Raw genomic sequence first — 252,504 nt, 5'->3', positions numbered from 1 at the left:
TGTCTATTTAAGTCCTTTGCCCATTTTTAAATTGGGTGGTTTGTCATTTTGTTGTTGAGTTGTAGGAGTTCTTTATATATTCTGGATATTAAACCTTTAACAGATACATGATTTGATATATGATTTGCAAATATTTTTTCAAATTTCTATAGGTTGTCTTTTCACTTTCTTGATAATGTCTTTTGATGCTCAAGAGTTTTTAATTTTGATGGAGTCCAATCGAGTGAAGGGTGTAGAAGACTTTCTGTACCATTCTTGCAACTTTCTTACAGATCTGAAATTAATTCAAAATAAAAATTATCCCCGCAAAAAAGTAATGATATCTCCTGTCTACAAAACAGAGTTCTGGAAAAGAAAACAATTTTTGTTTAAAATGTTTTTATACACATAGAAAAAAGTCTGAAAAGACACCAAACTACTTACGAGTCACTACTTCTAAAGAGTAGAACTGGGTTGAGAAAACGAGGATTTAAATTTTTACTTTATACATCCCTGTATTGTTCAAATATTTTACCGAGAGCATGTATTTATATTGCAATTAAAAATAAAACCACAGAAGACATTTAAAAAAAAACCCTGGGGGTGATAATTAATGAGTGAGGAAACCTTTTCTATTGTATGATAATAGGGAGGGAGGGGGTGGTAAGAAAAGATGTTTTTTAAACAAACAAAAATACATATTTTACAAAAATACATAAAGATGAACAAATAGATGTGAACATATAAACAATTGTTGGTACTTAATAAGAATGGCTTTTATGTCCCTGAGAAGCTTTTCTTGAGAAACTGAGAACTCAAATATCTTACCATGTTGTTCTCCCAGCCCAACGCTCCACTGGTGAGGAAAATCAAGGAAACTCTCTTAATAATTGAAGCAAAAAGTCCACATCTTCACTTTAATTACTGCCTACATTTTGCCAAAGCCAAGGTTGTCTTTGTTCAGAATGACTTCTGTGGGCTGACCAAAAAAAAAAAAAAATTATAGTTTATCGTGTTTTCCCAAGCTCACTTGCGAAATCAAACTGAATTAAGCACTTGTTAAAATAATGTGCCTAAAAAAGGAGAGAAAAGTAGTTCCATTTAGTGTATGTATGTGTGTAAAAGGGAAATATAAAAATGACACCAATCAACCAGTACCCAATTTCCTGCCTCTGGCCCCAGAATGGATAGACCACCAAGTCATGCTTTCCCCAGGGCTGTGTGACTTAAAACAAGTGACGGTGATGAAGCTTCCTAAACCAACGCTTGGATTCGCCCCATCTTTCCAGGTCGAGAGAGGGCGAGAGGAGTCAGGTAAAGTCCTAGGGCATCATCCTATGAGGAATTATCGAATGCCAACCTCAGAAGTCTCAGATGGTCAGGGCTCAGATCTTTTATACTATTTTTTACTGTTGTCTCCCAACTCATTCCTCCCACTACCGTACACCATTGTCATGTAGGTGCAGGAAGCTGAGCCTTATCTGTTAATGCCCTGGGTTGTGAACTCTCAGAGACTCGGCAGAGGAGAGGGCGGCTTGACTAATCTATCTTACTTGTGATTCTTTCAATAAATGAAAACATTCTTCTGGCTGGGTTCTTTTATATCCAAGTACAATATTATCTCTTGACTTGATATATTTTGAACTAAAATATGCTGGTATATAAACCCTGGACATGAATATGACCTAGATTTCCTCTTTTTCTTTAATAAAGGAAAAAAATTATAGAAGAAAATTCCTAATCATAGGTTGAAAACTACCTGACTTAAAAAAATTCTGAATCTCACATTTAATGATCACAAATACACCTTTTAAGATATATACTCTACAGCTTGACAGTCATCTATGTATTCAAAAATTATTCATTTATTATCACTACAATGCTGACTAAAACACATTCCCTGCCTTTAAGAATCATACATTCTAATAAGCAATTTTTTCATTTTTAAAAAAGAGCAATAAAAAAAATCACAAAAATATATCACATCATCCTACCAGTTAGATAATAGATTATTTGAGCAAGTTTGCTGAGTGACACACACACACAAATAATAGAAACTTGTTTCCAAACAACTGTATTGGTGACAATAAATTCAAAATTATATTGCACTACACTGTATGTATTTAGCTATTTTGTATTTCGTTCTCCCCTGATATCACTTTAACAGCATTTCGTTTGTGTTAATAAATATTGGGGAATATTGGGGAAAAGAGTGTCTTCATTGCAAATATTGCAAAGCAACAGAAACTAGTTTTGAGTAATGACACAAAAGGAAGCTTATGTGTTTATTCTTCTTAAGTTAGGTCTTGATAGAATTTCAGAAGTAACACTTCAAAAATTGTAACCATTTGGGATTACCAGCTAACAATTCTTTTAAAAAGCTAGATCTCTGTATTCTTTCTTTCCAAAAATATATATCCCAGGTGGATCAGAAATTTAAACACAAATGTATGACACTATAAATGTAGCAGGAAAAAAAAAGGATAAAAGTTTTTTATAATCTTGCATTATGGAAGCATTTTCTAAATATTACAGTTATTCCAGAAACCATAAAAATGATAAAGCAGTTCAGATAAAAATTAATATTTGTAAACATAAAAATTAAATAGTTAAAAAAGAACTAGGAAAAACATTTGAAACAAACGTGACATAAAAAAGGACTGATTTATGTAATAAACAAAGAGCTCTTATAAGAATAAAAGCAGTGATGAAATCAAGGAGGCACTGGGAGATGGGGAGGCTATTTATGTTACCTGTCTTCTATTCTTTGATAAGGACAATTTGATTTTTTCTCAATCTTAGGTAAAGTTCTGTGCAATCACAATTGTAAGGCAAGGTCCGTAGCTCTAACCTTTCCAACAAGGTTGCTTAATTAAGCTCTTCCTGTATAGAAATTCTGATGTTGCTACTAGTAAGCAGACATCAATTCAATAGAATAATGGTCAAAGAACATCAATAGCCAATATAAAATAACCACATGAGGTCTTCAACCCCAACCATCATTAGAGAAAATTACAATAAAATAATCATGCAATACCATTTTCCATCTATCAAATGAGCAAAGAATAAAAAGACTGATGATACCCTGTGCTAGAGAAGATGAAGAAATGAGCACTCTTACCTACGATTGGTAGGAGTGTAAATTGGTACAACTTTTGGCAATGCATTATAGATTATAAAGGATAAACCCATCTATATAGACCTACATTGATATAGACCTAGCAATCCCACTTCTAGGAATTTATCCTACACTTGCCCAAGTGCACAAAGATTATATATTTATGTTCAGCAATGTTCACTGTAGCTTTTGATAATAGTGGAAAACTAAAAATAACCTAACTGTCACCAAAAGGGCTTTGCTAAAAAAAATCCTTGGAGAACTATTAAAACTACAGCTATTAAAAAGCACTAAGTTCTGAGGGACTCTGTTTGCCATACTAAGTAATCTGGAATTTGTCCTAATGGTTATGAGTTTTAAGCAAGAGGAGGACACGATCAGGGTTGGGTTTCAGAAAGATCTCTTGGGTAGCAATGTGAAGAAATAAAACCAAGTGAGACATGTGAAAGGGCAGGACAATAGTTACAGTAGGAAAATTAGTGAAGAAGTGGTCACAGTAACATAGGAAAGAGACGATGAGTGCTTTTGGCTATTAAAGAACATAAAGAACACACCAAATGACAGGTGAGGACACCGCTAAAGCCATCTCTGATGCCATCTCCAAGTCCTGCAGCTATCTGACCCCTCAACTCCGCAAAGGGACAGTATTCACCAAACTTATCTCTCAGGGATGTACGATCATCAAGGCCCAAGTAACAGTGCAAAGAACTCATAGAATCCTTCTGTGGCTACGATGCTCAATTCTTACAGTACAAGCAAAAGTAAAGAGAATAAGAGAGAAAGATGAAGGTCTGAGCTAACATAGCAGCAGCAGCACTAGTAGCAGTGGTAGTAGTAGTGGTAGTAAGAATGCAGGGGAGGTAACAGACTGAGATACACGAGGAGGAGAAATCATAGTACCTCATGACTGGTTGAATGTGGGAAGTAAGAAGGAGGAGTTGAGAGTGACCACTTTGGGTTTCCAGTTTTGGCTCTTAGAAGGAGTCTGAGATTTTTACTCCTTCCCCAGGAAATCCCTCATGGGCCTAAAGACCTAGTCGATTCTGAAATAGATACAGGGCAAAGACCCAGGCAGCTATGTCCTTTAGGGAGGACTAAACATTCTGTGACGCTACTGTATGGCTGAACTATTGTTTAAATTCTTACCAGTTCTCCTGGCCCAACTGCTATCTTTTGTCACTACATGTTCACATTCTTCCAATGATTAACCCTTGAGGCCACCTTTTATGACTCAGGTGAGGCCTGGGAAACTAAAGCTTTTCTACAAACAAGAGGCAGGCAGAGGACATGGCCAGGGGGTGGGGGAGGTGGTCTGTCCCAGGAGGGTCCCATGGGGTCTTGCTCAGTTACATCACCATAATCCAGTTGTATAATATTTCCATCACTCTAATAAAAGCCCTAATGACCATTTTCAGTTAATCCCTGTTCCTACCCTGGCCCTAGGCAACTACTAATCTATTTTTTATCTCTATAGATTTGCCTTTTCTGGACATTTCATATAAATCATACAACATGTGGTTTTTTTGGCTGGCTGCTTCACCTCAGCACAATGACTTTTAGGCTTATTCAATTCATGCTGTAGCAGGTATCAGCATTTCACTCCTTTTTATTGCTGGTAGTATTGTGCCGTATGGCTGTACCACATTTTGTCTGTTCACCAACGGATGGACATTTGCTGCTTTGCTTTTGCTTCCTTCTTTGCCCTGTGTGACAGAGCACAGACTGACAGTTTTCTCTTCATTCTTTCCACATGCCTACTCACAATTTTAGACAGCGTGGCATATCATTTTCTGTAAGGGTGTGAAGTTAGGCTTTGCCAATTTTTTGGTGAAGGACCAAGTGATTATTTTGGTGACTGGTGAGGATAAAGACATTGTGGTGTCACTAGACCAGTGCCTCACCAGTATTTCCAAACCACAGATGACCATGACAGGATGTACACCTGCCACAATCCACAAGAGTATAGCTCACACACTCCCAAACTGTGGCCACTTCAAAGCAACAGCACCGCAAAACAGCAACAATGGCAGTGATGGCCATCACAATAAAACCTCATTGGGAAGAACGATGCTGTTGGGAGGAACTCAACGAGAAAAATTACATCAAAAAGTGTTATGCCAAAATAGGAATAAATATGTTGTCCTGACATAAACATTGTCCTACAAGCACTGATGCCCATGGACAATAAGCAAGCCTCTCAGAACATACTTTGAGAACTGTGTATGCGGCCTAAATAGTGCCCTTGAAGGTAAGAATTATCCTGAAGTGAAACTATGCTCCAAGAAGTGATTCAACCTTCTTGTGTTTTTTAGGTTTTTTTTTTTTTTAGCTTTTACTTTTTAATATACAAAAGTATACAAACCAATATTAAAAATATCCCAAGAAGCCATCACCAGGCCCAAAAACCATCAAACTATAGACAATCTGCCTCATCCACAAATTAAATCTGCCCCCTCATATCATTTTGAAGCAAATCTCAGGCATCATATAATTTTATCCATAAATATTCCATCATGCAACTCTACAAGAGAATTTTTTTATAATAACCGCAATTCCATGATCACAGCTAAAATATGATAACAATAATTACTTAACACAAATTTTCCAGTCATTGCACCTATAATTTGAATTTATAACTTAAAGCAATAAGCCCAGATGGCAAAACAACCTCTGTCAGATGAGGACGTGGAGAAGACAGGCTCCATGCATGTCTTGATAGAATACACATGGTAACATTTCTTCACATTGCCAAGTGATCTTGTAGGGCTGGGTTTTAAAGGACGGAAGGGATTGCAAAAATAAGCTCGAAGAACATATGCCATATGGACATTAAAGGATTACTCTCCCCTTTTGGGTATGAAATGACTAATATTTGCAGCTAAAACGTGTGGGGTCTTTTTCAGAAAATGGAAAAGCTATCCCTCACCAAGCATATTGATTAGAGACATAATCTAGACTGTCTGGGAATAGTTTCTCTGTAGCAGAACAAATCACACCCTTCAATGCACTATTTAATTTTAGATCTATCTTGTCACATTTATTTAAATGTTTTGGCTCTAGATTTTCTTCTCCTTTAGGCATGCCTGATGTCCACATTTATAATTTAGCTGTCATTTTTCTCCAAGGTAGTGTGGGGCAATAGGAAAAGCACATGCGCGGTATGAACTTATATAAGTTACTTAACCTGTCTGAGTAAGGATTTTTTTTCACTTGTTGACCAAAAAGGACACGTGAGGATTAAGTGAGATCACAGATTTTGCATTGTACCTGCATGTACTAGATAATCAGAGTTATTGTTAATAAAAGAGAAGTTTTCAACAGTAAAAATGTATAGTTTACCAAAAGTTTCCCAATATTAGCTTTTTCTTTAGCAGTATTATTTCTTACTGATGCCTCAAAAAACCATGACATTACTATGCATGGATCAGATATCTAAGAAATAACGTTCCCTCTGTCATTTCCATGAATGTAAACAAGAGCTTAGAGTAATAGAACTGTAACTGATGGACACAAATCATTCTATTCTGATCTGTTTTTTAAATCAGGTCAAGCCAACCATTTTTATCTATTCTATCCTATCAGAATAAAATATCAAACTTTTCTGTTTGAAGCTAACAGTAAGAAAGTAATAGGAAATAACAACAAAAAAGCCTAATTTTCTCATCTTAGTAATAATACCCCAAAAATCCGAATCCTTATGTTCTATTCCAAACCTGACCCTGGCCTGAGGTGTAAACTTCCATTTTTGTCCATTCATTTATAGGCACAGCATGAAAATCATTTATACCAGAATATTAAAGAAATAGGTTGCTAGTTCAGCAAAAAAACTTTAATGCTCAATGTATGCTTTATTAAAATCTGTATTAAATATTTAAGTCAATTTTCTCTGCCTTTACAAGTTTAACTATGCTGTTGGTAACTAATTCTGTGACTGATGGTATAGAATCTTGCCACACCTCATAGTTAGCAATAAATTTTCATTATGTAGTTCCTCAGAAAGGAAGAGTGTGATAAATCAGCCCAAATGTGTCCTGACCTTAACAGATTTCCTGGTACTATTCTCTAGTGAATTACTTCCCTTTAGTGAAAGGGGACACATCACCATGATTCCAGCTCATTGTGAGCTCTGGTTCATTATTTGAAGTTTTATTATGATGTGTCATGAGCATTCATGAAATGTGGCATGAAATACTCTTTGAGAGGTCAGCTTCAAAAGCACTACTGTGGTCAATCATGTAGATGAATAGCTACATACTAAGACTACAGCAGTTTCCTATTGTCCTGTGCTAACTGGCTACAAGGTAAGCTGGGAGCAGTTCAGCTGGTCACCTTTCTATGCCACTGTCACCATTCAAAAAATGAGCGAGTGCCTACTCCATAGTCAGTCTTATACCCGGTGTTCATCTACAAAGTCCCTGCCCTCAGGATGAAGGCACAGTAAATAAGAGATTACTTTACAGTAATAGTACAGTAATAAGTGTTAATCACTTATCAAATATTTATCCAGAACCTACTATATGCCAGGTGCTCTGTTAGGCCACCAGGGATATAAAGAGTAAACCAAGCAGACAAAAATATTTTAATGTGCCGTAATGTCACAGGATGCCATGGAGGTCCAGATAAAGTGGATCTAAATAGACTAAAAAATAGACCAGGGGTCAGGGAAAGCTTTTCAGAGGAGGTGATACTTCAGCAAAGTTTAGAAAGATGAAGAAGAAAAGATGCTAGATAATGAAGACATTCTAGGCGCATTACAGGAGGTGTGAAGCAGCAGGATACATCTGGCAAAGCACTGGCAGGTTGATAAAGCTGCTTCTTTATCTGAACGCTGCAGAATGTCACTGTAAGACTTTAAGCAAAGAGTGTCATAATTGTATTTGCATGTTAGAGTGCTCACTCTGCCTGAAATACAAATAATGGATCGTGGAGAGGACAGAGAGGCCAATTAAGCAGCTGGTGTCATAATCCTGATTGCTGAGTAGGAGTGGAGAATATATGGTTTATATTAAACACACTACAGGACTTTGCAACTGATTAGGTTAGGACAGATTGAATGAGGGGGGCCTAGGAGACTTCTAGATTTCTGGCTATAAAGGCAACTACTTGAGTCATTGGTGCTGATGAAAACTCCTCTTCATCAACTAAAAACTGGAGAGCGTTTATAATGCATTCAAGAAGCCTAGGATTAGGTCACCTTCTCAACCACCCTGAACCCAAAGTTAGTCTCCAAGTTAAAGACGGTGAGTTATTCCTGGATACAGTAGGTAATTGTTAGCTTTGAGGAGGGTTTTGATGACTAAGAATGAACACTTTATTAACATGGGCTCAAGATCTAGTTTCATTTTGGGGACATAACTGCAGGAGTAGTTGAAAAAGAAAGCTACATTATGAGAGCTGCAATGACTAAATCTCGTACTTTAGAAAGGATTAATTAGGATACACTAATAAAATTGGAACTATAAAGCCTCTCTGACCATGGTTGATTGATTAAATCAGAATATCATTTTTCTACTACAGTGCTTGAGAAAACAGCTCTAAACTGTGTTCAAAGCCTTATTGCAATTTTGTTGTTATTAAGAATAAAATTACTCTTCTCCCATATATTACCTTGTAATGGTAATTTGTCACATATCATCATTATTGACTAATTAAGGATCACCATTTCTCTCATGGACTCTTGCAATAGCTTGCAGATTGGTTTCTCACCACCAGTCTCAGTCCCCTGCATTTCATCCTGGTCTATCCCACTTCAGAATAAGTGAACACAAATTGATTAAACAGAATGCAAACATGACATTATCTTCTCTTAACATATTTTGAATGGTGACTAATAGCACAAAGTTCAAATTTTTCAGCATATCAGTAAAGGGCTTAATGATTTGGATCCATCACTTCTTGCCAACTGACAGCACATTACTATCCCTCCAGCCTTAGCAACTTTCTTAGTATCTTGCCACATGTAGTTTTCTCAACCTGGAATGCCCTCCCTGTAGCTCTAGATTGGAAAACTGCCACTGAACTTCTAGAGAGAGTTCATGTATTCTGCTCTCCATTATTTATTGCTGTTCCCACCTCTCCTGAAAAAATTTCAAGTTGCTCCCTGGTGTCTGCCTCTAAATTTCCATGTTCATCCAAGCGTTAGCTTTTATCAATAATTTTAAAAGTTTGTTGATTTGTCTATAAATGTGACTATAAGATCTTGAGGCTAGTAACTTTGTTTTTTGTGGAGGTTTTTTTTTGTAACTTTGTTTTATATTTGTACTTCCGGTGCCTAGCAGAGCATCTGCTTGAATTCAAGAATGGATAAAAGAACATCTCCTCCCTGAAGCTGCTCTGCACCATTTCTGAAGCAGTTGGTTGGTCCTTTCCTCTGTCTTCCCTTTAATATTTTCCATGTATTTCCAGTATGGTACTTCTCACTTTATATATTTATCTCCCCAGAATAGTCTGTGAGCTGAGACCATTTTTTCTTATTTTTGTAGTCTCTGAATCCAGCATGTAATAGGCCCTCAAACACTATCTATTAAAAGAAGGAAACCTTGAAAACATGCTTCTCGGACTTGTGGGTTATGCTATTTTTTTTAATACATTTAATGCCAAACACTTGATTCAAAAAGACTTGAACTAGGCAAAGATGGCTGCCATGTCCTGCCCACTGCTATCTTCTGCAGACAGTGGGGTGTCACTTCAGGACCTTGCTTCAGACATGTAAGATTCCCCCCTAACCATTAAACCCACTGATGTCTCTGTCACTGACTCCGGGCTCTTTCTTCAGCCTTGAGGCTGAGCAAGCACGGGGCTTGCAGGCTGTGGGGTGCAGCCCAGCAACAGAGAACTCAGGTAATGTGTCAGCCTTGTAGCCATCAATCCCATATGTGGAAAGTGAAAGTAAGAGTATGTGTGAAGGACACCATAAATCTCCTCAAAGAGAACATAGGCAAAACATTCTCTGACATAAATCATAGCAAAGTTTTCCTAGGTCAGTCTACCAAGGGAATAGAAATAAAAGTGAAAATAAACAGACGGGACCTAATGAAATTTGTAAGCTTCTGCACAGCAAAGGAAACCATTATTAGATAAATAAGTACCAGGGATATAATGTACAACATGATGACTGCAGTCAACCCTGCTATGTGATATATAGAAAAGTTGTTAAAAGAGTAAATCCTAAGAGTTCTCACCACAAAGAGAATTTTTTCCTCTTCTTTTTACTGTATCTATATGAAGGGATGTACGTTAACTAAACTTATTTGGTAGTCATTTCACAATGTATGTAAATCAAACCAACATGCTGTATACCTTAAATTTATACAGTGATTTATGTCAATTATTTCTCAGCAAAACTGAGAGAGAGAAAAAAAGAAAAAAAAGATTCAGATTTTCTAAGGAAACAGAACACATCTGGATACTAGTTACACAGGCTGACTGACTGCTGAGGAAGTCATCATTCTACCCAAAGGAGAGTCAGAAACCACTAGGCAACAAAAACAAACAGAAAACAAAGGAGAAAACTGAAGCCCAGAGAGTTTAATGGAGTTGCCTGAGGTCAGTCAGCTAACAAATAGACTTAGGACTTGAACTCGGGTTCGTATGTCAAACTGTTGGAAGTTGGGTTTCTTTAAAGTGATTCTTATCCTTTCAGCATTTTCCATTTTTTTTTAATGGCTAAGTGTATTAGCAAATGCATTTTCAGTATCTTGCAGATCCCAACTAGTTATTAGTCTTCTGTTCATCATTGGAACCATCTGGGGAGACAATTCTCATCAGAGATGGACAGGAAAGTCTTATATTAGGTTGGAGTTTAGACTTAAATGACTCTCAGATCACTTCATATACTAAGATTGCAAAATTCTAGGATAAAATACAATTAATTGAATTAATATATAACTACTTTATAATTACACTGTGAAGTTTTGGCCCTGGAGTCAAATTGGGTTTGAATTCCTGCTCTGTCACTTAACCACTGAGATGACTTGGGCACATGATTTAATTTCTTTCAGCTTTAGTCTCCTCATTTGTAAGACAGACATACTAACACTTAGTTCATTGTGAGGAATGAATGGGATTATAGACAGCAAACAGAGCTAGCAAATAGAACTCAATAAATATTAGCTCTACCGATATGTAGGGAGGTGGTGAAAGAAACTGTCGAAGGAGAGAGTATACAGTAAGAGAAGAGGTCTGAGGGCAGAGCTATGGAGAACATTTTGCTGGTGTGCTGGGTTGCACAGTATTCCCCAAAATTCTTGTCCACTGGAAATTTTAAAATGTGATCTTACTTGGAATTAGAGTCTTTGTGGACATAATCAAGTTAAAATGAGATCATACTGGGTTAGGATTAGGGCCCTAATGTAATGACTTGTATTCTTCTAAGAGAGAAACTTTGACACAGAGATACACAAAAGGAAAATGTGAAAACACAGGGAAGAGAACATCATGCGAAGACACAGAGACAGGGAAGAAGACGAGGTGATGTAAGAGACAGAGATTGGAATGATGCACCTACAAACCAAGGAAGACCAAGGATTGCCAGCAACCAGCAGAAGCTAGAAAGAGGCAAGGAAGTATCCTTCCCTAGAGCCTTCACAGAGAGCATGACCTTGCTGACAGCTTAATCTCAAACTTCTAGCCTCCACAACTATGAGAGGATACATTTCCCTTGCTTTAAGCTACTTAGTTTGTGGTACTTCGGTGTGGCATCCCTAGGAAACTAATCCAGCTGGTGAGCAGTCACAGAAAACACAGGATGGATAATAATAACACTTTATAGTTTCAAAATATAATGTCGATTGATCCTCATAAATACCTTGAGAAGGAGCAGTTTACAGATAAGAAAATGGATGATCAAAAGTATTAGAGACTTGACAGAAGGTGGCAGAAACAGAATTTGAATCCCAGAGTAAGATCCTGTTTAAACACTCCCACCCTATTAAGCAAAATGCTTCATCCTTTCCCACTCTTTTTGAAGTTTCCTTCCCCATCACAACCTCAACTTCATATTCTTACCTCCAGCAACTCACTTTCAGGAAGACTACTGATCAGTGAATTCTACTAGTATCACATTGTCCAAGCTTATGCATTATACAGCCTTAAGTCTTATTATAGAAAGAATTTATCTTTCGTAGGGATGTTTAGACATCTACAGTAGGTAAGCAAGACCCACTGGGGAAAAACAGGTCACTCCTCTACCTATAGTCCTAGAGACAAGGCAGCAACCTACCCCACTGACGCCAGTCTTCACAGCCAATTTCAGCAGAAAGAAAAAAAGGTGTGAAATGACAAAGTTGTAAACACTCCATATTATAGAATTCTTATTGTGTATTCACACTGGCACAGAAAGATAGCTTACTAACTTTTCCTGGGTTTCACAGCTACTCCGTTTTAGAATAAACAAGAACCCGTGGTTCAACGTTCCTTCCATTAAACCACCTTGATTTTTCCTCCATAGATTTGCAGATGCTACTTTAACTGCTTTTTTAAGATTAAAATTAACTTTCAGCACAATGACTATCATATAAAGATGTGTATGTATTATTCTCTAAGCCATCAGTAGTACAGGCTTTGAAATCTTAGAGTCTTGGGATCCAATCCTGGCTTTGCTGTGGGGACACTGGGAACATTACTTCAGTTCGAACAGGTAAGAGACTAATACCTACTCTTGGTGTGAAGGAAAAGCTGGGTTGGTCTAACAAGATAACTCACAAGTCTAGGAATGTGGAGAGGCTGGGCTGGGCTGGCAGGATAACTCACAAATCTAAGTATTGGAATACTGATCTGAGTTCTGCTGGACTAACTTGTAAATCTAAGTTAATTAGTGTTGGTTTGCTGTTTATGTTTTTTTGCTAGCCAGCTGGATTTTCAAAGATACATATCTGGCTTTGGAATGTTGGTTTGCTGCCTCCCCACCTCCACTTTTGTGATGATATTGCTGCTAAAGCTGTTCCATGCCTATTGGCCGAATACCCCAAGCTTGTACTTTACCCTATAAAACCTCATGTGCATGTCTTGGAGGTGCTCAGAGCTTTGGAGCAGAAGCCCCTCTGAGCCCGCCGGCGTAATACATCTGAGTACTCCAACCCTCCGAGTGGTGCTTGTTTCTTGACTGGCCTGTCGTTTCCGTAACATTGGTATTTCTTGAGAAGAATTAATGATAGGCAAAACACCTGGCACAGAGAATTGTGCCCCGAGACCGCACAGATCAAAGCTTTTTGGGTTGTCCTTTCTCTCAGCAGCCATAGCGTGGAGCACTCTCGGAAAACCTGACCACAGAAGTAAGCCGAAGGACCTCCGCCCCGAGAGCCACTTGAGGGCGTGTCCAGGGGAAGGTCCCCAGCGTTGGCTCCGCCCCAACACGGGGTGCCCTGCGCGCCTAATCGCCTCAGCTCTCTGCGTTCCCGCATTCTGATCAGCAGCCGCCCGCGCCTCTTCCTCCCTAATCCCCCTTCCTCCCTAGTCCCCCAGACAGGGGTGCCTGCCAGGATTCGAGACCCACACGGAATGAGGCACAGCCTGGGACAGCCCGAGCCTGGCGCGCCGCGACCACACAAGGCCCCCGCCGTCGCCGCGGCTCGAGCGCCGTCGCTCTGGCCCCACCCCCCGAGAGCCGAGATCTTTTGGCCGCCGAGTCCGCGCCCTCCTTCTTACCGGCGTATTTACTACCATGCCGCTGTACGAAGGCCTGGGGAGCGGCGGGGAGAAAACGGCGGTCGTGATAGACCTGGGAGAGGCTTTTACCAAGTGAGTGGCCGCAGCGCTGGCTGCGGTCGTCCCGTGGGGGAGGGCGGGTAGCTGAGCCCCAGGCCCAGCCCGGGCCCTCATCGCAGGCTCTAGGAGCGGCTTTTTACGTCTCCTTTTCTTCCCTCGGGATCGCCGCAAATAACGACCCTTGTTACTTCCACGGTGGGCGATGCGAATCCCGAGGATCCGGTGGGCGGTCTGGTTCTGATTCCTGGAGAGGCCCAGGAGGCTTCAGGAGAATTGCCTTTGTTGCCGCCCCGGGTCATCACCCGAAACTGAACGGACCCTTCGGGGTCATCCATGCAGGGGATGACAGCGAACCGAGACCCCGCTTACCCTAGGCTTGTCTGCTGAGGAAGGGGCGGCCGAACTGTAATACTTGATGACAACCTTCATTATTAAATTTTAGTGAACAGAGCTTCTGTTGGTGCTGGAAGTTCAAATATGTGTAAGACAGGTCTATTGCTTTCAAAGAGTAGGAAATCGATTGAGGGAGACTGAACGCATAAAGAAGTGAAACCCTATAAATAAAAGACTCCAGAGGTCTTTTGCTGCACCACCCTCCCCCCACCTCCAACTCTTCGATTAGGAAATTTAACATGTTTTAAAAGGCAACTTGTAAACACTGGAGTAGTGGCTCTCAACTTTTCAGATGGCAAAAATCCCTTTGACGACCGAATGAAAGCCACAAATGAAATGAAAGCCACACAAACCTTAAAATACCTGCACACGATTTCGAAGGCTGGTGAATCAGCACAGTGGTTTTTGGACTCCAGGTTGAGAGCCCTTGTACTGAGTTCAAGAAGGAGAGTGACGGAATTGCATCTTACATGTCTGAAATGGAAACATTTGAAAATTTGCTATGTATTTCTGAACAGTGCTGAACACATAGTATGTATTTAATAACTATTTGTTGAGTAAGTAGTCAGAAGAGCCTGTTTAAGAATTGGACTTCAGGTGATCGAGAATTGGATAAAACAGTCCTTGGTTCCTGACATCCTCTTACTGTTCTATGCAAGATCCTCCCATATTTATATTTTCCTATTTATTTTTAAAGGTTTATTTTAATAGCATCGTAGAATTACCTTGAAGCTGACACCCAAAGGTAATTACTTGAATATGCTGAGGAAATGAGAAGTGGAAGGTTACTATATAGGAGAATGAGTATTGACAAAGACAACAGGAGGGTGATAAGGTGAATTTATGCAGCCAACCGGTGGGTTGCATCCTGGGGATTTTAAGGAGCACTGGTACAAGTAAACATGGAGATGTGACTAATAGAAGATGGAGAGAGCTATTTGGGAATAGGAGGAGATCAGTACTGAAAACCAGGAAGACAAGAAGAGAGAATGTTAAGAATAAACTTGTGGAATCTATTTGCTAAATGTGAAATCTATTTCCTCAACCAACCTTTTTCATATTATATTGTGATAATGCTCTGCTTTTGCAAATTGTGTTTGCATGTCATTAGTTATACCAAACTGTTTTTGAGGCACAAGGTAATGGGCTTCCCCTCCCATATAGGTATCATATCAGTGAGGCCTCAGAAAGTATTTAAGGCAATCCGTCATGGAATGTTTTGATTAAAACAATGAAATTAAGTCTCCCAGTGTGGGGGGAAAAAAGAATAAACTTACATTGTAGTCCTTTTTAGCAACTCTTCAGCAAAGTTTTATTTTACATGAAACGGAATTGGAAATGCTTAAATACTCAACAGAGGAGAATAGTTTTAAAAAACGGTGAAATATTATGCAATTTAAAAAATGATAGAATGAAGACTTAATAATATGGGCAGAAGCTTATTGTATGAGTTCATGATGTATGAAAAGTGTGATTATAATTATGTCAAATATGCATAGTTTAAAAAATAGACCAAAAGAAACACAACAATGTGAAACTAATAATATTAGAATGATGGAATTATGAGTAACATGAATTATAGGAATGAAGTCACATAATGGAATATAGATCCAGGGTTGTAGAGATGTGCTACCTAAAATTTAAGTAAAATTAAAAACTGAAGAAAAAAAAAAAGTAAAGGCTACCCTAAAATAATTCATTGATTTTACTGTCATTAATTTGAAACTAGTTTATTTTTTACCTTTCTACACAATTATGAATAGACGGTATTAACTTTTCCTAAGGTTTTTTTGTCCCTTTGAACGCATCAGGGATGTTTCTAGATGTTTTTGTGACCACTGCTTAGAAACAAATACAGAAAAAGTTGTTCTATGAAAAATATACAGAAAGAATGTTATAGTAAGTTGAATGTTTCAATTTTCTATTTATTTGCAGGTGTGGATTTGCAGGAGAAACTGGTCCAAGGTGCATAATTCCTAGTGTGATAAAAAAAGCTGGCATGCCTAAGGTATTTTTTTTTTAACAAATTAGCAAAATAAATGCCATAATGTAAAATATTTTAAAATGTGACTTTAAGTAAGATTGATTAGAACAGAACTAAATGTATAGCTTACGATCATAGTCCAAGAAAACTTTTTTGAATCTTTGTTCAGGTTTAATTTTGCATACCAGAAAATTTACCTGTTTTAGGTGTACAATTCAGTGATTTTTAGTAAATATATCTAGTTGTGCAACCATCACCATAGTCCAGTTTTATAACTTTTTTTATCACAGTAAGATCTCTAATGCCTGTTTGTTAATCCCATGTCCCACCCTCAGCCCACCACTGATGTTCTTTCTGTCTCTGTAAATTTGCCTTTTCTATACAATTTATATAAATGGAATTATGTAATTTTAAGAAAAAGCTTTTAACCTTAGTATAGTAATTGCATAAGCCTTGTAATGTAATTATAGAATCACTTTATTCTTACCCTGTTTAAAGTATAAGCCAGGTCATCATTTCTTTATCTGTAATTCAGAAGACCTGTGAAAAACAAATTTTTTTAAAGAAAAGTTTCTTGCCAGAGCTCATTTGGCAGATTAGGAATTGTAGAACAATAGAAAGAATATTTTTGCATGCCACAAAATTCACCTGTTAAAATCAAATATAGATTTTTCTATCATAACTTACTATTTGCATTCCTGAAAAACCTCTTTTAGATCACAAACAAAAAAAGATTTTTGGGAAAAATAGGGTTGGAGCAGACCATATAAAACCATTTGAACTTTGTAATCCGAGCAGTAGCAAAAACAAAAATTAATACCTTAGGGAAAAAAAAATTGAAATAGTTTTGAGGTGTGACTAACTGGCTGGAGGCTCTCTTGGGGACATTTAAAATCAAATGAAATAATTGAAACCATTGCTTAGTGGTTACTGCGACAGTGCAGAGAAAAGTGAGCTCTGAGTCCCTTGGGCTATTGTTAAGGTGGGACCAGGAGGATATGCAGCCTGATAAAGAGTCTTGTATGGGTCCACTCTGGTACTGGAGCCCCTGGTACACAAGATCATTTAAACTTTTTAAAAATAGGTCTGAGAGAATGCCTATTTTGGCCACTGAGTTGATAATGGTTATAACTCACTATCATAATTTCAGCTCCTTTCGCCTAATATGAACTCTACAACCTTCGTATAATAAGGACGTCATTCCCTTATTTAACAAATATGAGCATACTTCGTTTCATAAAAGCACATGTTGGAGCAGAGTACAGTGAATGAAACTCTTTTGATGTATTAGTGTTGACGTGGCACCCATAGTTCATTAGCGTTTGCATATACTGTTTCAGTGCTAATGCTGCATGTTTTCATTTTTGCTACACATACTTACGAGCTATGTACTTGGTGCCTGACACTGTATCAATTGAAGGAGGATATATTATAAGCAAGCCAGAAATAGTTCTTGCCCTGTGGAGCTTGCAGTCTAATGGGAAAGTAGACATTTTACGAGTAATTAAGTGGGGTGATACTACAAAAGGGAAGGTGTCAGTGCTTTGGGAGTGAGTAACACGGACTGAACCAAGTCTGCTTCTTGAGGAAGCCTTTGATGCTTTTTAATCGATGCTGATTTTTATCAGTGCTGCCAAATAATGTCAGATGGAAGAAAAATGTGATGAGCACAGCTCTTTACTTACTATGGATACACCTTTATCCCCATAAACCAAAACATTTCATCATCTTGGACATACCAGTTCTTGAAGATTTCTAATTTAAGTGATTAATTTATTTTTAATGTTTGCATCTACTCTCAATTCAAATTGCTTTTGATTGACTACCAGAAAATCCATTAGTAATTAAAGCATGTTTTAATTTGAGATTATTTTATTATTGTAAATTAATAAATCATTTTAATTTTTTATAGCCTATCAAAGTTGTACAATATAATATCAATACAGAAGAATTATATTCCTACCTCAAGGAATTCATCCACATCCTGTATTTCAGGTAAAATGCAATTGTGTTTTTCTCGCCAGCTTTTCCTAATGCCCATCATTAGGTTGTATTTGGTTGTATTATTTCTAATGACAAAAAAAAAAGGTTAACGGCCATTGCCATTTTAACTTTCTTATTTTCAGTCTTTTCAAAAATATATTTGAAGACTAGAAAACTGGCAAGCATAAGAAAATACTGAAAACAAATCAAATGTCCATTAATAAAGGGAATTGGATAATTTAATTATTGTACATCCATATAAGAAAACAATACATTGTCATTTAAGAAGATTTCTTTATCTGTATGTACTGATACAGAAAGATGTCTTAGATATTATGATTATTTATTTAGTTAGTTATTTTGATATTTTGATAATTTAAAAAACACAAGTTGTAGAACAACATCCATGGAATGAGTATTTCTGTTAAAATGTATGCGTATATATACACAATAACGAAGATATACAAACTACTCTAAGTGGTAGTTTCTGGATAGCAGAAATGTAAGATATTTTTATATTTTCCAAGTTATAAACTTCTATAATTGGAGTCTTGTGAGCGTACACTACTTTTGTAGCCTAAAAAAAGAAAATATCTTTTTAATGGCTCAAGTTAGTATTCATGATAGGCTGTAGTTTTTGTTTTCTGAGATAATTGAGTTAATAGATATAAATTTCCTGACACAGTGCATGGCACATGGTAAGAGGTCAAAAACATTGTCTCTCTGTGGTATATGCATACACAGCAGAATACTACTCAGCCATAAAAACAAAATTTTGCCCCTTGCAGCAACGTGGATGGACTTAGAGTGGGTTATGCTAACTGAAGTAAGCCAGACAGAGAAAGACAAATACTGTATGATATGGCTTATAATTGGAATCTAAAAAATGCAACAAACTACCAAATATGAAAAAAGAAGCAGACTCAGATACAGAGAACAAACTAGAGGTTACCAGTGGGTGAGGGGAGGCAATATAGGGGTTGGGGCATGAGAGGCACAAATGGTTGGGTGTAAAATAGGCTCAAGGATGTACAACATGGGGAATATAGCCAGTATTTTATAATAACTGTAAATGGGAAGTAGCCTTTTAAAATTGTGTAAAAACTTTAAAAACATTAAAAAATTTTGTTTTAACTATCTTTTCTGAATAAAGATGTCATTTTGTCATAAAATTTCTTAAGCGAAGGTGGTATGATTTCTCTAATCTTATTAACAAGTTGCATTATGTACCAATATAAGTACAAACTTTTATTTACTTTTAAAAACAAAACCATCACTTTTCAGGCATCTGTTGGTGAATCCCAGAGACCGCAGAGTTGTGGTTATTGAGTCGGTATTGTGTCCTTCCCATTTCAGAGAGACACTTGCTCGTGTTCTTTTCAAGTATTTTGAGGTACCTGTTTTGTTGATTTTTGTGGTTCTTCAGTTTAATTTAACTACTATATTGTAATGTTTTAAAAATGTAGTTCATAATATAAACTGCATGAATAAAGTCAAGAATCTCTCCAAAAGAGAGAGAACTGAATTAATAAAAGTGCTTCATAATGTCATTTCAGAGTGAAACAACTTAGAGAATTTAAAGAGTGTTTTTATTTATTGTAGTATATTTCGATTATTGTGTATATTCAAATAAATCAACAAACTAGTTCTTAATTAAGTGCCATAAAATGGTTGAATAGGTACTGTAATATAACTATGAATTTTTTCAAATATATTTGAAATGTAAGAGAATACCTTCAACTACTAACATTCATTCTGGTTTTATTGTTGCTATTGTTGTTTTGGATTTGTTATTTTCTAGGTTCCATCTGTCCTGCTTGCTCCAAGTCATCTAATGGCTCTTCTTACACTTGGGATAAACTCTGCCATGGTCCTGGATTGTGGATATAGGGAAAGCCTGGTGTTACCTGTATCTTTTCTGTGAACCAGCTAATTTGGCAGTTTTTACTCTACTTTAAAATAATTAGGCTTATTACAGATTGTTTTTATTGCATCAAACTATTTTGGGTTATCATGTACAAATGTGAAATATGTGGAAAAAATTCATAGGATTGTGAGACTTAAATTTATTTTTTGTAGAAATTGTTATATGACTTGGTCCCAGTGTATACTCCAGAGATCAGACCTTGTGACTATTATGTTCAGTTTTTAAGAGGAACATCAGCTAATTAGGATGTGTTAAAGAAGTTGACTAGGATAGTCAAGTTCTAAGAAGAGATCATGTGAAGAATAATTAGGAGAAACTGAAAGGAGAAAGTTAAACCAAGAAAAATTAAAACTTATTTGGGACATGAAATCTGCCTTCAGATAGCTGAAGGGCTCATTATGGAAAAGTAAATACATATTTTTTCTATCTCCTAAGGCTGTCATGGATACAGAATGACATAGGGTTTATGAGTTTGGGTTTTGGAATCAAATACACACATACATGTAAATCTCAGCTATGCTTCTCGCTAGTTGTATGATATTGGTCAAATAGCTTAATCTCTTTTGGCCTCATTTCCTCATTTATAAAATGGGATTAAATTCCACTTCATAGGGACATTGTGTGACTTGAGTGAGTCATGTAATGTATGTAAAGTATGGCACATAGCAACTTGCTCAGTTTTTATATTTGCTATTGGGAAGAACTCTCTAGTAATTTAAACTGTCCCCAAATGAAATTACTGACCATAAACTGGTACATTCCTTGTCATTAGAAGAGTTTAAGCAGAGTATAGGTCAGTGTCTCTTAGAAATGTTATAGTGGACATTTGCTGCATTTGAAAAGGAGGTTAAAGTACATAAATGCATGACTTGCAGTTTTTGAGATCTGCATGTGACTTTATTAGAAATACTCATGGGAAGAAAATCAAGAATCATTAGCTCCTAAGGAACTAAGTTAGGCAATAATTTTTTAAATATAAAGTATTTTGTGTATAAGTCTCATAACAACCCTGCAACATAGGTATTATTCTCCTCATTATGTAAATAAGATTGTTGAAAGTTGAGATAGGTAGTTGACCCAAGATCATAGAAGCATACGCCTATATATAAACCTGTCTTTGTCTCCAAAGCCAATGCTCTTACCAATATACTTTTTTCCTTTTCATAAATATTGTACTTAAAAAACATCAGCAAAAAATATGTGAAGTAACGTAGCAAACTCACAGTACAATATTGTCCACTATCCTGTTATCTCTAATAAAAACATAGTATGAGACATACACGTAATTTAAAATTTTTCTAGGCACTACAGTTTTGAAAGTACAAATGAAAGAGTTGAAATTAGTAGTATATTTTATTTAGCCCAATATATTTAAGATATTATCATTTCAATATATAATCAACAAACAATTAGGGATGTTTTACAGGGTTTTTTATATTATCTAAATTTGCTATATAGTTTATTCTTACAGTGCATCTCAATTCAGATCAGCCACATTTCAAGTGCACAGTAGCCACATGTGGACAGTGGCTACTTTATTGGACAGCCTAGCTCTAACTAATGAATTCTCTGTGTGTGTATGTTTAACTGTTTTCGTTGGAGAAGAATATCAAAAAAGACTGATTTTTCTGTAACTCTTTTAAAAATGAGAAATAAAACTTTGGCATCCAAGCTGATTTAGAACAGTAGTGCAGAGGTGAGGAAAATATTGAGGAAAACACATTTTATCTCCTAAAATAGTAATATCCTTGACTACCTTGTAGATATATGAAGGAATCCCAGTACTAAATTGTTGGGGAGCACTCCCCCTTGGAGGAAAAGCCCTTCACAAGTAAGTTTCTTGGCATTTAGCACATTTGCCTCACTTATGCCCCAAAAACAGATGCTAATTTTTTGACAGTGATCAATAGAGGGTTGTAATATGGAAATTCAATGTTATTTACTGCATTCCTCATTAGCCTTGAGTTATATTCATCTTTTGAGGGTAAAACTACTTTTATTTAAAGTATCATGATCTGTTATGAAGCAAAAGTATTAAATAAGAAAAGCGTATCAGTTGTAAGATTTTAATTCCAGTAACTTTCTTTCTATCTTCAGAGAGTTGGAAACTCAACTGTTGGAACAATGTACTGTTGACACCAGTGCTGCTAAAGAACAGAGCCTTCCCTCTGTGATGGGTAAACTCATTTTAAACTTTTTAACAGTGGTTTTGCATTCCTTTTTCATTCTTCAGCTCATTTTTTTTTTGTGCTCTGTTGCATAGTTATTCTCTTCCCCACATCACTCTAATGTCATGGCTTCAATTATAAAGTCATCATTGAGCTATTAATCACCAAATCCAATAGGTGAATTTTAATTGTTGTTTTTAGAACTTCTGACATTGTGGATTATCATATACTCTTGATATTGTCTCTTTCCTTGGCTTTCAGGACTCACCTTTATGGTGTTCTCTGGTATCCTCTAATTTCTCCAAGTATTCCTTCTTAGTTTCCTCTGCTCTTACTTTCTTTGCTGTTACTCTTCTAGGAATTTGTTTTTTGTTCCTTTTTCTTCCTACTGGCTTTCTAAACGTGATCTCTTCTGTTCCCATAACTTCAGCTATATATCTATGCTGTTGATGCTCAAGTGTATCACTGGGCCTGACCGTTTTTCTAAACTTCTTATATCCAGCTGATTATTAGATATAAACTAGGCATGCCTCTAGGCACCTCAAACTTAAGACTTCCAAAAGTAAACATTATCTCCTCCCCTAGATTTGTTTCAACAAATCATTAGAGAGGGGAGGGTATAGCTCAGTGGTAGAGCGCATGCTTAGCATGCATAATGTCCTGGGTTCAATCACCAGTACCTCCTCTAAAAATAAACAAACCTAATTACCTCCCCACCACCACCAAAATAAAATAATTAAAAAAAAATCATTGTTAGATAAAGATAACATCTTCCTTACATTCTATTTTAGAAAATGGGAGTTGTCAATCTTTCAGTTCTCCCTCAGAAATCTCTTTTTCATCTCTTTTTTTCTGTCATCCACAACATCTGTTTTTTTCTATCATCTGAAAAAAAAAGACATTTGAAACTAGTCCCTCATTGCTTCTTGCTTGCGTTATTATAGGAGCCTACTCTTTGGACTGATCCAGTCTAATTCACACTGTTGCCAAGAATAACTTTCAGAAAACAAATCTGATTACATTGCTCTTTTGCTTGAGAATTTTTGCTGACCCCCACAGGTTAAAATTCAAATTATCTGTTTGATATGCATGTTTCTTCACAATCCGGCTTTACTCTACCTCTTAGCTTTGACTACTAAACTCAGCCCTTTGCACCTTACTTCAGCTACAGTAAGTTTCATACGGTGTTCTAGGCCGTAGTCCTTGCACTGTAGTTCTTCCACAGTCCTCTGCCTTCATTTATACTATTTCTTTACCTGGGATGTTTTTCTTTACCTGTTTAGGCTTTTGATCCCTCTATATGACTGAGCCGGAATGTCATCTTAATTGTGAAGCCTTCCTCATTTTCCCTAAGCAGAATAAATTGCTTCCTTCTCTGTTACACCCTCAGCAGTATTTATTATAGCACATATGACATAGTCTCATTTGTCTGTTAACTTACTTGTTTCCTTCGTTAGCCTTTGGAAATCCCTGTCTTATTTATTTCTCAATCTGTAGCGCCTAGTATAGCACCTAGTATAGTCTGAATAAATGTTGCAAAGAGAAAGGCGGGTTTTTTAGGACATTTATCCTTGCATATAGTGTTTTTCTGTGGTTCTTTAAGTAGTTAAGATAATAGCATTCTTCATTGTAGATGAGATTGCTATTTTTCTATTCCAGATAAACTTTGTTACCTTTTTAGGTATCATGATGACAGTTTATAAAAGATATCCAAAGATAATTAGTTTAGTGTAGCATCCCAACATTTTTTTTTTCTTTCTTCTTTTTGAGGGAGAGGGAGAGAGAGAGGAGAGATTAGGTTAGAATATAGAAAAGTAAACTAAGAGGGAGAATGGGGAAATCCAAGGTTGCTGTGGCCACCACGCAAAGTACTAACCACAGTCCGAGTCATGGACCAAAAAATGTTACCCCAAAAGGTAAAGACCTCAGTTCTTGTCATACATGAAAGATAAGTCTACAGTTGGAAGACAGTGCATTGTGTAGTGAAGAATTTTAAAAGATTTATTTAGAAAAGGAAAAATACACCTCCAAGAACAGGAGGTGGGCCAATCCAAGGGAGGAAAAGCCCAAGGCAGTTTTAATAAAGGTCTTCTTTAAAACTGACCCTGACATTTCCTTAAAATTCTGAACTGTATGTTCTTGAACACCCTTTCTTTAACCAACCATTTTGCACTCTGATTCTAGTCTTTCCCTCTCATATGCCCCCAGATCTGAGTCTGCGATAGTTAGCGTTGCAGTCCTACTAGTTGAGGAATTAAATCATACCACTGTTAGCTGAAGGATCTGTTTAGGAGAATCAGAAATGCAGATACACGTAAAGTATCTCTTGTCAAGGTTCCTTAGCAAAGATTAGATACAGGTCTTACATATACTTAGGTGTCCTGAAGTGAACTCTGAATGAGCCTCTTTCAATTAGTATTTAGAACCTAAGTTCAAAAAGGAATGAGTATACCAACTTATGAAGACTACCCTAAGTACATTGATTTGAAAAGTGCACAATTTAAATGTAAATTATATACAAAATATTATACTTCTTGTTCTCCTAAATTAACTGAAATTTAAATATGATTTTTCAAAGTCAGAGCCATTGGCATTCCTCTTGTTTCTTCTCCTTGTTTGCAGAGTTTAAATGGGCTGTGATCATTCACTAAGATTGAGAAGCCCTTTCCCAAAACAGCATCTACTCCTAGCTAAAATAAGCCCTTTATTTTCAAGCTTGCTTTCCATGTTGCCTAAAGAAAACTGCTTTCAGATTACCAAATGTCTTTGGCACATGTAGGAATTTATTTGAATATTCCTAGAGAGTATAGCAGATGTGAAATGTTATGGTTTTTAGCACTTATTCTTAAACTGTAGGTTCTTATAATCTAGTTACATTTCTCTCATCTGTTTGTAGCCAGACTTAAAGCCAGTTTTGGAAATCTTTATCCTCCTGTGAGATAAAGTTTAATATTTAACGACAGGAGTCTTCAAACTTTTTGATTACAGACTGGCCCTATCAGTAAAAAAAATGTTGAGTATGTATCTTCACTACATATTTATATTTATATTTATTTATGAACTATATATGTATCATTATTACTGTGTTATGAAACACCGTAGGAAGAATTTGAAAAAGGCAGTATAGTAAATGTAAAATAATAATTCTAAAGTCGTATTTACTAATGGTATAATTTTTTGCTCCCTCACAAAAAAGCAATGTGACTAAATACTGTTTATTATTTTGTAAAGGTTATAGCCTTAGATTTTGAAGGTGTAGTTTTTACGTTTATTTTAATTCTTAGTTTCAGTGGCTGTCATAACTTAAAGATATAGCTGACAAGATGTGTAGATCCAGATGGAAGAAGTACCTGATTACCCTTATTATATCATGATTCCTTTAGTAGCTATAAATTTCTGTCTTCCTTGATGTAAATAATCTGTTCTTGTAATATTTTTACATACTTAACAGTGGGTTAAAAATTCCAAGTTTAGAAGATTTTAAATTTGGATTAAATTTAAAATTTTGTTTCTGAGTCTGACTCAGAAAACTAGATTTGTTGACAACAAAATCACGTAACAATGGTAAAATATCCAAACATCCATTTTCCAAAGTCTTCCTGTAGTGTATAGGTTTCTTTGAATAGATAAATGTCACCTTCACCGTGAAGGAAAAAATTAAGTCTGTGTGTGATCCTTTTTACAAATATGTATTATGTTGGCGTGTCACTGACGGTCATTTATTATCACAGGAAAGATAAGCAAACTTGAAACTTCACTTTTTGTAAAAGAAAAGTAGATAGCTCATGTTTGAGCCCTACATTTCTTCCAAGTACTTGAGCATAAGATAACCAACAAATCTTTTTACAGTAGAAAAGATTTTCTTGGTCAATTTCTATCCAATGCTAGTTATTCTACTATATTTTTAAGGTCTTGTTTTTATCAAATTTATGAGTATGTGACATTCTGTAGCACTTTGTACACATCTGGCTTCAGCGTCTGTACTTTGGCTTGGCTTTGAATGATGAAGTTTTTTCCCTAAAAGGAAAGTTGATTTTTCTGTTTGGCTCCTAAAAAATCATAGTTTTTTTTTTAACTTTGCTGAAATGAAAAATGGAAATGTGGATGCAATTTAACAGACTGTTTCTGCTTATTATTAAAGTTCTGTAAGTTCTAAATAAAACTTGTTTTAGGTTCAATTCCAGAAGGTGTCTTAGAGGACATTAAAGGTAAGCTAAGTTCCCATTTTTGCTCCCTTCATCATTAAGTATTCATATGGAGGGCATGTGTTTCTAAGTATTTACACAGATATAAAATATATTAAATCCATAATGTAATACCCTAAAAATATTTAACACATAAGCTGTGGAATAATGAAAGTAAATATTTTTGTTTTTCTTCAGATTTATGGAAGCTTTTGGCATTATTTATGATGTATTATTGAGGAAACTACTCAAATGATAGAATATACAGTGTTAGCAGGGAATTAGCAGTTTTCACAGTGTGAATTAGCAGTTAAATTGCTTATGAAAGCCACTGATTTTAAGTTGTTAAGCATTTTTTTAACTCTAGTTTTTAAAATACCTTTTATAAATACATTTTTATAAAGTCATTTTCCTGACTTGAGAAATCCTACTGTTGAGGAAAGAATATTAGATGCACTTTAATAAGATATGTTACTTCTCTGTTAGAGTGTATTTTTATGATAATGTTTAAATTGAGTTTTCTGGTATTTTGCTGCACTAAAAGGAAAAGCAGTTAAAATGTAATATTCTTCAGTACTCAGAGTGCCAAGTAAAATTAATATTCTAGAATATTTAATAGAGAATTAGACAATAATGGATTTTAGAGTTAAATGGGACCTGGAGATAATCTGGTACACTGGGTCCCTGAAATATTAAATTATTTGTTCAGTGTCACACAATAGGTAGGGTTAGAGCGAAGGCTGCAAAATGGATCTTGTTCATTATATTGCTTAGTTATGTGGTATAATTGCCTAAAATTTCTTTGGTTATTATAAAATTTCAGTCATTTGCACATGCTTATTGCAGTAGCTCAAATAATACAGAAATATCTCAAATGAAATGAACAGTTGCCCTTCCCTTCTTCCACTCCTATCCCCTATGATATAATAGTTGTTAACTCTTTGGAATGTGTCTTCCCATATAGCTTTCAGCTTGTGAAAAGATGTTTAACTTTCCTATTGGTCAGGGAAACATCTCAGATTGACAAAATTGTAAAGATAGACATTCAGTATTCCTGAGATTATGGGAAACTTAATATATTGCTATTAATAAGAATTTAAAACTAACCTTTTTGGAAAGCATTCTGGCATATTTGTAAAAACTGAAAGTGCATCACATCTAAGAGGGGATGTTGGGTAAAATTTGGTGACTTCATAATTAGGAATACCATATAGGTATTAAAAAGGAGGAGCTAGATGTATTGATTTGGGAGGATGTCCATAGTATATTACGGGGAAAAAACTTGTGCTGAATAATATGTACAATGGGAACCCACTTCTATTAAAAGCGAGTATGCAATACATACACACACTCTCACACACTCATATCAGTTAATCATGTAGTTTAATTACCTAAATTTTTTCAATTATTTAAAAATCCTTAAGTGTAATTTATCTGTTTTTGGATGTTTAATTCAGTGAATTTGGTTTCTTTTAAGAAGGGCACCTCCCTATGCTAAGTATATAAGTCTTAAGTGTTTACCTTGCTTAGATAGTTATGAGGACTTAAAGTATAAAATACATAAGTAACTTGAGCACCTACGTTATTGTCTAGCGTATTAATATATTGTAGATCTTTTTTATTGAAGTATAGTTGATTTACAATGTTTCAGGTATACAGCAGAGTGATCTGTTTTATATGTATATATACACATGTATATTCTTTTTCAGATTCTTTTCCATTATAGGTTAAGATATTGAATATAGTTTCCTGTGCTATATTGTAGATTCTCAACAAATATATAAGTTTATGTTAACATGTTTTGCAAGTAAGCAACCAAAGCATTAGATCTCTTGTGTTCAACATCAGTTTTGTCTCTGCTTGAAAAAATGTTTAATTCCTGCCTATTTCTGAAAATAATTTGAAGGTGCTTATTGTAAAAGGTGCTTTGCAACAGAAATAATCTTTAAAAGGATAAATATTCAAAGTAAAAAATAAAAAGTGATAACGTGTGCCAAGAGGGAGAAAATAATCATGCCAAAAAACCCTAAACAGAGGAGTGTTATTGCAACTAAGACCAAAATGTGGTTTTATGTTCTAACCAATCAAGATTTTTTAAAAAGAATCAGATAGATATATAATGTCAATCTGGTTCAAAAAAACGTGCTGTTCAGTTAGAAGAGGTACATTTTCATGATGCTAAAATTCATGTTTATTGTGGTACTCTTTACACAAGGAATACCAAAAAACATACTCATTTTCTCAAAGGTTTTTTTTTTAATGTGGCTTTATGGAAGACAAACAGTGCAGCATATCTTATGATTCCTCAGTGAATGAAAAGGTATTTTATTTGTGAATAAATTATCATAAGCTAACTAAAGACAGTTTATAAAATCTGAGGGAACAGATGATTAACATGTCCACTTGAATAGAATTGTTTTAACTCAAACAACTCAATTACAAACCATAACAATGTCTCTTTTTCTTTAAGCGCGCACTTGCTTTGTTAGTGATCTGAAGCGTGGACTAAAAATTCAAGGAGCGAAATTTAATATTGATGGGAATACTGAGGTAAGTTAAAAATAAATATATAATTTTTTTTCGGAGTTTATGACTACATACTTATGCTTATGATTGTTATATTTCAGCGCCCCTCACCACCCCCAAATGTTGACTACCCATTAGATGGAGAGAAGATTTTACATGTCCTTGGATCAATCAGGTTAGACTTTAATTTTTATGAGCAAAATAATGTACTGAAATAAATTTTTGGCCTTTAAAAATATTTGTATAAAACTTTAATATTGCTGATTTAATAATTATGTGTTTTCCATTAAGCCTCATCATTCATGATTAGTTTTATTATTCAACTTTTTAATATTTTAAAACTTTAAAATAATGCATTTTTCTGTCCTTCAATGTAATTCAAATTAATTTAAGTAATGAAACTAACCATTCTTTGAGGCAGAGAATAAAGTGTGATACCTTAAAACAGGATTCATCAAACTTTTGTAAAGGACCAAATGGTAAAATACCTTAGCCTTTGGGGCCATATGGTCTCTGTTGCAGCTACTCAGCTCTACAGTTGGAATGCAAAGTCAGCCATGGGCAATATGTAAATACGTGAGCATGGCTGTGTTCCAATAAAACTTTATTTGCAAAAAACAGATAGTAGGCTAGATTTGGCTTGTAGGCCATAGTTTACTGACTCCTGCAAAAAATTGTCTTGTTAAAAAGAATACATTCTTCCAAATATACTAAATTTTTAGGACAAGTTAACTACTAAAGTTCACCTTTTTATTATTCATTATTTGGTCTGATGATACAATATAAGTTTCAAGGACTAATGTTATATCAGTAACAATGTAATTTTTATTTATACCCAAGCTATATAAAATTTATACTATAAAAATTTCATTGTAAAATACTAGATCGGAAATACACAGAAAAGAAATATAATGTAAATGTAGAAGATCCTGTTAGATTTTGAGATAATGAATATAAAGGTTGAGATACTAAAAGGATAAATATAAATATACAGATGTTAAAGTAGATTGGGAAAACAGAAAAGTGAGAATGTAACACTTTCTGGTAGTAACTTTTTATCATTTTACCTCTTAAGTTGTATTCATTAATTTACTATTTAAAATTTTCTTCTGATTGTTTAGTGGAGCCCAGAATACAAGAAGAAAATCTGTTTAAGAAAATTCAACTGATATGGAGCTTTTTGCCTACATAACAGTAGGAAAATACACTGGAAATAAAAAACCACTGTGTCTCACATTCCATACCAATTTAATATACAATTGTTTGCTAACATGTTTTTCCTACCAAAAAATCCAGTTCCATTGAAATTTTCTAACTAGATACAGTCCAGACCAGTAATTTATTTGCTAGACTTTTTTCCAAGACCTTTTCTTTGATAAGTCTGCTTCTAGATTTCCATTAAATTTACATAAAACAGTAATTATTTATAATTTCTAGGTTTTTTTTTTTTTTAAGTATGGTGAGAACTTAAAGTTATTTGTGAAAAAGTCTTGGTACAGAATCCTCCTAGACTTTTACAGTTGTATTACCTATATTAAAAAGATTTTTAAAATTATTTTTCTTTCTAAATCATTCAACATAGTTCACATAGAAAAAAACAACTTATTTTCCACCCTTTTATTTCTTTGGTTAAGTAATAATTGTAAAATTATGTTATTTCAATATCAAATCAACTGACAAAGATTTGGAAAAAGAAAACATGCTTTGTAAGCATTCATGTCAACTGGTAGAAGCAAAAGTGTGCAGGCATAGCAGCAAGTTACTGACTAGCTGTGTGTTCACATACTGTAGGCCTCAGTACACTGTACTAATGAAATGGACAGTTAGCAAATAGGTTGAGTCTCAGGAAGAGAATTTTGTTTTGAAAAAGATTCAAAAAAAACTTTAAAGTAGTATGCATAGTTTGATCCCAATTAAAAAAATAATGTATGTATATGTATAGTTTTGTATTGCATTGATTAGGATTTAGTTTGGTTTCCTTTTAAACAAACCTGAAAATAGTGACATCAACAAGATAGAATTTGTCTATCATTCAATAGAAGTTCAGAGGTAGATAGTCTAAGGATGGTATGGCAGCTGCCATCAAAGACCAAAACTTCTTTCTGTCTGTAATCTTTGGGGTGTAGTCCTTGTCCTTGGGGTCCAGGGTGGTTGCTGGATTAGCTACTACATCTATGTTTCAAGCAAGTAGTCCAGGGAGGGAAAGAAAAAAAGACTTCCTCTCCTTTTAAAGAAGACTTTCTAGAAGTCCCACATACTACTTTTTGCCTCCCGTCTCACTGTCTGGTACTTAGCTACATCTAGCTTCAAGGGACGCTGGTAAATAGTGTTTCAACTGGTGAGGGGCATTGTATCTAGATTAAAAATAGAGTTTTATCTTTTTTTATTTTCAAATAGTTATAGATTCACAGGAAGTTGCAAAGATAATGTAGAGATGCCCCATGTACTCTCTATTTCTCTCAATGGATATATCTTACATATAGTACAATATCAAAGCCAGTAAATTGGCATTGGTGTAATATGTATGTATTGCTCTGTGTAATTTTATCATATGTAGATTTTCTTAATTACCACCACCACAATCAAGATACAGAATTATTTCATCACGACAGAGATTTTCTTTGTGCTATCAAAAATAGGGTTCTTTTAATTTGAGAACGAATAGGAAAATGAATACTTTATTAGGCAACTAACAGTCTTTGCCATGTACTTTTAAAAACAAAGAAATACTTTGAACTGGGTAGGGGAGGGTCTTGTTTGTTTTTAAATCTCTTGTACCACTGCTGATCTGCCTGTTGAATCCTACTGACTTACAGAATTCCGCTCCTTTTCTGTTATTAGGTTTAAGGTGGTATAACTGGAAAAAATATATGTAAATCTATACATAATAATAGTTATAGCTAATACTTAGGGAGTACCTTCTGTGTGCCAGGCGCTGTTCTATTAACTCATTGAGTCTTCATTGCCACACCTGTGAGGCAAGTGCTGCTATTCTCGTCGTTTACAAATGTGAACACTTTGGGTTTTAATCATTATTCTGTATTAACATAGTACTGGGACTTAAAAATATGTTGGTAGGACTAATGATGTATACTGTATTATATTATGTGATATTAACAAAGCACTCTGTTTTTAATCTCATTAGAGACTCAGTTGTGGAAATTCTTTTTGAACAAGATAATGAAGAGAAATCAGTTGCCACTTTAATATTGGATTCCCTTATGCAGGTATTTTTATTTTGTGAAAGGTTTCAATTTATGACTATAGCCCTTTAGAGAAAATTTACAAATCATCTATATTTTTAATTTTAGCCATTGGTTACATTTTTTTTTAGCTTTTATGTTACGTTTTATAATTATTGAGTTTTGGCACTGAGATATGGTATCCACAACATTTCAAACCCAGGAGTAATACATTCAGTGGACATAACCATGCATTCTTTTTCCATAACAATGATACCAGATTTTTATTTTATACCTAGTATGGCTTATAGTTTCTTCAAATACAGGTTTGCATAGTATTGAATTTTAAATTCCACAGAATTCCAAAATATGTCTCTTTTGTTTAATGACTATGGAATTACAGAACTCTGTGTAAAGTACTATCACTTTGGAAGATATTATCTACCTCTACAGCTCTACTGGGGGACTTTTATGAAAAACATAACATCAGTAAAGGACTTTAACATTCCTGATTCTTAGAACTGACATGGAAACATATTTTTTCTAAGAATGTTATCTTCCCACTCAACAACTGGCTCTGGATATAATACTGTAAAGATAGTACCTTAGAAAAATTAGGTTTCCAAGTATTTTTCTTACTAAAAAAGAAATGAAAAGTTATTTATTCTCATATTCTTGGCTCAATTCAGTCATTCTACCCTGAAAATGAGAATACTCCCATATTACTACTATATGCCCTGTGGGATTTAAAATTCTACACTATCAGATTTTAAAATCTTTAAAGTTCCATATAAGTGTATGGTAATATTATTATTACAGTGATTTATTTGCCACATGAAAAATTCCCTTGTTAAAGAAACCTTGCTGTGGCCCTTCTTGTAATAAAATCATCACCTATTTAATTTGTAATATATAATCTGTATATTTTCTTAAATTCAGTCAAGCATTATTTATACAGTTGAGGTTAATTTTTTTTTTATTTGTCTTTAATAGTGCCCAATAGACACCAGGAAGCAACTAGCAGAGAATTTGGTAGTCATAGGTGGTACATCTATGTTACCAGGATTTCTCCACAGACTACTTGCAGAGATAAGGTATTTGGTAGAAAAACCAAAATATAAAAAAATACTTGGTACCAAGACATTCCGAATTCATACTCCACCTGCAAAGGCTAATTGTGTAGCCTGGTTGGGAGGTAAGTATTTAGTTTTTTAAAAAATAATGATTATATAGTAATTGGTTCCTGAATGACATTACTAATAAATGTATTAGAATAGATGATTCATTGTTCAAAATTGCCTACTTAATAAACTAATAGAATTATTAAATAATTTTCTTTGAACATTGACTTTCCCTTAAATTATTAAGTTTTGAAATTATATAACTATTTCTCTTGACTTTTGTACTTTGATTTTTTTTTAAACTTCTGTATCCAATTAGTCATCCTAAATAGCAATAGTGATAGCTGTGCATTTATTCCAGTTTTTCTACCATTGCTCAAAACATTCGTTTTAATTCCTTCCAAAGCTACTTTGTGAGCCTTATATGAAAATTGATCTCTTATTTTATAAGTACACTTTATTTTGTGACTGAGTTCATTGAATGTTTTAGGAAATGATAGTTTTATTGAAATAGGGAAATAACCTAATAAAGAGACTACTTTGAAGAGAAAACAATCATGGATGTGTATATTTGTGTAAGTTCTGATACATGTTTTATGATGCAGTTACAGTTAATGGGTATCAGGATCATTCAGAGAGAAAAATCAAGTCTTTCCTGAAAAGTAGCATTTGCTCAAAATGGTATTTTCATCTAGGACAGGTGGATTTAGTTACAAAGTTATTTTTTTGAGACTGCCTTGTGGGTCTTCATTAGGTCTTCAGCATAGACTCTAGGATAGTATGATTGGCGTGTTGGGTTTTGCACTTCTGTTTTGTTTATTGGCATATAATCTTAGAGTTGTGGCAAGAAAACTAAGGGTGTTATTTATTGCATTTACACAGAGTTGAAAATACTTTCTACCCTACTCTACCTCACCTGCATCTAAACACAGTAATACTTATTTTCACTGTAATCTAGCCCATTTAAGTTATTTTCAACCCAAGAGTTATGGCTTACTCTATTATTCAAAATGGAGAATATAGAACAACTTTATTTTGAAGAGTGAATATGCATTACAGAATTTTACCTGTTCTCTCTTTTTGTATAATGCAGTGGATGTATGTGTACATAAAATTTTCCAGTAAGTTTTCATCTCGGCTGAAAAAATATTTTTACCACACAGGTGCTATTTTTGGAGCACTGCAAGACATACTTGGGAGCCGTTCAGTCTCAAAGGAATGTTATAACCAGGCAGGCCGTATACCTGATTGGTGTTCTCTTAATAACCCACCTTTGGAAATAATGTTTGATGTCGGGAAAGCTCAGCCACCTCTGATGAAGAGAGCATTTTCCACTGAGAAATGAAAGTTTGATTGGAATTCAGCTTTGCTTCATTTCAAATATCTAATCAGTTACAAGCAAACTGTACAAAGTATGTGCGATGCTGTTAGAGATGACTAGTAGAAGTGAAAGCTTTTCTGTAATTATTCTTCACATTAATATTTAATTATTTTGACTCTGATTTCTCTTGTGTAGTAGTAGAATGGTAGCTGATGCTTATGAAATTAGTTGTATTTATGTCAATAAAATATAGTAAAGCTGTTTAATTTTGAAAGTTTTTTACATAGTTCATTTTTCAAAAAGAATAAAAACGTTGTCCCTCCACAATTCACATAATCTGTCCTGAGCTTTGGAGACTTCATTAATTTCATTATTTTCAGCAATTATTTCATTTAAATAATAATGTTACTATTTCCAGTTATTTCAAATATTAACATGAGTCTATTTCTTAAAACCCTTTTGCTTTGATATTTATGTGTCCATGTTATAATAATGCCATTTTTCCAGAAATATATTTGACTTTTTGGACTGAGAATATTGGGTAACATAGTTAAGCATTTGGTAAGCAAAATATGGAAATGTTCACTTTTAAACTTTATTTTATTAATTTCTAAGAGAAAAAGATACTTCATTTTTATGCAAAGATACTTCATTTTATGCATTTTTATGCAACTACTTTATAAATGTATTCATAACGTCTTTAATCTCTTTTGTGCTTTTTATCTTCTTAAGACAGGGGATCTTTGAAATATGTGATTAGTCATTACTTAATTTTTATTTTTGTTTGTTTTTCTTCATTTGTTTTTAATGAACTACCTCTTACTAGAATTCTACTGGTTTCATTTTTTCTAAGTACCTGTGAAGATGGAAAATACATACATATGTGTGCTCAGTCCTGAAGACTGAGTAGGAATTTATACATTTTCTAGACTATGTATCCTAAGTCCGTTCTTACTCATAATTTAATCATTCTGCCTTTTTCTGTATCCTTCCTAGTTTTGCCATATGCTTTATGTATGAAGATAGCACAAACCAACACCTGAAAGAGCCAGTTCCTAGCATTAAGAATAGGAAAGGGTTCATTTTCATATTTATGTGTGTGTTACTTTTTAAAATACTTCTAGGTCTACTTTGTCACCATGTACTACTATTTTAATAGCCCCAAACTAAGATTCATTCAGTATTTATTGATTCTCTGCTGTGTACCTAGTATAGTTTTAGACACTGTAAGTGCTGCAAAAGTAGGACATGGACCTTTGCCCTTAGAGGGTTGACAGGTTAGTAGAAGTGGATGTGTACACAATTGATGATACAAAGCAGAATGTGGTGTGTGCCATAATGGGCATTAATTGCTTTTTTACTGATGTAGTTAGTTCTGACCAGGGAGTACAGGAGGCTTTTGACTTTGTTCCTAAAGGATGAGGAGAATTTCAGTAATTGGGGGTTATTCCAGGCTACAGGCTGTGTGAACTGAATTCTCTACACAAAATCTTAAAAGCATTTGGCACTGAGATGTGACACTGCTAATTATAATTTAGGATTAGATCACAAAGAACTTGAAAACCATATTAAACCAGCGAATAAAACTGAAAACCCAATTTTGCCATCCAGTTTCCTAATATATTCATTCCTGAAGTGAGATGACTCCATCCTCTGGGGCTTACCACTTTTCTGCAGCACCCTTTCTCCCAAGTAAGACTTTTCCCATAAGCATATTATCTGTAATTGAAGCACTTACCAATTTTCAACTTGCATTTGTTTTTCTGCAGGTTTTATCTTCCTTTCTGGAGTGTAAGCTCCATAAGAACAAAGTCTTCCTTTCTTAACTTTGAAATCTCGGTGGGATGGCCATGAATAGATGTACTACTAATTATCAATTGTATGGATTCACTATTTTATTATTATCTTTTGTAGTAAACATAAAATTTTTTGTAGAATTTGGATTACTTATGGGAAGTTTTTCATCATTGAATAATACAAAAATAAGATCTCAGGCGGAATATAACTTTATAGATAGTTGTAAAGTGGCAGACACCCAGTGGCTAAGGTTAAGGAATGGGGTCCTCTGTTGGAGACTGAACTGTGTGCCTCAGAGGGATATGTTGAAGTACTGACTCCAAATACCTGTGAATGTGACCATATAAAGTCTTTGCTGATGAAATCAAATTAAGATGAGGTATTTGGGTGGGCCCTCATTCACTATGACTGGTGTCCTTATATGAAAAGGAAAATGCCATGTGAGACAGAGAAACACAAGGAGAAAACGTGTGAAAAACAGAGGCGGAGATTAGAGTTCGGCACCTGCAAACCAAAGAACACCAAGGGTTGCTGATGACACCAGAAAGGTAAAGAAGCAAAGAATAAACTCTTCAAGAGAGCCTTTGAGAGCATGACTCTGCCTACACCTTGTTTCAAGCTTCTAGCCTCGAGAATTGTGAGACTACTTTTCTGTTCTTTGAAGCTACCTAGATTGGGGTAGTTTGTTATGGCAGTCCTGGGAATACACCTTTTTCAATTCACTAGTTCAACACATAGTTACTGAACATCTGCCAGATACTGATTTAGGTGCTTCAGGTACCTTAGTGAGCAAAGAGAAAAATCTCACCTTTGTGGACCTACATTCCAAGGGTGTGGGAGAAAGTGAAGAGAGAGAAGTTAAAAGGTGATACCCTCTGTGGAAGAAATAGTGTGGGATAAAGTGGATGGTGGGGTAGTTGCGAGTTAGAATAGGGTGACTGGGATTGGGCTCATTTCTAGTTACTCAAAGACAAATTAGGCAAGCATAACAATACATATATATTTGGTCACTGCCCTCAGTTCCTGTCACAAAGCTCCTTAAAACCCTTGTAAATTCCTTAGTGATGGAGGTGTTAGGAGCATTTTATGTCTTTCTAAATCCCTTGGAATTTTTTGGGTAATACAAGTGTCTTTTATTCTAATGAGGCAACTCTTGGGCTCCTGAATGGCTTCAGGATGGGGGTTGGTCACCAGAAAGTCTTAAGCCATGATTAGAAATAGAACTTTCAGCCCCATCCTCAAGAGGAGAGGGGTTGGAAATTGAGTCAATAATCATGCCTGTGTGATGAAGCCTACTTAAAAATCCCTAAACTACAGAATTCACAGAGCTTCCAGGATGGTGACCATACTCAGTGCTGGGAGAGTGGCATGCCAAAGAGGACATGGAAGTTCCATGCTCCTTTCCCATACCTTGCCTTGTGTACCTCCTATTTGGCTATTCCAGATTTGTATCCTTTTTAATAAACCAAGAATAAGTAGTTTTCCTGAGTTCTATGAGCTATTCTAGGAAATTATCAAACCTGAGGAGAGGATTGTGAGAACCCCTGATCTACAGTGGGTTGGTCAGAAGTGGAGAGGCCTGGACTTGACATTGGCATTCTGACAACATTTAGACAAGTCGGTCAGTGTCTAGCTCAAAACACCAAATATCATCCTCTCTTAGCTAAATGAGTGACTTTTGCCAGTTTCAAGTTTATCCCTCCTTTAGTCTGCTTTCCCTATAGATAAGATTTATTAAGATCATAGGATTGCTCTCGCTTTCTGAGAACACCTAACCCAGAAGGAACCCCTACTTCTTTAGACCCTTCCCAAAATTACTCAACTAACGCCCAAATCCTAAAATAGTTTCTAACACTCTTCCTGAGACACTCCAGGTCTCCCTTGCTGCAAGTAGTAAGCCAAACTTGTTCAACCACAGGTGTTTTTTGGTCTTTGGCTGCAGGGCATTGTCAGGATCAAGAGATGGGAGGAGAGGAATCCTGAACGTAGGCGACTGTGAGGTAATTTGCTCCAAAGAGGAAAAAGAAATACAATGGTAGCCTGCAGGGAAACTAGGTCAAAGGTTTTGTTTTGTTTTAAAATAGAGAAATAACATACTTGTACGTTGAAGGCAAAAACCGAGAGAAAATTGGTCGTTTATTTAGTAGGAGGGAAGGTAGTGGGTAACACTCTGAGTACACAACTAGTACTTCAGGTAAGAGCTAGCTAGCATTGCTCACCTACACGGTCCCGGAAGTGAGAGTCTGGAACGTGCCTGGCTGTGGTTTGGCCGTTCTTTTTCAGATTACTCCAAAGTTGTCAGTGAAGAAGGGAGAAAGGCGGAAGTCCTGTCTCCTACAATATCTAATTGACCATCCCAAATTTCACATCTCGGTTCTTTCGTGCTTCTGTTTCAAAGCGCCTCACCTTTACCAGAATATTGACTTCCTAATATCTATTCAGTTGGATGGATAGCTGCCAAATATAGTCCCAGGAACAATGGAAGAAAACCTGATTCCACCCTGGTTGTCTACATCTGACCACAGAAAGAAACATTTCTCACTATTTCTCCGGAGGTCATTCCCTCCACCCCTACCCCAGGACAAGCCTTATATCGAGAAGAAGAAAAAGTAAAATAAACAAGAAAGGAAGGCACATTCTCTTCGAAGTCCTCCTCCTCTCTGTTTTTACATCGGATCGCGGAAGTTTTATAAAAGCTGCCAAACCGAGGCTTATGATAAAATAAAAAGCCTCCCTCTATCAGCAGTTTTGCAAGTATACAGTAACACACAAAAATCAGTTTCAACTTTAAACAGTGGCCTTTCAGTTTCCTCTGTGCTTTAGGAGGCGGTGGGGAGGGAAGGAGGGATCGCGGAAAGGAAGAGGAACGAGTGATTCTTAAGCGCGCAAGCGCAGTTTGAGACCTGTTTAGTTTGCAAAATGGCCTTTTTTCCAGAGATCTGGTTAATATTGAAAGTATCTAAATTAATCTGGTTTAAAAAACTCTTCGTAGTTATAATGTTGCAGAGAAACCTCAAAACGTTTAGGGGAAGTAGAATCCTTCAATAAAAGAACTACGCACGCCCAACGTGGGGCTCGAACCCACGACCCTGGGATTAAGAGTCCCATGCTCTACCGACTGAGCTAGCCGGGCACCTGAGAACTTGCTTTGTTTTTTCTTCTCTTGATGACTGTTGAACGACATATACTTTTGTTTTCCAATTCCTTGTTTGTGTTAAAAAATTGTTTCATACTATTCGATATTAACTTCCAAATTAGTTATAAGAATTCTTTTAAAATATTTTATACTTAATCTAATTGTACTTAGATTTAATAATTTTTGTTTCTTGTGTATCCCAAGATAACTGAAAACTTACACAAGTCCTTATCACAGAATAACTGAATCTTTTTTTCCAAATATTTGCTGCCGAATATGGTATCTTCTTTACATAAATTCGTATCACGGCTATTCACCTTCTATCAAATGGCATAATGGTTTCCTACAATTTTGGGCGCAGCATTTAAAAAGTCCAACCTCTAAGAGTTAGCTACGCGGAAAAAGAGTGGAGCCTAGCTATTTTCCTTTAATATGATCCAGTCAAGGAAAGTTAAATTACGGAAGGGGATGCTGGTTCAATTAAAATACGGCCTAACAATTGAGAGATAGGACCCACAGCGATTGTTATTACTATCTAACTCAAAAGACAAGCTGGGAGGAAAGTATTATAGAGTCACTGCGTCTTATGGTAAAGAATGTTAATTATAAGAGAAAAGGAAAACTGATTCTGAACAAATTATGACAACCTGGGACAATGTAATAATCTCCTGTGTAAATATATATATATATTCTGTGATGCTAGTGAAATTCTCTAGATAAGGAATTCTGCAAATTTCTGTGATGGGGTTGGTGTCCATCCTACTGCTCAGAACAGCCAACTGAAGCCTAGTTGTAAACCTGGGAGTTACAAAGAACTCTTAGGATACTACCCCTAAAACACAGTATTTAGAAGTTAAACATGTTGCGCATCACATTTCCTGAGCTACTTAATTAAAACATAATAATAAAAAAGTATGGCATTACATAATATATGTTTAGATTCCTCAAAGTGCACCTAGGATTTAAGTAGAGTATTTAAAATTTTCCAACTTCAAATATTAACACAATTATTCACTAATACTTTTTTCTTGAAATTGCAGTCTATGGTTTATTTAGACTCTTTTATAACTTGGCAAAATGTAACTGGGAAGTGAATTTGTATTTATATGCATTTTCAACACATTTATTAAGTACTTACCATGCGCAAAGCACTGTTACATATTCTAATAGATGGATGTAATAAAACAGACTCTGACAACCTCAAAAAACTTACCACCCTATAAGAAAGATATGTGTAAATTACATACCAATTTTATATGCACTACTTCCTAAAGTAATTTGGAGTAATTAAAACAAACAAATACATCCATACCCATACCTTTTAAGTTTTCTAATGAATCAGGTAAATAATCAAGAACTTCAGACAAATATAATTCATTCTATTCTTCCAAGATACAAGATAAATCAACAATCCAGCCCCCAAATAGGCAGTTCATCTGACAATGAGTTCAGAAAGAACTCCAAATTCTTGATTATTAATGGATATACAGTAGGCACTAGGCACTCAGTTTTTATCACATAAAAGCAGGAAAGTTAATTAAGAGTTTAACTGGGCCCCTAAACAAGTTAGGAGTACTTGTAATTTACCTTCAAAGTAAACCCTCCTAGGACTATACTCTTTAGCTTTCTTCAGCACTTTCTTGGCTTACCCTGGTTTGAATCAAGACCTCTTATGAAAAAATTGCAACTAGAATATTTCAGTGAGAATTAGGCAAATTAAATGACTAGTCTTCCAAGTGTATCTAAATACATTTATTCAAGAATAAAAACTAACATTTAATTATAATGCTTCATTATCAAGGAGAAGCAATTGAATTTCCTCTTTCCCCCTTACTGTCTACATCCAATTTTTCAGCAGGCCCTGCGTATCTAAAATCCATCTCCATGTTTTCACCTCCACTGCTACCACTCTAGTCCAATCACCCTCCACTACTGCTTGCCTACCGGACTGCAATAGCTTAACTAATCTCTACTGGTATTCTTCTCTGTAGCTATCATTCTTCACACAAAAGCAAGAGAGATCATTTAATAACTAAATTAGATCATGTAATACTGCTTGAAAAACTGCTGATGACCTCATAGTAGAAAGCCCATAATAACTATGGAAGGAATGATAGAATTAAAAAATCATGATTTGGCAATCATCATAATAATTTATTCTAATAAGAATCTGCGATACTATAGTGAGTGAAAGGTTGAGTAGCAGGATATTTACATAGTCTCAAGGTATTTCTTTATAAGATATTAACCACAGAGGGCAAAACAGAAACAAACTGACATCATGTGCTCCTAACATAAGGTTCTAATATGATTACAAGGTTACTTTTGTGTCATTCCTGCCAAAAAAGCTTCACTTTAATCTATCATGAAAAAAGTCATACAAACCTAAACGGTGGAATATCCTACAAAGCAAATGGTTTGTACTCTTCAAAAGTGTTAATGTCATGAAACCTAAAGAAATATTATAAAACTATTGTCCTTATTAAAGGAGACTAGAGACATGACAACTGAATGCAAAGTGTGATCCCGGATTTTCTTTTGCTATGAAAAGCATTACTGAGAGATTTGCTAAAATCAAAATAACATCTGTAGACTAGAAAAAAAAGTGTTAATTTTCTGATTTTCATACTTGCACTGTGGATATGTAAAACAATGTTTTCGTTTTTGGGGAAAGACACACTTAAGTATTTAGCAGTTAAAAACATGCTGCTGGCTTTCCATTTAAAATCAGATTAAAATCCAAACCACAAGAACTGATCCCATGTCTACTTCTCTGATTTCACTTCTTGTCACTCTCCCCTACTTAGTCACTATGACAGGCCACACTGACCTGCTAGTTCCTACAACAAGCCAAGCTTATATTCCTGTAAGAACCCCAAGTTTCAGTTTAAATACCACCCATTTTGAAAGTCACTCCATAAGTAACAGGTCTAAGTTCAAACTTCCATTGTTTTTTTCTCTTTCACCACAAGGTGCAACTACTTTGCTTGTTTACTTTTTGTTGCCTATTTTTTTCCTATTGAAAATAAACTCATTAAGGGATGAGAAAGTCTCGTTCACCGTTTTATCAGCAGTGTTTAACTGAGTACTTGGGACATATTAGATCTTATCAATCTTTAGTCTTATCTTCTACTATTCAGAATTATACTCACAAAATGAATGCTAATGCTTTTGTAAAGTTCCGAGCTGAGTTCAAAGGTGATACCCTTAGTGGACAACTACCTTCCTGTGAGGTTAGGTGAATGGTGGGGATACCGTCAAGATACTCGGTTAGAACCAGGACGCCAAGGGTGGGGGGAGACCTCTCCCCTATCGTTTTCTCTGGTCTTTGTAAGAGTATGAGAATCTCTCTCCGCTTTGCTTTAGAAAGAATAAGGCAGCGAAAAAGATGGGAAGAAGATAAATAATAATTTCTAGGAAATGGAACGGAGCAGCTTCTCAGGCAACACAAAGATTCAGTCTCCCCAAGATACTCAACACCAAAATTGGAAAGGACGGAACGGCCTGCCTATCTCCACCTCATTACTTCTGCACATGCGCGTCGTCTGCCACGCGCCTCACCTCCTTTTCCCACAATCCTCTGTTCCGGAACGAGCCAAAGAGAAGAAGGCTATTGGTTGAAAGAAGAGCCAATGAGAGGGCCTGTTACTAGTCTGCGTGCTGCGGTGTAGGGGGAGCGCTTTAGGCCGTGAAGCCCCAGGCGACCCACTGGTTTGAGTACGATGAGCTCCATCGGCACCGGGGTGAGTTCGTTGTTTCTCGGTGTAGTAGTCTAGACTAAGGATTCGCGTGGAAGGGAGCGCGGACAGTCTGCTTGGGCTGTGCGACTCGGGGTGAGCTGGGACTGCCTGCGGGCAAGTGGGCCGCTTCCAGGATGCGGTGCCCGGCGGTCTTATCTACGCTGATTGCTAGGCCTGCGTCTGCGGTGACCGTGACCTGAAGCTTCTCAGCTCAGGTGTAGCGGGCTCGGGGAGGCAGCAGGGAGGTTTGGAGCGGTCTTGGATTGCTGAGTCACTTTCTTTAGCCGCTTAGGGAAACCGAAAGTGGAAACTCGGGGGACCTGAAATAATGTGTTTGAAGGGTATAGGCGACGGTTAGCCTCTTGAGAATCACTGAGGCAGGGCGGCTTGAGATTCTAAGGTCTGGACGGCCTTTGCAGTTCCTAAGGTGCTGCTGACTCACGGGAATCCTCTCTCCTCCCTTCGAGTGTACTGATGGGTCACTCAGTATGAGTCCCTTCCTGGAACCCTGTCAGAACTAATAAGAAAAATTGTCTAAAAAGCGGAATCTGAAGTATCCTCTCTATTTTTCCTTTGTCCCAGCTTTTCCTGCTCAAATTACTTAGCAGTACTTTTGAGGTATCAGTACCGGAAGCATTTAAATGATTACTTTCACTAGACTGTTCAGGATTTTCGTGTTGGATTTGTTAACTTGTTCGGGTTACTGCTTTCCTTTGTTAAGCGTACTGCATATATGAACTCTTTTGCTCACTCCTTTTATGTATTTCTCCATATTGAAAATACAGCTTTTGTTTAGAAATATTTATTGGCTGATTGCACTAGAGGCATTGAATAATGGGTTTCTCACTTTTTCTATTCCCATTGTTCACAAGATTTTGATACTCACCGTTAGGCCCAAATACTGGTTTTCTGAATTTGAAAATAGGCAACTTATGGTTTAATTCATTCAGGAATGAGATGCTAGGGTTGTCATACTGTTTTTGGATTAGTAGATGCTCAGTACTACCTGTTGTAGCAAATTGACTTTGCAACCACATTCATACACTGTAAATTCATAGTATTTAGTTCTACAGTATTTATAAATACAATATTTATAATACAGTATTTATTTTGATACTCCAGCGGTAGAGTTAAGAATCTTGGTATAACAGGTTCACATACTGAGAGTCAGAAAGCACCACTGTTGAAGGCTTATATCCTGTCTTCACTTCAAGAACTCCAGATATGAAGACCTGTCTTCTTGATATTTCTCTCCACCTGATTGCTTAATAGACGTTTCAAGCTACATGTCCAAAGTAGATCTATGGGTTTTCTTCTTCCCTTCCCATTTTGCATCTCCTGCAATTTTCATTTCAGTGACTGGTCCAATACTAGTTGCTCAAATGAAAAAAATTTATGATGCACTTTTAATTTCATTTTTGCTTTGGTCCAATCCATTGGCAAGGTTTGTTTGACTGTACCCTCAAAAGATAACGCCTTCCATCTCTTTTTCTCTAGTCTAAGCCACTACCTTTGGAATACCTGATCTCTGCATCTACTCTTACTCCCTCTAGAATTCATTTTCCAGATGAATGGTGTTTTTAAGAAATTAGGTATAACCCCTCCAACCCACTCCCCCAAACTCCAATGACTTCCTGCTGCATTTAGAATAAGAAGTTAGCTTCCTGCTCTAGCCTAGAAGACCTATGGTTTGGCCTTTACATACCTCTGATACAGTTTACTCTTCTGTCTACCACTTACAGTGCTCAAGACACAGTGGCTTTACTTCTTATTCTTGATTGTGCTAAGCTTATTTCTACCCTAATGTCTTTTATAAACTAGCTGTTTAGGATAGGGAAGAGGAGCTGTCCAAATGCCAGGACAGTTCCTCCTACCTATCTTGAATGGCTGGTTACTTGTTACTTAGGTCTGGCTCAGCCTCAATAAATATTAACTGCCCCAGCAACACCTTCCCTGATGAGGTGGTCTGTGGTAGTCCCCTTCACCCTGTCTTATTTTCATCTTAGTACCTTTTCTGGTTTACTGCTGTATCTCCAGCACCTGGATTTGTTCATGATCTGATTTGAAAATGAAGGACATGTAGAATATGTATTCTTTGCATTTCCTTATAGTGACTAACATATAATAGATGCTAATTAAATGTTTGAGTGCTCAATGATGTGTCCAAGGTCCTTAAGTTTATTAGTGCCACAGCTATGAATTAAAATTTTCTGACTCCCGTGCTATTTCTACCATAGTAATTTTGTAAAAAAAGGAGCAGTGTTCTGTGTGGGAAGAGTTCTGACTTTACCCAGGACTTACATCCATTGCTTTTCAATAGCAGAAATCTAAAGTGTGTAACTTTCTCTTAGTCACTGTTGTTGCTCTGACTTGTTTCCCCTTTTCAAAGCAAATCTTTCTTGAGATTTAACATGTTTGTAATGTGTAAGTCATTTAGGGAGAAAAGTTGTAAGGTATTTACTACCAAAGATACACCATTATAAGCTTACTGTTGTCTTTTTCCTCCTAGTATGACCTGTCAGCCTCTACATTCTCTCCTGATGGAAGAGTTTTTCAAGTTGAATATGCTATGAAGGCCGTGGAAAACAGTAGGTAAGAAACATTGTTTTACTTGAAATTAGCATGTTTTAAGCGGGTATTAAATGTCTCTTTATCTGTGTTTTTGGTAATTAGGCTTTGTTATTGTTACTTTGGCACAAAATGATATATGCCCTAAAATAATTCCAATTTATTTGTAATTTCCAGATCTCTGTTTAGGTCATATCTTTCCGTGACCCTCAGTTCTAAAATTCTAGTTGATTCCAGGATTATGAAATGAAATGAATTGGACTTCTTTAAAAATTTTCTTTTATAACATCTCATTCAGATATCTTAAAAAAAATTTTTTAGGCCTACTAAACAAATGGTATTGGGTGTTTGAACTCAGATTTTGTCATCATAATGAAAAGTTGTACATAGGGAAATGTTTCAGAATTTTTGAAAAGTTCACATGTAAATTTTTTTTTAATATCTACTAGTACCTTCAATATTTGATGGATGTTTCATGAGGGTAGAGACTGAAACTGATCTTTGCATATGCTAGCACACAGACCTCAGTAGTTACTGAATAAATAAATGTTCATTTTTTTGTGCCATCTTTTGACTGGTAGAAAGATATATGGATTTCTACTGGTTTATGAAATAGTATTTAAAATTTTTCGAGCAAAAATACATTTTAAGTCTTCTTACAGGATTTGTTAATGAAGCTAACTTATTTTGTGTTTAAATGTATTATTAGAGATAGTGGTACTTAGAAACTGTCAGTGTCTGATAATATAATAGAAATAAGGCTGATAAGAATTTTAGGCTGAATTGTATTTTATTACTGTATACAAAGCTTGATAGAATTCAGAAGAGAATCAAATTTAAGAAAAAGTTGACACATTTTTTCCCCTATTGATAAAGGAAGATAGACTGTAGACCAAGGAGCTGGAGAAAGACTTGAGGAAGTTACTGTTTTTCTCTTCCTCCTTTGCATTCTCGAATTTTCATTGGTGTAAAAAACTGGTAAGAGATGTCTCGACTAAGAAAAACTGGAGATATATTTTGAAACCATCTGTAATCCAGATAATTGAGACTAGGCTATGAGGATCTGTGTATCTTAGCAATTTGTTTTCCATAAAATATTTCTAAATATAGTTTAAAACAGTTACATTTAAGCAAACTTGAGGAAATATAATTTTCAAAAAATGAAACATTAAAAGTCAATGTATTTTTTTCTGTATAAAGAAAAGATACCAGCAAAATCCCTCTTTTAAAGGGTTCTATGTAACCTGGTATGGTAGAATATTGGATGAGGGTCAGAAGCTGTGAATTTTCCTCCTAGCTGCTGCTTAGTGGTAATGTTATACAGGGTTCCACTGTTCAGTTCTCTGAATGTTACTTTTTTGTCTGTAAAATTGGGATGTGGACATTTAACTTAATTACTTCACATACCTTATTACCATACAGATAGAATACATGGAAAAACATTTGAAAATTTTTGTTTTGTGGGCACAGAGAGTGGAAAATAGAAAAATTAGATTGCATATGAATTTTCTTAAGAGTGTGGCATATAAATTGATAGAAAACATTTACTCAAATAATTTGATATAAGATTATATTCTTGCATCAAAAGGAGGTAAATTCTTTTAGAGAAAGAAGTTTAATCTTGGGGTTTTAAAAGTCAAATATTTTTGAGTACCTGTTCTGTTAAGCATAGGAACTACCAAAGCAAATAATTAATGACATATATGTGAATACTTAAAAGCATTTTATTAAAAATATATAACATGATCGTAACTATTTTATAAAAGTATGCCCTTAGAAGGTAATATGCAAAAGAAAAAAAAGGGGAAGATTGAATTGTAATCTTCCCCTTCAGCCTCAATGAGGAGCCAAGATACAAAAGGAAGATTGTGCAACATGACAGTAAGGCTAGATTGTTTAGAACAAAATTGCTTGGAAAAAAAAATCACTGAGAACCTCAAAGAGCATTTATTTATGTATGCTATAGGTTCTGTCAATATTTATCATTACCCAAAAGAGCATTTATTTATGGAGGTTTTGGTTCTATCAGTATTTACCATATTAGAAGTTAAAACTGAAAAACTGAAAAATATTTATAAATTCATTAAAAAATAATAAATACAACTACATGTTAGTAAGTAAATTAAATTAACATTTATTAAAATATTTGAGTAACATTAATAACACTTTTAATGAAAATTACTTTTCCAAAACATTAAAAAAATTTAATGAGAAGAGTGGCATTGTTTTACATTTTTGTAAATGTATAATTAATTGAAGCTTGATAGAAGACAGATTCTCATTTCTGCTTCAATATGTTGTTACTTTTGTTGAAGCATGTGAAGCCAGTCAGGTTTCATATAGATATGTGGTTGGAAAAGTCAGGAGTATTTTAATGGCCTTTCATGTAATTACGCATGTTGTTCTTCGATACACTAAAACTGGACAAAGGTTAGTTTCTTAAAGGTTCTTGTAGTGTGGAGTCTGAAAACATAAAAATGTACTTTTTGTACTTTTACATTAAAATCTATTGGGCTGTCTTGCACTTTGCATGTTTTACTCTTGCATGATTTGTAACACTGTGAGTTGGTCATTTGGAAAGTATTAGTTCACTGAGTTATAACAGACCTTCCAAATTTGACATGTTATAAACTATCAGAAACATTACACTTGTTAATATCACCACTAATCTGATCATGAAAGTTTGGGAAGCATACAAGCTCACAGTAGTGAATATGTTTCCTAAAATTCCAATTTATGCTTGAAAACTCAAATTTTATCACTGGCAACAAAATACTGTCAGTTATTTTCCTTGAAGTGACAGGCTCACTTTGTTCATTTTAGAAAAAAAGGCTGCCACAGATGTAAATGGAAAATAACCATAGTTGTCTGACCTTCTTTGTGGTAAAAACAGATGTTCCATGAAGAAATTCATAACTCAGTACAGTTTTATCAGTGCTTTTTCCTTTAGGTAACCATTGTATTTTGATGCACAGCAGAAGTACTTTGGCTAACTTCCATTTTATTATAATAATAAAAAGGGTGGTACTCAAGGGTTGACATCTAATAAAATTCATTATTACTGCTTTATCAAGGACATTGTTAACTAAGAATGGCTTAAAAAAGACCTGTGACAGCATAGCAATGGAGAATACAATTCTTAGCTTACTACTAACCATTTGTTGTCACTGCTTTATTTGTGTTCAAGTGCCAGCAGCTTTACCCACCAATGCTTCTGTATCATCAGTGCAAATGACCACACAGTGGCTAAGGAAGATGATGTCTCTGTATTTTTATGAAAATAATTTTGACCTCATAGACTACACTTTGAGAACTTTTAATTTGGAAAAAAGAATGTTTTAAGTGCTGAAAAGTGAGGAAGATGATGAGCTGGAATAATTGGGAAAGGCTACCTGAGGTTGTAGAGCTTGAGTTCAGGTGAACTTGCAAAACTTTGTGGAAATGTATTTAAATATGCAGTGGTGAGAAGGAAGTGTATTCTAGTACCCAGGATAACCTCAATAAAGACATAAAATAAAAATGAACAGTAAGGTATTTGAGAGATGACAATGAGGTTGAATTTCGTAGAGCACAGGATTTATAATAGGAATCTGAGTAAGCTAGATGGGCTTTGCAGATTTTCAGGGCTTTTGAAAGCTAGGACAAGGAGTTTAAACCTGAAAGGGGAGCCCCTGGAGATACCTGAAGTATGGGAGAAGGAGTGTCTGAAATTCTTTACAAAATTTGTATGTATGTGGCTTGGTTCATTTTTCTGGTTGTTTCCGATCAGAATTTTCTTTATTAAAGTGATTAGAAGATGAGAGTAATGAATATATTTTCATCTTGAAATGGCAATATATAATTTCTCTGTATTTTACTTAAGAGATTATTTTAAGATCTATTTTGTTTTAAATAGTTGTACAAAATATATATTTTATTTTTGTATACTTATTATGAGCCACTAATGGTTGTTACAGAAAAAGTGAAAGAAAAAGAATTATAATCTTTCCAGCCAGACTAGTCACTGTTAACTTTTTAGTTTGTATGTATGTAGCCTGTCCTTTTAATGCATATTATGTACCATTTTCAATGGACATGACTTTAGTCAACATTTACTAGCATATGGCTAACAATATGGTAGACACTGTGCCATTTGGTACATATTTTATTGGCATCTTTTTTCACTTATATATTAGTACCTTTCTATGTCATAATGTAGATTTTTGTTGTTGTTCACATGATCATTTATATGGCTCTAATTCATCACACTAGGTTGTTTGCCCTTTCTAGTTTTCAGATCTATTTATTTTAAAGAATTGGTATGCTTTGAGAAATGAATTTGCCTATTTTTTTTTTTAAACTTGGTTTTACAAAGTTTCTTTTATTTTCATTAAAAAAAATTGATTTTCTTCTACTTGTTTCAGTACAGCTATTGGAATCAGATGTAAAGATGGCGTTGTCTTTGGGGTAGAAAAATTAGTCCTTTCTAAACTTTATGAAGAAGGTTCCAACAAACGACTTTTTAATGTTGATCGGCATGTTGGAATGGTAAGGTCACATTTTAAATTGTTCCTTTTTTCCTTGTCCAATTTCTTGTGAAGTAACTAACTGGAATATATTAAAACTGTGATTATAAGAAACCATTGATTACTTTAGCATTGAGGCAGGAACAGAGCAGCCACAGAAGTAATCACAGAGTTACTGGTTTGTGAATAGGTCACTGTCCAAAAGAAGAGTAGCATTCTTAGAACCTGATTGGAGATAGAAATGCCAAGCTGCCTTAAGAAAAAGGAGGGGAGGATGGTGAGAAGTATGTGTAGAAAAGAAATCTTGGCAGCATAGATCACCAATGAAGGCATATGCTTGAGAGACAAAGAATCTAGGTTTTTGTATCCCTAGTGAGGATCACTGTTACTGTTATCAGAAAGATAATACCTTTATAGTGAGGTGAAACATCCAGAAAGGATGTCTGATGAAAGGAAAAGTGAACACATCCTTTTTAGTAGCTTCATAGGCATCACTATATTTCAGTTATTTTATGCAGCTGATAGATTAAGTGAATGCTTTTGCACAATTGCAGGCCAAGACATAAATATATTACTGGTATATACTGAAATCTTCCTGTATAGATGCCAGACTTTCTTCAGTAAGAACGACAACCAAAAAAAGGAAAGAAATGATTTTTAAACCCTGCTTATTGAAAAGGCAAGGAAGAAAAGAGAACACCTGTGTGCTAGGCAGTATGAATGAGACTCTTTACATAAATTATCTCATTTAATCCTGACAACTCAGTGAAAATAATATTAATCAATATTAATCTCATTTTTTACAGAAAACACACAGCTAGTAAAGAAATATGCTGGGGCTCATACTTGGGTCTGCATGGTCTATGTCCAAAGCCCATTCTGCGGAGTGAGGTCCTATAGCTCTGTCTACTCACTCTGCTGAAATACCAGTAGCTTTAGTTTTTCTAAATGAGATGTGTTATGCACAAACACAAAAAGGACTAGCAAAATATAACCAGTAAACTATAAAGCTGTAAGTAAATTTTTTTGCTTCAATTATTATTTTTTGAAACGGTTTTCTCTCCTGAACAAACTTACTATTGCCAGTGAAACTGGTATGTTTTCATGAAACTTGTCATATTGTAACATAGTTGAATTAGTGACTCCTGCATTCTTTCACTTAATAAACAAAACTTTAGGTTAGGTGTATTTTGAAAAAAATCATACACGCTTATAGGCACTTTGGTGATGAAAAAGATTTTATTGTTTTAGAATTTTCAAATTTGTCTCATTTGTTATTTAAAGCCAGGAAATTGATGGTATTCCTTGTAGCTGGAAATTGGCAAAACATTAGACATTTAAGAAAGCTGGAGAAAATGAACAATTAATGTTCTGTCTCCACCACTGTCATCTTCAAGTGATAAATTATTAGACTTCACAGTAACTTTTCTCCAAATCAATGGAAGATTCTTTAAATGGTGAAACTTACTAGCTGGGTATCCTTAGGAAGTTATTCTAAACACCAGTCTCACCTGCAAAACTATGGTGGTAAGAGTACCTACCTTCATGCATAATTATATAAAATGCTTAGCATGTAATAAGTGCTCAACGTTAGGGATTTTCATCATTATTACTATCACTAGGTAGCAGTAGACAAAAAGGCAGTTAAAAATCCTGATAGCACTTACTTTAAAATTCTATACATCTTCTATGCCAGTGGTTCCTGGACTTTGTTGATTCCCAGTACCCCTAAGTGTTTTCAATAATTTCTTTTTTGTTTTCATGGCTTCCCTAGATCAAAAGAAATACCTAGTGGTTCTGTTTATTATATATGTAGATCCAAACAACTGTTTATGTCCTAAAAACTTAGTAGCTGTAAAAAAAATACACAAAGAAAAATATTTTTAAAGAACCACAATTACAAATGTGTGCTGCACAATTTCTTAAACTTTAGAATTAGATTAGATTCTGCCTCCTGCCCCATTTCCCGTTCCGTATTAATTTTTGTGCAGCACTTATTTATCAGAAGAACCCAGCTTCTCAACAATACGATCACATTGAAAGGAATGTACAATGATCTAATGTTGAAACTGAACTACTTCAACAATTTCCCCCATTTTAAAACATCCCCCAGTTCTTGAATTCACTATAGTGCCCTTGGGATATCTCAGCACATGGTTTGGTAACTGCAGTTCTAAACCACCAGTCTTGGAAGATTCGTGGTTTGTCATGTTTTGGTTTGACATTGTAATTTATTAGTCAGGCTGAAAAAGGAGATTTGAGGTTGTACCTTTTAGGTCAAATCTTTTTAATAACTTTTTAACACAGAAGTGCTTTAAATGAAGGAAAGTCCTGATCAGAGCCAATGGTTTTATTTTTCTTTGTTGTTGTTTATTCTTTATAATGAAGTGGTAAGTGGGGAGACATGGAGTATTTATAGAAATACTCCTTCTGAATGTGATCATTGGACAAAACAATGAAGTCACACTTGGTAAATTTCCAAACTGTAATCCTGTGCTCAGTCATCAAAATGCCAGAATGCCTTGTAAAGACCTTTAAGCCAAAAAAATTTATTCTAATGGTGATCTTTAAAAAAATAATAAGCCTACAATAATTATACTTACCAGATTTGTGATAGGAATGTGATCTATTGAACTAGTACTTTTTGTTTTTTTTTTTCAGGCAGTTGCAGGCTTGTTGGCAGATGCTCGTTCTTTAGCAGACATTGCAAGAGAAGAGGCTTCCAACTTTAGATCTAACTTTGGATATAACATTCCACTAAAAGTAAGTTGATAAATGTTGAGAAGCTTTTTGAACAGAAAGAGAAGTTTATTAATAAGCTCTTCTGTTTTCTCGCCCACAGCATCTTGCAGACAGAGTAGCCATGTATGTACATGCCTATACACTCTACAGTGCTGTTAGACCTTTTGGTTGCAGGTATGAAATTTTGTGAGATATTCAGTCATATTTGTACTATAGTTATGTTTTCCCAGCATCTTTTATTCAACTTTTATACCCTTAAAAAATGAACTATTATCAGGAAGTATTCACTGACTAAATAAAATGGTGTGCATAAGAATACTTCGAAAAGTGAAAGACTATGCAGATTTGATAAACACAACTCAGTGATGTTTTAATCTGATTATAATAAATTCTCTGAAGGAAGGTGGTCAAAAGGTGTAAACTTTTAAGGTTTAAGATAAATACGTACTTGGGATGTAATATACACATGATGACTAGTTAACACTGCTGTGTGATTAAAAAGGAGAGTTTTTAATAGAGTAGATCCTTAGAGTTCTCATCACAAGGAAGAATTTTTTTCTTTTCATTGTTTCTATATAAGATGATGGATGTTAACTAAACCTAGTGTGGTAATCATATTACAATACATGTAAGTCAAACCATCATGCTGTGTACCTTAAACTTATACAGTGATGTATGTAAATTATTTCTCAGTAAAACTGGGGAGCAATTTTCTCTGGAATTAGACCTAGACATTTTCAGGAAATTGTAAGCTGGTTTTAAATATATTCCATCTTGTCATTATTAGGTAGCCAACTATACTGACACTTGAGTTTTCTCATTAATTCCCATCATATATATTTTAAGCAATAGGTAAAATCTTCTTAAATGGAAGTTGGCTATTACAGTATTCCGCACATAAATGATAACATAAGATGAGGCTGGTTTCTTTTCTACTTACAATTTCAAAAAATCATTCATGATTATTTAATATCCTAATTTTAATTTGTTGAGCATAAAAAAAAGTGTTGAACCATTTTGGATTATTGCAGAAAATAAATGGAGGAGTACTGGGGAATAACCAAAAAAGAATGAAGGGTGTCTGAGGTGGATTCAGTGTACTCCCTTCAGGATTTGTCCTCTTAGCTTTTTCATGTTTATGCCTTTACCTGTTGGGCCCTGTTATTAATTGTCCTTCTATCTACTGATGTCCATCTTTCTCCCTTGTGTGCACTGCTGTCCTCTCAGGGAAGTTTCATCAGAAAGTTTAATACAATAAAGCCACATGAATTTTGAAGTTTCAAGTATATACCAGTTTTTATCCAAACTACCTTATCAAAGTGCTTACTATGAGTGATATGGGTATTAGTAGTTTATCTTAGAAAGTGTAATTGCATTTTTATCACTGTATATTTTTAATACTATTAAATTAAGAACCATAGTTTAAATTATTAATTTACTTGTATGCAGTTTCATGTTAGGGTCTTACAGCGTGAATGATGGTGCACAACTCTACATGATTGACCCTTCAGGTGTTTCATACGTGAGTAGTTTTGAATCATCTGAAATTGTATTTCTATTTTGCTGGTATCTCATTAGCACTTAAATGATATTTGGATTACATGATGTTTCTTTAAAATTCAAAGAAGGCAACATTTTCTTGTTTAATATTAGTAACAACAGCCTGTGGATATGAAGCAGAGCAGACATTTGTGGCTTTCAATATGCTATTATAGAAACTGCATAGTGAACATAAAATTTGAATGTTATTTCCTTTATAACTACAAATATTAGCAATGTCAAAACAATACAATACCTTCCTTTCTAAAAAAGGATTTTAAATGAGATTTCTTGGACGTTTCTCTAATTACCTTTTCTTAACTGTCTTAATACTTTAATGGTTTTTATACTTGCGAAAAAACTAAGGCTATGTTTTGTCATACACCAATATAGTTGTTACACAAGTAACAAGTATAAAAACCTTTACAATATAAAAAAATGAAGGCTTAAGAGTATTGGACTCTTAGGAATTATTTATTTCAACTTCATTTTGTTACAATGCTAAAATTTTTTTATTCCTACAGACAAAAATGTCTCTAGTTCATGAAGAATATATAATGACATAATTTTTCTTTGGATATACCTCTTGAAAATAATCCAGATTATCCTAGAATTAAGTTTTTTAATCTTTTGAGTCCCTTCATATTCATGTTTTCTGACTATATTTCTCCATACGTGCTTCTGAATGTCATTTAACATCTTTTCATTAACCTTTAAATAGAAACAGTAGTCATTACTTATGAAAGTATATTAATTTAATAATACATGTGTATTTTTGGTGTGTGTTCTTTTTAAATAGGGTTATTGGGGCTGTGCCATTGGCAAAGCCAAGCAAGCTGCAAAGACAGAAATAGAAAAGCTTCAGGTAACATGTATTTATTGCTTAAATTTCTGCTATAACATTATCCTTATGTAGTGATGTTTTTATCACCACAAACTAAACCTTTTACTCCAAGTGTGGTTGGCTGTTTTCAGTAGTTTTCTGAAGGTGGATAAATAGGAATGCTGGCAACATATTTACCTGTAGAGTTGTATCATGGATCCCTTTATAACTTTGATGGCTGCTTATTATAAGCTCTTAATCCAGAAAAATATAAGCAGAAATTTTCATATACTTTCACAAAATCCCTGAAGGTCATTCATGGAGCCCTCTGAACCTTAGGTTAAGAACTTTGGTGTTTTACTGTATCATTTTTTCTTCTCTAGAGCACAGCTTTTGTCTATGGAGCACATTAATACTCTGCTCCTTTGCTTCCCTTTCCTTTGTTCCTATCTAAATGAGGCATGGAACCCTGCCATCTATTAGTGTGAAAATTTTCTTAAAAGCCTACTGGTTTTTGTTTTAGCCATAAATTGATCAACTTAATGGTGAAACAGTATCCACCTGCTTATCAGAAACTTCCCAAAAGACAACTATGTAACTTAGAGTATTTTGGTAAATTACAGTCAGAAAAAATTTCACATACGTTTAATATTAGTGCTGTATTGGAACCTTGCTCAACTAATACTCATTCAACTTATTTAAAGCCAGGTTGTAGAAAACATTTTTTCAGTGCCTGCAACTAATGTCAAGTTCTAGACATTTAAAAGCCTAATTCATGTTTGGTATTTTAGTAAAATTGACAAAAGAACCTTAGAGATCACTTAGCTCAAATCCAATCCAGGGTTAAACACACTGGCTAGAGTCATAAAATACTGCTTATGAACAATTCACAGACCTCACAGTTGTTAAACCAGTGTCCTTTTCCATCATACAATTCCTGGTGTTGTACTAAGTTCCTGTCTTCTATTCTTTTTCCTTTTGCTTTCATCTCTCAGTATTATGTGGAAATCTGAAAATAGAGTATTTAGAACAGTCAACTATCTTTTTGTGCTCTGTGATTAAATCCTAGCAGGGAAAAGGAATACCAACCAATCATAGCTAAGAACTGAGGAAGAGCATTTCAACTGAGGAACATGTACACTTAATGATGAAAAATATGCTCTAAATCAGAGGTTAGCAAACTGTGGCCTGCTGCCTTCTTTTTAAAGTTTTATTGGAGCAAAGCCACATTCAGTCTAGCTGCTTTTGCACTAGTACAACAGTTGAGTTTAATAGTTGGAACAAAGACTGAAGACCCTATCCCATTGACTTCAGTATTACTCTGGTCTGGTTTTTTGCTTATGTTCTGTTTAATAGGAATATCATTTTATGAAATAAAAACTTCAACATATGTAAAAATGTATTTGCTGTTTAAGACATACCTTTTTCAAGTTTGCCTTTGTACATTACAATTAATTTACTAAATACAGAGCTTAACTTGTAAGGGCAAAAGTATGAAGATTGGTATTTTCCTTTTCTTCACCCCCAATTTAACATGAAAATTCTAATCATCAGAAAAGATCAGTACAACAAATATCTCCATCCAGACTGAAGTTATTATTTTCCAATATTTTACCTTCCTGAACTATTTGAAACAAAAATTGCAGACATTGTGACATTGCATCTCTAACTGCTTCAGCATTCATCTCCTTAGAATATCATTATCACACATCATCTGATGTTCAGTCCATAATCAAATTGCCTTAATAATCTTGTGTCATTTGTAACTGTTTTTCAAACCATGATATAATTAAGGTTCACATACTGAATTTGTTTTTCTTATCTAAGAGTCTTCCTCTCACCCCCATATTCATTTTTTGAAGAACCTATGCTGGTTGCTTTTGTAGTTGGTCCCACAGATTTGTCTATTCCCTAATAAGACTGTTAAATTCTTGGGGGGAGTGTATAGCTCAAGTGGAAGAGTGAATGCTTAGCATGCATGAGGTCCTGGGTTCAATCCCAGTTCCTCCTCTAAGAATAAATAAATAAGTAAACCTAATTACCTCCCCCCACCAAAACCAAAATGAAAAAAGTATGGTTTAAAAAAAATTGTTCTTCTTAAACTCAGTATTACGATTTTTTTGTCATTGTTTGTCATGCAGCTGTACCAGCAGAAGGCAGAGCTAGAGCATCGAGATTTCTACATACAAAAAAATAGGAAAAATATTAATAAACCTAGTTTAGAGATACAGTAATTGAATCACCTCAAGTCTAAACTGCTGTATGTAACTTTTATTTTTCACCATTTCCCATCCTCCTTAGCATATCTAGAATATGAATACCAGTTTGCTCAAACTTCTTTTAATTTTGTCATGTGTATTCAGAAATGTATATACCTTAAAAAAATCCTGTATCGTTTACTTCCAATATCTATAGTACATAGACTTCTTTGCTGGGCACCTAAGGACTGTTTTTCTGCCTGATTTCCAAATGTTCACTTCTGCTTTGTGCAGTTTATTTATCTTCAAAATCCAACTATGTTCTAAGAATCCACTCAAGTCTTGGTTCTTCAAAGCCTTCCTTGACATTTTTGCATTTTTGTCTTGAATAATTTCATGATGGACAATTTATCTCATTCCTTCATCCCTCTGTATTTTGTATATAGAAGGTATCATAGTATATTTGCATTTTATTATCCTAAATTGGCTATAAAGAAAAAACACATTTCTTTGCCAGTCTTTTAAACATCAGGGTCTGCCTATGGATAGGTGCATAGAAGAGTCTGGGTTTTTATAAATTTTAATACTTATCACAAAATTTAGTGGTGTCCACGGGTTAAGACTATGTTTTGGTATAATCATTAAAAAACATTAAACTGTAAATAAAAAGCATATTAAATTCTGGTCATTTTGGAAATTTGGTTATTTTCCTTGGTTTTATTTCTGAGAATCTATCTCAAGAGCATGGGTTACTAATGAAAGTTGTGGGAAGAATCTGAAAAGTTACACAAGTGGAAAGTCTTCCTTTGACTCATAACTTAATGAATATATATTTTTTCTGCAGATGAAAGAAATGACCTGCCGTGATGTTGTTAAAGAAGTTGCGAAAATGTAAGTTGAAATTTTCTTTAGCATTGACAAAAATATTTCACTTGACCTTACCTTATACATCAATTCTAAGAGGCTGTTTTGTTTGGAAATAACTCAGTGCATGATTTTTAGAAAGTGAATCCAACATTCTAAGAAGCGTCATTAAGGAGAAATGTCCATATTTCAAGTGACGAGTGAGATGGTAAAAAATAGCTTTTGACAAAATATATTCCTCTTAAGGTGACAACAGAAGAACGAAAGACATGGTGAACTTCTAGGGACTTCACCTGATGGCTCCCAACGTCTTAAATCTCAGAAATCCCAATAGCCATAATCTTAGCTTGTAACTTTATTTTAGGCCTACTGCTAATTCTTTCTATATACATGATCCATGAAGCTGGCTTATTTATAGCCTCTATTTCTTTAGGCAAGATATGTTAATTATAAAAATTCTTATAACAAGATGAGCAGTATTTCAAAACATTTAGAAATAGCTTAAGAAAGCCTAAAGTGGTTCACAGCGAATGCTATACAACAGTAATAGTAAGCAAAGCCAGTAAACCTGAGTGGCAGTGCTTCAAAATTCGTGATTCCTTTTAACAGACTCACAGATAAACACACTTGTGGTTTCTGAAAGGGAAGAGGGGATAAACTAGGAGGATGCTATTAACAGATACACACTACTATATATAAAATGGATAGACAGTGGGGATTTACTGTATAGCACAGGGAACTATACTTAATGTCTTATAATGACCTATAATGGAAAAGAGTTTGAAAAAATATATATATGTATGTATAACTGAAATCACTTTACTACACCTGAAAGTAATGCAACATTGTAAATCAGCTATACTTCAATATTAAAAAAATCATGATTCTTCTAGATCAAAGAATGCAGGCATTTGGTATTCCAAAAAAGATGTAGTAAAATGCTGGTTTTGCAGCCAGCTTTTCAGATTTTTAAAAGTAATAAATATAATATTCCAGGGAATTCACAGCACCTCTAACTATCACGTGTTAGAACTATATGAACGGGCCTAGTCAGTATTTTGTGCAAGTGTCTCAGGTTTTACATTTAATACATGGAAGGAAAAAAAGTCCTAGAGGGCTCTGTTATATAATAATAAATATACTATTTGAACGGTACTCTTTATCTCTAAACTGATAGCTTAACATGTAGAATATTAAAATCAAGTGTTTTATTATTTTGTACCAACTGTCCAGCACTCCTGCTACTGTCATCTCCCCCCACCCTCCCACCATGAGACCCCTCTCCTTTCCAGTTTGTGAAAAAAACAGAATCCATTCTATGATTGTCAATTAATAACAACCTAAGGAACCTAGAAAGTAAATATTCCTCACTGAATTGTGCAACATGATAAACTCATGAGTTTATCAGTTTCCTTCACTGGAAAGTCTTTGGGAAATCAGCCCTTACCACACCTTTTGTTTAGATGTAACAGTAGTATAACAGTAGACACTAATTTGTTCTACATAAGAAAGCCATCTGTTCATCATTTAATAAAATGGAGCACTGTGCATCTCCTACTTAGTTCTGGAAAATTAAGATGCTTTCTCATATTATAGCAAGGCTTTAGGAATACCCTCCAAAGGTGTGTAAGATGGTGAAAAGTATAAAATAACAAAGCTTTGCTCTGATACTATTTTTTTTAACTTCCCTTTTACTGTAATATGTTGTGTGATAGTGCCTCCTTGTTTATTGCAATTTGTCACGTACTATTTGAGGGCCAGGTTAAGGGACATGTAGAATGGTCAAGAGGTTTAAAAATATTCCTGTCAAGAAGGTGCAGACTGAAGAGACCACTAATTGTAAATTAATACATATGTTCGTTTTTTAAAAAATATCAGTTAATGGAAAAAAAACAGATATTCTGTAAAGGAACAGGTAATAATGCTTTTTCCCATTTGAAAATCTTCCTTATGAGGCATCTTTAAGTTATATCTCTCAAAGAATGTATCAAAATAACTTGGGCTGTAAAGGTATACAAGGTATGTTGAATCCTTTGTAATGAGTATTTAATTTTTTACCAGTCCTTGTGTAATTTTCATAATATAGACTATATATAATATGGCTGTATAATTTTATAAATACATTAGGGATGAGTGTTCTAATTTGCTGAGTGCATGAACAAATAGTAGATGACCAAATGAATATAAATTTTTCCTTTTCTGTTCTAGAATTTACATAGTACACGATGAAGTTAAGGATAAAGCTTTTGAACTAGAGCTCAGCTGGGTTGGTGAAAGTAAGTTATTTTTTTCCACATTTATTTGCTCTAGGAGTCACCTGTAGCAAACCTAGTTTACTACTGATTGCCTTTTTCCCTCTCCTTTTAAATTTTTAATGGCGTACACACACACACACACACACACACACACAAATAATGAATTGATGAAGTATCACAGCATGGATAGATACACTCATGTAACCACTGCTCTGGTCAACAAGTAGACCAGCCCAGTACAAACCACTGGGTGTAACAGGCTACAAGGATAGACTGTACAACATGGGGAATATAGCCAATCTTTTGTAATAATTGTAAATGGAATGTAACCTTTAAAAACTGTAAAGAAAATAAGTAAGAATTAAAAAACCAGAAATTAAAAAAAAAAAAAAAAAAAGCCTCCCAGATCACCCCTTAGGCCTCCTTGAAATCACAGCCTTTACCTTCTCCCCAAAGGTAACCACTGTCTTGAATTCTCACACTGTAGATGGTTTTTGCCTGTTGTTGAATTTTATTTAAATGGACTTATACATATTGTATATGTATTCTTTTGTTCCTGATTTCTTCAACATTGTATTTGTGTAAATTAATTTTGTTGTTAGGATAGTAGTATTTGTTCATTTGACTTGCTGTATAGTGTTGTTTTCTGAATACACCACACTGTTTTCATCTCTCTGTTGCTAGAGAGTTGGGCTCCTTCCAGTGTTTGTGTATGAATAATGCAGTTGTGGACATCTTGTACATTTATTTTAATAGACACATGTAGCATCTCTGTTGGAAATAAACTTAAGAGTGGAATTGCTGGGTCATGAAATACGCGTATGTTCAGCTGCAGTAGGTATTGGCCAAAAGGTGTTCCAGCCACTGGGTGCCTTTCCAATACAAATAAAGCCAGAACAAATTTAGCTGGTACTCTTGTTTTGAAGGAAAAGTTCTGCTTAATAATTGACTAGCAGGGAGGGTATAGCTTAGTTGGTAGAATGCATGCCTAGCATGCAAACATGGGTTCAGTCCCCAGTAACTCCATTAAAATAAATAAAACAAACCTAATTACCTTACCCCCTCCAAAAAATTGAAGTCGTATTTGCTTTTTCCACACATCCATTGCTTATTTTTTAAAAACTGTTACTGGGAGCCACCCTCCTCCCTGCTCTTTTCTTTCTGGTATGGCAACCATAGGGCTTCAAGGACAGCTTTTTAATTCTAATCATGCTATGAATGAATGCTAAGGATTTATTACAGAATCAGGATAAATCATGACATAATTTATTCTTTGTTTCTGTAAGAGCTAAATTTGGGCAAATTTAATCTTACATAGAGAAAACACAAAGATGAGTTTGAAGAATCTAGTATTAACCTGTGGACTGGCTAGACTGTATGGTATTGCAAATCACAACATTGTCTTTTGTTTTTAATTCATATATTCAAAAATATATGGCTTATTTTACAGTAACTAAAGGAAGACATGAAATTGTTCCAAAAGATATAAGGGAAGAGGCAGAGAAATATGCTAAGGTAAGCCACAGCATGAAAACTACTTTAGCTGAAAGTATCATGGGAAAATGTTGATTTCTGTTAATTAACACTTAAGAGTTGAGCTGAACTAAGGATAGAAATTTTCTAGGTTATACTCAATGGGAATAAAGTTGCCCTTGTTCCAAAAAAATTTTTTTGTGTTTGTGAAAATGGTAAGGTGTTTTCAGGACATTTAATGCTTTCATATTGTATGTGTATTCTATCAAGAATATCATCACTGATTTGTTAGAGCAAGATATACTTAGTTATCCTTTACTTGGATGTCTTATTCTAAACCATTGTTCATTTTCACTTAATAAAGAATTTTTAATGACAGGTGCTTAAGTAGATTCAGGTTGTTACAGCAATGATAAAAACTGATTTTAAACACCATTTATCTCTTATAACAGGAGTCCCTGAAGGAAGAAGATGAATCAGATGATGATAACATGTAACATTAACTTCAGCATCTATTTTAAATTTCTAATACAGTCCCGTGTAACTATTTAGCCCTGTGGATTATTACATACTCACTGACCAATTTTCATTAAATTTTTGTCTTGTAACAACTGAAGTTTGGTTAATATCTGCTTGACAAAATTGTGGGCGTAATTGGGCACATACTTATTCAGCACTACAATGTAGATTTATGTCTACTTTAAAATTCCTTAATTAAAATACTGCAGAAAGAGGCTTTGGAATCAAATTAAGTTAAAGCTCCATTTCATCACTCGTCTAGAATCTGAATATCCTGCTGGGCCGTTGTATAAAAACTACCAAGCAACCTAGTAGGCAATTAATTGATACCACTGCCCAGTTTTGTATATAGTGAGATGATTGCTGGTCATCAGCTACTGGTAACCTTTAGGTGTGATGCACAAGAAAGAAGTTTCAGGTTGGAGAGTCAAGAATTTTATTTTTCTTTTGAGTGGATTTCAATAAGGATCCACAAAGTCCTTATTCTGTCACTTAAAATTTTTCTTAATCTGTAAAGTTCAAATAAAAATACCCATAAATTTTATGCTAAAAAATAAATCAGAAATATGTGGAAGTGCTCTGTAACCAGAACTGTTACCAAGTGGAATACTCAGTATCACAGCCTTCAAGGAACAGTAGCACTCACAGCAGGAAGAAACAATCTGAACTCAGGCCAAGTATGCCAGTTACACACACACACCCTTTACTGGGCTCATGCCAGTGTCACTCCACTCAACTGTTATGCTTTCCTAAGAAGGTAATCTAGTCATTGAATTTAGCAGCAGGGTGTTGCTGGACTTTGAGCATCTGTATAGTTGAAATAGCAAATCATTATACGTAAATAATTAATTACTATACAAACAACTCAAAACCAGTATCTCATTATCATGGCTGCTTTTACGTAAAATTACCTGCTATATTTTACAACTGATACATTTAACTAAGAATGACACCAGTGGCCTTGGACAAAACACCTAAACATTAAGTTAGATTTACCTACAGACAGATAACTAACTATCCTAAGCCAGTATCTATCCATTCTTTACTTTTCCAACTTCCAAAGTATAAAAGGCACATGAATCGATGCTGTTTTACAGTGCTGTAACTCTGTTCTTAAATTCACGTCAGTATATTTAACACTCTTTAAAAGAATAGACGATGGTTCTAGAGAAACCTAAATTTGAGCAGCTAAGCCCCCTCAAAACATACATCAGGTAAATCTAAAACTACTTAAGCAGATATACCTAGCTTTTCAGCTATTATAAGAGGAAAGCAATTTATTTTCAGACATGCTACACACAGGATTAAAAATAATCTAGGTTCATCTGTAGGAGCACTTTGTAACTACACCATTAGGATATGATTAGTCTGTGAGGGGAAAAAAAAAAAAGCTGGTACATTTTACTTTGACAAGATTACAAATTTATTTTCAGAAAAGATTGAATACCTTATTACCATGAACGTTCTTGATACTGGTACCTAAAAAAAATAGTAAAAAAAATTTTAATAAAGTTTTGGCTTAGAGATTATAAATAATAGAATATATTTAGACTATAAAAGCACTTATCTGATAAAACTATCCATTTGCTTTCATTTCTGTTATTTATAAAGGAACCTGAAAAATAAATGAGAAAAATCATGTTGTAGGCCATCAGTATGTTCAACTGATTGAAATATTTAAAATACTCTTCCAATTAAGGTTTGAAGAGCAAATTAAGATTACTAATTAGTACTCATTTAAAAAAAAATCCCCTTACCAAAGTGCTGTTAAGAAATCAGAAGAAATCCACAAATGAAAAAATCAAGTCTTAATGTAAAACACTCAATTCTAATATGGTTTCTCTAACTTTGGAATCTCTCACCTTTGGAAATGAAACCTAGACTGGACCTCTTACTTTCTCGCACTCTACCATATTCATATTGTATTTGCCAAGCCTAGGCTATTTCTTAACTGGTCTTTCCTAAGGACTCCCACCACCTGCGGAAGAAGGGAATGCATATGGTAGATAATTGTTTCTCCATCTGGTTCAGAGACCACCTGCATAAGAATTCTCCATAGACTTGAATTCACTAGATCTGAAGCGAGGCCCAGGAATCTGTATGTTGAACAACAAACTGATGTAATGCTTATGAATACAGTGAAATTTAAGACTTGCTGATTTTGACACTGCTTGTTAAAAGGAGAATATAGCAACAGAAATAGTTACTTTATTACAGTGTTTCAAGAGAATGAAGGATGAAGCTGTAGGGCATGATGGGTATTTGGGAAAATTTTTTTTTTCTCCATTAGATTTTTAAAGAAATACATGTCTCAGAAATAGGAGCACATACCTACATGATAAAAAGGGAAGTATCTGGTAAAACCTTTATAGATGGTTTCTAATATCTGATGATTCAGCATCAGCTCTCTAAATGTTTCCAACATGAGGGACAAAGAGCCAGGGTGCTAAGGAAGAAATTTTGCAAGTGTTCAGAGATTAAAAAGCATCTTTCATATTTTACTGACACGACAAAAAAAAAAAAGAAACAGCTCTGATTAAGACAGGTCAGGACAATATGGTCAAAGAAAACATCTAAGGGCTTGGTTCCAGCACTGCAAAAATCCCTTAACACAAGATGGATTCCCTTACCAGCAATATGAGGTGATTTAGGTTTACACTGAAAGTATGTTCTACTAACATCTTCTATTAACACCTAATTAGAAGTTCATTTCATAGGATAAAAAATGTGACAGATAATTATTAATTGTTTATATCTAAATGTTACTAACAAAAGATTAACATCATTTTACTGCAATCTTTCCCCGGAAAATATTCACCATTCACTCCATTTCTATTCTAACCACCATTTGACCTTTCACCTGTCCTACTGAAAATAAGAGTAAATGTGGCTGAATGCAGTTCTTACATATTTCTAAAGGAAAAGTCTACTAGAAATGAACAGATACACTTCCTTCACAGGCGATGTAATGAATGACTCATTAAAAAACTAAAATACATTTGACACAGAAAGCCTAAAAGGCATGCCACCAATGCTGGCAAGTCATACACTAATTATTTCTGACAACAAAGTTTTTCTTCCTTCTCCATAACTCTTTCATGATACGAAGCCAAATGAAGCTTTCTGACGAATGACTTAATGTGTAGACATGACATGTCACCCCTCCAATCTAGATTTTTGGACAGCTTCCAAAATGAATTTCAGAAGAGATGCTTTGAACGTGAAACTCAGGCTTGTCTACTCTAAATCCATTCTTTCCCCTAAATGGAAATCTGACAAAACAGGAAGTACTTAGCAGCGTAGAGAAGCAAGTTTTGTGGCTTAAGTATTTACTGGTAACAGTAGTTCTTCGTAACTGTAATAAAATGCAGAACTACAAATTTGAGAAGAAAACAGCAAAAATTTCCCTTGGTTACCAAGGTTCCCTTGACAATTTAAAGGCCTTAAAAAGACAGTATCGTATGATGCATGGAGGAATAAAAAACAGGAAGATGACTTTTCTTTTTGTTACGTTCCTTCACATAAGAACATCCCCCCAAATTAAACAAACACTGAAAGGAGTTTTGTGACTGCATGTGAAGACACAAAGATTCAAAACAAAACCAGAATTCTGGTTTAGTCTGAAGGAACCTACTTTGTGAAAATTTTTTGTTTATGCTTGCTGTAGAATTTGAATATAAATACAATATCCTATCTACAAAAAAATATAAATATACACCTCTAAGTGGGCCATTAGGATTAGCAGTCAGTAACACACTACCAAACATATCATAAACTTACAAAAGGAAAAAAGAATGCCTCCTCCCCCATGACTTCTTCCAGCTGCTTTCCCCACTCTCAATTCCACTGCTGTTGAAACAACTAGAAGCATTTTCAGGTAACAATTACTTTGTATCTTCACTTTAAAACTATCACACCTAAGGGTACAGCAGTATATCAAAGTGCCTAGTAAATGTTAAAACCACCAAATAAATAAAAAGCATTATGATTATCTAGTGCATTTGCCTACTCTGCAAAAGCAGGTTCAGACCCAGAGTAAATCATGAAATCAACTTTGTGGGTCACGACAGATTAAAAAAAAAAAAAAAAAAAAGACTACAGGAGAAAATACTTGAGTGCACTGTACTTGCATTTATTCTTTGTACGAGCAGTACGTAAACACACAAAATAGAAACTTCACTATAATGAAACTGATCCAATGATCTTGCTTAGCTATTATGAAATACCTGTTTTACCAGAACACTAATATAAAACAGTGAGGTAGGTAGGACATTAAAGTTTCTGTCAATTTGATCCTATGTGTTAAGAATATCAGGAACTTCTTTAAGTGCTAAAATTACCAAGTCAATGTCTGATACTTTTGATTTTCAGGGGTTGTTAAGTATTAATTAACCTTTCTGATACTTAAATACCAGAAGTATGCTTAGGAATTCTTTGAAAAAGATGGTGAAGGGGACTGTTAAGTATTAAGAGTTGTAAATACCTAGCTGTGAATGTTTGTCCCTTATACTCTAAAAGCAAACACTCATATAGAGTAATGTATCCCAACCAATGAGAACAGGCTTATGATCAGAAGACAGAGCACTTGGTCTTCAAATCCAGTGTTCTGTATTAGGACACTAACTCAATCCAATATCCCACTGAACTACTGTAAAATTTCTGAGAATTTTTGAGCTAAGGGAACACAGCTGCTGCTCTACCTCTATGAATGCCCACTATGAGCCTGATATTTTCACTTATGTTCCTATTTCCCACATTGCCATTTCTTCTAAACCTAGAGGCACTCCATTACTATTACAGTAACCAAAGATCAAGTAAGTGTCCTCATGAAATATCCCACCCTGTTCCTATTCTGACTATTCCCACTTTTATGCCTAGAAGCATTATGGTATTGTGGTAAGAAAAAGGTGCTTGTAGAGTGAGATTATGGCTTCAATAACTGAACCAGGTGGTTTGTATATTCTGTTATTGGCAACAAATGTACCCTTAGTCCTGGCCAAACTTTTCACAAATTTGGACCACTGTGGGTGAGGAAGATCAGTGGGTGGGCAGATCTAAGAAAAATCAGCTACGGTCAGAAAAACAATCCCTCCTCTAGTGGTTAATTAGACATATCATCCTTTAAAAAACAGTAAGAAATCATTCTAATGAAAATTCTTAACCTATGGATAGTCCCCAGAGTTATCTACTCTCTATACGTTATGGAATCTGACCCAATTCCTAAACCGCAAGTGATCTCATTTGAAGTAACTGATCAGGCAAGGAGTTCCTGGTATACAAAAACTGACAAAGCACATTTTACTGGCAAGCACTTGTCCACTAAATGTCACCTTTTAGCTTGCTGTACCTTTTATAAACCGTGAGTCCACAAATGAGTGCCTACTAAAGCCAAGGCCTATGACAGATTCTAAACTTACAAAGGTGAATAGGTAACAGTTCTGTCTGTAAGATGTCATAATTTAGTGAATATAAATGGACAAAAAGCTAAAATATACAAAGTGGTAGGAATCATGTAAAAGGAAATACAAAAATTCATATGGGCAGATTACCTATAGTTGCAGAGGTATTAAGGAAAGCTTTACTTAAAAAGCAGCTTTTGAACATGTGGTAATAGGGCAACAATACAGATGGCTGGAAAAGTATGAATGAAAACAAAGAGGTGAGAAAACATGGAGCTTGTACAAGAGAGCCATGATAGTTTTAGTGTGACTGCAGCAAATAATACCTGAAAGGAAGAAGTAGAAAATAAGTTTGGGGAGACGTTGACAATGACCTTCTGGAAGTTCTTGAATAGGAGGCAAGATTCTAGATGCTTTACTTTCAGTATATAGGGAGGTATGGGCGCAGAGGGTGGGACAGGAAGCTCTGCTTCTAGTGGCAGGGTCTGGGGAAGGGGTGGCAAGTGCCATGCCTAGCTGCGAAGGTGTCAAGGAGTCCCTGAAGCAGCCCAAAGAGATGAACGACAGAACCAGTTCTGCCTCTCCCCAAGAAGATAAGGCATTCAAGCAGAAACAGAGCAAAGAAACCGGAGGAGCTACAAGCTGTGGGGAAAGGCCCCTGGCCACAGGTGGAATTAAGCAATCTGGCAAAAAGTAAGCTGTTCCTCATGCCTGAGGCAATGATGATCCTTAATTCCAGTCTTGTTTAAACATTTGGAGTCCCTGCTATAACATCTATTGGCCACCTATAGCTAGGATGAAGTCTTGTCTTGGAACCTATTATATACCTATGAATGAACTTTTTGTTAAAAAAAAAAAATGAACTTTTTGTTAAAACTCTCCTGGAATGAGAGACATTATGTAGCAACACTATACACACTACCACCACCACCTAATACCTGGCATCATTCTAAGCACTGTACATGTACTGAACTCATTTACTACTAATCCCAACCAGGTCCGTTCTATTACTATCCCTATTTTACAGATGAGGCAGAGGTTAAGAAATTTTTCCTAAACCACCCATCTCCACAAAAAACCCTGGCCACACCCACACATTCTAAAACTAAGTATCTTTTTTTGCTATCTCTGAACAATTTTAAAAGTTATCATTCTAATGGGGGTTTGGGGAAGACCTAAATCCTGTAATTCAAATGACTTAATCTTCGAAAAATAAAAGATATCAAGGTAAGAGATTAATAAAAGAGAAGCAATGAAAACATACACACAACCACATATTCACTAAAAACTAAAAATGCTGAAAAATGCACAAACGTTATTTCTGAATGTAGTAATTATTTTTCCCTCAATCTGTAAATCTCAACCTGTAAACAGATTACAGCTTTGTAACTCAAAGCTAGTGTTAACGATAAACTTTTTAATACCTATTTAAATGATATCAATGGTGGTCTTAATATATGTAACAAAGTAGCTCAAATTTCATAAGCTCATATATTACCCCAAAAGGGTTATTTAGGTTTTATAAAAACAGATTAAAAAGCCAAATCAAAAAGAGAAAAAGGAAAAAAATAAAGTATTACCTAACATTAGTAACAAAATCATAAACTCTCCCTTGCTAAAAAGCAGAGAAGAAAACATTTTTAAAGCCCTAGGAAAAAAAGAGCGGATGGGACTACAGAAGGTTAACTGGTTAAACTTAGCTCTTCCTTGCAAGAAACACTTGCAAGTTAGCCTATTCCATGTTTTGATATTCCTAACTGTTAAAGGCCTTTCTTACACTGAACATGTCAATTTCATCTGCTGAAATAAAAGTGGTTTCCAAAAACAAGACAATTAACATCTTTACTTAGATGTTTGAAGAATCTTAGATAAACATCTGTGTTCCACAAACATACATCTCTTGTTACTTTCCTATATTTTGTTAAAATCAGACTAAAACAGAACATACAAAACTCAGTTCACTGAGGAAGAGGGAAAGATATTTCACCCTATAAACAGTTTAAAAGCACACATATATTTTGTAAGATACTCTCTTAAAACTACATATTTTTTTCAAGAATGAAAAACTATGGGAACTAGACTTATTAATTATCAAGATGCTGGCTTTGAACTGTACAGAAATATCAAATGCTATGTCATATACCAGAAACTAACACTGTTGAAAGTCAATTATACTTCAAACACACACACACACACAAACACACACACAGAAAAAGATCAGATTTGTGGTTCCCAGAGGTGGGGAGTGAGGGAAGGGGGAATCAAATGACAATACAAACTTCCAGGTATAAGTACTACGGATGTAATGTGCAACATATTAAAATATAATTAACACTGCTGTACATTGTATGTGAAAGTTGGTAAGAGTAAATCCTAAGAATTCTCATTGCAAGGAAAAAAAATTTTTTCCTATTTCTTTAATTTTCCATCCGTATGAGATGATGGATATTCACTAAACTTAGTGCGATAATCATTTCAAGATGTAAGTCAAATCATTATGCTGTACACAAATTTACACAGTGCTATATGTAAATTATCTCAATAAAACTGGAAGGAAAAAAAGAATGAGAAACTAACCTCTTTAACTTCGTTCGAGACTCATCTAGTTTTCCTGCACCTATTTTACTTACTAATCCACTTTAACTATTTTTTTTCAAGTTGTACTTTAAAAATCAGAAATAAGAAAGCTCTAATAAAAGCACAAAAAGTCTACTGGAAGAATGGAATTAAAAATCAGAATAAAGAAAACAATGTAAGGTCCGGCATATGCCTTATCCCCAGGTAGGGACCCCATAGGCAGTATGACGAAAGAACAGATGCTTACTGGACATTTCAAGCTCTAATTAGAACGTTTAAAACTGTTTTCAACTTCTTTACCAATCAAGGGCCTCTCCTAACTTTCCAAATTAATTAACGGCACAATCTACTTCCCATTTTAAAAAATCTTGAATATCTTGTTTTCTTCTTTACCTCTATAATCAATTAAAGATCAAATGCTATTAACTTTTTTCCCCTCACCATCTCTTGCTCACCTGTTCCTTCCTCTCCAGGTCCTACTCTAGTTTCATCTCATGCTGACACCACTTCATTATCTCCCAAACTCCAATTCTTGTGTCATTTCTTCAGTCACACTAAACACTGCTTCCAAGTAATTTCCTACTAATACATTTTGTGTCTATTTAAAAGCCTTCAAAAAAAAAAATTAAAAGGAAAGTCTTTATGGAAAAATATCTGCAGCAATTACTACTAAATATTATACAATAAAGTCAAAGAATTAGGGAATAAAATATCAAAGCTACTACATAAATGAACCTAAGTCTTGAATAGACAACTTGTCAATTACTAAGAATCATTCAGTGAAATTATGGAAAGAGGTCCCATTTCACTAGTTAACAAAAATATTACAAAAGAAAAAGAACATATTTTGCACTATTAACTTAACAAAGATGATTATAATTATAGACCAACTAATGCTGGTAGCTAAACTCCCATGGAAGGTGACAGAGTAAACAATAATCCTTTTGGAAAATAATATGGCAACGTTTCAAGAGTCATAAAAATTTTCATACAATGACCTTTTAAATCAATCCTAAAAGAACAGTAAATACTGTATGTGCATAAATGATAATTACAGCACAATATTTAAGAACTAGAAACCTGAACAGTCAAGCAAAAGAAAAATGAAGTTAAAAACAGCTTGATGGAATATTTTCAGACATTAAAATTACTGCAGAGACTGCAGGTATTCTAAATGCCAATGACAATGTTAAGGAACAAAGAAAAATAAAAATCTCTCTAAGTCTAAAAGAAAGAAGATGCGTACAGACAAGGAAAAGGGAAATTTAAAAAATTTAATGTTGACAGGATTAGAAATGATTTTTTGTTTGTTTAGTTCCATTTTAACTTGTAAAATCTGAAAACAAAACAAAACAAAAATCTTTATTTTCTGCTCACATCCCGGCTTTCAGGATCCTCTAGAAGCTCCCTAACCTATAAAGGACAAGCATCCCCAATAATTCGGATGCACAGCTAACTCTAGAAACCTTGACAAGTTGGCTTCACACAATTTTCTCAGTGTTATCTTTAATCAGCCATTTTTTCCAAACTTGTTTACTCACTGTCCCAAACATAGCTTTCTTATAACTGCATCCTTGCTCACAACCTTCCATCCACTTATAATGACTTCCTTTCTTCTACTTTTACATGTTACATATCACTAACCTTGAAAAGCCTTCAACTATGGCTAAATTTCTTTTTGTTCTGTATTATAAAATTTGTCCTTCTCAAAACAATTAGATCCAACTGTTTTTTTTTCTAAATCCAAATGTATACTAAACTTACTAATCAGTTTTTCTTGTGAGCCATGATTTAAAACTTTAAAAAGTTAAATCAATCTAAGCTGACTGAATCTTTTGAAGTAACTATTTACGTTAACTTTCCACATGTTTAATTATGCTCTTCCTTTATTGACAATAAGCTCCTTAGCACAGGCCCTTGCCATGTAAAAATGCCACTAGTAACCTATTATCGGCTTGAATCTAATCCTAAAATACGCTCTTATTTGCGTTATGTATGGAAGAATATCAGTATTTATGACTTCATGTGACCATTAAGAAGGTAATGACATTTAATAAGGCATTAGACTACACAGAAATTGCAAAGGTTGATTTGGTTGCAAATAAGCAAATTATGTAACTTTCCAAAAAATAACAAAATCACTAGAAAAGCAGCTACATTCAACGTAACAATCTGTTCTACTTCTCCAACACAGACATTTACAGAAATAAACTATACAATGGAACAAATTCTATCATTTTTCAAAAGAGATACATATAATAGTAACATGGCCAATCTTGATTACTAAAGAATAGTTAAGTAAAACTGCATCCCTGAAACAGAATTTTCAACAGATAGCAGATCCAGGTCTTTTTAAGACTGGGACACCGTTTCATTTTTTCACAAAATGAGGCTTACGCTAGAAAACAAAGACTTTTTTTTGTTTTGAGTATGCTATATAGTCCACACACTCAGAACAGACTGGTCTGCCTCACTTCTAAACATTTTTCCTGATGAGATCTCTGTATGTCAAGTATTTTACCATGGATTAAAATTTTAAAAATCATGAAAATGTTCAGTGTTCTGTAATTAAAAATCCAGAAATGGCAACCACATGAATGGGTAAAAAAAATCCATAGGTATGTTCTAATTTTGAGGCTTGTCCAAAATATCATGTTGGGATGCTAAATATATAGCCTCACTTGACCCTTTACCAAATAAAACATTCTGCTCTCAAAACAGTTTTTCTTCATAAAAAATTACTAAAAATTTAACAACTTTGATTTTGTAGGAAACATTATTCTACCAGTTTGGGCTCACTGAAATAGGTTACAAAATTCTATGAAAATTTTCCTTCATTTATTCCTAAGAGATGATTTAGTGACTGTTCAATTAATATTCATCTATGGTTGCCTTCCATTATGGTATCATAAAATCCTTAAAAAAATTGAGAAAACAATCATCAATAACTTCTTAATGAGTTTCATAAATCTACGTTATATTAGCGATTACAAGTCAATTCAGTATTAAATCAAGTTCTGGAACACCAAAAAATTTTTGAAAGTTAAGACAGCATCTGCAGAACATCATGAATTTTCAGGAGAGAACTAGTATGAAGGAAAACATAAGTTAGCTTATTTCACATATCTTGTATACTAAAGGTGCATAAAGATTGATAAGAAATATTGACAGAGCATCTATCATGCATCTGTTGTAGGGAAACATACAGTGATTAAAACTGCAATTGTTACCCTCTGGGAGTAGAGTCTCAAGACCGGGAAGAGCCAAATACAAAACATTGTGAAGAGAGGGACGTAAAGGGTCCTGTGAAGGTACAAGAGCGCCAAGAGAATGCAGGTAAGAATGGAAAACTTTAACGCAGGCTATGAGGAAACACAGTTAAACTCAACTAACTCTACCATAAAAAACAACTTGTTTTTAGTATCCTCTAAGTGCACTTCTGTAGCAAAATACTTCACCGTATAAATGCCTAACTATTCTAGAACAAAAAATAAGTTTTAAGAAATTACTCCTAAGGTCTAAATAAATTCTCAAGTTTATTTCACTCTATGTGTGATTTAAAAGACTGTAACAATTTTACTTGGATAAACTGAGACCCAGGAGAGAAAGTTCAAAAATAAAACTAAATTAAAAAGAAAGTTGGGGGCAGGGAAGTAATAAAAAGAAAAATGAAAACAAATGCAAGTGCAGTAAGAGCAAAAACTTTCTGATGGACAACAGTATAATCCCTTTGGCCTTGTATTTCTGACTTCTGGGAATTTATTCTAAAGAAATAATCAGGGATATGAGGAAAGATCTAAATGCCTAGAAATGTTAGCCATAGATGTCAGTTCTTAGATAAAATATTTTGTAAGACATGAGCAAGGATATTCAGACATATTACTGCTATTATAGAAATATTAAAAGGTCAGGTTACATAAATTATGGTACATCTATGCAGAACACAATGAGGCCATGAAAAATACTTAGCATGCTCCCAATATTTTCCATAAAGAAAAAACCAGAATGACAAAATGAATACAATGACAGAATGATCTCTATTTTGTAAAACAAAACCAGAGAAAATGAGAAACCCCTCTATATAATGTACAACTACATTATAAATGGTAATCACCTTTTGCAGGAGGCAATACAAGAGATTCTGTTTTCTTCTTTTGGCTTTTTGGTAATTTCCAAATGCCCACTGACATGCATTATTTGGATCAGATAACAAAAGTTTTAAGTTGGGTTGTAGAATTACAGGTGATTACCCTTGCCCTAGCTGGGACGTTCAGCAGTATCGTTTTATAATTTTCTTAAGAGAAAAAAAAATCGCTTCACTTCTAAATTCTTACTTAAATATTTTTCCTACATGCCAAATTTTTAAATAGGGAGGAAAAAAAAATCACTAAAATGTTCGTATTATTCCTTGATGAAAATATTAAGTACTTAAAACCCCAGAAATGGGAATGGCATGAATGGATAAACAAATTCATTAAGTATGTCCTAATTCTGAGACTTCATTCTAAAGTATCACATCAGGAAGCTAATTATACACTCATTTGAACCCCTGACCAAACACTTTTCAACTACTTCTCTTCCATTTTGCTATTTATGGTTTTACTTACTGATCCATACAAAAAACTTGATCAGGCAGTCTCACGAATTCTAAAGATTTTTTTTTTTTTACAGATATCAAAACTCACCTCAGTAACACTTTCGGATATTCGTCTCTGAAACTTTCCAGTTTTCTTCAGACCAACTGCCAAAAAAAAAAAAAAAAAAAACCAAAACAAAACCAAAAAAACCTCAACCCAATAAATTCTTAAATCACTCAATCATTTTCTAGTGTGGAGCCCCACCAATACAGCAATAGGTTCAAAACAGAAATATGAGGATAATTTTAAGCAGCCATTCAGATCCGTATGACTAGGTCATTTAACAGAAATACCAACATGCATTCCATTTTCTTAGTTAGTAACTAAGAAAATTCATCGCTGAAATGAAAAATTGACTCAATTAGTTAAGAGGTTTTCTTAACGAGTAAATTTGGTCAACGTGGATAATGGTCCATGGATTTATTTCACTCTTTAAAACAACTTGTCAACTATTACTCTATTTTCGCCATTTCAAATGCATTTTTGCTTTATTTAACAGAGGACAAGACTCTGCTAGTAGAACAAGATTAATGGCTGCCCTGAACAAAGTCCTATGGGGGAGGTCCTTTTATCTAAGGTGTTTTCAGTCCTCGCAAAACCACTGCCATTTCCTTTCAAATAGCAGCATAAGCCTCATGCAGTGTGGCAGTCTCCTAAGGTCAGAGGAGCGGCATCTGTGCGAGCAAGCGAATTCCTCAGCACCCCAAAACCCAGCGTTTTCTTTCGTTTCCTCATCGCTTAACCGCGTGAGGAGCACGCGGAAATACCTCTCCCCATGCACGATGGGTCTAAGAACCTCGCCTTCCTCTTCTTAATCAAGGACGAGCCCACAGCCGGTGGCACTTGGTTGCAGAATATGGCAAGCTCCCGAAACCCACTTCCAAAGGGAGAAAGCACTGCTCTGAGATGGGCAGAATCCAGAAAAATCTCTCACAGTCCCGAGAGGAGCCAAAAGGATCAGCCCTGGGAAAAAGACGCGCTCGTCCCCTCCGCCCCTTTCTCTGGGGCAGCGGGAGAGGAAGCCTCGCCCCCTTTCAGCCCGCCCCCTGCTCCCCACCCAGCCGCAGACAGAACTCCCTCCGCCATGGCTGCCGCGGGGCCCCCTCACTTCCGGTGCCGGTGCCGCTAGAGCTGCGCCATCCCCCAGTCCACCGGACAATCATAGCTTCCAACTGACCTTTTTGACAGACCCACGACTCTTCCAACCTTCACTAGGTGCTGTCCTGGCAGGAACGGTGGATGGGTGCTGCAGTAAAATGAATCTACAGGATGAAGACTCCGCTCTCGCCTAGCCAGAAACATAAAATGCGATAGTGCTGCGGCCACCGCTGCCCAGACAAAATGGCGCCGAGAAGCTGGTTCGGCGCAGGCGCCTTGGAAAGACCCTGCCCCGCCCCCGTGCAAGTCCTGGCCGCAGCTCCGGGTTCGGTTTCCATGGGACATTCCATCTCCAATCCTAGTGCGGAACTGCTCTTCCTGACCCCTCAATTGACCAATCAGTGCTCAGTCAAGCACATCCGGAGTCGTCTTTACCAATCATTTCTCAGGAATTGCTTACTCAATACCTGATTCTCCAGTAACGTTAGTCTTCGGAGACAGCCAATCACAAGTGGAAGATGTCCTACCTGCTGTTTTTCGCACCAATCCATGAAGTTTCAGAGCTACATCCAATGAGGACGGCAGGTAGCGAGCTCCAATCCGAAACTCTTCGGCGTCATGAGCAGCCAATAGGAGTTCGTGTAGAAGCGAGTCTGCTCAACAGCTTGTTATTTGGTGGATTGTGGCAGTAAATCGGGCGAGTGGGGAACCGGGCGCAGGAACTGCCGCCGCGGCCGGGAGTGGTACTGCCCGGACGGGGGCTCACGGGGGTCAGTGGGGCGGAGGACACGGGAGCTGACAGCGCGCACTTCACCCGCAGGTAATAGGTAGGAAGAAGGGAAGCGGGGGATACTGAATGGACGAAGCTGCACTAGCATCTGGTGCTACTGCCCGGGGTCCCGGTGCAGTTGGAAGCTTTGGAGGTGGGGAGTGGGATGCTAGGCAAGCGGGGCGGCGAGCGCAGGGGAAGCGGCAGGTCGTGGGGCAGCGGCAGCAACTGCAGGAACCGCCGCCGCAGCTGCCTCCTTGGCCGCTGCCCCGGGTTCCCCGGGAAAATGGCTGTGGGGCTGGCCGCGCCGCTAAGTTTGCTTTCGCGCGGCGAGGAGCGGGCTACTTGGGGAAGCCGGTCCCCAACTCGGCGGCGCGTCCTCCCCTGTGGAGTCCGTGGCAGGACCCGGGAGACTGGGGGCTGGTATCGCTCGGGGCTGTACAAAAAGTTGAGGCGGGCGCGGGGAGGAGGCGGTGGCTGCCGCTGTGCGGCTCCCCTCCCCTCCCACACCCTGTCCGGGCCACCTCCCCTCCTCCTCTCCGCCCGCCCCCCCCCCCCCCGCCTGCTCCCCCTTGCGGGTCTTTCCTCCCTTGCGCGCCTCCGGGCTGAAGGCCGCGGCCCCTGCCCCTTCGGGTGAAGAAGCGCTTCTCCTTCCTGACATGGTGCAGAGCCGAGGAAGGAGAGCAATGGCGCCGTGACACTCCGCTGCCGCCACCGCGGGCCCGGGGCGGGCCGAGGGGGCCGAGCAGTGGAGGCGGGGCGCGGGCCGAAGTCGGGGTATCCGGGGGGCGGCGAACCTGAAGCCCGGAGGCCGCGCCTGCGGGGGGCCCGGGGAAGCCCAAAAGGTGCCCTGCCCTTCTCCAGGGCGAACCGTCCTGGGGCTCTGAGTTGAGCATTCCGGGTCAAAGTGGCGAGCGAGGCAGGGGCGCGGTGGGCCGCTGGAGAACTCCGCGGCGGAACCCGCTGCCCTTTGGCGCCCGTGGGGTTCTCGCCGCCCCCTCCGCTCCTGCGTCCTGGCTGCCCTCCGGGGGATCTTAGCCCTTCACTGGTGAGGGTTCTGCCCCTCCCCGCTGGCGTTTGTTTACTTTCTTTCTCCGGGTCGCTCCCCTCTGTTGATTGATTCTGTGCCTGTCTTTCCCCGTGTTTCTAGCGACGGAGAAGATAGCTCGTTGAGCTGGAACCCCACAGATCACCAATAAAAATGAAGGTAAGTGGAGTCAACGCTGCTCTGAAGCTCGCGCCCTGGACACTGCCTGGCGTGAGGCTGGTGCTGTGGAATGTCATTTCCTTTTTTCTTTCTTTCTTTTTTTTTTTGCTACTCAGAAATGATCTCTCTCCTAAGCAGCGCTTTCTGAAAATGAGGACGTGTTGAATGGGTGAGAAATGATCATTGTGTCTAAATGCGGTCAGTTCAGCCCCTCTTCGAAGCAGTTAGCACTTTGGAAGGGCTGGTGCAGGCTTTCCATTGTTGTCCATTGGGCTAGTATTTTTAAACACTTCCTGTGTTGGCAGCAACCTTTGCAGAAGTAAATCTTTTGTCCTGCTTTGGTTCTTTGGGGGATTTTTTGAAAATTTTTTTTGTCCCCAGTGCCAGTGCGATTTTCTAAGGAAGGAATGTGTGGATTGTATAAGGGAGATACCATTTCTTCTGGGGATAAAGTGAAATTCTGTGGCTAAAATATTTAAAGGTGAACTAAAATTAAGTTTTTATATATTATAACTATAATTAGTAATGCTTAACTTTAGTTCAGTCGTTATAGTAAATATTTTAAACATATATCCGATCTGAAAATACTCTTCAGAAGACAACTAATACTGCAAACATATCGTATGTGATGTTTAAAGGGAAAGGAAGGTATAGCATCCTACATTTCTCTGGCATTGAATGTTTCAGGTCAGATATTTATTTGCCAAAAGTATTTCTCTTCTATTTGCATTATTTGTAAATGCATCAACTTTAAAAGATGCTTGATTCCTTACTGTTTCAATGTATTAAGCTCTGAAATGCAGTATTTTTCAAATTTTCTCTTCCGTTCCTGTTTCTTTGGAGTGACACATGTAACCTTCTTTAACGTTAGTTGGGAAAACTTAGAAACTGAGAAATAATTTTCTACTTGAAAGTATTTCTCTGAAGTGTACACTGTCACCTTTGCACTTAGCGATGTTGATTTGAGCTTCTATGAATACACTTAAATTTAAAAAACGTTGGTAAAATGATGGATGGCAATCGTTCTGTTACTGTCAAGATTAAAATGAATGGTGGAGTGAAATGTCTCACATCTTTCAATGTATCCTTCTTGATCGTGGCCATTTGTTAAAAGTAGATGTTTCTTTGTGAAGCTTTTTTTTTTTTTTTTGTATACTGAGATTAGTGTGGTAAATGAGGTATGGATGCAATTTCTGAGCCATCGGGTCATATCTCTGTGATCATCAGCTAATTTAGACAAAAACCTTTAAAATGCAGCTTTTGGCCAACGATTTTTCTCAATAATGCTTCTTTATCAAAGGATCGGCTTCATTTCCTTTCTGTACAGTTAGTGTATCTAAAAAGATGTCTTTATGTAGCTGTATTAATAAACATTTACTTATGTAATATTACTGTTAATTTTAATAGCAATATTTCTTTTAGTTTGAAAACAAAAATTTCAGGAGGCCATCATTAAATAATTTAGCTTTATGAGACACTTAGTATGAACGTACCTTTTCTGATTTTTCTTATTTTTTCATTTCATAAATAAATTGTAAAATTGTTGAATTATTTTGTAGCTGGAAGAAAAACATTATGTTTCCCTACTGATACTTTCAAGTTACAATTTAAAATGTTTTATTTTAGCAAGATACAGTTTATAAAATAAAGAATTGTTAATAAAGTGTTTGCTTTAGGGGTATTTTTCAAATTATGTAATGATATTAATAAGCAAATACTATTAATTTTCCTATTACTTTAAATACAGAACCTTTTGATGAGACTTGGGGTTGGAGCAGGGGAAATAGTAGTGACATTGACGTTTTGTGTTCCTTTCATCAGGCGGCGGATGAGCCTGCCTACCTGACAGTGGGAACTGATGTCAGTGCCAAGTACCGAGGTGCCTTCTGTGAGGCAAAAATTAAGACTGTGAAAAGGCTGGTAAAAGTTAAGGTAATTTTTCTTTTTTAATGCAACAGCTTTATTAACTCGATTGAAGAGAGTTGGGGGTGGGGAGACTGCAAATCAACATTTTATTTATTGAATCATTAATTACTTCACTTACTAAATCATTACTGTATGAAAGCACTGTTATATATAAAACTATAGGAATAGCACATTAAGAATTGAGAAATAACTCAAAATGAGAGAATATTCCAAAGTGCTTCTATGAAAATATTGTACTCATGATACTTCCCATCATTTGGATCTTTCCTGTTTGTGGTAGCATGCTTACTTAGGCTATAATTTATCTTCTCACCTTTCACATTATGCAGGTAGAGACGATTTCAAGTGATTAGGAAAAACAATACAGTGTGAATGATAATTTCAAAATGGCATTAAAAATGATTTAAGAATTTTATTTTTAAGATGATTTTATGGCTAGAAAAAAGTTAATGCATTATTCCTGTACACTGTTTGGAAACTGAGGAAAGTACTGAGGGGTTAAAAGCCCTTGTTTACAACGTTAGAGAGCTGTAGAATAAAGTTCATGCATGTCCTCTTTGATACTACTCCATAGAGATTTGATAACGTTCTACCAGATTTTGTGTGGTGCTTTCTGTAACAGTGTTGTTGTTGTTATTGTTTTTGGATCATGCTGTACTTTCAGTTTGCTTTTCACTTACATATGAAAGGAGGAAGTGTTTGCCTTGTTCCATCCCCAATACCTGGAGTAGTGCCTGATACACACTTGGCATTCAGAATATGTTGAATGAATGAATGAACAGTGATTGTCAAAGCGTGGCCCAGGACCAGCAGCATCAGCCTCAACCTGAGAACGTGTTTAAAATTAAGCAAATTCTGATAGGGCCCAATGATTGTGTTCTAACAAGCCACCCAAGTGTTTCTGATGCATGTTGAAGTTGGAGAACCACTGAACCAGAGGAGTGTGATTTGTGTTGTAGACAAGTAGACAAAATCTATGACTACTTTAAACTTTCTGTTTAAATTTTCATCTACTGGTGAAACTTTTCAAGTATTACTAAGACATCATTTGACATTCATTTCTTGTTTTATGTAGCCCTTTTACTATGTCAGCCATCCAGGATTTGATTACTACATACTTATGTGGAATTAACTTTTTGTTAGTATTGTGGCTCTTTATAGATTTACTCATTTAATTTAAAGCCAATACAGTGATTGGGGAGGTCTTATCATACATAAATTACCTAGAATTTGATGTTTCTCCTTATTTGGGTATTTGCTCCTCCACCGTATGTGGGGGAATCTGTAGTAGAAAGGAGCACCTACATGTGATTGAATTGCATATCAGATTATTATTCAGGTATATTTAATAAAGGACCAGAAGAGCGCTAGTTTTAATTTATTTACCTTGCATGTAGACAATAAAGTTTGATACTTTTTGGTTTGTTTTATATATACTTGGTGACAACTTTTTATAGGTTGTTAATAAAAAGCAGTGAAGGCAGTTTTAAGGTGTTACAATAAACACTACAGATTATAAATCTTCTGTAGTTAATTCAGCAAACATTTATTAAGTGCCCTTAATACGCATAGACACTTGCTAACTGCTGGGGATATAGTGATGAAGGAGGACTCTAGCCCTCAAGGGGCTCACAGTTAATGAGACAGTAAACATAAATACAAGACAATGTAAAAAGTATAATACCAAAGGTAACCATAGAATGCTAAGAAAACAGACATTTTTGTTACAGTGTTACCATAAATGTATTCTTTTAAAAGTAACATGCGAACTATTGTGCAAAAATGTTTTTTAGGTACTCCTGAAACAGGATAATACTACACAATTGGTGCAAGATGACCAAGTAAAGGGTCCTTTAAGAGTACGTATGTTGTACAGTTCAAAATCTGAAATGATGAATCATAAATTCATACAGTGATTTATTGAATTTTACATTTGTAGACACACTTTAAAAATGTTGTAAGAATGTTAATCAGAAAACAAAAATATAAGTGAGGTTTTGAACAGTTACTATAAGTTATGATATTGCAATGGCTGTATCCTTAGTGTAAGAATGTTAAATGAGTTTCAGCTACCTTTTTTGGAATTCTTGGATTGGAATACTTCATTTTGTTTTTCATACTGTTGCCACAGATGTTTAGCTTACTAAGTAATATATGAGTTTCATAAATCTGAATCTTCTGTTGTTCTAACTTACCAAGTAAACTATGTTGACTTAATAATTCAATTTAATGAATACCTATATTATGTTTTCCATCCATTTCTGGCCATTTGTTTATGTAATAAATCTTTGTTATGTCAGAGTACCACTTCAGTTAATATCTGATATACAAAGGTCTGGAAGCTGAAAGAAGGTCAACTGGTCCATCCCTCTGTTTCCAGGTGAACCTTTATCTAAAAGGTCCCTTAAATACAAATGCTGAATCCAGTATTCAGTATTTCTGTGAAAGAAAATTGAAGCTATTTTTTCTATCTTGTGGTTTTTCGGTTCTTACGTTCTACAGTTTTCTTGAAGTCAATATAATGTAATAAAAAAAATTATTAAATAAGACTTAAAAGACTGGGTTCTCATCCTGGACTTTTTTGCAAATTATTTTCTCTTACTGGGCCACAATTTTCAATGTGTAAAATGGGGGTAATAGTAACTATTTTATCGATGCCTAAGTGTGTGGGGCTTGGATTGCATGATAAATGTATAAACACTATAAAAGATAGAGATTTAAGCCATTAAAAGGTAGAATTATCATAAATAGATTTTTTTGTACTCAGGTCATATAGTTGGTAGGAGTGATTTGGTTTGTTTATTGGTGATGAAATTTCGATTTTGTGTTTTAGGTTGGAGCTATTGTTGAAACAAGGACATCTGATGGATCCTTTCAGGAAGCTGTTATCAGCAAGTTGACAGATGCTAGTTGGTATACTGTGGGTAAGTAGTTAAGAAATTTAATTTGGGTGTTTCATAGCCCTCTTTTTTGTAAATACATTGAATTGTTATGTTAGCAGAGAAATATGTATTTTTTTCCTGTCATTTTACTTGACGTAAATGGCTAAAATTTTAATGACACCCTGGTGATAAAAACATACTTACCTTTTAATGATTGCCATAGCCACTTATGGCTGTTTCATCCAAGAATATACTTCTTTTTTAGGTTATCATGATAGTTCTCTTAAAGAAAGTAAATTATATGGTTTTCTTCCATTAGAAAATGCAATATAACTTAGTATTTTAAATAATCAGACTTTTAAACTTTTCCTGTAATTACAATTAAAATTGCATAGTTGCATTCTTTTGTTTTATTGCTGCCTATTTTATATATGGGTAATGTAGATGTTACCACAAAATTTATAGAGTAAAAAAATTCTGACTAGAATAGATTCAGGCCTATTGCACTGGCTTTAAAAAACTTTACTGTGGTGAGTAGCAACAAGTGTCATAATACATGTAGATTGAAACCTAAATGTAGTACCTATATAGTTGCTATCATTATGTTGATGAGAATAGCAATGATTAACATTTCCAAATCTCCTCAGTCTTTTCAGACCACACAATCCTGTGAATAACATCCAGTCCTTTGCTTTACACTGAACACCTATAGCATTGTTTGATTTTTACATCTATGTCTTGGTATAAGAGATGTAATTATAGTGTTGTGGTTTCCTTGTAGAAGGAAAAGAAATGACCCTTTAGATTTATTTTTAGTGTACTTGATTTTTTGCTTTGGGTAAAAATCATTCATCTCTAGTTGATGCTCAAAACTGTGAAGAACATGCTTTGGTTGAAAATTGTACTTCCTGTGTCTTACTCTGTGCCTTCTATTTATAGTAGCAGTTTTCTGTATGTAACTACTATTTTCTAACCTTTTTTATTCTTCTTGGACCTCCTAGAAGTTGATGTTGGTTCACAATGGTGCTATTATTCTGAACGATACATTTTTAGGAGGCTTAGTTGTCGCTCTTGACAGTTGTTAGAGATTTAAAAACTAAGCCTAATGTTAACTTTTAAAGATTAAGTAAATACAATTTTGCTATATTAAATAAGGCAGTGATAAAAATGACAGGAGTGGATGTGTGCAGAGTCATGGGAAGTTGTATGATGCATGTTCAAATAATACTATTAATGCTATTTGGTGCTCAGTATCAAGGCTGCATTCATGATACTTGTGAAATTTTACTGATACAATGCTTATGCTTCTGCAGAAGCAATACTTTTCAGGTCTTCACATTTTAGATTTACAAATAGCAATCTGTATCCTTTACATAAATGACATTTTAAAATTTCTAAGAGCTAGTTGCTACTGAGCCTTCTCTATGATGATTTTCTGTGGTAGGTAATTACAGAAGAAATAATAATACAATTTTTGTTCTCAAAGAGCTTAGAACCTTAATTGCCCATGATTCATACATTAAGCATTAGTTCACATAAGAATCACTTGGTGCTTGTTTAAAAAAATGAGGATTTGAGGACCCCAAATCTTTCCAATTTAGGAGGTGTGGAATGGCAACCCAAGAATCTTTTTATAAGCACACTGAGTGAATCTAATGCAGGTAGTACACACTTAGAAAAAACAGACCATACTTTGTAGAAAGAGACTAATACAGGAGAAAAATTCAAAATACTTAGGATTTTTTTCTGTGTAATGAGAGAGTGATTACAATTTTTTAAGATGTTAAGAGGCACTGTTCTTTCAAGTATATTCAGTATTACACTAGTACAGCACTCTGCTGTAAAGAACATTTAAGTATTGAAAGATGTAGACCACATAAAGAATGATCAGTTTTAAAGGTACAAAATAAAATGTGTGATCTCTCACAGGTCATGAACTTTCTGTATTTTTCTTTAATTGAGCACCTACTACCTACTGGGTTTAATCGCTCTTTTCTGGAGTTTTTCTTGATTTCTGCTTCTTAGAGAAGTGTTATGTAGGTAGTATCAGAAAATTATCTCGAGTACTATTAATGGTCTCACCGACATTTTTTGATTTTAAGGGATCTTGAAATTATGTCAGATTACTAAAAATGAAACACAAAGGGATACCACTGCTGGTTTAGATCAAATATGAGTTATGATCATTGTTGATTAAAAGTTATTGGAGTTAGTGATATTAACTCCTCATATAATGTATGTATGTATTTTTCCTATAATAGTTCAATAAACAACTTTGAAAGACATTATGTATCTAATGTAACTCAATTTTAAAAAAATCTGATAATACCTTGCCCTGTAATGCTGAACAATAAATAGCACCAGTTCTTGGATATTTCTTGGTTTTTTTTTTTTTTTTTTTTTTTTTTTTTGAGACTTGGAACTATTTCCTCTTCCTATCATAAAACAGTTCCTCCAGCATAGTTTATTCATTTGATAGTTCTTATCCTTGCATTGAAGATAAGGAATCTGTAATGTATGGAAGTGTGTTGTTATCTGTCCAGTCATTTAGAAGATATCAAAATTGAGATTAGAATTCCTATCTCCACTTGTATGTTGCCTTTAATTCCTGGCAAATATGACTGTCAGTAAGACATTCTGAAACTGTTCTTCTTTTGCTTTTTTGGAATATAAAAATAACACATTGTATTTGAAAAATAAGGAAAATGTAAAGGAAAAAGTTGCCATTAATTTAAATAATTTTATATTTAAATGTACATAAACCCATACTTCACATATCAAGTTTAACAATAAAATCTTTTCCATCATATTTTTGCGACAAATGCTTTTTAAGATTCGGGATTTTTCATGCCTTATAGTTAGTATTTTGCACATCAGTTATGTCAACTCTCATGGAAGTTAAAGGAGTAGAGCAGGGTTAAACTGGTGAAGGATTGACTTTTGTAGAATGTGCTGCAGGCTTCCAAGGTTTTTTAATTTGGTTAGAACCTCTTACGACAAATGTTGTTATAACCAAAATCAACCACAAAATCTTTTCAAAACCAGATGTTTATTCTGCTGATTAGAAAATCATTCATTAAGAAAAAAGTACTAAGTAACAAAAAAATCTGTTCAGTCCTGTGATAGACTCTAACCCATTGTTTAAATGGTTTTCCATAAGACTAAGCATTCCCATATTTTAAACATATAATTATACATTTGAATGTTAATTTCTTAAGTTCACAGATTCCTCAAGTTTTTCATCTTAGCTGCTGAGGGACTTATACAGGTATCACAGGTGATTTTATGAGTAACAGAACTAATGGTTTTACCTAGGGTACGCATATATTTTTAATTTTAAAGGTTTTACTCCATTATGGGAAAAAATCATAAATGCTATAAACAGATAAAACAGTAAGACTTATTTTTACAGAGTCAGAATTCTTAACTTCCTCCCCAGTGTTCATTTTATGCCTCTGCTTCTTACCTATTTATTATGTATTTTGATTTCCCCCCTTTACTAAATTGTAGCTCACAGATTAACCTTCTAATTGTCAATTTCTTTATCTATAAAAGGAAGATAGTGATTCCTACCTTGTAGAGGCTGCTGTGAGGATTAGGGACATGGTAGAAACTTAAAGTATGTCTTTGGATAGATAAAGTTGATGTACTATTTTTATTATCTTACTGTTCTCCAGCATCTAATAGGCCATGATAACAGGAAGATTTTCTGTATTTAGTAGTTAGAGAACAGATCCCTGTGGCTTTTGTTTCTTTGAATTCTAACAATTTAGGGGTACGCTTTGTATAGGCTTTGTTTGAATTAGCATTATTTTGTCTAGTATAACTAATGTTATGGAGAGAGTCTTAACTTTGTCATTTTCCTCAAACTAGGTTTTAGTATTTATATGTAATATACTAACAGATAGTATCTGTTCTTTTGCACTCAGTGAATAATCTATTCAAATGCCATTTTTGGCAAATATAAGACATTTCATGCCTCATAATTACTAAATCCGTATAGGCTGACTTTTTTTCTCTTGGCATGCTGTAGTATATGTCTTGAACCAAAAATAAGCTACATTTATTATATACACCAGGTAAATATTTAACTCTTATCAAAAAGCCAGAATCACTCTTCAGTACCTACAAATTTTGTGTTCTTTTAGATGATACTTCTAACATGGAAGTTACAGAGGAAACTTCTTGTAAATGGAACTTCTTCATGATTTTTTTTTTTAATTTTTTATTGATTTATAATCATTTTACAATGTGTCAAATTCCATTCATGATTTTGATAATCAAGGATGTCATGATTAAATAGGTCCCCTGTGTTACTGGGCTTTGTCTATGTTTGTGGAAAAGATTTTGTTGCATAAATTTGATATTAGTGATTGGTCTTACATTCTCGTTTTTCTTCCTCCCACCTCCATCACGTAATGATGTGGTGTATATGAGTGTATGTGTGCGTGTCCAGTGTCACCATCTTTGGTACTGTAGGCATTAAGGAAAATTAGAACTTTTAAGGTGTTATTCTTTAGTATACTTGTGACATTAATAATAAGATGAAGAATTATTTAAAGTATGGTATGATAATTTCATGATTTTGAATTTTTAAAAGAACAGTGGCTTATTTAACAGACATGATAATATTATATGAATCATAATTTTGATACAGAGGTTTACAGTACTGTTAATTCAGTGTAGATTAGTGATGTCACTGTTGGAGGATGTTGTGTTTTATCCTGTCATTGTATCTGCAGGTGGTCCTTAATTTCTGTATCATTGACAGTGTGTAACACAGCTGCTTTTGTGGAATCATTATGGGACTTTAAGTTTGTGCTTCAAGAGCTTTTAATTTTTTCTGGACTGTTTCCTACATGTAAGAGGATCTAAACTAGGTGTCTTTAGTCTAAGAGAAAGAACTGACTGCGGTAGATAAATATTGAAGAAGTTGAGCACTCTTATGTAATTAAGTTTCTAACGTGAAAAAAATTAAGTTTATGATTTGAAGGCAAGGTGTTTACTTATGAAACAACCCTTTTTTTCAAAAAAAGTGAGGATTCTAATTATATAGATAGATGACAAGGTAAAGTTTCTAAGATACTAAATCAAGATAATGTAGAATTTTCCATTCTTAACATTAACCTATTCTGTTAGAATGGGAAAACGTCTGTAATTGTAAAAATTAGGATTAAATCTTAAAGTAATAATCATTTTCTTGTATGCATTCCTGTGTATATGTTTTTTCCATGATTTATACAAACATTTGTTGATGTGTATATGCATTTTAAGTGTCTGAGGTGAGGCGTCTGTCTTCTTTTATTTTTTCATAATGCTTGGTGTCAAGTGTCTTCTGAGAGCATTATCTTTGTACATCTTAGGTATCAAAACCAGAGTACATTTCTGAAAAATTAAACCTATAAAAAAGTTATCAAAATAATATATATAGCTAGATATATGGAGAGCACTGGTGATAAATTGTTAAATTCCTTATCCCCATTTCCTTGAAATATTTACATATAGTTTCCAAGTAGTACGATTTTTTTTTTGAAATGTACAAGTAAAAACTTGAGAAAGCTTCTGTGCAATTATGACTTATGTTTTAGAATTAAAAAAAAATCATCCTTCTGATGTTTCCTTTCTTTACCTTTTGTACTTAAAACTTCTTGCACCGTCTTCTATAAAAAGAAACAAGTTCAATTTTATGACTTTAGAATTTGGCTGCCAGTACTTCTGTTCCAGCAGGTTATCATGCACATAAGTAGAAGCATTAGAGTAAACCAGCAGCGTTACCAGAAATTAAGCAGTTTCTGGACATTAGAGATACTCCATTGATAACTGTTGTGAAGAAACCTGTAATACGTCTTTTTTTAAACCAGGTTTTTGTTCATTTTTCTAGGATTAAAGATTATTTAATATCTGTGCGTTGACTAAGTTGCTGATGGTTTAAGAAGGTGGTTCTGTAGTGATATAAACAGAAAAAGTGAATAGAGACACTTACACAGTTGGGGCAGCCATTAACCTGTTTGGTATCTACAGAATGAAAAATGTGTGTATATTTTAAAAGGTTTGGGGGCATAACTAACAAATAGTGGATCTTATAAATATTAAGCCCCAGATAAACAGCAATGATAGCATTATGTGCAGTTAAATTTTATTAATATGCATAAATTCTCTGATCTCTTTTGCTTATTGCAGTATTTGATGATGGTGATGAGAGAACATTGAGACGCACCTCACTTTGCCTGAAAGGAGAGAGACATTTTGCCGAGAGTGAGGTAGGGTGACATGGATGGGCTTTCTGAGTTTGAACAGCAGCTACTGATGTAGAGGCGAAAAGTGACTTAATCTGTTTGTTTCTTATCCAGACACTTGACCAGCTTCCGTTAACAAATCCAGAGCATTTTGGAACTCCAGTAATTGCAAAGAAGACAAACAGAGGAAGGAGGTCCTCTCTGCCTGTGTGAGTGTTTTCATATACAGTGACATTACAATTATTACAACGTTCTACAAATGGTTTTTCTAGGGTGGCTAAACTTGTTTGGGTAACCTTTCCATAGTCTCATATCTGTGTTTTAGGCACTGTGTTTTAGCAGAACTTGTTCTTAATTCTTAGACAAAGTAATAGGAATAATGATCACAATCCCTTTTTCAAAAAGGCTGTTTTTGTTTTGAGTTACTTTGCCAAATTCCTTAATTGATATGATGATTTTCCTGTTTTAAATGAGTGTATGTGTTTTTTAACCTTTTTATTTCAAAAACATTTCAAATTTAAAAATTATAAGAATAATACAGTAAATTTCATATACTCATCATCTAGATTCACAAATTGTTAAAATTTTAGGCACATTTGCTTTATCATTTCCTCTCAATATATATAATTATTTCTAATTTAATAATAATAATTTTAATTGGCTGAACCATTTGAGAGGAAATTATAAGCATCATGACCTTTTACCCCTAAATAATTTATTTAAGAACAGGGACATTCATCGTATATAACCAAAGTATGGTTATCAAATTTAGAACAGTTAATATTGATAGAATGCTATTATTTAATAATAGATAGTTCATATTTCAAATTTTGCCAGTTGTTCCAATAATAGCCTTTATACTATCCCCTTATTCCAGGATTCAATCCAAGATCATGCATTGCATTTAGTTTATGTGATTCTTAAGAAGTCTCCTTTAATCTAGAAAAGTTCCTCAGCCCCTTTTTTTTTTTTTGCTTCTTCATGGCATTGACGTTTTTGAAGAGTACAGGCCAGTTGTTTTGTAGACTTTTCCTCACTGTGGGATTGTCTGACTGTTCAGTTATGCAGCTAGGTTATCTAAATAAACCTTCTGATGTGTTTTATGAGATCTTTTTCATTACCTGTTAGAAAATTAGAGTTATATTATCTGGCATTCGGCATACATAAAAAGTAGAAGGACAGTCTCTTGAAATGTATTTGGCACAGTAAGTACTTTATGGTGGTACAGCTTTTCTGTCCAAGCCGATGGTTGGCATGAGTCCAAGTCCAGATCCTCAGTGATGTAGTGAAGTGAACTCATAGTTCCGTGGACAGCTCAGGACTGCTTCTGTGGGGCTAGGGAAGTATCCACTTCTTCAGTTCCAGTATAGATGAAGAGGCTACTACTCTGGGGTAATGCAGATTAGAAATTGAATTGTACACACTAAAATTCACACCACTCTGACTAAATAAAAAATGCTTTATGTTCAGATCATGATAAAGTTATTCTTTTAGTAATGAAGATGAAAAAGAAGAAGAAAGTAGTGAGGAGGAAGATGAAGATAAGAGACGTCTCAATGATGAATTATTAGGAAAAGTTGTAAGTGTGGTATCTACATCTGAGAAGACTGAATGGTATCCTGCTTTGGTAAGTAAGGTTTCTTTGCACAGCTAATTCACCATTTAAAATAGTTGTGTAGCAGGGATTTTTAAAAAGCATTTAAAATATTTTGAAAGTGTTACACAAATTTAATATGGACTTTATTGCAAAACTGAGCAGTCCTACTCAGGCCCCACCTACTTCACTGTCTTCTTTTGTTATTTCCTTTGTTTAATTCTCTGTAACCAAGTATTTATTGGGATCTTTCAGTTTGTCTTTCAAAACATGTCCAGTGGTATATTTTTATGCTGTTTATATTATCATTTTACATATGATATACAGGAACTACCTCCAGCTTCCCTTAACTTGATTCCTGAATGCCTTCTTTATTAAATCCAGACTAATTTTCTAGAAGTCACTTTTATAGAGAAATCTTTAAACATTGAATTAATCATGATAGTCCCATTCTCAAAAAAAACCTGCATTGACTCTGCCTAATGGATCAGTTCTGCATTCTTTGGATGGATATCTGAGGTCATCCCTAGCTCTCTACTTAGGCTCTTTCTTAACTGTTCCTTGTGTAAGAAACTTCTCTTCTCCAAGCTTTTACACCTTAAATCAATTCGTATTTTCTGAGGATCTGAAGTGAGTTCAGCTTTTCTCTAAGCCCGTTAGAAGAGAGAAAAGTATAAGACTTGTAACACATTGCCCTCAAGAAGTTTACTATACATACCTAACAGATTATGCCATAATTAAATACCATATAGTAATTTAAAAAAATTTTGGTGTAGACACTGGAGCAGGACAAGTATTAGGGAAAAGAAGGGTATACCTAGGCTTTAGAAATGGCAAATATTGGATAGGTTGGTAGAGAAAACTAATCTTTGCTTACTTGGGGAAGTGATGAGAAGGGATGGGCAAGAGAATTACTTCATGAGAGAAATCAGTAGTACTTGGTAATAACCTGTCTCCCTTTTCTCCTCTTCCTATGCCTCTCCTTTTAAACATCTCTTAAGGTTCAGCTCAAGTCCTACCTTTTCTGCGGAGTCTCCCTTAACCACTTTAACATACGTGTGCTCTTTCTTCTCTGAGTTTTGATATCACTTATTATCTCCTATGATAATTTTGGCACAAAATGTGTCCCACAATAGATTAGACTCCTATAAAGAACTGACGCCATTTTTTAGGTTTCTATGTGCATGTAAATACATTACTCAATTCCTACTTAACAGACTTACTTTACATAGGAGAAGTCTGAAAATCCTTTGAACCTTTCAGCTATACAGGCAAACAAATAAATGGGTTTAGATTCAGAATACTCAGGTCGTAATTTGCCAAGAGATTTAAAAATAATAATAAATCCCTTTATTGATTCAACAGGTTTATCATTTCACAGGTGATACAGAAAGTAAAAGATGAGTAAGAATCAGTTTTACACTTGATGATTTTATAGTGTAATGCAGAGAATAACCCAAGTAACTGTAATATAAAATAGTATACATTCAATATTAGGACTTCTTGTCCTGAGACACGGCATTTATTTGAAGGAAATCCAAAAAAAAAAAGACTTAACCTTTCCTCCTGAAAAAAAGCCTTCATGAAGCCAGTGCTTTTGAGCTGAGCCTTGAAGGATTTAAAATTAGTAAGCAGAGCTTCACTAGAGGACCTTCTTAGAGGAAATAAAATAAGTAATAGCAAAAAAGCAAAGGGTTTGTTCATGGAACTAAGTGCTCTGGGAATCCATTTTGGCTAAATACTAGATGTGAGTAGGGACATGATAGGAAATAAGACTGGGAAGATAATTTGGATCTATGGCAGAAGTGTCTTTAAAATTCTGTCTAAAGGATTTGGACATGATTCTGCATAGTATTTTGCAAAAAAGTGACATTATTTGAGCTGCATGTTTAGGAATGTTAATGAGCAGTGGTACAGTGGATGGATTGTTTTTGGAAGGAGTGGAGGTGGCAGGAATCAATTTGGAGGCCATAAGCATAAGAGTGGTTCGCATGTGAGGTGACTTAAGTCTTGGGTTGTGCCTACTCATCCTATAAGACTTAACCTTGATCCTTTACTGCCACACATTATCCTTCCCCAGTTTGGGTTAAATCTTCCTCGTATGTGCTTTTATTTTATCTTACGCCTCGTTGTATCACTGTACTTCCCCTCCATTATGTTCTTTCTGTGTATCTTTTTGTATTTACCCCTCCATTACAGTCTTAGCTCCTTGAGGGCAGACACAACTACATTATTAGCCTAGTAATTACCAGCATCTAAGAAACAAACATTTACGACCATCTGATGTGAAGACAGTTGATAGGGCTGCCAAGAATTTTTAATTGTCTGGACATATGCTGTTTAATACTTTAGCCATTAGCACATTTAATATTAAATAGAAATAAGATTGAGTCTCTCAGTTGCACTGGGCACATTTCAAGGTGATCAGCCCCATGTTATTCATTGCTACTGTATTGATCAGTGCAGACAGAGAACATTTCCATCATTGCAGAAAGTTCTGTGGATGGTGCTAGATTATCGCAGGGGGACTAATGTTTAGCAGGTACATTTCAGCAATTTATTAGTAGACTTTAATTTTTTAATATATTCAGTTCTATAAAGAATATACAGAGATTGGTTAGTTACTAATGTTAAGATATTTTATCTTTAAAAGTTAAGAAATTTAAAAGTTCTTTACTCAGATTTTCTCTGATTATTTTTATTTAAGTACTAAAAATTCTGCATGCCTTGGTAAGTATGGGAACTATAGGTGCATATTTTAAACAAACAGATTTCAGAATAGATCTGTTTCAAGTATATTTAAAAAAATTATAATATGCCATATTTTCATCATATCATATATTTTATTTTTTGTACAGTAAATGAGTTATTATTTATTGTAGTATGAATCCTAACATTTAAGTTGCCACGTTCTAATTTATATTTCATTAATTATTCATTTTATAATCTAATGACTGGATAAATTAAATATCTAGAAAATCAGTATGCTAAAGAAAAATTATAAGGTGATCTTTTATAAGTAATTCATTAGTAATGGAAGCTATTGACAATGAACCTATTTCTTGTCAAATATAATCCTTTCAAGAAGTTAGGAATCCAGAATTGTTATTTTAAAAAAATATATTCTTTTTTTGAGCAGAGGAAATAGATATCACTCTGTTCTTATTTTATATTTCAGGTAGTATCTCCCAGCTGTAATGATGATATTACCGTGAAAAAAGACCAATGTTTAGTTCGGTCATTTACTGATTCTAAATTGTGAGTAATGAATCTCTTTATAGTGTTAAATTGGGAGGAAAAAAAATGGAATCACAGTCATAGACTCTTCCTCACTCCAAGACTTTGTTTTTAAAAGTTTAATCATTTCACGAACTGAGAAGTTGTTACCTAATAAGTTTTGAGTTTCTGTAACTGTAGGTGGTTTTTCACTGAAAATTTTTATATAAAAACTGAACAATATGTGAGAATAATATTTTACTTATTTACTTATTTTTTGTTTAGAGGGAAGGTAATTAGGTTTATTTAATGGAGGTACTGGGGATTGAACCCAGGACCTCGTGCACTCTACCACTGAGCTATACCCTCCCCAAAAAAGTTTTTAAATAAAGCAAAGTATTGATTTTCTCCTTAATTGTAAGAATTCTGTATTTTTATCGTGTGTATTATTTTTTATGAAATGAAACATGAAATTTACTTTTAATAGAATTTACATTACTAAAATAACTATTTTGACTTTTTTCCTGATTAAAAGTCAGATTTTTACACTTCTTTAACCTTAACTTTCGTTTCAAAAAAAAGACGTAAGATTATATTTTTATTGAGTTGTAATTCTTTGTAAAAAATTGGATATATCTTACAATGATAAAAATGTTTTAATATTATTTCTATTAATTTTTTTTACTAAACTGAATAGTAAATTTGAGAAATATGAACGATCAAAATAGACACTATAAAGAAAACATCATGCTGATACAAACTACCCCATACTGTGTATAAAGAGCTTTGTATAAATTGAAATATTATGAATGTGAGGCTCTTATATTAGTGTACTTTGAGTATGTGACTCTTTATAATTATTAGCTTTGTGTATAATACTTCTTGCCATTTATTAAGGATTATGATATACATGGTCTTTTTAAAATAATTTATAGGCAAAATAATTTTGAGTTTTTGAGATTTACATTTTCTGTGTATTAACATGGACTGTTTAAGTGATCATTTTTATTTAATAATGGTTTCCCTCCCCTTTATTCTTCTCTAAAATTAGTTATTCTATAGCAAGAAAGGATATCAAGGAAGTAGACATTCTCAGTCTACCTGAATCTGAGCTCTCTGCCAAACCAGGTAAAAATAAGGATGAATCAATCCATTATTTCATGATGTGGCTCTTAATGTCAAATTTAGTGACTCAGACAAGACTGAATATTCTCTGGTGCTGTTTTACCTGTTTAGAATCGTTTTTAATGCCTTTTAAAAATATCTAGATAAAGTATTTGATTTGTAATTTTTAGATAATTTTAACTTTCTATGTTTTACCATTAACATTTCTGACAGTATTCCCTAAAGAAAAATAAACATTAATATGTTATAACTTATGAAATATGTCCAAATTTACTGTATCATCTTAGAACTGACAGCTGAATTTGAATCCAGATCTTTTGACTCTGAATGTCATGCCTTCCTATTCTGTGCTGCTAATTCCATAATAACTGCTGAAGTACCTTTTACCCGTAGGGCTGCAGAAAGCAAGCATCTTCTTAAAAACAAGAGTTGTTCCTGATAATTGGAAAATGGATATAAGTGAAATCCTTGAGTCATCCAGTAGTGATGATGAAGATGGCCCAGCTGAAGAAAATGATGAAGAGAAGGAAAAGGAGGCCAAAAAGGAAGAAGAAGAGATGGTAGGTGAAATTTCATGTTTGTAACATATAAAAACATTTTAATACTCTAAAAATAATACCTTTGTATATTTTCCCTGTGTTAAGATTCTTTATATTATTTGTTTCTGTCTTTCCTAGCTCAACTTTATTGGGGAAGGGGGTGTTTTTTTGGCTTCTAGCTTAGTGAGCAAATCAGAACTAATTTAAGGACTTCTCAGGTTAAATGAGCAACAAATGCAAACTTTTTTTTTTCTTTTTATGTGTTTTCCAAACAACTAAGTAGGAAGGGAATGTAACTTTTAGGTATATTACATGTGTTCATTTAAATTATTGCCAGATGGAGTAACTTATTATTCTACTTTAAACAGGAAAGTCAGGGTCAGAAAGGTTAAATAACTTTACCAAGGTGGCACAGCTCAAATGTGGAGAACTGGGATTTGAACCCAGGTTTGGTCTGACTTCAAAGTCTCACCTTTCAGATATTTGACTTGTTTCAGACATTTCACAGTATCTCAAGGATAATGGGGATTCAAAAAATCCTATCTAAACAGAAAGAATATTTCATTTGGCAGTTTGATAAAAGATTTAAATTGCATTTTATAAGTGCTAATAGTTTTCTTTGTAATGTCACTGTGTCATTGAGAATATATATGTAATTGTAGGAAATCATTCATGAGGTACCACATAATTGCTTACATGAATATTGCTGTCTATTTATTCAGCAGTGTTTTGTCAAATGGGATAAATTGTCGAGTATATTTTTGGTTGTTATGTGGTAAAGGAGCTTAGGGCCAGACAAAGAGAATGAGTTTACTGAAAAAGAAGACCTATTTGAGCATGAAAAATATTTGCTTGGAAAATGTGGAATGCTTGTTTCTTTTTTACACACACAAATATAAATTTATGAAACAAAATGAGTATACTTGTATGTGATGAAGGGCATATGATATTTCTTTCCTTTTACTTCCCCTGCGGTATTTGGTTTTTTGCACTCTGAAATCAGAATGGCGGTTCATACTTACAGGCTGCCTACAGAGTTGCCATAGTAACGTGCTGTTGGTTTTAAGTGAGCATGCTCGGAAAGACAGGAAGGTTTTGCAGAGGCTTGGCAGGTTGCCAATGGAGGTTTGCCAGATGCTTTGAAATGGGCTGTCTTTCTTTTCCTTTCATGTAATGTCTGATTTTTATGTGGAAGAGAATGTAAGTAGTGCTGTATAACCCTGCGGATGCTATGCCCTAAGAGGGAAAGCAAATATTTGCAAGTCAGACTGAAAAATGTTCAGACACTGTACTGATTAAGTAGAAGGGGAAATCTAACCATTTTGCATGTGAAAGAAAATGCAGCATATAGGTAAGATTTTTTTTTCATATTACCATTTTGACTGCCAAAAGTGAGGTTAAATAAGAATTTTAGGTGTTGATGATGTGGCTGATAGGGTAGGACTCGGAACCAAGCGTAATTGTTTCTTGTGAAAGAGACAGTAGGAGTCTATTTTTAGAATATCAGAGGATAAAGGCTATTTTTCTGAAATAGAAGATAGATTTTGAAATGAAAATGATAATGACAGTTTGGCAACATTCAGGATTTAAAGCCTAAATATTAAATGTGATTTTTGTATTTTATTTGTATTTATTTATAGACATGTTTTCAAGGTAAATAGGCCACATTTTCAGGGTGTGAACTGTTGCAATTTGGTTTTGCTTTTTTTTTTTTTAATTAACATTAAAGTTGGGATCTTACATTGCCAAATATTGAAAAAGATTAGTCTCTTCATTTTTGCTTATACTTTTAATTGGTATCCCTTTCAGACTGCATTTTCCCTACTCCCCAACCCCCCCAGAAACCTGAAATTTTAAACAAAGAGGGTAAAAAAAGCTTTGGAGTAGGTTAGAGAGGATGGCTATAAAATAGTAAGTAGTAAATAGTGCTCTTATTATGGGTATTAATTTCATAAAAATCACAGTGTTTTATTCAAGCTGTGAGTAAACGTTGGTAAAAAAATAAGAGCAGAGGGAAGCTCTGTTACCTATTGTTTGAAGGTAATAACTAAAGGAATTAAAAAGGTAAGGACCATTGTAAGGATAGTGTCTTCTTAAAATGTATTACTTAATTTATGAACCTGTTAAAATTAGGTGAACCAAGATGCTTTTCATCTACCGAAAAATAAAAGCAAAATCACAAAATGTAGGTATTCGTTTATATTATGATGATTTGAGATTATTTTTCAGATACTCATTTTCATAGCATATACTTTGTTGAATAACTTGATAGAAACCAATTCCTCTTTTTCTCTGGCCATACAGTAGATTCCCTTGGGTGAGATTTTGGTTGCTTTAGAAAAAAAAAAATCAGCTGCATTTCTTGCTCTTGGATTTAAGATTTAGATGCTGAATCATTCTAACCTGCCTTGAATAGTAATTTTAAAAAATTTAATATATTGTAAAGCTGAAAAACAATTTAATCTATATATAGCAAAGAAAAAAATGATTATAGTATAAAATGAATTAAAATCTGACAAGCCAGGGCCTACCTGGCTTAGTCATTATAGGCCTTTACTACATCAGTGAGGCTAAGCTGTTGTATTACATTATAGATCATATTCTTAACAAAATGTAATGATGTTATGCTTTTCATAAAGATTTAATGTTGCTTGACAATGATCAAAAAGAGCTTTTATAACATTCTGTAAACCACTATACCCAGTACTTTAGCCTGTCATTTGGTGTTTGTAAATTTTATGCAGTAGAATCGTACAAGTGTTAGATACTTCTGCAGTGTTAATGGGCAGTGAACATTGTTTTTGTATTTGATGCTTTGAGTACCCTAACATAGCCTTAAGAGATTTGAGATTCCATGGCTTTACCATGGAGGAGCTTTACCATCCTTTTTATTTCATATTGTTTTTAATTTCTAAGCATTGGAGTTTAGGATTTGAGTACCAGAAATATATTTTATACTATTACTGGGTTGGAAAAGCCTTGAGAGTCTGCCGTGAAGTAGGTCCTATCTATTTTGGTGGCTTTAAATTTTAACTCATTGACAATTATATTGAAAAAGATCCTGGAGAATATTTTTGTGGGTATTACTTAAATGTCTTTTGTTAAGACATTTTTATGTTAGAAAAGATATGTTAATTTCCCTTTGAGCTTTGAAATTGAGAAGTCCATGTAAACATAAATAGTAATGTGAATTATTCATTTACTCCTGACTTATATTTAATTAGGATGAATGTAGGAGTTTTGTCTAAGGATAAAATAAATACGGGATTGTTAGAAGACTGAATATCAGGTAGGAATTTGACTAGTCTTAGCTCTTTTATCCTTTTGATTTACTATAGGTAGGCTTATATATTGGGCCCTTTCAAAAATCTCTAATTTCATATTTTGCTATGAAAATTAGAACTTAGTGAATTTTTATAAGAAATACTATTTTTTGTTTAGAAGTATTGACACCCATTTCTCCAATCATTGAAGTTCTAGGGATCACTGTTACATGCAATTCCTAGGATTATATTCCACTATTATAAAAATAATAAGTGCTTGAACTTTTTAATTCATGGAAATGCAAAATTTAAAAAATGCTTAAATCAAGTGTTATTTGTGCATATCTATGCCTTTTTGTAGATGAACCATAAAGGCATTTGTTAGTGATCATTCCAGATCAGTGTGGGTATAAACCTATAGTAAATGTTTGATAACTCTGGAAATTATGTTAAGTCAATAAAATTTACAGGAAAATTTAAAGGTTATGTTAGTATTTTAGGTGTATCTAGTAACTTCAGCTGCCAATCAAGTGTTTCTAAGTAGGCCCTATAAAGCCAACCTTTAATGAATAATTGAGACTAGCTTGCAATTCAAATATAATAACTTACTTGCTAAAATCTTAAAGTGTAGCCTGTTAAATAAGCAAACAAAAGTCCTAATGTGTTTTAGCAAAACCTTTCTTCAAAGTGGTAGCATAAGGCTCTATCCAAATTAGGATCATCTAATCAGATTAATGAGGATTGCACATTTGTACACACAAATACAGCCACATTTTTATGGTTTATAGGAATACACTTCTCATATCAAAGTATTTTATAGTTGTGGTAGGATGACTGATTTTAAAGCCTTAGATTTGATAGCATCTGAACCACAGCTTGATTAAAAATGGGGTGCGTGTGCCTTTTCAAATAGGGGGAAAATTACTTACTTGTTTTAGGCATGTTGTTAAGTTTTTTCGTGAAATTTCTGAAATTGTCTTACCACATGATGACTGTGTCATTCATGGCATCTTATGTGATTTCTGAAATTTTCTGTTTTAATTGTACACAAAAGAAAAGAATGGTACCACTCTAAATTTTATAATTAACAAATTTCATTGGGCCTTCAACACTGCTGGTCAATTCTTGGGTTTCTATAATCTAATCATTATCTCCATTAAACCAGCAGCCCTACCCCAGCTCCAGTTCCAACTTCAGAAAAAAACTATGAGCTTCAGATTGGGAGCATGCTCTAAACCCCACCTGCCGGTTCTCCTTCCCTTAATGTACAATTGATGATATGCTGTCTTCTATAAGATGAGTCCCTTCTTTTATGCTCCGGACCTCATTCCCTTATTTCATGTTTTAGACTCTGAACTGTCTCTTTTCTTTCCAGCATCTTTCACCTATTCTTTTCTGTTGTATCCTTCTTAACAGCTTTTAAAAAAATACTTGTCTCTCTCCAGCCTTCCAGCAGTCTGTCCAGATTCCTTCCACCAACTCCTCCCCTTATAGCCAGATTGCTCAGAGTTATATACACTGTTCTATTTCCTGACCTCCCATTCACCCCTAATTCACTGTCGTGTGTCCTGTACTCCCACTACAGTGCAAGCAACTTTACTAAGATCACTAGTGACATCCAACAAATTTTTGTGCTAACTCCAACAAATTTTTGTGGTAAATCCAACAAATTTTTGTTATGATCTCATTTGACTCCTTAGTAGTACTCAGCATCTTTGACATGCTTACCTTCTTAAATCACCTGACATCTGTGACATTACTCTTTTTTTTCTGGTTTACTTCCTAACTAAATGATGTAATGACTCCAAATCTATATGTGCATCAAAGATGTCTCTTAGGTCTCTTCTTAACTCCAGACATTTATATTAAACTTCCAATAATGATTTTTTCTTATTTTGTAAGTCCTCAAACTTAATATGTGCAAGATTGCACTCATCCTTCCCCCAAAACCTATCCTTTCCTTGTTTGTTCCTAATTCATTTGAATAGATGCCCCATCCTCCCAATTACTCAAGCCAGATAGATGGAAGTCGCCTTAATTCTCCCACTCGTGCCCTGCTGTCTAATGAGATACCAGATCCTGTCTCTTCTATCTACTTTATGGCTCTCAAATTTGCCCAGTTCCTCAGTTTCTACTCTCTGTCACCCTGGTTACCAAGCCATTATTCTCTCCCTGGCCAGCCTAGCACAGTAGCAGCCTGCTCTTCCCACGTAACTGCTTATCCTCCTCCAATCTATTCTCCGTTCTGCAGCTAAGTAGGATTTTTAAAACTAGAAATATAAAAATGTGATTCCTCTTGGAATAAATTAATTTTAGAGCACAAAATGAAAGTAAAACTAAATGCCAATCATTGATGATAAAATTATGACCAAAATAGGCACATCTCTAACCTCATGGAACTTATTGAGCACTTATATTGTAACATGTTGGAACTTTGAAGACTACAAACATGACTGACTTGACTTAAACTTAAACTAAAAAATAAAAATCTCAGCATTGACGCCTCTCTCTCACTCTTGCATGCTCTCTCGCTCTCGCTCTCTGGGGGAGGGGTCATCTTTTCCTCACCAGGTGGCAGGGCTAATTCAGGCACTGACCCTCCTTGTTGTGAACTGTGACAGTAATTCCCCTTTCACTTCCAATCCATCAGACTCATTCTTGGCAGAGAACTTTTAAAAACACAAATCTGATCTAATTCCTCTCTAGCTCTCTCAAGCCTCACATCTACCCACAGTATCCCATTCTGATTCTCTAACATATCATTACAAAATCCTTTGCCAATCACAGCCTGCCTTTGCCAGCCTCATGTTTATGCTCTTTGCTCTAGGTCCCGGGCAGTCTGTTCTTTACATTCTGAGGCTTTCCCTGATGTTACCACCATTACCCCATCCCCAGCAGAACCATTCATCCCCTCTCCTTGCTCCTATATTCTTTCATATATTTTACAACACTTATTATTACATTGTGTCAAATTGGCTTGTTTTACATTTCTGCACCTCCTGCTAGACTTGAGGGCCAAAAGTAGAAGGTACCATGTCTTCTCATTTTAACTGCAGTACTTAAGCAAAAATCTGTGATTTGTGGTTACTACAAAAACTGTTTGAACAGAATTTGAAGACATAGTGTGCATAGTCAGAAAATTCGATCTAGTAGTGTAAACAGATACACAACTACCTATAAAACTGGGTAGTGTGTTAGTGTATTTAGTCCTGCTAACTAAAATGATAAATTTCTTGAAACTATGATCATATTCATGTCTCTTCTATATCATTAACCCACTTCCCTGCACTGGCATTTTACTGGGTGCATAGTTTACTCATCACATGCTTGCTTAAATGAAGGGAAGAAGGCTCATCAGCAGTCTAGTGGACTCTACCTCCCATTATTAAAACCCTCTCCCACTCTAAAATCCTTGAGGGATGCAACACCCTCTGGCTCCCAACCAGGAAATGCTACAGGTACGAAAATACCATGAACAGAGAAAGCACACTGTGATAGCCAATACAAGCCCCAGTACAAGTCATAAAGGTAGAGTCTTTTTGTTGGCATTTTCTACCATATGCAATTTTACTCTAAGGTGACTAATAACACAGCTATTTTTTTAAAAGATGATGGTAAAGAATTACTTATTGTAAGAGATTAAACAGTTTTGATTTTTGCAAAGACTATCAGCTAAATTTAAAGCTTTGTTTATAGCCTCATTTCTTCCTTTTTTGTCAAAAATAAACTTCCTCTCAAGCAGGCAGTTGTTTTTATGTAGAATTCTTTACCCATTTGATTCTTGTTTTTCACCTGCTAACTGCATCTGAACTTAAAGTTTTATGGCTATGGTTTCTCATGACACTCAAAACAATCTTGGATCCTCTAACTTTTAATTCCAATGAATTTAAACTACCAATTTTTATCTATAAAACTATATTCTTAATCATTAAGAATTTATCAGATGTTTGGTACACCTTAATAACTACCTAATTTGCAGTTGATGGATTCATTTTGTTTACTTGTTTTTGGGAGAAACTGATTTCAACTCTTTTAAAAGAAATTGTTTTTACATACACTGGATACAACAGTCTTCTTTGAGCTTGGTAAGATGATAAATACTAGAAATGAGGGGTTAGTGTGAGGAGAGGCTACGATTAAGAGGGTCAGGCACAGCATAGAGTCAGTCTGGCATAAACTGTTTTTGTTCTTTCCTCATTCCAGAATTCCTTAAAATTAATATCTGAAATGATTCTTAGGCTACCAGATTCCTTTTTTCTTGCATTTACTCATTGGCAGTTGTTTTAATAGCCTTACAAAAGCAAGATTTTTTAAATTCACTTGGGGAAAAGACTGCCATCTCCTGATTTAAGCATTTGGTAAAGACCTCTGTTAACTCTGCAGTGGTTATTAAGTCTGTATATTGCTAAGTTTTGAAGCTTACTAGAACTGAAACTTAAGTTTCTTTGTATTTGGTTAAACTGCAATGTTATAAATCATTCTTACTGAATGTACTAAAAGGAAAAAAAAAGACTGTTACTTAAAGATCTTACTCACTTTCCCTTGATTGCCTCATGCTTTTATTATATATTTTAATCGATCTTGATTGCCTCATTTTTTATTATATATTTTAATCAACTACATGTTTATTGATCATGGCTATAGTATTACCTATTAAAATTCTTTAAAAATACATAATTTTAATGGGACTACTGCCCTCTGGACTGTGAACACTCAGTATTTTTTGCTTGACAGTTACCTTTGCTTTGAATATGGTTTAGAAAGACAAAAGTCTGAATTCTTCTTTTAGAATATAGAAAAATAGTAGTACTCTGAAATTAAATTATGATACTTTATATGGAAGAAATATATCAGTGTTTTCTTTGTTTCTCCATAGTATTGTTAAACTTAAAGGATTTTCCCAAATATTAGTTTATAAGTAGTCTATCAGAAAAGGAAATATTTTATTAAAACCCATAATCCATTGGTTTGACTAGAGCCAAGACCTTGGCAGAATAAGAAGAAATCATTAGGTTTATATAATTAGTAAAATGTAACACATAAATAGGTGTTCATGGGGATAGTTTTTCTACATGAATATTTCTATTAGTTTTTTTTTTCCCCCATAGAACTAACTTAGTAGTTATGTATCTAGTTTACTTCCCTAAGAAATAATTTTCATTGTCTTCTTTTTAGGGGTTGCAAAGTCAACTGCAGAGGCCATGCAAGAAAGGCAAATGAGAAAAGTAGGCTAGTGTGATACAAGAGGGGCTAGTGGAGTCTGGACAAAATAAAATTTATTGACTCATTTAAATGCATTTAAATTTCTTTAAAACATTGTGCTAAACAAACAAAAACCCTTTGCCACATGACTTTGCAACCTCTGGTTTATAGTCATTCAACAGTAACCAAATTTTAAGTGGATTATTTTAAAATAATAAGTACATTTGTAATTATTATACTTATCTATAAATATATTTTTATGGGGCCACATAATATGTTGAGTGTTTTTTAAAAAAAATACCAAATGAGGTCGGGGGAGGATATAGCTCAGTGGTAGAGTGTATGCTTAGCATGCATGAGATCCTGGGTTCAATCCTTAGTACCTCAATCAATCAATCAATCAAATTACCCACTCCCCCAAAACAAAACAAAACAAAACAAACAAACAAAAATTAGAAAAACAAACAAAAATACCAGATGAGGTGAAAACACTCACCCCATTCCTGATCGTTTTCCTCATGGCTAATCTTAGTCCCAGTGGTGTTACTCAAGGGGAAGTTTCAATAGATAAGTGGGGTGAAGAGTAGAGATTATATATCTTCACAGTTGTTTCAAATCAGCTCTATGAAAATATGAATTAAAACCTGACATTGGAGGATTTTGAGAAAATTCATATTTTATGGCTTCATTAAAATTTTACCCCTTACCTTGTGTTCACAAAACAAAAAAACAAAACAAAAAAGAAGACAGTGTATCTCCTGTTCATTGTTCTATATGTTCGTATATCTTACCTTTACAGCCTGAGGAAGAACTTGATCCTGAAGAGAGGGACAACTTCCTCCAACAGCTTTATAAGTTTATGGAAGACAGAGGTATTTTCATGCTCATTATTAAAAGTAGTCATTCCTTTTAGAGTTTTATATTCTAGGTTTATGCATTATTTTTGTTAGAATTATGGGTATATGGATTTGGAGTTCAAGCCTAAGAATCAGTTACAGCTGATAATAATAACTATTTGGACTAAAAACAACTACTAATATTTATTTTGAGTAGAAATATAGAGGAAAGTAGTTCTGGTATAATTAAATTTTATCTCCTTGGGAAAATATTTTAATAATATTCCACTAATAAGAAGTGAACAATCATGGTGTTAATCTGCATACCCCTAATGCTCTTTTTGTGGCAAGTAAACTAGTCTGATTCTTGGTCTTAACAAATCAAACATAATCAGCCTCTATGTAAATAGAGTAGGATCTCTAACAGAGTTAGAAGAAATAGAACCTTTATAAGTCATCATACTTCTTGACATTATATTAGTCCTAGAAATCCTCAGATGAATTGGTTTAGGCATTCTGTCGCCTTCAGAAATGATCCTTCAGATTACTGTCAACAGTCTTAACGTTTGTGTTAAAGCAGTGAAAACGGAACTGTGGCCTAAAATGTGCCCTTTCCGTTAAATGTGTTCTTGCTCAGGCTTCTTGAACCAGAAATATTGTTGGCTACACTTTGCAGGCCCAAGGTTTGATTTAGTTTTACCTAGTTCAGTGGCAGTTATAGAGGTGATTTTGTTAGTTGTGGAAATAAATCTAAAGACCATAATGCTGCATAAAGAATATAGAGAATATTTTGTGTTGTCTTATATAATTTGAGGTTGTTTAAATATACGCCTCTGATTAACAAAATTTGGGAAATTAGAAATTGATAAGCTTTGTTTTCAACTTAATATTTTCCATTTGAATTAACATTGTATTTCTGCTCTCTGATACTAAAAAGGTACTCCAATCAACAAACCACCTGTTTTGGGCTATAAAGATCTCAATCTCTTCAAACTGTTTAGACTAGTTTATCATCAAGGTGGATGTGACAATGTAAGTAAGACTGTAATGAAAAGTTAAATTGTCTAATGTTGCACTGTTAAATGCACTTCGGGTAATAAACACATTTTCTTAATGAACATAGAATATTAGTGTAAGGATTATTTCCCTTTGCAAATGTTAACAAATAAAAACTTAATTTTCCAGATTGATAGTGGTGCTGTATGGAAGCAAATTTATATGGACCTTGGCATTCCTATTTTGAATTCAGCTGCTTCCTACAATGTAAAAACTGCTTATAGAAAGTAAGTAGTATAGTTTATTCATCAAAGAATATATATTTACAAGGAGTATTTTCCATTTAATTTGTTAACAATTAAACAAGAACATACCAATCAAAAGAACATTAAAGTTAGAGAAAGTATAAAAAGGTTTAGGTTAATAGTTACTTGTGACTAAAATTCATTTCAGTGCACTAAGTCTGCTTTACTTCATTTTTCATGTTGTTACGATTTTCTTTTCAAAATCAAAGATGCACGCAGTATTTACAGTATGAAATTACAATACATGTTTTATCTGTGGTAAACAGCCTTCATATCAAAACTGTAATATCTATGGTTAGTTATCACAAGCACAGATTTTTCAGGAAAGAAATTTTTTTATGATCAATATTCTGCCTATAATCCTATATAAAACACCAAGAAATTAGTAACAGAAAAAGTACTTTTTTAAAAAAAAGGCTTGACTTTCACTTTTCAAAAATATATGTGTGTTTAATAATGTAGTATTTAGGTTAAATGTAAAGACTAAGATTTCTTAAAATGACATATTGTTTGTTTAGGTATCTCTATGGTTTTGAGGAATACTGCCGTTCTGCAAATATTCAGTTCAGAACTATTCACCACCATGAACCAAAAGTAAAAGAAGAAAAAAAAGACTTAGAAGAATCCATGGAAGAGGCTCTCAAAGTAGATCAAGAAATGCCTTTAGTCGAAGTGAAGAGTGAACCTGAGGAAAACATTGATTCAAACAGTGAAAGTGAAACAGAAGAGATAGAATTAAAATCTCCAAGAGTAAGTAGTTAATACTAGTTTTATCTGGTTTGTTTTAAGCATTATTTTAATACGGACATTTTCAGATATACACAAAAATACCCCATGAACCTAGTTTAATTTGCAGTATTTAGTTATTTCAGCCAGGCTAACTAACCTAGCTGCCTTTCTTCTCCCTGAAAAGCCATTCCTCCTCTTCTTCTGTATATATGTCTGTCCCAGTCATTCTCATCTGGGGTCCATCTCAAATATTCACCACCTTCAAGTCTTTTGCTAAAATGTCACCTCACTGAAGCGTATCCTGGTCACCTTATCTAAAATTGTGATCTACCTCCTCTCTTTGGCACTTGCCATCCCTCTAATGTTGTCCTTTCTATCTGTAGTTTACTTCCTTATTCTCTTTATTATTTATTGTTTCTTTTCCCCATTCTGCACTACAATCTCACTCCACAGGGCAGGGATTAATGATGATTCCATTTGTTGACAGATCCCAAGCATCTAGAATAGATAGTGCCTGGCACATAGTAAGGATATTATTAAATAGTTGTTGAGTGAATGAATCTGCTCTTCATAATACTTCTGACCTCAACCAAGTGGGATGTTTTATTTCTCTTTACTCCACAGCACACTGAACAGCTCTGTGGCAGCTTTTCATGTCTGCCTTGTTTCCTAGTCATGTGTACAGTGACTGGTTTTAGCTTCTAACTCTACTCTTCTCCCTATTAGTATATAATTCAAAGCAGGAGTTCTCGGCCACTATTTTGTTCATTGTCTGATCATGTCTACATAATAGGATTTATCAAATTTTGGAAGTGGAAAGAAATTTTATCACACTATCAAAGTTCAGTTACTGTAATGCATCTTATTTTTTAGTGAAATCAAATGAAAGAGAAGATGAAACTACCGTCTCTTTTATTTGCTCAGAAAACAGTTTTTAAAACTGTCCATTCTATCATCTAGTAAATGGACTCTTCTGGTGAATTTCATGAAACATCCAAATTGGTTTATTTTATTTCTTTTTTGAGTTTTAAAAATTATGGTAAATACATATAAAATTTATCATCTTAACCATTTTTACGTGTACAGTTCAGTGACATTAACTACATTCATATTGTTGTACAACCATCAGCACCATCCTGCTCCAGAACTTTTTCATCTTGCAAAGCTGAAACTATACCCGTTAAACAGTAACTCCTCATTCCTTTCTTCCCCAGCCTCTGGCAACCACCATTCTACTTTCTGTCACTATGAATTTGACTACTCTAGGTACTTCATATAAGTGGAATTATACAGTATTTGCCCTTTTGTGACTGGTTTATTTCACTTAGCATATAAGGTCTTCAAGGTTCATCCACGTATGCATCAGAATATCCGTCCTTTTTAAGAATGAAAAATATCCCCATTATGTGTATTGTGGACATACTTCCTTGTCATTACATAAAAACCTTCCTCATCTTTATGTAAAACATCTGCAAAGTAGTGCATAGTATTGATGTACCATAAATTTCACTTCCTCAAGATTTTCTCCAATTTTTTATGATTACAAAAAGTGCTGCAATAAATATGCTTGTAAAAATGTCGTCCCCATTTATCTAAATACAGAGGCTTGTAAAAATGTCCTCCCCATTTTTCTGAATACAGAGGCCAGACTTCTAAAAATGGGATTTCTGGGACAAAGGTGTAAGTTATACAGACCTAAATTTGGTGGATAACAGATGCTTTCATCCATTTATGTACAGATACTAAAGAGCACCTACTACATGCTGGGCACTGTCTGGATTTGAGGACACAGGAGTGAATAATACACAGCTCCTGTCCTTGTGGAACTTACATTTAAGTTCTTTTTTTCTACTTCCGATGTTTAAATAGCACATAGTCATGAACTAGGGAAAACGTCTGTTATACTGAGATACTAACTGTAAAGCATTCTAGTGCTCCCAAAGTTGTTGGCTCCTTTTTATCCTAACTTTATCCCAAGCAGAGAGGAATTCTGTCAGTGCGTAGAGGCTGACTGGGAGGAGAATTTAGCAGGTAGTGAAATGGCTCACCAGTTTCATGGTCAGTTGAGCATGCAACAAGAGGCTGGATTTTAAAAGCTGCTGGGGATATAACAAGTTACTGCTGGCCTGGTGAGCTCTTCAGATACTCATTCAAAGAAATCAGCTCACTTTTTAGCCACTGAGACAATTCAGTTCTTTTAAATGTAATCACACAGAATTACAGTGATACATAAATTTTATCTTCAACAGTGGAATTAGAGATGACAGAGCTTTTAAAGAGTCCATAACTTAAGGGATTTATTTATTATTGTTATTTATTTATACCATGGACACTTAGATAATTCTTTTAAAACCTTTATTGTTTTCGAGAAATAGTAAAAATGAGATAAAATAATATAGTGGACAAAGGGGAAAATTTTTGTGTTATGTAGGATGTAGTCCAGGATCATAGTAGACCTGGATATAATTAAGTAATTTACATTTTCTTTCGAGAGGAAGAGACATAATTAAGTAGTTTACGTTTTATTTTCGAGAGGAAGAGAAAATTACACAAGAGTTAAATGGTTGTCAGCGTCTCAAGCCAGAGAGAAGACTAGTCATTGCTGTAAAGGTTTAAGGAAAAGATAACATTTTTCTCCTTTGTGGTGATAGTTATTTTAAAGCTCCTATCCCCTCTACTAGGGACGACGGAGAATTGCTCGAGATGCAAATTCAATTAAAAAGGAAATTGAAGAGGAGAAAACAGAAGACAAATTAAAAGATAATGATATAGAAAATAAGGATGTAGATGACGACTATGAAACTGCAGAGAAAAAAGAAAATGAGCTACTACTGGGGAGAAAAAGTACACCAAAGCAAAAAGAGAAGAAAATTAAAAAGCAGGAGGATTCTGACAAAGACTCAGAGGAAGAGGAAGAGAAAAGCCAAGAGAGGTACATTATCTTATATTTGCTCTCCAGAAGTACCTGTCTGGGGTACAGCAGCGCTCTGTTCCTGCTTAGAGATTCAGGTCTGAGGGAATGTTTTCTTATTGGGACTTCCGTTCCTCTTGTCTAATGAAGGTGAGACACATTGTGAAGATGATGTGTATCGCCTTTCGGAATTGGAGAATATACTGGTCGCACCATTTTAATAGCACTTGTGCCCTAAACAGTGGCCTCAAAGAAGGCTGCGCCACCCAGTCAAAAGAAAGGTCCTGCACTTGACAGCAGGGAAGGGAGCTGGAGAAAAATGGAGGAAGTGGACAAGAGGAAACAGCGACAGCAAAAATTCCATTTTAAAAAAGGTACAATGTGGGAAAGCTAACAAACACATGGGTGCACAGTACTAGCAGACGTTTCTGTGTGTTAGCTTTATCTAAGACATTTTTCATTTTCAAGTTACTGTATTAGAGTAAGTGGCATGCACCCCTGATTCTAGCCGGGAAAATACATTCTTGCCCCACATCACAACAATTAAATTTCAGCTTTTTAATGTTCATCCTGTTTGCTGTTGAGTGAAAACTGTTTCTGTTTTGGGTTTTTTTTTTTTTAATGTATTATACATGTATGGGCCTAATTGACTTAAAAATAACCAAAGATTAGGCAGTGCAGCTAGATCAAGGTAATATCCAGCTGTGTTCAGTTGGCCATTTCTGTGTTGTCAAATGGATTTACTAATTTTTAGACATTACTAAAAATATGAATTTTAATTCAGCAACAACAGCATAACACACTTACTTGTAATACAGGCTCTCCTCCACAGTTAGTTTTCAATTATTATCTGGTGCTACATTTTCTACAAATGTGAGTTAAGCAAAATGAGCAGAAGTGACCTGCTGCATCCAACTAGTGGCTGACGCCCATCTGAAAATTAACCATTGAGAAAATATTTGAAAAAATAGGAATGATCAGTGAGTAGGAGAGAGATAACTTTATGATTTAATACAAATAGGTATAGGAGCTGTCACAATTACATGTGAATTAGATTAGTGAATAAAGTTCTCTAGTGAAATATGATTAAAATTAGGGAAAGTGGGTGGAAATAATTGGAGTTGAGTATAATGATATGAGTGCAGTATTTCAAATATTTGGAGAATAAATTTAGGCAAATGTAAACCACTTAAAAAGTACAACCTAATTATAGTTAGAAGAATCGTTAAAAATAAGCATCAAAATATGTATATTTTATAATACCTATAATACATAAAACATGTAATACATATATATACATACATTATGTGGTTTTAAAAGCCTTTATAATTGATATGTAAATAGAACAAATGTTTATTTTAGAGAGATAAAATTTCACAGACTTGATTACGAAGAACAAAATTTCCTTTTGTTAAATAAAAATTGAATATACAAACGAAGTCTGTATTCTCATTCAATTGCACGAATCATGGAAATGGGAAACTTTTATCTGTAGAGATGTCTATTTTAAGTAGTTTCTTATAGTGTTTTGAAATTACTTTATCAGGATATAATTGGAAGTTCCCTTGGAAAGAAAACATTCCCACTGCTAAGAGGGTTGTCAGAGCTTCTTCATGTTGGGTCCCCAGTTGGTCCCTAAAATAATAATAGAGCACAGTACCTCTTCTTAATCTTTTGAAACTCTTGTGACACAAGAATGATCTTTGATGCAAATCTCCTCTGAATCCTTACAGGGCTAATGAAGAATGTTTTATTTGTAAAAATACTAAAAAATATTGTTGGACATCCCTATGTGAATCTCCCTCATACCTGATAATCAAAACAAAGAAAAACTGATGGTAGATGTGTAAAATCCAGTAGAAATCAACACAAGATATGCAAAGCTTTGTTCTCCTGATGTTATCCCACAGTTATAACAAGAGATGTAATTCTCAAATATCTATTGTTTCTTTTTAGGGTGGGGAAACCTTTGAAGTATAAACTAGTTTAAAAGATATAGTTACTCAGGTATTTAGCCCTTGCCCATCAATTTGCCCACCAAAAAACTAGTCTTGGTTAAGAACCATTCTGAACTGAGCAGAAAGCAGTAGTCAAGAAGATTTAAGACAGCCGTGGGAAGTTACAAACTATCTTTAGATCATTTTCATGTATAAGGTGGCACTTGAGTATGAATCCTAAACACTTTTTCAAAGCATGTTGTTCTTACTTTGTTTTATCAAAAGTGACTCCACATCCTGATTAACTGATTATTGACCTTTAAGAAGTACGGATTTACTTTTGGTACAGTGCACCTTTACATAATAAATAAGTTCCTTAGTAAGTAGTCTATAAATATCTTCTCCTTCTCCTCCTTCTTCTCCTCCTCCACTGACATGTTATTAAGGTAATACTCATCTACATGTTGGACTCTTTTAGCATATGTTATTTTCCATTAAGTTATAAGTAGCATTATCAATGTTATAACTTACCACAGGGAAGAAACTGAAAGCAAATGTGACTCTGAAGGGGAGGAAGATGAGGAAGACGCAGAACCCTGCCTAACAGGAACCAAAGTGAAAGTAAAATATGGACGAGGGAAAACGCAGAAAATCTATGAAGCCAGTATTAAAAGCACTGAAATTGATGATGGCGAAGTTTTATACTTGGTACATTACTATGGATGGAATGTCAGGTAAGCAAGAAATGTATTTTCTCTTTTGAGATTTCTTTCATTGGTTCAAAAAGATCGATTTAATGTTTTGAAGAACTAAAGCAAATAGTATATATGTGTATATGTGTTTACTATTTGTATCTGAATTTTCCAAGATTTCTAACATTCCCACTGTTCTGTTAGCTACGTCAACACTTCCAGCCAAAGGTCACTAGAATCATACATACCTATAGTTGAACAAATTGGGTTTATTACTCATTTGCAGTGAGGAAGAATGCACGGCTTGGGGAACCACATGGCACCTCAGTAAGAGGGTGAATAAGTGAAAGCTTAGGGTACCGCCTTTGGGAACAGCAGTAGTCAAGGATTCCACGCAAACATCCTTCAGGGAGCCAGGCCTGTAGCTCCCAACAGTACAAGTCAGGTTTGTTTTTTGTTTGTTTCTTTATCACATTTATCAGAAATCTGGCCTATATCAAACACTGTAATAATTTTAAATTGGCTAATTAATAAAGAAAGAATGTTAGGTAGGACTTAGATCTAAGCTTCTATTAGGTAATTTTGGGGAGCACTTAAGGAAATGGGGCTTTGCTCTGCATTGGATCCTGTCAAGATGTGGTGGGGTAATTCTGTGATTGGTTATCTTAATTTTACCTATAAGGAGAGAAGACTAGACCAAGGTTAATTCTGTCAATGGTAAATCAGCAGAGAAAAGGGATGCTTGGTCATTTTTGTGGCTTGGGCAGTGTTCCTGTTTTTTCTGTGTTGAGACATGATTAGGAAGTGATCTTGTTTTTATCTTGATCCATCATGGTCATTGGACAGACCTATCTGGTGTTGACGTTCTGTGAAATTTTTCGTGTTCACCAGGAGAACAACATGCCTCAGCTGTGAGGGGCAGGACAGCTCTGTAGCATCAGCACGGTCCAGCAGATAGTACCAGGCCAGTTCCTGAGTGTCAGGGACTACTTTTCTTTCTCCTTTAGAAAGTCTTGTGTGTTCAGTATCTGCTTGCCCCGTAGGTGACTGGCACCAGAACGCTTCACAGTTTCCCTACATACCCAATGTATGCTTTGTTACACCTCAATTCCCTCATCACCAAATTGGGGAAGATAAAGTACCTACTTTACAGAGATGTGAGAAGTAGTGCTAATGCCTATTTTAACATGCAGAGTTAACATAGTGCCTGGGACTTAATAAGTGCTCAATAAACATTAACTTTTTTTTTTTTTTTAGTGAGAGTGAGTTTGGTTTCTGTTGTCTCACATCATTTTAAAAGAGCGTGGGTTTAATGGATAGCATATAAAACTTTAATATTTTTCTCTTTTTTCATACCAGCCCCTGTGCCCTTCACATTTATGCCAACACTAAAAACAAGCTTTTTCATCCATCTGACAGTTGTTTTGTATGTATGTATGTATTGACCTGAGGGGGAAGGACTACACTTACCAACCTTGAGTCCCTGACTTCGCAGCTGCAGCCCGTTGTAGCCTTCTTTCTCCTTAGATTCTGTTTAGTTCACAACCGTCCACTCTCACCTACCGTCAGTGTGCCTGTTGTACTTTCCAGAATTTCCCCTTCCTGTCACCCGTCTCTCATCTTTTTAATGTTTCATCATATGACTCTTCTTTCAGTGATTTTAGTGTATGCTCATGTTCTTCCTAACTGGTTATTCGCATGGTTAATGGTTTTTCATTGGCCTTCTGTACTTCTAGATACTGGGTAAATCCAGGAGGAGATTGTTTTTAAACCTCAGTATAGGTGCTCTCGGTACTGTGTCAGCTGAACTTGTGCATATTGGAACTGTGCCCTTCTTTTGTGTGGCCTCATGGTAATTGGGTTACAAAGAAAGGGTATGGTTTCCATCATTGTGGTGCAGTTCAAGGCAAGGCCTGCCTGTAGTTTTTTTGTTTAAATGTTCAGATTAAGGTTTTTTTGAGCTCTGTAAATACCTATATATTTACATATGGTAAGAACTATTATTTAGTTCTCGAAAGTTTAATTTCTTATTTGCCCCAGATTAGTAACTTTGACTGTATTGAAATTCAGAGTGATGTCAGTAGTTTTGGAAAGGAGAAGTTTTCAAGTTGAACTAAACAGAATAAACTTAGATAAAGGAAATATCTCTTAGATAAAGGAAATACTTTTTTAATTTCAGTCTTAGAGGTGACATACTTTAGAATAAGATTTTATTAGAAATACTGGAGGCTAGAGATAGCTCTGGGAGGAAGAGAGTTGAAAAGAACTTCATAAAACAATCTGGAACTGATCATATTACAGATTTGAATTTACCTGACTTATTTTTGTATTATTTGGTCAACAGAATTTAATTCCAGTGCAGAATCAGCTTATTTCATCAAGTTCAGATGTGTGGGAGTTGTGGAAAACAAGGTGGTTCAAACAATCTTGAATCTATTTAGAGTTTGCATACCCTGCTCTCCCTCTAAGCCTGTTTACCCTGAGAAATTCTCCTGCCTTGCCCTTTGGTGGCAGGTACACAAAACACTTAGTATGGCACCTGCCTGGTACATGCTACCAGCAAACTAGCACCTGTGCCTTTCACATTTCTGCCAACACTATAACCAGACTCTTTAGTCTGTCTCACTGTTGTTTTTCTTTGGTGAATACATTTCAAATAAGGTATTCTTGTGAATTTGTAATATATTCTTTATTTTAAGGTATGATGAATGGGTGAAGGCTGACAGGATAATCTGGCCGTTGGACAAAGGTGGACCAAAGAAAAAACAGAAGAAAAAAGCTAAAGTATGTACATAGATTGATATCCTTTATGATAGGTACAGGAAATTATCCATATTGTGTTTTTTAATAAACCTTATTTTGTCATTGATTCTTTCAAAGTAATTGTGATTTTCTCTCTTATAATCCAGAAGCTTAAAAAGTGAAAAATTTAAACACATTACCACACTGTTTCACGCAGGAAAGGTGTTAACCAGTGACCCCCAGGGCATAGGTTTTAAACGCAAAGGCCTATAGAGTCTCTAGAAAAGGGGTAAAGTAGGACTGAGAGCAGCACAAAAGAGGTCACCTTCCCTATCTAGAGAGAGTAGAACTAACCACTCTGCTGTGGGATGCAGGTGCAGGGTTGCCAGATTTTAGGACTTTTCAAGACAACTGTATTTTTTAAAATGTGAAATCTGATCTTTAAATGCTGGAAGCTAATACTAAAGTTTAAAACATATCGCCTGGCCAACTGTACCCTCATCCACACCCTCAATTCTCAGTCTTTGCTTTAGAGATGAAGGCAGGTATCTTTCTTTTCCTCAGGGAATAATAAGAAACATGGGGGTATGCTGAGTAGTTATGTATCTCTCTAGTATATATCCTTGGTTGGAGAAGTAGAATGCTGATTTTTCATAAGGTGTTCCTTCTCATACATCTTGTTCTTGTTACCCAGAATAAAGAAGACAGTGAAAAGGATGAAAAGAGGGATGAAGAGAGGCAGAAGTCAAAACGGGGACGACCTCCTTTAAAATCTACTCTTTCATCGAACATGCCATATGGTTTGTCTAAGACTCCAAACAGTGAAGGAAAATCAGGTACCAGAAGTGCTCGCAGCAATATGCCAGACAGCTCACCTCTGTCAAATGGAATGGAAGGTGCTCAATTTTGAGGATCATTGATTTTTTTAAAAATCAATAATATAAATAATAAAACTTCAGTTATGTGAGAGATTCACAGAAAGTCATCTAGGTTTTTAATCTTTCTTGATTTAAACTACAGAATTTGACTTGAAGAAAGTGTTTTTTTAGCTATATCATGTTCATTTAAAATTTAGTGGTGTTTTACTTTAATTAGGAAATACCTTTTTTTGTCAATACCATAGGAATATTCTACTTTAATAGAGGGTAGGTTGACAAGCCATGCATTCTCTGTGTGCTGCCATGCCCTACAAAGCATGCACCAGTGTCTCCTGTAACCCAGTGCTGTTCCCCTAGGATTGCTCAGTAAAGCTGAAACTCTGTTGTTCAAAGAAAGCACAATCTAATGTGGTAAAGGCATGTTTTGTGATGAATATAGGTGAACAGATTTTATTCTGCTTTTACCTTTTCCCCCACTTTCCCACTTTTCTACCTTTATATGTAGAAATTTTGTGATTTAAGAAATGTTAAATAGTCATCTTATATAAGAATTTCCCTCTCTTCAAGAAAAATGCTTTTCTGAACCACAGGATTATCGTTGAATCCATGTGGAGCTTCTGTGCAAATTAGAAAAGGGCACCTCCCTTCTTTACTGCCATCTACTGGAAGCTTGTCATAGTACATAATTGCGACATTTCCACAAGTGGAAGATACTCTTTTAGATGCACGCCCTTGTGCAGTGTACAACTTACGAAACTATACGTAGTCTTGCTAAACTACCTTATTAAAGCAGTTCTTTTTTTATTACGAGAAAAAATTAATTGTAAATTCTGTATATAATAAAACCACAAAACTGCATACCTCTTTATTTAAAAAGTACATTGAAGCTTGCCTTTTTGCACCTCTTTAGAATATGAGCACCATGTGGGCAGAATTTTTATATTTTACAACTTCTATACAGTATTAGAACCCAACTTTATTATTTTAAAAATTCTCTGACTTAAAGAAAATGATTTCTTTTGCAAGAAGGTAACTGGCCTATACTTTTATGTCTGTTAATCAGAGGAATATTTAAAGTTTTGAGAATTCAGACTTCTTATTTTCTACATATCTTTTCAGAATTATTTTAAGTAGAAGTAAATGTCATGTTCTTTTCTAAGGACACAAAATGGGCATTACTTTTATTAATCAGTATCTACTAGATTTCAGATCAAACCTCTTAATATATTAACGTCATATTTCAATACTAGTCTTTTGATTTTTCTAAGTGTTATAGCCTAAATGTGATGCTAGTAAAAATTGCAAAATAGCTCTTTTACAGAATTGAGATAGTAATAGTTTCTACGTAATGTATTTTCACATGAAATTTGAGATCATCCCCCTCCACTTTTGGCACAAATGTATTTCATAAATGTCTACAAGGAGGTATTCAGAGGTACATGATTAAGAATTTTGTCTTTGGTAGAATTTTTTTTTTTTTTACAAAATTACATTAGTAATTAAGATAGAAACCTTTGTAACACAATAATTTCCCCTTGCAGACTCCTGTTCATCTGATAGTGAAGCAGAAGACCTTTTAGAAAAGAATTTGATGAATGAAGAACTTTCTCCTGATATTAAAGAAGAATTAGAAAAGAGTGAAAATTTAAATGATGATAAACTAGATGAAGAAAATCCAAAGATTGCTGCACATACATTAAAAGAAAATGATAGGACTCAAATGCAACCTTTAGAAACCTTGAAGTTGGAAGTTGGAGAGAATGAAATAGTACAGATTTTTGGAAATAAAGTGGAACAAATAGAAGAAGTTAAGAAAGAGGCAGAAAAATCTCCCAAAGGAAAGGGAAGACGAAGCAAGACAAAAGATCTTTCTTTAGAAATTATGAAGGTTTCATCGTTTAGCCAGGATGAAGCAGGAAGTGAACCCCATACAGATGCTCAGAGTCTAGAATTTTCTTCGTTAGATAGTAAAAACGTTTCTTCTGCTACTGAAGATGAAACCGATCAATGTGCAAAAGAAAAAAAGTTGAAACGGAAAATACTGGGACAATCATCACCAGAAAAAAAAATAAGAATTGAAAATGGAATGGAAATGACAAATAGCATGTCTCAAGAAAGGACCAGTGATTGTGTTACATCTGAGGGAATGAAAAACTTAAATTTTGAACATCACTTTGAAATAGAAAATGAAGGAATGCCATCATTAATAGCAGAGCCAAACCAGTGCATTCAAGAACTGACTAATGAAAAATTTGATAGTCCAGCTGAAGACACTGTAAATACTCCATTAAAAGATGAAGAGGATGCAATGCCTCTGATTGGACCTGAAACTCTGGTTTGCCATGAAGTAGATTTGGATGATCTGGATGAGAAGGATAAGACCAGCATTGAGGATGTAGTCGCTGAAAGCTCTGAGTCTAACTCTCTCGTTTCTGTCCCACCAGCCCTACCTCCTGTAGCACAGCATAACTTTTCAGTAGCTTCACCACTTACTCTCAGCCAAGATGAGTCTCGAAGTGTAAAAAGTGAGAGTGACATAACCATTGAAGTTGACAGTATTGCTGAAGAATCTCAGGAAGGTCTCTGTGAGAGGGAATCAGCAAATGGATTTGAAGCCAGTGTTGCCTCTGGTCCCTGTAGTATAATTGTTCAAGAAAGAGAGAACAGAGAGAAGGGTAAGGACTTTCTAGAGAGAAAATGAGCCTTTATATTAAAACGAAAAATTAGTAAGCTGAAGAGTTTTAGGAACTGTTGATCTGTTGAGTACTCTTCCTCCCTCCCCTCCACCCCCTCCCTTTTTATAAACATAGACATAGAAATTCATGTGGAGTAGACAGGTGAATACATATACTTGCTCTCAGTTTTTTTTCTAATTCTCTCTTTCCCTTTATTTCAGGTCAGAAAAGGCCAAGTGATGGAACTAGTGGATTATTGGCAAAAAAGCAAAAGCGAACCCCAAAGCGAACAAGTGCTGTAGCCAAAAATGAAAAGAATGGAGCAGCAGGTTGGTGCTTTTCGATGCTGGCTTTGGTATGGTGTTAGGATTTTCGGCAGTTTGCTGGCTTAGTTATTTGCGTCAGTGTAAAAATAAGTTTGGTTTATTATGTTCTAAAAATAGCAGTTTTTCCATTTATAATCTGAAGGTGTTTGTAAATTTTATTTAGAGCTGGGATAGCTGTGATTTTTTTGTGCTTATTTCACTTGTATTTCTTATGTGAAGTGATTTAATATTAGAGGAACATAACTGGGAATTTTGAACAAAAGAAAAACAACATTTGCTGTGGTAGTAAAAGCAGATTATGTTTACATTTCTGAATGGAATGTTTTCCTTTAATCTAGAAAAACTTTTTTCTAAATAGCATCATGGTAACTTTAAAACATGGGGAAATAAAATTCTTATTGAAATAAACAAGAAAATTAATAAATCAATAATAATAGAATAGATTACATGAAAAACAGACTTCTGTACAATCAAGAATAAAATTAAGTTATAGAATTTAATAGAAATAAACATGGTTGATTCTGAGGAATTAAAATGTTACCTCCAAAACATGCCTTTGTACAAGTGTGAAAGGGAAATTCCACATTACAGTAGCTAGATATTCCAAGGAAGGAGTATGTAATTTATTTAAGATAAAAGGCGTTTCAAAGAAGCTTTTGAGTCATAATTCAGGTTCTAAGTAGCCAGATATAGCTAGTGACAGGACAGTACAGGTCTAGAGTACAGAGAAAGAGTGATGGGAGATGAGACTACGAAGATAGCAGGAATTACAAAGGGAAAATGGGTAACTTTACAGTGGATAAACCCACCGCACACCACCTTAATCAGATGATCAAAGTGAACACCATCAGTAATGGGACACCACCTGCCAGGATACAAGAACACAGCTGCACATCTGTAATATTCCTGTCAAAGATGCATAACCTGAATGTAATCATGAGGAACCATCAACAAATTCAAACTAAAGGACATTCTATAAAATAACTAGTCTGTAATTTAAAAAACTGTCAAAGATGATGCAGAATAGGTAAACAAGATTATACTGTATAGCACAGGGAAATAAATATAAGATCTTGTGGTAGCTCATAGCAGAAAAAAAATGTGACAATGAATATATATATGTTCGTGTATAACTGAAAAATTGTGCTCTACACTGAAATTTGACACAACATTGTAAAATGACTATCACTCAATAAAAAAAGTAAAAAATAAATAAATTAATTAATTAAATAAAATAAAAATAAAAAATTGTCAAAGATGAAAGTCAAGGAAAGAACTATTCTAGATTGAAGGAGACTTACGAGGCATGACAACTAAATGCAGTATATAATTCTCAACTGGATCCTTTTGCTATAAAGGACATTATTGGGTCAGGTAGAGAAATTTGTATGGGATCTGAGGATTAGATGATAGTAATCTGTGTTAACCTCCTGACTTTGATGGTTGTGTTATGGTTCTTTAGGAGTGTGGTTGTTTTAAAAACATATCCACAAATATGTTGAAACTCTTCCCTTCAACAGACAAAACCTAGTTTCTTCCTCTTGAGTGTGGGTTGAATTTAGTGACTCAATTCTAACTGATAAAATAAAATGGACATGATGGAATATGACTTCAGAGAATAGGTCATAGACGGCACTGCGAATCCTCCCTGCTCTTCCTTGGATCACTTGCTCTGGGAGAAATTAGCTGCCATGTTGTGAGGACACTCTAGCAGTCTCAGGAGAGGCCCACATGATAAGGAACTGAGTATATCTTGCAATGAGCCATCAAGGAACTGAGGCCTCCTGCTAACAGCCGTGTGAGTGAGCCATCTTGGAAGCATATCCTCCAGTTCCAGCCAAGTCTTCAGAGACCAGAGTCTTGGCTAAAAGCTTGACTGTAGCCTTACAAGATTCCCTGAGCCAGACCACACAGCCAAACTGCTCCCTGATTCTGACCCTCAGAAACTGTATGAGGTATTAAACATTAGGTTTAAACTGCTAAGTTTTGGGCTAATTTGCAGGTAACTAACACAAGGAGAATGTTCTTATTTATAAGAAATAAAGTACTCAAATATGGCAGGGGAACTTACCTTCAAATATTAGAAAAATATTCTTTGGTAACTTTTCTTATAACTTTTTTGTAAGTTTGAAGATTATGTCTAAATAAAAAGTTAAAAAGATTAAGAAGGAAAAAAGATGATCAGTTTTACTTTTTGGAGAGAATCTTTGGTTTAATTAAGGCAGTGAAAGAAGGAATGAATTAAAGAGATTTGGGACAAAAATCACTGGGACTCAATTATTATTAGTTAGATATGAGGAACTGGTTAACTGACAAATGGCATACAGGAGTAGCAGTAGGTTTTGAGAGAGTAATTTAGGGAATGTGTAGTTAGCGGCACCCAGTATTAGAAAATAAGGGTCTGGAGATTAGAAGAAAGTCTGTTTTTTAGAAGATAGTTGTCGAAGGATTGTAAGATAGATGATAAAGCTGCTATTGGAGAGTCATAAAATGAGAAGACAAAGGACCAGAAGTACAATTAGGTGGCAGATCCCTTTACGTGGGCCAAAAAGAGTAGAGTAGAAACTGATCAGAGATAAATGAAAATGAGTAAACACTATTTGGTTTGAATAAAAAAGTTTCAAATGCCACAGAATATTCAAGTAGGATTAAAATATTTTCATTGAACAAAGAATTTCTCTTTCAGGAAACTTGACCCTAAAGAGAAGGAGAGAGTTGTCAGCTAAAAGGGGAAGTTTTCCTTTCCTTCCTTCCCTCTCTTTCTAAGGGTGGAAAAGTTTTAAGCATGTTAGTAGACTGGGAAGAGAAGATAAAGTGATGTTGGGATATTCCAGAGGAGCTGGGAATAAATGCTTTCAAGAGTATAGTTGAAGAGATTAATTTATCCAGAATAGTCTCTTCTTTTTGAGGCCAAAAAAGGGTGATAGAGACAGATACAGTAGGGGAGGGGCTGGGAAATTGTATAACCCTCAACTTTGCCTCTTCAGTAGAAGGCAAAGTTGGCTGGTGAGAGCGAATCAGGTGGAAGTAGGGTTTTCAGCTTGGAAAAAAGGAAATTAAATTGAGAGAGAATACTCATTTGTTATTAAGTAAAAACCAAAAGCATTTCTAAATACAGATTTGGTGAGGAGGGATGTAGAGTTGCAAACAAATATCTGCTCTCATTTTCTTATACATATGTTTAATGTATATTTTATATGTTATGTATATGTTATATTTTATATATTATATAATATAATTTATTATATATATATGTTTAACAAAAGTTGAATGTGTATATATCAAGGTTTTTTTAATTATATATTTTGGGTTTTTTTTTTTTCTTTCAGTAAAGGTACTGGGGTTTGAATCAAGGACCTTGTGCATGCTAAGCATACTCTCTACCACTGAGCTATACCCTCAGCCCCCTATCAGCATCTTTTGTGGATTTTCATACATATAATTTGGGCTGGTCCCATTTTGGGTTGTTTTTATGTTTTGTTTTAATCATAGATGGGGCAATACTATGCTTATTGTTTTATTAACTTTGCTTTTTCATTTCACAATATATTTTGGATGTTTTGCCTTTTTTTCCTAAGGAATGCTGGCTCATTCTTTTTAACAACTTTAGCACAGTATTCAGTAGCATATAATTTTTAGCCACTTCTCTCTTGGTAGGCATTTAGTTTATTTCCATTTTCTTTTTTTTTTTCTATTTTTTTTTCTTTTTTCTTTTTTTTTATTCTTTTTTGGCAGGGGAGGTAATTAGGTTTATTTATTTATTTTAGTGGAGGTACTGGGGACTGAACCCAGGACGTTGTGCTTGTGCATATTAGGCATGCACTCTACCACTGAGCAATACCTTCCCCCCTCATTTTCTTATTGTTATAAACTTAGCACATTTGTGCATGTATTTCTTTAGGATACAAAAAAAGGATAATTGCTGGGTCTGTTACATTTTAACATTTGAGACTTTTATCATTTATAATCTGAGTCATTTTTTTTTATTATAGGACAAAGCAGTGATAGTGAAGATCTTCCCGTCCTAGACAATTCAAGTAAATGTACCCCAGTAAAGCATCTTAGTGTATCTAAGCCACAGAAGCTTGCACGATCTCCTGCAAGAATATCCCCTCACATCAAAGATGGAGAAAAAGATAAACACAGAGAGAAACATCCGAATTCATCCCCTCGGACATATAAGTGGAGCTTTCAACTCAGTAAGAAGCTTATAGAAAACTTGAGCATATATTATAAAGTGGTATATATTTTAAAATGTCAAAGTAAGGAATAATGATTAGCCATTTTATTTATTTAGATATTCCAAATACTGTCTTTATCAATAATCAGTACTTATTATCTTAAATACAGATCTGTGTCTTTTCATGGTACTGACTTGATAAATATTGACTGACAAAAGATCTCCAGTTATGGAATAAGACATATATAATTTATATAAATTGATAAAACTTAGACACGCTTTCTTGCATTGACAATTGGAAATAACTAATAAATGAGGAAAACAACAATACAAAGGAACTATTTGGATAACTACAATTATAGATCAGGGTGGCCTGTGTGTTGATTTTTATTGTATTTTTCTGATCATTTAAGTAATACAAGTTTAGTATAGAAAACTGGGATATATATAGAAATCTTATTCATGAATTAATATCTTCCCTTTTTATAGAGCCTTATTTAGTTTACTGTTAAGTTGTAATAAACTTAAGCTTTTGTTGATTTCTGAATTGGACTTTTGATAGAACTGCCATCTTTTTTTCTCATAGAATTATTTTATAATCCAAGTTATCCTTTTTTCTCTTTTAGATGAATTAGACAATATGAACAGTACAGAGAGAATCTCTTTTCTCCAAGAAAAACTACAGGAAATCAGAAAATATTACATGTCTTTGAAGTCTGAAGTTGCAACCATAGATAGGAGGAGAAAAAGATTAAAAAAGAAAGACAGAGAAGGTAATTTGCTTATAAATTTTCTTACCTTATTTTTCAAATATATATTCTATCACTTTAGAAGGTTTAGTTTTGTCACTCTTTGAGTACAGTACCTATTTATTATTGTTTTTAGATTCCTAGTGTTCTCTTCTTTGTTGTTGTTGAAGTGGGTCAACAACTGAATTAATCAGAATGAAACTATTGAAAGGAACTATGGACTGTTTTACAAAATGTGTGATTTTACTAAATGTGGGTTCTCAAGAAGAGCCTGCTTCCTCTGAATTTCACTTAAGGCTCAACAGACATTTATTGGCTGCCTGTTAACAGGCACTGTATTTTTTATTATGGGATTCATGAGTAAGCATATGGCTTATACTCAAGGAGATTATCTTGTGGGATAATAAGTCAATTCCTAAGCAACTGCTATACAAGATAGTTCAGCTCTACAACATTAATGCACACGTACCAGATGCCAGGCCCTCTTTCAGGTGGTGGAAGTACAAAGATGAATGAGATATATACCTTGATCTCAAAGTCTTAACGTCTAGTGGAGCTGTGTGATGAGGGCCCTGAGAGAGGGATGAACGAGTCTAGGAGTTGGTGGAGGGAGAGATGACTGGAGTAATCATGGAGAGAGAGTAGTGTCTGACCTAAACCTTTAAAAGGTATAGGACTGATTTCTTGTGAAACTTTGACATGCTCATGTCTACCCCAAGCCACACTAAAATAATAGTAAATTAAAATTAAAAGCCCTGTACCCACAAGGAGAAGATAATGGGACAGCAAACTATGACAGACAAGAAATGTCAGCAGCATATCTTTTGGAAGCTGAGAAGCACATGGACTGGAACTGTCCCAGCAGATGAGAGAATGCTAAAAAACCTAAGCTTGTTTTATCCTTGCAGTTGGACAAAACAACGAGGAACAAACTAATTCATACTACATCACCCCAGAAAAGCACTGAAGGCAGGGATACAGTGTGAGGCTGAAAAATGAAGATTGGTTGAAAATGGAAAGAGAAATTGGATCCTTTCATCCCACCCTGTGAAGCAAACTGCCGTTTCCCCTAACTCCAGCAGAAAATAGAGATTAAGTTATTGGAGGGGGAGAGGGATCAATAGGCTTGTAGGTAGACTCAGGGACACCAGCCATAACTGAAGGTGAGGGTCAAGTGATAAACCGAAAACAATGAGCTTGAGTGAAAGCTTGTAGTACTGAATGATGAGACTCCTATTCCTTTTCCAACCAAAGATCTTATCCTCTTGGCTCTCTGAAAGCTGGTAATCAAGCTTATGTTCATTCCTGGGAGGAAATTGAAAGATTCCTCTGGAGAAACTGGTCAACTCAAGAGAAATGATCTAACATAGATATCAGCATTTGGAGGTTCCTGAAGCAAAAAAAAAAAAACGATTTTTCAAATCACTACATGTGCACTGCCTAACATTTAAAAGCCCTGCATACTCATGTACAGCTTCCAGTTAGCTTTTTAATGTTCCCCTCTGAAATATGGAAGCCACAAGACGAGATGTTTGAGGAAAGCCTCTGCATAAAGACAGAAACCAAAATAGAAAGTGAGAATAAAAAGGAACTTGGAAAAAACAGTGTATCATATAAAAACAACAAACTGTAATTAATATCCAGAGTTATAGGAAAGATACTGCAGTCTTGAAACAAGAATATGATTCTATTAATAAAATTCAGAAAACATGAAGAAGCTCTTAAAAATGATAGTGGGAATAAAAAATTTAATAGAAGTATTAGACAGCACAGCTAAAGAAATCCCAGCAGAAGGTCAAGAAGACAATAGGAGAGAAGAGAACTAAGAGAAGTATAAGATCTGGCCAGGAGATCCAACTTCTGAATCGTAGAGTTACTGGAAAGAGCACTGAATAAACAGGAGGAAATTGTCATCAAAGAAACATATAAGAGAAATTTCCAAAACTGAAGGATATGAGTCAGAAGATTGAAAAGACCTCTATTAAAAACGGGGAGATAAATCACACTAAAGCACATTATGAAATTTCAGAACCCGGTGGTAAAGGTAAGATTCTAAAAGCTTACCATATAAAGGTACATATCGCAAACTGGGTCTCAGAACAGTGTTGGATTTCTCACGTCAGATTTCTCAGTGGTGACACTAAAACTAGAAGCCAAGCTACAAAGGTAACATGAGATCGCAAACAAAGAATCCCACACAGGAAAACAGTAAGGAAGACCTCAAGGTGATCGTGAGTGGAAGCCCTAGGAAGACCATTGCAAAGCTGGCCTACAAAGCATCTATTTCAGGAATAGGATGGAACAGGAGAGGGGGGCTCTAGGAGGGATGTCTCTTTAAGGAGAAAAAAAAAAAGATATATTAACTGATTGGCTTGCCCATATTGAGAAGAGTGTTCTGCCTATGGCAGAGAGTTAAGAGGATGAATAACTGATAAGAATGGCTTGTTATACATGGTCTTAAATCATCCTACTCCAAGTCTAGCAGTTTTTAATTCCTGGAAGTATGATGAGCAAGTGGAAAGAGATCAGACTTTCCATGTTTGTCCTTTTCTATAAAAACTGTAATTTTTTAATACGGAATTTTTAAATACAAAAAGAAAAAAAGAACAAATTAACAAATTGAAATTTCTTCAGAGAAAGTTCAACTGCTTTAAGGTTTCCTTAGGTTTCCTAAGTTTCAGACAACCAAAAAGATTCTTTTCTTACAGTCTTCTTTTTTGTTTTCTTAGTTTTCTGTGTGTGAAGTGAGTTACTAAAGTGAGACATCTGACTTCTAGACATTACATAATAGAATTTGTAATAATGAGTTACATGTCATATTGGCAGTACAAACACACTGAGGGAGATATACTTAAATAAACAAAAATTAAAGCTTTAAGTAAGATAGGATTAATTGGGCAAAGATTGACAGGAGAGCCCTGCAAAGAAAAGAAGTTAAAAGTAAAAACTGAAAAATGGCAAAGCACTTGATGCTGAGTGGTGATCCTTAATCCACGTTATGTGCTCCTGCAGAGTTATGTTAAAGTCGTTTGACGGCTATTTTCTAATCTCACACCCACATTTCCATCCTGATCCCAAGATTCTGTACCTGACCTAGATTACTGCCCTTTGCTTATGAGGATGTTGTGTCCATTGAGTGTACTGGGGCAGGATAAAGATAGGAAGCCAATGATTAGCTGGTTACGAGAAATTCTCTAGGATAAGTGAATTCTTTTATGGTCCTATAAGCCAGAGATAAAGCAGGAATTTGCTATAGTGAGCATTTATCTCAGGTTGACCTTGTTTCTGATTTGGGGCAAGGTGACTTTTTTCAAGGATCTTTGAAGTCTTTAGTCTTTACATTTTATGCTACTTTTGTTTTTTTTTTAATGGAGTTAGTTTACCAGAGACTGATCCCATTCAATTGAGCCAAACAAAATTTTTGCTGACAAAGTTTTGTTATTCCTTCATGCACCATTTAAGAGGACTATAATTGAAGTAAATAATGTCAAGAAATGTATTTCTAATTTGCTGGGGGCTGGGTATCTGTATGTGATAGTTTAAGTCTGATGTAGTTCTTTTGATTCCACAGTGTCTCATGCAGGAACCTCCATGTCATCGGCTTCGTCAGACACTGGCATGAGTCCCTCCTCGTCGTCTCCCCCACAAAATGTGCTTGCTGTAGAATGCAGGTGATAAACGTTTTCTCTGCCTCCCTAGCAGTTTGCTGCCATGGACATAAATCCCCAAACCCTAAAATACAACCACAGAAAGCACTCAACTGGTTTGACATTGCTAAGTATATCCTGTACACTTTTCCAGGCTGGATTGTATCTATTCCCTTCTCTTTTCTTTTTTTCTGTTGCCAAAAAAAAAAAAAAAAAAAGCTGATTAATAATTGAAGTTTAGGCAGCTTGCCATATTTGTCATAATTTTTCCTTTTTAATTTTTTTTTTCATTTTTTGTGAAGATAGAAAAAGGGCACTTAGCAAATTTGAATTTGTATAATAAAGCTTTCAGGAGTTAGAGAAATCATAGACAAGCAAGTGCACACGATAAACATCAAAATATTATCCAGCTGAATAGTTACTGCTGCACTTTCACTAAGATGTATATGAACACTTGGTGAGTTAGGGGGTTTATGTTGTGGTTTTTTTTTGTTGTTGTTGTTTTTTTATTTTTGTGGAAGCACTTGCTATTTAGAACTGCCAAAGTATATGTTCAGCAGTGTGCCCAGGTTTAAGGTGTAAATCGGACAAAATAAATTGTGAAAGGAAGTGTAGTTGACTGAAAACTACAGTTGTAATAAGTCTTCCACTTTTTATAGGATTTTTGAGCACACAATTATGCAAATATTTTAATGTTTATTAATGTTTACAGTGGAATTGTGAATAAGTTTTCAGTGGACTATCTTATCCCTTGACAAAAATATTTTGTCTTTTTTCTATGTAATTTCAGAGTTTTTATTTTGTTACAAAAAGACAAAAATGAAATATATAACAACAATGAAGTTATTTAACAAGATTTCTAAAGCTGAAAATTTTGTGTAAAATAAGGTATTATCTTGCAACTTGTTAAATATATTTATTCAGACATTGGATGTTGTATTTTTATGTATTTTTTAAAATATTAATAAAATTGAAAAAAAGAAAATTCTAGGTTAATTCACTCTTCGAATGACAATAGCTCTCAGCTGTCCCTTTTACAGGAGGCTGCATCCAGCAGCTTTCCCTGTAGTGAAGGGAGTTTGTTTCAGTCCTTCAACAGTGTAGAACTATAAATGGGCATCTGGATCATTAAAGTATGTCCTCATTTAGAAACTTTGGCAGTCCTAGTATTTAAACTGTTTTGAGGATCAAATTTTTGGTTGCCCTTAAGATATTCTGTCACAGTTTTTATGTTTGCTATACTGCCGAATAAATTTATATCTCCCAAAGTTGAGATGCAACAACTAAGTAAAGCAACTATGTATGCTTTGTTTGTGAATTGTTTCACAGACTGATACATTTTGTAAATAATTCTTCCAAAATCATGTATTTAAAGCAGTTTTGCCATATACATTATGTAAAAAGGTGATTTTTTAAAATCAGTTTTTAAAGTCATGTTTGTACATTGAAAGGGGTTTTTTTTAAACCTCCTTTTCTGTGTTTAATATGCTGTAGAGTAATAACCTAGATGCTCTAGACTGTATATCAGGATCTGATTTGCAAGAACAGAGTCAGAGCCAAACACTAGTGATGGCATAGCATTACTGAAATCATTGTTTCTTAATTTCATTTTACCACATTGTGAACTTGTGATTCAGATTCCTTCCATTTTCGCAGAGAATTAAAAACAAAAAAGTACTCTTGTAAAATGCACTTTTCTGTCTTTTCTTTGCAAAGCAGAGTATTTCACTGTAAAATAAAATGGCGCTCAGTGGGCAGTATTAATAAAGGCCATGTTTTAAACATAGGCTTTATATTTTTAGTTTTCATTTAAGTGATTGTTTTTTTCCTAAGTGCCAGTAACTTACAGTTGGAAAACTAGGTTTCATAAAAACAAAGCATATTCAATATATTCTTTAGTCTTTACAAGAAAATATTTCTAGTACTTAATTGTAAAAATTTAAAAAGTGTGTCATTCAAATACAGTTGGAACTTGCAGGCAACCTTAGATTCACACATTAGATATCTTAATGGTTTATCAGCTTGAATATTGTCCCTTGTAATCAATATAAATCTGGTAATCGAAGTATTGGGATCTCGCTATAGGGAACAAAGTTATACATTCATTGAATGGGTATATGGATACTGTTAAAATACTTTTTTGCTTGAGCTGGAAAAGATTATGAAAGTAACTGAATTCTGAAAGAATACTGACTAGGTATTAAATTCAAATATTGGGCATATTTTGAGTTTAGCTAAACTTTGAGTAGATAGCTCTTACATGTGATTTAAAAAAGTAAAATATAAAGATAATCTTTAATATCTAAAATGGAAGATGCTATCTATACAATCAAGTTATTTGAAGATTATGGAGATTTCTGTTTTAGTATTCCATTGTGTGCTTTTATTGTTATTTATGTTAAATTTCTAGCTTTCTTGTCCTTCACTAAGAAGGATGTTTGTACTTAGCACATAGATGCTATGTCTTCTGTGAAATTGCTTTAAATTATGGAAATCTATATGCATCATGCTATTCATTTGCTTATATACCTTTCTTAAAAGCCCTGTAATTTACCTATCAACACTGAAAGCATTTGAAGCTTATTTAACCACACATAAAAACTATTACCAGAAATCATTCATCAACAATTTATTGAGTATTTTCTATGTGCCAGGCATTGTGTTAAAGCCCAGGAGACACGACAGTGAACAAGACAGAAAAAGGTCCCTGTCTTCATAGCGTGTATAATCTAACGAGCTAGATGTTAAACAGTTAACCTGTGTAATTCTTAACTGCAGGTGTGATTTAGCACATCAAGAGAAGAGAAAAGGATACAGAACCCAACTAGTTTGAAGGCCAAAGTGGTTTGGGAAGGCTTTGCAGAGAAAGTAACAATAAAACTGAATCCTCCTCCCCGGTGAGGATTGTAAATTGGCTAGACAAATGGGAGGAGAAATACGGAGAGTCGAATGCTCAGGTACACGGGGAGGAGAGATTGGTGGTAATAGAACAGAGCTGAGGCAGAAGAGACAGGAGCCAGGTCAAGCAAAGCAATTCAGGCTGCCCATCTCTGCCTCTTGCTCCTCTTCCCCTCAGCACTCTCATCCCTACTTGTCCAGAGCTATTTCAAGAGCCATTTTTCCATGAAGCTTTTGCTGACTTCTCACCTCAGAATGTCACCCTCTTTTATAAATGCTCTGACAGCAATCTCAATCTGTATTATTCTACCTGACGGCTTACCTTGTATTATGTTTACTTATGCATGTGTCTCTCTACCCTGCTAGGTGTTTAGTTCCTAAGTACTCCTCAGTCACAGGTGTATCCCACAAAGTGCCTGGTCCAGCATCTAACAGAGTAAGACAGTCAAAAACTATGTTTACTTAAATTGATAAAAATTACTTTTGAATTGTTTTTGTTTCTGTTTTTTACTAGTGACCCTAGTGCACAAAGTCAGACATTTAAAAGTTGTCTTTGGTGTTCTTTTCACAAAGTGATGATAAAAAATCATTTGAAAAGTATAGATTTGTTTAACAGTCTAATCCTCAACTTAAAATATTCTTAAACTTTTTCTCCTTGTTTTGTCTTCCCTCTTCCATTGCTGGGAACAGAGATTTTTATCCTATTACAGGAAGACTACAGTATGTGATGGCATTTATCACTAATGAAGGCTGAATGATTCTTACAATGGAGTTTGCACTAATGGGGAATTTCTAACAAATATATGCTTAGCATTTTCAGAGTAGAAATTTTTTTTTTAGTCTTTTCCATTTTATTAACAAAATCAACTGAGGTTTTTCCTTGTTGAGAAGCACAGTAAAACCTTGCTTATTCATATAGATCCATTATAACTTTTTAAACAATAAGAAGGGCAGTGTTTATAATTTTGGAATTTGTAGTTAACATCATTATGAGGACAGTTTCATTTTGTAATCTGTACCATGCAAAATTCATCTTGAAAAGTTCTGTGAAAAGCTTAAATAACTTCCATGTAAGTATAATAAATGGTTATTGTGCACAAGTGATTGGATTTCTTCTCAAGGTTAAGTTACTTTAAACTAAGACAATCTGATTTTCAAGAGTCTCACCAGTTTAGGATTGTCAGGTTTAGCAAATAAAAATACAGGATACCCAGTTAAATTTGAATTTCAGATGAACAATAGATTCTTTTCAGATAATTTTTTTAGTATACATATGTCCCATGTAAAAATTATTTATCTGAAATTCAAATTTAACTGGGCATCCTATATTTTAACTGCAAATCCTACAACCAGTTTCTTTCTTGTTATATTCCAAGACATATTTATTATCCTCTAGAGAATCTTGGTCCCTGGTGGAGGATTACAGACAGCTGAAGTTTCCCTTGGTTACCAAGGATGAATGAGCCTAGGAAGTCCATAAGAGATTTCTTAGAATTAACCATTTCCTCTATGCAGTCATTGTCTCCTACAATAGCTAAGCTTTGACAAGATAGTTGCGAACACAGATACTGGTAGTATTCCTTTGATAGGGTACCTTTGTCACCAAGTGCTGACTGTTCTCCAAAATTCCCTTTGATCCCTATCCAGTCCTGCTCTCAAATAAAAATCTAAACTAATTCTGACTGTCAAAATGAAAAACTTCTCTATGACAGACATTTAATAATTATGAATAAAGCCACTATAAATAGTTACAAACAGATTTTTGTGTGGATATAACGTTTTCATTTCCCTTGGGTAAACATGTAGGAGTAAGGTATATGTGACTGTACCATTTTGCATTCCCACCAGCAATACATAAGAGTTCCCAGGGGCACTATAAATCCTTGCCAGGACTGGATATTATCAGATTTTTTGTTTCTTTGTTTTTAGCAATTCTAACAATATTGTCTCACTTAGAAAGACAGAGTGATTTGCCCATGTTCAGTTAGCTAAGTTATAAATGACTGCTTATAAATTCTACTAAGGAGAATCCTAGACCCCATAACGTTCTCCTTAACCATACCAAGTGTTGGGGCGGATGTGGAACTAGAACTCTTAATAGTCTGCTGGTGAGACTACAAAATGATACAACAACTTGGGAAAATTTTTGGCGATTTATTAAAAATTTAAACATGACCCAACCATTCCACTCCTAGGTCCTCACCCAAGAAAAATGAAAGCATGTCCACACATAGCAACTTTATTAATAACAAAAACTTGAAACAACCCAAATGCCCATCAGCTGGTGAATGGATAAACTGTTGCATAACCATCGAATGGAATACAACCCAGCAATAAAAAGGAACTCATGATGTAGGCAACAAATTAAATGAATCTCAGTTATGCTGGGTGAAAGCAGCCAGTCAAGAAAGAGTATACACTTTATAATTTTATTTATATAAAGTTCTAGAAAATACATACTAATCTATAGTGACAGAAAGCAAATCATTGGTTTCCTGGAAACTTGGTGGTTGGTGTGAAGTGGGGAGTGGGGTGGGAGGGAGACATTACAAAGTGGCCAAGAAAACTTCCGGGGGTGATGGTTGTGTTCATTATCTTGGTTGGTTTTGATGGTTTTAGGGGTGTGCATATATGTGATAATTAATAAAATGTATACTCTCAATGTGTGCAGGATTAACATAAAACAGTCTTCTAAAAGAAAAAAAGCTTAGGAAGCATGCAAACCCAAGTTCACTGTGGTTGGCTAGTGTGGAACTCAAGTTTAATCAAGTGAGTGATTTTTTTTTTTTTTTAGCCTGGTAAAAGCAAGGAGAGATTTGTGCTTTTTCCTACCTACATATGTTATGACCCTTTTGAGGTTCCTTTGACCCAGAAATCTTAAGATCTTCCTGCTAAAATAGGTATATGCCCAGTGTATTATTTTTCAGTGTTGAGTATAAATAGAAATACTATGTTTCTTAATTTAGCTAAGCTAATTTATGTACTCTTTTTCTTTTTCCTCCAAATATATGAACACTTCTTAAATATCCTTTGAAAAAGTGATGCTCTTGAATTGAAAATTTTACTGTAATGACTTCGGGTAGTCTGTCTTGAATTAGATTTTATGTGACCTTCGTTTCTTGTCATTAGAGTTTAAACTCTTTCATCCTGTCTAAATTGCTAGTTTAATATCCCAGGATTCCTGCCTTATAGTTTTATCACACTTTCTGATTCTGTGTCTTTAGTCTCTGTTTTCTTTATTGCCTCAAGGTTCCTTCCCTCCTCAGTGCCTCACCTCCCTTTATTTAGCCTTCTCTTGGGACACGTCCGCAAGCATTTAACCGGGCCTCTGGAGATTCTTCTTAGTTATATCTTCTTAGTACTAAATAACTGACATAAGTAAGAGATGAGGAAATGGCTAATGTCTAAAAGAGAGTAATAATGTTAAAAGGACTTTATATGCAGAAATCAGTGGTTCCTTTTTTTTTTTCATTCATTGGTTCATTTGGCAAGTATCAGTAGGTTGTTTTCTGTATACCATGTACTGCTCTGGTAGAGTAGGATTTTAGGACAATAGATTCAACTTGCCAAGAATAGACTTAAAAATAAATAACTGTCTTTAAAATTGATAAACCTCTAGTCAGGCTGATTAGGAAATAAAGAAGACACATATTACCAACATTGGGAATGAGAGAGGTGGCATTGCTGCAGATTGTATCTATAGCTGTTACAGGGATAATAAAAGAATATCCTGAATATCTCTATGCTAATAAATTCAACAGCTCAGATGAAATGGAAAAATTCATCAAAAGACACAAATTACCAAAATTCACTCAAGAAGAAATATATACCCTGAATAGCCCTATATCTATTATCAAATGGAATTAATATTAAAAAACCTTCCCACAAAGTAAACTCAAGGTCCAGCTTCACTGTGAATTCTACCACCAAACATTTGAGGAAGACAAAATATGAATTCTACTCAAACTCTTCCAAAAAGTCAAAGACAAAGGAATGCTGCCAATTCACTCTTTGAGGCCAGCAAGACACTTCAGAAAAGGCAAAACTATGGAGACACTAAAAAAAATTAGTGGTTGCCAGGGGGTTGGGGAGAGAGGGGTATGAATAGGTGGAGTGCAGAGGATTTTAGAGCAGTGAAACTATTCTGCATTGTGCTACAAGGATGGAGACACGTTATTATATCCTTGTCAAAATCATTATACATTTATACACCACCAAGAGTGAACTCTAACATAAACTATAGACTTTGAGTGATAATGATGTGTGAATGTAGGTTCATCAGTTACAACAAATGTGCCACTCTTGTGTAGGATGTTGATAGTAGGGGAGATTGTGTTTATATGGATTCAGGGGGTATGTGGGAACCTTCTGTACTTTCCACACAATTTTTCTGTGAATCTAAAACTTCTCTAAAAAAGATAGTCACTTAAAAAACATGTTCAATATCATTAGGCATGACGGAAATGCAAGATAAAAGCACAGTGAGAATCCACTACCTGCCTATTAGACTGTTAAAAAAGGTTGACAATACCAAGTGTTGGCAACAATATGGAGGACCTGGAACTCTCATATACTGGTATAGCCATTTTGGAAAATGTTTGGCAGTTTCTTAAAAAATTAAACATATTCCTCTATCATATGATCCAGCCATTTCACCTTTAGCAATTTACTTAAAAGAATAAGAAAGATGTGTCCATATAAAGACCAGTATACAAATGTTTATAGCAGCTTTATTTGTAACAGCCCCAAACTAGAAATAATCCAAATGTTCATCAACAGATGAATGGTTAAGCAAAATGTAGTATATCAATAAAAATGAACTACTGATAAAACAATATGGATGAATCTAAAGTTATGCTGAGTGAAAGAATCCAAACAATAAAAGAGTACATATATGATTCCGTTTACAGTTGACCCTTGAGAAACATGGATTTGAACTGCATAAGCCACTTAAGAAGATTTTTTTAAACAGTAAATGCTCTAGTACTACATGATCCAAGGTTGGCTGAATCTGATGATGTGGAACTATGGGCACAGAGGGCCAACTATAAGTTATATGATTTTCCACTGCATGGAGGGTTGGCACCCTAACCCCCACATTGTTCAAGGTTCAACTATATATAATAATATAGAAAATGCAAACTAATGTATAGTGACAGAAAGCAGAGGATGATGGGGGAGGCAGGGATGGATGAGTGGAGAATGGACTAAAAAAGGGGCTGAGGAAACTGGGGGTGATGGATATGACTATTTTGATTTTGGTTATGGTTTTATGGATGTATACATACATCAGAATGTATCAAATTTACACTTTAAATATATGGAACTTATTGTATAACAAGTATAACCTCCATAAAGCTGTTTAAAAGCAAGAAAGCTATCAGGTAGGAGGGTATAGCTCAAGTGGTGGAGCACATGCTTAGCATGTAGGAGGTCCTGGATTCAATCCCCAGTACTTCCTCTAAAAGTAAATAAATAAACTTAATTACCGCCACCCCCAATAAGAATTAAAAAAAAATCAAGAGAGCTATTATCCATCATAGAACCATGCTTGTGGGACAATTATTAATGTTACCTCAATTTGGAAAATGACCAAAGCATTGCAGGAATTCTTATCACCAAATTAGCAAGAGTGGTGTCTTTATTTGAGAAGAAAAATCTACCCTTACCATAGAAACTTGCTTGATAATTTTTCATTTACTTTACAGTATGGTCTCTGTGACAATTTCAACTTCAGTAAGTTGTTTTTGCTATAATAATTCTCCTACCTTTACATGTCACTGTTTATTTTGTCCCTGAACACTCAGCTAGTCTCCACAGTTTCCGTGGCGCCCACCCCTCCCCATGCACTACGCGGATTAACTATGAGCTCACTGTAAGTGAAGGATGGGAAGAGGCGGGGCGGTAGAGTGGTTTTATTAGAAGACAAGAGCAACCAGCCTAGAAAAAGACGGTCTGGAGCCAGACTAAACCCATCTCCAAGATTCTGAACTAAAAAGCACTCCCAGGTCACCAGTAACAGTGGATGCTGATACCGTCCTCTCGTCTGTTAGTGTTTACAATCAGGTTTTGACAATAGCCCAGACTCCTAAATAGAAGAGTAACTTATCATAGGAAGAAACATAACAGTACTCTAGAAAACAATTCTGTAATTGTGACTTACATCTGCTAACTTTTAAATACCACGGGTGGCTTCTCAGCCCCAGGGGTGGTCGCAGCAGAGATGATCATCTTGCTAGGTAGTACACACTAGTAATATCAGTAAACCGTAAGAAGCGGTTGAATAACCATCCAAACAAAAAAGATGAAGTTAGGTCTTAAGCTTAAGCCCTCTCTTTGGCTTAAAAATGAAAACTCTGGTGTTTGGGGCGGGGGTGGAAACTCTTCTTTCTGTTGTGCCTGCTGAATAAGGCAAATACTTAAAAAGCATCTAGGTCTGCAAGTATCCTGGGTCTCTCAGAGTTGATTCTGCTCTGGGACCCTGGGCTTTCAGGCCAGCCCAGCAAATTTACGTTTTTTCTAGGCTAAATAATAGTAATAATTTAAATAATCGTTTCTAATTAATAATAAATAATTACTTCAACACGCCTCCTTCCTCCTGCTATTGGGCTAAGGTGGCTGGGGACTTTGGACTGCTGGGTTTGTTCAGGTGACAAAGCAGACCGGGCTGGGGAGTACGGACTAGTGTTCGAGTGCTCGGCGGGCAGTACTGTGAACTAGGAGATGACCAAAGTTATGGCTCAACTTAAATCTGCCACTGAGGGAACAGAGGCCAAAGGAGGATCAGTTCCCCAGCTAACCGAATTCTGACATACCGCGATTTGCTGGAATGGGTGCCGTGGGCAGGGGGACAGGGGCGCGTTTGGGTAAGGGGTTCAGAACTTGCAGTGTGACCTACCTGGGTTCGAACGGAGCTCTGCTACTCGGTGGCTGCGATATTCCCACACACGTCCCTTCGGACCCTCGGTTTCCTTCTCTGTCCGCCCGCGGCGGTGCGAGGCGTCGAAGCGCCGCTCTTCACACCTGCGGCGCGGCGCACAGGAAGCTCCGAGGCCGGAATGGGCGCCGCGTCGGCGCCCCGTCGGCGCCCCCTGCCGGCGGGCCGGGCTCTCCGCGCTCGCGGGCCCGCGCCCAACGCTCGGCTCGTGGGACGCCCGCGGCCGGATGCCCTGCGTCCGCAACCTCCTGGGTGTCCTGGCGGCCCTGGCGGCCTGTGGCGCCGTCGCCTTCCTCGGCTACTGTCTTTACTTCGACCAGAGGCGGCGTGGCGACCCCGCGTTCAAGCGCCGCCTGCGGGAAAGTGAGTGTACGACGGCGCCGGGGAGGGCCGGGCCGGGCCGAGTCGGGCCAGGCGGGCGGCGGCGGGGCTGACCCGGCCCACGGGGTGAGACGGGGCGGCGGGGCGGCCTCAGCCGAGGGGCCCGCGGGGCGCACGCCGGCGTCGGGACGGCTCCCGACCAGCACGTGGCACGTTGTGTTTGCAGAAAGAAGAGCCCAGCAGCAAAAGGCTGAGGGACGGGGCGCCCAGGTGAAGTGCTTTAGAGACGCCGAGGTGGCGTTACAGTGAGTAACCTCTCGCCGCCGATGCAGAGGCAGGCTCGGCCTCAGGGTCCCCGCTGCTCCCGGAGCAGCCATTGCCTGGCGCCTCTCTGCCTGCGCTCACCCCGCTCCGTTCAGCCTCGGCTTAGTTTCTGGGGTCCGCTTACGAAAGCAAGGGAAAGAAGGAAGGACCTTTTGGGGCCATGAAAAGGCAGCTAAGCAGTAAAAGGAGTGGGGAAAAGCCTTCTTTCAGTATTAAAAAGAAGAAAGAGGACCCTTTGCCCTTCCTGAGCCGCACCAGACTCTTAGAAAGCCAGGCCCGGCGAAGGCCAGGTGGCGTTGCTGCACCCCCGACTTCAGTCCCACAGGGCGTTTGTTCTAGCGCAGAAGCCTAACGAATCCTCATTTTCTCCAAAACGGAATTTGATTCGTTGTTTTTAAAGATAATCACAATCATCTTGGCGACCGATCCAACTTAACGAATGCACATCAACTCTAAAGCAGAGAGTTCTTAGGTTCTTCCGTGAGTTTTCATTCATTGTCAGTCAGCCAGTCATCGCGACGACTCTGCTTGAGGCCTTGTTCTAGGTCAGCAGTGGGGACCGAATATCCCCCATGTAACAGGAGCACAGAGGGCTAGGGTGTCATTTTCAGGGCAGGATTATTATGGAGGTGTTCTACTTACCTATTGCTGCTTTAACCTTAGTGGCTTTAAACAGTATCTATTTTGCTTCTGAATCTCCAATTTGAGCAGAGCTGGGTGGGGATAGCACCTTTCCACTCCACTCAGCTTTAGCCAGGTTGACCCCAGGGCTAGGTGCTGGATCACCTGAAGACTCACTCCCTCATATGCTGGGCAGTTAAATGCTGGCTGTCCACTTAGCTGGGACTGTTGGACAGAACACCTACACTTGTCCTTTCCGTGTGGCATGATTTTCCTCACAGCATGTTGGCTGGGTTCCCAGGGGGACCAGGCAAGTGGCAGGCAAGTGGATAATACATTTGTGTGTGTGTGTGTGTACACACAGTTGACCCTTGAACAACACGGAGGTTGAGGCAACAACTTTTCCTCAGTCCAGAATCTGAGTATAACTTTATAGATGGCCCTCTATATCTATGGTCCCAAATCTGACGATTCAACCATCCACAGATTATGTAGCAATTATGTAGTGCCTATTTATTGAAAAAAAAGAATCTGCATATAAGTGGACCCAGGTAGCTCAAACCCATGTTGTTCAAAGATCAATTGTGTGTATGTATTTTTATATATATATATATGAGAGAGAAAAAGTGGGAGAGTGTGCCAGGGGGTGCCACTTCTGCCCTGTTGAGGCCCACTCAGTTTCAAGGGGAGAAGAAATAGACTCCAGCTCTTAAAAGGGGAGGCAGGGCTCTGGGAGTGCATGTGGGCCTGCTGTGGCTGTTTTTGTAACATACAGTTATTCACAGAAGACTTTGGAAGAGAAGTGGCATTGAGCTGAGCTTGAAAAGATGTGTTAAATGTGGTTCCTAGTTTCGGGGAGATGAAATTCAGGATGAAGGGAACTGAATATACATAAACATGCAAAATGGGGGATCTGCCAGGCCTATTCAGTAAGTCAGTCTGACAAAGGAGTCACCGTGAGGGATGGTGGGAGGTAAGGTTGGAGGGCTAAGTAGGGGCGTGTGAGGGAAGGCTTTGAAGGCCAGGTTAAGGAATTCAAACTCAGTAGGGGAATTACTAAAGATTTCTGAGAGTTTTTTTAAAAAGAAGGACAAAAAAACTTTTTAGATTAGATCAGGCAGGAGTTTGCTGGATGGATTGGAGGAAAAGAAGTTTTTGTAGTCATACAGGTGAGAGGTAATCAGTCCTGAACAGTGGTGTCGGTGGCAACTGGTGGTGGGAGATGTGAGCCAAACTGTCCAGAAAGAATAGACACTTCCTGATGACCGATTGAAGGGTCATAGAGAGCAGGAGTCAGAGATTTTCGGAGTTTCATAATGGAGTCTCTTGGGAGAAAAAAGTTAAACTGACATAGGAAAGCAGGACGGAGCGTATCCACGGCTGGGCAGGAGAGGGTGATGCTTACCCTGGGGCAGAGCCTGGCTTAGCACACATCGCTTCCTTCGTTGCCCTCATTCGTGGTTACAGTTCCACTGTTTGTTTATGTGATTATTTGATTGATGCTTTCTACTTAATAGAATCTGCTCCGTGAGGGCAGACCTCATCTGTGTTTTTACTTTCCATTATCTCTCCAGTACCTGGAACAGTGTCTAGTACATTATAGGTGCCTAGCAAATATTTTTGAATGCTATTTATTGTAGACTGAGAGAAATAGCTTGTGCAGAGGTACAGACCACAAAATTGCAATATCCAGAGTGTTGTGGCCAGAGAGATAGCTGAGTGGTGGCTTGGTGTCTTATCGTGGAGGGCTTTGAATGCCAAACTGGAAAGTTTTGATATTCTTCTGTTGTGGTGGATAACCAGTAATGATGACTTTATTTCAGAGAATGGACGCAATTATTATTATTATTTTTGGAGGATGGGATGGAGGAGGGAAGTTGAAGAGAGGAAAACTAGTGGCAGTCCAGATGGGAAATAATGAAGATCTCAATTATTTCAAACGAGAAAGAGGCAGAAGCAGGATTTTTCAAATGTTATTTAATATAATCCTTAAAACAACTGTATTCTTCAAATTTTATAGATGAATAAACTAAGACACAGAGAGATATCTCTTCCCACCTCTTCTAGGATCTGTCTTCCTCCTCACCCCAGGCCCTTTCTGTTTCCCAAAGTATGGTCTATGGTCAATCTGCACTAGATTTACCTGAGGTATTTGTTAAAATTTAGATTGTCTGACCCAAGCACCAGCCATTCTGATTTAGGGGATCAGGAGTAGCCCAGGGGTTATGGGGTCAGTGATTCTCAGACTTCAGAATTTATAAAATCATCTGAGGAGCTTGTTAAAATGCAGATTCCTCAGCTCTCCTCATAGAGATTGATTTAGGAGGTCTGGGTGGAGCCCAAGAAGCTGCAGGTGTAATAGCTCCTTCTGCCCATTCTCTGTGAAACACTGCGCTCAGATTCTGCATAATCCCTCATCTCCCTGGAAGCTCCTTCCTGTCTCCATAAGTGATCTCCAGTATACCACTCTAGACCTGGGGCCCCACATTTCTCCTGCCTGCCGGACTCTGAGGCCTAGACACCCTATAGGCACCTCAGTTTAGTGTGTTTAGAAGTAAACTCATCCTTCATCCCTTGCCACTGCTCCTCCTCTGTTCCCTTGTGATGCTGCTGCTATTGCTAGCCTCCCTGCTGTGACCCCAACTCATCTGGCTTAAATATCAACCTCATCTTTCACAGTAGTCCCCAGTTCTTATTTGTCTATGCTCGGTCTCATATCCTATTCCCTTTCTGTTTCTATCGCTTCTACATTACTTCAGGCTTTTGTTACCTTTTACCCAGGAAGTTGTAATAATTTCCTAGCTTGTCTCCCTGACTGTTTTCTTATGCTATCAGTTTAAGTCCTTTTAAACTGTGGCTCTGGGTATGTAACGTTTTGCAGTAGCTCTCTACTCTGCAGATGAAAGACCAGTCCTCTTAGCTTGGCACCGTGGACTTCCATGGGTGCTTTCCGTATTGACAGGCTGATTTTCCTAAGGATTAGAAATAATATATACAAAGTCCTCAGTCCATAGCTGGCCTTCAATAATTGGTAATTATTATTGTTGCTGCATTCTCTGTATCATAATCCAGCTCCGTAAGATCATTTGATATTTTCCCTGCAATTTTGGGTCACTTGTACTTTCTTTCTTTTTTTTGGTACTCTTTGTTCATCAGACTTTCACTGAGCTTCTCCACATCTCATATGCCATCTTTTCTGGGAAACTTTCCCCAGTCTCCCAGCCAGATGCAATGTCTGTACTTTAAGCCCCAGAAGACATTGGACTTCATTGTTAATGTGTTCCTGATGTAACTGTACTTATCTTTTCCCCTGGTTAGACTCTGGGCTCCGTGGGGATGAACACAGGGGTCTTGGTCTCCTTCCCCTTCAGCTCTCCCTAGAGTGTCCTGCTCTTGCTCACTAAGTATCTGTTGAATGAAACCTGTGGCTGCTACAGATCATCAGCATGTTTACTGGTAAAAGCTTAAAATATGACCTCATCTGCAGGTTCATTCCATTTAAAAAAGAGAATTCTTGGGGAAAACAAACATACAACTCTCTGCATAGAAAAGACTGGAACTGAAGCGACTGCAGTGCAGTTGATACTTTGGGCTAGGGATTGCCCACTTTACCTTTAAAGACCAGCCCTCGGCACGGTACCGTGATGATGCCATACTGTGAGTCTGGTCACCTTCATCCACCAGGGTGCAGCAAACCACAGCATCCTTCTCAGTATCACCAACTGCCCTGCCAACCCCCCACCATGGTCTCTGCTAAATCAATAAGCACTGTTAATACCCTAGGCAAGAAAATAGGTTTGCAACATATAAAGAAATTACACTAATTACAATGGGATTTCTCCTATGAGTACTTAGAAAGCTGGGTAAAATATGGATGAAGTTATTAAAAGCATCTCAACCAAACTTGAATATGCCATGTTTTTTGGGGGGGGTTCATTTTTTTTATTATAAGATGAGGTAAATTTAAGAAATTAGTCTTCTGACTTTATTTCTCAGAGTTGTTAAAAGAGCTAAATGACAATGTAACTCATGAAAATATATTGAAAAGTACAAAAGCTGAGGTAAAATAGTCATCAGGGCTCCAGGTTTTAAGGAATTAGAGTAACTGAAAAATAAAACTGGCTGGGCTTCAGCCTGAAAGATGATGTATGTGCTTGTTTAACAAAGAGTCATCTAGGAAGGCCATCAAATACGTGTGGTGACAAGTCACAGCCACTGCCCATCATGTATTTTTTATCTTTTGTGACCTGACATTATAACTCCATTTTAAGAAATTGTTTTAAATAATATAATGAACAACTGCATTTGTCATACTTTGGATATAGAGAACCAGGTTCAAGATGTGCTTTTTAAATAAAAGTTAAATAATTTTTACCAGTATTCATATACCTTACATTCATTACTCACTGTTAAATATTCTGTGACTCTTAGTTGTGGGATCCAGCAAAGAATGAAAAATCGCAAGAACTTTTCCTGCAAGAGGTACGAATGGGAGAACTTTGGTTATCCAGAGGTAAGAATGTAAACATTCCTTTATGAAGAGTTATTTATGATGATTTATGTTTGAGAAATATTTATGGATTCGTATTTGTATGTCAAATGTGTTAACCAACTTGCTTTAGTTAAACTGTCCCAGTGTTTTTACTTCATCACACTGTCTAGCTCCACTGTGTCACAGGTAATGTTCAAGCTCACGTTGCAGTCTTAGAAGTGGGCAGATGGAGAAGCAAAGCCAAATACAAGAACACCTTGTTTGTTGTCAGATGAAATTCTAAGTGAATGAGTTTTCCAAATGACTAAATGTTGTATGAATCAAAACCTAAAAAAATTTTAACTGCTTTACAAAAATTTTCCTGCCTTAGAGTATTCTTAATAAAATAATTACTTGTTTTTGATGATAAAATTATTATGAATGACCACTCTTGTACTGTGTCTAATGTAGTGATGCCTGTAGGGGTACCTTGCACTTAATGGCCAGGAGTTGTATTTTGAATGATAATTTATCCCTACCAAATTCCAGATTTGAGAAAACATCACAATATGGTCGGGTAAAATGATAGATAGTGTAAGTATTTTACAGATATTGTATATAATAATCATGTCTTTATTCTGGTGTTAAACCTTAGAAAGAAAAATAATGTTTTGAGGCTTCTTATGTAAGGGATAAATGAGCATTACACCAATTTATGTGTCTTTTTTTTTGAAGTGTTGAAAATTCCCTTGCATATCACAGTGCCTGTAGCTGTTTTTGCTTCTTTTTATTGTCTTTTTTGAAAACATTTTTTCAGTCTGCATTAAGAGAGTAGCATCCTCCAGAATTTATAAAAATGAAGAGAAAGTCAAAATCCTGGACAATTCATAGTGATACCCAAGAACTTTACTTTAATCCAGTGGCTTAATGGTTTTGAGAAATGAAAAAGCCATTCAAAGGGACTGCACATTAATCACTACAATTTGAAATTTTAATACTTTATTCAGTACAATATTTTCTCTTGGTAGTTTTATAAATGGACTAAAAGTATCTGTTAAGTATTAATGACACAATGAATAGTTAGGACTTAGATAATATAAACAGAAGTGATTTTACACAAGTTAATAAAGCATAAGTTTTAAGGACCTTCATTTGCATGGGCCTCCCTGAAGGTTCTGGGAAGGGTCTTGCCAATTTTGTATTTTTTTGTATAAATTAATTAGCACTTTTAGGGTTATATAAGTCTACTATATTTTACTTCTAATGCAGTTCTCATTTTGGTTGCTTTTCTTTAAGTCCCGACCAAACCCCAAGCCAATTAAATAACAACCTCTGGAGTGGGACCCAGGTGTCAGTATTCTTTAAACCTCCCTAGGTTATTACAATATACTGGTTGAGAACCAGTGTTTGGATGCAATCATTTTTAACCCAGAGTATCAGTTTCCTCTGCTCCTTTCTGCCACCACTCCTAATTAGCACTACTTTGCTGATGGTTATAGGACTATCTCAGTTGTGTTTATGTCTGTATAACCAGAGGGACTATACAGCCAAAAATTTTTATTGAAATCTGATTAGCCAATTTGATTGAATTTATTGTTTGATTGACTTAATCGACCAAGTTGATTACTGTTTTTGGGTCACATTAGCTCCATCAACTTGAGAGCAGGCACTATTATATCTTTTCCTTTTTCTTTAAAAGGTTCGATACAAAGTGTTTATTTCCTACCTAGTTATGTTAAACATGTCAAAATTTCAACTCTGTTATTTCATAACACCTGAAGGGAGGCAGCACATAGTAGTCCCAGGGTTCAGAAAATTAGGTTCTATTACTAATTCTGGCATTAAATAGCTTTGAAATCTTATTTCATTTATCTTTGCCTCAGTTTCCTAAAACAAGGTAGTGAGACTAAGTGATTCCATGTTTTAACTTAAATAGAAATTCTATGATTAGTTTCCACTCTTCACGAATTTTCATTCTACTTTACAGCCAATCATTCTAAAACTCATTTTAAAACCACTTAGAAATCAAAGTTCATAAATCTCTTTTCTTCCCCTGAATATGTAATTCATATTACACTAAATCTTGTTTCAACTCTTTGATAATACAATCTATTTTTAAAAAGTCTCATTTAGCTAGAACATCAAGATGTTTCATCTGTTACATCAATTACACATGCAGAGTTTAAGGATAACTTGTGTCAGTAACACCACACGACAGCCTTTTAAAAAAACTCAGTACCTCCCTCTTGCATACCCAAATTGCAAAAAATGAACATTTCCAATGCAGGAATACAGTCTGAAATAATAATCTGGGTCATAAAGTTACTGTATGGCAGCCTGACCACAGTGAATCTAATTGGCAGCTCAACATTTCCCCTTTATACACTTTACTCTTTTTGAGACTTGTTTAAATAGTCTTTAGTTTGATATGCTTTTGTAGTTTTAATGTTGGTGCTTACTTGGTAATCTGTAGAATGTATGTTTTGAAGAGCTTTAAAATCTTGCTCTAAACTCTGTTTCAGGAGAGCATCGAATGGGGGTTGAACATCTCAGCAATGCCCTTTTGGTGTGTGGGCAACCACGGGAACTTCTGAAAGTTTTCAAACATACACTTCCTCCCAAGGTATTTGAGATGCTGTTGCACAGAATTCCCCTTATTTGCCAGGTAAGCATATAGTCAGTTATCTTTGTGAAACAAACACAGCAAATAACCATGTTGGGCTTGATTACACAGAAATAGCAGTGTGTATGTGAATGGCCCAAAGTTTTAAATGAGTGAAATCTCTAAATTTTTGTTTGCTTTTCTTGCTGTAAGATGAAACAAGCTTATTCTTTCATGTTCCTTTGACTATAATGAATTTTATATTTTGTTGAATATTATACATGTTTCAACATTTCAACTTTAAAGATAGCATTGTTAACATTGTTTATCTTTGTACTTTCAAAGACATTAAAATTATTGACTGCAGTGTCAACAGAGGCCTATAAGTTAAATGCTACTGTTAGTTAAATGACCTAATGGCTTAAAAATTAGATGTAATACAGAAAAATGTAAATTATCAAAGCAGAATAATACTTCTACTTTCCAATATGACAAAACATAGAAATCACTTCGGTAAATTTAAACATACAGGCTAGTTAGTGTTCTCTTAAGTACAAGTTCATAAGAGTATCAAATAAAATCCATTCATAACTCAATTTATTAATAGGTGTTAGTCCACTTGTACTTACCAAACTGCTGGGTGTACTTATGCATCAACCAGAATTTCCTGCAAATGCCTGAATTTGTTTTAGGATTCATTTTGTCATAAGACACAACTTTAACTTTGGTTTATTTTTTATTACACTGATCAGATGCAATGGCTGAGAATACACTGTATATTGTTAGTCTGACTTTGAATCATTCATGTTGGATTCTCGGCTTTTGAACAAAACACAAAACAACACAGTCTCCCCTAAAGTGTAATAATCAACTCTTAAACATTCCCAGGGTAGTCTCAAATGGGGTGTTTCCTGAAGATACATGAAAATGTCGCTAGCATAAGAATATGTAGTGCCCACCCTGACATAAGAAGGGAGGCAAGAAAAGGATTGTGCATTGAAATGATTAGTAAGTAACTATTTTATGTATTTACCAGCAATTTGAGGCAGACATGAATGAACAGGAATACTTGGAGGATGATCCTGATTGAAAAACATTTCAACGTATCCACAGTCCAGTCAGAATACTATGGTCCCACATAGAATAACAACTGCTCAGTGATATTTCCATTTATCTTTCTCTTAGTAATAAAAATTTTTTTTCCATCTCATACATGATTGAACACATAATTTGCTTTAAAATTAACAGTCACAATTGAAGAAACAGTGTTTTATTTTTCTAATCAAGTGACCAAGCTGCTGAGTCTTAAGGTCTCAACAGATACTATATCTTATTATTTTCATTGAACAATGAGGCCTTCTATTTTAATTATTTCCAGTAAATAGCAATTTTGTTTCTCCAGCGGTTTCCATTTGCCAAACAGTCATGACAGATGGTTTAACATGGTGGCTACTGCTTTCAGGGGATTCTATCAGGGGAATCCTCATTTCCAGTGCAATAGCTATTGGCAATCTTTCATCAAAAGTCCATCCATCAGGACTTCTCTATCGTGGTTGGCCAAGGAGTCCTGCTTTAGCAGCCAGGGCTTCATTCTGCTGAATATGATATTCCTGAAATCTCATGGATATTCGTTGAGTCATTTTTAAATATTTCTGTAAGCAATGTTCTGAACAGGTGATCTAGAAATAAAAAGACCCAAGAGGCAACCCCAAATATTAATTTTTTTAAAAAAGATGCATGTGTTCTAAAAGATAACTAATGGGCACTTTTCTCTAAATATATCTGAGAATTAAATGGTATTAGTGAGTAGCAAGTGATCATAACTTTCAATTGTTAACTTTCATCCATTTACAAAAATATGTATTGAATGCTTACCAGTTTAGAGGCACTAGAAACAATGGTAAGTAAGTCCCTGCCTTCTGGACTAGATTTTCTGCAGGTATGTTTCAATATTAACTGAAGACCCACATTCCCATCCCTTATTCTAATTGTTAAAATGTAGGTCCAGTAGCAGGTTTGTTTCTTTTTATAAGAAACTCCATTCTCAACATTCTTAGTTTTCAACTTTTTATTAAGAAGACTACTATACTTAGCATCTCTCATGCTTCGTCATTTATTTAACGAGAACTTATTGATTGCTGGCTATATGTTTAGTTCTTGTTGTGAATGTTTGTCAACATCTTCCACTGGAGGAAGTTTATGTCACTTTTAGCCAATATATAAATGTTTTGAAGAGGATATTAAAAATTAATACTTCTAATAGGATTGGGTTTTCAGAGTCCACCTGTGCGATATGAGCCACTGAATTCAAGCTCTGCTTTTTCCATAATTAACCTGAGTTCTTAGGGTCAGATAGGAAAGCCATCTCAAGTTTCTCTAGCCTGGCCATCTTGACTGATTCTAATTATTAAGAACCTTTGATGGAACAAAATATTCAGCAAGTCTCAGGCATCTTCTCTAAAAAAGGCCGCCATAGGACAATGTGACCATCATTAAATTTGGCATTGTTAAACTCAATTCCATGGGCCCTGGCCTGCTTCTGTTCCTGAGCTAAGGAACATTTAAAAGGTAACCTAAATTCCTGTAATAACTAGGAACAAGCAAAAGGCATAGGGAAATCCTATTTATACTGTTTCTGATGAGCTTAGAGAATTTTTAGTGGGCAACGCTTTTCATACCTCTTCAGGTTTTACTTCTCTTGTTGTGAAGTCTTTAACACAGTCCAAAAAGCAGGTTTCTGTAAGTTTATTGTAGGTTCCAAGAAATTCCTTAAACTACAAACAAATCAGAAGGTTCTTTAATATTTGGTTTTTAAAACAAAGATGTTTTGAAAGTTTAGTTACTGATATATTTAGGCAAAATATCCTGTAATAACTTGAAATCAAAGGTTCTTTTGCTTAACTTAAATGGGTATAATATGATATACAAAATATAGTCAGACTTTCTAGTTGAATATTTATTCTTTCCTGGATTATCTTTAAAATAATCTGAAAAATAAATATGCTTCATATAATTAACTGTCTATTTTTGGAAATGAAATATAAACAGTTATTTTGTGAGATCACTGACCAACATGGTTGTATCCAGTAGTGCCTTAAATTTTTTTGCAAAATCCCCTTTCCTTAATTTTGATAACTTACCTGTTTTATCTGATCAGATTCTGGTATTTGTGCAGCCATATTCTTATGGTATGTGTGTTAGTCACCTGAATTAAAAGTAAAAAGTTTGTCAGTCTGTATACAAATGTTTTTAGGCTAGCCAAAGAGTTAGGTAATCAAAGCAAGAACAGATTATGAAATATAACCGAAACAAGTCTACCTAAAATTACCGTTCATATTTTATAAATTTCTAACTGCTTATATAATTATATGTCATATCCTACCCCCCCCCCAATCTCCCAGGTCATTAATGACGACAAAGAACCTTACAGTTTAGAATTAGGTTTTTTTAAATGCCAGCTATGAGATCCAAAGGCCCTGTGTATCTCAACCTCCAGTTTTAGACAGTTTGTTACCTTGCAAAGCCATGTGTTAAAGCCTCATTCATAGTACGGTTTTATGGGAAACCAAGAGATCTCTGCTGTTTTCCTATAAGAAATTAAGTTAACTATTCCATTAGCTGCTAATGTAACTTAGCCTGGTGCTACACAAGATCCTTTTACTATCTCTATGTAAATAAAAAGGTTCTATTAATTTTTAAATGCCCTCCACTTATAAATCAACACTAATGAAAGATTCAGAGTTCTGAATCTAAAAGGAAGTTACAGGAGTTGTATGTTCTGCAGTTGAAAAGGGTAATCACAGAGACTTACCAGAAACTTCTGAACATGTGACAACTTGTGATCTAACTTGGGGGCAACAGAGAAGTGAAGATAAGGAAGTCAAAGAGCCTTTCTAATTGACTGTTATTTTCATATATCCTTAATGGAGGACCCAGGCTTAGTTAATTCTGATACAAGAATGTATCATATTATTTACTTACTCTATCCTGGCTAGTTCTAAAGTGATGACTATCTCATATAAAAGATTTATATAAAACAAAACTGTTCAGAATATAAATTAAACAGTATATATTAGGAAGAATAAATACCAATCATGTACACTGTAGACTAACAGAATTTCTATGCATTATATTTAGCTTTGAGTTTCCTGATAACCAACAGATAAAACTGGTTTGATAAACCCAGTTTATTAAAAACTGGGTTTATTAAAAACTGGGTTTATCAAAAAAGATAAACTGGCTTTATCAAACCAGCTTATCAAAAACTGGGTTTATCAAAAAAGATAAACTGGATGAGTATACCATTCTTATTAGCTCATCAATTATTATATAAAGTGGCTGTGAAAGGCATGCGATTTTCATGAAGCTTATATGAAGACTAAGTAGGCAATTCAAGCTTAGGCCAAAGTGTATATTACTATCATGGAAAAAAAATTAATTCTCATTTTGATTAACAAATACAATCAATGGTAATTCCATTTCAGCATTCCCAACCATGTATATACCTCCCCCTCTTTTGCATATTCTTCCCTCTTGTCCTTATCATGTAAGTTCATGAGTATTACTGACATTTTCAAAAAGTTATGTTTTCCACATGCAAGGGAAAGCATCAGTTCTTTTCTGTTTGCTATGCCAGTCTTACTCCAGAAGTCTAACTCTTTATATTTCAGAGAGTCTGTGGTTTAGTAGTAACAGGATATAAACTATCTTTTCTCCTAAAGCTCTCCTATGTCTGCTACAAACAATGCAGTAGAGGTTTTAGGTTAGCCCAACATTCAGGCATCAAGTGTTCCATAAACACTAAAAAGTTAACAAGAATGTTCTTTACTCCCATTTTATGTCACAGCTTTATAAACAGTATGTATATTTTAACCACATAAACTACCTGAAAAATACCGAGAATTAACTGCAGGTCACAATTTTTCAGGTATTGCTGTGACTGTCATCACTAATATGTTCCAGGGAAGAGACGTCCATAAGTTACTCTTAGCGCACTTAAATCATGAAACACTGATTCCGTACCCTCCAACTACTGAACTGCACACAAATCCAAACCTCATTATTACATCATATTAACATCAAACTTACTTGTAGTTTGAGATCTTAGCAGTTACCATTCTACTAGGTAGATATTGGTAGATAATGGTAGATATTCATTCAGTAAACATTTATTGAATGTACCAAGTATTGTGCTAGTTGTTAAGCCAGCCATGCTTCTGAGGTAAGGTGCATCCTTATGGCTGCTATAAAATATCACTAACCAGTCAAAGAAACAGAGGATTTTGTAAGTATGTCATACAGTGAGATTTAGGACTTGTGCTTCTGGGAAGATGGGGTAAATGTACCTTTCCCTACTCCTTTTACTAAGTACAACTCAAATCCTTGGACATTACACATGAAACAAACATAAGAGTCTAAAAAGTGGAGAGAAGAAAGTATACTAGCTAGGGCCCTTGGGACCTGAGAAACAATACAGTGGTGAATTCTCTCCTTTTTTGGGCTCTTACATCACTAAGTTGGAGCTGAAGAAATTGGCAATCTGCAAATGCGAGTGGAGGCAGTCAAAAAAAAGCCCCCTATCCCCCCTAGCCAAAAGCCTGCCCTCTCTAGCAAAGGGCTAGGAAAGCGGAAGCCCATAGAAAACTTTTAAAACAATAACTGCAGTACTCCAGGCAAACAGAAAAAACTGTGGACCTCATCCTCACCCACATTGGCATTAGCCAGGTAGACTTCCACCCTCACCAGGCTGTAATGAGACACTCCAACTCCCACACCAGAGTAGTGTCAGAGAAGCGTGACTGGGGAGCAGGGTCTTGACTTCTTGCTGGGCATTAGTAAGAACCCCTCCCCTAAGTGAGGGGAGCCTTTTCAACAAATGGTGCTGGAACAACTACATCCACAGGCAAAAACATTTAACCTCAAAGTCAGCCTTTCACTTCATATAAAAAATCTTTCAGCTTTAGGGCAAAGAGTTCTTGGACTTGACATCAAAAGCAAACTACATATCTGATAAAGAACTAATAACTAGACAGTATAAAGAAATCTGCAAAATTCAACAGCAAAAACACAAATAATCCAATTAGAAAATGGGCAACACTTCACCAAAAAGGATATACAATGGCAAATAGGCACATGAAAAGATGTTCAACATCATTAGCCATTAGGGAAACACAAATTAAAACCACAATGATACACAGCATTACACACCTATCAGAATGGCTGAAAAAATAAGTTACAACACCAAATGCTGATGAAAATGAGGAAAAACTGGATGACTCAGATATTCCTAGGGGTAATATGAAATCATTTAGCCACTTTGGTAAACAGTTTGGCAGTATGTTAAAAAATTAAATATACAGTTACCATATGACCCAGTAATTGCATTCCTGGGAGTTTATCAGAAATGAAAACTTACGTTCACACAAAAACCTATACACGAATGTTTATAGAAACTTTATTTATAATAGTCAAAAACTCAAAGTAATCCACATGTTCTTCAACAGATGAATAGTTAAACTGGTACACCCATACCAGAGAATACTATTCAGCAATAAAAAAGATGAGGTACTGATTGACGCCAGCCTGGACGAATCTCTAAAGGATTATGCTGAGTGAAAAAAGCCAATCTCCAAAGGTTATATACTATATGATTCCATTTATATAATATTCTTAAAATGACAAAATTACAGAAATGGAGACAATAGTAGTGGTTGCCAGGGGTTAAGGAGTGGGCAGGGGAAGAGGAGAGTAGATGTTACTATAGAAAGGCAACATGAGAGACTTGTGAAATGGAATTTTCTGTATCTTCACTGTATCAATGTCAGTATGCTGGTTGTGATATTGTACATAGTTTTGTAAGATGTTACCATTGTGGGAAGCTGGGTAAATGGCAGAAGGGAGCTCTATTTTTTCTTACAGTTGCATGTGAATCTACAATAATCTCAAAATAAAAAGTTTGAGGTTGTCCAGCTTTCTAATCCTTGCCAAAGAACAAGATACAGTCTCCAGTGTGGTAAATGTTAGAAAATGTTCAGAACTAGAAACCAGCCTGAAAAGATACAAGAACTGGTAAGATAACTTTCGTGGAAATAGGTGCTAAATGAAACCCTTGTTTTGTGGGAACTTAAAACAAGAATTAAAGGAACTTGGTTTAACAGCAGGCCTCTAGCTGAAAGCACAGAAGGTCATCCAAAGACCCTGAGCCTTCTGAACTGTAAAGCTATACAGTATAGTTGCTGTACTTCAGGAGGACGTGCAGCACACTGGACTTTCTACAGGTGGCACCAGAGAAGAAAGATCTGATTTCCTTATTTACAAAACCTTAGAAATTTACTAGTTCACTAATTATAACGCCAAAATTTGTTTCTTTTCCCTATTCCTATCCTAGTATTTCTTCAGGCTAAAATTCACTTATAATATGACTTTTCAACCAGAGGTCAGAGAAGCAGAAAGTATGAAATCTTTAAATGCTGTGCAAGTCTCAGAGACTGGTAACACTGTGTTGACTCTGCCTTACTTCCCCTTTGGTATACAACTCAGTGACAAATGATGATTGTTATTGGGAAGTCTTTGACAAGATATTGAGGAGGAGCACCTCCAAATGTTTGTATGAATTTTCTTGGTATTGTCTTTTAATATACAGTCCTTGACAGTGTATCTCCTCTTTTAATGAAATAAAGTTTATCCTATTACTACAGTAATATAATCTATTTCTTGAGAATTTGGAAAATAAAAAAGTAGTAGTCCTACTACTCAAAGATGACTGTGTTAACATGATTTTCTAGAATCATTCAATTGTGTATTTTTTTTTAATATATCTTCCCAGACCTACAACTGAACTCAAGAAGTAACAGTCAGCAATCTTAAGTCTGCCTATATCTCCAAAGCTCTTCTCTGTAGTCACCAATATCAAGATTATGGTATACCTAACTGTAGGCAATTCTTCCTAGAAAATATGGGAGATAACTGAGTGAATAAATGATTTTCAAATTTCAATTTGCTAGTTTGGGTCTTCTGAGTCTCTCAGCTTTCTATTTTGCAGTTATTTAATTCTAGTTTTGCTGATTGACAAAGTCCAACAGCCACACAAACCATCTGATAGAACAGGTAGAAGCAATGTGGCTGCCCTTTTGCTTGGTCCTAATTTTCAGATACCACAAGCAAATGTCTGTTATTGTAGAGGCAAATATCTGATTTACCTTCTTGTTATATCCCTGAAACCTGGAGAAGGAGGGAAGGATAGAGTTCTAGAATTTCTGTCCTACAAAATATATCATAAACCCAGGGAACTTAAGAGTAAAAAGATATTAGTCAAGCTCAAACCTTTTCTGATGCATGAGTTTCCTTTCTGTTCTGGAAAAGTAGTTGTCCAACCTTTGCTTGAATATCTCCAGTTGAGGCCTGATTTCTTACCTGAAAAATGAGGGTATTACAATATAACTTTTCAGGCCCCTTCAAGCTCTAAGTTTATTCGATGAAATCTAAACTTCTGCTGGCTAAATTTTCTGAAAAGCCTTCTCCTTTTCAATAAGAGAAATTAGTTTCCTCAGTCGATTCTAAGGTTACAGTTCTATAGCATATGTGTTATTATATGTATTTAAAAATACTTGATACCCTTATCTTTCCAGGTAGTATGTATGTACTGGTGAACACACAAGGTCAAACAATTCCCAGGAACTTGAGTATTAGAAAAAGAACAACAAAACAAACCTAACTAACCAGGATATGATGGGGGAGATAAACTTCTACTTATTTTTTAGAATCATATGCACATTTATACCAAGTCTAGAGTCAATTTCTAATTCTTTTCAAACTTAGTTTATAGTAAGTGATTCATCTTATGTCCTCAGCCACTATCACTATAATTGATTCTGGTCTCAGCATGATTGGTTCAGGTTATTTGTAATCTTGTGATTCAGGCAAGGATCACAGATAGATGATAAAACTACTGGGTAATGGGTTGTTGGAAAACAGGATGTGTCCATGGTCTCAATGCATCTCCATAGGTTACTTATCTCATAAAGAAAACTGTACCTTTACATTGGGAAGATCTGTCAGTCACCACCTTAACCAGTGTGGTACCTTTGTGGTATTCTTGCCAAAAATGTTTGATGTGACTCTAGTCATGAGGGAATAATTATGGCCATCCACAATGTGGGACAATTTGTAAGACGACTATACTGGTCTTTTCAAAAAGTTAAAGGGAAAAAAAAAAAAGTTAAAGGAAAGGGGTAGAAAGGCCTGTTATAGATTATGAGACTAAAAAGTCATGACAACTAAACACAATTATAAACTTTGATTGGATCTTGAATGGAAAAAAACCCCATTTTTGTTAAAAATAAAGACATTTTTGGGACAATTGGAGAACTCTGAATGTTCTTAGGTGTGATAATCATTTTGTGGCTATGTAATAGTATGTTCTTAAGGAGATACATGCTGAAGAAATTAGGATTAAAGATCATGATGTCTGCAACTTGTAAATGGTTCAGCAAAAAAAAAACCCTACATATATCTAATGTGTATATTTAGAGATGAGAGTGAGAGAAGTAAAAATGTTAACAACAAAAATAAATAAAAGATAACAATCTTGTGAGCCATATTTTTTGTTCCAGGGCTATACATTCTTTATTTGATAGGTCAGATGTCTAAATTGATATGAATTAATTAGTTAGATTGACAATAAAATAGGATTCCACCATATGTCCCTTTACTTTAGATTGTTTGCAGCAGATTTAGGAAGCTATGCCCCATTAACTGGCAACTCTAACTTACTACTAATCAGAGCAGAAAATAATTTTGAAAGATTACTGCACACTTGGTTTAAAGGATGACTTCAAGATCTAGAGGATGAGCTATAAGCACTGAACTAGAAGAGGGCAAGACTACTTGGGTTTTAACCTTAGCTTGGATAGTAAAGGGGTTGTAAGATCCAAATTAAGTCATTTATTCAAGTCCCTTTAATTAGTTTCTATGCCTATGCGTACACCTTAGAGAGTAGGGGGAAAGGTCACTTTTTCTTTCACATCTAAGTTTCACCTAGAAAATAAGGGAGTTAAATCATCTCCACAGTCTCTTACAGCTCGACACTGTCATATCATTAATTTACATACACTATAAAACAGTGAACAAACGGGTACTAAATGATAATGAAGGAAATGTAACTGAAATAATTACAGAAACGCATCAAGGTAGAAAGAATAAAAGGCTATCCAAAGTTGAGCCCTTAAGGTCCCTTTTAATTCTAGGATTTCTTCTATCAAAGTAGACAGCTGAGATGTAAAAATAAAATTTGTTATTTAACTTTTACATCAGATTAATTTTTTTGCTTTGATTAATCTTTTAAAAAGCTTTTAGTAAAGGGAAACGGTTAAGTAACGCACCCTCGAAAATTAGCAGATCAGATAAGGTATGCTGGCCCTAGTATTCTCTGCACAGAGAATTTTTCAGTTAAAGGAGGGTGTCCTGCCTATCAGCTCAAGGTCACGGCGTGGATTCCTTGCAGTCTAACTCAGTGTCTCAAAACAGGACCCTGACTCCCCAAGCCCGGGTTGAAAGTGGCTCAGAGCCTCGAATTACGACCCTCGCCCCAGTGACACGGTTTCGAGGCAGGTCCCAAGTCAGTTCTGGGAACGCGTTCCCCGGCCCGCAGCCCCCCACAGCCCCAAGTACCCGCGGGGTCCTCCTTCAGAGACCCCTGCCACCTTTCCGAGGTATAGCTTGCCGCCCCCGCCTGGGAACCCGGGATTCTGCGGGCAGAGAAAAGAGACCATACTTAAGCACAGGCTTTCGCATCCGACACCAGTACGAGGCTAAGTGGGGCTGAGCCGCCAGTCGAGTCTGGGGGCGGAGGGTCAGGGTCAGGTTGAGCGCCGCAGCCGCTGGATGAAAGAGAACACGTGGGAATGGCGAGATGACAAATAGCTCTTGTACCTCTCGACGCTGATTCGTTATAAAGCCAGGAACTCTAGAGGAAAAAGCCGGTATCATAAGAGAATTCTAAAAATCCCTCGAGAATTAATTTTTGTGATTATCTGCTTAGACAAAGCTCTCTATTTCTGACTTCCTTGCCAATATCCACCCGAATCTGTCGAAACTCTTTGTAAAACTAATTTACTTAATCTCACGTCTCTAACGGTCTCCAGGTGCTACACTGTAAATAGTCCCTAATGAACAAGAGCGGTATTACCAGCTAACTCTGGAGCTCTGCAAGTCTTCGATGAGACTTTCGGGTGTTAGTCAATGTTTAAATTTTGTGGGGCAATGTATTCCTTGAAAAACGACAACGACAACAAATTCACACCCGTGTTAAGCCTTTTACGTTGGGAGTTCGTTTCCACCCGGAGAGGGATGGAAGAGCACCGGAGAGAATCTGGCTTTTTGGTTGGATGTTTTGGACGACTTTCCTGGTGCGCATGCGTGTTGTGTGTCAAGGGCGGGTTTAAAGGAAAGTGGGTGTTGACCCGCGGGCAACTGAAGTTGTTGTCGGCTGAGACTTGTGACTGCGCGGTTGCCGAGCGGCCGGGAGACGCAGAGGAGTAAATTTAGGTGTCCGAGGGTTGCTTCTGGAGGAAGAGAGCTCTTAAGGTTCCTTTGCGGGTGATTTAAAAAAAAATAGCATTTTAGTTTTACATGTTTCACTCCCTCTTCTCAAATTTTAACCCCGCCTCCACATCTGGTTGCTTTTACGCTACCATCTCTCGGGTTGGGGTGGGGGTGCCCTGTGTTACTACTATTTTTATCGCTTATGCGGTCATTCTCTTGTTATCCTCTTTCAGATTGATTGGCACGATGCATTAATAGAGTGAGTGGGATTGTTGGGTAAATGTGTTCTAGTCTTCTCTTATCCTGGGTTAGATCCCAAATTGAAATGTCTAGCTTTGTGGTTAGTCTGTTTAGACATTGTTTTATATAAAAGTTGATGATTGCATGTTTCAAAATCACTTGAAATTCACCTTTTCTTTATCATACTCCCTCACTCCTCCCCCCCCCCCCCCGCTCCCCAACCCCCAAAGTCCTCAAAGCGGTGAAAATTTTGTTCTGAAGCTTTATGGACCCAGAAGAAAATACTATTCAGAACTGTCGGACTAGTTTTGTTACCAATAATATGAAAGGCTCTGAGTTTAGCCCGGAAAAGAAAAAAAAGGTTAAAATACCAGCGAGGAGGCTTCGTGAGGTAGTTTCTCCAAATCAGGGAGATAATTTGGCTTTGCTGAAAGATGAGCTGTCCTGTGTTCCTCCAGCGTTGTCTGCAAATAAACGTCTTTCTGTTAGAACGGGAAAGAACTTGAATGGAACGTTGCATGGTATGTGATTCCAAATAGTTTTGAACCAGTTTTCACGTCTGTAAATCTTTAGTCTTTATTTTCTATTTTTTTTTTTTGTATTTCAAAATTTAGAGGATTTTTTAATGTTTAAATTCCTAAGCATAAGATATGTCTAGTTTGTACAGGAGTTTGAAAAGTGACCCCATTCCCTGGGAAAATGGCCAGGCACATTCTACATTGAATAATATTAAGTAGATGGAATGAATAAAACATTTCCTTCTTTGTTTTTTCTTTGTATGGTTTTTGCACACTATTCTTGTTCACATCTGTGGTGGGCACACTTAACCAGTGTGATGTGTGCTTACTTTTCACCAGTAGAGCATTTTACCTTCTGTTTGGATAGTGGTATCCAGTTTGGCATAGTAGAAAAATCACAACTTCTGCCACTAGATCGTTTCCATGTTCCAATTCACTTAACCTGTCTGGAGCTTCCTGAAAATGAAGATAACATATGCTCTACCCACTTCACTGATAATCAAATTAATGAATATATGTGCAAAAATCAAACAAAAAAGCAGCTTTTATAATGCTGCTTTTTGGGAGTACAGCATAACATAGGCCTGCTGTTAAATCAGGCTTTTGTACACATAGTTTGTCCAGTATAAAGATTTTATTTTATAATATTTTATTCTTAGCTCACTTGACTATCAGTTCTGACCCCTTATTTTTCAAAATATCCGGTGTAAAAATCTTCATCAGGAATATTTAGTTACCTTTTAAGATTTTTGCATGAAGAGTGGCATCCAATTTAGGTCTTGAATTAATAGAGTTTATAGTTCTTGAATCATGCCTGTAGAGTTTCTAAAGGTAACATTTCTGATTTGAAAAATCACTAAAATTGATTCCTTTATTTTGTTAGGTTCATCAGACTTAACTTCTGCTACAAATTATCAGCAGCCTCCATTAGAAAATCCCACTGTGTCTGAAAGTGTAAGCAAAAGAATTCTTAATTATGATCATGTTAAAATTTTAAGTGTTATCACTAATGTGTTTTTAAATTATGTTTGATTAGCAATAGGCCTTGTTTTTATTTAAATTTCACTTACGAAAGACATGTTATTACAAGAAGGAAGGGTATAGGTCAATCGTAGAGTGTGTGTTTAGCATGCATGAAGTCCTGGGTTCAATTTCCAGTATTTCCATTTAAATAAATAAATAAATAAATAAACCTAATTGCGCGCTCTCCTCAAAAATAAAAATAAAAAAGAAGAAAAGGAATGTTTTTATATGCTATGATTTTGGCTTGAAGTGTTTGAGACTTTTGAAACAAAAAAAAAAACCTTCCATAGGATCAAAAATACTCATTAGTAAGATAATTACCAGCAAGAGAAACATTATAATTAAGAGAAGCTCATCTAAGGAAAAGGCATTCTAGACCAGAGACTTGACATACTGTTAGGTGACGGTAAAGGAGCTGTAACAAAAGTGAGGTGTGAATTTTATATCACTCAAACTGTTGTGAATTCTTTTTTTTAAACATTTTTTTTATTGAGGTACAGTCATTTTACAATGTTGTGTCAAATTCCAGTGTAGAGCACAATTTTTCAATTATACATGAACATACATATATTCATTGTCACATTTTTTTTCGCTGTGAGCTACCACAGATCTTGTATATATTTCCCTGTACTATACAGTATAATCTTGTTCATCTATTCTACATATGCCTGTCAGTATCTATAAATTTTGAACTCCCAGTCTGTCCCTTCCCACCCCTCTCCCCCTTGGCAACCACAAGTCAAAGTGTTGTGAATTCTTTTGGGTGCTTTGATTTTTTTGAGGAATCTTTAAGAAATAATAACATGAAATTCTTAACATTTTTTATTTATAATGCTGAAAAAATTTTATTGTAAATATCATATTCTGGTCATGCAGTCTGATTAGACATTGACCACTAGTTATAATGTTGGCTTATGTATTGTTAGTTTAACAAGTAAACAAGAATAATATTGAAACTATTTACTTATGAACTTTGTCAAAAACGCACAAAAAAAATTTATGATTTGTGCTGCAGTTGGTCCCTGAATACATGCCTAGCCTTTGGGTTGGTGTTTTTTGTTTCTTTTTTGAGCAGGCCTTATCTAATGATCAATGGTATCTGCATTCCATTATCGAAATGATTTCCCAGATGATCTTTGGAAGATTATCAGGCAGGATTTCATTAGATTTAATATGGGCTCACAGCTTATTTTGTGTAGTTTTCCCTAATATAAAATATGCCTGCAAAGCAAACATAGCTCATTATCATAGCTCATTTTACTGTGAATGCAAACTGCAATCTCTTTGCATTATGTTTTTATTTCATAAGTGAGTGCTAAGATTGCAGTGTGTATTAATGAAACCATGCTATTCAATGAGAAAACTAAAGGAGTCTGTGCCTAATACGTTCACATTTTTAAGCTTATTTGTGTTTGGTCCTGTTCATACCTATTTCTCTCTACTACCTTTTCCTATTAGGGGCAAATCCTTATGCATGTTCAGAAAGAAAACAAAAACTTAAAAAAAACTTTCACTGTAGAAAATACAAAGGAAAAAGGAAAAAAGAAATTAACTAAAATCAACAACTGTAAACATTTGAGTATTTTTCTGTACATATATATTTTATAAAGTAGGACTATACTGCTTTATATCTAAGTAGTAAGATTATCTTTACATGCCATTCATTTTTTTCCCTAGAAACTTTTAATAAGTTTATAGAATTTCAGTGTATGTATTGACTATAGTTTGTTGATATTCCTGTCATTTAACACTAAGGTTCCCCCTCCTCCAATTTTTGATAATACATACAGCCAGGAGATGAACATTCTGGTATATATCCCAGGGCCTTAGATTAGTTTCTACATTTACCATTATTAGAGAAAGGATTGCACACATTTTTTGCAATCTTTCTAAACTGCCTCCAGAAAAACTGTATTAATATAAGTTCTCTGGAATTCATGAAATTATTTCCCCTCATCTTTACTTATACAGAGCATTATAATTAAGCAAAAAAAAAAATCTTTGCCATTTTGATAGATAAAAAAGACATCTCATTGTTTTACTTTGTATTTTTTTTTTATTACTAGTGAAGGGGAGATTTTTCTCATGTATGTTGTTACCTGTATTTATTCTTTTGTGAATTACGTATTTATGTGCTATGCTTTTTAAAATAATGATTTAGCAGGGAAAAATGTATGTTTAAGGAAGGTGACTCAATATAGAATGAACCTAGTATTTGAAAAGTTGTGGTGTCTTAGAACTGAATAGTATCTTAGAGATGAAGTCTAGGGTTATACATGTGAGCAGAAAGGTATTTGCTAGTAGATGTCAGTTATATAGAGAAGTCTTCTGAGAGCACATATGGCTCAGTGATAAGGAATACTGTGATTAATTTGTGATGTTGTGCCGTGCATCCTTACATACTTCATTCCACTCATAGTGAATCACATTTTCACATTTAAATATAGCCACCAAATGTTACATGAGTTGCTCTGCTGGAAGTAGCAAATCAGGATTTGAGTCTGAATTTCAAGGCCACAGTTGTTTGCTTGTTCATTTACCCATTCATTCACTTGTCTGACAGCTCATTACTCACTCAACAAATCTTTGAGTGGCTTCAAGTTACATAAGCATTGTGTTGGTGCTGGGAGTTAAGTATATAAAAACACACAGTCCTGTCCTCCTGGAACACAGTAGTCACATAGCTAGTAAATGGTACTTGATAAATAGTAAATCATAAAGTTTATTTCATTTCTTCCTTTCATATCCTAAAGGGTTTTTCTAAAGATGTTACAGTGCAAAGGTTGCCTTTGAATAAAACGGAGGAGAGCAACAGACAAAAAGGTAAAAGTATAGATTTGATTTTTTTGTATGTGGTAAAATATACATAACATAAAATTTACCATTTTTACCATTTTTAAGCATACAGTGCTGTGGCATTAGATACATTCACATTGTGCAGCCATCATCACCATCCATCTCCAGAACTTTTCATCTTCCTCAACTGAGTCTCTGTATTCTCAAATACTAACTCCATTCCCTTCTCCCACCATTCTACTTTGTATCTCTATAAACTTCACTATAACTTCTCTGTATGGAATCATACAGTATTCGTCCTTTTGTGATTGACTTATTTCACATAGCATGTCTGCATGATTCATCTATGTTGTAATGTGTCAGAACTTCCTTGGTTAGGATAGAATTTTAGATTTTTAGATGTTCATTGATTTTTTTTTAGATATTCATTAAATAGCCTTATAGTTTATTCTTATTATTTTCATTTTAAATTAATTTTTTCTTCCAAATTCAGCTACTAATGGAAATCTCTAATGTCCAGAAAACAGTTTATAATGATAAAGGTAATTTTATTATTGCCAATCTGTTGAATAGTTTTGGTATTAGATATCTGTTTACAAATGCTGAATTCAAGTTTTGAATAGTCTTTGGTAAGAGAATAGATTTAAAATATGCTTTGAAAAAATTTATTTCATGACATTTTAAAATTAGTTGGTTTTATTTTCATCTAAGAGTTTGAACAAATGTCCCCAGTTTGACCCCAGGTGTTTTTACAGAATTTTTTTCCTGCAGAATAGGGACTGTTAAGACTATTATTACTCAGTCACTTAATTTGTTCCTTGCCTTTTTTTAATTGAGAAATCATATTGCTGAATTCCTAAACATTTTTCTTTAGTTAAAAAGTTTTTCTTTGAATAGCTTAACAAAATTTAATGAATTTTCAGGTGTCTAAAGTATATTTTTGTGTCTTGATTTTGCAGCAAATGACATATTTATTTCTCAGTACACCATGGGACAGAAAGATGCTCTAAGAGCAGTTTTAAAGCAAAAGTAAGTTTCATTTACAGAAAATAGATGGGCCATTTCTTGTGTTTCAATATGGTTCTGTAAAATCAGCTTCATATATACTCTGGACCTGGCAAAAACTTTCTTTTTAATATGTGAAATATGTATTGTGTGGTTAATCTGTATAAAGCATTTTTCATAGTGCTGAGCACGTGTAAAATACTCAGTGGCTGTTAACAATTCTTATAGAAGAGGTACTGTTCTCAGCACTTTATATGCATTAATTTATTTAATTCTCTCAAAGTCCAGTGAAATAGATTCCATTACCATCCCAGTTTTACAGAACCCCCATTTTATATATGAGGAACCCGAGGCCCAGAGAAATTGATTTTTCCAAAGCCATTTCCAAAGCCTGGATTCAAACCCAGGCAGTCTGTCTTTAGAGCTCGCTCTCCTAGTCACTTCATTATACTACTTACAGCAGTGGTCAGGTAGTTCCAGGTATACGATACTTGCTATATACTGTCAAAGGACATTTACACTTTTTCTGGTTACGATTTGAAACAGGGACAGGCTTAGCATCTGGATGAAGTGAAGGGAAACCACAGCTGCCACTTTATCTAAATGCTCCCTCCCAACGTTTATCTTAAATACCAATGAAATACAAAACCAACTTCAGAAATAGCAGCATGATAAACATGAAAGACTACATCGCTGGAGGCTTTTTTTTTTTTTTTTCTCATTAGTGGGGATGGAATGAGATACACATTCTTAGCCTAAATGTATTCTGCTGCTGAACCAGAGCAGTGTGGGCTGGGAAGCCTCTTAGAAAAGAGGAACATTTTTACTTACTATTGAACTCTCATTTTATTCATAAAGGAAATTTTATATTACTTTTGTAAAATGGAAAGTCAATATTTTGAATAATACAATTAAATATACAACTCTTAAAATAAAGTTTATTCTTTTTTCACCTATAGTTATCTGTGGTGTATGTATTATACTCTAGGAAACACTGGACTAACAAAAATGAATACTGCCTGTAAGCCACAGGAGTGTGATCTGAGCCAGCCAGTTTCACAACTGGTTGTTTGACATAATCATGTTTTTCCTTTCTACATTTGATCAGCCTACAATTCCCAACATGTGATATGGTGGTTAGAAGGGGAATCTGGGTGGTAAATTGTATCCTGGGGTTTATAAATATATAAGAAAAGGCAGAAGTATGGACATGAAGTGTGGTGCAGTTTCTCAAATTCTATACTTGAACTAAAAATTGCAGATTACATCTGACTCATTTGGACAGAAAGTGATTACCACTTCCAACCAGCTAACCCCCAGTAGAAGTGGCTGCTTGCAGCCACAACAGGGACATTATCAGCTTGCCTTCAAGTCAGAACTCTCTGAACTGAAATCTCTCAAACTTCTCAGAACTCTCAGACTGGAGAGGGTGAGGTTGTTCATAAAGAAGTGGAGAGGTAACTGTGAACACTACCCTTCTTACTCGTTGACTGTAGAACTCTTCCCGTTTCAGGATGAATGAAAAGAATTAAAAAGCAAAACAACTGTAAGGGCCTTCTGAGAAGGTAATTGCAATGTAGAGAATAATAATTGAATCAGAACTATGAAAATGACTCTCAAGTTATTAAAAGAAAGTCTGATTATGTCTCAAGATACAGATTTTACTGTAGTCAGTGTCACTTGATTTTTTTTTTTTTTGAGAATGGTAGATAGAATCTGGCAAAGTGATTCTAAAATTTATGTGGAAGGACACACAGCTGGGAATATATATATGTACTTTTAAGACTACATATGGTTGAGTATAGCTAATTTTGGAAAAACAAAAGCAGAATGATGGAAAATTTGCCCAATTTGATATTATAATATGCTGTAAAGTTGTAATAAAAGGTAACAGACTGGAGCCTTTTAGGAACGAAGAATCTGCCCAGAGTATCTAGAACAAGGGTAGAATGTTCCTACATGTGGCTGGAGAGGTGAGCAAGGGGCTAGGTTATTAACTACTTTAAAGAAGTTTGGACTTTAAGGGAAATGGCAAATCATTTAAAAGTTGTAAAAGTATGATACATATTTCTTAAAAGGCTCACACAAGTAGATATAAAAAAAAAAAAGAGGACTGGAGTCCATGAAACCAACTGGCTATAAATTTTTCAGGAATTTTTTTGAGAGATGAATTAGATTGGCCCTGAATACACTAGGGAGTGGTGGAATGAGGGTCAGAATCATGCTGCGTTGGAGAGAAGTAGGCAGACTTGGAAGGTGATTTGGAGATTGACAGGAATTAATGATTAGATGTGAGAGTGAGGAAAGAGCTAAGGATGAATTGTAGATTTTTGGCTTGTATAGATGCATAATGAGTAGTAGTATTCATTGAGAGAGGGAATTCTTGGGGGAAATGAATCTCATTTTGAGCATGGGCAGGGGTTTGAGGTACCTATGAGAAATCCAGGTAAAAAATACCGAATAGGAAACTGAAAGTAAAGGTCAAATTCACAAAGGGGGGTTAAAACGCTAGAAATCCAGATGTAGAAGGCATCAGGTGTAGGTGGTAGTCTAAGCCCTGGAAATGGGTGAGGTGATACAGTGAGAGTGTAAGTAAGAGTGAAAAGACAGATGTCATGAGGTAGGGTTCTGAGGAAACCAGACCTTTAAGAGATGTGCAGAGAAAGCAGTCTGGCTTCTACATGCTACTTAGGAGGTTTATCCAGAGACATCAGACAGTATGGTATTAACAAACCCAAGGGAAATGAGGTTCAAAGTTTGATAGCTGCTTAGAGGTAAAGAAAGATAAGGACTGAAAAATGTCCATTGAATTGAGCAAGGACTCTTGGTCTTGGTGAGAACAGTTTTGCTATAGTACTGGGGTAGATGCCCGATTCAGAGGATTGAGGAATAAAGGAAAAAGTTCCAGAAAAAGACTAGAAGGAAATAGTTTCTTCTGAACGGGAGAGTTAGGTGCATTTTTCTAGCTCTTTACACTTAGAAGCTCTTTACATGTGCTACTTTGAGCATTTATTAATTTGATAATTGGAAATAAAAATTTAAAGCCTATAATGAAGTTGGTCTCTAGCCTTATAATGTTATTTTTCTTGTTGGTTAATTTTATGTATTAATGTAGAATTGAGAGCTTAGAGGGTAAGTCCCATTCAGGCTTCAGACAGGAATTCTAAAAGATATGGATTATCTGAATTGTATTTTCTTAGTACACCAGTCAGTCATTTATATATATATAGAGTACCTACTGTGTTCTCTTTCATAGTTGCTATTTGGTATAAAAGAAATCGTGTCCCCTTCCTAACCCCCTCCCAGGTTGCTTAGAGCTTGTTGGGGAGAGAATATGTACATATATTGAGGAATGTGTGGCAGAACTGTGAGAGGAGACATTCAGTACATCATTAAACTGTTCTGTACAGATGTTTAAACCATGGGATGGCTGACTATCAAGCCTCAATTGTGTGGTGTAGGCAGGAAATGCAAAAGGAATTAATGAAGGGAGAGATCAAGAGGGAGTGTTGTAAGAACAAGCTTATTGAAAAAGGTAAAGCTTGTGTTGGATCTTAAGGAGAAGGGTAGGGTTAGCTGGGTGAAGAAGGCTGAGAGACAGAGTGAGAAAAAGCTGTGGGAGTGGTGCAGCGTAGTCTGAGAGCAGTGTGACTTGGGAGAGTTGTTTTCTGAGGGAACAGAAAGTACAGTGTACTTAGGAACTTAGGGCACAGCCAGAGGATGGAGCGTGTGGAGGGCCAAAGAGAAGAAATTAGCCTATTCAGGTGTCTTTAAGGAATGCTTTTAGACTTTTGAATGGTGGAAAAATGTGTGTGGGAAGTTTTTAAGAAGTAGAAAGTGGAAGAATGAAATAGTTGGCAAGAGACGATGAAGTTTTGTACTGGAGCGGAAGAAGCACGAAGGGAGAAGTGCTCTCTTGAGAGAGAAAGCTTGGTGTCATGGGAAGGTCTCTAGGAGTTGGCCCTGCCTCTGCTAGTTACTAGTTCTGTGACTTTGATCGAGTAAATCCATTACCTCTGTGTGTGACAGTTGCTTCATCTGGAAAATTAGAAGTTAAGAAAGATAGCCTATTGGGTTCCCCTGCCTCTTTAATTCTGTGACACTGTTCCTGCAATTGTGATGAAGTAATTGACAAAACTTGATGACTCGGTTGGGTGTGAGAAGGTAAGATAAGTAAGTAAGAAGGTAACTTCAAAATTTTGAGAATGAAGGAAAAATGTTGCTCTTAATAGAAATGAGGCAATATCAAAGAGGAATGAGTTTAAGAGCTCTGGGCCTTCTTTAAAAATCAAAGGGTGGAACCACCATTCAGCAGCCAGAGATGGAGCTCACACCGGCTGATTTTACTTAGTCTTACCTAGGGGCTGTTCATGTTTGTCAGTGTTTCATTGTTTTCTTTTAGGCCAAATACAGAACAAAGTTGACCAGTACCCCCGCCCCTTTTTTTAGGGGTTTAGTTGAATGTCTTATTGTGATAGTATCTATTTGCTGGACTCATTTTTAATCCTGACTGCTCAGTAGTGTGTTCTGTGCCCATTTTAATAAACTAGGTGACATTTATTAAATCTAAATGAGGTAGAATTAAGAAAATTATTTTCATCAGTGTTAACAGCAGTTCCCTCTTGAGTTGTCATCCTTTGGGAGTAAAACTTGATACCTAAATTCTTAGAGCTTTTTCTACATGTTTTAAATTTGGGATTCTTGACTATAAATCACTGTAATTGTGCCCATGTCTTTGGCATATGTGTCAGCCTTACTTTCTGATATGTCATTGTCTTTGGGGAATTATCTTTTTTATTTCTTTAGTGTTTAGTGACTTTGTTAACCAAATGACTGATGAGATGCTGACAGCGAAAAACAGGGATTTAATTTTTTTTTAAATGGAGAAAGCTCACCTTCAGCAGATTACCACTTGTAGATAGTTCTTGTAATGGTTCAATGTAGCTTACTGAATAGATTGTTACTCCTTTTTAATTACAGAGCCCAAAGCATGCCTGTTTTTAAGGAAGTAAAGGTACAGCTTTTAGAAGATGCTGGCACAGAAAAGGATGCTGTCATTCAGGAGACTAGAACTTCCCCCAGTGGAATAGACTCGGCTACAACTGTGGCTGCAGCTACTGCCGCCGCCATTGCAACTGCAGCTCCACTGATAAAAGTATGTATTTCTTCCCAGGTAGTCGTAACTGCTTGGTAAAATGTAAAGATATTTATTAGAAACTGACTCTGAAATTGTGTCCAGCCATAGCCTGAGGACATTCTCATTGCTCTCTGTGGTTGTGCATCATTTCTCAGGAGTTGTGAGACTTCTCCCTCATCCCTGTGTTAGTGCTAGGAAATCCTGGATTTTCTCAGTTTTAGCACCAAAAGTATCTCATCTTAGGAACCCTTTGGTCCTGGCACCTGGGGTGATCGGTCATCCTTATTTTAGAGCTAGAAGAGACCAGAGACATGATCGATGCCAAAGTCTTCAGTTTGTAAATGGGAGAATCGAGAAAGAGGTCAGAGTTGGCGTAAGGTCTTAGAGCTAATAGGTGGCAGAGCCAAGACTTCTGTCGTCACTCAGTCTTAATAAGTGAAGTATGGAAAGCTACTTTGTTTTGCTATTTCCTTCTTTTTAATTTCCATTAAGTGTTTAATTTCCATTTAAGAGATACAAATTCTGTGTGACAAATTTGGCTTTTTTTTAAATGAGAGAAAAGATCTATTTAAGGACAGCTATCCTCTGCCTTTTATTCTATGGTTTTAAAAATAAAGGCATAAAATCATGAGAAATTTAGAGGATAAAAGCTCTGGTTTGATAATTTCTCAATAACAGTTGCTTAAAGTAAGTTTTCTAGTAACTGTATTTTTGATATCTTTGGATATTTTTATTGTTTTAGGTGCAGAGTGATTTGGAGGCAAAAGTCAATTCTGTTACAGAATTACTCAATAAGTTACAGGAGACAGATAAACAACTACAACGTGTTACAGAGCAGCAGACAAGCATTCAGAATAAACATGAGAAACTACATTGTCATGAGCATGAAAAGCAAATGAATGTGTTTATGGAGCAGCATATTAAGCATCTTGAAAAATTACAGCAGCAACAAATAGATATTCAGGTATCTGTAATAAAGCGAGAACATGTCCCATGACCTTTTATCACTTGTATCTCTAAACTAACATTTATTGATTATTGTGATAGCTTATTAGATTGTAACCATTTTAGTTCTTAAATAATGATTTTCTTGCTCATCATTCTCTGTGTGGAGAACTCTGCACGTTCTAATTCAGATGTTCTGTGAGACCTCTTCTTATAATTAGATTATCCTTCTTTTGTGGTTACCATTTTTAAAGGTTTATCTCGCATTGCAGTTATTTGTTTACATTAGTGGTTCTTAGTTTGGGAATGAGCATCAGAATTACTGGAGAGCTTTATACATACACATGCCTGTACCTCCCAGAGATTCTGAGACAGCAGGTCTGAGATGAGTCCTGGGAGTCCTTAAAAGCTCTCTTAGATGAGAACCACCTGGTATACATACATATTTGCTTCTCCATTTAATTAATTAAAAAGAATGCATATTTTTAGTGCCTTTTAAATATGAGGCTTTGGGCTAGTATAAAAAAGAAGAGTTAGCCTCATAAGGAGGTGGTGGTATAGTTTCTTACTTATTTTGGAACTTCCAAGTCCTGGGACACTGTCAGCGCCGCTGGTGTAGTGGTATCATGCAGGATTCCCCCCAAGTCCTGGGACACTCAGCACTCAGGTACTCATGTACTTTTTTTAAATGTGTTAATGACCAGCATTGTAAGTACATTGATTTAACTTTTTTCTAGTTAATATGCAATTTTAAAAATGATTAAAAATTAAAATACAATATTCAGAAGAAGATACAAAAATAAATTTATTATAGTTCAAAATGTTATCACAAAGTGAACACTAATGACCTATATTTTTTCAAGACTTCTTTATAAGACTTGTCTTGAACTTTTCGTGTGGTTAAGATAGTATTTTTATTGGAATGATTATGGGCATATAAAATAAAATTTTAGTAAGTACTCAATACATGGCTGAAATTGAACGTGCAGCATGTTATCTGGTGAGAGGCAAGGAGTGGGTCTGTCAGAGCCACTGAGTGGGTCCACATCCTACAAATAACTTTACTTCTCTGAGTCTTGAGTTCTTTACCTAGGAAATATTTTATTTTTTTGTTCAGGATAAAATAAAATGACACACTTGAAAAGCACATTGATTTCTTAAAGTGGTCCTAAGTGCTTGGCTGCCATTCATCCTTCCTTCCATAACTAAACCCATAATTTATTAACTTTCTGATTTGGAAGAATGGAATCTTTGCTAATGCAGGCATCTTGTTTATAAAGCTTATAATTACAGAGAAAAGTGATGTTTCAGTGACATACTAGGTGTATTTGTAGTTCAGTACAATGAAATGAAATTTGTTGAGCCTGTCCATCTGTTTTATATAGAGAGATTCTGACACACTTTTAAGGATTTTGTAAAACTATAAATCTTTTTAGGTTTTTCTTTGCCTGGCATAAACTCTCTCTTGAAATCAGTTTTATTAGGTATTTATACATTTCAGATATTTTAATTAGTAGTGCTAGAAACTGTTGTCACTAAGCCTGGCTTCTATTTTATTTGAATGCTTACTATCAATGGTTTTTAAACCACAGTTCAAATGAAATCTTACCATCCAGGATATAAAAGATGAGATGTTTTAGTTTTAAATTCTTTTTTTGCAGTAGAGGTCTAGGCTGAGAGCCCCTTCCTCCTGGTCCTCTCACAGCTTGCTTCCCTGACCCTGAGCTGTCTCTGAGATGAAAAAGAGGAAACGAGATTTATAATGGTTAAATTAAATGACCAAGGTCACACCCCAAAGCCAGGCTTAACCCTGGTCTTTGTGATACTATATCCTTCCAGTGCCATTGCTGCTACAGTGGATAGTTAACATGTAACATATGCATTTTCATTGTTTATTGAATCTAATAGATTGTTTTCAAGTCCTGTAATAAATGTGAATGTATTTTGTCATCTCACTCTTCCAAATGATATTTGAAATTAATAAAGTCTTTTTACATTTTTCTAGACTCATTTCATTGGTGCTGCACTCAAGACTAGTAGATTTCAGCCTGTTACACTACCTCCTTCTAGAGCAGTGGAAAAGTATTCTGTAAAACCAGACCATCTGGATTTTGGTGGCAGTTGTCTATCTTCACAGAACACTTTTGCTTCCAAACAAGGTAAAAATTTGTAGTTCTCTGTGAATGAAAAATGCCAGCTATGAATGAATGTTCTTTGCAGTAAATAAGCTGTAAACTTTCTGACTAGATTGTAGGAGACTAAGTCTTTGTTTTTATAAAGCTAGTTCTTTTTTTAGGTCAGATAATTTTTAGGTCATTTTGAAACTTGTTCAGTCACGTTATGAATTATGTCCTAGTTTATGGTTTTAATTAATAACCTTTTTCAGAAGCACTGATGCATAAATTTAGAAAAATTTTTCTTGTCTAACATCAAAAATCCTTGTCATCAGTTCTCCAATTTTCTGACAAACTGCATATTTACTATTTTTCTTCATTCTGTCAGGAGAAAAACCACCTAAGTACAATTATAAACTATTTCTAAATGTTTTCAGAGAGTTAGTAATGCAAATCTATTTTAATGGAATTTTTTAAATCTCTTTATAATAGCAAAGGAAAACATAGCTTACTTGTATTATATCTTTGGAATTTAAAGTACATGAAAAAATGTATCTCCAAATTATTGATATTTAAATAATGAACTAAGGAAAATTAAAGGCCTATCCCTTTAATGATATATCAGTCCATGTAGTATGGTTTCCTGACATTTGATTTGTTAGAACATTGTTGTATTACAGACATATTAATGATTCCTTATGCTTATAAAGTGCTTTTCGCAACAGATGAGTGGGCCTTAAAAAACTGTTGTGAGGTAATGTGAGTCAATTTTTAAGTCATAAAGGGATGAAGATGAAGCACAGAAAGGTTATGACTGCCTGCTCAAGGTCACCTGACTTGAGAGTGAGAATGTCAGAGCCACGATCAGAATTCAGGTTTCCGTGTTCACAATTTATAGTTCTCTAACATGTCTTATAATAACTAGAGTGGGATCTCTATTTTCATTATTTTTCTTTAAGTGATACTTACTAGGCAAATCAGTATGACACAGCCATGTGCCTTCTATAGAAGTCTATATTTGTTTCATACTCAGTTCCAGATAATTACTTGCTCCTAATTTTGTTTTTTTAAGACTTGAGCTTTAAAGGAGAAAGATGTCTGTTTTATTGGTTGTATCCTGAATTTATTTCTTTGTGTATTTTAGTGATAGTAACAGGAATAAAACAAAAAATGAGTAAACTAAAAACTCAACAAATCAAACTTTTTATTTTTCTATGCCTTTTCTTGAGTGTACATCATTTTTATGTGTGTATAATTGTAGCATAAGTATAATTCTGTATTGCTTTTTACTAGCATCAAAAATATTTCCCATGTTTTATATAGTTATATTCATAACATTAATTTTTAATGACTAAAGGGTAGTATGTTCAATAACTACTTCACAATTTGCTTGAAAATTGTTGGTGGACATTAAGGCAGTTTTTAGGGTTTTTCTTTATAAATAATACTATAGTGAAAATCATCATATATTGAATGTTTTTTCTTTTAAGTTATTTTCTTAAGGTAAATTCCTGAGAGTAAGATTATTATCAAAGTATATAAAAATGTTGATACTTGCTGTACTTAGTGCCAGATGGCCTTATCAGTTTTCATTGCCATGAGCAGTGTCTGGCTCTGCCATTTTCACAACAACTCAGCACTGAATATTGTCATATTTTTTCTTATTTTTTAGTTATAAGTGAAAGTGTTTATAGTCTGTATTTTTTTTATTTTTAGTGAGGATAAAGTTATTTGTATATATTTGTTAATAACTTGTGTATGCTATATAATTTTGGTTTTATTTTTAAAATATGGGTAAGAGTAACACTGCAATTTAAAATTTTTTTAAAAAGCAAGTTAAATTTATAATTTTCTTTATTTTCTATTAAAGCACCTTCAAGAGAGGTTGAAGATCTGGATTTTGATAAACAGAAATCTCCTTTGGAGACACCAGCACCTCGCAGGTTTGCTCCTATACCTGTTTCAAAGGATGATAAAATATCAAAGAGGGAGAATCCTATGGAAGAAAAAGAAAATATGGAGATGTCACATCATACAGGTAATGAAGCAGTGATAATTAGCACCCACTACTTTTATTAGACCTGTTCAAATTAGGACCAGATTTCTGCACTCCTGATTTATAATTCTCTAATATGCTTTGTAGTAACTAATGTGGGATCTCTATTTTTAATGCTTTTTTAAGTGTTAAAGTGGTCAAATCAAACTTATTTAGATTCGTTGTAGAAGGAGTTGGAAATACACCTTTATAACTATTCTGACTATCTTCTATAGGTTATTACTTAAACCTTTAATGAACAAATTTTGTTATTAATAAATAAAAAAATAATGTTTTGCTGAAGGTAAGGCTGATCATCATGGTTATTTACATTATTTTAAAGTGTGAATTTCAATAACAAAACTCAGAAATTTAACATTTTTATCATGTATGTATTGGAGAAAGTGCTAATAAACTTTATACATGACAGAAAATTATAATTTGTTACAGACTCTTGAAATAATAGCCCTTCTATAAAAGTAAGTGAAAAAATAAGTTAAAAGTTAAATATAAGCTTTTATTTTTAGATCATTTACATGCTTTCAACACTTGTCTTGGACACATTTAGAGTCTTAAGGTATTTAAAAGATAATGAAAACCTTAAACAGACCAACTTCACCAAAAAAAAAAAAAGTTATGTATTCTCATTGAAGATGAGGCCAAAGGGAATATTCAACCAGTAGTTGCTGTGAAGAAACAGTTCAATATCCCTTTTACTATTTATAAAATTAGTTCAGTTTACTGTGCTTTGTAATAATGATACTTCATTCAATTCCTTTTTTCTGTGGTGAAAATAAATTCAGGCCTAAACTTTTATCAGTATCATTTTATGAGTTATAAATACTTAGTTTTATTTGATGAATATATTTATAGTCTACATTGTAGAGTGAACTGAGTAGATCATCACTGTAAGAGACTAATTTAGTACAAATATGTGTGAGATATTGTATAAAAGATAAATGAATTAGTACTTGAAAAATGATACTGTGTTTCTTCTCTTGTAGGAAATGTAAGGCTGTTGGAACAAATTTTGAATAACCACGATTCATTGACAAGAATAAGTGAATCTTCAGACAAAGTCTCACTAACTAGATCAAAAATAGGGTGGAATCCTGAGAAGAAAGAAAGGTAAAAACAAGAAATTAGTTTAAAAGCTAAATTGAAAAGAGCTTTGTTCATATTTCTAAAATTTCTTTAGGAATTTTAATAAATTTATTGCATTACTTTAAAAAATTATCTTAGATTTAGTTATTTCCTGCTGCTTATATAGCTTCTTTTTTATAATATAGTTATGAAATGAATATATATAATTTTCTTAAAATATAGATGATTAATTTCTGTTGAATACAGATCATTCATTTTTGATGAAATGAGATCTGGGATTTTCTTCAATGATAATAAATTGCAGGGCAAGGGAAACTGGGTTAGAAATATAGTTAAAATGAAGATAGCCACAAGTTAATGATTGTTGTAGTTAAATACAGTATGTGGAGGTCGTTATACTATTCTTTCTACTTTTGTGTATGTTTGAAATTTTACATTATAAAAAGTTTTTTAAAAATCAAGTAGGTGTAGGCCATGATAATTTTTTTTCTCCTGAATGTCAGGAGAACTACAATTGTGAAAACTAAACCATAGTTTGAATAATTTCATATGGAGACATTGTATAATTTTACTCCATTACATTTAATGAATTATATGATAAAGTGGGATTTTTGTCTGTCATGTTGCTATATGTTTTATATATGTCTTAGGTCTTTTTTTTATTTCACTATTTCTCCACAGTGCCTTTTTTTTTTATTAAATTATATTCCAGTATAGTATTTTATTTCCCTTATTGCTTCTTTTACTATATTTTTTGAGTTATTTTCTCAACGATTGCCTTAGGAATCAACGATTAATACCTTAATTTAAAACAGTCTAGTTAGTATTAGTACTAATTTAATATCTACAGGATTCAAAAAGTTTGATCCAATATAGTTCGATTCCCTCCTCCTTTCTTTCTGTTATTATTGTCATACAAATTACATCTTTATAAATTATAAGCTTGTCTATACAGCTTGATAATTATTGCTTCATGCAGTTATCTTTTAAATCAGATAGTACCAGAAAAGAGTTATAAGCAAAAATGCATTTAATACTGATTTATTTTACCTATATAGCTAACCTTTACCAGTATTCTTTATTTTTTCACATGGATTCGAATTAGTGTCTAGTGTCCTTTTATTTCACCCTGAGGAATTCTTTTTAGTATTTCCTGTAGAGCAGGTCTGCTAGTGATGAATTCACTCGGTTTTGTTTAGCTGGTAATGTCTTAATTTCTACTTTTAAAGGATGGTTCACTGGAGGTAGAATTTTTGGTTGACATTCTTTTTCTTTTTCTTTTTTTTTACGATGGGGTGGTAATTGAGTTTATCCATTTATTTCTACTTGGAGGGGTTGGTGGGGATTGAACCTTGGACCTCATGCACGTCAAGCATGTGCTCTACCACTTGAGCTATATTCTCCCCTCTCTTCGTCTTTTAGTACTTTGAATATGTCATCTCACTGCCTTCTGGACTCAATGGTTTCTGATGAAAAGTAAGCTGTTAATCTTACTGGGGAAACTTTGTATATGATGAGTTATTTTTCTCTTGCTGTTTTCAAGATTCTCCCTTTGTCTTAGGCTTTTGACAGTTTGACTGTGTTGTGTCTGTGGATCTCTTTGAGTTTAAAGTTTGTTGAGCTTCTTGGGTATGTGGATTAATATTCATTAAATTGGGGACTTTTTTGGCCATTATTTCTTTACATAGTTAAATAGTGCACGTGACCTTTCTCTTTTCTCCTAGGGCTATGTTGTATGTTGATATGTTTAGTGGTGTCCCACAGGTCTCTGAGGCTCTTAATTTTTGTCTTTCTGTTTTCTCTCTGTTCCTTAAACTGGATAATCTCAATTAATCTATCTTTAAACTTGCTGATTCTTTCTTCTGTCAATCTGAATATGCTGCTTAGCCCCTCTAGTGAATTTTACATTTCAGTTACTATATTTTCAACTCCAGAATTTCTATTTTTTAAAGTAGTTTTTATCTTTTTTGATATTCTCTATTTTATGAGACTTTATTCTTATACTTGCCTTTAATTGTAATAGCTAATTTATAATCTTTGTCTAGTAAGTTCAATATTTGGGGTTCCTCAGGGACAGTTTCTATTGACTATGCATTTTCCTATGTCTGAATTGTACTTTCCTATTTCTTTGTGTGTCTCATCACTTTTTTTTGAAAATTGAACATTTTATTTAATTAATTTAGTTTTAAATTGAAGTATAGTTGATTTACAATATTGTGTTAGTTTCATACGTACAGCAAAGTGATTCAGTTATATATATATATATTTTCAGATTATTTTCCATTATAGGCTATTATAAGATATTGAATATAGTTCCCTGTGCTACATAGTAAATTCTTATTGCTTATCTATTTCATATATAGTAGTGTTTATCTGTTTATCCCATACTCCTAATTTATCCCCCATCCCTTTTCCCCTTTGGTAACCATAAGTTTGTTTTCTATGTCTAAGTCTGTTTTGTAAATAAATTCAATTTGTATTATTTTTAGATTCCACATATAAGTGATATCATATGAGATGTCTTTTTCTGTATGACTTACTTCACTTAGTATGATATTCTCTAGGTTCGTCCATGTTGCTGCATGTAACATTATTTCATTCATTTTTATGGCTGAGTAATATTCCATTGTGTGTGTATGTGTATATATGTGTGTGTGTGTGTGTGTGTACATATATATATAGATATATCTCACATCTTCTTTATCATCTGTCGATGGACACTTAGGTTGCTTCCATGTCTTGGCTATTGTAAGTAGTGCTGCTATGAACATTGGGGTGCATATATCTTTTTGAATTAGAGTTTTCATCTTTTCCAGATATATGCCTAGGAGTGTGATTACTGGATTATATGGTAGCTCTAGAAAATTGGACATTTTAAATAATAAATTGTGCCAATTCTGGAAATCAGATTTTTTCCAACCTTTCCCCCCTCACCCGCCCTTGGGTTTGTTGGTTGCTGTTTGTTGTTGTTCTTGTTATTACCATTTGTTTAGTGGTTTTTCTGGAATAATTCTGTAATCTGTATTCTTTGTCATGCCATGTGCAGCAAGTCTCTGCTTGGTTAGTTAAGTCTGCTAATGATTGGAAGGAGATTTCCTTAACTACGTTGAATGAGTAAGTCTCCCTCTCTTTGCCAAGGGACTGTGTGTTTGTGTGTAAACGCTGGAGCACACCTTCAGTGCTCCAGCAGTTAGTAAGTCTATCTTAACCTCAACTTCCTACTTGCACAGAGCCCAGGGTCAGCCACATGGGAAAGATTAGGTGCTTCTTAGACGCTTACATAGCCTTGTACATGCACATGACCTTCTAGATCCCCTTAATGTGGTGGAGCTTTTCAGAGCTCCACATGGACATCTCATTCTCCAGATTTTTAGTTTATTGGCTGCCCTCTTATTTGCATCAACTGTATCACCACCTCAGGCAGCTAAGATGTTAAATAATTGCCATTGTTTTTGAAAAATGACCTGGGGATGGGATTTCTCACTGAGGTACCTCAGAGTCAGTTCTAAAAAGAAACCCTGTGAAGGGGACTTTTTGGGGTGCTTCAGACTCGTTCTGCCCATTTTAGTGGTTGTGAGGCTGTTGATTTTCACAGCTACAACAGAGTTGAAGAAGGGGCTCTGGGAATAGAGCAAGTTAAAAATGCCATAAAGCTTGCTGTTCTTGCCAGCCATTTTCTTGATTAAATGTTCCTCGGGTTATTGTAAGCTTTGTTTAATTTCCAGAGTTCTGAAAAGCTGATTTGACTGTTTTTCCTTGTATTCTCTTTGTTGTTATACAGGAGTGGATTTTTAGAAGTTTTTACTCCATCCTTCTGGAAGTGCTTCTGCATGTTAGCTTCTTCAAAGAAAAACCTTTTTCTGCTCTTTTCCTACTAAGCCTAAACCAATCTGGTCAGATTAATTTTGGCTCTTGTGATTGCCTATGTTTCATATGTTTAATTATATAATTGATTAATTCTCTTGTACAATTTTGATGAGACATCGTTTAGAAATCATATAACTAAGAATATATCAAAGATTTATATAATCAAATGTTTGCTGAATTTTTGACAATTTAAAAAACTTAATTTTTAAAATGTTTACAGCATTGACAATCTATCCACTCAAAGATTTCCTTCATATGAAGAGCTAGGAACAGCTGAACTGACTGTGCAGAAGTCTGATGACATTCTTCATGATCTTGGCCAAAAGAGGAAGGAAACAAATGGCATACTCCAGGTAAAGTGGGAGCAAGATATTAAAATTAATGATTAGTAAAGATAGAAATGATGAAGAAATTAAAAAGTAATCAAGACGGAAAGCAAGAGGAAGGGTGAAGGAAGACAAACTGAAGAAGACATGTCAGCCCCGGCTGTTCTCCGTATAGAGCTTTCCTAAAGCCCTCAAGGGATTTCTTCTTAATGCTTCTTGGCTAAAACCGAGCCATGTGGCCTACCTCTAGCTCTCCAGCAGAAGCTGGAGAGGAAGTAACGGGGAAGGAGAGCTGTGAATGGCCCTTGTTTATTCAGTCTACATTGTCTGCCACGCCTCCCTGGAACCAAATTGTTCTTATTTTGTTTTAGCTTTCTTCACCAGATACAGTTTTTATTGACTGCTGGACTGCCTACCAGTGCTGTGGACTTCCCAGCCCATTTCACTGAACATTCACATTAGTACTTCTAAATGGAAAGAGACTTTAATTGCCAAGTGTTCTTTTATAGCTCTTCAGTTGTAACAACTTGATTCCTTATATTGACATATAGTATGCCCCCAACTACAGTAATATCTCTTGTTTAGATTAAACTAATTAATGTGAGTTTTACACAGTAACATTTTTCCTTTTTCTCTTTTAAGCCAAAAGAATCTCTGATTATGTCGGGGCTTGCTGATCTTCCACAGAATTCCATTAAGCTTCAGACAACCAATATGAGATCTGTACTGAAAGATGCTGAGAAGATTTTGAGAGGAGTACAAAACAGTAAAAAAGTGCTTGAAGAAAACCTGGAAGCTATTATTCGTGCAAAGGATGGAGATGCCATGTATTCAATTATCAACGCCCTGTCTACCAACAGGTAGGACAGGATGTTGGCATCCCAAGGTCATTTATGAAACTGCTGGTGTAGAGGCTTTCTTTATTTTTTTTTCTAAGCACCTCATTTTGCTTAATGTGTTTTAATGTTTAGAAAAGGTTCTTCATTGCCTTTGGTGATGTGGACTTATTATAAAGTTGGAATTGGGGTATATACATGTTGCTATTTTTCACAGTAAATTTTCCCTTTAGCTTTTTTTCTCTCTTTGGTACATATTTTCTGGAATCTACATGTGCTTTTCAAGTATCCTTCAAACGTTTGATGAAACTAGTATCATTGGTTTTTCCTTTTCAGATGAAGGATATTGGGCAATAGATTCAAAATGGAATGAGAGATCTGATCCAGGTTCTGTTCTCAGGACATTAAATGTTAACTTGAGAAAATGGTTTTTTTTTTAATAGAGAGATGTCAGAGAAGATTCGGATCAGAAAGACGGTGGATGAGTGGATTAAAACTATTTCTGCAGAAATTCAAGTAAGTATTGGAAAAAACAGAATTAAGTGAATTCTCAGGAGATAGCATTGATTCTAATTTATAAAAATCATACTTATTCTCAGAATATTCCTTATGTATGTCCACATATAATGCTTAACCTTACTCTTTCACTCTTTATATTTACTTATTAATAAATTTCATTTTCCTTAACAACTGCTTTGTCTCATAAATTATATTATGGCTCTTATCTGGCAAATTGTGGACAATAACTAAAATATGAGTAATATGAGAGAAAATTTAGCAAAAAAAGCATTTAGAAAAAAGTATACTTACAAAAGAACTGTTCTTAAAAAAAAAAAGAAAGCAAATTTAAAATCATTGGCTTATTTAAGTAAAAACACCAAAGTTACTTAAAGGAAAACTACTCTGGAAGATTTTTACGGTTACCAAGTTTAGCAAAGTGAGTTCAAGATGGAAGAACCGCCACTTTCTCATCTCCACACAGCTCATGGTGTATCTTCAGATATTAGCATTGCAGAACTGCAGGAGAGTTGTTTTTGTTAGGGGGTTGGTAATTTAAAGGCAATTCTTAAAATTTTATGTATTTGAGGGAGCAAAACTAGGCAAGGTAACTCATTTTTGTCTTGGGGTGCAAAGTGTTTTTTTCCTGACTATGTGTTGTGTGTATATGCTTACAGTGGCAGCAAGATGAAGTGTCAATTTCCATAACAATAAACACTAAAAATATAGTGCTAAACACTATTGTCTTAAGGAGATATATATCTCTAATGTGGGTATAAAGAATGTATATTAGCTACTATATGATGCACCGGAAAAAAATGTTGTGAGTTGAGTCAGAAGATGTGGAGTTCATATCTGGCTCTGTAGACAGCTAGCCATACATGTAAGTCTGTAACTATGAATTTCATGCAAAATATTCAAGTAACTTTAATTTATAAATATTTATTTCAGGATTTATTACAAAATCATTTACTTTTTGGACACTTATTTTTAAGTTTTTGAACAGTTACTATATTCATGGTTTAAACATCAAAAAATGTAAAAAGGTTTATAATTAAAAGTTGCTCTTCTACCCCTGAACCTCATCTACTATTTCTTATTCCTTCTGCTACATGAAACATGTCTTTTTGATTTTGTGTTTATTCTACAAAGAATTTTTATTTGTATATAAGCCTATATCATTTATTTATAAAGCATTTAAAGCTACTAAATTATATTTATGTAACAGCAGAAAATAAATTCTAATACTTTTGATGTGAAAGCATGACTACTTAGATTTTAAGTAATTTTAATCTTGGTTGTTAAGGATGAACTGACAAGAAAAGATTATGAACAAAAGAGATATGGTCAGAAGAATCAAAGGACCAGGAAAGCTCAGATTATGAGTAAAGATATTAAAACCAACACACAAGATAAAACTATAAACAATTCTGTAATTCCAAGAAAACATTCTCAAAAACAAACAGAGGAGCATTTTAGAAATCCACCTACAAGGAGCATGCCTGCTTCAAGCTTACAGAAAGAGAGAAAAGAAGTAAGATCCTAATCTGGTTTTGTGATGTGAATGTTGCATTGTAATTTATCTTTTTTAAAAGACATAAATAATGAAATGACTATGAAAATGTTTTAAAGATATGAAGGACTATACAAATGTAAACCATCTTTAAACTGTTGATATTTAGGGTTTTGGTTATCTGTAATGTGGAAATCACTGCACAAAATACATAATTCCTTCCTTCTGAGATCTCACACTTATAATCACACATTTACAGTGAGTGTATCTAGAGATCATCTGGTCTAAAAATTAGATTCTCTAGTTCATGGTATTCAAAACTGTAGTTTATCTTTGTATGTATATATATATTTGTTTGTTAATGATTGTGAGGCATGGTACTAGATGCTATGGCGGGCATTTTTTGCTACTCTAATTAATCTGTAACTTTGCAAATGCCCAACGTGGATTGTTGGGCAGATTAATAAAGCATCTAATTCAGTGCTTAGCGCTTAGTGATGCTCAATAAATGCTACCTTTCTGTAGCCTTTAGATTATGATTGAAGGTGGGATCAGGAATGTAGAAAATTATTTAAGTACTTGGTTTATGTTATGATATTTGAATGTAATACATATGTTAAATGCATTTGAACCTTACTTTTTGGTGCTGAAAATATACTTAGTAGTGTAAGAATCTTCATGTTTCTTGAATGGATGATTTTTGTACTGAATTTCCATGCTTCTCAAAACTATAAAACTTTAAAACTATAGTTTAAAAACTATCTTCAGAATTTAAGAGCCATTTAAAATAGGGGACTTTGTTAACCTGATCATTCTTACTATATATTGAAGCTGACAAAAGGAGGCTTAGACAAATGAGATAAGTGTTTGATGACTATTTTGCTGGTGAGTTGAATAACTTTGTGTTCTTAGGGATTTTTGAAAGCACCTCCGGTGGTAAAAGACAAGGATTATATGTTACAAATTTATGGAAAACCAGTTTATCAGGGTCATCGCAGCACTCTTAAAAAAGGGCCATATCTCAGATTTAATTCTCCATCTCCTAAGGCCAGACCACAGAGGCCAAAAGTAATAGAACAAGTTAAAGGTAAGGAACCTCATTTTTTGTGGTAAACCTCATTTTTATGGTACCAGTTTAATAGGTAAAGTTTAATTTTTGCTTTTTATTTATTACTTATAGAGTTTAAATTATGTAATGGCTTTGCATTATATTATTATATATTAAATATATAATTTTTTTCCACACACAATTTACTTCACTATAACTTGGTGTTTTCTTTTATTCAGTCATGCAGATTTGAATGCGGATTCCTGAGTAAATCTTTCACTTAATTTACCTTTGGCAGAAACAATAGTTTTCAAAACATTTAGTCGCTTCTCATTTATATAGCTTTTTCTCTTTTCAAGTTGTGTAGCATATTAGTATTTTCAAAACAATGCTCTTAAACAGATGTGCTTTGAAAGTTAACTGGTAATGATTTGATTTATATGATAGGTTTATATTATAGCTTATTTAAGAGAATAATTACTTAAAAAGGACATACTAGACATAATTATATAAAGCCTTTGGAAAAAATAAGGTTTTAAAATACTTTCAAATCCAAAAATCACTTTATTGAGTAGCCCTTTTAATGGTAGGAGAGGATTGAGAATTTTGGACACAAGCTCGTCCTTGGGCCTCTATGCCTGTTCATTCCTCTACCTGGAGGGCTCTTCCCTCAGGCACTTGCACGGCTCACTTTCCATCTCTGCTCTTAGATGTTAGCTCCTCAGAGAGGTCCATCTGGACCATCCTATCCAAATGTTATCATCTAACCCCCTCTGTCTCCTTGCTCTGCCTGATTGTTCTTCATAGCACTTTTCACTATCTAATGTTATATTTTTATTTGTTTTTCAAGTTTTTTCCTTACTAAACTGTAAGCTACATGAGTCCAGTTGGTTTATTCAGTACTGTATTTCTTGTTTCTGGAATTATACAATTGAATGAATGAATACTTGAGAACAGGATGAAAAAATGTAGATGTGGTACTAAAATTTTTCTTCCTGGGATCATGAAACTATATTTAAAACTATATTTAGGTTTATAAAACTACTCACATATTAAAAGGAAAAATGTGGTAATGTCAGTAATTTATTTAGAAAATATTTTAGCTTCTTTCCTTTACACTTTTAATTTTCTTTACTTTTCTCAGGCTCCATAGAAATTTATGTTCTCCAGGGAGACAGCTAATCAGAAAAATTTCTAAATTTTTAAGAATTCAGGATTTAATGTCTATATAGATCTACTTCATAGAAATAGGAAAAAATGTACAATGATTTAATGTCTATGTAAATTCACTTTATAGGAATAGAAAAAATGTATAATGATATTAAGATTAAATGATTTAGTAAGTATCGAATATGATATGTACAGATACGTACATGATTTCAAAGATAGAGGCTGGTTATTTAGAATAATGAGAGGATGAAAAAAATTTCAATTCCAAAAATGATCAGTAACTTTTTTATACCTATAGGATAGGATATAGGTATAAAGGCATATGTGCATAAGTTCTGAATATTCTTTTGAATCTTTATTCAACATTTTTTCCTAGTCATTGTGTCTTTTCTGACATAGTTAGTTGTACAAGTTGTTACATCTGTTCAGAAGTTGAGAAACCATGTCCTGTAGGTCAGCTGCGTGTTTTTATAAGTAAAGCTGTATTGGAACATAGCTACACTCATTCATTTATGTCTATGAGTGCTTTCATGCCATAGAAGCAGAGTTGAGATGTTGCCCCTAAGACCACACAGCCCATGGGTCTAAAATACTTACTATCTGGCCAATTAAGAAACAGTTTGCCAATCTGTGGTTTACATGTTACTTTTATTTTGGGGCCCTATAACCTTATTATATACAATGAGATCTTGCTGTGAAGAAGAGTTGCTATATTTCCAGATGGCTGGATAGTAAATGTTCAAACAACATTTTAAAATACCTCTCATTGATGACTGTTACAGGCACTAAAGTCAAGTCAATAAGAACACAAACTGACTTGTGTGCAACCAAACCTACAAAGATGGATTCTAAACTGCAGCATTCCATTGCCACGCTGTCTCCTGGTGAGCAGCAGTATTTGTTCAGCCCAAGCCGGGAAATGCCTACTTTTTCAGGTACACTGGAAGGTCATCTAATTCCTATGGCAATTCTTTTAGGTAAGACCCAACAAAATGTATGGGGTACATTTTAAAATTCTAATCAGCAGCAGCAGAACTTACAGAATGGCACTGACGCAATGGTCACCTACCTTTTCCTTTATGTGTTGCTGATGTTTGTGGGTAGGGGCTCAGAATGTGTCTTACTCTGTAGGAGCAGTCTCTGAAATGATGGGTTCTTGCTACATTTTCACTCACAAGAAACGTTCTTTTGGTATTCTACAGTATGTTGCTGTAGATGAAATGAAGTTAAAATAATGTTTAGACATGTCATAGACATTCATAATAATTAAAGAACTTAAGGATTTTGATTGGCTCAATATCATCCTGACTTAGAAGAACTACTTTAAATTACCTTTTATGTACTTTTGGACTAGACTGATAAGTAAAAATTGTGTAGTTGTGTATTCTAAGCTAATAGTTGGTGGTTGACTTATTTGAGGTCTCAGACTCATCGTAAAAGTTGAACAAATCATTTTTGCTCTCACATTAGCTTTTCAAATCTAGTTAGCTATTTTTTTAGTGTCATTGCTGTTTTCCTTAACTTTTATGAATTATTTGAGTTTGAATATTTTCCAACGTAAGAGAGAATGTTTTATTTTTAGTATTATGGGTTAATGGCATGTCAGGTTGTTGGCTAACGTCTGTTCAAACATGCCTTCTACCAAAATAATAGCTAATACTTACAAAGTCCTTACCATGTGTCAGGTACAGATCTAGACAATTTACATATATTAACTTATTTAATCCACCCTATAAAACACATGGAAATGTACTAATTTTACAGATGAAGAAACTGAAGCAGAGAGGGAGTTCAGTCATTTGTCAAAGGCCACATAGCTAGAGTGCAGCCAAGTGTCAAATGTAGGCAGTGTGGCTTTAGAGTCTGTGCTGCCCTGTCCTTCTTTACTTTGAAATATAGTAAACAAGTGGAACTTTTGTGATGAAAAGTAACAAAGTTTTGACAGCTATGATAGTTATCAGATAGTTGGTCTACATGCCATTTATTGGTCCTCAAACACTAGTATTTTGTTGTTGGTTTTATTTCTTTCTGTTGTTGCTCTGTGAAGATTTGACAGTTAAAATAATACAATATAATGCAATACACTTTAGTTTTGGCTTTGCCACTTACAAACTATTATGACCATTGGCAAATTATGTTATGTTTCTATATCTCTATTTCCTCAACTGTAAAAAGTGGATAATATTACTACCTTGAAAGCTTATTTAAGTTAGATAGTGTTGAGTACCTATGAGTGCCCAATAAATGTTAGTCGCTGCTAAAAGGATGACATGGTGGTGATGATGATGGTGGTGACAATAGAGGGAAAGGTGCTGGCAGATAGTGCTTTCCTTTCATATGAGAATTTAGCCATAAAGATCTAAGTTGTATATTAGATTTTTCACTCTATTTCTGAAATGGTTGACTCCTTTTCTCCCCCACACTTTTTAGGACAAACCCAAAGTAACAGTGATTCCATGCCATCTGCTAGAGTCATTGTAAGCAAGCCACACCCCATAACAGTGACGACTTCTATTCCACCATCATCTCGAAAAACAGAAACTGGAGTAAAGAAACCTAACATAGCAGTTGTAGAAATGAAGTCGGAAAAAAAGGATCCTCCTCAGCTTACTGTACAGGTATGCCCGTGTGCATGAAGAGAAAATTTTAAGGAAAAAAATCTTTGGCTGAACTTTACTACCTAAAATCTATTACATTGCTTCTGAAAACTTTGCTTTCATGATGGGTCTTTTGTTCTTTAAAACTGATATTAATATGATATCACTATCCTTGTTCTGTATGATTTAAGCTACCTTTTTTAAGCCAATGACTCATATCCAGGTGCCTAGATATTCCAAAGGGAGCAACTGAACAGTATATTCAATTAATTAAAAAAAGACTTAATGTGTTTGATGTATGTAATTAATACTTTAATCTTTACACAAACATACGAGACTTGAATGGAGGGAGAACTTATATGTGAGTTTTAATATTCAAGTTGTCAATTCTTCATAAGTTAATGTATAATTTAAGTGAAATTGTAATAAAAAAATACAAGCCATGATTTTTACTTAATTTTAACTTTAGGATCATTTAGATATTTGAAAGAACAAAGGGTTTAGAAGAGTTAGTGTTTTTGTACTGGTCCTGTTTCAGAAATAGCTTTGGTTATGAAAAAAGAATATAATATGTGATGAATACTTAGAAGGAAAATTGGATTCTTGTAAGTGAAATACTGTATGTTCTAATTGGCTAGCAGTGTGGAAAATCAGTTTTAGAGTGTAAACTTTCACTGTATAGGAGATTAGTTCCAAATAGGCAATAGGCTAAGTATAAATCTAAAATATAAAAACATAGAAGAATTAGCAAATATTACATGTAATCTTTATCAAAACTGAAGCTAAGTGTAGATATGAGAGAAGAAAACTTAGATATGATAGGAAAATAGATTTGAATGTATAAAGTCTAAAACATGTATGTAAAAAATTCCTAAATAAAAAGGAAAACAATATAGAGTGAGAACATATGAAAGAAGTATGATAGAAAGGATTAATTTTTAAATATAAAAACCTCCATAAAATAATAAGAAGGCATAAAAGCAAATCCAGAAATACTCAAAGAACATGAATAAGACTCTACAGAAGAGGTAGCAGAGTTTATAAGCAAGCAAACTGAATAATTTAAATCTTGCTAGCTACCAAGTAATGCAAATTAAAATAACAATCATATACTTCCATTTAAAAACTGCTACTACTGAAACACTTGAATAATCTAATTTGGCTGAAGGTTGGGTAAAACTTATAATTGATTACATTTTTGATAATAGAAATAGAGGTCTTTTGGATTGAGTTTTGGCGGTAATTACCAAGAATCTTAAATATGCATGCTTTGTGGCTCAAGAAGTTGGTCTGATCTCTGACTAGCATAATGAAATAATTTAAAGTTCAAGGGAAAAAATCCCTACATATATAGGAAGTTTTTTGGAGTGATGTATATCTACCTTTATCTATCTAATAGTGACTCTTCTAGAAATATCCTAAATATTTACCAATAGGAAAATTACTTAGTAATTAAAGCATGTGTATTTCTTGAAATATTACACAGTCATTTAAAGTATAATTATAAAGTCTATATGGAAGCATAATAATGTGTTTATGACCTAATTACAATGGAAAATCAGGAAGAAAACTATTTTAGATTTAAGCTATGTGTTAAGTGGATAGTAAAAAGATAAAGTGAAAATGATTCTACTTAGGATGGTAAGATTCTGTGTTTCCCCTTTATTTTCTAAATTTTGTAAAATATGCTTTCATAATTTAAATTTGTTATCCATTGACTTTGCAATAAAAAGTTAAATATTATTGATATATAGATTCACAAATATTTGAGTCAGAATGATGAACTGAAAACTGGATGTTGTGTTATTTTAGGTATTACCCAATGTGGATATTGACAGCATTTCAAATGGTAGTACTGATTTTGGTCTATCTCCGTCTTGTCCCAGAGAAGCATCTCCTCCTCCTCCTCTGAAAACCTGGATACAGGTATTGCTCAGAAGTATATCCTTTAGTTTGAGTAGTGTCTGGCTATAGATTTTAACTAATATTATTCCATGCAAACTCTTCCACTATAATTATAACTTACTATAATAATTCAGGCTTTAAGGAAAAGATTCAAAACAAATCTGAAGTTGCTCATGAACTTGAAAAAGAAAGTTTAAGATCCGTACATTTATAAACATTCTGAAAAAAGTAGTAACCCTTAGTGTGACAACTTCATTGCCAGACTCTTATATGTAAAGAAAAAATTTCTCTTTGGAGAAGAATCTTGATTTAAATGGACATTAAATTGTAGTCTTCTTGAATGTGAATTTTATAATGATGATTGGAGTTCATGTTTGGGGATGTAACTGTGTCATCATACTGTTGACATGATGCAAAAATATGCAATTCTTGGGGGTGGAGGGTATGGCTCAGTGGATAGAGCACATGCTTAGCATGCATGAGGTCCTGGGTTCAATCCCCAGTACCTCCATTAACAATAACAACAACAACAACAAAATATGCATTTCTTCCTAGTATTTATTTGCTGCCTGTGACTGAATGACAAAATTATGACTTTTACTACACAGCAAAATAGCACTGTAGCTTTTCCCCAGGTTTCATTTATTGTAAGCAAATTTAGTCATTGAGGTTACAGTCTTAAAGAAAGGAAGAACATCAATTTTTCACAATCAGAAATAGTAAAAGAAAAATGACCCTGAATGGCATTTGTGCCTAATTTTATTTTTTCATCAGTAATTTTTAAAATTAGAAGTTTATTAAAATATATATGATTACAAATAGTGATTTTTTAGACTGTTTATTATTCTGCTCTCAGGAAGAATCTATTGTGGTTTTGGGTGACTAGATTATATACAGTGAAGCCTAGAGGCTAAAATTGTAAAATAATTATTTTGTTTATCTTTTAAAATTATTTGATTCTGTTATCTTTTTGTGAATTTGTATATTTATATACTTATATATCTGCACATAGAAACATTTTATCTTAACTCTTAGAGAGAAATCAGTCGTGTTAACTTGATCAGTTGACTTAAGTTGCATTGTTGTGGAGTCCTTTTTAGAAAAACTGATACCTAATATTTTCTAGCTATTGAAATGATAACCTAATAGCTTAGGGACTAGCTTGAATTTCACTTACTAGCTATATCAATTCTGAGAGGGATGTTAAAATAAAAAATAAGAGCATGTAATTATAAGCCTATGCTGTGGGTGGTATTATGTTAAATTATGGATAAATTAAAATGACATTAAGCACAGCAAAAACTTTCTGAAAATCATTTCTTAGACTCCAGAATTTACGAAGGCAGATGAAGAAGTGAAGTTTCCAGGAACTAACTTTGATGAAATAACTGATATCATACAGGTAACCAAGCTTAGAAACCATGAGAATTTGTTTTTCTACCAGTACTTTTTAATGTGACTATCTTTTTTTTTTTTCTGAGACTTTTTGTTTTTTTTTTTTTTGAACAGTTTAGACTTACAGCAAAATTAAGAGGAAGGTACAGAGGTTTCTTGTATGTTCCCTACCTCCACAAATGCATAGCATCTGCCATTATCAACATTCTCCCAACAGATTGATACTTTGGTTAAAATTGATGTACCTACTTTGACACATCATAATCACTCAAAGCCCATAGATAACCTTAGGGTTCACTCTTGATGTACTACATTCTTATGGTTTTGACAAATGTATTTATCATTATACTGTCACACAGAGTATTTTCACTACCCTAAAATTATCTGTGTTCTGACTACTCATCCTTCCCCCTGACCCATCCCAATCCCTGGCAACCACTGATCTTCTTACTGTTTTCATAGTTTTGTTGTTTCCAGAATGTCATATACTTGGAATCATATGTATGTAACCTTCTCAGATTGGCTTCTTTCACCTATGCACTGAAGTTTCCTCCACATTTGTTCATGGCTTGATACTTCATTTCTTTTTAGGACTGAATAATATTCCATTGTCTGGATGTACCACAGTTTATTTATCCATTTATCTACTAAAGGACATCTTGGTTGTTTACAAGTTTTGGCAGTTATGAATAAAGCTGCTATAAACACCTATGTGCAGATTTTGTATGGACATAAGTTTTCAGCCCCTTTGGGTGAATATCAAGGACTGCAGTTGGCTGGCTTTAGTGGTAAAAGTATGTTTAGATTTGTAGGAAACCACTGAACTGTCCTCCAAAGTGGCTATACCATTTTGCACTCCTACCAGCAATGAGTGAGAGTTCCTGCTGTTTCACATCCTTGCCAGCATTTGGTATTGTCAGTGTTCCAGATTTTGGCTATCCTAATAGGTGTATAGAGGTATCTTATTGTTGTTTTGATTTGCATTTCCCTGATGACATATGATGAGGAGCATCTTTTCAAGCACTTATTTGTCATCAGTATATCTTCTTTAGTGAGGTGTCCATTAAGGTCTTTGGCCAATTTTTAAAACTGAGTTGTTTTCTTATTATTGAATATAGGAGTTTGGGGGGGGGGGGTTGTTTGTTTCATTTTTTTGTATATTTTGGATAACAGTCTTTTATCAGATGTGTCTTTTGCAAATATTTTCTCCCAGTTTGTGGCTTATCTTCTAATTCTCTTGACATTGTTTATCACAGAGCAGAAGTTTTTAATTCTGCAAACAGACAATTTTATTTCTTCCTTCCCAATCTGTGTACTTCTTCTTTTCTTGTCTAACTACATTAGCAAGGACTTCCAGTACAATGTTGAAAAAGAGTGGTGAGAGGGGACATCCTTGCCCAATATTATGTTGCAGTGCTTTGAGAAACTGCCCTTTACTTTTGAGTTAAATATTTTTTTATTTTAAAATTATAAGGTTGTTATTCTATAGTATTATCTTCTGTATCACCTACCTGCCTCCATGAAACTTAATGATTGTTAGCTGTTTCCTACCTGCATCTCATCTCATCTCTCTTGCTTCTTGCTTCCTTCTTTTTGTTACCTTTGGCTTCCCTCCCTCCAATGTATTCTTTCTTCATTCTATTACATTTATCTATGTTCATTTCTGGACTATTGGCAAGGTCATCAGTTAGTTCGTTTTGAGGAAAAAAGTTGTGAGGGGTCTAACATCCAAGGAAAGAGTCCATATAGCAGGAAGGGTTATAGAAATGATAGAAATGGCTAAATAGTGGAGGGGAAAAGTAGGACTAAGTAAAGTAGAAAGGATGGGAGAAAAGATCATAGAACTTGGAGATTACTTGAGTACTGATGTGTCGATAGACTTTAAAGAAGACATTTGTTCAATTTTCTCAGGCTTTTAGAACTAAGACCAGTTTTGTTAATCATAAAATAAAACCGTATTTTAAATATTAAGAGAGATGCAATACATTAAGGTTACTTGCTCACTGGTATGTCTTCTCATGTGAGCTCCACATGAATGTTTTGAAGGCAAGAATGTTGTTTATCTTTATATTCATGCCTAGCAAAGACATTAGACAACTGTTCAATGGACAAGTGAAAGAAACAGTTGTAGAAATAGCACAGAATTTGGAGTCTAAAGACAAGTGTTCCTACCCTTGCTCTGCCACTTAATAGCCATGGACTTCATTTTTCAATGGGAGAATATTACTGAGTTATAATTTTTAAAGAGTCCTAATTTTTTGAGATGCATAATGGGTTATTTACAGATAAAATGGTATAATATCTATGGTCTACTTCAAAATGGTGTGTGAAGGGGAAAGTGGATGGGGGAAGTATCGATGACACAAAGTTGACTGTGTATTAAAAAGTATTAAAACTGGGGTTTGAACAGATAAGTGGAATTTATATTATTTACATATTACAGATATAGTACATGAGCACTATTTTATTTACTTTTAATTGTGTATGGTGTTTTTCATAATAAAAAGTTTAAAAATTCCAGAAACAACTCTTTTGGTTATGATGTGGTGGTACAAATAATATATAGGCTGACCTGACTGAATATTTAAATGTAAATTATAGGTTCTGTAAGAGCAAGCAAGTGCTATTTGGAAGTATCAGTTTTTCTATGATAATAAATTAATAAATTTCTAAAGGGAAACGTTAATAATGTTTTATGGAGGAATAACCAAATTTTCTAGTTTGTTTTATGACTGTTTAAATATTGGGTTTTAAAAAGACAAAATAATTGTGTAAGTTTTCTTCAATGTGATTTATATGAAAAATGTATATGTTATACATAATATGGTACCACCTAAGTAGGAAATGCTATTGATTAGCTTAAAAGTGTTGATTAATTCACCAACCTAGGTTCCCTGCCTACACTTGGCACTCAGTAAGTGTTGAATAGATATATGAATATAGTATTTTTGTTTTTTAATATTACCAGGAAGAGGAAAAATGTGATGAAATTCCAGAATACTCTGAACCAATTCTGGAGTTTAACAGAAGTGTTAAAGTTGTTTCCACAAAATATAATGGCCCTCCATTTCCACCAGTTACTTCTACTTTTCAGCCCACTGCTGATGTCCTGGATAAAGTAATTCAGAGAAAAGAAACAGTGGAAAATAGCTTAATTCAATGGTGAGTTTACAGTGGTATTGGGGTGAACAGAATAGTAGTAGCAAGTATAAATAACCAGTGTTAAGTTTTGGTTGAAAATCTTTCTTGTCTCCTTTTGTTTATTAAACTTTTCCTTTGCTGTCGTCACTGGACACTATTTGATGCTGAGAGTTTAACTGTGTTGGAGGTATTGTTTCTGTCCTTCAGTTTTTGTGCGTAGGTTGTCTATTATGACAAAAGAGGCTATTGTTAAGTAACAAAAGCCTTAAAAATGTACATATTCTGTCATCTAGGAATTCACTTAACAGAAATTTATCCTAAGGAAGTAATCCCTTCTGCTCTGAGGCCATAGGATACTTAGCACTTATGGTGCTTACTATAGGCACTGTTCTGTTTGTTACTCTATTTTTATACCTATTTTTACCAGTGAGAAACCTTAAGGAAGTTATGGAATAAACTAAACATCTGAATATTAATACAGTTATCAAGGTTGGGTTTAGAAGAATATTTAATGATATGAAAAATATTAGTAACATACTGGTGCATAAATGAAGCAGAATACTAATACAACCACAGTCTAGAAGAGCTCACTCAAAAACAAGTGGGCATGGGGAAAAATGGAAAAATAATACCAAATTGTTAACTGTGTTTATTCCTGAATCTGAGATTATAAGTAAGCCTTATCTATTTGAAAATTTTTACATATTCTCTGATTTTTCTACAATGAATATCTATTACTTGAATAATAATAATTAAGAAGTCTATTAGCTTCTCTAAAAAAATGTACAGAAACAGTCTCCTCTTGTGTTTCCCTTCCTTTTCCTCTCCCTCTTTCCCCTTCTTAAAAATGACCTTGAAAATAAATTTTCTCTCCTTTTTTAGAAGACAGCTATTGCAGTCAATATATTTACTTCCTTGAAGAGTGTACAGCTGGACTTCTTTTCTAGCTCTGATCCTGTAGGGCTTTCTATGTGCTTTCAGAGTAGGGAACACAACATTCTAGGTACATGATGTGCCAGGTAATCATTGACCTAAACCTTATTTTGAGTTAATTCATTAGACTGATCTGAAAGATTTAAATTTGACTTAATAAACTATCTTCTATGCAGAGATTTTGTTTCATGTGATTTATTTTGCTAGGAGATACATTTGAGTTCTTTCTTCTTTCCATATTTCAACTTTCAGAATGATTGCTTTCACATGTGAATGTGTCCATGGGTAACAGTTAATTTTAATTGTGGTATTTCTAACCATTTATACATTTCAGCTAAATTTAGTAATGCTTAACATTTTCCACCCCAGGGTAGAGCAAGAAGTAATGTCAAGAATGATCTCTGGGCTCCTTCCAGTGCAACAACAGGCCATAGCTAATGTCAGTGTCTCAGTTAGTGAGGCCAGTGAGCCATTGACTTCTGACATTGGTAAGTAAAATGGAATCTTTTAGGGTTTTTTTTTTTATTAAAAGACAAAACCTATCAGGTCTGTGGATTTATATATTCTGGAGGTCAAGTAGTCCTCAGCTGACAAAACACAAGTCCTTTTCCTTTCAGCGTCACTTCCCAGTTCTCTGTAGTGAAAATTAGTTCTCCCTCGTCCCCTCACCCCATACTGCAGCTTTCAGATCCTTCTGCCAGCCTCCATCTCTCTCACCCCAAATCTGTTGCTTCCCATAGCGCTTTCTGTGTGTGTGTGTGTGTGTGTGTGTGTGTGTGTGTGTGTGTGTGTGTGTCTTTGTCTTTGTCTTTGTCTTTGTTATAGTAACTATCAAATTGTATTACGATTGGTTTACATATTTGTCTCACTCACTAGACTATATATTACTTAGGAGTATGGACGTTTCTCATTTAGAGCCTGGCCCTTGACTGACACTTAAGAAGAGTTTAAATAAGTATTCGCTGGGTGGGTAAATGAACCTCTTTCTTTATGGCGCCCACACCATTCTCCTCTTCTTCCTCCTCCTCTTTCTCTTCTTCTCTCTTTTCTCCTTCCTTCTTCCTCCTTTTCCTCCTCCTATCTTTCCCTCTTCTTTTCCCTCCTCCATTAGTTTCTTGAGGTATAAGGTACTTGCCACAAAATTCACCATTTCTAAGTATACAGTTGGACAAGTTTTGTTAAACACACACAGCTACACCTTAGCTACATAATCAAGATATTGAAAAATACTTCTATCATCCCCAAAAGCTCCCTCATGCCACTTTACAGTCAATCCCTAACCCTCTCCCATGCCTGCTGGGCACTTATACCCACTAATCTGCTTTCTATCATTGAATTTTGCCTAGAATTCCATATGTATGTAATCATATGGTAGTCTTTTTGTGTCTGGCTTCTTTTATTTAGCATAATGCTTTGACAATCTTGTTGTTGCATATAGTAACATTACACTGTGTAGACGTACCATAATTTGCTAATCCATTTACCATTGATGGACATTTGTAGTCTTTTAGTTTTTGGCTATTATAAATAAAGCTGTGCTATGAATATTTACAAACAAATCCTTTATACACATCTTTTCATTTCTCTTGGTCATATAATAAATAGATATTTAACTTTATAAGAAACTGCTAAATGTTTCCAACATGGCTGTTTTACTTTGCATTCCAGCCAGCAGTGAATGAGAGTTCCAGTTGCTCCACTAATGCTTGGTGTTGTTAGTGTTTTTAATTATAGCCATTTTGTAAGCGTGTGGGAATATTTTTATTTGCATTTCCCCAGTGACTAATGATGTACAATTTTTCATGTTCTTATTTGCCATTTGTATATTTACTTTAGTGAACTATCTTTTAAACTCTTTTGCTCAGTGTTTAATTGGGGTTTCTGTCTTACTATTATTGAGTTCTTTATTTATTTTGCATACAAGTCCTTTATTGCATATATGTTTTGCAAATATGTTCTCCTAGTTTGTATCTTCCTTTTTTCTCAACATTATCTTTAGAAGACCAAAGGTTAATTTTGATGAAGTTTAATTTATCAGTTTTTCTTTTATAGCTTTTGGTTTTTTGGGTGTACTATTTAAGAACTCTTTGTCTCGCAATCATTGAGATTTTCTCTTATTTTTCTTCTAGAAGACTCATGGTTTTAGACAGTACATTTAGATCTATGATATGCTTTGAGTTAATTTTTATATGTGGTGTAAAGTAATGATCAAGGGTTTGTTTTTTTTTATATGGATATCCAGTTGTTCTAGCATTATTTGTTGAAAAGATTATCCTTTTTCCCACTGAATTACTTTGACACCTTTGTTGAAAATCAGTTGGCTCTATACGTGTGAGTCTGTTTCTGAACTTGCTGTTTGGTCCCATTGAGCTAATGTTATACCAGTACCACTCTTCTTGATTACTGTAATTTAAAAACAAGCTTTGAAATTGGATAGTGTAAGTACATCAGATTTTTTGTTCTGTTTTTCTTTTTTACATTCCTATATGTCATTACCTCTACGTTTTTCTTCCTTTCCAGTTTCCTACTCTTCCTCTTTCCTAAGTTACCCCTTAACTGCCTAAATTCTAAACATTAGAGTCTGTATTTATTGCTTTTACTTTCTCATTGCTCACTTTCTCTTTAGTTCTTATGAGTTGGCTTTCTTCCCTCTCCCTAATGAAACTCCTCTCTCACAGCATTTCATTGTCAAAGACAACCTTTTATCAAATCCTTATTCTCCTAGATGGCTCTGTATGGGCATTGCTGACTACCTGTAATTTTTATAATGTTCTTTCTACTGGTTTTGGTTTCCTAGAATTTATCCTATTGTTCTTCCCCTTATCTTTGTAATTTTGTAAGACCTCATTTTCTCACCTTTTCTTCCCCTGCTACTTGAATAAAAATTTTCCCCAAGTTTCTATGCTCTGTCCTCTTTCTTTTCTGTTTTTCTAGTCTCTTCTTGCCATTAGTTGCTCTGTGTCAGTTGATGGCCTTTAAGCCACACATCTAGTCTGTAAACCTTTGCCTGTTGGTGAATATGTTACCTGATGCTCCACTGGCATACTAACCTTGGCATCCAAAATGTATTTCATTTTTCTAGCCAAACTTGCTCCTGCTTTGTTTCTATTTCTGTTAATCATACCACTGTTTTCCAAGTGCCCAGCCTCCAAAGCCTTGGAGTTTTTGTTTGTTCTACTTTATTTTCTTTGATCTTCTTTAATTCTCACCCAGCCGCAGTCTGTATCCTGGTTCCATACAGTTTATTCTTGCATTTGATTAATTCTGTTTAGTGTAACTCAAATGCCTCCTTCACTGCTGCTGTCCCAGGTTTTCTTTCATCATCGCATTTTTTGAAGGAAGGAATAAAATGACCACCAAAGTTATGAGGAAAATTTTTTTTAACTTAAGATTAGCACTTCTTTAATGATAAAATTATTTTGCCATGTTAAAAGGCACTTTTTTTGAAGAAGACAGCTAGGAAAACTAATCAAAAAGAAAACCAAAATCAGTTCATCTAAATAATTGTCTGAGAATATTTCAAAAACCTGTTGAAAAAAGCAGCAGATGGAAAATACCAGTCAAAAACGAAACACATTTTTAAAAAGAACTAGAAGCTAAAGAGAAAGCAAAGGACCGTGAAATGTGCCTTGGAGTAACAGATAGTCGGACTTTTGTAGCTTTTGGTCAGAATTCTAGTTGTGGAGATAGCATTCAGCAGTCCCAACATAAAGGAGACCAGTCCAGGAAAGCACTGTGGCACTCACAGAAACAAACAAGTGCCTCCGAAGATTTGTCTGGTTTATGATGGATACTGTCAAACTGCCAGGTGCTTTCCCCCCATTACTGGGTCAGATACCGCAATGGCATGTTTTAGAGTGCTTGGATTCCCCACTGCCTCTCCTGCTGGCGCAAAGTAGTCCTCTTAGTCCTCCACATGGGTCACATGGTGGTTTCAGTGAGAGGAAGTCAGAGTCGATAGCCTTAAGGAAAGATGGTCTAATAGAGAGGGTATTCAGACCCTGTTTGCTTTAAAAGCATGTATGTTTGCTTTTGTTTTGCCTGTATCTGGGGTTTTGTGGGGCTTCATAAAAGAGATGTTCTGATTTTTGGTCATGCTGAAACAATGAATTATGGGAACTAAAAAGGAGACATATTGACATATACTTTTTGTTTTTTTTGTTTTTTTGTTTTTTTACATTTTTTATTGATTTATAATCATTTTACAATTTTGTGTCAAATTCCAGTGTAGAGCACAATTTTTCAGTTATGCATGAACATATATATATTCATTGTCACATTTTTTTCTCTGTGAGCTACCATAAGATCTTGTGTATATTTCCCTGTGCTGTACAGTGTAATCTTGTTTATCTATTCTACAATTTTGAAATCCCAGTCTATCCCTTCCCACCCCCACACCGGCAACCACAAGTTTATATTCTATGTCTGTGAGTCTGTTTCTGTTTTATATTTATGCTTTGTTTGTTTGTTTGTTTGTTTGTTTGTTTGTTTTAGATTCCACATATGAGCGATCTCATATGGTATTTTTCTTTCTCTTTCTGGCTTACTTCACTTAGAATGACATTCTCCAGGAGCAACCATGTTGCTGCAAATGGTGTTATCTTGTTGGTTTTTATGGCTGAGTAGTATTCCATTGTAAAATATACCACATCTTCTTTATCCAGTCATCTGTCAATGGACATTTAGGCTGTTTCCATGTCTTGGCTATTGTAAATAGTGCTGCTATGAACATTGGGGTGCAGGTGTCATCCTGAAGTAGATTTCCTTCTGGATACAAGCCCAGGAATGGGATTCCTGGGTCATATGGTAAGTCTATTCCTAGTCTTTTGAGGAATCTCCATACTGTTTTCCACAGTGGCTGCACCAAACTGCATTCCCACCAGCAGTGTAGGAGGGTTCCCTTTTCTCCACAGCCTCTCCAGCATTTGTCATTTGTGGACTTTTGAATGATGGCCATTCTGAGTGGTGTGAGAGGATACCTCGTTGTAGTTTTGATTTGCATTTCTCTTATAATTAGTGATATTGAGCATTTTTTCATGTTCCTGTTGATCATTTGTATGTCTTCCTTGGAGAATTGCTTGTTTAGGTCTTCTGCCCATTTTTGGATTGGGTTGTTTGGTTGTTTCTTATTAAGTCATATGAGCTGCTTATATATTCTGGAGATCAAGCCTTTGTTGGTTTCATTTGCAAAAATTTTTTCCCATTCCGTAGGTTGTCTTTTTGTTTTACTTATGGTTTCCTTCGCTGTGCAGAAGCTTGTAAGTTTCATTAGGTCCTATTTGTTTATTCTTGCTTTTATTTCTATTGCTTGAGTAGACTGTTCTAGGAGAACATTTTTGAAATGTATGTCAGATAATGTTTTGCCTATATTTTCCTCTAGGAGGTTTATTGTATCTTGTCTTATGTTTAAATCTTTGATCCATTTTGAATTTATTTTTGTATATGGTGTAAGGGAGTGTTCTAGCTTCATTGGTTTACATGCTGCTGTCCAGTTTTCCCAACACCATTTGCTGAAGAGACTATGACATACACTTTTGAATATATATTTGGGATTGTGATAGTCTTTGCTGTGGTAGCTCTGGAGTAAATTGCTGTTACTTACCTCTCAACAAGTGATCTCAAGACCCCTATACCTACCTTTTAAGAAATTCTGGATAATGCTGCCATAGTTGTACTAATTAAGGCGTACTCTTTGGAGAGATCACATCTCCATTAAGTTGTATCGATCACTGTTGACATGTTTTCTACATGGAGCTTTAGAAATACAGGCGCTTTAGGTCTAATAAAGTCTGTTTAGACTTAAGTCTTAAGTTTGTTTAGGAAGTTTTACTGAATTTTATATACATTCATACAAGTAAAAAGTACAACCCTTTTGGAAAATTAATATACCTATAGAACTCCTGATATCAAGCACCTTAAATTACTATAAAAGTTTGAGGAGGATTAGCCTGTAATGTTAGTAACTGAAGTATCTGAAACTAGAAGGAAAGATTTGTCTTCATATCTATGAAGAAACCATCATCTCTCTAGAATCCCCCCACAGTCATTGTATCCCTATGTTTTGCCAAGCTCTGTCACAAGGTTTCTTGTTGCCCTGCTCTTGAAAATGTGGATTGTTTTCAGATGAACACTTAATGTGAATGCAAATCCTTTTTATCACTAAATTTCATAGTGGTAGGGAAGAGGCTGTATAAGTAAATTTTCATCTGGATGTTTTTCTCCCACTTTTGGTTTGTTTAGAGAGGATGTTCATTATGTGAGTTACCATCTTATTCTCTTTCATTATAAGTAGATTTTATATTTTTATTTTATTCCTCCGACATCATCTCTCATATACATATGTTCACATCTCTAAAGTTTTAAGAATTAAAGTGTAGAATACAAGCATGTTTCTTTCACATTTATTCTGATATTCTTTCATTTTTTAGTGGAAGGAACAAGCAGTGGTGCCCTCCAGCTTTTTGTTGATGCTGGGGTTCCTGTGAATTCAGATATGATTAGGCATTTTGTGAATGAAGCTCTTGCTGAGACCATTGCTGTCATGCTGGGTGACAGAGAAGCAAAGAAGCAAGGTCCTATTGTTACAGATGTTTCTGAGGATGTTTCAGCAAGCAACACACACTTGCCGGTAGGTGTGACTCTCCTTCATGACTGGGAGTCATGAAACCTTTATTAAAGAACAATAAATTGTGTATCATACATCATAGTTTGTGGTACAGACTGATTCCTGTGGCTCTGATTCCAGTAACATTTCCCCCAGCAGCTTGTTTTTAAAACTTAAATCTGTATAAAAGTTGAAAGTATTATACAGTGAACATCTGTATACGCTTTACCTATATTTACCAATTGATAACATTTGACACATTTTCTTTATCTCTCTTTATATAATATATATTATCCTTTAAGAATCACTTGAAAGTTGCAGATATTGTAACAACAAACTTCTAAAAGCATCAGCATTATCTCCTAAGAACAAGATACTTTCTTACAGAACCAAAATGCCATTATTATGCCCCCCAATTTAACATTGCTGTGTTAATACTATGTAATATAGAGTCCATGTTTGAATTTCCCCAATTGTTCCAAAGGTACACTTATAGCTTTTTTTTTTTTAATTCAAGATATAGCCAATGATCACATGCATTGCTCTTGGTTATTATGTAAGTGGATATTTTAAATCTTTATTTACATCTTTATTTTAAAATGCACACCCCCAAACACATTTTTTTATTTTAAAAATTAAAAAAATTTAACTATAGTCAATTTACAATGTTGTGTTAGTTTCCAGTATACATAATGATTCAGTTACATACGTGTGTGTGTGTGTGTGTATGTATATATACTCCTACTCATATTATTTTCCTTTGTTGGCTATTACAGGATATTGAACATAATTCCCTGTGTTACACAATAGGACCTTGTTGTTTATCTGTTTTATATATAGTAGTTTGTATCTGCAAATCCCTAACTCCCAATTTATCCCTCCCTACCCCTTTTCCCCCTATGGTAACCATAAGTTTGTTTTTTATGTCTGAGTCTGTTTCTATTTTGTAAATCAGTTCATTTGTATCATTTTTTAAGATTCCACACATAAGTGATAATCATGTGGTATTTTTCTTTATCTTTCTGGCTTGCTTAGTATGACAATCTCCATGTCCATCTATGTTGCTGCAAATGGCATTATTTCATTCTTTTTTATGGCTGAATAGTATTTACACACACACACACACACTCTCTCTCTCTCTCTCCCTCTCTCTCTCTCTCTCTCCAACTTCTTTATCCAGTAATCTGTCAATGGACATTTAGGTTGCTTCCATGTCCTGGCTATTGTAAATAGTACTGCTGTGAACATTGGGGTGCATATATGTTTTCAAATTAGAGTTTGAAGATTATTTTTAATCTCTAAAAGAAAATATATTTTAGGCACTTTTGTTATTGTTTGTTTAATCAGCCTTTCTATGTTAGAGTTTCTGAACTATTATAACAACATGAAATGATACAAAACCAAAAGGTATGCTGTATTATGAACTGTTTAAAACTTAGTAGTCAATTCTGATCCTATAGATTACAAAGACTTCATTTTCTAAAGGTGAAACATTTAAACGGACTCATTTGAGGTATAAACATAAGGTTGCATATTTGAATTTTATGGAGATTGCTGTAATGTAATTGGTATAATGTGATTGGTGTAATGTGGTTAGTGTGTGGGAGATTTGGTACTTAGTTTTGTTCTGTGCTTTCTTAGCTCTCTAGTAATGTGTACAGTATAGATGTTGTCTAGCTTATGGTTTCCTCTATAATAATTAACTTTGGTTTGTTTTTTGCCCATGTATTACATATATTTTCATAAGGGTGACTTAATAAGAAAATATAGAAACATTAATATAAATAGGAAGTATATGTAATTGTTAAGAGCATGGACTTTGAAGTTGGAAAGATGTGAATTTGAACCCTCAGCTCTTGTTACTTTAGTCTTATCTATATACTGTAGGCAAAATACTTAGAGTTTAAATGACCAGGGCTTTACCAAAGTCTGCTTTCTGAATATCTAGAAGGCCAGGTTCCCTTCCCCCATTGCCATATTTCCCCTTATCTTCAGAATTGCCATGGCTGTTTTTGGCCTTTTGATTTTCGAAATATATTTTAAAATTAGTTTTCAAGTTCTATAAAAGATATTGGGATTTTTGTGGAAATTAATTAAATTTTTATTGGTTTAATTTGGGGGAAATTGACATCTTTATGATACTGTATCTTCTTAGGCATCATGTAAGATTTTGTGGAAGTTTTAATGAGGTGATACGTGAAAGAGCTTAATCTAGTGCCTATCTAGTGCCTGGAACTTGGTAAATATTCATTAACTAATTGTTTATCACTATTACTCATTGCCAAGACTAGTAGAATACCTTTAAATTCTCTCATGGTGACAAGTCAGTAGCATTATTTTAAAACAGCACTCTTATGCTATAGGTTTATACAATCAAGAAGGAAAAATATGTAATGTATTTCTTTCATTTAAAACACAAGCTAAGAATATGCTTATTATTAAGCAATGCTATAGAATTTCTAATATGCTTCATGATTTTTAAATTGTATATCAATTTGCAACTCATAATACAGAAATAATAGGCCAATCACTCAATAAAAGGTTTTAGAAAGAGAAGAAAAAGACAAATAATGTATTGAAAATGGAGAAAAGACATGTCTAGACAGTTCACACACAAAAAAGAAATACAAATGGCCCACATACGTATAAAAAGATAGTCTCACTAATAATAAGATAAAAAAAATGAAATTCTAGTTTTACTGATCAGATTGGTAAAACTCTAAAAGTTTGACAATTTTTCAGCAAACTTTTGGGAGATGGAAATTCTCATACATGATAGTGTAAAATAATACAAGTCTGTAGAGGGAAATTTGGCAATATGTATTCATATTAAGAATGCATTTAGCCCTTTGACCAAGTAGTCCCACTTTTGGGAATTTATTCCATAGATAATCTGTACATATATGAAATGACTTAAGTCAAGATGACGTTTGATAATTCTGGGGAAGGGAATTTGGTAGATAAGATATGGGTAGGAAAGAAGACTTAATTTTCAGTAACATCCTTTTGTAATTTTTGAATTTTGAATCATTTGAATTATTACCTATTTAACAAATTGATTTTAAAGTGTTCAGTTTTTTCTTCCCTGGTGCTTTCCATCTCCACATTGTCTTTATTTCATCCCCCCTTTCTTTCATTCTTACCCTTTCACTGCTTTTCATTAGCTCTGTTCCTTTGTGCCAAAAGGCTGATTTTTGATATTTTGTCAATTAGTTAAAATGCTTTCTTTCTGTTATGTGGTCTACCCAGCTTGTGTTTGGGTTTGATCTTCAGCTTTGTCTGTTTAATCTTTCTCTCTGTATTAAGTAAGAGAGCCTTCAGAGGCAGAGCTGTTTCAATTGCCTGAGGCTTTCTGCAGGCTGGTCTTGAAACTAATGGCTAGAAGTTCAAGAACCAGGGTATAGAGGGCCCTATTTTTTCCCTCATACATTTACATTCTATGTGACTCTGAATGAGATTATTTTATCATTTCAAATTACCTTTATTAGGAAATAATATGCACCATTGATCATGTTTTATTTATTTTAGGCAAGAGTGTGTACCCCAGTGGCTACTCCACAGCCAACTCCTCCTCGCTCACCTTCATCACCTCCTAAGGAGCATGTGGTGGTAAAAACTCCAGATTCTTCTCCCTGTGATTCAGATCATGATGTAGCTTTTCCGGTGAAAGAAATGTTTACTGAAGAAGGTAGAAACCTTATTTCTATAATTCAATTTTAATTTTAGCAATTATTAAATAAAATGTCATGGTTTGTTATATAAGATGCTTTGTACATTAATATTCACATACTTAATTGCTTACTAGATTTTAGTAAATCATTTTTTTCTTGCAAGGAAACTAAGGAATTGGTAGCCACCTTTTAAAGTATATAATCTAGTAGACATTTAGACCATTTTATGTTCATAGTGGCATTGAAAGTGATAAGTCTTTTCAAGATTATTTTCTTGTGCTTTACTAAACTAATTTGGAAATTTTCCCATTAATGGCCATCGTTATTATTAATTATTGCTGCCATTATTTGTATGCCAAAATGTGAAGGGATATCTGAAACAACATATCTTGCCTTCCTATGGACTTCTTACTGACTTTGTTTTTCTTTTGAAAAAAAAACCTTTAGGAAATGATGTGCCTGCCACGACACTTGTTAATACTCCAACAGTTACCCCTGTGACTACACCTCCTCCTGCAGCAGCTCTTACGCCAACTTTGTCAGAGATTTCTATTGATAAATTGAAGATATCAAGCCCAGAGATTGCTAAGCCATGGAGTGATGGAGACCTACCATTGGAAGAAGAGAATCCTAACTCTCTTCAAGAAGAACTTCACCCGAGAGCTATGTAAATAATAATATATTTGATAATTATGCATTTCATCTTAAGTTGACTTAGGTGATCCATTGAGAACATCAGAAATGTAAAAGAAGCTTTATAAACCAAAAGCTACTCTATACTTCAGTAGAAAAAAGTTTCATAAATTTTAAGTTTTTAAAATTTTTACCCAGTTTATTTATACCTTCAGCTCTCTTTTTTTTAAAACAATTTTTTGGGAAACATTAAAATAAGGATATCTATAATATTGTTGATAAAATAGAAAATGATTTTTCCCCAGTGTGAGTCTTCATTTACTATGATTAGTTAACTTTTATATTACCATTTATTCCCATATAGATTTATTTTAGGGATGGTAGAACTTTCAAGATGGTCTATGATTAAAGCATGAAGATAATTCTGGAAAAACAAATCTTGTTCATTAATCATAATAGTAGAGATTATAGAAATATACAGATATATATAGATTGCTATAGAAGTGTCTAAAAGAGGAGACATAGTTTTTTTGAATCTTTTTTATATCAAAATTAATATAGGCATTCACTGACCTAATAAGTTCAAAATATGTTTTCTTCTTAGCATAATGTCTGTGGCCAAGGATGAAGAACCTGAGAGCATGGATTTCCCCGCCCAGCCTGCACCTCCAGAGCCAGTTCCCCTCACGCCACTTCCTGCTGGCACCAAGGCTCCTTCCCCTATACAGATGCCAAGTTCTGGTTCATCAACAATGGAGAGTACATTGAGTGTTACTGTCACTGAAACTGAAACTTCAGATAAGCCCATCTCAGAAGGAGAGATTTTATTTACCTCTGGTCAAAAAGTGGCTCCTAAGAGTAAGTTAACATGTATCAATTGATTTCACTGGTTAGATTGATAATTCCTAAGTAATACTTTTCTATCTAGACTATTTTTACTTAATTTTCAAAATTCAATATAGAAAGAATATGGACTCTGTGCAAGTTAACTTTTCTAGACCTTAACCTCAGAAAGTAAAATCTCCCTCATAAATCCCACCCTCCAGAAATCATATCATTCTTAATAGCTTGGGGTATACCCTTCCAGTCTTTTTTTTCTTCTTTTTTCTGTACATGTATAGATATCTAAATATATTTGTATGTGTATGTATTTTTACCTTTAAAAATAGGGTCATACTATGCATATTATTTTGGAATCTGAATTTTTTAACCTTAAATATATTATAGACACTTTTCTGTATCAATGCATATAGTCCTACTTTTTTTTTTTCAGAGGCTGGGGTAATCTGTTAACAAACAGTACCATAGTGGTGGGCATTTAGATTGTTTTTGTTGTTTTCATACTATACATAATTCTCCACTGACCATCCTTGCACATACGTGTATCTTTGTGAACTTATCTGATAACTTCCCTAGAATACACACCTAGAAGTGAAATTGCTAAGTCAGAGTGTGCACCTTTAAAATAGTAATACATTGTCAACATGCTCTCCAGAAAGGTGAATCAGTTTTAATTTTTCATCAGCTTTTCATTATAGCAGTAGTATGCAAGAGTGCCTCTTTCTCAATTTCATAGTTACTAGTGATGTTTACAGCTCTTTTTAATTTCTGACAAACTGATAAGTGAAACAAAAATCTCATCTTTGTTATAAAATGTATTTTTAGAGGGGAAGGAAATAGCCCAGTGGTAGAGTGCATGCTTAGCATGCATGACATCCTGGGTTCAATCCTCAGTACCTCCATTAAAATAAATAAATAAATAAAATTTTAAAAAGAAAATAAAGGGTATAAAACAAACAGTTTAAAATTAAAATTTCAATGTAATGTTCTGTGGCTATATGGTCAGATTGGTTACTAAATCTATATTTTTTCATTTTTCTAAATTTTTGCATTTTAATCTCTAGTTTTAGGAGATGGACTGTACCTGACAAACTTAAATGATAGCTTATCTAGCACTCTGCATGATGCCCTTGAAATGGTAAGAAATGATTGACTCTATTGAATTCTGACATGAAGAATATCTTGATGAGCTTGTTGGCACCAATGAGGATTTTTTTCTTCAAGTATTTGAGTTATAGCCATAAAATTTAATAAAATGTTCATGACAGAATTTAGGATTTCTTAACATATCTCATTATCATATTTGCACATTTCATTATCATAACTATGAGAATGAAAATTATTGCTAATCTCCATGGCTCCAGTAGTTGAAAAGTGCAGTTAATGTAATTAGGTAATGAAAATCTGACTCCGTGCATATTGTCACCTGGATGTGTTGCCTTTACAGTATTTCAAGCAGGACCTTCACTGTTGAAACCAGCTCTCTTATAATACATTTGTTATTTTTCCTTAACCATAATTATAATCTTTTATGCTAAAAAAATTAAATTTAATGGCTTTTAAAAACTAAAATAGAAGCCAGGGGCACTAACTCTTGCTAGTTATTATCTAGCTTTTTGGAAGAAAAATTGCACTTAAAAATGTCATACTATATATTTTAATATATGATATACATACATGTACCATACGAAAATGTGAATAGGAATATTCTTTTGAAAACTATTAAGAAATAGAAATCTTTATTTTTTATGTTTTCAAACAACCAAAGCAAGGACAGGTAGTTGTATTCAACTTTCATCTATATTTATCCATAGCCTTTCTTTGCTAAGCATTACTGTTATTGTTGCTCTTTAAAAAAATACTTATTTGGTCATTTTTGACATATGTATATATCTGTAAAGCTATTACCACAATTAAGATAATAAACATATTCATCGTCCATTACTCCCAAAAATGTTCTCATGTTCTTTGTAGTTCTTCCTTATTATTTTTTAAATATTTTATTTAATATAGTATTATTCTGTTATTGTATTTTGATCAGGGGAGGTAATTAGGTTTTAATTTTGGAGGAGGTGCTGGGGATTGAACCCAGGACCTCAAGCATGCTAAGCATGCAGCTCTATCACTTGAGCTACACCCTCCCCCCTTGTTCTTTTATTGTTCCTCTCATTCCCCATGCCTCTCCCAGCAACCACTGATCTACTTTCTGTAACAATAGATTAGTTTACATTTTCTAGATTTATATAAATGAAGTCATGTGGCATGTATTTTGTTTTTTTATCTGGTTTGCTTTAATTCAGTATAATTATTTTGAAATTTATCTGTGTTGTAGCATGTAACATAGTTCATTCCTTTTTATTGCTGAGTAGTGTTCTACAGTGTCACAGTCTGCCCATTCACCGTTGATAAACATTTGGGTTTATTCCAGTTTGGAGCTATTACAAATAAAGCTGCTATGAATATTTGTGTACAAGTCTTGTATGGACATATACTTTCATTTCTCTTTGGCAAATATCTAGGGGTAGAATGGATGGATAACATGGTAGTAATAAGTTAATCTTTAAGAAAAGCTGTTTAATTTTATCTGCCAAAATTTTGTACACAATTTTTCCACCTGTGTTTTATACTGCTATAAGTATCTTTGACCTTTGCTCAGGCACACGGTTAAGTACGTGGAGACAGTTTTACCCATTTGAATCTTCGTTAGGCAAGACCAGAGCAGTACTCAGTCTAAGACTATTTATTCCCCACTATGGAGTCAAGACCTTTCTATGTACTCAATCCAGTGCCTCATTAATGAGGTTTTCCAGCCTGAGCCAAAAACATGATGACACTGTATATAATAGATTTGTGAATCATTGTAACTCAGTCGCATGGGACAGAGGTTCCAATTTTCATATGTTTTAATAGTAAATCTGCAGTTTAAATTTAACCAAATAATTTTGTATGTTTATATTTGAAGCAAACATAAAGGGTAGTTAGTATAGGCTAATGGAAGTGAGAACTAAATAAAAATGAAGAGTCTCTCTTCTTTCCAACAAGTGCTAATATTCATGATGACTGTTAAGTTTTATTAATCATAAATTATGAAAAATGCAATTGTTTTATAGATTAATTTTTGTTGCTGTTGTATTAATTTTCTTTATATTGTATTTAGGAAGATGATCCTCCCAGCGAAGGACAAGTGATTAAGATGCCCTGTAAAAGAATTCATGCAGATACAATTCTTCCTCTTCTTGCTAAACAAAACCAGGAACCATTAGTTTCACAGCAAGCAGTCTATCATTCAGAAGTATGTTTTAACCTTAATTTTTTTGTTGTTAGATCTAAATACAGGAAAAAAAATAACAAAAATAGTCCTACTTTTAGCTAAAGAAGGCTAATACTTCAGCTTACTCAGGGATCAGCCTTGTAGTAACTTTAACCTGAAACTATAGAGCTATAGAGTTTTATAGCTGAAAGAATTTAGGCCATCTGTTTCAACTCTCTTATTTTACAGATGAAAAAACCTGAAGCCCTTTTAAATGCTTTGTGAGGATCATTCTTTCTTTCTTTCTGAGTGTCTGTTATATGCCAGACACAACCTCAGAAAAGGTATAGAGATGAAAGAGGCAGGTTCCAGTCATTCAGGAAGTTAAGGGCCTAGACAACTACTCTCCCATGTAATAACTGATCAAATTTATTTTTGAGGAGAGGAGGGAAAACTCCGCTTGAAATTGGCTAACACTTTATACAGGATATAGGTGGGTCTTTAAAGATCCAGTAGGCTTTTTCTAGGCAGCAGAGAAGGGGAAAGACATTTCAGAAGCAGAAATAGCATATGTTAAAGGATAAAAGCCAAGAAAGATTAGGGCATATTTAGAAAAGTGTTGAAAATCTCAGTGTGACTAGAGCTTTAGATAGAGATAAGTGTGGAAAAGTAGATTGAACCAGATGATCATAAGGAACCTTTTAGGCCATGGTGAAGCTTGGGCACTGTGGAGCCCCTTGAGATATTTTTGGGCAAGAGAGTCACAAGCTAAGATATTTAGGAAGGAGTATGGTGCCAAGGACAAGTGAGGGGAAGATGGGTGTCTTTCCGAATACCACTGGAGTAGTCCAGAAGGAAAACAGAGGCAGTTAGGGAGAAATAGAAAAGAGAGAGATTTAAATTTAAGAGCATAGAACTGACAGTAATTGGTCACTGGTTAAGGGACGTTGTGGTTGTGCAGTTGTTGGCTTAGAAATGTAGAAGATCGCCAAGTCTTGTGGGGAAGATAATGAAGTTGATTTGAAACATTAAGTTTAAGGTGCTTAAAGAAATTCCAGGTGGAAATGTACAGGATAGTCACTCAGGCTGGGTTATGACAGATATGAGAACAGGGTTCTTGATTTCTATTTAGGGTTCTTTCTGTTATATTTGGTTGTCTTGAACAAGTGTGAAACTGGCTGTAGATGAGCTGGAGATCTGATACCGTACCCAAGGAGGTGGCTGGCTTTATTTTCTATTAATTTTTATTCTTAAAAATTTAATGCTTAGGAAATGTAGGGGGGGAAATCTATAAAACTTAGTAATGGGAAAAAAGGAAATTTAACCTATCGCTGCTTACTGAAAAATAACTATTGACCAAAAACTGATTTCACTGGAAAGATACTAGCTGAGATTACTGTTGCTAAACTCAAGAAAGTACTCTGTAGCTGCAAAAACCAAGCTGCTTAGTACAGAAATGAGTAAGCTGAGACAGAGAGAAAGAGAAGAGAGAAAGTGAGACAAACAAATGGTACACACACAAAAAAAGAGGTAGAAAATAGAAGAAATGTCAGCATAATTTAAAGGTTCCACTAACTAGTCCCTGTTTTCTTTTTGGAAATCAGTAATACCGATTCATTTATTTACTCTATTTCAGACTTTTCCATCTTTTTAATGCTGGGAAATTTGTTTCTATCATTTTTTCCATTTCTTTCTTCCTCTCGTTTCTTCCCCCTTCTCTCACTAGAAGTCTTATTTCCAGATATTAACACTTCACCTTCTGTTTGTTTTGTCTCTTAGATTTTCTATCTCTTCATTCTTTCCTACTGTCTTCTGGGAGAGTTCTTCAATCTGATCTGACAACCACTGATTTGTTCTTTAGCCTACTGTTTATTTGATTTATTATATTTTTTTATATCTGATACTCTCACTTTGTTCTTTTTTAAAAATGATTTTTTGCTTCAAATTATTATTATCTTTCCTTTTTCCTTGTGTGCATGTGTGTATGTATTTTTAATGTTACTCACTTTTTTTTTTTAAAAACACTTAATGACTCCTTGGGCATCTAGTTCTTTTGGTATATGAACTCATGTCCTGTGAGGGGAGAGGGGAAATCAGCTATTCTGTTTGTTTGGCTTTTTGAGAGGGGGTGGTAATTAGGTTTATTTATTTATTTGATGGAGGTACTGGGGATTGAACCTGGGACCTTGTGCATGCTAAGCATGCACTCTACCGCTGAGCTGTACCCACTTCCCAGAAATCAGGTGTCCTGTCTGAGAATTTGTACTGGATGAGAACTAAAACCAGGTCATGATTCAATGACTATAAGAAGAGAGGAGGAGATGAGCCCCAGGGACTGGTGCCCCAGGCAGCACAGAACCACGGTTGATCCTGGCCACTGCTGTTTGCTGGTACTCTACTGTTCACTTCTTCTGGGGATTGTTGTCTTTAGACCCTTAGGGAGAAGTTTCTTTGGGAGGTTTTGTAATTCCAGTCCTGGGGTGATCAGGAGAGGGTGAAGGAACGAATGTCCGTGGTTTCCTGGTAGTTTTTCACCTGTAAAATTTTTCACCCCAGCTGGGCCTTTGTGCTCCCTGATGTCACTCTGGGGTACTAGTATCTGCAGTCCAGATTGTTGCCAAGGGGCAAGGAGTGATGATCTCCAGTTAATGAGGGAAAGAGGGAATAACAGCGCATATTGCTTTAGTCATTCTTCTCACAAACCCCCCTCCAGCCCCTCTCCCCTTCAGGATGCAGCCCCTTTTTTCCCCCACACACCAGGTCCAGTTAGCCAGCAGTCTTTCCTAGTGGTTTTTTCAGTTTTTACTTAGTGCTCAGAATCCATGGTTTCTTCTCACTTCTATACTTACTCTAACAGTGATTTGAGGATAGGGAGCTGGCAGCCTTTGTTAGTGTGCCATCCTGGCTAGACTACGAGTCCAGAGGATGGAACTGTATCCTTTCCAGATCTTTTTCTAAGCATCTAAGCATGTGTGTGTGTGTGTGTACTCACATGTGGGTAATTCTGAGGTGTATTATTCTGCAACCTGGTTTTTTAAATTTAACTATAAATTCTAAAGATCCACCATATCCTTTTTATTTACTATGTAGTATACCATTGTTTAATTATTCTCCAATTGAAGGATTTTTATATAATTTTTTTTATTGAGGTATAGTCAGTTTACAATGTGTCAATTTCTGGTGTACAACACAATTCTTAGTCATACATAAATATACATATATTCATTTTCATATTCTTTTTCACCATAAGCTACTACAGGATACTGAATATATTTCCCTGTGCTATACAGTATAAACTTGTTTATCTATTTTATATATACCAGTCAATATCTACCAATCTTGAACTCCCAGTTTGTCCCTTCCCACCCCCCTCCCCGCTGGCAACCACAAGTCTGTATTCTATGTCTGTGAGTCTGTTTTCTGAAATTGATGGATTTTTAGACTGGCTCCACTTTTTCTCTGTTCAAACTATACTAAAATCCTTTTCTGTACTGTGAGAAATTGCCTCTCTATATTAGATAATGAGGGGTGGAATTACTCAAAAAGCACAAGCATTTATAATTTATATAGACACTAATAAATTGATTTCCAACTGTAAGAGACTCCTTGTCAACACCACAGCAGGATATTTTTCATCTTAAATTTTTGCCAGTCTAATTAACAGTGACATTTAGTATATTAGACTATGTTCAGAGAACTATTAAACATGCTTTGTTTGTAATAAGAACAAGTAATAATGATGCATTTGTAAGTAAAAATATTGCGTTGGTAAGAAAATAGCAGGTCTTCTTTTTACTTAAAACTCTTTGCCCAGAGGGCGCTTCAGGTCATTGAGAGTAGTCCTATGGCAGAAGTGCAACTTGTACATTTATGTAGATGGGCGAGGTGTACTACTACTGTAGATTACAGACAGCCTAACTTAGAACTGACGTGAGTCTGAGCTTTGAGTATAATATAAAAATGATGGATACTTAAGAGTATGAGAGTGTCTTGTGAATAGGGAAACTGAATCTTCCCTAGGGCCATAGAGTATTAAGGTATTAAATAATTTAGAAGTTACAAGTCCTCTAGAAAATTGGTTCACAATAGAGAAGATGCTGTATATTGCACATTTTATATGATAGTGACAGTAATATAGGCACTGCAAAACATTTCTAATTAATCTCTAGGGAAAGTGTATCTGCTGTCATTCTAAACTTTGCCCCAAAGTCTTCAAGGGTTTCATATTAATTGCAAAACAATCCTTTTCTGTTTAAAGGATGTCGAACAACTGATACTCTTAAAGAAAAGTCAGATTAGGGAATAAGAGGAGCTACAAATCTATGGAGGCTGATTAGGGGAAATTGTAGAAAATCTTGAATGTTGAGCTAAGAAGTTAGATTTTATTTTGTAGTCAATAGAGTCATCAAGGATGTTTCAGCAGTGATTTCTTCCTATATTCTAGTAAGAGGGAAAAAAACACTTAGTTGAAATTAAACTCCTTTTAAATAAAAAAAAATGAGAGCTTTCATATATTGGCATTTTTATTCAGTTCTTGATTAGTAAATGCATTAATTAGAGTTATCTCCAAGTCATAAAATGTGCTAGTGATTAAAGCATATAATTTTTAACACAGAAAGAAAATAGAAGTCTTCATTTTTAAAATTTCATATATTTAATGACCATATTTGTGCTTTTTGTGGATTTTTATCAGCTGTTTCCCTACAAAGTTCACACTAACAACTTTGGCCAGTTTTCATTCATAGAGAACAAGAGGTGAATTTTCTATTCTTCTAATATTTAAGCTGTACAAACAATGTACAATGTGTGCTAGCACTTGCTGTTTTAAATAATAAAATTTTTCTGATGTGTTTTATTGATGTCTAATTTGGAGGTTGTAAAAAGAGATAATGGTTATTTAACTTCATAAGAAATAAGATATTAAAAACAAAGCTTATTGCTTAGATAAACTAACTTTTAAAACTTGTCTTTCATGTGGTGTATATGTGGCGTAATAAGCTCTTTCTAAAATACCTCTCAAGCAGTCGAGTGGTCTGCATGATATATTCGACAAATATTTCCTGCTTTGACTTGATTGTAATATAATGTTTGCAACAATGGTTTCTACTTCTTGCAGGACTCGGAGAAAAGTATGGGTGAGCTTAGTGAAGGACAGAGGCCCAGGCTGACAGCAGCAGCACAGAACACCTCAATGGGACATGCCACCTATACGCAGCAGCCTGTCGCTAATGCAGAGTCTTCGGATCAGAAATGTGCTCCTAAGCTACTATCCCAGCGATGTGACCCAGTTACAGGTATACACCAAAACATTGCTTCTTGATGTATCATCTGTTAGAATATTCACTTTGAATCCCATCACACTTTCTTTGTACTGTTTGCGCATTGAATGCTGAATTCTGTTTCATATGCTGTATTAAAATCTACAGTAGTGTTCCTAATCTGAATTAAGAAAAGCATGACTATTTTCAACCAAGGGCTTGCAAAATTTATTTATTAAAAGGGGTATTCATCATTGAAAAGTTTGGTAATGACTTTTTTTTAGTGCTATCTATAACAGTATTTCCTCAAATGTGACTCATATAAACAGTCATATAACTCATATAACAGATTGGTACATGAATCACTGGGTGGTACCTGAGATAATTTTTTGTAATATGCGTATGTTCACTTAAAATCTTTTAACAATGATGTATTTATTTTAATATATACTGGAAAGATATAACTAACACATCAAAACTATGACATAACAGATTTTGTGCAGGACAAGGTTAAATTAGGTAATACTGTAGAAGCTCACTCTTTATGCTCTATGAATTTCTGACTCAGTACTCAGTGCACTCAGGATTGTTTTGGAACTTTATTAACTAACTTTTGCTGTAACACTTTGAGAAGAAGAGTAGAGTAGAGAATACCAATTTCTGGCATACAGAGCTGATTCTCATTATCTGCAGTATTTATATCCTGTAGTGTAACCAGAAACTGAATTAGCAAATACTGAAAGATTTCATTGCTCCTGAGGGAAATTCAGGATTAGGTTCCTGCGCACCTCTGATTGTAATGCTTTTGACAGCCAGTCAATACATAACTTTGTCTTATGTGTGTTTCTATTTAAAGAGACTTACTTAATACACATTGTTGACTCACTAACATTGAGCTCACAACCAGCAGCGCTGTAATTCATGCCTGAATGAAGCTTATCAAAGACACATATTTTTTCTGGTAAGGCCAGCACAGCCTTCTTGCACTTAGGAACACTAGCAAGCACACCTGCACTGCACATGGGAGTCATTTTAAACAGCAGAATCACCAACAAAATGTACAAAAATGTGAAAAACACTAAATAGCAAAAAAGAACACTTGTTCACAGTACAGGAGCTGATAAGATAGCAGAGCAGCACTGTGTTCACCCTCATCTGCTTGTCTGTGTAGAGTCATTCAAGGTATCACTGCTCTACACTTGTCCACAAATGACTGTGAACATGCTGCAAGTGTTGATTTCAGGGTTACAAATAAATTTTATCAAGTAGGTGAATTTGCAAAAATAGAATCTTCAAATTAATCAGTATCAACTAAATTCTCACTGATCATTTTCCCATGCCCGTAACTGCATTCTCTTAAATGAAGAGGACTTCAGGAGTTATAAAGATCTGCCATAAATCAGAAAAGGAAACACCTGAAGTTAGAAAAACTTTGGTGTAGAGTGTTTAGAGTGTCAGTTTTATATTGTGCAAACACCTTACATCATTCAGAACTGAGGGCAATTCAACACTGAATTTTCCATGGGAATAAATGTAAAGTAATATTTGAATTATTTCTCATTTTATGTGCATAGTAAGGGTATTAACATTTTTACATTCTTTTAACATCTAAAGTGGCACAACTGTGACTTCTGTATTTGTATCCAGCTAACCTTGCAGATTGCAGTTAAATAGAACTGACACTAGAGGGCTCTCGCAGATCACTGGAGAGCTGCTGGTACTTGGGAACAACTAGGTACTTGTTAAATTGTTATAGAGTAAAATCCACAAGGACATGTCCTATTCAGTCCCTCTTTATACCCTGGTTGCACCTTGCAGATTAACTACAGTAAAGTGCATTTTATTTGTAGGTACGCTGTAGGTATTTGTTTAATTTAATTGGAAAAAATAATAAGTAATGTGATTTAAGACTGAGCATGTAGATGAGTCAGTATAACTGAGTGGCTAAGCATTTGTTTGGGCTTTTGTAGTTTAAGGAAGCAGTCTGAATCCCGTCTCTGTATTTTTGGACAAGTAACAATCTTTCTGAGCCCAAGTTTCTTCATCTCAAGTGGGAATAATATTAGTATATTAGTTATCTATTGCCATATGACAAGTTACTCCAACGTTCAGCAACTGAAGACAGCAGACATTTACTGTGTCACACAGTTCTGAGAGTCATGAGTGTGGGAGTGGCTTAGCTGCATTGTTCTCCAGACTATCATGAGGGTGTAGTCCAGCTGGTGGCTGGGGCTGCAGTCATATGAGGGCTTCACCTCAGGCTGGAGAATCTGCTTTCCAAGCTCACTCACATGGCTGCTGTCAAGAGCCCTTGGTTCCTCACTACATGAACCTTTCCATAGAGCTGCGCATGACATAGCAATTCGCTTTTTTTTTTTTTTATTTCAGGTGCCTTTGGGTTTCATACAAATGGGATAGTTTATTAAACATACCAGAACCAAAGCTGCCGCTGGCACCTGCACTTCAGGCAGACTTAGTCCTCTCTGAAAGATCACCATGGTTGCTTTTTCATAGCAGTAAGACTCTAGAAGAATAAAATTATGGATTTCAAGTTATGATTAATTAAATTAAATTTGACTTGAGTAACACTTTAAGCGTCCCTCTTACGAAGGGCTAACATACATTATAACCAGTGGGCATACTTTTTAGAAGTGACAGCAAATTCAACGTTGTTGTGATTGCTGTTGTGGGCTCCTCTCCTGACCCCTGATCACCAGGTTAGATACGGTCAGTATGGTCATATGTGCTCTCTGCAGTCCTCTGATGTCGCCTGCCTAATGTTGCTTTTATCACACTGATTTGTAATCTTCCTTGACAGTGGGGACTTTATCTTGTTCCTCATATCCCTGTCACCTAGCAGAGTTTGTAGCACCCAGTGCATAGTCAGTAAATATAGATTAAATGATAGGGTGTTATATGACCTGAAAGCAATTACGCACTTTTAATGCTTTTGGGAGATGTTTGGTTGTGTACTTTCTTGGTTTCTACATTTAAATTTTTTTCTTCTTTTATCAAAATTTATCTTGTCTTTCTGATTAATTTTTTCTTTATACTCATTCATCAATCATATCATTTTACATAAAAATAAAATGGATTATATATTACTTTAAATTACAGACTTTTTTTCTTCTTCTTCTTCTTCTTCCTTTTTTTTTTTTTACTGCTCTCCTTCTACCCCTCCTCCTCACATCTTCTCCTTTTATGCCTTAACCCGGGTAACTCATGTTAAGATTCTGGTTTCTAATCTTCCTGGTTTTTTTCTTATGCATGTAATTAATATGCACACTCTCACAGTATACATGATAGGTAACTATGATGTGTATATTTGTCATTTTACAAGTTGAGATCCCATCAAGCACACTCCCCTGCATTTTGTTTTCACTTGGTAAACCCTGTGGAAATTACTCCAGGTCAACTAGTGTTGCTTAAATTCATTCATTCTTTTTTTTTAAAGTAATTTATTTTTTATTGAAGTACAGTCAATTACAATGTATCAATTTCTGATGTATAGCACAATGTCCCAGTCATGCATATACACACATATTTAAATTCATTCTTTTTAATGATTGCATAAAACCTTTTGGTGTGGATTTCTAATAATTTATTGTCATTGCTCCACTAATGGATATTTACTTTATTATCATTTCCCCTCGCTATAAACAGTGCTAGAGTAAATATTCACACATGTATTTCCTAACATATTGTTGTATTTTATTTTTATGGACTAGTTTCCCAGGAGCATTTACTGGGTCCAAGGGAAAATATATCTTTTTAATTAATTAATTAATTAATTAATTAATTAACTTATTTATTTATTTATTTATTTTTTAGGGGGAGGTAATTAGGTTTTACTTGATAGAGATACTGGGGATTGAACTCAGGACCCCATGCATGGAAAGCACATACTCTACCACTGAGCTGTACCCTCCAAAAAATATATTTTAAATTTTAAAATAGATATACCAAGTTACTGTCTTAAAAGTTTAAACTGATTTATTTTTGTCAGTAATATATTATAACCTTTCCCCTGTATCCCCTCTAGAAATTGTATTTATTACTCTTTCTATTTTTGTCAGTTGAAATATAAAGATATGTCTCCGACTACTGGTGAGTTTGTTTGTTGGCTGTTCGGATTTGCTCCTCTGTTAATTATGTACTTAAGTTTTTCCCCTATCTGTTTGGCTCTAAATGTTTCTTGTAATTTTGTAAGAACTGTGTCTATATTTTAGCTGTTTTCTGTCATCTGTATTGTAAATGTCTTTTTCCAAATTTGTACCTTCTTCAATGACATTATTTATGATCTTTTCCATATAACTTTTTAAAATTTTTATATAGTTATTTGTATCTTTTATACTTCCTTCCCCAAACACAAGCTTATACCTGTAGTCTCCCAGATTCTTTTTTGCAAGTTTATTATTAATATACATTTATTTTTAAGTCTGTCTGGAATTTATTTTTGCAAATGGTGTAAGATAGACATTCAATTTGATTTTCTTCTAGATAAATAGCCACTTGTGCCAGCATCAATTATTATGTATCTTTTTCCTACTGAACTGAAACATCAGCCAGTTTGTATATTCACTTCTCATAGACGTAGGAATTTTTTTTTTTTTTTTGGATTCTTTATTCTGAGTGTTCTGGACTCCTTAGGACTGAAAACATATTAGACTATTATGTCTTTATGGTACGTGCTTTTATCTTATAGGGAAAGTTTACCTTTTAAAAAAAATTTTTCCTGCTTTTCTTGACAATTCTCAGACATTTATTGTTCCATATGAACTCTGAAGTTACGTTTTTCACATAAAAATTACCCTAATTGGAATTGTACTGATTTATGTATTAATACTGGAAAGATTTTTATGGTATATCTTAGTCTTTGTTCAGATCTTGTTTTGTGGTCTTCAGTAAGACTTCATAATTTTTTTCATATGGATTCTAAACCTTTCTTAATCATTTTATAGTTCTGGTCACTATAGTAAAGGATTCTTTTTCCGTTTCTAGGTACATACTGCATAATTTAGAGAAAGCCAGTGATTTTTATTTATTTTTTTATTAGCCAGTCATACTACCAAATTCTCTCATTAATTCTAATAAAATTCTTTTTCCTCACTAGAAACTCTTGGGCTTTCTAGGTATATAATCATATAATCAGAAAAAAGTTTTTAATCTCTTCTTTTTCAACATTATATGTGAGAATTCTTTTATCCTAATTCATTTGCCACTCTTAAAAAAATGTTGGGAAAATGTCATAGGAATAGAAAAAGCTGTATCAGAATATAAAGAGGCCAATATAAGGCCTGGAACAATAGTTGCTCTAAATGATGGATATTATTACCATTATTTAAATTAATCTTTTATTACCCTGGATAATTAAATGAGAATAAAACAGATAATAATTTTGAGAAACACTTTTGTACAGATCAAATACTGGAAAGGTGAAACTTAAAGGTCAATGTGTGTAGTCTGCTTTATGCAAAACCCACCTAAAATATAGGTTAACATTAAAAAAAATCAGAAGATGATTATTGGCTATACCTAAGAAATTGTCAATAGACTGCTTTTAAATGGAAATGTCTATGGGGTCTATAAAATATCATTTCATTTCAAATAATTCAGTTTATAATGTTTTAGTTCTATTTCTGTTGATTAAAATGAGATAGACTATATTGTGCTATATTTAAAAGGTGACAATTAATTAGGAAACACAGAATTTTCTCAGAAATTATTTAGCAAGAATGTGAAATAAGGAACAGTGACTAGGAGTTGAAATATGAGGATTTTAGTTCTTCTCCACATTTTATGAGCACACTGATTTTTGGATAGTTAGTTACCTTGAGCCTTAGCTTTGTCAGTGAAAAACAGTTATAAAACTACCTGATCTGCCTACCTTATAAAACAATTGAGAGATTCAAATTAAATGAGATAATGTATATGAAAGTGTTTGGAGTATAAAGCACAATATATATGTACAGTGTTATTAGATAAGTATTTATCTCTGCTCTTATTGTCTTCTTTTTTTATTTGATTGAGATGTCATTTGGATGAGAAAAAGAGAAGCTTGATCTTTTGAAGAAAATTATCTACAGAACAGAGTTAAGCATTTTCTAGTCAGGAATTGTCCCTTGCTTTAAGATTACATTTTAGATAGAAAGCATCCTTTTGACTCTTATTGATAGAAAAGATAAGCTGGAGTGTTAGGAGCTGATGTGTAGGAGTGGGTGTTGAGTGTGGACTGCATGAACATCTTGTTTATTGGAACCTTAAAATAGTCCATAGGTTTGTTTGAGCATAGATACTTTTTGCATTTCTATGAGTTTGGTTTTCATTGCAATGAAGGCTTGGTGACAGGTGTTTTTTGTTGAAGTACTTCTAATTCAGCAGGTGAGAAGTATTGGTAATTTTGGTCAATTTTTCTTTTTCTAAGAAATAATTTATTATGATTTTTTGTTTACGTGTTTGGTAACAGGTGGTGTTTATGAAGGTTCATGTGCTAGTCATGGTCCAGTGAGTTTGGGAGAATTGGAATTGCAGCCAAATCCTCACCTTGCTTTTTCGACAACACTTCTTACAGCACAAGAAAATGATGTTAAACCATCAGTAGCAGCTGAAGACTTTCCTCAGGTACCCAATTAATAGCACTTGTACTTTATTAGTACTTTATTTATTTAAATCAGAATGGTGACAATATTACTAAAGCACAGTGCACTGTTGAGAGCACAGTCTGGAGTCAGACAGCCTAAATCATGCCTCCTTTATTTACCGACTCAAGCCTGGCTATAAATCTTAGCTCATCCAACTTCTAGCTGGATGACTTTGAATATGTACTTAGTCTTTCTTAAGACTCAATTTCCTCATCTTTAAATTAAAGGTTAAAAATAATGTATATAAAAAGCCTGTTACCTAGTTAGATAGCTATTATCATTCATACCTCTATATCCCCATGCAATGTCTAGCTTAGTAATTTGCATATATAGGTACTCAATAAATATATATTATATTAAAATTTGTAAAGCATGTTACCATGAAAGCATAAGATAGTTCATACTGAGTTAAGCCAATGGCCCATGCAGTTTTGTGTACTGAAAAATAGGATAATTACTCTTCAAGATGTAAAAAAAATTGATCATGTTATTAAATACACTTTTGTATCTGTGTAATAGCAATGCATTTCTCACTGTAGATTAATTTATTCAGTAATCATCATGGTATGGTATTGTATAGCATTGCATGGCATTGAGGATGAAAGCCAAAAAACATATCAAATAAAGATTGTTTATGGAATACAACCATGTGTGTTCAGCATTAGAACACAGTTCAGAACATTGTAGGATTCAGTATTAATAACCTGTGACCAAGGAAACATCAGGAAAAAACTAGTTATGAGTAAATATCTGTCAATAACTTCTGTAATAAAAGAAAAATTGTTTATGACCTTGGGTTAGACAAAAGTGATACCAAAAGTGCTATCTATGAAAGAAAAAAATTAACAAACTGGTCTTATCAAAAATAAGAACTCTTCAAGACACACTGTTAAGAGAATGAAAAGACAAGCTATAGATTGGAAGAAGATATTTGCAAATCACTTACCTAATAAAAGGCTTATGTCCAGAATATATAAGGAACTCACAGAATTCAATGTTAAGAAAACAAACAATTGAATTAAAAAAAGGATGAAATGTTTGGATAGATACGTTACCCAAAGAAGATATACTGATAGTATATAAGCACTTTAAAAAGCTTCTCAGCATCAGTCATAATTAGGAAAATGCCAATTAAAACCACAGTGAAATACTCCTACATGCCATTAGAACATCTAAAATGAAGAAGACTAATGTGCCAAGTTTTGGCAAGGGCGTGGAGCAATTAGTATTCTCGTATGCTGCTGGTCGGGAATGTTAAATGACTCAGCTACTTTGGAAAACAGTTTGGCAATTTCTTAAAAAAAGTAAAACATACATTTACCATATGACCCAGGCATTTCACTCCTAAGTATTTATTTATGAAAGAGAAGCTAAAACATATGTCTGCACAAAGACTTGTATGTGAATATTCATAGCAACTTTATTTGTAGTTGCCCGAAACTGGAAACAACACAAATGTCCATCAAGAGGTGAATATACAAATTGTGGCATGTCTATAAAATGGAATACAACTTAGCAATAAAAAGCCATGGACTACCAGTGCATACAGTAACATAGATGATCTTCACAGAAGTTATGTTGAGGGAAAAAAACCAGACCAAAAAGAGTGTATATTCTAGGATTCCACTTGGATAAGATTCTAGAAAATGCAAACCAATCTGTAGTTATAAGAGGGAATACAAAAGGTTATGAGAAAACTTCAAATTGATGGATGTAGTCGTTATATTATCTTGATTGTGGTTATGGCTTCATGGGTATGTACATATGTCAAAATTTAGGGAACTATACACTTTAAACATATGCAGATTTATACCTATCACTTATACCCAAGTAAAAATATTTTAAAAATAAAAGATTGCTCTCCTTTAATTATTGGCCTATTTTAAAATAAAATTGCAGAGTGTTACCAGAAGAATAGGCTTCAAAAAATTCATTTGTTAGATTTCCTTCATTAACAGAGAAATATAGCTAGTAATAATATTAGCACACACTTATTTATAGTGCTTATTCTGTCAGATGCTGTTCTAAGTTTGTTACGTATTTAACTGATTTAATCCTTATAACAATCTACTGAGGTAAACATTATTATTATCCCCATTTTATGAATGAGGAAATTTGAGATATTGGGGGGTTAAGTAACTTACCCAGGGCCAAAGCTAGGTAATGACTTAGCCAGATTTTAACACAAGTACAATAAATACTCAGCTCTTAATCTCTGTGGTTAAGGAAGGGAGCCAATAGGAAGGTTCTAAGTTGAAGCAGCCCATAGTCCCCACCTTAGAAACACACACCAGAATATTTCCTTCAGGGCAGAAACCTATATGACTGATAGTTCTAAAAGTAGAAGACCAGAGTTGGGGCTGGTTGTTACTCTTGCAGTCTAAAGCGACTCATTTTTACTCATCTTTATGTGTGGATAAATAAGTACCTGCCATTGGTTACAATTTTGAGTCCATGTGGACAGGTGTTTCAGATTCTTCTCTGCTTGTTTCTGTTGGTAAGAGTTCTTTTCCAGTTCCTGTCAAAGTATATCTGCTAGCTGTTTTGAGAGACTCATTGATAGTTAGGCTCATAAAACAGGAAAGAGAAGAAAGAAAATGGCAAAAGTCATCACAATTTGTAATGTGTGATTGTGAAGGAATTTGTGACTACTGTTAGTTTCAAATTTGGTTAGATTATAGGTACGTAAGAGAGATAATGGGGTTTATGGTAGAGTATACACTTCTTGAATGGCAAAGGAAGATTACAATAACTATTCAACACTGGAGAATTAAATGATGTTACTATATATAAAAGCTCTTTGAAAATTGCAGTACATTATGTAAATTTTTATTTTATGCAAAAATGATTACATTGAAGTGCTTAGAGCCAAATTAAGTTTTTATCCTGTCTAAATCCATTATGTGTATATCTAGAATAGTTGATTTATAAGTAGCTCTGAATTCTCTAGTAAAAATAGATAGAAATGATTTGAATATTTGAAATCTGTGTATATTATCCAAATCTTTCTAAAGGTTTTATTTGCAGTATCTTTTCTTTAGTAATATGTACTCTATCACCCGTTTGGCAATTAGAAGGCATGGGTAATATTCAAATTTTATATAATAAACACCTAAATAATTCAGTTGCTCAAATCTTTTTAAAGTAACTTAAAAAATAATGTTACGATTTCATGTCTTAAATTCTTTAGTACCAACAAAAGCAAGACCAGGATGTTAAGCAAGTTGAACACAAACCAGTTCAAGTTCGTTTAATACGTGTAAGAAATAAAGCTGATATTTCACTATCACAGCAACAAGGTAAGATTTGTTTTCTTGTAATAAAATAATAGTTTGATACTTGTCAGATATTGAACAAACATATAGTGAGAATTCTTTACTTTTATGTATGTCTTGTTCTTGACTCTAGGTTTTTTTGTTTGTTTTCTCTTCAGTACATTGGGATAAAGAATCTGGTATCATGTTTGAATGTATATTTGTTCTTTTTACCAATAAACACTGTTTCTAATGCATTTAAAAAACTCTCAGCTAGTATTTTTTCCTTTAATCTTACCTTTTGGTTCTTGTACAATTGAATGTGGTGTCTTTAAATCTATATATAGGTCTATACCTATGTTATAGTTGTTTTAAATTATGATAAAGGCTGTCATTATGGCTGTTAAGGTGCTTTGTAAAGGCTATTTATGTTGTGTGATGATTTGATCAACAGGTGCAACTTAAAAAAACAAAGCATTCCATGTTAAATGCTATTATATGAATGAACTCTTGTACTGTTTGGTTATCAAAATTGTGTGGTTGAATTTTAATTCTGCAGTCAGCATCACAGCATTTTGATGTTGTTGTTATGTTTCTGCAAGGCTGTTGCCTTCTGCTTCGTTTCCCTTCTTGCTTCTTAGTCATTTAAATTTTATATAACCTAAATTCTGAAATTTGACATTAGAAATTAAGATGTCTTCTGTTTAAAAACTTTCTATCTACAATCCAATTAGAAGTGTTAGGAATACTTTGAGCAATGGAATGTTTTTCTTTGCTTCTATGATAGTGTTTTTTTTTTTATCTCATTTATTGAATGCCAGTATGATTGCAAATCTGACTGGGCATTTCACAGTTTGGGGAGGACCTGCATGAGGAAGTGCTTGAGATTATGCTGTATGAGGTTTAGGTTTTTACTTTTCTGTTTGTTTTCTGTTCTTCTCTTGCTCCGTCTTTTCAGAACTTTGCCCTCCTGACTACTTTTTTTAAAAACCTTTATTGTGGTATGATTCCTGCACAGTAAACTACACGTATTTCAGATGTACAATTTGATGAATTTTGATAGATGTATACACCCGTGAAACCACCACCACAATCAAGATAGCTAACATTTCTATCACTCCCCAAGAGGTGTAAATTTCAAACTCCCAATTTGTCCCCTCCCACCCTCTTTACCAGTTTGTTCTCTGTGTCTGTGCTGACCACTTTTTTTTAACCCAGCAATGGAACAATAGTGTTATATTTTAGAATCCTATGGAAAATTTCCTGTAAAACTCTTCTCCTTGAATTTAAAAATTAATTGTGATAGTATGTAGGTATGAACAAGTGAATGTTCCTAGGGTAATATCAAGACTGACTTGATGTCCCTGTACTGAGTACTGTTAGGATTCATGGTCAATGACTGTATATTTAATTTAGTTTTTTAAAAATGTATAATCTCTTAAAATTAGAAATGAATTTTGTCTCCTTGGAGAATGTTGTATATAATAAAACAATCATTTTTCTCAACTGATAGGAGAATATCTTTGTTTGATAAGGTTTTAAAGGTAAATATCTCTCTGGAAAAGTGACATTGTTTTCAGTTTCACATAAATGAATGACCACAAGATGGCAACAGTTGAATTTTTGTTGACTTTTAACAATGTCATTAAATAATATTCAATTAACATTTAATGTCAGTAAAAATTATAAGAAAAATGAAAGAAACCAATGTGTTAGGTAGTAGAAGGAAGTTTTATTTAGAAAGAATTTAGAACAGTTGGATTTAATATGTGTAAAAATTTTTTTCATTTAGTTTTCCATCTAATACAGAAGTTAGGGGAGCAGACCTATTCCAGCTTTGACCAAGACAAAAATATACCTATAGATAGAACATTTTAAATAGAAGCCAAGTGTTTCACTCTATAATTGATACATACTCCATAATAAATATTTTTTGAATAAATATTTGCCTTGGCAAATAGTGTCAGTTATGACTTTTTCCCCTATAAATTTTACGGGTTTTTTTTTTTTTCTGATGAAACTCTGATACATTGCCAAATGTTTCAGAGAACAGTACAGTCAGAGTGCCAAAATAATCCTCTAGGGCTTTCAGAACTTTGACCCTGAAGGAGTTCAATCCTATCTCTCATACACAGATAGATAATGAATATAATGAAGGAAATTCACCTTACCACAAGGGAATTAAAACCACATCTTTTCTGGCAGATAAATGCTTCTAAGAATACTTGAACCCCCAAAATATGGCCTTTTCAGGAAGAGGTATCATGTATTTCACTTTGAAATGCATAGTAAATATGTGTATATAAAGAAGTCAAGCAAATTTTTCTAGCAGTAGCAGGAGTTTCAATGATCGTCCATTTAAAATTGACTGAAGATATGATAGGACATAGGTTTTAGCACTGTGCTTCTGGAAAATCTGTGAAGTTCTTGTCTCCTCCCCTCTCCCCTTGATTATTACTTTCAGATTTTAATTTAAAAAGAGAGAAGTTGAATTGGTTTTTCTGATGATCTCTTTGGCGTCTAAGAGTAAAACTCTTTTGTTTGGTATTGAATTCATTCATATTTTGGACCACGTGATACCTCTTATCTGATTTTATGTCCTGATTAATGTATCTAAAAGTTTTATAGTGAGAGCAACTTTTCAAGTGATTTAACTCAATGAGTCCTTTTTAAATTCTTTTTGCTTTTACTGAGTAAGTTGACTTTCTTCAATACAAATGAGAGACTGGTTTTAAATCCATTTATTTGTTATGAACCTAGGAACAATTGAATTCTATAAAGTGATGTAAAAAAATTCTCTTTATTTTTCTCTTAATATTTTAAGACTTTCATAATAGAGAATAATTAGAAAGTCATGCTATACTAGTCAATGGGGAAAAATTAGAACATATGTTTTGTGGTTAAATGCTAGGACAGATAGGTTGTTAAAAGTTGTTTGAAAATCACAACATTCTTCAGTTTTCTTATGCGTAGATTATATATGTTGCTCAGAAAATATGTATCAAAGTGCTAAAAATAATTAATGTAATTGCAGTAACTTATCAAAAAGCAGGTTATAGTTTTGTGGGCAATCATAGATGGGTTTTGTTTGTTTTTTTTTTTTTTTGACAATATGTCCTGAGTTTAATTTCAAGCCATTGTAGCACCTTTTGTACCTCACATACAGTGATTGTGACTTTAACTATGTGACAATTAGGAAATGCAAAGCTTATGTAGATTTCTAACCACATGTGTGAATAAAAAATCATTTTCTTTAATAAAGTGGTAATTTTTTGCCTTTGTATTTGAAATATAGCTAAATTTCTATAGCTTTCAGAATTATAATTGATTTTAGTAATTTTAAAATCACAGTTACAAGTTTTCTAAATTGATTTTTTTTCATAAGTTATGACAGTGATTTAAAAACCATGTGTGTGAGTCTCTGATAGGGAGAAGATGGGACACAGATTAGTAAGTCTGCCTCCAGTCCACGAATCCAAATGTTAACAAGCATAAGCTGAATAAATATGTCTTTCACAAATTTGTTATTATAATTAATAAAAATAGAAAATCACTTTAAAATGTTGCTGAATTTGGCGGTTCTGTTTCTACCTAGGAGGGAGAAAGTGGAGAATGTAGCTTCTAACTATAATAAAATGTCAGGTAAACCACAAAATCATAACATTTCTTGAATCCATCAGAGAGTCTATGATGTAGAGTAACTAAGTAACATATGGTCCATGGAAAGACAGACTCATCCAGAGACATGGGACATGAGAACTATCTCTGAGTGCCAGAGCACAGGTGCAAGAAAAGACACCAGGCACCATACAAGCAGTTAAAATGTATTTGACTAAACTTTAAAAAATGAGTTGCTAAAGGCCAAGCATAGAACCATTGGTATCTATTGGTACAGAAGGAGTTCACTCCCACTTGCAGTCTCTTCTCCAGTGACCTCTAGAAAAAGGAAGATTGGGAAGCAGAGCAGGAAACTGGAGAGATTGTCCTTCTCTGGTGCAGGCCTGGAAGAGGAGAGTGGCTGCCACTGCCAGAAACACTGGAGAACTCATCCCAGCATTACCCTGATACCAAAACCAGGCAAAGACATTACTGGAAAAAAAGATTATAAACCAATATCCCTTATGAACATAGACACAAAGTTATTCTACAAAATATTAGCACATTAAACCCAACAATATATGAGAAGACAGTAAATCATTACCAAGAAAGAGGACTTATCCCAGGAAAGCAAGGATGGTTCAACATTCAAATAATCAATGTTATTCACCATATGAACAGACTAAAAACAGAACAAAACATGTTATTATCTCAATAGGTGCAGAAAAGCTTTTGACAGTATTCAACATATAATCATGATTAAAATCTCAGAAGACTAGGAATCAAATGAATCTTTCTCAACTTGATAAAGGACATTTACAAGAAACCTATAGCCAGCATCACACTTAATGGTGAAAGACTTAATGCTTTCTCAGTAAAATTCAAAACAAGGCAATAGGGTCTGCTTTCACTACTTTTATTCAGGGTCATTCTGGCAGTCCTAGCCAATGCAATAATGAGAGAAAAACAAATAAAAGGCACACATATTAGGAAGGAAGAAATGAACATTTCTGTTTGCTAATGTATGGCTGTCTGTAGAAAATCCCACAAGGACTACAAAAAAACCTACTAGAACTAATACATGATTTTATCAAATTTATAGGCTATACAAAAATTTCCAATGAGAAATTGGAAATTGTAATTAAAAACTATAATTTATCATACATGTATCAACAGAAACATGAAATGCTTAGGTATAAATCCAGTAAAAATACTTGACAAGATTTGTGTGCCCAAAATTACAAAAACACCTGATGAGAAAAATCAAGGAAGACTTAAATGAATGGACAGATGATAATATATTCATAAATTAAAGGACTCAGAATTAAGATGTTGATTTTCCCCAAACTGATCTGTAGATTCAGTGCAGTCTCAATCAAAATTCTAATGACGTTTTTGTTAAAAATTGACAAGCTAAATCTAAAACTCATGAGGAAATGCAGAGGGCCTAGAATAGCCCAAGTAAATTTATAATATAAAGAAAAGTTGGAGGATTTATACTATATGACTCAAAACATACTATAAAGCTACAGTAATCCAGACCGTATAGTCTTGGCATAAAGATTAATAAATAGATGAATGGAATGGAATAGAGAGTCCAAAAGAAGTCCCCACGTTTATGATCAACTGATGTTTCAGAAATGGCAAAGAATTTAATGGAGAAAGAATAATTGTTTTGATGAGTAGTATTGAAACAAGTGGTCATCTATAGGCAAAAAAATCAACCTTGACACATATCTCACAAACATACAGAAAATGAGCTCAAAATGGATCCTAAATCTAAATGTAAAGCTTAAAAGAACAAAACTTCTTGAAAAAATAAAGGAGAAAATCTTTGTGACCTTTGGGCAAAGATTTTTAAAATATTATAGATGAATCATAGTTGATAAAATAATACATTGATTAATTGGATTTCATGAGAATAAAAACTTCTGCAAAAGATGCTATTAAGAGAATGAAAAAGGCAAACTACAGATTGGGGAAAGATATTTGCAAATCAACTTTCTGATAAAGAACTTGTATCCAGAATATATTTCAAAAGCTCCCAGAACTCAGTAGTAGGTTCTCTATGTCCATGAATCTGTTTTTGGTTTGTAAATGGAATTTGTATCATTTGTTTTTTTTAGATTCATTCACGATTACCAAAAACTGAAATTCATTCATGATTACGAGAATTCTTACATTTAATAAATGTTTGGATGGAGGTGGGGCATAAGCCATATGAGAATAGACATTACTTGGACACATTAACGGATTTTTAATGTAGATGATTGTTTAAATTGGTTGTTCCTACAAGAAGGGATTTACACCTTTGATTTAGGGAAAAAAAATATATATATATATAATCTAGGAGATAAATGTGCATAACCAAGGCTATTCCCTAAGAATGAACAAAATTCATAGAGGATTGGTATGGAAAATCTATTTAAAAAGACACTGAAAATTATTCAAGGATTTCTATAACATTTTTACTTACTGATGCTAAAAGTAATTTCCTTTTCTGTGTAGGAGTATTTTAGTTGTGGAAATTAATTTTCTTATTGTTATAGAATTAGTCATACACTTTGTATGCAGTGCTTAGATTTTTCTCAAGTCTTTGGTATTAAACCTCATTAAAATTGTATGCCAGGATTGTTTTGAAGAGTCACCAGTATTCCAGAAACCTCTGCACCCCTTTCATTATTCTTAGCTAGATTTCCTGAAACCTGACTTTAAAGTTTTTATGATGGTTTTTATAGAAATGAAGTTGATGTAAAATATCATTTAAACTATTTGATAAACTTAGTAGTCTTTTTTATACAACAGCCATTAAACAAAATTTAATCTTCCATAATAATCGCAGAGGTAAGTGTAGATTTGATAATCTCTATATTTTAATATCAGTGAAATATTGAACTAGAAGTAATAAGATCAGGTGCTACCACTAATCAGAATTATGATCTTTGGTTCTGTTGAACTCGGGGTGATCCCTCTGCTCCCAAGAACCAAAGGTTGTAATTCCTGAGTAGTGGTAGCATCTGATCTTCTTACTCCTACTGTAGTGATACTTCTGTTATACTACACTGCCCTCCTCCAAATAAAACTTAACTACAACAAGTTAGTGTCAAGTTAGTGCTTTTCTTCAAATCAACGTAAAAATCATTTAAATTCATGATTTTAGTTTTATATAAATAAAATACAAATTAAATAAACTATTTTCAAACAAGATAAAAGTGGATTATTCTACTAACCTAAATAAGAGAGAAAGCTGATTATTTCAATTCAGAATAAGTTAGAACAGAGAAGTGATATAGACTAATTATACTTGCAGGATACACTACTACTGCATTGTTTGTTCATCTCTAACACAGTGTCTCTCAAACTTTGACATAAGAATCTCCTGCAATACTAATTTAAAATGCAGATCTCCTGCTTCACTCTGAGACTCTTGATTGCCTGAGGTGGGGCTTGGGAATCTGAATGTTAAACTGGTACCCCTGGTCATTCAGGTGCAGGAGGAGGACCGCCCTTTGTGAAACATTGCTTAATGACTCCAGATGTTCATGCTAATGTCTGTTCTACTGTGGAATTAGAAGCACTACAGCATAGAGCTTGTACTCTGGAGTCATGCTGCCTGGGTTCAAATGCTAACTCCACTCACTATTCACTAGCTGGTGACCTTGGGCAAGATACGTAACCTTTCTGTGCTTTTCTCACCTGTAGTATATTACCTATTCTAAGATTGATATCCCAGATGAAGACACGTCGTACATGTAGATAGGAGCTGACACATATTAAGAGCTATGTAAATGTTCACCATTGTTAGCATGACTGTCTCCAGGACACCTCTCCTTTTTGAATACTCATGTTGTAATCAGCTCTTCTTTAACAGATAGGCATTGAATCTGTATTGGTCCTGAGCTTTAAGGATATTGGCAAGAAAATGCTAGAGATGGTACTTGTTCTATATAGTGTTAGGGAGAATTGACTCAACAAAATTTTGTACCCTTCAGTGAATATATTTAGGATAATTTATATTTATTAAACCTTGGATTATTTTACAGAATTTTTTTATTGTTTTGCACATTGGGCAACAAAATATATTAAACCTTATTTTTAAAAATTTTTTTGAGAGAGGAGGTAATTAGGTTGTTTGTTTGTTTGTTTGTTTGTTTGTTTAATGGCAGTACTGGGGATTGAACCCAGGACCTTGTGCATGCTAAGCACACACTCTACCACTGAGCTAAACCCCTCCCCCTATAGTAAAGCTTACTAACCAGGGTGATTTTCAATCTATAATCCTATCTATTGGCACATGAGTGTCTTAGTAAACTGCATTTTGTCAGCAGTTCTCTCATCTTTAACTCCAAGAGAGAAACTGATAACTCAGGAGCTCAATGATCATGTATGACCTGTGGCATCCTGATTAAAAGTAAGGGTTAAAGTTAGGGGCAGTATTGGATATACACAAAGGCATTAAATGATTAAATTTTTTAGGGGGGAAAAAACCCTGTAAATAATGGCAAAAGGCAACACAATCTCATTGTTATTCCTGGTAACCTTCCTCATATGTTCTTGCAAACATATTTTTCTCCTTTTTATTATATTTAACATTTTATTTTATTATATAGAAAACTTAAAACTTTATTTAAAGTTTCTTATCTGTAATAATTTTGCTTTTTACCACTATTATCACTATTATTATTGATTATATATAGACTTAGATTTTATTTGTGTAAAGTGCCCTCAAATTTTTAACTTTGGGTTCAGCCTTTTCCCCATCCCCACTCCAGACAAAGGTCTAACATCATCTGGGTAGGCTTAACACTACTAGCTTAATTAAAAAATCATCTAAAATTTTTTTAAATAGGAAAAATCTTCCAAGATTGTCCCTTGCTACAGAAAAAAAATAACATTGATGAAGTAAAGGCCATATTTTTAACCATGTAATTCCGGCCTAATGGCAGCTTTAGAAGACATGTTCTACCAAAGCAAATGTGTGGTTGTTTAGAAATAAAGTACAAATGTGAGTCACAGACACTGTTGGGAGATGGGAGGGACAAATGAAAATTTAGGAGCTTAGGAGTATGAAGTCTAGTTTTATTGAATTTGAACAGTGTTTGTGATATCTGTTTAAGAAGAAGAAATTCTGAGGGGATTGTCTTTAAACAGAGTTCTCATTGTTAACAGGATCTGGTCTAGGGAGAACTCAAGTTACTGCCTCTCCTATTTCCCTTTTCTACATAAGGTAATCTCCTTGAAGGAATAGAAGAGATGAAGAACTGGACTTTTATGATGTCATTTAGAAGTAGGGTAGTAATTAGCTGGAACTAAGTTTTCTTGGATGGTTTTCTATTGCCTTTCATCTTCTCTAGATTTTCTCTTCTCCTTGGAAACCTCAGTTTTTGAAAGAACTTGTATGTTGGGAAATAATGAGCAACTGTGCTCCTTGGAGAATGTAGGGATAGTTGTCTTATTCATTATACAGCTTAATGCTTCTTTTCTTCTGCTAACTAACCTGACTGGTTTGGGTAATGGGACAGGAAGCAGATGTTGTGAGGTAGTTAGTGCATCAGTTAAACGGAGCCACTTTAGTCATGTGTTCTTTCTCCCACCTGTACTGGGACCTCCATTTACTCAGTCCTATTTCTCTTGGCTGGCTATTCGGGGGCCCCCTATCTTGCCTGCCCTGTATGGTTAACCCATTGTATGTACATTTCATCACCATCCAGGACTTCCATGTCTCTGATCTGTGATAATCGCCTTTCTGGATTCCTCCTACTTTCAGGAGTCTCTGATTTTGTTCCCTGGTCATGAAATACCACTGGATGATGATGTAATTTGTGCAGTTACAACCTGTTAGCAAACTGTGCTGTGGGGCTCAAACTGGACTTTGGCCATTCCTCAGTGATTCTTTGATTAATTTCCTATTGATTTTAGCTTCCAAATAGTATCTATTCCAGCCCTTCTCCCCAGACCCTTAATCCCAATTTTCTTTTAATATATGCTTTTTCTTTTCTAAGTTCTGCTCTTTCAAATATGAACATATATAGCTACTCTGGCTCTAACTTCTTATGACTCTGTATTAATCCTTTTATTTATTTTTTCCTTTTGCATTGAAGTGCAGTCACAGGGAAGTATCACCCCAACCGAAGACACGGGGGAAAAGTTAACAATTGCGAATCTGGGTGAGTGAAATATAGATGTTCTTTATACTCTTCTTGTTACTTTTTTCCAAGTGTGAAATTCTTTCCAAATAAAAAGTTAAACATTTTTAAAAGATACTGCTTTATTTAAAAAATAGTATCTGTATCAATTTGTATTTCTACTAGTATCAATTTAAAAACATAAAGCAGGGTGATGAATAGTGAAGGAAGCAAGGTAAGTGATTTGATCATTTTGTTAGGGAAGTTCTCTCTAAAGGAGTGGCATTTCCACATAGAATAAAGGGAAGGAGAAATCTTGCAAACATTCAGGGAAGAAAGAGTAAGAAGAATGAAGGTTTTAAGGTGGGAATGAACTTGCTGTGCCCCAAGAACAGCAGGAAAGCCAGCATGGCTGGAGGGGAGTGTGCCAGGGTGGCTGTGGTAGGAGATGAGATGCAAGATGTAGTCAGCAGGTCACACAGAGCCCTGCAGACTCTGGGAAGGAATTTGGATTTTATTCTGAGTGTGATGTGGATCCTGTGGAGGGTTTGAGATGGTGAATGCCATACTCTACATTTTTTTAAAGGTTCCCCCGGGCTTCTAGGTGAAGAATAGACCATAGGGAGACAAAGTGGAAGCAGGGAGACCAATTGGAAGACTGCTGCAGTATCCCAATGAGAGGTGATAGTGACTTGGGCCCTGGTGGAGGTGTCAGAGTGGTCAGGTTCAGGCTGTGTACTGAGATCATATATGCCTGATAGAGTTGCTGAAAAATAAGTTCATTTCAAAAATTATTTATTAAAGTGGATTAGATGTGGAGTGTAATAGAAAGCAGATTCAAGGATTAATTACTCCTAAGTTTCTCGTCTGAAAGTTACTGGGTGAATGATAGTGCCAATTATCAAGGTTAGGGAGACTGAGGGGAAAATCCGTCATTCTGTGTAGGGCACATAAAGTTTGAGAAGCCTAACAGATCTCCAAGTGAGGAAATCACGTAGGCAGTTTGCTATTAGAGCTCAGGGAAGAAGCTGGGACTGGAGATATGAATCTGAAAGCTGACAGTATAGGTGCTATTTACAGTTGTGAGTGTGGGTGATACCACCTAAGAACTGAGTACAGAAAGGAAATGGAAGCATCCCAGGATTAAAATCTTGGACATTTTCAAGTTTAAGGATAGAGAAAGGAGAGGGAGCCAGCAAAGGGGGCATTAGACCCAGCAGATGGTCATCTCACAGATCAGGAAACACCCATGTTTACTGTACATTTTATGGATGGAAAGCACTAATTCTTTCTCAGCATTTGCCTCTCTGTACTTCTCACTTACTGGTTCTAGTTCTCTTTTCTTGGATGTTAGAAAGAAGTCTTTTAATGGGAAAATCTTTCAAATATTTGATGACAGCATTTATAACCCAAAGTCTGCATGCTATGTGCCTTTTACTGTTACTTACATGATACTGTTTCCAAGCTCTTTATTAGTCTGATCATATTCTAGTCAGTGTATCTTGCATTGAGTTACACTAGGTTAGAACATGATCACTGCTAAGTGTGGTAAATTTGCTACTTCCCCAAACCTTCAATGATGAAATTAATATTTGTCAAATGACAACACAAGCTGACAACACTTGTGTATTGTAGCTTTCATTCTCACAGCAAAGTTGTGAGTATATAAAGATGTTTGTATTATTGTTGTTGTTTTATTATACAGATGAGAAAACTGAGCCTCAGAGAGGTTAAGTAACCGCACTACTCTTTGATTATCTCAGTGTTCACGGAAGTTACTAAAAATTTTTATATAATACTGTGGTTTTCAGCATTCTAATAAAACTAAGATTTTTTTTTTTACAGCAGCTTGGTATCAAGCTAAGTTTTCTACCTTCTGTAGTTGTGTAGTTGATTTTTTAAGCATAATATTCTTCCTCTTTAATATTATCCTGAGAAATTTCTCAACTGTCTCCCTATATTCATTTTTGCTCCCCTGTTGTCTATTATCTATCCAGAGCAAGAGAGAGCATTTTAAAATATTAATTGGAACACATGACCATATGACTCCCTGCTCAAAACCCTCCAAAGACTTTTTTTCCACCAGAACGAAGTCTAGACTCTTCATGGTGACCAAAATGTTCTGCCTGAACTGGTCCTTGTCTTATTCTCTGAAATCATTTCAAGATCTGTTCATTAGATAAGAACTAGTTAAATGCAATTACTTGTTTTTTTCTTATAAAATTTATGCTAGTCCATTAGGTTGATGTCTATCTATCCCTCTACCTATCTATCCATCTATCATCTATCTATCTACCCCCCATAAAAGTAGAAATGGGCAATTTCTGAAGAAATATGTATCAGTATACCTAATAATAGAAATGACACCAACTCCTTTTTTTCATAAGTTAGCCCAAGGTCTAAGAAATACATTTATTAATAAATCCAAGACAAACTACCTTGTAAGAGAGTTGATTCCATGTTGAGAAAAACTTAAGCTTTTGACAGAATTAGTATTGATGAGTGATACATTTGTTTTTAATTCCTCTTATGTAAGACTTTTTAGTTTTTCCTTTCCTACTTATTATATGGAAATTCAGCTTACAGTATATGCACAAATTGATTTCTTAGATTTGATGATTAAATTTAGTCAGAATGGTCAGTTATCCAGCACTGTTTTCACTAATTTAGACTTAAAAAAATAATGTATGTGTGCATGTTGAGCAGAGTGCATGGCTGGAAATGCTGAGGGCTGTGTCAGCCTCCACACCACACCGTGACTCTACTTCTGTTCCTCCGGTTTACTTCAGAATTACCTTGCAAGGGATGAAAGATTTAATGCAACAGGAAAGATGTCTTTAAGTGTTTGGCTCTCTTTTTAGGGTGGGAAGAGTCAGTGAACATAATCTGGACAATGGAGCAAATGCAAATTGGGAAACCTGAGTTGTGTCTCAAGTACCACAGTAGTCTTCAGAGTTCCACAGATAACACGTCTTCTCTGTTAGGAAACCGAGTTTTTAAATTTATTATAATGATACAAAACAAAATAGGCTCACATAATTATAAAATACATTTAAATATGTGCATGAGAAATGCTGTTGTTTCCAGAGTTTCCTTGGTGGGCTTCTTACTCATCACCTAAGATTAGTGATTACAAATGTAAGGCTTTCTTGGGTGTATTTTTAAATTGTAGTAAATGCAGAGGCCCAGGTTGTGCTGGGATTTCCAATGGAAAGGAACCTGTGAATTATTTTAAGCTGAAATGCTGTTTACTATCTTAAAATGGCAGAACAAATTACTCTGTTGTGAAATACATACCTACAACATCTTTTAAGTGAAATGTTATTGCCAAAAGTAATCTCAAAATCTAATTGTTAATCTTTGTTATAGTTGTCAGCTTCAGATGGACAGGTACTTTGTAATGTTACGAGACTCACACAGAAAGGTTATGGGGAACACAGGCACTTTTTCCCTGTGAATATAATTAAAATCACACTGTCCTCGCTAATAAGTTAGAAAAAGTCATTTAGGTAGAAATGTAGTTCCGAGAGCCTGTGATACTGCCTTCGTGTCATTCTGCTTGCATTAAAGCAAATCAGACTTAGGAAGTCACAGAAATACTATGTTGGGTATTTTCTAATGACTGTGTCAGCATGATCAATCATTTTCTACACTGGCAGTTTCTTGAAATCGCTTAACCTATGTTCATCGCACTTTACAGGAAGCAGCACAAAATTAGTTTCTATGTCCTCATGTATTTCTCTTGATGTCACAAAAAGTATATATTGTATAAGTGAAATATTTGTCTTTGGCAAAAAGGCCTGTACACCAAACTACAATTAATGAAGACAAGAATTAGAAAGCAAAACTTTGTTTAGTCTGAGGAAAAACAATTCTTTAAACTGTAACCACATGGCTGTTTCTTGTTTGGATCAACTCTGGGTGACTGTTATTGTCTTCTGTGAATTCTCTGGGGCAGGGGCCTGACTTTGTTGAATGAGCCAATTGTTTTCCTTTGTGTTGCCCATCTACTAAGTTCCCATCTGGTTTGTATCAGACTGTTTTCACAGCCAACAACTGCTGCCTTCTCTGTATCCTGACACTTCAGGGCCCCACGCTATCAAAGCACTGCTGCGATGGCCTTGCTAGCAGGGCTCATACAGCTGTGCCTCCCAGCTTGGAACTATTACCCAGAGTAATGGTCACGTAGAACTTGGGCTGGCCCTTATTCCCACTGGTGTCGTGTGTACAGTGTGCAGAAATCCCCACACTCCCCGCCTCCCTGCTCCCTTGCCCTGAAACTTACTAGTCAACAGAAAAATCTTTAAAGCTCTACTTTTAGGATATGGAATCGTGTTGTTCTTATTTCTAGGGGCTTCCTGTATTTGAAAGCTCATTTTTCATTCTTTCACTCTTTTTCAAAAGTTACCAGTTCTGGCCTTGGGGGAAGTGAACTGGTCACTATGTCACATTTAATTTTTGTTTCCAAATTTAGTTAGGAATGACTAGATACAGCAAAACCCACTGTAAAGGCTACACAAATAATACAGTGTATTTTAGTGACAGTCACAGACCATAAATTGAGAGAGGTTTTCATATTAGGAAGGATTACTATCTCAGAAGAAAATGGATTTTCTAGATGTAGATTATAGAAGCACTTAGATTCAAACTGTTTAGTAACTATTAGGGACTTCGCCTTCAGCTTTGTTAGCTATTAAATGTCATTTATAAAAATGTGATAATAGTGACCTATAATCATCTGTGGCCTCATGTAATTAAAGTTATAGGAGTTACTATTGAGTAAGAGTTACAGTTTAGTTTAGATGTAGTTATACCATTGCTTTATAGACATACACTGAAACAGCAAACTTCTTTTTTGCACCCAAAATAAGGAATTAAGTGGCTTTCATAGAACGTATTAAAATTTTAGAAATGCTTTCAAGATTAGTTAAAACAAGATTAGTTTGTGCTTTCAGTTAAATTGAGTGGCTGATTGTTGCAGAACATCAAGTATCCTATGTAGTAAGTCAAACCAGAGCAACAACAACAACAAAAACTCCTGCTTCTGAATAATTTCAACTCACAAGTATTTCAAGATTTTAAGAAAAGAAATAGGAAGGAATTTGTCTGTTGTCAGCAGTATAGCCTGATGCTAATGTTAACTTGATATGAAAGGCTACCTAGTAAGGATAGTTATTTAGCAATTGTAGTCATTGGAAGACAGTTTGAAACTGTAAGGGAATCATCTTTTAATTGATGAAACTAACCTATTTTTTTCAACTTCAACTTTTAGTGGCAGTGTAATATATATACAGAAAAGTACACATAGAAGTGTACAACTGAAAGAATTTTTTAAAAATAAGAGTACTTGTAAACCCATACCTAGCTCAAGAAACGGAACATTGCCAGCTGCCCCCCAATACCCCTCACGGCCCCTTTCAGTCACAACTTTCATCCCTAAAAGGAAAACGACTAATTCTGACTTTTCACAGCAGAGATTAGTTCTCGCTTTTGTACTTTAAATAAATGAAATCAGACGGAATGTATGGCTTCTCTCAAGAGGCAAACCTATTGTAATTTTCAAGATTCTTTTAGTTTTCAAACCATTACAGCATGCTTTTATAAAGAATTATCTGAGAGAAATTTGTTTTAGTAGCTGTGTCACAGGCAGTTCAACCAACAGGAAGTGCCGTGTAGATAAAGTTGTCTACTAAAACATCCAGTCTCTCGGTTCTCAACCAGATTTTAATGCTGGAATGTCCCTCTAGACATTCCTGCCCCTAAAAGGCAGGAACTCTCTTTGTCATTACACTACACAGCAATACAGTCAAGCACTTAAATGGTTTTTAATGAGCTTTAATAATTAAGTGTACATTACTCAAATAAATGACGGTCTGCATTCAGGATAGGTGGATCATCCGTTTTCTGAATTACCAATCAGCTTCCTGGCAGTTAAACATAAGCTTTTATGCTGCCAAGATACTATTTCTGAAAATGCTATTATTGGCAAGAGTTGTGTACCTATTAGATATGCAGCTTTTATGTGCTTAAAAGCTGTTAACTTACTAGATATGTTTAACTGCTTTAATAATATTCCCAACATTCCCTTCTTTTTTCCTTCAGTAAATTCAACTTAGTATAAAAGCTCTATCTATTCTGAATGTTCCTAATTTTAGATTTCTCCTTACTAGATTTTGTTTCAAATTCTGGACGTCACTCATTTAAAAATTCTTGTTTTGTAGGTTAAAAAGTTCATGTTTTGGAGACCTTCATCTTTATATCCTTGTTTTACAGTTAACAGCCCTATAGTAATACACAGTTGTCTTAAATAATGCATAAAGAATTTGTTTAAGACAGCAATATAATGATTTACAGATTTAAGTATTGCTATACTATTGATTCTTACTAAAGACAGTATTACAGTGCAGAGGATAAATTTTCAAACCAAAAATAAAACTTCTAAAAATACATGAGTAATACATTGGCTTACTTTCAAATTGGTATCATACAGCTGCAAGATTTTGAATGACCATTTAAAATAACAGGTTAAAGTATTGAAGTAAGGTGAGTGTTTGAAAGAAGCACAGTGTGCCAGTGGTACAATCCCAGTGCCCTCAGTGAGCCCTCATTTAAAGCTTTTTCAGCAGTGTCCCTGCTTTCTCAGGCTTGGATACTATTTCCAAATCTAAGAGCACTTGTTTTTATTTTGTGGTACTTTTAAACATTTAAATAAAGATTACCACATTTGCCTTTTGTGGTAAAGATAAAAGGGTAAATTATATTCGTGGGTCATTTATGGCTCAATTTTTAGTTGGCATTTCCCACTCAGGATTTCCATGGAAATGCTAATAGATATTTATAGATCAAATATTTAGAAATGTTCTCTTTTCACTATTTGGCTGAAATACCAATGAGGATTATGTTTCTTCTATTTTGAACAGCAGGATGAGGAAGTGTAAAAATCAACAAACCTGATAAGCAGTTTTCAGATCGTGTTGGCCACCATAGGTTGGATTTGCTACTTTAATTCTTACCTGCAGATCACAGTATTCACCCTTCCAGTATTCCCAGCAAGTGAGAATTATGAGGCAGCTACTTATTACAGGAGAGAATAATAGTCAACTCTGATATTGACATGGTGGCTTTTTTCTTTCTTTCTTTCTTCCCTTTCTTGTTCTTTCTTTCTTTCTTTCACCACTAGGAGAAATCACTGTAGAAATCAAGGTTCTCCCCCAGGTTTCACAGAGGGGAGTTTTGTTTATGTTTTTAATAACAGCAACAACAATATGTACTGGCTACCCTCTATACTTCCTGTTCATGATGCACTCTGCTAAGATCCTTAATCAATACAATTAGATGAATAATATTAGTCTCATTTTACATTTGAGGAACCTGAGGCTCAGAGAAGTTACATATTTTGCCCAAGGTCACACAGCTAATAAATGAGCTGGAGTTAAACCAAGTCCAATTCTGAAAGAAAAGACTATGCTCTTAAACATACTGTATTTCCTTGATAATTTTTTAGAAAGTAGAACAGGTAATTTCTAATTATTCTTACAGGTCTCAGAATGTGAGGACACATCCTAGTAGAAGAGTATGAAAAAGCTGGATGATGGGGAAAGAACTGTTTACTGTAGGTTTTAGTTCCTGCTACTAATTTGTGGCTTCGATTCTTTTGTCAGTTAACCTTCCTGAATCGTGATTTCCTTATTAGTAAGAAGATGGTCTCTGAGATCCCTTATAGCTCTACTGTTGTAATATGTGAGCAGTGTTTTCTCTTAAACAAAATGTCTCCCCATCAAAATATATTTTGAAAAAATTGCCCAACAAGAATAATTCTTTTGTCAATTGGGAAAAGTTAGAAAATAATCATAGGCTAAATAATAGTAAAACTGCCATTTATTGAGTGCCCCTGTAGGCACTGCTCTAAGTTATTTACAAATATCATTCCTGGTATGATCATTCCGATGATCGTAAGAAACCTATGAGGTAGAAGAGGAAATAGAAGCACAAAGTGGCGATACCTCACAGAGTGGCACCATGATTGGCCACCAGGTAGCTTAGCTTCTGAGTCTGTGCTCTTAGCCACAAGCTTACAGTTGCCTCTCTGAAAAGTGTGTCTGCTTGTTATTTAGTTGCCTTTTTTTTTTTTAATCTTACATATCACAGTATAGAATGAAGAGGAAAAAGTAGTTTTGTTTTGTTTTTTTATAGAGAATGATCTATAAAAGATCACAGAGATCACATTCCACATACAAGGTTTCAGAAACGTTGGTCAGCTGGATATTTCTTGAACAACTATATACAAAGAACTGAAATAGGCATCTTAGGAAAAATGAAGAAGACAATGGAGGAAAACCACTTATTTTCTTGTCCTTTAGGAAAATCTGGCATTGCAGGAATGTTATGTCAGCCTATGAAGTAGCTTATTGAAGAAGACACAAGTAGAAGCATTAGTAGATAGTCATGATGTAATGTTAAAAGGCAGAGAGCTCAATTAATTGTTGGTCTTTAAAATCCCTTATATTTTTGGTGCATTAATTGGAAGATTTGCTCACTACTGTTGGTCTGCTCTGCGTTAGTTTTGTCTTTCCAGTTAAAGAGGACTTAGACAATATCTTGCCCTTTGTGGTCTTCGCAACATTTAGTATAATAATGATGGACACGTAAAAGGTATTTAAAAATCTTTTTTTGATTGAACCCTAGCTAGACCTAAGGTACTTGTTTGTTTTTTCTTTTCTTAGTTTTCATCCAGTTTTGTATGAAAGGGGATGCTGTTGCTTACTTCTTACTAGAACACAGCAGATAAATTTGAATTCTGGGCTTCAGGGTAACCACTTCAGAGAACACTGGCACTTAATTTACTTGCCACAAACAAATGGCTCTTCAGTAGTGGGGGCCTGAGGTGGTACTTTGTTTCCTTGTTTGTGCTGTAGGTGCTGGGTAGAATCTGAATCGTGCCTAGCAGCAACTTCTCTCCTCTCTAATGCTGAGAAACTTAGAAGCAGAGTAAACATAGACAGTGTCCAATAGTAATATCATAGTAAGCACTTTTAATGCATTTAAAGATTTTTTAAAAACAGTATCAAAGTCAGATGTTCAATTTGGGTCAGTTTGTAGATTATCAGCATATAACTTGTATTTGTCTACAAACTTACTCTTATAAAATTATATTTTCTTCTAAAACTATACTTTTTAAGCTTTAATTTTTTCTTCATTGATCTTATTGCATTCAACTTTTTTATTGAAGTATAGTTGACCTACAATATTATGTAAGTCATAGGTGTACAATATAGTGATTCACAAGTTTTAGAAGTTATACTCCATTTATAGTTATTATAAAATATTAACTATATTCCTTGTGCTGTGCACAAGATCCTTGTAGCTTATTTTATACATAATAGTTTACACCTCAACAGATGAGTGGGTAAAAAAAAATGTGTTTATATGTATAATAGAATATGACTCAGCCATAAAAAATAATGAAATTTTGCAGCAACATGGATGGACTTAGAGGGTAATATGCTTAGTAAAATAAGTCAGACAGAGAAAGACAAATACTATTTGATATCGCATATATGTGGAATCTAAAAAATACTACAAACTAGTGTATGTAATGAAAAAGAAACAGTCACAGATACAGAGAGCAAACTAGAGCTTACCAGTGGGGAGAGGGAAGCGGGGAGGAGCAATATCGGGGTAGGGATTAAGAAGTACAAACTATTACGCATTTAATTTTTTAACATATTTAAATGTATGTCTCCTACAGTGTAACTATAATAGTTAAACGTGAATGTCTGTCACCAGTGAGACTGTATCGCTCTGTTTAATGAACTATGTAATGGTTAAAATCATATTCACTTAATTATCTTTTAGATCCACCTGAAATTTTGGTGAACTAAAGGAAGCTTGAGAGATGAGTGATTTTTTTTCCTAGATAAAACCAGAAAATACTGATCATAGCATAGTGTAAACTTTTTGTGAATCACTTCATCCTAAAAATTTGTTTGAAACAATGATTATTGACAGTTACTGACTGACTGTATTTCAGAGCATAGGTTAACAGCACTCTGTTAACAGGACCATACGCCTTAGACACCCAGGGTGTCTTGTTGACCTCAGAAAGTTTCTCTCTTCAGCTATTTAATTTTTCTTGGCTTCATAATTCTCTAGCCATTAAAAAGTTTGTCCCCCAGCCTATTTCGTTTTAATGTTAAGCATGACTTTGGTTTAAGAGTATAGTGCTCCTCTGTGCCCCTTGACAACTTGATTGGTTTTTGCAGATAGGTTGTGTTGGGCAGTATGCCCCAGGCTGGCCTAGGGAAAAAGGAGATCCTAAACATTTTTGTAATAATTAAGTGGTTACCTAAGAGAATCTGTGACAACCTTCAACCTTGGAAGAAATGGGCCATGAGTTTCTTTTATTGAATACAAGTTGCAAATTCTCTCAGTAACCTTGACTTCCCCCTTTGCCTAATCTCTGATGCATAAAGATGATAATCTGTTAGGTAAAGTATTATTCTGTTGAGTCATTAAAGTTCAGCTGTTTAACTTCCTTCTTTATATTAAGGCCACTAGTTGAGGCTTCTGTGTACCTGGTTTTATGAGAGTGACTGTGGGAGTACATTTGGTTCGTGTGTGTGTGTGTGTGTGTGTGTGTGTGTGTGTGTGTTTTAAGTGGGAATGAATCATGATTATGCCTATGCTTAACTGATTTTCTCAAGAAAACAGTTTTTTTAACTGTAGCTTCACCAGGTAATACGGATTGGACACAAACTGAGCCCAATCTGTACCTCGCATCTGCATTCACAGTTAAGATTTTTACTTTAAAAGTTAAAATTTTTTTTCAATTTTTTTTCTCTCATAATAATACAGTAGAGATAGTAATTCCAAATCTTTATTCTTTTAAAATATCTACAAACACCCCAGGTATAGAACTCCCTTCATGCACTATACTCAACTCTCCAAAAGTTAGAGGGAAAAAAAAATCCATCATTTCCTTTTGTAAAGTTTATAAAATGTTGAATTAAAAGGCTGCAGGTGTGGTATTCAGAGCACTGAGGCTAGTACTTGAGATAATTCCATCTGGGGGAGGTTATTTGTTGGGACAGGACACTGTTTAAACTTTGAAGTCAGTTTTAAACAAAGTGAAGCAGCTGGAACCTGGCATAAGAAGAAACAAATCTTTCACATTAACTATTGCTTTTTGGAGAAAAAAAAGGTTTGGAGTTGTTTTTACAGGTGCCGATACATTTATTCTTCCTATAGGAACTGCTGTATTTTTATCTTAAATTATAAATTTTAAAATAAACATTTGTCAACTGGCTTAAAAAACAGAAGCAATAGTAAACTTAAAAAATGTATTAAGATTTATATGTCTAAAACATATTTTGGGATGAGACTCTAGTAACATTTTAAATCACTTTTAGACATGAAAGTAAGGAAAGAAATGTTTATTAGTAGTGACTAATTCTGTAAAGCAGAGCCAAATAAAATTTTGCATACTATATACTCAACATCAAATGACCAGGCACCTTCTTCATCAAGACTTGTGATATTTGTTCTCAAACACTGAAGCTATGATGTTGCAAAATCTGCAGGGCTGGGTTAAGTATGTGAGGGGAACTGAATACAGCAGGATAGTTTAGCAGCTGCTTAAACAAGGAGTTAAAGCAAGAGTAGATGAGCCCAGGGTAGACGGGGAAAATGCTTCAAGAACTCAATAAAACACAGCTGAAACACTGTAACATTTTCATAGACAGCTGGGAAGCAACTGGGTCACAGGAACTCAGGGCTGATTTTAAAGACAGTATCTGGTCAGTGTGAATCTAAGCAAGCTGTTAGCCGTGAGGAACCACAGACTCTCTAGGTGGAAACAAATTAATTTGGTTCAGGAATCATTTCAGTGCCTACCTAGCATTATGCTACAACTTTGTAGAATGCAAGGGTAAGCAAAACAAAGTTGCTGTCCTCATGGGGTGCATTTTACAGGAGCCACAGACCCACAGGCAAATAACAGTAATTACAAGACGATAAGGTGACAGGTACTTAGCGTGTACGTACTACACTAGTTACTCAGAAGACAGTCACAGTCTCTGCTCTTCAGGAATATGTCGTCCAATGGAAGTGACAGACACATAACAAATATTTATTACAGTGCAGTTTGGTAAGTGCTGCAGTAGAGTTGCCTTCAGAGAATAAGGCATCCACTGCTAACAGGAGAGGAACTCTCGTATTTCACCACTACTGCCAGAAAAACAGAGTAATTCGCTTGCACGTGGTTCTTAAATATTTGGGGGCCATAGACCCATTTAAGACTAATAGCTATGACTGCCTGCCTCCCTTCCACACTGTACTGACATGAAAATAATTTCAAGGTATTCATAGATCCCTGGTCACCCACCCATGGACTCTGGGTTGAGATCCTTCATGTACTCAGATTAAAGATTGCTACACTTGTTTCCTTTTTAATTTTATTTTTAAATGTACAGTTTATAAGAAACCAATCTTAATCTGCATGTAGGAAACCCTGAATCAATTTAAAGTCCTCTTACCATCTGTTCATTCCCTTAGAAGAAAACCATAAATTTATTTATGTGGCTTGTGCCATGTGCAGTTACTTAATTTGAAGGACAAGTTTGAGGCGCTACCTTCTTCTGTGAAGTTACTGAGGAAACTTTTTTTTCTTCTTTTCTCTGCTGGTCTCATGTTGTTTTAGGAAAGAATCCTTTGTTTGGATTCCTCTCAGTTTGCAAATAACAGATATAATAATGGGTTACCAAGCGTTTGAAGATTAGAGTCAGAATCTAAAACCTGCTGATGAAATGGATTATCTAAACCTAAAAAGCTTTTAGAAAGTTATGTGTATGTATTTTTTAAAATATACGTATGATATACAGGCAAATTCTTAAATGGACATTAAAAATCCTGTATTATTACTTGTGTTACTTAGAATGAATTAGTTTTAGGTTTTTTGTTCCTTAGTTTTATAATCAAAGAATAGAAAACATAAAATTTCTTGAATTTTAAATATGTTTAAAGCAAAAAAAAAAATGAATTTCAAGTGTCAAAAAATACTAAAAAATAGTCTTAGGAAGCTTCAAATACATGGTCTCGCTCAACGGCATCTCCAGCTTAAATGCATGCCAGGTTGAATGACGTACTGCAAACCCATGGAATCAAGGAATAGTCTCCCTTTTTTAAAAACAAACTTGAAAACAGCTGTTGAAACAATTACATCATAGAGTAATGACATGACTGTGGAAATTAAAAAAGTCAAACTTTGAAAGCATCAAACTACGTTTACTATAGGTAGAAAATTGATGTTTGCTTTAATGATGATTTATTACAATATGATGTCTTTTCTTTAAAAAACGTTAAGCTCTGTGAGGACCATAACGGGATATGAATGTTACTCTTTTTGCCTGTTAACAATAATCAAAGTGATGCTTTTTTTAAAAAGACTTTTTTCCAGTCTAAAAAGTTCTTTTAAAGTTCTAAAACTTGACTGTTTAGCTTGTGTAAATGAACGCTTCAAAAAAGCTTTCCAAAATGTACATTAACAGACACCTTTAGGTAAAGTGATATGTTTAATTGATATAACTCATTGATTAAAACACAATTACTAGAATTAAAAGTAGCTTAATTATTTGGAAGCCTTCTAGAGCCATGGGGTCTTTTTCTTAGTGCATTTCAGTGACACCTCCTTATCTCTCTGTAAGTTGACTACGTTTAGCAGCCCACTGTGAGGGTCATTGCCTCTTAGGATAGTTTCTTTCCAGTTCCGTAAAAGTAGGAGCTAGTCTGTTTTAAAGTGCTTTCAATGTGCCAGCACTGTACAAAACACTATATGCATTGTCCCATTTAATCCTCAGAAACCCTCTGAGGCAGGCATACTTATCTTTATTTTGTAGGTGAGGCAATGAAAGTTCAGAGGAGTTATGTAACTTCCCCAAAGTTCCTTATCCCTTATCCTCCCTCTTACCCCTTACCTATTTTTCTTTATAGTGTTTATCACCTCCTGATATATATATTTATTTCCTTACTTGTTTGTCATTTGCACTTTACACCCAACTGGAATGTAACATTAGTGAGATTAGAGCCTTTGTTTTTTTTCATTGCTGAACTCTCCAGAGTCTAGAACAGTGCCTGGCACACAGTAGGTGCTCGGCTGGTATTTGCTGAGTGAACAGATGGATGAGCCCAGCTCTGCCTGTTTTGGAATCCTTGCTTTTGTTCCTCCTCCTTCTCCTTTCACTCCTCCGCACACCAGCAGTCTAGATGGGACCTTCCCCAAGTGCCTGTGCAGTAGACCTCATTCTGACCCCAGACTTGACCTCTCAAAAGGGACTGGTGCTTGAAACTTCATCACTGCTCCTCTCCTTAGCTGCCCCTGCCATTACATACCACAACTGAAGTGGAATTTCTCTCAACCACCTTTAAAAGTAATAAATTTTTATGTGGGTAATTAAGGTATTTGGTATCACACAAAAAGCAGTGAGCTGTAGTCTCAGAATTTGATGAATTATATTAAGACTCTTTTTTGAAAACCACCTCTTAACCTTGTGTGATGCTTCACTGTTGGTTCTCTTACTAATTATCTGTCTAACATTTCCCTTTTGTGTGTTCCTCTATTTTCTCTTCACCTTTCTTTGTCCTTCCCTTTATTTTTGTCATCATTTCTTAAGTCTGTTTTCTCTCCCTAGGTGATCGCTATATTCACTGCTATAATAATTATATCTTTGTAGATGACTGGTGATTCTGCATCTCCAAAACTGCCTTACACTCTTTGATATATTTGACTCCATTTGCCTACTGGAAAAGTCCATTCACACATCTCGCAGGCCTTCAAATTCATCAAGTATCTAAGTGATCCCAGTATCTCCCCATCCCTCTGTACTAACATAGCCTCCAGCTTGTTTGTGTTCTCGTTACTGACTACTCAGTCAATTAAACCTGTCATTCTGGAACCTTATTCAATTCTTTGTAAATACTGACTTTGCCTCCAGAATACGTTGAATCTGTTTCCCCTACCATGGACCATCACTTCTTGCACAGACATTTTCCATAGATCCCTCTCCTCTCCTCATTTTCCACACCGCTATTAGCATTGTCTTTTCTAAAATACTTTTGTCTTAGTTCAGAATCTTGTTACTCATCATTGTTCACAGAACTTGACCTTGACCTACCTTTAGGGCCTTCTCTCTCTTTATTCCTCTTAGCCAATCAGTACTCTGATATCAGAATACTCAGAGTTCCATTAACTTTATCTTGACTTTATTTTGTTCTCTTTCTCTTCATTGCCTTCCACATCTTTTTGTTTTCTTCCAACTTGGGGGGGGGGGGGTGTGGGAAGTAATTAGGTTAATTTATGTATTTATTTTAATGGAGGTGCTGGGGATTGAACCCAGGACCTCGTGCATGTTAAGCACACACTGCCACTGAGCTATACCTTCCTTATCCTCTTCTGCATCTTTTAAGTCCTAGCTCAACTGCTACTTCCACCTAATTTAAACCAAATATTCCTCTACATGTTTGTCTCCACTACTAGGTGTTAAGCTTCTTGAAGATGAGGATGCTTTCTTTTTCACCTGTGTATTCCTGGCACCATCTTAGCTTCACACATACAGGAGGCTTGTAGAGATGTTTAGTTAATGAGCATATGCTTTTGGAAAACCCCACTCTAACATCTCTGTGCTTCCGTTACCTTGTCTATCTCCCAGAATTACTGTTAGGATGAGATAAGATGATGGGGGAAAGATTTTTGCAAATTTTTAATTGCTGTATAGATAAGTTAGTAACTATAAGAAATAGCATAACTTTGCAATAATTGAATTTAACATGTTCCTTGAGACTTGGAAACTTCTTCAAGATCCCCCCAAAATAATTATAGCTCTTGTTACATCATTGAACAATTTAATCAGTAATTTTATGCACAGAGTAGATAAAGGTACATGTAAAGCTGTTTTGTGAAATTGGTTAACAGAAAAAAGAAGAATGTCTAGTATCAGTGTAGTTTTTGATAGATGTTTGAGTAACTCAAGGAATGGAATTTTTCTTAATCAGGGAAGATAACATTTAATTAATTTTATGGGTTAAAAATTAATTTTGCTCTCAAGCATTAGTTATATTCTGTGTTAGTTTTTACTTTATTGACGAGGTAAGCTTTGACCTTGGATACTTCTCTTGTACTCTGCATCACAGGTTTGTCAAATACCAGAATATTTAAATAATGCTTATGTTCTATAAGGATTTTTAAAAGCAATTCTTACAGTTTCTTAATTTTAGTTTTTGTCATATCCTGATAGAGCTAAACTTCAAGAAGTCTTTTCCTATTTAAAAGATTTATTCTAATTAGATTGACTTAAGAACTTCTTTCTTCTTGAAGGATTATATTGTGGTACTACAGTTTATGATGTTGCTATTATGATGCCAAATCTTATTTCCCTTCCCTCTTTTATTAAAAAAAAAAGAAATTGATACAAATAACAAAAAGGAATGGTATATGAAAATAGTCCTTGTTAGATATCCTAATATGAAAGGCATTTGTCTTCTATAAGTAGTCTGACACCTTGGACAGCTGGGATTGAGTCATTGTTAAAATCTCCAGGACTGTCTACTTTTACTATGGTCTGTAATAAAAATTTAATGGAAAACCTCACTATATTGCTGTGGAAACTAATTTAAAAGTATAAAGGATTTTTAGGAAAACTACTGTGACTCTGAACTCAGGGAAGTCTTTAAGATGCTTATTATTCTTATGTGTATATGGTAAATCTATGAAACTTGAAGTGAGGATTTTTTGGTTTTAAACAATACGAAGTTGTCATTCTTTACATTCTTAAGTAATGTGCTTTTTAAACTTAGAGGATTGAGTTAGGAAATAGGTAGTTTTTAAAAAAAAACATATTAATGAAATGTTTGTCTCAAACTGTGTCTCCTACTAGGTCTTACCTGGCATTTATCGTCTGTACCACAACACTGGGCATTCATGTACTGTGTTAGTCCATCCAGGCTCCTGTAACAAAATACTACTGATTGGGTGGCTTATAAACAACAGAAATTTATTTCTCACAGTTCTGGAAGCTGGATGTCAAAGATCAAGGCACCTCTTGGTTCCTGTGTCCTCATGTGGTGGAAGGGGCTAGCAAGCTCTCTGGGATCTCTGACATAAAGGCACTAATCCTGTTCATGAGGGCTCCACCCTCATGACCTAAGCACTTCCCAAAGACCACGTCTCTCATGCTGTAACACTGAGCATTAGGATTTCAACATACGAATTTTGGAGAGACATAAACATTTGGATCATAACATACTTTTTAAATGTTGTCTCTAATTGTCCAGGGATGGTAATGGACAGGAGGATATATTTTATCTTGAACAAGTTCTGAGCACCTTGAGAAAAGAAATAGCCTTACATACAATTCTTGTTTTCATCCCCTGTGTTATTTAGGAAGGTTTAAGACACATAGATACTCAGGATGGACTGTTTAGCTGAATGAGTTTCTCCTTTTTACAGGTGGTAAGGCAGTACCACTCTTCACCTCTCAGACTTCACCTGCCAAGATGTCCGTGATGCTGCCCTCGGTGAACCTGGAGGACGGCCCTCAGTCTCTGAGCGTCAGCACCATTCGGGGGGACACTGAGTCTTCAGGAGCAGATACCTTCTGAGTGGAAAGTGAGAGTTAGTCCAGCATTTGTGCCACTGATTCTGAGGTCGTTTCTCTCTGGTATAAAACCATCTCTCAAACTATTTTGGTCCTTGAACATAGTCAGAAAAACAATTTTTTATTTTTTATTAAAATGAAAAGTGCAATTTAGGTATTTAGGTAACATTTTAAAATAAAATAAATGGAAATCATTATGAGTCTGTGAGTTATTTCTTAGAATTTGAGGCAGCATGGAATAGTGGAAAGGGCATGACTTGATATCTAAGAATTTATTCTGCAGATATAATTATCTATACCTAGTTACGAAGTTAAGTTGCTCAGGGCTATTCATTCCAAATTTTGTATAAGCAAATAATTGGAAGCAATCTAATGCCTCTCAGTAAGGGACTGATTAAAAAGTGATGGTATAACGGAATACTAGGTGGCACAAAAAGGAATTTTAAAATGTTTTATGTTGATAAGAAACTATCTCTGAGATACATAGTTTTTTTTAAATTAAAGTATAATTGATTTACAATAATATGTTAGTTTCAGGTGTACAGCATGGTGATTCAGTATTTTGTAGATTATATTCCATTATAGGTTATTACAAGATACTGGGTATAGTTCCCTGTACTATACAGTAAATCCTTGTTGCTCATCTATTTTATGTGTGATGGTTTGTATCTGTTAATCCCATACCCTAATTTGTCCCTCCCCTCCCCCCTCTCTCCCCTTTGGTTACCACAGGTTTGTTTTCTGTGTCTGTGAGTCTGTTTCTGTTTTGTACATACATTAAAATTCTAGTGAGACCTATTGCCTGGGGAACTTAGGAAGAGTCCGGGGATTTTTCCTCACTGAAGATAGAAGCTGCTAGAACCTGTGGAAGCTCAGAAATGTGTCCACACATGTTTCTTCTTATGTCACAGCTTCTCAAGCATCTCTCAGATATTCAGTTACTGAAATGCTGTAGATTTCCCTCTAGAGCTTTTTTTTTTTTTTTTTCCTGCTGTGGCCTTTCCGACATGTCTGCTTGTAATAGTTCCCATTAAATAAGTAGAAGAAAAATACCATTCTGTGGATGACAATTTATTTTGAGGTTCACTTACAAAGTCTCTGAT

General features: G+C 34.9%; 6 protein-coding genes and 1 non-coding gene across 19 annotated transcripts; 5 read left to right on the top strand and 2 right to left on the bottom strand.

The window, feature by feature from the left end:
* Positions 1–13,661: 13,661 nt before the first annotated feature.
* On the top strand, positions 13,662–34,856 carry ACTR10 (actin related protein 10). Of its 2 annotated transcripts, XM_010962211.3 has the most exons (13): positions 13,666–13,834; positions 16,130–16,202; positions 18,091–18,173; positions 19,446–19,554; positions 19,963–20,070; positions 21,852–21,919; positions 22,186–22,265; positions 26,429–26,464; positions 28,911–28,990; positions 29,068–29,141; positions 32,112–32,193; positions 33,142–33,343; positions 34,433–34,856. In XM_010962211.3, exons 1-13 carry the CDS (start codon positions 13,758–13,760, stop codon positions 34,612–34,614), a joined length of 1,254 nt encoding a protein of 417 aa, XP_010960513.1. In that variant the 5' UTR covers positions 13,666–13,757; the 3' UTR covers positions 34,615–34,856. The 2 variants fall into 2 exon arrangements, with proteins under 2 accessions (XP_010960514.1, XP_010960513.1); XM_010962212.3 differs by lacking the exon at positions 26,429–26,464 and having other exon boundaries at positions 13,662–13,834.
* A 4,591-nt stretch (positions 34,857–39,447) lies between these two features.
* TRNAK-CUU (transfer RNA lysine (anticodon CUU)) lies at positions 39,448–39,520 on the bottom strand. Its single transcript has one exon. It is a non-coding gene; the product is annotated as a tRNA-Lys (tRNA).
* Positions 39,521–43,110: 3,590 nt separating this feature from the next.
* Positions 43,111–62,846, top strand: PSMA3 (proteasome 20S subunit alpha 3). Its single transcript, XM_010962214.3, has 11 exons — positions 43,111–43,266; positions 45,773–45,855; positions 50,235–50,358; positions 52,998–53,099; positions 53,179–53,252; positions 54,528–54,600; positions 55,417–55,482; positions 58,483–58,529; positions 60,711–60,778; positions 62,208–62,272; positions 62,683–62,846. Exons 1-11 carry the CDS (start codon positions 43,246–43,248, stop codon positions 62,725–62,727), a joined length of 768 nt encoding a protein of 255 aa, XP_010960516.1. The 5' UTR covers positions 43,111–43,245; the 3' UTR covers positions 62,728–62,846.
* A 14,292-nt stretch (positions 62,847–77,138) lies between these two features.
* Positions 77,139–129,808, top strand: ARID4A (AT-rich interaction domain 4A). 4 transcript variants are annotated; one of them, XM_074365465.1, is made up of 24 exons: positions 77,139–77,280; positions 78,380–78,436; positions 80,258–80,368; positions 82,156–82,221; positions 83,196–83,286; positions 89,425–89,504; positions 89,595–89,689; positions 90,975–91,107; positions 94,253–94,332; positions 95,342–95,418; positions 95,809–95,975; positions 105,219–105,291; positions 106,193–106,287; positions 106,441–106,538; positions 107,075–107,306; positions 109,967–110,217; positions 112,670–112,867; positions 115,525–115,609; positions 116,262–116,403; positions 117,987–119,120; positions 119,342–119,449; positions 123,439–123,645; positions 124,253–124,399; positions 127,947–129,808. In XM_074365465.1, the coding sequence occupies exons 2-24, from the start codon at positions 78,431–78,433 to the stop codon at positions 128,048–128,050; spliced, it is 3,780 nt and encodes a 1,259-aa protein (XP_074221566.1). In that variant the 5' UTR covers positions 77,139–77,280; positions 78,380–78,430; the 3' UTR covers positions 128,051–129,808. The 4 variants fall into 4 exon arrangements, with proteins under 4 accessions (XP_074221566.1, XP_074221563.1, XP_074221565.1 ...); XM_074365462.1 differs by having other exon boundaries at positions 116,262–116,463; XM_074365464.1 differs by having other exon boundaries at positions 77,158–77,287; positions 116,262–116,463.
* An 8,020-nt stretch (positions 129,809–137,828) lies between these two features.
* On the top strand, positions 137,829–147,286 carry TOMM20L (translocase of outer mitochondrial membrane 20 like). Its single transcript, XM_074365461.1, has 5 exons — positions 137,829–138,220; positions 138,405–138,448; positions 143,555–143,636; positions 146,117–146,259; positions 147,233–147,286. Exons 1-5 carry the CDS (start codon positions 138,085–138,087, stop codon positions 147,284–147,286), a joined length of 459 nt encoding a protein of 152 aa, XP_074221562.1. The 5' UTR covers positions 137,829–138,084.
* TIMM9 (translocase of inner mitochondrial membrane 9) lies at positions 144,577–157,122 on the bottom strand. 2 transcript variants are annotated; one of them, XM_010962216.3, is made up of 5 exons: positions 156,968–157,122; positions 154,519–154,608; positions 149,337–149,401; positions 148,875–148,970; positions 144,577–147,875 (listed from the first exon to the last, which is right to left on the bottom strand). In XM_010962216.3, exons 3-5 carry the CDS (start codon positions 149,373–149,375, stop codon positions 147,741–147,743), a joined length of 270 nt encoding a protein of 89 aa, XP_010960518.1. In that variant the 5' UTR covers positions 149,376–149,401; positions 154,519–154,608; positions 156,968–157,122; the 3' UTR covers positions 144,577–147,740. The 2 variants fall into 2 exon arrangements, with proteins under 2 accessions (XP_010960518.1, XP_010960520.1); XM_010962218.3 differs by lacking the exon at positions 154,519–154,608 and having other exon boundaries at positions 156,968–157,119.
* Positions 157,123–157,640: 518 nt separating this feature from the next.
* Positions 157,641–251,595, top strand: KIAA0586 (KIAA0586 ortholog). 8 transcript variants are annotated; one of them, XM_074365453.1, is made up of 33 exons: positions 157,641–157,779; positions 158,208–158,498; positions 159,379–159,449; positions 162,272–162,341; positions 163,274–163,343; positions 168,300–168,474; positions 169,199–169,420; positions 171,407–171,560; positions 173,386–173,553; positions 174,555–174,678; positions 176,077–176,130; positions 178,742–178,874; positions 179,490–179,707; positions 180,127–180,199; positions 181,488–181,715; positions 182,607–182,781; positions 184,695–184,889; positions 186,343–186,530; positions 188,322–188,435; positions 189,739–189,816; positions 192,778–192,971; positions 194,253–194,371; positions 200,312–200,511; positions 204,016–204,175; positions 204,606–204,825; positions 205,396–205,649; positions 206,696–206,769; positions 208,789–208,923; positions 213,998–214,175; positions 220,606–220,760; positions 223,971–224,079; positions 233,733–233,798; positions 251,254–251,595. In XM_074365453.1, the coding sequence occupies exons 2-33, from the start codon at positions 158,243–158,245 to the stop codon at positions 251,403–251,405; spliced, it is 4,782 nt and encodes a 1,593-aa protein (XP_074221554.1). In that variant the 5' UTR covers positions 157,641–157,779; positions 158,208–158,242; the 3' UTR covers positions 251,406–251,595. The 8 variants fall into 8 exon arrangements, with proteins under 8 accessions (XP_074221554.1, XP_074221557.1, XP_074221556.1 ...); XM_074365455.1 differs by having other exon boundaries at positions 157,660–157,740; XM_074365454.1 differs by having other exon boundaries at positions 157,704–157,791.
* Positions 251,596–252,504: the final 909 nt, after the last annotated feature.

This window comes from Camelus bactrianus, chromosome 6, assembly GCF_048773025.1.
Source record: "Camelus bactrianus isolate YW-2024 breed Bactrian camel chromosome 6, ASM4877302v1, whole genome shotgun sequence".
Classification (NCBI taxonomy): domain Eukaryota; kingdom Metazoa; phylum Chordata; class Mammalia; order Artiodactyla; family Camelidae; genus Camelus; species Camelus bactrianus.
The sequence above is the reverse complement of the archived record's forward strand: the minus strand, read 5'-3'. Positions and strand labels throughout refer to the sequence as shown.

Coding starts and splice junctions, on each gene's coding strand:
- TIMM9 (XM_010962216.3), bottom strand. CDS start 149,375: ATGGCTGCACAAATACCAGAATCTGATCAGATAAAACAG. Junction 148,971..149,336: donor AATCTGATCAGATAAAACAG/GTAAGTTATCAA, acceptor ATTTGTTTGTAG/TTTAAGGAATTTCTTGGAAC. Junction 147,876..148,874: donor GAGAAGTAAAACCTGAAGAG/GTATGAAAAGCG, acceptor TTTTATTTCTAG/ATCACCTGTTCAGAACATTG.
- TOMM20L (XM_074365461.1), top strand. CDS start 138,085: ATGCCCTGCGTCCGCAACCTCCTGGGTGTCCTGGCGGCCCTGGCGGCC. Junction 138,221..138,404: donor CAAGCGCCGCCTGCGGGAAA/GTGAGTGTACGA, acceptor TTGTGTTTGCAG/AAAGAAGAGCCCAGCAGCAA. Junction 138,449..143,554: donor CTGAGGGACGGGGCGCCCAG/GTGAAGTGCTTT, acceptor TGTGACTCTTAG/TTGTGGGATCCAGCAAAGAA.
- PSMA3 (XM_010962214.3), top strand. CDS start 43,246: ATGAGCTCCATCGGCACCGGG. Junction 50,359..52,997: donor TTGATCGGCATGTTGGAATG/GTAAGGTCACAT, acceptor TTTTTTTTTCAG/GCAGTTGCAGGCTTGTTGGC. Junction 54,601..55,416: donor ACCCTTCAGGTGTTTCATAC/GTGAGTAGTTTT, acceptor CTTTTTAAATAG/GGTTATTGGGGCTGTGCCAT.
- ACTR10 (XM_010962211.3), top strand. CDS start 13,758: ATGCCGCTGTACGAAGGCCTGGGGAGCGGCGGGGAGAAAACGGCGGTC. Junction 19,555..19,962: donor TTCTTTTCAAGTATTTTGAG/GTACCTGTTTTG, acceptor GTTATTTTCTAG/GTTCCATCTGTCCTGCTTGC. Junction 26,465..28,910: donor TGTCTTAGAGGACATTAAAG/GTAAGCTAAGTT, acceptor TTTTTCTTTAAG/CGCGCACTTGCTTTGTTAGT.
- ARID4A (XM_074365462.1), top strand. Junction 95,976..105,218: donor AAAAGGAAGAAGAAGAGATG/GTAGGTGAAATT, acceptor TTACCTTTACAG/CCTGAGGAAGAACTTGATCC. Junction 112,868..115,524: donor TACTATGGATGGAATGTCAG/GTAAGCAAGAAA, acceptor CTTTATTTTAAG/GTATGATGAATGGGTGAAGG.
- KIAA0586 (XM_074365453.1), top strand. CDS start 158,243: ATGGACCCAGAAGAAAATACTATTCAGAACTGTCGGACTAGTTTTGTT. Junction 171,561..173,385: donor CACTTTTGCTTCCAAACAAG/GTAAAAATTTGT, acceptor TTTCTATTAAAG/CACCTTCAAGAGAGGTTGAA. Junction 188,436..189,738: donor CTCTGAAAACCTGGATACAG/GTATTGCTCAGA, acceptor ATCATTTCTTAG/ACTCCAGAATTTACGAAGGC.